This window comes from Aythya marila (genome assembly GCF_965140915.1).
Source record: "Aythya marila genome assembly, chromosome: 2".
NCBI classification, from domain to species: Eukaryota; Metazoa; Chordata; class Aves; order Anseriformes; family Anatidae; genus Aythya; species Aythya marila.
In genome coordinates this window covers 44147751-44407170 of record NC_139043.1, presented here as the reverse complement: position 1 = coordinate 44407170, position 259420 = coordinate 44147751, and the positions used below count along the sequence as shown (strand labels likewise).

Here is a 259420-nt window from a genome sequence, read left to right as displayed (position 1 = left end):
GGTTGCCTGAGATGTGTGTGCCAGGCTGGTAGATGTGGCATGGACCTGCAGGACACTGTCACTCATTGTAATGGCAGCTAGAGGCCTGGACTGAGCTTGAGAGCCAGCACAGTACTGCTACATGGCCCAAATCACCCCAAAAGCACTGCTCAAGGAATGAAGCAGCCTTCAGAGACACGGGCAGAGGATGGATCCACAACTAGGAGCTAGAATCATTGAGTTGCCTTTTACAGCCCAATAGACTGAGCAGTAGCTCCAACCTAAAGCAAACTTTGACATGTTCCCATTTCATTCTTCACCTTTTGTGCTCCCTTTATATGTGTAACCTCTTCTAATGAGAAAATAATAGAAGGCCTGATCCCAGAAGCTGCCCCCGTCCAGCGGAGCCACTGACGTGATTTTTTTTTGTTGTTGAAAGCCGTAAGTGCCCTCTGCTTGCTTCCTGAGGTGCAGCCCATTATCTGGACAGAGCTGACCTGTGCTGGGAACGGGGCCCGGTGCCTGGATGTGGAGAACAGACATATCAGCAGCTCAAAGATTCAGATGGACAGCTGCCAGATGGTGGAGAGGAAGGGAAGGCTGCTTTTAGTTATTTTTACAGAGCCGTTGCGTGTTGAGGTTTCAGAGAGAACCCAGCCAGGCTGCATGCCATCCCTGCAGACCCCTGCTGCAAGGAGGGAGCGTTGCAGTGCTCTGGCTGAGGAGACAGCCCTGCTGCCCCGGCTGCTTGCAGTCCCCCGTGGCAGAAGGACCACGCTGCAAAGCAGCCTCAGCTACCTGCAGGAGCACGGAGAGGGATTCAGTGAGCTGTAAATTCCTCTTGGAGGAGGAAAGAATTATATTCATTCACAAGTGACCCTTTTCTCTCTGGCAAAGTTCATGCAGGTCCAACTCGCTGCTAGTTTTCACCATTTCTGTGTGTGCTGCGCAAACATTCGGTGGGCACTTGTGCTGTTAACCCTTATAAACCAGGACAGAGAGCACCATTCACACACATTGTTGCCAAGCCACCCAGATTTTTTAAATGTCAGCTTTGCAAATTATTAGCCGGGGGGACTCACGTGAAGCCAAGGGATGCAGCAGCTTGTGTGCAGGGTAGTCACAGCTCAGCAGAGCCAGCCAGTAGGTAAAACTCAAACAATTTTGGATCAGCGCCAATGATTCAAGTCTTGTAAGAGGTATTAAGCGACATCCATGGACTGTGCTGCTGCCTGATCATCCTGCCAAAGAGCACTGTTTCAGCCAAAAACGTCAACGAAAGCATTTGGGACTAAAGGATCCGCACATTTGCTCAGCATCCTCAAAATGCAGACAGAAGAGAGAGCAGAACTAAGGATTTTGAAAGCGCTACATGCCTCAAACCTCTCTTGCAAATTCATGTAATTCACTAAAGAAATGATACATATTAATGTCATTCTGCCTCAGGTATATGAATCTGTTTGGATGGGCTAGATGCTTTGTTCCCTCCAAAGAGCAAGACTCATTAAACTGTCTCTCATTTGGCAAATCCAAGCAGCGACTCCACTCTCTGGAGTCCCTGACAGGCAGTAATAGTTGTAGCGTGATGAGTGCCTACCCTCGGTATCAATTTTCACGTGCTGATACCAAGCACATGCAAGAGGGGAAAAAAAATATGAAATAAATCTGCTGTGGCTGCTGAGCGTGAGGCACTGAAGTGGCTGGTGTGCATGCTGGGGAGGGCACTGGCTGCCCCAAAACGAAGGGTCAGTTAAGGTTATCCGGTAATTTAGTTAGAGAACAAAAAGAAGAGCTACCAGGCTTGTTTTCTGCCCCGAGTGATCAGGTCCCACTGACCAGAGAAGTGAGCAGCACGCGGCATCTGCACTGCTGAAGGGAGAGAAGCTCTTCCCTAGCTCATCATGGAGTGGCGACAACTTCTGACTGTTTTTGGACTTCTCATCTTTTTTTAGAGGGGGTAGAGAACAGTTAAATAAGCAAACACTTTATTTATTTAGCTATTCATTGAGAAACTTGAGAAATAAGGGATTTTCCTTGTTAACGGGGTTGTATTTGGACTTTACAGAGGTGGTGCTCTTAAAGAAAGGAAAAGGCTTTTACTGACTTAATGCCGTGACACAGAGAAGGAATAGGTAGTTACCAGTGACAATGAATAAAAAAGACAGGAAAATGGAGAAATTCAGTGACAGTCAGCATCGATGAATGTGCCAAAAGCTTGTGAAAGCTCCCTTTGTATGATAAAGTGACTGTCACATGAAATATTAGCAACTATCCAGAACTGGGAAAGTGTGAAAATCTTGTTGCTGTATAAATTATCTGAGACACTCATGCCAATTATAGACTTGCTGTGAGGAAGAGAGACATTGGTAATCATGACAGCGACTGTGTTTGAGTGCCATGTGAATATTCCCAGGCAATTATTCAAATCAATCACTTCTTGTCTGGGTAGGAAGGATTCATCACTATTAGCACCTCGCGTCACGCAGCGACTGAACGGGTGATGCCTCGCTATTTCGGGTGCTCTGAAATCTGCCCGTTTGGGATGACAACACCGGGATGTGGAGCACTGAGGTGGGGACAGGCGCCCACGGGGCTGTGCACCCCACAAGGGTTGCTCTGGGGTAGGAGACATTGCTGTAAATGTGCGATGCACGTGTTTTATTCGCCAGGCTGTCACGAGCCAGGCTGACTGCTTGGATGTGGACCTTTGGTCTGGGCTGATACAGCCGGGCTGACCTCCTTGTGTACGTATCAGGAGGTATAATTTAGCCATGCACGTGGGTTGTACCGTGTCCCATCCGTTCCTGCTCCCACTTCCTGCAGGCTGCTCACACACAAAGTCTGATTCCAGTTTATACACAAAGCCTGGTTCCAGTTTATACACACAAGGGAGTCACTCAGAGCTGCCAATGCATCCCTGCCAAACTTTAAGCACCTGATTTTGCATACTAAATGAAAAATTGCTTACATGTCGCTGCTGAAAGTGCCAAGGTGAGGTATCAGCTGGCCTTCAGGACCTCTCGCTGCTGTTAGAGAAACAAAACTAGCAACACAGGCGAGCGATAACTTGCAATGGCATTTGTTCTTCAATAAATTAATGAAACAAAGCCTTCACCAAGGGGTAGTTTCCTTTATTTCTGCATGGAAGTGTTTGTACCAAAACAAAGAAGTGGTTAACTCTTCAGGCTGGTGATAGCAAATAAAGATAGGGCTCACCTCTGCTTTCACACACTCACTCTCTTGTTCCTAAGAGCTCCTTCTCTTTATTCATGAGCTCTTCAGGGACGGGATTTTTAGCAGTGCCAACTTGTGATTAGCAGAATATTTGCTTTCCTTTTTTTTTTTTTTTTTTTTTATGCCTGTGTTGTGGCTCCTAGGTATCCATCTGTATCCATCTGTACCTCTCAGGAAAAATATTTATCGCTTGCTGCTAGAACATGTTTAGGATGCCCAGTTTGAGCAGGTGGCTGTGTCACTGGGTTTGAGACTGGTTCACAGGCTGGAGCTTAAGCTGCTGACATCTGAAAATCACTGAGCTGAGCAGTCCTCTGGAGACCCTCCCTTCAGCCATCTGACTCCTGCAGGTCACCCATCTGAAGTCCTGAGTCTGTCTGGTGTTGGTTGAGCTCAGGAGATAATTTTGTGACTTCCTTTTAAGAGTGCTTCTGCTGCAGATCTGCATGCAGATTTCTGCAGCTCTAATTAGCCGTGATATCCTTCCTTCACATACAGTTCTGAGGGCATATTACCTATTTTTAGGATCTTGTTCTAGGGGTAAGGAAAGCAGTTCTGTGTCTCACACCTCCATAGCAAACGTCTGAGGTCCGGACACAGAAGATGGCCATTCCCACTTCACGTGCTGGTTGGGCTGTGACAGCAGCAGCATGTTTTTTGTCAGATGTGGGCATTTTCCCCGCATGCCAGCCATAGCCTGAATTTGTCACCTTCCTTTAATGACCACAAGGTAAAATGATAAAGATTTGTGTTTGTCCCTTTGTCTGAGTGCCAGGCCATGAGGGGCAGGTGGATCCAGCTGTCCTTGCCTAGCTGGTCCTGCTCCAGACCAGCCAGATGTGAGCAAGCCCACTGCCAATCCTTGCTTTTGAAGCTTGCATCGTGTTCAAGTGACCTTGCTCACAGCTCACCAGAACCGTGCCCTCCTCAGCACCAGCCCTGGGTGTTGGAGGAGTTGTAAGAGAAGAGAGAGCTGCAAGGGCTACCAGCAGCTAAAGCCCGTGCCAGTTATTAAAGCTGGTTCCTCCCCTTGGAGTCTGCCTGCTCCGGGAGCCTATGTTGCTAGGAGCTCAGTTTTCAGATAACAGAGTGAAATGAATGGAAACAAGTCCAACAGCAAGGCTCCACTCCACCGGGAACGCAGGACCCCGAGGCTGTAACACAAATTCAGCACCTGTCTGTTTTCTGGAGGATTTATGCACAAGATGTACGGGATGGGGACTCTCCAGGGCAACAGCTCCCTGGCCACTCTTTTTTTTTTTGTCTTCTTGTAGCCTAAACATGTAATGTTTATCCGTGTATTTGGGGCACAGAATTGGGCTCTTTGCGTTCATCTCACAGGAAGGCAGGGCAGCTTTCAGACAGCATCGTTCTCCCCCTCTCCAACACCCAGCCTTCCCCTCCCGTGCTCTGTGCCGACAGAAGAATCCTCTCCAGACGAAGCAGCTAGAGCCCCCGGGCTGCCTTCCCCCTTCTCCCTCACTTGCAGATGCCACATCCCATCTCGCTTCCATTATTAAAATGATTTCCATGGGGTCACCTTCTGCTGCACGCCTGAAATGATGTAGGAAATTAAGCTCTTCCTTTCGGGGCGTTTGGGTGAGAATTGTGCATTTTAAACCTCTCCTCCTGATTCTTTGATTTTCCACGGATAGCAACTGCGTTGGATATCCACAAAAATATCAGAGGCACGTCGCCTCACACGACGGTACGAGGAGTGAGGTGGGTAATAACAACCACGCAGTGCGTCAGGCCCCCACTGGGTCTCTTTCCATTTCCTTCACAGTGAACCCAAGCAACCTGCTGCGAGGAGCGTGAGGAAGGTGGCATCCAAGGCACATCTGCACATCAGGGCAGTGATTAGCCCATGCGGCAGGATGCTGGTGACATGCCTTTAATCCTTTTCCCACAGACAAAAATGCTGGGTCCTGTAAAGGGATGCTCGCACTGAAGTCAGAGCTGGCAGCTGGTGTGACATCCCAAACGTTTGGTTCCTTGCAAGTGGGTTTGGATTGTTTAAGGCGAAGTGCTGGATTTCTTTAGGAAGTGTGATTCCTGTTTTCTGTGCTTTGCAGGTGAGAACACTGCCAGGAGTGAGTAATTATTCGTATGATGCAGTAAGAGACTTGGGAAATGGGTTCTTCCACCAGAGCTTGATTTACATCTGTGAATTGTTTGCAGCTTCCCAGTATTCCCCAGGCTTTACCATTGCCTTTCTTCATTATCAGCCTGGAAAAAGCCACTGCCAGATGGAGGGCTAGGACAGCCAAGCGTTACAGCCACCAGCCCCGTGCCATTCAGAGCATGTAGAAGCTGCAAGTCCTCGTGGTCCCAGACAAGAGTTAAACTTTGTAGCAGCAGCACTGGGTTTTCTCGCATCTCTTTCCAAGTCAGATGTTGCTGGCCCCTCTCTTGGAAAGAGCACCAGCTGAGATACCCTGAAGGGTTTTTCCTGCTGGCGTTGCCTACATGAGGCTGGTGCCCCCAGCAGCACAGTCCTCTGCCCCTCTTCCCTCTGCGTGCCGCAGATCAGACAGGGTAGCAGGAATGGAGGAGAGGAGCAGCCTTTGCTGCTTGTTGGAGGGGATGGCTGAGCTGTTCCTTAGAGAAGGAAATGCAGCAGAAATAGTCCCAGCCCTTTCATAGTGGCTCCTGGCTAGATACACAGCTGTGTAAAGAAGCAGGGGGCCATCTGTTCAGCCTGCCCCGCAGTGTGTCCTTTTACCCAGAGCAACCCAAGGTTACGGCCAGGGAATGAGATGTTCTGGACAACGACTCCAGGAAGATCAGAAGTATTGGATTCCTGTTTTCATTCGCGTGGCTCTAATAGAAATCTTTATTGATTAAAGCCACAGCATGAAAATTACATTTCAGCTCGAAGATGAATTGCAGTTTTAGGTTGAAATTCACCCCTCTTAATGGTCTCAGAGCTGAGGATGCAGAGAGCCCCCGTTAGTCCTATTTTCAGGGTGTTAGAGGCACACAGATCCCTCTGCTAGTTCCTCTGCACATGAATGAGCTCTATCCAGAGCACAAGCCCACAGCAGAGCACTGCTAGAGTCTGTCTGAAGATTATTTTATTAGTTCCTAAGTCAAAGATCTGCAAAAGAAAACCTGCCCAGAGGAGAGACACTGAATGGATCTCTTCTTTTTAAAAAACCTGAGTGTTTCCAAAGTAAAATTGCAATCACTATCTTATGTGTAAACTCTGAGACATGTGCCCACCCTTTAATCTAATTTGCAGTAGACTATATTTCTCTTCTTCTGCTCCTTTTTAGATTAGAAAAGAAGGTGCACACAAAACTCATCCGAGCTCTAAACATCCCGACTGCTGACGGGAGCATTGTAGACACATTTACGCTACAGATCATTTATCCAAACAGCAGCTAGATTTAACACGTGGCTATGATGGTGCCAGTCTCTCAGCTGTGGCTCTCGTACTGGGATCATTAACTCCTGTTGGGGTTACCCATGGAAATGAGCTCAGTTTTCTGGTTGCCACTCGACGTGTCCATGGGCAGGGTCTTCTTTAGAGCAGCGTGAGAGATCTCAGGCAGCACTCTGAGAGCAGGCAGCCACAGGCAATAATGCCCCCTACTGATACTCGAGCAATTCAAGGGAAAAGCAGTCTCAAATAGCTGACAAAAGCAACGAACGAGGTCAATCCAAGCACCAAAATCCATGTGAGGAGCGCTGGCACCAAGCTCAGTGCTCCATGCCATTAAATGGCCGGGTAGCGCAGAGAAATGCCCATGTAGCCACCACTTGAATCAAACACCTCTAATAGCAAAAGAAAGCTCTGATTTTTGAGCAGCAAGGCTGCTGCTTAGCTTCCTCTTCTCCCCAGGAGCAGCACCAGCTATCCTGGTGCAGAGCCAGCCTCCCCTTACAGCAGCAACCCTGCAGCCTGCCCCTGACACGTAGCTCAGTGCAAGCTACACCTCCACCCACACACCCTCAGCAGGACTTAAAACACAGCCAGGAGCCACAGCCGTGCAAGAAGCAACTTTCCTGAGTACCTAATTTTCTCATCCCACGTGTATGTGTGCTTGAGGACAGGGAAAGAGCCCCCCATTGCCACAAAAGCAGTGTGGTTTGCTCTTGGTGCCTGGGGCAAGGACAGCAGGTGGGAGCCTCAGGGCTAGAGACAGGACCCAGCTCTGTTCCTGGCCTTAGGTGAGTTATTTGCTACTACAGACCCAGGCAGCCTCCTCCTGCCCATGGACTTGTCTGTAGACTCAAGAAACTTTACTATCACCATCCCAAAACATGTCTGTGTCTCAGTGTGCCCTTGGGAATCCATTCAGGCAGCGCAATCCAGTTTCCATTCACAGCAAACACCAGTGTGTTAAAACCCTTGGTGGTTTCTTATGCGTTTATCAGGAGAGGAGGCAACATAAGCAAATCTAAGCAGAAGTTTTGGACACGGAATGAGGCCTGCATAATGACTGCTTCCATTTCCAGCCCAATAATATAACATATTCCTCCCCACACACTGCACAGCATGCACACATTAAAACATCTTCTCAAATCCGCTTCCTTCCATACCCCTGAATACACGAAGACTTCCTGGGGTTCCTCCTTTTTGAGTTTCCCAGTCCAGGGTCAATTAAACAGTCCGGCAGAGTGGGACCAGACTCATCCTAGTGCCCAGATTTGAGCATCTGTAGCCATGGCAACTTGTGGGTGCAGCTCTCCCAGCCTTCACGCAACCTGTGATGGGCAAAGGAAGCGCTCGCACCCGGCAAGCGGCTCCGTCTGGCACCAGTGTCACGTACAGGATCTCTCAGGATGCATTTTTAATTACTCTGTTCTCTTAATTACTGCTTTTGATTTCCCTGGTGAATTGCTGTTCTGCAGTTTCTGTGACTCACCATGAAGCCAAGTTAGGCATTTTCCCTGTCAGTGCCGGGGAAAATCCAGCCCAGAGCCCTGCATCTTCTCTGGGTCGGCACTGAAAGAGCTGAGGCAGTGGGGGAAGGATGCTGGCTCCGTTTGGTTACACCCCCTGGTGCACACCATGGGCTTTTCAGGCAGAGGGAAGGATAAAGACCAGGTGTGGGATGTGCATTAGTGGCCATCTCCATCCCTTCTTTGCCCTCTCCATCTCCTCCACGGCCATCACCGGGTTGGGATGGGGACTCACCTGCCTGTGGGACATGGCGATGGAGAGAAGGTCTCAGGTATGCTCCATCATGGGGAATAAATAGCAATAAACACAATAAAATGGCACAATTTCTCTTTTTTCTCTCTTTTTTCTCTTTTTTTTCCCCCTTTTTATACCCGGGCAGTAATATGTCTTCTTTTCCTTAAGTCCCCCTTTGGTTAGCAGACCCCGAGAGGTCGAGGGGTGCTCTTCATCGCCGTCATTTCATCGGATGAAATGGGGCCGGGGGAGCTGCCCTGGCTTGATGTGCACACTCGTGTGTGATGTGGGGGGTGCTGGTGGTCAAAAAGCAGTGGCACAGAAAGAGCGCACAGCACCCGGGGATTAAGGGAAGGCAATGCAAGGCCAGTACTGCTGCATTTCTGGCAGAGGGCAGCATTGAGTTTTTTATCATGCCAAAAAAATAATCTGTTCGGTCCTCGGGTGATTACGCAGTTCGGAGTGAAGATGAAGGGAAAACAAGGTTTTCGGGCATGGCAGAAGGAAGGATTTCGCTGCTGTCTGCTCCCAGGGATGCACAAGGTCGTGGGTGCAGAGCACCCCGCAGCAGGGCTGCCACAAGAGCCAGAAAAAGGGGGCACAACAGGCATTTCTTGGCTGTCAAAAGGTGTTTTCTGCAGGACATTGGCAGCCTGTTGCTGTTCTGTGCCCGGCCCTACAGGGTGAGCAGGGCTTGCAGGAGGGTGCTCGGGGAGAAGCGAGAGGCAGGGGTGCAGGGGGAGACCCAGGAACAGCCCCAGACCCCGCGGGCCAGCCAGCTGTTTGCCCCTAAACACAGGCACTGTGGATTTGGCACTGCTGGACAAGGGTTCTGTCGCATTTCAGGGTATGAAAACCTCCGGAGGCAGGTCTTGTTGGGTCCCTGGTTTTGGGGAAGCTCAGGGAGGAAAGCCACACAGAGGGAAAACAGAAAGTTTGGGAGGGACAATCTGGCTGATGCAGTGCTGGTGACAGGACAGGAGCTGTCTCCATTTCTCTCTGCCCGCCATCAGAAACAGGTCCTTCTTTCTTTTCCCTGCCAGCGAGGAACCAAGTCTTCTAATACCCAAATATTACATCCTGTGATTAGAAACAGCCCTTGATTTCGGAGTGCCCAGCAAAAGCTGCATCCGGCTCCCGAGTGCTCCTGCTGTGCCACTGCTCTGGGCTCCAGCTGTGCCTTCGTTTCTGACAGAGAGGAGCCAATTACTATATAAAATTGCTAAAAAACACCGTGAACTTGAACATTGTGTGTGTGTGTGTGTGTGTGTGTGCCACCTCCCTTTAGGCATTTTCATTATAACTTTCAGAAAGAAGTGCTCCGTATTCCCTCTCTGCCCGGTGTCATTGTTATTCATTCATCCTCTAGCGGGCTTAATGCTGCTGTCTGCACAGGAAGAAAAAAAACCACAATAACAGACAATGAAATCGTGGAAGGAGGAGGCGATTCCCTTTAAACCCGAACTGGGGGCAAACACAAGGGTTCGTTTGTCCTGAGCCTTTTTTTTTTTTTTTGGGGAGCCCTCAGCACGGTGTTGGTCAGAGCAGGTAGCAGGGATGAGAGAGCTGGTTGGGAATATCCAAGGGCCCTAAAATACATACACGGATCTGGCCAACACTTTCCTCTGCAGGGACATGCAGGGAGGAGGAGAGAGGAGCAAACAAGCAGCCTTCAGAGGAGACGTCACCCCGCGCTGATCTCTGGCGTCTCCGACAGTCCCTGTAAGCAGTTTTATTTGTCTAAATCACGGCTGGCTCTACCCAAATATTGATGTGCCTCTTGGGTGGCTTTCAAAATATTTAAAGGCCTTTGGTCATGCCGAGCAAAGGTTTTAAAGGGAGCGCGAGGCTTGCAAGACGACACCAGCACCTATGTCACTCAGCTGCTCTGGGATAAGCTCCCCGCCGCGCGGCGCAGGCACACGCATGGATGCGATCCAGCTGTCCTTCGGGCAGGCATTGTGCAGCCCTCTGGGGCAAAGGATATTTGGACGAGGAAAGGGAAATGAGGAGATTCCTGCCTCACCCAGTCCCTCGTTGCTTTAGGAAGGATGCAGGCACGTAGAAAGTTTTACCTAGGAGCCGTGACAAATTACAGTCTTTTTATGGGTCTGGTGCGGGGCTTGTGACTGCTCTGTTTCATTTGCCCCTTGATTTTCCCCTGTCTGCCAGTGCAGGTCTGGCCCTGGGGGTCAGAGGTGGCTGAAGACAGCTCAGCCACATCACCTCCTTACGTGCAGCTCTGTCTCCATGAGCCAGCCCCCCTCTGGTTGACTTCTGGCAGCTTCATTTTGAAGGGACTCACATCTCCCCAAGAAGGGGAGCAGATAGGCCGCTTTTGTCCTTCGGGCACCACACGTGGATGGAAAGATCAGAGTCACAAATGGCTCGGCCAAGCATAAAGCCACATCAATGGCACTAACATGTTGCTCTGTACCAGGTCCATGAGGACTGAGCTTTGCTGAGACCAAAGCCAGCTGCTCTGTTTATCTTCTGTACAAACCCAGAACACTGCACAGTCATAAATCTTCTGCTTAGAAGGGGAAAAATCCCTCTAAAGATGGCAAGCATGGACTACACACCACATGGTTGTAGCAGCAACCAAAGCAGGCCATGTTGTGTATGATCTACCTCCATGCCCAGGTGGAAAAAGTCTTGAAGGCTGCTCCCCAGCCCAGCCTGGCTGGGTGTTTCATCCCTCCTGGCCTCCAGGTGACCGAGCACCTGCAGGAAAGAGGATAAGGGGATTAAAGCCACCGGACTGAGCGTGCTGCTCCTTCACCCCCAGCTAACGGCACATGATGGGGCTGTGGACAGACCCATCACATGCGCCATGCACCGCCTGGGTGGACGGGCAGGGATTTGTAGGATTTGTGGGAAAGGAGGGAAAAGAGCTTCCTGGGGAAGGAAGAATTTGTAGGATTTGTGGGAAAGAAGGGAAAAGAGCTTCCCAGGGGAAACATCTGCCCTCGCGGTACCTTTTTAATTATTGAGATGCCGAAGCTGGCAGAGGCTGCAGAGCGGATTGACTTGGTAATCATTTAGAAGAGGCCCAGCTGCTGGCGAGGATTCCCATGTAGTCATTTTCCAACTGGGTAGAGGGAGAAATAAACTCCTCACATATTTATTGTTATTACGGCCTGTCAATTACGAGGATTTATTCATTCTTGCCCAGCTACCTCAAGCCGCTGCTTTATCACTTAACTATTGCTGCCGTGACGCTGTTACGCAGGTGCCAGCGTGATGGCAAGGCACACTTTCTGAACCTATAAGCAATTCATCTTCCCAACTCTCAGCAGCACTCCACAAGGTGCTGAGCACAACACCATGAAGTGCTTTCCTTGGGTTTGATTCAGCAGAGCACCAGAGCACACACACCATAACACCTTCATGCCAGTGTGAAGTGCAACGAGACCCATCCCCTTAGCGTTTTCCAGGGCTTTACAGACTGCCGCGTTAAACAATCCCGTCCCCCAGGCTCACGTGCTAATGAGCACGCACTTAAACCCTCTGAAATTGGATTTTCAGCACGTGTAAATCCCCTGTATGCTGAGCTGGGTCCTGCATTTGAGGCAGGTTACCGAGCTCTTTAGGAAATGAGGGGAAGCTGCTGTCTTGCTGTTCACAACGCTCATTGAAGCACAGTCGAGGATGCGGCGGGGGCTTAGCACAAGGGTATTGTTTCTCAGTCCAAGGGGAAGTGGCTTGTGACGCTGTTTTCCTCAGGATCTGTAGCTACTCCAGAGGGAGGTTCTGGGATCTGCTGGTAGAGACAGGATTTCCTCCTTATTCCTCTCCTCTCCTCTCCTCTCCTCTCCTCTCCTCTCCTCTCCTCTCCTCTCCTCTCCTCTCCTCTCCTCTCCTCTCCTCTCCTCTCCTCTCCTCTCCTCTCCTCGGTGTCACCCTGACACCTTTCCCCCAGCATGGGACAAATGCTCACTTGTCCTGACAGAGATGCTGCCTGGCTTTTCAGAAGGGATCCAGCCTTGATTCAAACCAGAAGAAAAAACACCTTTTATATATTTATTTTAATCCTTTAAACACCGCAAATAATCACCATTAGTCATGCAGATGGAAAACCTGGCTTTCCTTCCCCCCACTGCCCCTGCTTGATAAACGTGGACAAACACTTCCCCAGCTCCCTGGGAAGCTTTGCTTTTCCAAAGCAAACCTCAAACCAGCACTTTCCAGCTGCTCTTGTTGTTTGTAGTCCCAGAGAGTGCTTTGGGGTACAAAAAAACAACCCCTGAAGCCTAAAAATAAGCCTGAACTTCTTCAAGCCAGGAGGCTATATTTCGAGATAGGCAGAAAATTATCCAAGACCGGGGCTAATCTCGCTAAAGCCATGGATGTGATCCCTGGCCTCACCCCGCTCCAGGAGGTGACCACTTCTTTCCACCAGCAGTGCCACGGGCTCATGCTTGGTGCCCTGCGTGTCCTTTGTCACCTTCTTGTTCTCCTGCACCAGAAAAATCAAATGCATTTCCACCCCCAAACCCAGCAAGGAATGGTTAAGCAAAGCAGCAGGCATTATATTTTACTGAAATAAAGAAAAAAGAAAAAAAAAAAAAAAAGAAGACCAACACCTTTATATTTTTATAAACCTGAAGGTCTTGGCTCGGGCTCTCTGACAGCGTTCCTTCCACACGAAACAAATATAGAAGAAACGCGACAGCTGGATATATTAGCAGCCCGAACGCTGCGTTCAGTCTAACGCCGTGTGTTATTGCAGGTTTGAAATGTTATTCCTGCTGCATATACAAACCCTCGCTCTTTAAGAGATTTATTCCCTCGCTCCCCTCACACTTCCCTTCCCTTCGCACCGCCTGTCTTTGCGCTTTGTCTCCTGCAGTCCAGGGCTCGCCTGCCCCTGTGAATCATCGAGATTAATAAAACAATTTATCAGGCATAAAGTGGAAATGGTCTCCTCTCTCCTTGCACACGGCGTGTCTCGGTTTGGTTCCCAGAAACATCTGTGCTTTGTGGGTCTGCTCGCTTAATGGGGTGATGCCTACGGTTTCTGCAGTGAAAAAGCATCCTGGGGGCTCTCTTTGGGAGCTTTTAGGGTTGGATGAGCTTACCTGCCTGCACCTCCTCTGACATGGTTTATAATGGGCTTTGAGAGCTTATCGATGGGTTATGAGCTGAGGGAGCCCTGCACTTGTACAGGAGGCTCTCAGCACTAACAGGGAACCGCAGAAGCAAGTCCATCCACAAGCAGCCTCTTTGAAGCACCTCAATAAACCATCCCCCAAGTCCGTCCCTGGGACCTGCACCCAGCATGCTGCCACAGCACATGTTAGGGGAAAAACCCAAACATGCACCTAGAGCTTCGGTATGAGCCTTCCTCCAACAGAAATGGATGCAAAAATTGCTTTTCTTGGGAGACAAAGGCTTCAAGGAGACCTGAAAGATCCTGAATCCCCCCTTTGGTGCCCGAGCTGCTGATCTCCTCTCCACGCTGGCACGGTGCAGGTAGTGGTGGTGAGCACCCAGCGGGACCCCAGCCGGCACAGCCTGCCCTCTCCTTCTGCACACTGGGATGTTCAGGGAGCTTCACCTGCGTGCTTTGGTTCGAGCTCACAATTTGTTCCCATCTGGTTTAATTTGCACCTCTAAAATTAAAACCAACTTCCTTGCTGTTATCAGGCAGCAGGTCTGAGCACACAGCTACGAGGCTGCTATTTTTGTGTACGTGTGAGCTCAGCTGAGCGCAGGGTTCATTGCAGTGCTTGTGTTTCTCAGCCCAGAGCTACAGGACTGGGGAGCTGCAGCAGTGCCAGACAGCTTTCATGAAACATTTTTTAAAGCGTCATCGAGCTGCACAATGCAAGGGCATCTTAAGACCCCAAAAGGGAAACACCGGAGTTCGCATTTATTTATTTATTTTATTTAAGACCTACCATTAGTTACTGCTGCTCCCAATATTCACAAAAAGCAAAATATCCATTGCAAAACCTCCATGTCCAAAGGCCACCCTGTAGTGTGGGACCCATGCGGCCAGAGGGGAAGTCCCCAGTCCCCCCAGTTTCTCCTTTCACCAGGCACATGCACAAGGGGGAATGCCAAAGCAGAGCATTCGACTGAAGGAGAAGAAAACGGTGGCCTGGAGCAGATCCCTAGCAAGGGTGTAGGAGAAGCACAGGTGTGCAGTGAGTCTTCCCCAGGGAGATCCCACCGTGATGCCCCTGTGTGCGGCAGCACTTGAAGGGTTCTTCCCTCTTGAATTTGCCAGGTTGCTTTCTGACCCCTTAGGCAGCTCCTGGCATTCGCAACATCCTGTGCCAACAACCTTAGAGGGCAACAACATGTTGAAATACCTTTCCTCCTCCTCCTCTTCCTCCTCCTCTTCTTTCATCTTTCATCTTTCTCCTTCTCCTTCTCCTTCTCCTTCTCCTTCTCCTTCTCCTTCTCCTTCTCCTTCTCCTTCTCCTTCTCCTTCTCCTTCTCCTTCTCCTTCTCCTTCTCCTTCTCCTTCTTCCTCATTTTCTTCTACCTCTTCATCTTTGTCTTCTACTTCATCTTCTTCTTCTTCTTGAGGTTATCATGGCAAGCACAGGGGGGTGCAGCTCCTCCTGCTCCTGCAGGGCTCCCCTGCTGCCCCCACACCTCCCCTCCCACCCGTCAGTCCCTGAGCACATCACTGTCTTTCACTTTCCTTTAATTACTGCTCCTACCTCCTGCCACCAAGAAGCTGCCCACTCTGCAGTGCTTGAACAAGGAAGGATATTTTACCATCACTGAGGCAGGCTGGCCAGCAATACCCCATATGTTTTGGTATCCGACTGGCTTTGAATGAGGACCAGCTGTGCAGTACACTGAGGGCTGAGCACATGCAGAAGCTATCCTGTACTCCTCTGTATCAACATCGGGGCTCAACCTTCATCAATATTCTCTGCCGCATGTTGTATTCCAGTATTCCCATCCCACCTCCCGCTGTTTCATGCCCTTTCTGGCTGCTCACTCAATGGGGAGCTGAATAAAATGGGTACAAAAGGAGGCTATGGCAAAATTTGCACTGACATTTGCCGGCATTGTCCTTATTTTCTGGTAAGTGCAATGAGGAATGTGCCTGATATTTATCAGGGGAAAAAAATGTCACCTCCTACCCCTTCCTCCTGATTAAAAAAAAAAAAAAAAAAAAAAAAGGAGACAGAGAGGAGAAAAAAAAAAAAAAAAAGCAGCCCAGGAGCTTCAGTGCCCTGTATTCTTGTACCAAAGGCACTCAGAGCCACCGTGAGTGAGGATAAGCACAGATGCGTGGTGTGCACCCCAAGGAGGAGATGATGGTATCTTCAGTATCTCCTTCCTCCCACTGGGTTACTTTAAAAGCATACGATGTGTTTCTCATCTCTGCACCCCACACCTGATGTTCTGGGATTTGCCTGGCCACTAAACTCGTACCACTGCGGACCTTTTCCATCCCCACAGTCCCCCGTGTGAAAGCCACAGTGAAGGGCTCTGTGTTCCCCCTCTTCCTTGGTCAATTCTCCCTCCTTCCCTAAGGAAAAATGCCGTAACAGGAGCTCCTGCTCAGATGGAAAAACGTGACCTGAACATCAGTCCCTCCTTCTTTTCATGTGTCTTCTCCCCTTTCCACTTCAATTTGTGCTCAGCTGTGGAACACTCAGGGGAAAAGTCTATTGATTTGAAGGGCACAAACTACAGCCATAGCTTGGACGTATGGGTGCGTTTCACGTGTGCATCGGTGCTTTTGTGTGCAAGTATGCATATATGCAAATATCCGAGTAGCTCCAAGTATTGCACCTGTATATTTATTATGCATTATAATGTATGGCATTGGAAACGATGGCACGTAGGTGTAATATGTAATGCAAATGTCATATGCAAACAATTTATTTAGTGTCACAACAGCAGGAATGGAAGACAATGAACACGACCCTCGGCAAATCCATCAGGTTTACGTTTTACATTGCACACTCGCTCAATTTGCTGGTGATGGCACGAGGAAAGCAGCTGTCATCTGCACTTTGCGTGGAAGCGGACGCAAGGCGCAGGACGGTGAGCGGGCTGATGCAGTGCCTTTTATTACCCAGATTGAGGGTGGCAGACAATTTATTTGCTAAAGGCCAACAGCAAATAATCTTTTCTCTGTGAAATGAATTTAGGCAGCTTGAGGTGGGGCCAGAAAGCAATTAAGTGTATTATTAAAGCCAGGCAGGAGATTGTAATCGTACATATGTATATTATGTACATACATATAGAAAGGCAAATATGTCTGCAGCTACCTTTGGAACCAATATTCAAGTCTGAAACGAATGCAATAAGGCTGGAAATTAAGTGCTTATCTTCCTTTGCTAATGTGTAATCTTTGCCTTTAATCATCCCTACTAATTATTCTGCCACACCGAGTTTTTGCCTTTCTGCAAAGCAGGGAAGTTAATTTTGCTGCGGTTTTTGGATATTCAGACCTCTTTGGGGCAGCAGAGGTGGGCTGCCCACGGGCAGACGCCTGTCCCCGGGCTCCTCGCCTCCTGCCCCGGGGGAGGAGAGGTTCCTGAGGCTGGTGGTGGCGGTGGGATGCGGGGCTGGATGTTGTCTGTCGTCAAGGAGACAAGCATCCAGGCCATCAGCCCCAGCCACAGGATGATAAATGTTCTCTGGAGTGCCTGCAGCTTTTGAGAAAAAGTCATCAGGAATCTTCTGCAGCACACAGAAGGGGTTTTGCCTCCCTTACTTCGGGGTCTTTTTAACGCAGGAGGAACAGAAAACAGAAGGTTTTGCGTGTGGCTGTAATGGAGACACAGGCAGAGATGTTACCTCTGCACAAAATGTTAATAAATGTATGGAGAGAACATTTTCCTCTGTCATAAGAGCCAAAATGACACAACTTGGTACAACCACACAAGGAGAGGAAGAAGATGGGGCCAGCTGGTCCACCAGGACCTCAGGTGGCATCAAGCACCCTGGGAAGCATTGCCCTGTGTCTTCTTGCTTGTCCTGAGCAAAGCTGATAAAAAAATGTTCTGGCTAAACACTTTATTATCAGAGATTGCCCTTTTACACAAAGTCAAATCTGTATTGATTTTGATAAAAATATGCTTTTCTTTGTGTAAGCAAACTGAGGAAAAAAAAAAAAAAAAGTGTTCTGGTCTTATTTAAATATCACAGATCCACTGTTTTATTGAAAGCCTTTCAGCTAAACCAAAATACACTTTTAAAGTGAGTTTTTAATTCCAGAGGACATTTCAATTGTTTTATTTTATTTTATTTTGGATTAGGAGTGGAATAAATAGAGGAAACTACAAGGATGGAAATCATCCTGGTAATCTCTGCATAAGCCGATACGACTGTCGCGTGTCTGCTTCAGGGCTCTATGGCAGGACCGGGCTGAGGCTCAAACCAGTGCAGTGCAATAAGATACAGCCCAAATAATGCAGCAGCTGGCACAGTGCTCAGCCAGCTAAAGGAGGTCACTGAAAACAATGCCAACCCACACCGCTTAATATAAAATGTACTTTCTCAAACTACCTAGGTGCCTTTGATGAGACGATAAATTTTGCTGAAAGAGATTAAAAAAAAAAACAACACACTTTGCTTGGCATTGCACGGCAATGGCTTAGAAAGCAGAATGGCACAAAATCAATGTGTCAATGTTGAACTGAATTAAGCAACTACAAGCTGCTTAATGTCTACCTCTTAAAATATATCGTGAAGAGGAATCACCTTCTCTGCGTATTGCTCGCAGACCACTTCAGGGATTGTTTGCTTTGTCTCCATCACAGCTAATATTTCTCCTGACTTCTCAGAGGAAAGCCTCGTATCCCCGCCGGTGATGCCTGTGGGTGGCACAGGAGCTGCTGGATGCATGGGTGACAACGAGAGGGTGTCACGGAGCAGCGACACCTGGCCAGCCACGTGTGAGCAAGAAATACTCGGTCTCCCAGAGCTGAGCATACAGCTGAGCATACAGTCTGAAGGCCAGGAGATGTCAACAAGGCAGGAGCCTTATCAGCAGTTTAACACCCTCGGATGTCCTGGCAGAGCCTCTGCACCACCCAGTGCTCAGACGCCCCTCGCCCTCTGCCCAGCTCCTTCTCCTAATGCTTGCCAACCTGCCTGCTGCTGTATTAAAGACTCACCAGAGCTGCAGAGCTCTTTAATCACCATTTTGAGGCCTTGCACACCCTACGGAGATGGGCCTGCAGGCGTTTCATGCTCTCGGCCTCCTGGCAGGCTTTCTGCACCCAGATCATCTCCTGGGGACCAGGGGACGTGGGAGCTTGCCTGGCTGGGCCCCGGTGGCCCAGGGTCTCTGGGGGACTCACTCAGAGGCACAAAACCTCCATCCTTCAGATGCTGCTAATAAATCGTTGGCTTAATGGCCTCGTGCCTGCGTGCCATGCTTTATGTCCTCTCAGGATGTTATATGCCACATAAAATGTGATAGGTCATTAAAGAGAGAAAGTAATTAGCTTGTATTTATACTGAGGGCTGCAATTAAATTATGTTCCTCTAATATCAGGCATCCCTTTTTACATATTGCTTGCTTGGCTAGTATCTTAGCAGGATCCTTTGGTTCTAGAGATATTGGAAGACCCTTTATCTAACACCGGCTCACCCAAATATCTGACTACCCTTCAGGTGGCACCATCACCAGGCAGGAGAAGATGGCTTGCACAACATCTACAAAGTTACACTGAGGGCATCTCTCCCTCTTCTGGTGGCTACATCCCCCTCACAGGCAGACCAAAGAGCCCTGGGTCCTTTTCACAGACCCAGAGACTGCGAGGTGCTGATGTATGGCAGGGATACACCGCTGAGGATGCAGTGACAGAGGGGAGGCACTGCCGAAGCCTATAGGAACCTAATATCTTTGTGCCATCCGCTCCCCTGTGCAATGTGTCTGCGGCTGGCCAACAATGCAAACGCAGCGGTGGGGAATGCGGGGGGAGCGCAAGGCAGAGCTGTATTTCCTTACTGAGTAAGGCTAAAAATATCAGTGACCTTTCCGAGCTCTGTTTTTCCGTGGTTTGGAGCAGAGTTGTGAAATTTGGCAGGTGCAAGAGGCCTTTGGGGTGTGCCTTCTGCTGTTCCTGTGAAAATCTTCCCAAATTTGGGCTAGGTAGAAGCCTTTGGAAAACAAGACCATATGTTAAGACGCATGTAGGAACTTCGGTGACTTGGTGGCGATAACTGTGTCCTCGGGGAGCCCCCTTGCCCTTTCCTGTGTCAGTGCCTGGACCTGGGGTCTCCATCCCGACACTCCCAGCCCCAGGGTCCCCACAGAGTCAGGGTAGAGCCCACAGACCCACCTCTGCTCATGGGGATTGCTCTCAGGAAAAAGCTCTGTACGAGCCACGTGCATTCACCTTGGGTATGCAAGCATGGAGGCAAAATAACCCAAGTTACACGTTTTTGCCACGCACACAGCTGTGGGGAGGGAAGGTCTCGTTCCTGAGATCTGCCTGCATAACCACAATGAGGAAGAGGATGTTTTGCTTCACGGTAGCTTACTCATTTGCCTACAGTTTAATTAAGCCCCTGAGAAGTCATTGACTGACACTACTTTCTGGCTGGACAGGTAAGAGTCGCTCTCAGCTGTGCCCAAGGGATATTTGCCTCACCCAACTGGCGTGGTGAGTGGTGGCAGGCCGTGGGCTGGTGGTGACACAGGGACGTCCTTCCTGTACGAGCCATGGACTTCTCCACATCTAGAAAATAAGGGATTTTTGCTTGCTTGTAGCTCCAGCTGTCTTGTTTTGGGGGTGGGTGACCTTGAGTCAGGGGAGAGCTTTGAGGCACCCTGTTCACCCAGAAGGGACACAGCCATGAGCACTGGGAAGGACTGGGCAGGTTGTGGGTTGCAGGCAGGTGGTGATGGGGGAAAAGCTGATGGTGAATTGAATGAGAATGGGGATTACTTGGGAGAAAAAGGTGAAATTTGACTCAAAGGTAAGGAAGAGACATGGCTGGGGAGCAGGAAAATAATGTATTCAGCACTGGTCTCTCCACGCCCAAATGCAGATTGCTTCCTAATAGAAAGGCTGTTTGGTGAAGGACACTCCATCCTATTTGTGATAATGCAAAGCCCTTCTCCTCCTATTCACGGCTGGGTAACAGCCCTTGTGGCAAGCGCATCAGCTGCTCACGCAGGACAGAAATCCTGGAAAGGCTGAGTGCACGTTTAGCCAAGCCAAATGGCACATGAGCTTTCCAGAGAGCGCTGGCAGAGACCGCCGATTTTCAGAAATATCTATTCTTTTAATATCCAGCGGACACGTTCGTTAGATAGCTATTTTTAAAGGCATGAAAAGCACTGGGAAATAACGTCAGTGGCAAACGTGTCCATCCTTGTCCATCTGTGCTGTCCGCTGTGACGACACCGTGGCTGATGTTCAGCAGTGATTACCTAGGCAGGTGCTACCTCTGGGGCCAGTTCAGGACAACTGAATTTGGTTGGGGTTTTTACTCAGGTGGCACACTGCACGGTCAACCACTGTCCCCCTGACCATGTGTGGTGCCTGTCAATGCTTTTTCTACTGCCTGATGCTTTGCAACCTAAAGAGCAGGCTAACATTTTAACAGATGCAGCCTGCCTCCCTTCCCAATCCCCTTATAGGAAGGGTTCATTGGGAGGTTAATAGGATGCTGAGGAGAGGGACTGATTAAAATGAAATTAATCTAAATTAAATTAGGGGAAAGTCGCGTAACCTACTCTGTTCATAAGATTTCATAGCCGGGGCATTACAAGGAAGATGGCTGAGAAGTGAGGGATCCAGCCCTGCGAGTGGTCCCGACTGGGTATCCCCCATCTGAACTCAGCACCGGGGTTTGCCCCAGTAAGACCAGTATGAGAAGTGGCCAGCAGTGTGAAGCACTGGCTCTGCCTCCCCGGGGACAGCATCACCAGGTGTGTCTGCTGCCACAAGATCTCATGGCCATGAAGGGGACAGGGGCTGTGCCCCAACAACAGCTTCTGTAGGGCAGCCACATCCCGGCTGTGGGGCAGGACAGGACCTGAGAGGTGTTGGGAAGCAGGGGACTGAGGGAGGTGGGTTTGCTGTGAGAGCTGGGTCACAGCCTGCAAGGTCTCCCCGGCATCCTGGAGTCTTTGAGAAAGCATTTTGCTCCTGTAAGGGTGTTTTAAAGTAATAACAATAACAATCAGCAGAGCTATGCTCGTCCCTAATGCCATTAAAGCTGTTCCATAAAACAACAAAGCTCTCCGTGGGTACCTCCAGGTTGCCCATTCCCCCAGCCTCGGGATTCAGGTGGTTGTGTGCTGCCGCATGTAGCAAGGCAAGCTCTTTTCTCAGCACGTGAAGTTTGAAAAAATGCTTCAGAAACAAATGGTCACCAAATTCTCAACCTCCCAGACTGTGTAATACAGTATCCAACACCCCCAATATACACATGCCCACGTGTGCTTCATTTCAAGGTATCTGTATTTGCCTATTTGTCTGGATTTATGCTTTTTTTTTTTTTTTTTTTTTTGCTCTTACTTTACTAAGAGAGGCTCTTTAAACTCCATGGTGTGCAATATCTCCTTCTATGGAGGTATTCATCTCTTCACAAGATGAAACAATATATATGCAAATGCGCATTAATACATAAAACCTGAAGTAAGACATCCACGTCTACACTTTGATGCACTAATCTGGGCCTAGTTATATTGACACAGATGGAGTGAATTATTGGAGGAGAAAAAGCACATCTGTTAAACGTTATTGTTTAATTAAGCCATTAGCAACTGAAAGACAAGAGCCTTTAAATTGTAGCATTTTGTATTTATTTCAGGCTGTGGAACTTGTATGGCTCCTCCAGCACCTGGAGTGTGTGGCATCCTCTAGTGCCATCACCAAAAAGGAGCTATTATCTCTACCCTGCTGATGGGGAGCTGAGCTTTTTGGCTATCAGCCTTGTCAGGAATTTGGGAAACAGAGACGTGGCCTGAGGTTAACATCTTACTGCCAACTTGCTTCACCAGTTGGTGTCAGGAAGCCTTGCAGGAGCTCCAGCTAACCTGTCACCTGCAGGTGAGGGTCTCTGCACCCAGTTAGCCTGGGCGTGGGGGTTGGAGCACACAAAATCTTCTCCTACCTGCCTGCCAGGCTCTGTGCACGTGGCCTAAGAAATTGGCAATAATCCTTTATTACAGCTGCAGGCTCTCCCTGGAAATCTTATTCTCCCGTTCAATTTTTCAGTGAATAAATTTCCTAGCTGGAGGGAAACTTCTTCCTGCGATGGGGGACAGGATGTCTTCGTGAGACATCTTACCAATGGATTTACTGCAACGGAGAGGTAAGAAGCATAACGTTGTCTTGCTGAGAATGCCCAAGGGGAGCAGCCCATCATCACCCTGAGGACCAAAGGTGAACTGCTGGACTGCTCGTTTTTGTCCTTGCCTTGTCCTCACCTTCAGAAGTGGAAAACCACGTCTTGTCTGCTCAGTGTGGGGGCATCGCTGCTGGTGCAAGGAAGAGGAGATGGTGCTTAGGTGAATGAAAATAAATAACACAAAGCTCTTCGTGCAGTGCTAAGGTGACATTCAGAGAAGCCGGGTCACCGTATGAGGCTGAGAAAAGCCCCCCTTAGAGGAAGAAAACAGCAATATCTGGCCCAGGGGATGCACCCCGCAGCCTGTGCCACCTGGTATCTGCCTCGCTGCCACCTCGTGCAGGGAATTTCAGACCCCTTTATGAGCTGTGTTTGCTGCTGAGATGGAGACTTGGGCATTTTTCTTGTTCTTATCTTGTTGCTCCTATAATAACTTTTGGATCCCTTGCTGGGGTCGACCAAATTTCACAGCGGACTAGAGAGCTTAGAGATATTAAATATCCAGGAGGAGTGCAAAAATGGGCATCCGTAAAGAAAAAGGAGACCTGTTTAGTGGCTTTAGTGTGGAAGAGGTGAATAGGATTAGCTCTTATCTTTGCAGAGGAATCCAGGCTTCATTAGTTCTGCTGCCCAAGCAATGCCCGGCCGCTGTTGTGACGGCGGATATTAGGGTCATGAGCAGTGCCATAAATAGCTAATTTAGCTTTTATGTGCCATTTACACCACTTCTGCCAACAAAGTGACACATGATAAATACAAGCAAGAAAGGCTTTCAGCTTTAAAAATAGATTTATTTTTTTCCCCACTCTATATGCTGCAGGAGGAAGGCCTGACTCTGCTCTCACTTAGGCAGGCATAAAACAAAATTAGCTACAGAGAAATGAATGGGGATGCATCTATCAAAAATGTGCAAGTGGCAGCAGAAATGGCCTCTTCTCTTTTAAACTTCTTCCTATTCAATACTGCACAAATGTATTTATTTATTTGATGCAATAACCTTTTAGGACTGATGAAATTATACTCCTGCCCCTCAGATCAGAGCTGATGTCATTCAGGAATGAACACGGATGCATCTCAATGGAAAATCAGCCTGAATGGAAAAGTGTAAAGAATATGAAGTGTCTCCACAGAGGGCCAGCATCTACTTTGATTCCCTAGGAAGGGCTGAAGCGGTTGTGCTCAGCACTGGCAGGCTCCACTCGGCCATCCTCATCCTGAGCCTTTGGCCTCAGCCAGGCAGGGTGAAGCCCCCGTGGGGCCTAGGCAGGTTGGCAGATGGTGTGGGAATGTCCCAAGGGGTATGGCGGGGAGAGGAGGAGGAAGAGCTCCCCATAGGAAAGCAGAGAATCCCTTTTCCCCAGGAGCTGGATCCCAGGGCTCTGCTCGCTGAGGCAGCGGTGATCTGAAAGCTAACCAAGAGCGTTGCTGCTATCCCAGAGTACCGCCTTAAATAATTGAAAAATGAATAATTAAATTAAAAGAGGATTATTTCCCGCAGACAAGCAGAAAATTGCTGCCTGTGGGACAAAGGGTGATGGTAAGGCTTCATTTTCTGCAGCCAGCAGCGAGGTGATGGGAACAACACCTGCGGAGGGCAGGAAGAGCCCCCCCTGGGTTACCTTGGGCTTTTTTGGCTCCCGGTTTCTCTCCCCGTTGTGTTTTCCCAAATGTAGGGATGCTGATTGCTGGAGAAGGAAGCAAATCAGGAAACACGAGACGTGCCCTTATGCGTGAATGTCAGCCCTGGGGTGTGGGGGAATCTGTTTACATACAGGCACACGAGGGATTTGCACAGCCCAGTCCCGCTGACTGATGGTTAGCTGCTAGACATATCTGTGGGATACATTTCTATGTTTAGTCCCCTACGTTTATTTTACCAGTGAGTGTGAGGGGATGTGCACATGAGCTTTGTTCTGGCACCTTGTAAGAATGGTATTTCATGGCACTATTATTTTTCCCGAAGATGTATATATCTGTTTGAGCAGATGACACATCGTAAGAGTCTGTATTTCTCATGAACTATAATTAAAAATGAACAACTCCCTGCATAGGATAACAATACCATAATATACTTGCTCTCCTCACGGAAATTTAAACAAGTTGACATGCTGAGTGAATAATGATCTTACATTTATACCACACTTATTTTCCCTGAGCAACTGAAAGCCCATGGTACACGAATATCAAAACCATGTGAAATATTAGAGTGGGGTCTGAACACGTCCAGCAGGAACCGAGTTGTGCTCCTCCACCCTTCCTCCTCCCCAGTGCCTCAAGCTCTCCTTGCCCTCCCAAACCTCCCACCCAGCCGCCCCATCCCTGTGGTATCCCGCTCTCATCTTTGTGCCTTTTGGATCTGGAAGGCCTCTTTTTGTTCCATGTCTTTGCCTTCTGACAGCCCTCCTCACCCCCTCCTTAAAGCTCCAGTTTCTCCAGCAAAGCACTCTCTTCGCTCACCACATCAGCACCGCTTATGAAAGGTCAGGGTACTTTGCCAAGAGCTGTGGCATTTTCTTTAAGCCCATCTTCTCATCTCTCTGGCCAGAGACTTCATGGTCCCCAAGGGGGTGGCCATGGTTGTGACCAGACTGTCAGAAACCAGATGTCCACGATGGTGTCATGGGATTCAGAGAGACACGTGCAGCCCTGTTAGTCCCCCTTCCTCCCTCCACTCCATACTCATCATCGCACCATTTATATCTGAAAAACATGAGGCTGGCCTTTCGGTAACAGATTTCTCATCCTGCACCCCTCCTGTGCCAAAGCAGATGGGCAGAGGAAGCTCAGAGAGTAAATAATATGCTTGACACCACATAGCAAGGCTGTGGCAGAACAATTTCTGGGTGCTAGCCCTGGTCTCAAACCCAGCCTCAGGAACACAGTGGTGAGTTTCCCTCCTGCCCTGATGCCTGCCTGGCCAGATGAGCACACAGCATCTTTGTCCCATGGCACTGTGACAGGGCCCAAGGACGTGAGGGATGCCAGCCACCTGTGTGGGATAAAGGCACTGGTCTGGGGCTGGCGGAGGAGGGAATTCAGCTTAGGCTTTTTGGAGAGATGTTCGCTTTCCCTGGCTTGTCTGGAAGCACTAAAGTACAGGTTTTGCAAAGGTGTGTCAGCCCTGTAATTTAATCAGTGAGCTCTGTCCCTTTTCATCTTCAAAGCCCTGCGGGACCGGCCTGCCGGAGCCTCCTCTCATCAGCCACTGGGCAGGGGAAGAAGCAGTGGCAGAGAGCAAAGGCTCCAGGGCTCCTCAGTGCGAGACACCGACACGAGCACCAGAGCATCTGTACGGGGTCAAGCCGACGTCCTGCCTCCCCTGCACCCTGTCTGGGCACGGGTGGGTGCCGATAAAAAGGTGTAAAGCCAACGGGGCCAGCACGGAGCATCCTCCCTGCTGGCGTGCCTTGAAAAATGAGCAATTCCTTTCTACGCCCAACACCTCTCCTGGTGATTAAAGCGTTGACTCGTGCTTTTTGGCTTGTGGCGCTTGCATTGTGCAGGACCGTTCGAGTCAAAAAAAGGAAACGCTTTGATGATCTTAATCAGGACTTCCCTCCAAACACGCATTTCCGTGCCTGCTGCGGCGGGAGCCAGCAGAACACTCTGCTACCCGAGAGCCTGCATCCGAAATGCTCCTCCACAGCCAAATGTCACCAGAAATGGGGAAAAATACAGCCCTGCTCTAAAACTGTTAGCCAGAGCAAACAAAAAAGTCCTCCCACATCCCAAGAGCAAGAAGGTTTCTGGTAGGCAGCCCGGTGTCAGTGGAAGATCAATGCATTTACGCCTGGTTTCAAAGCCTTGGAAGTGTAGAGGAGCTTCTCCATCGATTTCAGAGGGGTTGGATCAGGTCCTCTGGGGGCACCCATCATCAGAAGCAAGACTGGCCATACGGATCCAAGCTCAAAACTGTGTCAGGAGAGCACGCTGCAATGCTCTGAGCAGGCGCCGAACGACTCTCCGCACACTATCGATCCTCCCTTCTAGCTTGTGAAGATGTTCTATATACGTTGCATCAGAGGTAAAATTTACCCAAGGAATTTAATAAACTGCAAAGACAGCACGCAAACTTTGCACTACTTGCAGATTAAAAAGTCATCTGCTCCCAGCGACTTCCTCTTGCACGTACCAAAGAAGTCCAAGTGTGGATAAATTTAACGCAGCTGATTCTCATTTTTGCTTCTGGAAAATGTTGCCCTGGAAGATCTCAGAGTCAAGCTATACATCTGTCACTCCCTCCAGTCAAGTCCTTGGGAATCTATATTTATAGTCCTAGGTTTGGTACAGTTAGAGCCTGTGCCAAAGCCTACTGCAGTCAATGGAAATCTTGGGGAAAAAAAAAAAAAAAAAAAAAAAAAGCCTTGGAAATGTTTTAGAAAAGCACAGTTTTGACTAGAATATGTTAAAATATTAGAATGTGTACTCCCACAAAAAAAAAATAAAAAATAAAACCAAAAACATTTTTCAAACATTTTAAGGAAAAAACCTAGCTGGTGATGGGCTTCCTAGAGCAGATTGTGCAATCAGCTGTGGATGTGCACTCCAGAAAATGCTCAGGGCAGGGGGATTACTTGGGCAAGATGCGTTACCTGCTGTGCACAGCACCCGGCGCTCATTGAGCTCCTCGGCCCCTGAGCCGGGTCAGAGGGAGCTGTGAATATCTGATTACCATGAACTCCAATCCCACTTTAGCTTACCTTTCTGTTAAACAAACACTGTCCTGCAGCTCTGTTATCTGCCCTTGCCAACCACGTGGCATGCACATTAATAAAAGCAGTGGGATTTTTCTCCCTGTTTAAGTTCGCAGGGAACAATAACATTTCCTGCAAGAATTTTTGGATGAGCACAACCTTCCTCTGGGACTATGCTTCAAAATATTGGCATTTTTTTTGGGTGATGGCAAAATCTTCAGTGCTGGGTTTTTCTGCTTGTGTCAGATTTCCTCTCCCCCTTGAAATCTGGCACGGAAAAGTCCAGAATGCCTGATCTGTAGGTCAGAGGTGCAGGTACCATCAAACAAACAAGCAAAAAAACACACACAAAAGCCCTTCAGGGCAATAAAAGAAGAAGGGAAAAATATATACCACAACTTTATAATGCTGGAGTAACTGAAGTTAGTTATAAGAAGCCTTATAAGCATCTTATACCCAAGAGAAAAACAATGTATTGAAATTCCTTTAAAAGGCTAAACAGGAGGATTTTTAGTTAGTACAGGCTTCCCGAGATGTCTGCAGTAAAACTGGCTCCTCAAGGTTGAAGAAGGTCTAAGTCAATCCCGCTGAGGCTTGCACAGCTGGTGTAGGTCTCTAAGCTAAAGGGATCTGGCAAGCCTGGAGCCGGCTTTAGCATCACTTAGGAACAGAGCATGATGAAGCCAAATGTCTTCCTGTGGCCTCACGTGCACATAGTGTCATCTGCAGCAAACCCATGGCTGAAGATGTATAAAAGACACTGATATGGTGGCTCATGGGCTCACCACACAGCATCTGTGCCACCAAATGCCCCAGTCCCAGTATTTAGGTGCTTCTGTGATGGAAAAGCAAGGTAAGAGGTGATCCATTGCCTGTGTCCTGTCAGGATGCTGCCCACATTTTTGGGTGTAGCTTGTCTGCTGCCAGAGATACGTAAAATGATTTACTCTCAAGAAGCTCCTCCACCACACAGGAAACCCAGGCACAATTTCCTCTCTTAAGGGAGTACAAATATGTGCATCCTAGACACATGCCATAGCTAGGCAAACAACAGGTTCTGTCCTGGGGAGGTGCTTTATGCCCCAAATAAAGCAGGGACACTCGGCAAGAGAGAGACCAAGATTTGGTGAGGGAGTCAGGAGCTGTCAGGGGAAGTTCTGCTGCAGCAGTCGTGACGAGCAGGAGACTGCAGGGTGGCAGAGGCTGCGGAGCACGGCCACTGCTAGCTTTGTCAGGCTGGTTCAGCATCCAGATACCTAGCTCCGTCTCACCCAAACACAGGATTTTTAGAAATTTCCCTACAAATTGTACGTAGTTTCTCTTCCTCCTCGTGATGCTGATGCTGTGTGCTTGCTCCTTTCGCATGCCTGGGTCTGAAACATCTATTTAACATCTATATTTTGTGGAGTTTGATGCTAGTGAGTGGCTTTTACATGCCTCACGTAGTTGGCCTGCTGCATGCTCGGGCAGATGCCTGCCCTGAACTCCAGGAACGCCTCAGTTTCCAGGACTATACACAAAGTGCCTGTTGGTTTTATAGCACGCAAATATTTGCTTTCTGTCCTTCCCAACCTAACGAAGTTATAGGCCAGTAAAATCGAGAGTAGCCTTACACTGCACAAACCCAGAGGACCGCGTGTTACGCCACGTGCTGGCCCGGCACGCACAGCAAGTAGCACTGATATTTTTGGGAAGCCTTTCGTGAGGCCAGGGGCAGAAAAACACAGCAACAACAAGAGCTTGGCAGCGCTTTAGTCCCATCGGAGCCCTGTGTTGATACCGGGGGTGCTGCAAAGGCTCTGCCCGCCCGACTGGCAGCCTTTGATTCCCGGGTGGCAGCGGCCCCTGCCCTTTGCTGCGGCTTCGAGACACGAGGGCCTTGTAAGGGGCTGGCTGCACTTCTTAGGAATACCAGCACTCGGGGCTCCCGGAGCAGCTGCGCCCTTATCCCCAGCATCTGAAAACCACTTGTACTATTGAAGTGGCAGATTTCGGAGCTGGCGCTTCCCCATAACCACAGGTATTTTAAATATTTAGCAAAATAAGATGGCACGCCGGAGTGGTTCTTACGGGTCACGGGTGGTGCTTAGGCAGGAGACAAAAAACACCAGAGCAAGCTCCATGGGAGTTCAGCACTGGAAGCCTTTCCTCTCTGCTCTCGGGTAGGACAGGCACACTGTGCTCCCAAACCACAAAGAGTCCTCCACAAGCGTCACTCTTCTTAAAACTTTTCATCTACACAAAAACGCTGCCATATTCATAACCTACTTTGGGTTCGTAATGCAAATTGGGAAATAATTGTCCTGGGAAGTGGCTGCCTGATGAAAGCTCCACTGGTGTGAATAACCAGCACGATTACAGGGGAAGGCGGCCGCCTGGAACGAACTGGTAATGGGACACTGAGCCTTTAACTATTAGATCAAAGTGTGAATGTGTCCCACAGCCATACTGATTCACGTTATTAGATGTCCTATGGGAAACATGCTAGTGAAGGTTCATTCCAGCTCCTTAACTCATTAGAGACTTTGCAAACAAAAGCGCTGGAGCCCCTCACAGACTGAGATGCTTCTGTTGGTCCTACTAGAGTCCTGTTTGCCCCTTTGGAGACCTGACCCTACATGGCCACCGCTGCAGCTGACACAGGCTGTCTCAATTTTTGGCCAAGGACAGAGACAGCATGAAGACGAGAATCCCATTTTAGCACTCTTGTCAATTATTTATTCATGAATGCTGATTTATTCATCAAGATGTCTGCCTTCAGCTGTGATTTAACAGCTTTGCTAAACATGGTGTTTCATTTAAGTAACAAGGAACTTCAGTCTGGTCCTTCATCTATCTAATAAGGACCAGCAGGGGTCCTTATTTAATAAGGACTGCAAATGGACCAATCTGGGTTCTAGCTGTAATAGACAATATTAATAGCAAAGATTAATTTCCTCCACTGCAGGAATGAGCATTAGGATGAGCATTATGAGGAAGTCAGGCTAAATGATTGTCATCTCTAAGCCTTAATATCTATTTAGGTAGTCACTTTACAGTAACAAACAACTTAATCTATACAAAAGACAGATCATGCGTGGGGAAAATGAATGCTCTATGGACCTTTGTGGACCATAAACACCTATCACCTGCTTGCCCGAGACTGTGTGGAACCACAGTCAAAAGGCCCAGCTGTCCCTCCCAGTTCTGCAGTCAGAGCGCATATAAAGTAATCCGTTTATTGGTCAGCGAAGATATATCACCGCTATCTGCAACGTAGATATAAATAAATAAATAAAAGCCCTACGACATTCACCTGGCGATGAATCACCAGGACTTTACACAGAGCGATAGCCATGTGCTGCGGTGATGACTCTGTAACGCTGGATGTGGCGCAGCAAGCCTGAGTCGGGATAAGGAATTAGTCCAAGCAAATTCACTCTGTACACTGAAAAGTTCCTACTAGATGCTGTTCCTGCACAGTAGGATGGGTAACACTGGGCTCCTGGCAGCTCCGTGAGGATATTTACTACACATGGAATAGACAGGGAGGGGTCAAGGTACCTAGAACATAGTCCAAGACCCAATAGGAAATTAAAAACAGTAAGCAAAATCATCTGATCATAAATAAGTCACCACGAGTGAGGCTGTAAATGGCTGTGGATATGGTTCTAGCCCCTGGCAGTTGTGTCCTTCTACTGATGTTCTGCCTCACAACTGCTGTGGTCCAGGAGATCTTCCTACAGTGGCTGAGGTGAAAGAAAAAATTACCAGCCCCAGCTCTGCCCCAGCCTCCACGCTGGAGTCCATGGTGCTCGGGTAAATGTTGCCAAGCTCTCCTGCCAAAAGGACTCATCTCATCAAATGGCCCAAGGGGGTTAGGAAATGCTCGGGCAACCTACTCCTCATCAGACCAGGCTGGGTAGAGGAGATGTGGGGAGCTAACAAGGAGCTACAGGTGGTGGCCTCCTAAGCTGGCCAAAAGAAGACACGCACCCACAGCCTGGTTTGCCCAAAAGCAGTATCTCTGTCACATGAAAGCCTGCGAATATACCCAAGGCCACATACTGGCCTGCTTTTTCCACTTTGGAGGTTGTTTATTAATGAATCCTCGTACCAGTTTGGGGGAAGGACTGCGGGATGGAACAAAGCATGTACCGACAGTGAGCGTGCACAGAGATTTGCTATGAGCTTTGCATGCCTTTTTAAGTGCCAGTGTTTTTCTTCTTAATATTTTTTTTTTCAAAGCCTGGCATATTACCATGACAGCTTTACAGTGAGACACCAGTCCAACGTGCTGACATCGACTAAAAAGGCATAGCAACAACCCCGCCCTTTCACATACTTTACGAGTACAATGTGTTACTGTTAAGCAATATTTGAAGAAATACTAGGCAAAACAGTTCCCAGGAAGACCTGGATTCTGTCCTCGTGCAGCCACAGAAATACACTACAGAAAAGATAAATCCTAATAATATTGCTGACGGCCCACCTAGCTTGGGAACGGCTGAGACCTGAGCGTAGGAAATGTCACGTAGAAGCCCATCCTCTGTTCCTTGCTGTGAATTAGCTCCACTTTTCGGGACTTGTTTGGTAACACTAAGCAGCATAACAGGGTGAGAGGTTTGCTCGCTTGGCACCAAAAGCAACGTCCCCTTGATGTTTTGTGGAGAAAACAGTGCTTAATCTCTGGAAAGGGACGGATAAAGGGTTCGGCTCAATCTCCGCTGACACACAGCCCTCCGCTGCGACTTCACAGCGTCTGTGTCTTATGCAATTCGCTCAGCTTCCCCCGTGCCCCCCCTCGCCTCGTTCAGCGATGGAAATATTCTGCTGGCTTGTGCGCTGCAGCAGCTGCTCCTCTTGACATTTCTGCTGCAGGCTGGGATACAGACCCTGGGAGTGAGCGCTAATGAAAGAGCTAATATAACCCTTCCTCTCCTTTCCCAATATTTCATGTGAAATAGATATTCTAATTTAGGCAATTGTTCCTCTGAGAAGTCCTCCAAGGTTAGCGGAGATTCAAAAATAGTTCGAAACAGCAACAACCAAACCGAGAGTGCTCCAGGCTTTAATTTTCTTCCAACAACTTTTGCTGCTTATTAGAAAGAAAGCAAATGTTATTTCCACCAGGTATCCTGCAGGGAACGTCACACTATTAGTTATTTGCTCCCACTCTTTAGACGGGTGCTCAGGTAAATAGAATTAGGGAGAGAAAGCTAAATTCTAGCACCGTGAGTATATAGGACATGGCACAATAAGAGAGAGCGATTTTGGCCCACGGAGTACATTTGCAGCTCAAAAAGTTTCAGGGAGAAAGTGTCCTTACAGAAATGAATACTAATGCATTTCTGTGACAGAACATGCAATCTGAGGCCTCATCTGCTGAAGGGAGAAATAGAGCCCTGCTTTCTGGGCAGGAAAATGAACACGGTGATTGCAACATGAAAAAGTGGCTTACTCGTGGCGGGCCATTTCTTTAATGGGCCTGCAAGAGCTCCTCATTAGGAGGGTTTTAATCACAACCAGTGACCTCTGAGATGCAAAGACAGCCTCCATTAGTTTCCATCACACTGAAAGCGCGCAGCCCATGCAAACATCCAGGTTTCTGCAAGCTCCACCGAGGTTCCTGGCTAACGAAACCATCAGCATCACACCGAGCAGATTTGACAAAATAAGAACAAAGCAGAGTGCCAGTCGATGAGGTCTGGGAGCAGAAACATCTATCTCGAGTTCCCCTTTGTGTGCTTCTGTCCATTAACTGAAGAAACATGGGACACCAGGCAAGGAGGAATTGCAAATGTTACGCTCTCAGCAGTGACAGACCCAGTTTGAGTTCTGGTTGTATTGCACAATAATTTCTTTAGGGAAAGGTACAATTAAGTGAAAAATGGTAATTAATTGACATACACACTCCATCTCAGCAAACAGAAAGTGTTCATTCCTGGCACTGGGAAGAGACAGCAGCCTGCTCGTCCCAGGCCATTTTTCAGCTCTATTAATCACCTGCGTTTGCTCCAATGGAAAACATGCTTACTGCAACTGCTTTCGCCTCATGCCTGCATACATTTTCTCACCCCGATTCTAGCACAGCCTGCAGGAAGCCGAGCGCAGGCAAGTTGCATCATGCAGTTCGCAGAGGCGCACGACGCCACTTGGCCAGCTCCTCTAACACCATCCCGCAGTGTATTGATACTGCTTTCTGTGCATGCAGGTATTCCAGATCAGCCTCACCACCAGTAGCTAACTAAATAAGCAGAATATTGATGGGATGGAAGATTTATCCCACAGTGAGCATTCCTCCATGCATGCAACTCGCTGCTAGGTTGCCATGGGCCTGTCCCCCAGGTTGGATTGACACGGAGCTGTTTCCCACCTCTGGCTTTTTTTTGTACACTGATCCATCCATACTGTTAAAAAAAAGGCCTGGGTGTCACAAGCCCCTGAACATTAGTGAGGGGTGGTCCATTGATCACACAGCCTCTCCCCAAACCCTCTCTCTCTCAGCTTCCTCCCCGAAACCTGTATTTCCAACAAGATCCAGTATTGATTCTTCAGGCTCAGCCCATAGATTATAAATATCCCCCATCTCCCACGTTCCAGTCAACATTTTGTGAGAAATCTGAGGAAATACAGAGACAGGGCTAGATCGTATCTGGTCCTGAAACAACTCGTTAAAACCGACCAAACAAAAACACTCCCCAGGCCCCAAGTCCTTGTTAAATGCAGCTTCCCTTGGTGTAACACTGTTCTGCTTTAGAAGTCCCTGGGCATCCAGTGGTGGCGAGGAAGGCAGACAGGCAGTTCAAGGGCCATCTGCATCCCTTGATACAGAGCCCAGTCCAACCCCCTCATGCTCAAGCCTTCCCGTGCATCTCCTTCAGGCTTCCCCCAGGAGACCTTTTAAGCCCTCTTTTATCACCTCCTCAGCTCTGCCCAGCTGCTGGCGACTTTCCAGCGCTGCAGCTCCTGGAAACACAGGGCACTGCTTTGCATTAGGAGATAATGTGGTCAGCAGAACAAAACACAACAGGAGCAACCCAGAAAGCCTTGACGCTTTTGATACCAGGAGACGCCGCAGCTGTAAACCCCTGCGGTGCATTTATAAGGGTTTGGATGTTGCACAGGATTTTAGGGACCAGTCTCCAAGCAGAGAAGGAGCCATTTCCTGTCCCTACTCCTGGTATAAAAACAAGTAATAGAAATCTTTCTTGGACTTCTGTCAAGGGAAAAACAATACTCTGTTCGAGCAGTTCAGTTTGAATGGGTGCAAGCTATTGTGTGTCATCTGCTTACCCAAATCCTGCCGGAGTGCTGGGGGTGGGTGAGTGCAACCAGAACCCAGCATTTGTGGGGAGGAGAGAGAAGTGGGTCTGTTTTTTCCTTAATCCACATGTACTCTTATCCCACGGGGGAAGATAGATACCGGTGCAACTAGCAGCTGAAGTTTAGAGATCGATTCTGGCAGCTGCAGAGTGCATTGTGAGCATGTGGATGCTTTCACCATGAAGCCACCAACTCACCTGAACAATTTTGTTGTTGTCTTTAAGTTTTAGGTTTCACTCTGTCGTACACTAGTCATTACGTGATCCCAAAAATCAGAGCTTGGGCTAGCAAAGGTATCAGATAACCAACAAATACAGCCTCCCCAGCAGTTCTGGAGGTGGAAGAAACTTCAAAAATTGGAAGAGGGTAAACAAAGACATGAAACATAATGTTAATTTCCATAGCTCTGGTGCTGGGAGACTTTCCCCCCAAAGTGAAGGCATGAAGAAAGAACGGGAAAGTCACATATTCTTAAAACGGAGAAAGCTGGAGTTTTATTGGAAAAGGGAAAAAATGTTCTGTGCTTCAGACATCCTGCAAGATGACACCATTCTGTAAGCCAACTACAGACTATGAATATAATTTGTTATCACATTGGTTTGGTAACTGTGTTTGTCCATCCTCTTCCAAGTCAGCTGTAAAGAATTTCTATTTTTTTTTCGAAGGCAATCAAAACATTTTTCATTATGCTTATATGCCGGCAGAATGCCCCTCAATTTTACAATGAGGTTTTCCAATAGTTTGAACAAAACTCTGAATTTGCAACTGCTGGTAGTGAATGACTGAAACATATTTCTTTATTTGTCAGTTGCAGCAAATCTGTCATTATGAAATCGGAAATTCATTGCAGAACATAGCATTGTACACTACGGGAAATGTTCCACGGCCAACAAAGGATAATTGGTTTAATCTGATTTTATTTTCTAAGCTAAGTGGCTTTTCATTTCTTCTTTTAGATTCGGCAATGAACATTGTATTCGAGAGCGTATCTCATATCTGTGCTGCTTGAAGCTGTCAAGACACAACAGCTTTTCTGTGGAGAATGAAGCCAAAGGTCAGCTCGCCTAACTTCAGGATGCGGGCCAGGTCTTGTCTCTGTTTTTCTCTCTCTCTCCCGATATCACCCTCATCCAGTGCCAGGAATAAGGATATTCATCTTCTCTAGGTAAACATCAGTTTATGAAAAGCAGAATATAATTGCAGAGAAGGAGCTATGACATGCCTTGGGATTAGTGAATGCCTCCTAATTGAGCTTTAGTGAAAGCGGCAGTTCTGGCATTATTTTTATTCACCTTGTGGAAAATTATTGGAGCATATTTCATATAATTAGGATCAAGAATGGATTTGGCATCACTTCCAGCAAATGCCCCTGAACACTAATCTGGTTTATTTGGCACCACTGCTGAGGCTTCTCTTGTGGGGAATACAATGACAACAATTAACCTGGCAGTGCAGAACAGGAATGGGAAGTGGGAAGCTGTGTTGTCTTTTATCCACATGCATAGTGAAGTGTGACCTCGTATAACAACAGAGCAGCGGTGCCTTGAATTTATTGTCTTCTTTTTTTTTTTCCCTTCTTGAGGTGCCCTAAGGAATCTTCTCCCTTTTTTCCCCCTGTAGCTCAAAAATCCACATTTTTCCTGCTATCCAAGAAGGCCTGAACAAACGGGCACGTGGGCCCCACTTACTGTGGCAGTGTATTTTAAGATTTCTGGGTCAGGTTCGGTGACGATTCATCCACCCGTGGATTTGCTTCCTTTGATGTAGTCACCACGCCAGACAACGGCGCAGTGAGACGTGGGGAAAATATCCCTGCCTAGCTGGTTTGCGGGGAGGATGCTTGGGAGAGGAGACTTTCACTAGAAGCAGGGCAAAGAGATTAGGTATTAACCTGGGATCCTAAACACTGCAGAGCTGGAGAGACTTAGAGAGATTTAGAGAGGTGCAGGGGGACTTGAGAGGAATCAGGAAGAGCAGAGAGATTTGGTTTAGCTGCTGGGCCAGCAGAGGGAAGGACACAGAAGAAAGAGGGTGTCAGCCAGCTGTGGGCCTTGGATGTAGGATTTCTCCACAAAGTCCCACTTCTTCTAGGGCAGAGACAGAGCCTGCAGCTGAGGAACGTGTGAGGGAGGCTGTGAAAAAGGCAAGTGCTGCAGCATGCTCAGAGGCTGTGGACCCAGCGTGGTGGGGCCCAGGCATAAAAGTCCTTTCAAACACATCAGGGAATGCTGTCAGGTTGTCACCCTCATCCTTTCTGAAACCCCAGGGAAAATAAAAGAGACGTGCAGCCTGTCCTGAACATCAACACCCTCTCCCCACAGCCCCCAAACTGCCTCGAGCGAGTGCTGAGGCTGAGAGCTTCTCAGCGAGTGCCCTTCCTTTGCTTTGAGCCCCAGTCTGTGTGCTGTCCTTTTCTCTGACAGCAGAAAAGGGATGTGGTAAGCAAATCCTGCACAAGCTGTTCAAGACGGAACCAACAGCTGATCTCCTAAGATCGCTGCTTGCAGTAAAATACAGCTTAGCAAGAGGGAAGCAGCCTGCAGCTCCTGGATTGACTGGAGACGTAGCCCAAAGACCAGTTTGTTGCGGCAACTCAGCTGCAAGGTAAAGTTAAATAAGAAGTTGTATTTCTGTGTACAGATGCCATTGTATGCTATTTTTGAGCTCAGAGGCACTTAAATTCATCCCTGGATCAAATACTCACCTTCTGGCACCCACATTTCCAAAATCTGGCCTGAACCCTTGACGTCCTCTCTTATGTCAGACGTTGCACAGCCCTCTAAGCAATGATGGCTAATACACCAATACCAACTTTCTTGAGCCTCTTTTTCTTGGGGTGTCACCCTTAACCATGAATTTCCAGCTCTCTTTTTCTAAAAATCTGCATGATAGCAATTAGCATTCATTACATGCACACCTTAAATGCACACCTTACATTTTCAGCCACAAATATGTTTGCCTCCCACTAAATCTGAAGTTGAAAAATAGGGATGTTTCTCTGTCAGCACAAAGAGAAGGGAAAGATAATAAATCACTGACTTGTAAACTGAGCCTGGGAATCAATAAAATGTAAATGGCTACAAAATAGAAGGTAGAAATACATTAAATATGAATGATAAGAAAGAAGAATAAGACTGGAAAATGATAAGGCTGGGTATTTCATTACAGGAGACAGAAGTGACAGAAAACGGTCCTGGGTTGGTAAAAGAAGTTCTTCACAAACAAAATCGTATCTGACCATGGATCCCTGTCCACTCTCCCACTAATGGAGATAGAATATATCATAAGAGTGTCGACAACTTTTAGGAACTTTACACATCGCTGATTGCAAATGAAACTGTAATGCATTCTACACATGTTCTGGCTCTTATCTCGCCTCCGGGGGAAAGCATTAAAGCCTCAGCCTGCCATGGAAAATGTAGTATTCAGACATCTGTGACCAGCGCGTGTAGAGAAGACAAGATAAGGTGCATATCAAGCCTACATCTGTGACAGGGGGCTCGGAGTCTCTAGAGACAGATGAGTGAACACATGTGAAGACTGACTGAAAATTTTCTAATTAAACCTTTGCTTTCCTAAAAGTATTTGCTCTCTACCAAATATTTTGTTTTGAAAGAAAAGCTTACAAAGATTTAAGCCATAAAACAATGATTTTTTTTCCCTTTTTTTTTTTTTTTTTTTTTTTTTTTTTTTTCTAAGAAATAAAAGCCTATTCTTGAGCAAAGATGCTGTGTATCCATTAAAGACTCCCTGGAGAAAGTTCAGCCTGCTGGCCTACCACAGAAAGGAAGAGGTAAGCTGTTACAGCTGCAGGATGACAAGAAATAGGGGCTGTGAGAGACCTGGATCTTTGAGGAATAATTAGTTTTGAACAGTAGCAGATAAATAAATTGGATCACGGGTAGCTTCTCGGGTGAATGGTGGCCTGCCAGTCAACATAATAAGATGGAAATCAGCCGTACCAGTTAGCAGCCCATACTGGCAGCGTAGGTGAGAGGAATAAGGTATGATTTCGAGGCTTCTGAGCAAGGCTCTTGAGTTTTACAGCTAGAAGAATGCTCAGCTTTGTACGGCCAGCAATTCATTTTACCACTTTAGAAACTTAAGAATATAAAAAATGCAAATGCCCCTTTGATGTGCTGATTACTCAGGGGCGCACCAAGCCATGAACAGTGGCGGCAATGAAATGTCTCCTGGGCGCCTTGGAACATCGCAAGAGGAGCCGGGAGAGGTTCCCTAGGAAACCAGAGATGCACTCCGAGGCATGTGCGAGCCTGGCCAGCTGACAGACACTCAGCTGTGCCCTGAGCATCGCTGCTAGGCCGTACGCGATTGGGGTCCGGGGGGTAGCTGGTAGGACTGATTGTGGGAAGCCTGAAGGAGGTTGGGGTATCTTTGTTCCCGGTTACGTAAATGTTCGGAGCTCTAGAAGGATGAAAAGACTGATTGCTGTTTTACCCGAAATGGGGGAGAGAGAGGGGTGAATAACACCTTCAATTAATCTAAATATTGATCTTAGTCCCAGATTCTGCTGGCCTAAATTCCACCTAAATCCCAGTGCCTACTGTTTCCCATTGGCTGACACCCCAAAGCTTCTGAGCAATTATTCCAGGGGTCTGAGCAGGGCACTGAGCACAGAGGCACTTGTGTCTGCCAGTGGTTGGCACCGAGCAGCCAGATTTATGTGGAGTTTAGCCCTGAGGTAACCGGGCATGAGGGCAAGACTGTGTGTCCAAGGTGCTTACAAAAGGAGATGCCTACAGACCCAACACTTCTCCTGTTTCCTCTGACATTTAGGCAAGGTAACCAGTCTAGCATCTCTTGGGAGATATAATTTACCACCACCACCCCTAAAACTTGCTCTTTTTCTGTATCTCAGCACCTCCAAGCCCCATTCTCAGCCAGTTTGCTCAGGAAAGTGCCAGGACTGTGTGTCTGACCTGGGTGCAGAATAGGAAATGACAGAATCACAGAATGAGTTTGTGTTGGAAGGGACCCTTAAGGATCACTTTTTTCCAACCCCCTGCCATGGGCAGGGACACCTCCCACCAGACCAGGTTTCCCAAAGCCCCATCCAGCCTGGCCTTGAACACCTCCAGGGATGGGGCATCCACAGCTTCTCTGGGCAGCCTGTGCCAGGGCCTCACCAACCTCTGAATGAGGAATTTCTTCCTTGTATTTAATCTAAACCTACTCTCTCTTATCTTAAAGCCATCACCCCTTGTCCTATCACTACATGCCCTTGTAAAAAGTCCTTCTTCAGCTTTCCCTTTAGATACTGGAAGGTCTCCCCGGAGCCTTCTCTTATCCAGGCTGGATAAGCCCAACTCTCTCAGCTTTTCTTCACACAAAATATAAAGATAAGAAAACCATTACTTTTGCACTCCTTGGCAGCATGATTCCCAATCCTTTGCAGATCCTTTATCTCTTACCACAAGAAACGAAGACCCTTTTAGAAAGGGCAGAACAGCGGATTTTCCCATGAAAGTACAGGAGGTGTGACATGACTGAACTTTCCAGTTGCATTTCCCTGAAATTCCCTTCTTAGAACAAGCCCTTGGATCGCCCAAAGACAGCGAAGTAGTCAAAGCAATATTCAAAATACTGCCTGTGACTCAGCAGTGAGTCCTCCCCAGTGATTTCTGGATCAGACATCCCAAAGATCAAATATTTGGGGAGTGGGGTGTTTGGAGTGGAAAGGGTCTGCCAGCTATGAACTTTCCTACGAAGTTTTGCACGGATTTAAGCAGCGCTGTTGTTCTTAAACTTTGTTTTCTTGTCATGAGACAGGTGTGGCTGTAACTCCAGCACGTCATAAATACGTTCAGCAGTTAGATTAGCATAATTGCCTGCCTAGTCAGCTAGCATGCAAAGTGCACAAACAAGTAACATAACAGTTTTATTACATGTACATGCTTGTGTTTCCTTGAGACATGATAAAACAAACAGACCAGTAATTTTAAAACAAGCAGTAAAAAAAGAAAAATAAAACATGCAATGAGTAACTTAAAACAAATGTTGAGAAAATGGTGTCTTTAAGAAATCTTTTCCAAGTCGAGCCCCCGTTACAGTTCCTGGATGTGTGAAAGAAAAGATATCACGACAGAATATATTACTGGCCAAAATGGTGTACGTTTAGTTTTGCTTTTGTTTTGCTCCATTATGAAATAGATTTCACTGCAGTAATTTACACTTTGAAGTGTAAAACCATCAGGTGTGATTCCATCTGGAAACATTTTAAATGGGTGATTGGTTGAGAAATGTCCCCACCCTTTCTTAGTTCAAACAGCAGATAAGGAATGTGCCTCTTAAGTAGAGTATTTAGTTCTTGCCGATAAGATTGTACAGTTCCTTTTGAAGAGCTTACATATTAGTGAATTATAAATGTTTTAAATACATTTCTAATGATCCACTATAATTTCACAGATATCGCATATGATAGTAAGTTCATTAGTGAAAACAAAAAAGGTAAAACATCTTTGATGTTGCACCGGGATGTGCTCAGCTGTTAAATGAAGTAAAATAATCTGTTGGGATTTGTTCATTTTACAGACGGCACATTGTAGATGTTCCAGCGAACATCTACAGCAAGCAGTGAGCAAGATGTGACTGAAGCAGTCTGTCAAATCCTCGGTTTGATTTATAATAATGGGGTTGCGTTGACATGAGGATTAAACACAGCAAAGCATATACTCACTGTGAGTAATACAGACTCACTTACACGTTACAGCACTACTAAATAAATAGTCTCAATCATTTTCTAAAATATTTCTGAAATGAATGTGGTCGTAATGCCACGGCACAATACTGCTTTGCAGGCTGTTATCAGAGAGAAACAAAATTCAAAACTAAAAAAGAAGGGATTTTTTTTTCCTTGAGTTTCCAGTCTTCCAACTGGTAGAGTGAAGGGAGTTGAAATTTCTCCTGGTTTGAGTCTAAAGAAAGACTAATTGTAGTCCTCTGGAACAGAGAACAAGCAGAACAGCAGCTTCTTGATATAACTTGCTTAGTTTCAGTCCTCAAATAATCCGGCTCCTTTGATCCTCAGCTGGACTGTTTGCAAGAAAGGGCTCGGTATGACTTCAAGTAAATGTCGACATAGTTTCAGAGATGTCAGTGACACATCCATCTCAGCTATAAAATAGTTACTGTAGGAAAACAGAGAAAGCCATGCATTTATCTTGAAGACTGGCAACGCTTTCAAATGAATGTTCTAATTAGGAACCACGACATCCTATTTCTTTTTTTAATACCCTAGTTGTAAATGGGCAACAAATGTTATTTACCAGTGGTTGAGCAAGAGAATGTCATTGTTTAAACATGGAAATGGAATTTAAAGTTCTGCATTCAATTATGTTGGGGTTTGCCTTTCATTTTGAGTTAAACCTGGAGATTTTGAAAAATGTGGCTCTAATATTTTTTCTCTTTGTTAAATGGGAAGAATGTTAAAGAACATATCCAGGCTGCCAGCAACAGTATGAAGATCGTCTAAAACACAGTAAACTTCTTGGTTGTTCAAATAATGGTGCATTGTATGAGCATAGTTATTTTGCATTGTTTGAGTTTCCAACTGCTTTATTATATGACAGATCTTATAAACCAGAGGTTTCTGAAATCTCATTTCTATTTTTTACTTTCCTTCTTCTAAAATACATTTGCTGCGAAAATGGTTCTTTCCTTTCTTTATCTCTCACAGAGACCTCAATTTCTTGTGCACCTACTTAGTGTCAAAAGCAAAATCATTATAAGAAAAGTGTGTGTGTGTTTTTTTTTTTTTTCTTTCTGGCCTGAATTGAGAAATTCTATGCATCTGCTAGCAACTTTGAAAATCAGAAATCTGATAAATTAAATGCACAGCATTCTTCCCAGTCCACCTAAAGAAAAGGAAGACCGAGTACGGAAAGGAAGCCTGAGGAAAAAGTAAAATAAATAAATAAATAAATAAAAATAGGACTGTCTCCTGGGTTTTAAGACACGGGCCAGATTGAAGATGAGATGTAGGTGGATACAATTTCCGTAGTGCTCGTAGGGAAGCGCAGGCCAGAGCTGGAGCTGTGAATTCTTTTGACTGTGTAGCTTAAAATCTGCTAACACTGGAAAGTGGCTGTGCCCTTCCCATTTCAGTCCACAGGGTGAATTTAACCACGCTGCTTTAACCATTTGTTTTTACTGCACTGGCAGAGGTCATTTTGACTGCATTTCCTTCAGGAGTATAAGCAATGTGTATGTATTGAGGGCAGCATTCACCAGAATACCACCAGCACCCCCTCAAAAAAAAAAAAAAAAAGAAGCCAACAACCCACAAAAAAACAAAGGAACCAACATGCCGCCAAAACATTTGTTGACATGAATTTTTGAAATGAAACATTTCAAAACTAAGATGTTGTGCTTGTGAAAATTGCAACACTGCCCTTTTAGGTGAACATCAGTTATTCCATGGAAACACATTTTGCTGTGTAAAACATGATTACTGCTGTTCCATGACTACAATTGCCCTCAAAGGTGCAATTCTCAAGCTTTCCCTCCAAGAAATTGCTTATTTTTAAATCTGTGGCATTACACTGCTGAGATGTAGCTTTACGGGTCTTCAGCTACAGGTCTCCATGTTACATCGTGTTATTTTCTACAGGGCGCTGCATGCAATTAATTATTCCTATAAGTGTGTGGAAGGAACTAGTGCTGTTAAATTGGGGGTATGTATTCCTAAGGACACTTTAGTAGGTAATGTATATTTGATCAGACTTAAAAGTAAGTAGCAATGATAATACTGTAAAAAAAGCTTTTAGACCTTTGGTTTTTTTTTGGTCTTATGTCATCTGTTAGAGTGGCACTGTGGAATATAGGTCATATCCTAGCCATTAGCACTTATGCTTCAGTAGTAAACGTTGGGGTTGGGTAATTTGTCACATGATCACAATTCTAATTTTGATTTTAACACGAATTAGTTGTGTACCTTTTTATTGGAGCAGCAAGCATATGGCTGCTTTTCTGCAAGTCCTACCATTCCAAACCCATACTTGATGAAGAAATTTAAAGAATCCTTTCTGCCATTTATTTTCAGAGAGCCTCTCACTGTGGATTTGTTCCCCAGAAGTCTAAGGACAATTTTTCTCAGCTCTGCATTCCCTAGCTCTTCCAAGGTCAATGCTGCTCTCTTTATTCTCCTACCCTGGCAAGGTGGATGGGAAATGTTGAGAATCCAGTTTGTGCAAAGTCTTCACCAGCCAGTGTGACACCTGCTTGAAGAAACCTGGCACTTTGTCCCACACAAAGGCCTCCTGGCCTTTTTTTCCAGAACAGAAGAAGAAAAAACACTTCTGACTACTATAAAGGTATATGTTAGCACTGAGGACATTTTTTTTTTCTTCTGGGACTGACTCACTTTTTCCCACTCCGGCTCTCCTGGAATTGTTACTGGGAATCCCTAAATAACTTGGGCCAAGCCCAAAACCATAAGTGAAATGGAATGCAAATCACCCACCTTAGAACCACTCCTAACTTTACTATGTTTAATTAGTTTATCACCTAAAACACTAATGGCATGTCTACAGACCTTGTGTTTCTACCTTCCCTTCCAGACTCATACATTTTTATCCTTTCCAGCTGAGGTATTATGAGGCCACATCAGAGCTGACTTCATTCACCATTCCCAGTCCCGATTTTCTTTGGATGTCCTGTTCCTTCCTGAGCGGAGCGGGAGCTTTTGAACTGTGTCGTCAGCTCACAGGGGCTAGACGTGGGACAAAGGTATCAGAGGAAAGGCAGGAAGGGAAGGTATCAGAGGAAAGTCTCTGCACTACTTCTGTGCTCACCAGGACTCAGAGAAGCTTCACGCTGGGTCTCAGTCCAACGTTTTTGTCCCCCTTGCCCAGAGTAAGTCAGGTAGTGCCGCATCCAACTTTCCTCTCACTACAAGGGCCTCCAACCCCTGTCTCCTCCATCCTTGCCTGTGTTATTTGTGTCGCCAGCTGGCTTGCTTGCTTTGCTAACGAGCAAGCAGGGGATGAAGGGACACAATACGTCCTTCCTTCACAATGGGCAGCAACTTGCTAATTGACTTTGGCACCAGCGGGAATTGGTGTTCTCCACCCATAGCAGGAAGCACACACCTCCTTCCTCCACAGCCCTGAAGCACCCCTGGCCTTCCTCTGGGCCTCTCCTCACCCGGTGCAGGCTGTGTTTGAGCCCCTCTCCCCTTCCTGGAGGGAGGAGAGACCTTTTGGAAAGACCCACAGCATGATGGAGCAACCAACCGTGTGATGGTGGAAGAGAGCAGTCTTCCAGATGTGGCCTAAGCACCGAGCAAGAAATGGCAATCGCTTCCCTCCATCTTTTTACAGGCCTCCAGACTGGGTACAGCCCCTGAACCACTGCCCCCTGAGCCCTATCATCAACCAGACTTTTTTATCTATGTGGTTGTCCACTCCATAATGTCCCAATTTGGATACCAAATTGTGGGAGACGATGTCCAAAGCCTTGCTAAAGCCAAGGCAAATGATGTCTCCTGCTCTTCCCTCATCCACAAATCCAGCCATTTTATTATAGAAGGCAATCAGGCTGGTGAGGCGTGATTCACCCTTGGTTAAGGAATGCTGGCTGTCCCCCAACACCTTCTCCTCCCTGTGCCAACAGACGTGCCCCAGGAGGATGCAGATTTCCACGTAGAGTGGAGTGAGGCTGCCAGCCAACAGCTTCCCTTTGGGCTTTTTTTTCCAAGATGGGTACATCTTGCCTTTCTGCAGTCACTGGGGACCTCCCTCAGTCTCCATGATCTTTCAAAGGTAAGTGCAGCCCCACAGGGACATCAGGCAGCTCCCTCAGCACCCCTGGATGCAGCTCAATTGATCCTATGGATACTTACGGGTTGATTTCTCCCAGGTAATCACTGACTTGATCCTCATCGATTCCTGGCAGTTCTCCTTGAATCTTAAGCACATAGACCTAGGAGGCCTTGTCAGTGTATCTGATGCAAAGATGGCTTTGAGCACCACAGCCTTATTTACCTGTTTCCACTGTTACCAGATCATTTGCCCCATTCAGGAGCTGGCCCACGTTTTCCTTTTTTAATCTCTAACTGCTAAAGTTGTGGCAGAAGCTCTTCTTCTTGCCCTTGAGATCCCTTGCAAATCTCAACTCTAGCTGAGCTTTGATTTCAGAAAGGAGACTGCATGTGACTCCTTTGGACATTGGTAGCAGTTTTCTGCTTCACCTCAGAAACCTGAGTTAGCTATTCTGACGATAAGAACGTACTAAACTTTCAAATGCAAGCACTGAGACTATTAAGAAATGTAATATCTGAATGTCCTCCATAACTTTCAGTATAAATCGTACTCTTCTGTATCTGTCCAAAGGCAGCTGCTTTGTTCTGCTTTGTCAGGGAAACTGTTAATAATTTAATAATGAAAAGGAGCTAATGAGGCCTATGGATTTGAGCCTCGTGCTCAGATTATCCAGTGTCTAATGAAGTGTGAATTTTGACTGAAGCTTTTTTCCACCCTGAGGGGAAAAAGCCACTCTTATCCATGCGGATTCTCCTGTGACTAATAAAGGGTGAGCTCACACTGCAGCTTTTGCTTTACAGGGCGTACAGGTAGGGTTACTCCCCAGTACCCAGCCTTGGTTTCATGACACTTAAGAAAACAGGTAATTCTGGAGATATCTACCCCTTTAATTCAGATTCAACCAGTGGGTTCGGGAGTTATTAGGGAGAACAGACAGATTGACAAAGGTGGATCCAAAGTCATTACATAAGCCTCACTCACACTGAGACATCCTCAAAATTTCCACTGCTTTGCATTTCAAACTTCTCATTGGAGAGGTGCAAAATAATTTACATCAAATATTAGCCTAGTTTTTGAAACAGGGGAACTGTCATGATTCATCTTTTGAAAAACACATCCCTCTCCACATATTGTAGAGTAGACTAACAACTTCGTATGTGTTTATATACTCCATGCTTTTCCCAGGTGGCTTACACCTTTAGTACCCTACATAAAATAAGGTTCCTTCTAGTGTGAGCCAGGAAGACTTCTATAAAACCAAATATCATCCACCACTTTCTTTCTACAGCAGACTAAACTGGGATTTAGCAAAGAGGAATGTTGTCTGGTCTGATTTGGATGCATACACACCATGAGCAACCTCTCAGATACTCGAGGCTGTTGCTGTCACCTTGCCTAGATAAATACAGGCAGGCTATGACTGATGGATGAGGTGTGTTTCTACTGTGGCACAAGTAATGCATATTAGCTATCTCATTGTGGAGACAAGGCACTGCACTTTTATTGTGAGGTAAACCAGGTGAGGCCAAACAAAAGCAGAAGTATGGTCCTGACCTCCCCTGGCAGCCTAGCTGCAGCTTGTCTGACTTCACAGCCACAAAGCTATCACATTAATGAAGTTTTCACTGCGAAAAACACTCGCAAAAACATAACAAGGTTGTGCCACTGAAGACAAAGCCCAGTATAAGTGGCTGTATATGTGACAGGAGATTTATGTTAGACTGTTGGAGGAATTATATTGGTCTCACCCCAGCAGCAAACAACCTGCCTGGAAAAAGGCAAACTAGCCCATGCTGAATTTCAGCTATTGCATCTGCTAGACTCCTTCCAGTCCCTGTTATCTCCCCTTAGGTTTTGTCCTTGGCCTTCTCATTCTTTTTAGACTCACACATACACAGCTACAAAGACTCATTCACAGAATCCCAGAATGGCCAAGGTTGGAAGGGATCTCTGGAGATCATCTTGTCCAACCCCCCCGCTGAGCAGGGTCACCGAGAGCGCATTGCACAGGATGGCATCCAGGTGGGTTTTGAGTATCTCCAGAGAAAGAGACTCCATCTCACTATATAGTAGTGACCCAAAGTACAGTAACTCACATCAGCAGTATCGCAGGTGAGAATATTCACATTTTCTGCAAACGTACGTTTTCCACCCAGCTGTTCTCCCTCATAAGCCAGCACACAAAGGCACCGAGTGATTTAGAAGCTGAGTACATCTGAGCGTGATACCCCATGTGGCAGCTCAACAGATAATGTGATTTCTAAGAAATACAAGCCCTCTAGGCCAAAATATTTTGTAAAGGGAGAGTTAGTAGCACTGAACTGAAGAATCATTATAACTTTCATATGTATGTAGTCTTTGTAAGAACGTGCCTTCTCCAAAATGCAAGTGAAACATACAGAAGAACAAGTGGAAATTATAGCTTTTTAAACTAGAAAGTGTGAGAAAGAATCTAGATGTAACTTTACAGAACAGTAAACGTTAGGCTTGGTCTGGCTGTGGCAGGCTCAGAAATACAAGTGGTGCATGTTGCACACCTGTACAGACTTGAGAAACCAGTGGTGATCAGGCAGTCAGGGATGATGGGCTGGCTATTGCAATTTCTTTCATCAGATCTGTGTTGTAAATTCAGCAATCAACTGCGTGTTATTGGTGTAAAATTGGTGTAAGAGGGGAGAATCAGACCTACTGAATGGTTTAAGAGATGACAAAGTGAAAAAATCCTTGTTCTTGTTAGGAAGCATTGATGGAATCAACACAACCCAGTATATTGACCTATAACTTTCCTATTTCTATTTTTAAAGTTTAAAATATGAAATCATGAGGCCCTTTGTATTACTTATGATCACACTATTTCAGTTTAGCTTTCTAAACCATATTTGCTGGTTTAGTTTATTCACAAATGATTGGTTTCAACCCAAGAAATTCCAGGTTAATTCAATAGCCCCTGCTATGCAGTGTAACACTGGCCACTCATGAAGGGATGACACCTGAATTTTGTCAAAGCATGGGGAAAAACAGAGTGCCAATTGCCAAAGATTTTTCTTAACATTGGGCTTCAGTGTAATGATGCCCTGTATTCTGTCTCTCTCCATATACCTTGATTAGCCATTTCTACTTGAAGAAAGGGACACTTTGCAATGTACCACTTTAAAGTCTCTCCTTTCCCTGGCTATTCAAAGATTTTTTTTTTTTTCCTCTTGATCTTTGGAGGAAAGTCTTGCATTATTCCTGATACTGAGCAATTGCTTTGCTCATACCCTTTAGCACTGAGGAGCCTGAGCACTTCTGTAGTGCAATTGCTGAAGGTTTTCCCCTGCCCTTTGTTACATTAAATGTACAGCTATTTCCCTCTGACATATGTGCCAGGCTCCCTCCCTGGCCTGTAGTAGGATCCATATAGGATCCTACTGGACAAAACGTCTAGCACACAGCTAAACAAAAACATCATACGATGGGTGAGCAATTGGCTGACAGGCAGGGCTCAAAGGGTTGTGGTAAATGGGGCCACATCTGGCTGGTGGATGGTCACCGGTGGGGTCCCTCAAGGGTCCCCCATTTTAGGGCCAGTCCTCTTCAACGTTTTTATGAACGATTTGGATGTAGGACTAGAAGGTGTTTTGAGCAAATTTGCTGATGACACTAAACTTGGAGGAGTTGTGGACTCTGCTGAGGGTGGAAAGGCCTTGCAGAGAGACCTGGACAGACTGGAGAGCTGGGCGATCACCAACCGCAGGAAGATTAACAAGAGCAAGTGCCGGGTCCTGCACCTGGGACGGGGCAACCCTGGCTGCACGTACAGACTGGGCAGCCCCACAGAGAGGGATCCGGGGCCGGTGGTAGACAGCAAGCTGAATATGAGCCAGCAGTGTGCCCTGGCAGCCAGGAGAGCCAACCATACCCTGGGGTGCAGCAAGCACGGCATCGCTAGTCGGTCAAGGGAGGTGATTGTCCCGCTCTACTCTGCACTGGTGCGGCTTCCCTTCCCTTCCCTTCCCTTCCCTTCCCTTCCCTTCCCTTCCCTTCCCTTCCCTTCCCTTCCCTTCCCTTCCCTTCCCTCCCCTCCCCTCCCCTCCCCTCCCCTCCCCTCCCCTCCCCTCCCCGCGCATGCGCACCAGCCCCGTCCTCTCGGGCTGGCGCTGCCGCCCGTTGCCCCTCCCCTCCCCGCCCCCCTCCCCTCCCCAACGGCTCCCCGCGGCCGTTGTTGTCAGTTGCGCCTCAGAGCGGCCGCCGCAGCGCCGGGCCCGGTCTGTCCGTCCTTCTGTCCGTCCCTCCGTCCTTCCTCTCGCCGCCGAGCCCTCCCCACGCACACCCTGAGGCGTCCCGGAGCCCTTCCCCAGCCTCCCGGCCGCTCCCGCCGCGGGCGGGCCCGAGGGGCGCTGCCCATGAGGGGGGCGGCGCGGGGCGCGGCGGCCCGAGGAGACGCCGCCGCCGGCGGAGGCAGTAAGTTTGGGGTGGTGGTGGGGACACGCAGCACCCTTCACCCCTTTCCCTTCGCCTCCCCCGGCCCGTAGAGGCTGGGCCCTTACACGGCGGGGGGGGGGCGGCGGGGGCCGCTCCTCGAAGGTCGCTGCGGTGGAGGACAGAGGGATGGGGATGGGGGGGGGAAGGAGGGGATGTGGGGACGGCGACACCCCCCTGTGGGGTCACCCCCACCCTGTGGTGGCACCCCCTGTGGTGGGGGCACCCCGGAAAGCAGTTTGGGTTGGGGTGTGTGTGTCCTTTCTCCTCCCCCCCCCCCCTTCATCTCCGCCTCGTTTTTTTGTTGCTTTAAGGGGAAATTAAAAATAAAGCCCCCCCCACCCCGGTTAAAGGGTCGCCTGTGGGGGATGACGGTGCATCTCGCCCCTCTGGAGCCAGGTGCTCAGCCAACAGGTTTGTGGAGGATGCAGGCTGCTGCTGCTGCTGGCTTTTCCCTGACACCAGCGTCCCCTTGTTCTTTGTCAGTGCTCGTCCTGTCAATGCGTTTACTTGCGCTGAACCGCCTTCGGGTTACTGTAAGCAGGGGCTGGGGAATGTAGGTAAGTCCCGGAGAGGTCTTTGTGCTTTCTGCCAGGTGGGTTTCAGCATCCAGATGGTGCTCCGCTGGTTGAATTCATGGGAGGTGACTTTTGGAGATGTTTGAGGTGGATTTAGGGGCTCGGGAATGGCTAAAGGACAGATGAGTGTGGCACGTTTGTGTTTTTTTGGAAGTAGGCTGAATAAAGTATTGGAGAGCATCCACTAGGGAAAAAGCCAGTGTTGGCCGGGGGATGGTTGGGGACATATGTGACCTATTTTCACATCGGATATTTTTATTGGTAAGTGGTGCCGGAACACCTGCGAAGGAGAAAAGCTTTACATGGGGTATGGAAATCCAAAAAAGCTTTGGGCTTTTGCTTATGCACAGGTAGTTTCCGACTGACCCTCTTGCTTTCAAGTGCTAGTTAAGAGGAGATATGCAAAGAAGTGGTTTCCTCAATGGTACCATTGCAGTTCCTGGAACAGCTGAATTGTATTGTATGACTTCGAGCCATCTAGCATGAATGAATTGCATGCAAATCTGCTTACTCCTGCCCTCTGTAGTGCAGTCACTACTTAGTCATATAGGCTGCTTTTTGGAGTTGTTTATGATGAGTATATTTAGATCTCCGGGCTCTGGGGAAGGACCAGTTTAATGAATCTCAGCAAAATAAAATCTATATGGAAGTGTTTACAAGCAAATGATTACTAGGGTAGAATTAGGCAGTTTTTGCAAGGCATGCACCATTAAGAACTGGGTTAATGAGTGTTTCTTTTTTTAAATACCTTTAAGTACATCTCAGAAAGTGGGAATTGAGATGATGATTATTTTTGTACAGTTGCTTACCCTTAGAAAGAAGGAACATGAAACAAGCTTGCAAGCATTAACGGTCATTGCTAACTAATGCAATCAAATTTTACCGTGCCAAATGCTGAAATATTAATTTAGATAGACTAATACTTGACTTTTTTATTTCTGGTGGATGAAAAATCCAGCTCTGAGAAGTTACCAGTCACAGCTAAGGGGAAGAAAGTCCAGTCTGGTCTCACTTTTTTCCTGAATATTCTAAATGGCCAGGAAAGGGGTGGAATGGTGGTGCAGTGCTTCAGGTGACTGGGAAGAGAAGCTAAGCTGAATGCTGGGGCAGTGTTTGGTAAACAAGGTGGCTGACTCTACATCTGTCTGACTGCCTTGAGTGAATTTGGTGCTTCGTGCCTGAGGCTTCTAACAAAGATAGGGAAAGGGGGAAGTGATATCTTAAATGAACTTAGTGATAAACTTTTTTTTATTATTATTATTCACTTGGGAAGGAGGAAGGTACAGATTGAGCCTTGCTCTGCGTGTATTTTTGGATACAGAAATTTCTGCACAGGTTACTGACGTTCCCTGAATTGTCTTGCTACGAGAACTAATATTCCCATGCAGTGTGGGTGGTGTGGCACAGTCACTGTTCCCTGTTGCACTGTAGATGCATAGTCTGCTTTCAGATTATTTTAAATAGCACGTTAAGGCTGCACGTTAATATGCTTTTGCAGATACCCGTCTACTTGCAGTAGTCAGCTTCCTTGTGCAGTGTTCTGGACAACCTGGGCTCCTCTCCGGCTCAACCTCTCTGCCTTTAATACAGTATTTGAGTAATTTTGCAGTCTATACCCTCAGTATATCACTGTTCTTTTTATCCTGCTAGGAACAGTAATGCCAAACTAGTGCTTTTGTCTTGCTTTGTTGCCTGTCCTGCTTTCAAGGGCACAGGATCCTGGTGTAGCTAGCTTGTTTTTTCCCTCTCAGAATCTCTCACAAAATAAAGAATTTCTTTTCTTAGATTTCATCAGCTTTTAAAAATCCACTGAAATGTTTGTCTGTAAAACTTCTTCGCGAACTTCTGTCCGTTTTTACTTGGTACAGTTTTCTAATTATGTCTTAAAATACATATTAAAAAAAAAAACATAACAGTGAAACATGGTTCAGATCAGGGACACTGCCTCCTGGATACAGCGATGAACTGCAGCTTATGATGAATATACTAATATTAAATTGCATAAGCTGTTAACTGTAGTAACACATGAAGTCCTGCACATCTTCCTTCCCACAGTACTTTCCAGCAGTTAACTGGGATGCTGCAGCTTCTCTAATAACGTAAGGTAGCTGGTTTTTAATACACATAACAATGTTATGTAAGAGCTTTAAGAGGATTTGAAAAACTGTATTCACGTACAATTCTAGGATAACTTACCCTGGCAGAGTTCTAGTACACAAGTTGATTAAGTCACCAATGGTAAGAACTTCGTGAGGAGAAAGGGCCGTGCAGTTCTCATGGCTGCAAAATATGAAATAGTGTGAGATTGCTTTCTGAGACAACCAATCTCTCTGTTGTACAGTGATCCTCTGCAGCTATGCTGGGGCGTGCATGTTGGAACTATAGGTTGGGCTAGGTGCTGTTTGTTCAAGTAGTTTGTGTCCTGGATGGAAAAGGCCAGCATAAAGTCAATTGAAGTACTTAATATTTATGTTATCAGATGTAATGCTAAACAAAGGCACCTATCTGGCATTTGAGTTCAGAGATGGTTCTTAAGAAATTTAATAGAAATTATTGCTTATACTCAATGCTAACAATACGCATATATTTGCATCTGAATACGTAACATTTGAGCTAGTGTTTGATGCTTTCTCCTCTCTTTGATACAGAATCAAAATCACATTTGTGATTCCGAGTTCTGCTTGGAATCTGATGTTAGGTGTTAAATCAGTGGTAACTTGTTCAAAAATGACTTAATGTTTTAATTACTCATTGATTACGGTTGGGATATTTAGAGCTCTTGTTCATGTTTTTTGTTCTGTTGTCTAGCATAAGAAAATTATGTGGTAAACTTAATGCAGAGACTCTTAAAAAGAGTGAAACAGTTCTGAGAGGTCTTGAGCACAGAGTAGGTCTTTCTCAAAGAGTCCAGATTGGTGAGATAGAAATTTGACTTGTCTGTATGTTATGTTTTTTTTTTCTTCTTTTTTTTAAAGAAACTTCCAGCGGTAGATTTTCTGGAAATGATGACGATTAAAAAAAAAAAAAAAATCCTGTCTAAAAGGTAGTGATACCATCATGAATCACAATAATGACTTCTGTCTGATACGCAAAGAATTTCTTAATCGGTTTCATGTTCCTAATTAATTTTGAAAAAAAAATGATGGAAAAAGAGAAGGGAGACGTGATGAGCTTTAGCATGTTGAAGCCTTTGAGAAGCTAAATGGGTACTGCTTATTAAGGCTGGAGAGCTGGCTGCTTGGGCTCGGGAGACCAGCTACCTGTCACAAGTTCCTTCTGTTGCTTGGAAGATAGTTGAAAAGCTTGTTGGTTTCTGTGATCTTCAGACTTTTGATATCACATCTTGATTGGAAAGGCTTATGAATATCCATAACTAAGATGTTCACGTTAATTTCCAACAGCTGAGTATTTTTTCTTTCAACAGTTACTGCAAAAAGGGCTAACTTTGAGTGAAACTAATTTATTATATAACCTGATGTCACGCTTTTGGAACAAAGTTTTCAAACTGATTTTAAAGATTAAAAAAAAAGTACTAGCAGATAGGAAATTTGGAGCAAGTCCTTTTAAAGATGCTTTTGTGTGCTACTTTGCAGAAGGCAGTTTAGGGGAGATGATCATTGGGGAAGGTCTGGTGTTCTCTTCTGCAGTAATACTTTAAGAGTGGCTTTGGACCTTAAGTGGCCTGTACTGCTGAAGCACCTGATCTGTGAACGAGGTGGTGGTGAGCATTTCTTGGACTGCTTCTCTATTTGCTTAGCCACATGCTGGACATTGAGAGTAGGCACAAGAGGAGAACAGGCACTGTGAAATGAGCTGCTTTTGCAGCTGTGGCTGGTGTGAAGACTTTAAATGCTGTAAAGCTATTGCTGAGTTCTCAAATCCATAGGGCAGATTGCATTTGTCTTGTGTATTACCTCCTCTTAGAAACGGAAAGTGCCTGGTGAACTGTAGCTATTATCAGCATGGTTATGAAAGGATCTTGGGCTTTTAAAACATCTCACAACTAGAGGCAGTTGGGACCACTGCCAGTGGTTACTAATGATGGTTTGTCTGTGGGTCCTAGTTTGATCACTCTTAGCACAGCTGTCCCCTTAATAGCTTTGGCATCTATCCTTTGGTCACAGTCATGCTCTCACTGTTATCTCGCCGTTGCTTTGCAATGCATACCTACTTCAGTGTTGTCTGCATTTCTTTTCTTGCCTCCTTTTTGTGAAAGAAAAAGAAATAGACACAATTTTTAAATTGGGTGCCTTGAAAGACTAACTTAGATCCAGTAGCTTTGTTCACTTGACTGTATGGAAAATGATTTTTACAAAGATATCAACTGTATTGTGGAGTTTCTACAGCACAGTTGTCAAGCCTTTGTTTCCCGGTGTTCTGCAAACCATTTACCGTTCATTTGTAAGCCCATGTGAAAGAAGAAAGCTTAAACTTACCGTGTTTGATGTGACTGTACTTATCTTCAGGAAAATAGGGGGGTTGATAGCAATCTCTAGATCTAAAACTTTGGGAATATCTCACCTAAGAATGAGATCATTCATCAAAGAACAAATTTTTATCTTGCATCATATTCTTTTAAGCTTTTTATTTATTTTTGTGCATTGGAGCTGCCTCAAATCATAGAATCACAGAACGCTTTGGGTTGGAAGGGACCTTTAAGGATCACCTCATTCCAACCCCCTACCATGAGCAGGGACACCTCCCACCAGACCAGGCTGCCCAAAGCCCCATCCAGCCTGGCCTTGAGCACCTCCAGGGATGGGGCATCCACAGCTTCTCTGAGCAACCCGTTCCATTGCCTCACCACCCTCTGAGTAAAGATTTTCTTCCTTACGTTTAATCTAAACTCTTTTAGTTTAAGTCCATTACCCCTTGTCCTATCACTACACTCCCTGACAACGAGTCCCTCCCCAGCTGTCCTGTAGCCCATTAGGCACTGGAAGGCTGCTCTAAGATCTCCCCAGAGCCTTCTCTTCTCCAGGCTGAACAACCCCAACTCCCTCTGCCTGTCTTCACAGGAGAGGTGCTCCAGCCCTCTGAGCATCCTCATGGCCTCCTCTGGACTCTATACAACAGGTCCACGTCCTTCTTGTGCTGGGGGTCCTAGAGCTGAACGCAGCGCTGCAGGTGGGGTCTCAAAAGAGTGGAGGAGAGGTGGAGAATCACAGTGTCTTGCTCTCAATTCTCAGGTCGTGCAGGTTCTTGTATTTCTGTTCCAAAATAATAAGCTAGTACGCTTTGTATATCTCCCAAATCTGTAACACTAACACACCACCCATGCATCATATCCGCCCCCAAAAAACTTCTATTTATAGGTCCAGGAGCAATTTTTTTTTTATTAAGCTTATTGGCCTGCCAAACACATCTGGCTGTTCACTGAATAATGGGCCTTAGATTTGAAGCATATTTGTTAGCCTTCTGGTTTTTTATTTCTAGTGTAGAATCTAAGAAGAGAGAGAGAGGGGCTTCAGTAGCTCTGGTTCCTGCAATGCATTCTAAAATAATAAAGCACTGACTCTTTACTTCAGGCTTCATAAATGCTTGCTGGCAAAACTTTAATTAACAGCTGGCAATTCTCGTACCTTTTCAGAGCAAAATTCTGGAAATTACTTAAAACTAGGGTATACCATTAAATTAATGCAGGTTAAGACTTCTTTTTATATTCGGATCATAGAGCTACTTGATAACTCCTACCTTTGCTCATCATCTTAGGTATAGCCATGCTGAATGGTAGAGGGATTTGCTGATCTGTCTTGACATTTTAGTAATAGTGCTTTGAGATGAATGCTGCAGCTGTGGGAGCTGCTGATGAGGCCTAATATGAAAACAAAATAAAGGCATGTACACCTCGGAGAAATCTGCCCTAGTGTTGTGTTGAGGAACTTGTCAGGAGCGGGAGAGCTTATGGGGTTTGTCATCAGTGAAGGGGAGGATGTGCTTGTATGCTGTGGTGCAGCATGTGTATATTAGGGCTCAGCTGTAAAACCTAGCCTGTGCTGGATCTGCAGTGTTTGGCTGTAGGGCAGGCACAGATTGCTGCCATCTCTTTGAGTATCTTTGGTAGTTGGGAAGGCTGAGGTGGCAGGAAAGCTGGGGAGGAAGGGCTTTGCTGGGCCGTGACACCCCTGTGTGGAGACAAAGGCAGATTGCAGGTGCTCCAGTTCACACGTCCCATGGTGTGCCTTTCAGAGTCAAGACACATCTGGTAGAACGAGGCTTAAAAAGTCTCAAATACTGTGGAGGAATTGAACTATGACCAGTTTTTGGAGCATGTGATATGCACGAAACATGTGCGTTCTTCCCAGTTCACTCATGCAGCGCTTCGCTCCTGTTCAGAGCGTGTTGGCTTTCCCTTGAATGAAGGGAAAGGCGAGCAGAAGCCCTGTGAGGAAAGGCACACTGTGCTATCCTCACACATAAGCAGTGGATCACGCTGTCACAAAGGTGAACTGCTTTCAGAGCCTCATAGATTAGGCTCTGAAGGTTTCTTACCATAGGGTGGGAGATTAATGTTGGCAGGAAATAGTGAAATAACATGAAAAATCAAACTTACCCAGTTTGTATACTGAGATGTTTCCTGTGATACGTGTTCAGGTTCTAACAATTTGAGCAAGTTGCTTTCCGAGTCAAAAAATTGTTTCTGGATCTCTGTGAGCAACTTGTGCCAAAGTTTGATTGACAGCTTCTAGGTAGAATAGCAAGCTAAGACTTATTCTCAACATATAGTTATTTAGTGAATAACAATGTTATACCAATTATTTAGTTATCTGAGACAAAAGAGGCCAAAAGGAGAAACAGACGGTGAAACTTATACACATCCACCAGACAGATTAAATAATGTATACATCCATGGAACTACTCATCCTAAGCTCCTGGTATAGAAAATGAAAATGTGTGCTCTTAAGAAATGATTCATTTCTTTTATTTAGCTATCTGCTTTAGGGCGCAATTTGTTTTATCACAGGCTCCTATCTGCGTTGATTGAATCTCCATTTGCCATGAAGGGGGACAGGTCTCTCGCTGGAGAGATGAGCACCAGTCAAGATTACTTCAGGTTTCATGTCTGTTAGCCTGATAATGGAGAGAAATTCTTGCTTTGATAATATTATAGCATTTTGTTGAAGTGGAGCCTTGAATCTCTGTTTTCTAAAGTTAGAAGCTAATACAGACATTAAGGTAAGATGAACTAGGCTGGTCTTGCCTGTAATGTATAATCTAATGGAAACTTTATGGACAGGATGAATTGCTTAAAGAAGAGCTAATGTCTCTGAAACATACTGGTGTTTTTTTTCTAAACAGATCTGTTAGATCTATTCATACACTTTCAGAGATGGTTGAATCACGGTACCGTTGTTAAGTCTCTTAATAAGATGCATGTGATATTACAAAACTGCTGCTGCAAATCTCTGTTACAGAAACTGCAGTACTTTGTGAGGTGGGATATACAGAATCCACCGCTGAGCCATGTCCCGAAGCGCCACATCCACACATCTCTTAAATACCTCTGGGGTGGGGACTCCACCACCTCCCTGGGCAGCCTGTGCCCGTGCCTGACCGCCTTTGCTGTGGAGAAATTCGTCCTGATGTCCAATCTCAACCCCTGTGGTGCAACTTGAGGCTATCGCCTCGTGCCCTGTCGCTTGTGACTTGAGAAAAGAGGCACCCTTCTCACTGCAGCCTCCTTTCAGGTAGTTGTAGAGAGCAACAAGGTCCCCCCTCAGCGTCCTCTTCTCCAGGCTGAACAACCCCAGTTGTTGTCCCTTCCCCAGCTTCATTGCTCTTCCCTGCACATGCTTGAGCAAGGCACTATCCTTCTTACCTAAAAAACTGGACACAGTGCTCAAGGTATGGTCTCACCAACACAGAGGACAACGGGACATTCGCTTCCCTGGTCCTGCTGGCCACACGATTTCTGACGGAGGCCAGGATGGCATTGGCCTTCTTGGCCACCCAGGCACGCTGCTGGTTGGTGTTCAGCTGGCTGTCACACAGCACCCTCAGGTCTGTTTCTGATGACAACTTACAAACATCTGTGGAAAGACAGATCCGTTCTGAATCTGTTAACTAGTATGTGTCTACATGGCATGAAATGAGCATCAGGGGTGTAGCTGAAAGCTGGCGGAGTTAGGGAAAGCTGCATTTTGAAAACATTAGCCACCTGGATTAAATGCTGCTCATGGTTAGTAAGTTCACCGACTAGAAAACCCAAATGCTAACAAAAGAACTTAAAAAAAAAAAAAAAAAAAAGTGACGTGAATTAAAAGAAACCTGGGCAAATATTTTCTGTGATATAATTGGCTCTCAAATATTTTTCTCTGGCTGTGGCTTGGTTTGCTGGCAAAGCATGTCTGGTTGAAGTTTGCTTTCTATCAGCTGCTGCAGTGTGCAGCTTCTTCAGTTGTGCTGGTAAAAGTGTGCAAGAGGTCACATTGTAAACTGGATCACTGAAATGATCTGTGATTAAACTAACCCTCTTTTGGAGTGTGATGGTAGCAGATGTGTTATATCTGGAAGCATTGGGTGGTTGAATTTACAGTTAGCCCCCAGAACTTTGCTGGTGTAACTAAGGAGACAATTGCAAGGAAAAAAAAAAAAGGGTAACAGAAGCTGGCTTCAGTTTTAAAGCTGGTATCTTGGGTAACTGGACCAAAAGTTGATCCATAAGTACCATCAAAATTCTGCTTTCTGACTGTAGTGAGACGCTGAAAGAAAGAAATCCATTCTCTGGCAGGTAATGGTAGTGCTAAAAGGAAAATTTACGTTTCAACAGTCAGTGCTCTGAAAAGTATTGATACAAGAACTGCAGTCTTTTTATTGGCATATTTAAATTGTATTTAAGGTTTTAAATTGTATTTAAGGTTTGTATGCATATGCACTATATCCATTAGTTTGTACCCACTTCCTGTTGAAAAAGTTTTACTTTTGGTATCTTTACTTCAAACTGTCTGTGTGGCATCCCTGTGGTCAGCTGTGGGAGCGTTATCTCTGAAGATTTATTTTAAACCCACAGAATTAAGAGTTAGTTGGTCTGTTACTGAGCCTTTATGTTAAACTGCTAATGAATTTGCATTAATTTCAACTAATGGGACTGCACCATTAATAAGTGTATTTTAGCTTCCATTTCTGTAAGCTTTTCTCCTATTGATTACTGTCTGAATATTTCTCCGTGGCTTCAACTTAACTGATTTTTGCTGGGGTTTTGTTGGCAGGTTAATGTTTATTTGTATTCTGTCATTTAGAGATAAGTTGCGTGTTGAGTTTGTACAAACGTTGCTGAAAATGTGCCAAGTGAACAAAGTAGTTATGTACAAATTTCTCCTTACAGCTGAGTGTTGTAGATACTTAAATTCAGACAAGTTACCTTCTGTGACATCTGCCTGGATATGCTCTATCCCCTTCCCTCTGCCAGTAATAAGTTGAGCAGTGGAGTTTGTGGGGTTGGTAGCTTCTATTACATAGCAAATGGCTGCTTATTGTATTACGACACAGCTTTTACTTCTTTAATTTAAGGGTTCTAAAACTGTTAAATAATTAAGCATAAGGTATTGAGTATAGGATTCATTATGGGTAAAAACAGCTTTGCGTGGGGACGGGTGATGTCCTAGTGGCAGTTAAAAAGATTCTCTGTAATTTTCTTTTTTGCTTTTCTTTAATCTATAAGCAGGGATTAAGGTGTGGTAGAGATGGTTCTTACATTTTAGTTTTACTTTTTTGAAAATACTTGCAGTCCGTTTAGGACTGAGACTCTGGAGTCATCCAGTGGGGTGAGGCAGAGTTTTCCAGTTGTTTCATACAGATTAGGATGTTTACATGTGTTGATGGACTATTTCATTTTAGCCTGTGTTTTGAGGATCAGGTCAGTATGATGGAATATGATAGAATTATAATAAAGCATTATGTATGAAAACATTGTGAGTACTCAGCAGCAGTGTAAACAAAAACCAAAAACCCGAAGAAATTCTAAGGAAGGAGTACTGAACAAAACACAAAATGTTTAGGGTTCTTCTCACCTTCCTCTAAAGCCTATGGAATGACCTCTGCAAAAGGAATGACAAACTTGGACTTGACAAGGTTGAACTGAAGCTAGGAAGGAAGCTAAGCCTGTGAGTTGCTTCAGGCAAGGTAAATAAGGATATGATAGTTCTGGTTTGGGGACAGACAGTTAATGAGAAGATGCACAAATTATCAGGAGACTGAAAACAAACAAGAGGAAGTGGTTCTTCTCAAAGCCCATAGTTAAGTTATTAAACAACTTGCTGCAGGATGTTCTTGATGCTAAGAAATTGCATGCTTTAATAAAGCACCTGCCTGGTTTCACTGTATGCGTGGGGGTGGAATCCATCAGGCATTATTAACATCTGTAAAGAAGCTTTCTGAATCTGATAAAGATAAGTAGGGTTTCATTATTCATTGTTACGTTTGCTCTTGTCCTCTGCTCTACCCTGTGCGTTCTCTAATGGGAAACTGTTCAATGTGTGGTCTAATGTAGCACATTTTCATCTAGCTTTGTACTTTCTGGAATAAAGCTGGGATGATATAATACGCTTCAGTTGGTAGGGGAAATTCTGTAAGGCTAGTGATGTGGGATGTATTGGGAAGCAGATACCCCAACCATACTGGAGCTTCAGTCCTTTAAAGCCCTTGTGTGCAGAGAAACCCCTTAGTGTGTGATTTAAATACCACGAAGGGCAGTTAGTAAAGTACAAAGGTTGTTGTTTTTCTCTGAATAAGTATAGAATCAAGCTCCCTGACTCAGTAATCTCAGCCTGATACGCAACTTCCCAACCAGTGGGGGCTATTCTGTGCAGTTATTCTTTTGCTGTATTGCGACAACATCTGTTTAGAGGTTCCCCTGGTATTGAGCAGGAGTTGTTTGGAGCATTAGCTTTAAAACAAAAACAGAACAACCCCTTCTTCTCTTGTTTCTTCTCTTCAGTCTCCCCTCAGGTATTTCTGGAGAGTTTTTCTTCTGGGTTACATTTGCTTCCTTTCTACCTTCCCATTGATCTAAGTCCCCCCCAAATAGGTGGTCATAAAGTAGACTGAGAAGAAGCCCATGTTTGTTGGCAGCTACAGGAAGGCTAATATTTTTGAGGGGAGTTCTCTAGGCATGCTTATCAAGTGTATTATGAGGTTTCGTTCTAATCGCTCACGTATGCGGTATGTGCTGCAATATGTGGTGTGTGTTTCAAAGCAGTACTTCACCTTTCTGCATGAATAAGGATAGGTTTGCTTTGGGTTAGAGAGCGTATTATAAACTTGGTGTGTCTTAGAGACAATGTTTTGTGCATGACTTGAAAAATAGACTTTTGTTTTTGTTTTCCAGTGGGAGGCTCTAGATTTGAATGACTGTGTCCCAAGTGTCCTAGGAAACTCTTCATTTTTTTTTACTATTGCTCTTAAGTTTTGGACACTCATTCTAGTTTTATGGGTGCCTATTGCCCTTATGTACCTTGCAAAGCCAAATCCAAACCAACTTTTCAATAGAAAAAATTAATGTGTAGAAAACTCGTTTGTAACTTCAGTGCCAGCTTTTCATGCTATGGCATCTGTAAGTGAAATAAAATTGTTTTTTGTAGGAGCATTGGAAGCGTGGTGCTTAATAGCTGAGTAGAAAGCTACAGTAACACAAGCCAATGAAGTTTTTTTCTTTTTAAAGCTTGATTAATATTCTCCCCTTCATCTGCCTCTCCCCCTCTCCCCCCCCACCCCCCAAAAAAAAAAAAAGGAACAAAAACAAACCACCAGCAATGTTTATGTAATAGCTGCACTTGCTCTGTTCTTTGCTTCAGTTGTGAGGTTTCAGAAGTTGATTGATTTCATTCAAATTTTACAGGGGTGGAGGTGCTGAACTGAATTCCCACGGACTTTGTGGAAATAGACAGCTGGAGAGAGAAGAGGTTATACCATGACTCCAGCTGAGAGAAGCAGTAAGGTGAGCTTGTTAAACATCAGAGAATCCTCACAGGACCCCCTTGTAATTGAATCCATATGAAACCAGGTTCATTAGTTTACTGCCTGTGAAATAACTTGTTTAGCAGGGAGTGTTTTTAATCTAGTGCTTACATTTTTGACTTGAGAATAGCTAATGTCAGGGGCTGTTGGCTTGCCAGCTTCCTTTTCAGAGCTTTTCTTTTTGAAGTTCCATTTTGAAACAGAGAAAATATATTCTAAAGAAAAAAAAAATATAAAGAGCTGTGTTTTCTGTGTTTTATTGAGTTGGCAATAAGCCATCTAATTTTCATATTTCTAGCTGCTTTGTACTCAATGTGGGATGAATGGTTAGCTTTTTGATAACTACAGATTGTTAAACTTGAATTTAAGTTAAAGATGTAAGAAAAGTTTTGGGGAAGTTCTGTGTGAAATAAAATGTCAGAGAGACATAAAACCTTCTAAAACGGGTTTGAATGTGAATGTTTTTTAAATTGGACCTTGCTTGCTTAACTGTCAGATCAAGTAGTAAGCAGGAGTTCAGCACAAACTCAGTTCCTGAGTTTTTGCTTTGTTCCTGTTCTTTTTCCTCTCATCCTGATTCATTCCCAGGAGTGCTGAACATAGGCAGCCTACATACAACCTTCTTATCACCAATTTTTATAACTCTAGTCAAAATATGAAATATATATATTTTGCACTAAAAGTGTGTTTAACCCAAATGTTTCATTTCAGCTTGTAAAGCTTTGGTCATTTGCAGTAATTACAGTGTAAATTGTTAGTGTTTAAGCTTACATACAAGATTTCATTCTGTTACTCTTGTATGTCAGTATGAGCTTTGTTAAACAGAAAGTTGTTTAAAAGGGAAAAGGTGAAAGTCCAAAGTCATGCCCTCAGAACATTGTATTGGAGAGAATTGTTTCATGCTGCAACACAAAAGAGTATGCCAAAATCTAAAATAAATCAAGCATGTTCTGGTCAATATTCCGTGCTGCCCAGCTGATTTCTAAAGTAGCCAGAAAAGTTGTAGGTTTTGGCTCTGTCTTTATAGTGCTGATTTTAAGTGTTGCTTGCAAGGTTTCTAGTTCAAGAACATGAATGCCATCCAGCTTTGGTGAAATTTTCATTATTGCACTGTTGAAACTCACTTTCTTCAAACATACTGATAGTATGGCTTCAGAAATCTGTTGGTCACCACAGTGTGGCTTATCAAACCCTTTGCAAAAACTCCTGAAGAATTTTGTAAGTAAACTATAATAATTACAGTAATTTTAATAACGTGCCAGTGTAACTTTAAAAGAATTACAGAATAACAATTTTGCTTTTTTTTCATACCTGTACATAATCTTGTCTCTGTTTTTTTCAGGTGTGCTTGACAGTGACAATGGACTATTTATTTGCATCAGATACTCTTATATGAAAAGATCACAGTTCCAAAGAGCTTAAACATTATTTCATCTTCTGAAACAGAATGGCAGGCTTCAAACGAGGATATGATGGAAAAATTGCAGGGTTGTATGACTTGGATAAAACTTTGGGCAGAGGCCATTTTGCTGTGGTCAAACTTGCTCGACATGTCTTCACAGGTGAAAAAGTAGCAGTAAAAGTAATTGACAAGACCAAGCTGGATACTCTAGCTACTGGACATCTTTTTCAAGAAGTTAGATGCATGAAACTAGTGCAGCATCCCAATATTGTCCGGCTGTATGAAGTGATTGACACCCAGACGAAGCTCTATCTTATCTTAGAGCTGGGCGATGGAGGAGATATGTTTGACTACATCATGAAACATGAAGAAGGTCTGAATGAGGATCTGGCAAAAAAGTACTTTGCTCAAATAGTTCACGCTATATCGTACTGCCACAAACTGCATGTAGTTCATAGAGACTTAAAACCAGAGAATGTGGTCTTCTTTGAAAAACAAGGACTTGTGAAATTAACTGATTTTGGCTTCAGCAACAAATTTCAGCCTGGAAAGAAGCTCACCACAAGCTGTGGATCTCTTGCATATTCTGCGCCTGAAATTTTACTTGGGGATGAGTATGACGCACCAGCAGTGGGTATGTCCTGTTTGAATTCAACTGTTAATCTAAATTTAAGTACCACCATGTACCACTCTGTTTCCTGTTTCAAGAGAATGCCATATGTGGAAGCCAGCTAATCGGCAAGAATTAATATTTTATCACTCAAATTACAGATGACTTAGTGTTGGATTAACTCTATTTAGAGGAGATACTCAAAAATTCTCAAAAAATGCTGGAAGTTCTTTTTATAGGGACTGATGCGATTGCGTTTGTTGGAAATGACTTCTATAGCAAGGTGAATGCAATGCTTATGTTTGTACTTCGTTAGAGGGCGTATCTCCTTTTCTGAAAAGTGTCTGTTTATTTTTTAAAAATCCTCCCAGACAACGTTTGTCGTTCAGGTGAGCCATGTAAGAATGACATTCTTACTGCTTACATATTCTGCTGTAAGGTGCTAGGAATCTATTTGCAGTAAGCAGGACTTAGCTGGAGAGAGACAAGAGGAGACAAGAAATTAACAAGAGCTTTAACACCCGATTCCCTCTGTCCTTTTCTTGTTTGAGAACTGGAAATACTGAGTGAGTTCCAGTTGCTTTTTTGTTAAGCTACTTGATAAAGGGTCAGATAATTTTATATGCTGACAAGGTGTTCCTGCACACTGTTGAAATACCATTCTTGCCTTATACTTAACGTTTTTTTTAGTTATTAGATTTTACCATTGTTGCTTGAATTTTTGAATGCCATTTCATGGCTTCTAATTTTGAATAGATATTTTACTATAGGATTTCTGGACCTGAAAGTACTTTCTCAAATATGCTATAATTAGGAATGTGACATGTCTTTGTGGTTTTGCAAATCCATGTTGATGCTACAGTTGAAAAATTATTTCTACTTGAAGTCAAATGTTTTAGAAGAGTTGGTTCTGGTTTTATCAGTGGCAAAACAGAAATCCTAATTCCTGAGTTCTTCAGTGTTTTTAGGTCTTTTTAAGAATCTTCTGAAGTGTGATTGTAACTGATTGCAGTGGCCTCTGAAACTAGATGGGGAAAATGCATTTCTTAGATACTCTATTCTATGTATTCTATACTTCTGTGGATTATTTCTTGAAAAATGTAGCAGTCAAATTTCAGAAGATGAGCCAAAACCTGAGATTTTGATATTCCTGCCTGACTGAAAATGCTTAGAAGAAAAATGGTGTATGGGGATTTGGGGGAGGGTTGGAGGCATTGGGAAGAATTGGGTTATACATAGGTTAATGTATCCTCGCTCCTTAAAACCATGTAGCCAGTAGGTGAGAACAGTTAATCCATGGAGGATGGGGACTTGGGAGGAATAGGAACTTAGAATAGGTTTGTGTTTTTTGAAGGTCTGAACAAGACATGGGAACTTGGGATGCTACCTTTAAGTGGTCATCTTCTGATATTTTTTTCAAGTTTATAACTTTTTATGCTGCATTACGTATTCCGTGATGATAAATTATCTGTTGTCCTAGCACAGTTTTACATATAAAAAGTTGTTGTTATTGAATAAATGGTAACTGCAATGCAGATATGACATTTGTGAGGGTTACTTTTAGAAATAAATGGTAAAGTAGTGTAATCTCTCTATTCAGCTCTGTATTTGAGGGCATTACTTGAAATACAGAAACATTAGGGTTTGTCTGAAGAGCTATCTTTTTGATACTTTGCTTTGAGAGATTTTCTCCTTATCTTGGAAAGCTAAATTGAAGAGTTTAAATCTGCCTTGAGCCTAAAAGCTTTGACCAGATGGTCCAAATTGAATTCTGTAGTTAATGAAGCACACTTTGGACCTCTTAATGATAAGTGCAAGAATGGTGACATCACACAAAATGTTTCTTAGAGGAATCTGTAAGCAGTTAGGTAAACTTCTAAGTGATAGTACTAGAAGAAAATGATTTGAATCAGTTGATAGACTGGTAGATGGATCCACCTCTGTCTTATAGATGATGGATTGATATGCACAGTAGAAGAAGTTAACTGAAAACAAATTTCTTCTAGCTTATGTTTAGTAATGCTAGTTAAGCTCTAATTCCCAGAATATTTAAATACCTAGCATTGGGCAGTTTTTGTTTGTTCCTCAGTGTACAGTCCCAGTTACTAGGTACTAAAATATCCTTGTCAGCAGATTGCAGTACTTCTTACTTTCTTAGAGGCAGTTTTCACCACTTTGTAACGCGCTACGAAAGGGTTGTCAGGGCAGTATTTACAGTAAACTTTGATAGTTCATATTTTCACTCTGATTTGCCAGTAAGATAATGACCTTGAACGGTCTGAATATTCCCCTCTAACCATGGGTGACAAGGTAAGATACACCATGTAAGGTTTCTAAATATGACTTACTTGCATATTTTTAATGCAAACATTGTGGAAAAAAAAACAAAAACAAATTTTAAACCCCTCTTTTTCTCGTTCAAATAGAGTTGTAGTTGGAGAATCTTACAAGAATACATGTCTGGGGAATTTATTACTAGTCCTGCAACTGAGAAATAAATTTGTGCAAACTTTTATTTTAACTTTTAAAGATAAACTGTAATGCTAAGATGAGGTCATTGCTAGAGGACTACAAGTATGTATAAATTCAGAACTAGACACTTCTTTTAAAAGAAGTTATATCAGTTACAAGTTATTGAGGTAGTAGTTTGCAAGGTGTGTTTATATAGCTTGAAATAGTGTCAAAGTGCTGTGAACTCGTTCAGCTGTTGGGCTATTCATATTTCAAGAATAATGACTGACAATAACAAAGAGATTTCACCAGTTAGAACGAAATTACATTATAGCTGGACCAATCTAAAACTGGCTGCTGATGAGAAAGGAGGTCATGCTTTCTCAGTGTGACCGAATGATCCTGCCTCTTTGCAAGCATCTGCACACTTGATAACCAACTCAATTTACTAAAATGCCAAAGTATTAATAATAAAAAAAATTGCTTATACTCTGCTCATCTTTGGGTATGTTTCCATTCATGATAATTATTTAAAAAAAAAAAAAACAAACACTTGCATTTATGTAAAATTGTCATTAAAAAAGTGTATCAAGAAAAAATAGTATGTAGGTTTCTTGCGAGAGACTTTGTGACAAAAATGGCTTTTCTCATGTCTCTTGGATAATATTAGAATGACTAAAAAAAACTGTTTACACTTTGTTGCTACAGAGAGCTGAAATATTCAGGGCAAGCCTTTTATTAAGCTATACGCTTAATATTATGGAGAAGCTTGCTTTATGAAAAGTAACTGTTTCAGCTAGTTTAGAGATTAATCTCCCCTTTGTGAAGCTACTTAAAAGCTTTCACACTTGAAAAAGAGCCTAGGTAATTTAGGTCTGTCACTTCCTTTTGTGTTTAAGGCTGCAGTTAAAGTGATGCAAGAAGAGTATTAGGTAATGATCATATGTTCTCAGGGCTTTCCAAAAAGCTCGGTTAGATAATGAGAAGTTCTGTTGCTTGTAGTTTCCCATGTTGTTTTCACACTTAGTTAAAATTTGTTCTAGTCAGGGAAAAGTGAGAGGGCTCGTGTTGCACCTAAAGTTAATCTGATAAATCAAATAGATGGATTGCTTTAGATAAGACTGCCATTCTGTCTGGGGCAGTGGTGATCCAGCAAACCCCAGCAGTGGTGAAAAGTAGCTACAGATGAGGAAGAATAGGGCATGCCTCTGGTAATACTTCCACTTAATTTCTCTACCAGCATCAGCAAAGATCGGATCATTAAATAAGCAGAAATCGACTCTTTTCCATGTGGTTGTTCAATTAGCTTTTCAGTTTAGTTGGTTCTTTCAGAGGAGAGCGAGATCTGCTTTAACTGCCTGGACTCTCTACGAATGGTAAGTGCTGTGTAGGCTACAGTAATTCTGGAAGGCACTGAGGCTTCTGGCAGGATTTTGTTGTAGCCAGGTATTCATTTCATAGAGGCATGGCAACGTTTGCAGAGTAAATTCAGCCTTCTGGGGATGAGAAATGTGCAAATTCAGATGGTAGGACTGGGACTGTTTATTTAGCATAGTTGAGCGTAGGCCTCTAAAATGGTGCTGCAGTACACAAATAGCAGTGAATAATTGATGATGGTGCCTACAGTGCTGCAGGCTGTCCTGTCCTCACAGCGATGCAAAGAGGATGGGGGAAGAAGTTCTTCATAAAAACACGTGGCTAACAATACTATAGTTACTCAAACTCTGTGCCAGTTGACTTTGTAGTCCAAATCTGCTTTGCTGCCTTCTTTCAAGTTTATTTTCCCGGAGTGTGTTTGGTCTTTCAGAGCTCCAGCCAGGTTTACCTGGTGCTTGAGCATTGCTAATTAATCCTGGTGACCTTATCTGGCCTGCATGGAGCTAGTCCTGGTGGTTCTGCATGCATATAGCACTTTATTCACAAACTGAATGGCTGATGTAGGCATAACGCCCAGTGGCTGTGTACAGTGACCTCTTACCCTATAAAAATGCTGAATATAAGATTTGACAGACTTGACTCAAGGGGAAAAAAAAATAGTAAGAGGTTTGTAAACTGTATGTGGTATTGAATCACTCCACATACTTGACAGCTTTTTGGAATTTTAGTATGTTCACAATTGGATCATAGCCAGGCTTTACAGAAATAAGCAGCAAAAACTCCTTTCCATTGATTGTTTTGTTTTGAAACCCCCTTTTTTAATGTAACACTGCAATGTGTTTTGGTAGTTGGATACATTATACAGTGAGCTTGTTGAAGGTTTGATGGTGCAGAAAGCTAAAATACCATAGTAAGTAGCTGCTTCCAGCATAGGAGGGCTTCCCCTTTGGTACAGCTTGCATCAGTGCAGAGCTGCCTCTCCTCATGTGCTGCACTCTCTGTTGCTGACCATTTGATGAGCTGATTTGGTTAGCTAATTTGGCAGAAGACTACGTTTTTCTGCAGGCTTAACTTCTACCAGGTTAGCAAATGGAGTGGCTTGTTCACTTCTTCTGAGTGGAAGAGCTGGCGCGAAGGAAGTGATGGGAGCTTCCAGAGTTCTGGGGGAAGGTGATAGGACCTGCCCCCTTTTAGTGTGAAGCAAGTTTAGGTTAGATCAGCTCAGCCTAGCTCATTTATCTTCCCGTTCCAGGCAAGAGAAACTCATTTGACTGAAAATGGGGGTCATTCATCAAGCAGTATTGCCATTGCTTTTTTTTTTTTTTTTTTTTTTTTTTCCAGGAAAATAACATGTTCTAACTGTTCAGGCTGAAGTGCTTTTTGGAGCAAAACAGGACTTGATGCAAGCACCTTGTGTGTTGCACTGCTGCTGTCTGTGCTCTTCTTGTGCTAGTGGCCAGGGCTGCTCTACCTTCTCCCTGCAGTGCTGTGCTCCTCATGCTGCACTGCTGAAGAAATGAGTCAAATTTGAAAAAATGAGTAGAAATGAGCTTTTTGTACTTCTCAGAAGGGGCTAATTTAGAGAATTGGTTGTAGTGTGTGTTTAGAAAGCTTAAATCTTTAGCAAGCTCGTGTCATGTGAACAAAGAATATACTTTTGTTCCATGCCAGCATGCAGCTAGTAACCTTTATTTTTAATGAAACGGGAGTCCAATTTTTAGGTGATACATTGATTCTAACTTTGATTCTGCTTTTTTTTTCCCCTCAATCTAATTGCTTTATTGACAAGAAAATTACTTCAGTGCCTCAAATTAGTCAGGGGGTTATGCTACAGGTAGAGGAGCCTTGTATTCAGAAGTGAAGTTACGATGTGACAGAGCTATAATAAAGGGTGCAAGTCTGTGGTTATGATAACTTCTCAGTAAATCCATATGACTTACAATTTTTCACGCTGCCTAATATTTATGAAATAAAATTTGTATTCCATTCTGGATGACTTAATGTATGTCCTTTAATGCATTCACAAATTGCTGGATGAAGCAAAGAATAACTTCCCCAAGTGGAAGTACAGAGATGCTGTCAAGATAGACTTCGGTTACTAGCCTCAACTAAACTGCAGCTTGAGTAAGGAGATGCTTCTTAGTCATCTCCCCATGCTCACAGGAGGACTGTTTTCACAATATTTCAAACTGCTGTTGTGGAGAAAGAATCCATTATGACAAATACGATCTCCACAAGACTGGAAGCTTCACTTCATATCTCTTGCAAACAAAGATTCAGATTACTTACGTTCAGCCCATGACTGACTAATTTGGCAGCACGGATCTGGTGGGACCTAAATCAGTGCTGTACTACTGAGTTACAAACCAGATGCTCGAGTTTTGCTTGTTTAATCATTCATGTGCAGAGCTGTACTAAGATGTTCATTTTTGTAAATAAAGCATAAATTATGCAACATACAGCTAAAACCTTGAGGAAAAGATAGTACAGTTGATTGGAAAGTATGAAGGATATCATAGGCATCATAAGTCTTTGTGTTTTTTGATATATAAGTACTAAAGCAATGCAGTGAAATGTGTATATAAGTTGTATGTGCTATATAGACTTCAGTATAGACTTAACTATTTATACTTGTGGTTTTTTACCCTGGCTAACTTTCTTCTGGAGTGGTAGTGTTAGAAAGTTCAAGCAGATTTTGGTTTTAATTTTTTTTTTTACTGTAGATTCAGTAACTTCAGAGATGTGGCTAAGCAACAGAAACCAGAAGAGAGGATGCATTTCTAAATGCAGAACTGATGAATCGGTGAAACAGGCTATTTTGGAGTAAAGGCAGTGACGTGTGTGCAGTAAAACCTTTTACTGCTCGTGTGGGTTTCCTTGGTTTGTTAATGAAGAACATCAACAGTTTGTCTTCAATAGTTTCATGCAATCAGCAAAACGCAGATGATTATTTTGAGGGGAAAAAATAAGCAATAGTTGCCAAGCTGAATGAAAATAAAAATCATTTCCAAAGATAAGACCAGTTACTGATGATTATGTCTTAGTCAAATAAAATAACATATAGAACAGACTGTTTCATCAGACAGATGAGCTAATTATGAAAATAATTTGCTAAATGCAATTTGGTATTTAAGCTCTTTTTTTTGTTTGTTTGTTTGAGGGATAGGGGAAGGAAAAGATTTCTCTTGATTCTCTTGTCTGCTCTGTGCTCTAATAGCACTAATTGGATTTGTAGTGCTTTAAGACAGGGAGAGTACACAATTCTGCCTGTAAATTTTGGAAAGGTTGGCATTGATTGCAGATGATCTCTGCCTCGGTCTTTTGCAAGGGAGAAATAAATCCCATTTTACAAAGACTAAAGAAAAAATAGCTGAATGCTGTGGTGATGCCACAGACAGTTGCATCTCTGGAAGCTGGGGAGGTCAGTGTGTGAGCTTATTCAGAGTCTTTTTCATAAAAAGTTAAAGAACAGGAGAATATTTCAAACACTAAAAATTAAATATCCTCAGAAAATATAATCTTCCTTCCTTACCCACACTCTTCAAATTTATATTTTGTCCCGTCTGATCATCTTCCAGATTTGCCTGTGCATATAGTAGTGTAGAAGTACTTGTGGTGCACAGAAATGTTGATATTGCTAACACAGGATTATTCTGTACTCTTTTCCTGCTGACTTTTAATGGATGTGTTGCAAATCTTCTAAGCTTTTTATCATAGGCTGGAAATACTTCTCTTATCCTTTTGAAGCACAAATATATCACTGATGTAACAGGCACCCTTCAACCAGTTAGCATTATGATCCCAAGCTTTACCCTTTATTATAGTGTATAATTTTTTATCACTAAGCATATAAAAATCTATCTGCAGTGTTTGTTGTGTACTTTGACTCTGAAGCTATGTTTTGGCTTTTCAGGCAATGATCTGAAGTTGTAACAAATGTGAGTTTCCATTCTGTTTTCCATAGCCTGTGCCGTGAAAATCTTAAATTTCAGTTTGTAGCAAGCACGCTTACCACTGTTATCCTTGTGAATTATTAGTCTAGACCTATTCCTGAGCCCACTGGAAGTTCCATTCCTAAATTCCAACCCAAATTAAGTAGTTCAGGATGAGGGTTTGTGTCCACACTGAAAACAGCAGGCTTCAGAAATTGCCCAGTTGCTGTCTAACCCTGAAGATGCCTAGAGTGCAACGATATGTGTGGTTTTTACATTAGATTCTCACATTTAGCTCTGCACAGAAAAAAAACATGGTACTGGAAGAGCCTCGAATTATCAGCATTCAAGGCTTATCTTCAACACGTCTCCCCGGACTGGGCTTTCTCCCACAAACCTCCCCTGACGAGGTTGTAGCAGCAGTGGTGAGGACACTAATGTCACCAGGAATTGTCCCTGATGCTGGCACTTGGGCCCATTTCCAGCCTTTGTTTGTCCACAGGCTGTAGATACCTTTGCAGTGGCAAAATAAACATGTAAGCATTCGTATCCTCTCCATAAAAGCTGGTTTTTGAGTTTCTTTGTTTACTGAATGAAGTGGCTTCTCGTGGAAGATAACTATGATGTTCAGCTGTCACTGGAGTGTTTATTTTAACAGCCAACTAAATCCATATTTCATATTTCTGAAGAAGCAGGCTTTCTGCAGAAAGGTCTGTTTCAGCAACTGAACAATATGTGCTGTGTAAGCTGGAAAAAATACTTGTTCCACTACAGGTCTGAAGTAAACAACTTTATTAAATGGACTCGGTTTGTGTAGCTAAATGCAAATCTGCCCGTTCCAAAAGGGGCATGGAAATTTAGCTTCTGACGATCACAAATTCACAGAGCATACAAAAAACGTGACAAGCATCTGACTGTAGCTGTAAGGATCCTCTGTAAACTGTAACTTTCTGAAATCCACAGTGCTGATTTTAGGATTAAATCATGAACTTCAGAAGGCAACAAATGCCCGAAATGCCGAAGCCCTGCTCGGTGGCTATGCAGATGAGCGTGGCTATCCTTCGTTGGACAAAACAGCTGCCTGCCTGCCCGGCGGTGAGGACAGGCGTCGCACAGGCAGCCGGTGACGTGGTTTGGTTTCCATGGCAGTGACTTCGTGTTATGTAAGGAAGTTGCGTGTACACAGCCCTGGTTGTCATGGTTCTGGGAATCCTGCTTCAACAGCCCCTTCCTGAGCAACATTAGTTAGCAGCTTTCAAAACAATCAGATATCCTCCAGTGCAGTTAGCTAGCTAATGCTTTTAAAGGCTAATCTCTCATTTCATTCAGGACATGGCAAGGGTAATTTCAAGCTCCCGGTGCCTGATTTTTAAAGGCTAATTCATATCTGAAGATCTTCACTGTGCTTTTGAAAGAGACCCTGATTTTGGCAACTGCAGTGCACAAGAGTCATGTGTCTTCCTTCAGCACCCTCACTTGAAGTTTTACACCTAAATATGCTAAAGGCATGCAACACCTCAGGCATAAATTCTATTTTTTGCATCCATTTTCTGGAGAGAGTAAATTAGGTGACCTCTGGGAGGATGAAGGAATGTAAGCTACAAATGTTGTTGACTTAGCCAAAGCCAAGTTGTGCTTACAAAAAAACCCCACCCTGCTCCATTATCTAGTTAAGTTACCTGTTAGTAAACTTACTGCAATACCTATATTTAAAAACTATAAAACTAAAAAACTATATTTACATTGAACTGAAGGTGGATTTTATTTTACTTGTGTAACTCATGTAACAGGTTTAAAAAAAACAACTAGTGTTGCTCTACATGCAGATCCTTGCCATGTAGTTCTGTCTTCTCCTTGGGGTATTTTGACTCTGCTTGTGCAAGCCCTTGGTGAACTAGTGCCACTCTACCTAGAGATGTGTTTTCTTCTCTGCTTTTAAATGTATTTCTGCAGCTTCTAATAATGTGCAAACAGTAACCTGTCTTAGTTGGGATTTTTCCTTTGAGTTGAGCCAAGTTATATAAAATTAAGAATATTTTTCTTCTTTAAGTGAAGGCCACCCTTGAAGTATGTTTTCAAAAGTGTGTGGAGATCTAAAGAAAAGCTTCTATACCTAAAACCTTTGAGTTATTATTCTTCTTTCCCAAGTTACTAGTGGGTCTAATAACAGATGTTCTTTCTGGAAACCTTGCTTTGATGAGATGTCGGGCTCCTAATTTGCTGCTGCCCCAACATCTTTCTGATCTGTATGCACAACTGTCTTGGCAAAGTTGGTGCATTTGACAAAATCAGAGCAGTAGGTCTTGACTGATGAAGTCTTGACTGATGCTTTCACTTTGTTTGATATTGTTTTCTCCCTTTGTAGCAGTGCAAGAGCACTTTTTGGGATTTAGAAATAAAAGATCAAGGTTGCCTGTTCTGCTGGTGAAAGTGATCCCCCCAGCAACAGGACCTATTCTTCTTTTGCTCTACCTCCTATGTGAACAGGAATTCACAATAGCAGGGTACCAGCACAAGAATGGACAATGTAGTAACTTTGATCGAAACACTTGATCAGTTGCATTCAAACAGCTTCCATCTTCCCTAGGTTCCTTGGGATCCAGAGAACACACTTCTCTCATAATTAACAGGAATGAATAATAGAGGAGCTCTGATTATAGCAGTACAAAGCAGTATGGTAGAGCATTCCTGTGTGACTTGGTATATCATTTGGGGAAACACTAAAATTTTGTAATCAAGCACCATAAAAAAAATAATCTCAGATTCAACTCTTACTAATGTCTCAAAGACAGCTATTCTTCAAGACCTTAAATTTTGCCTCTGTCTTAGCCAAACGGTGCTATTCTGGAAACCGTGAGTTTTTCAAAATGTATTATTATTATATTAAAGGGACAACAAACTCCGTGTCTTTATTGGAAGAACGTGCTTTCTTTTTTCTCCAAACTTTTTTGCTATATACTTTTCTGAAGTTGTTTGAAAAATACACATTTATGGATCTCCAGTGGAGGAAAGTGGAAAGCACAGAGACAGAATTGAGTTTTTTACATGTACAGAATGACTTAGGACTAATAAACCAGGTATAAACATTAACATTTCTTACATATACTATATAGTCATTTAATTGTTGGTCTGTTAAGTCTTTCAAAATGATATGTGAGTATCACCTCCTCTTTTGGAAAATATGCTCTGAAGGTTTCAGCATCTTGGATTTGGATGCTGGAAATTTGCAAGCCAACATCCTTGTTTAAGATTGCGTGTAGCTGTCTGAGTAATTGTGATAGAAACACCAGTGAATGATGCAGTTCTTACAAACCAGTTCTGTTTTTCCATTGTTCGTGCAGGTTTTGTGTGGTTTTAGTCAATTTACTTTGAAAACTTGCTTAATGTTTCCCTCCCATTTTTTTAACCACTTCCTTTACACTTAGGGCCATCCTTTTTACACTGTTTGGTGCGAGGAGTGAAAAATGTGATTTTTATAGCTGAGTAAAATTACCCCATGTTGGTTTGAACGGTGCGTTCAAGTTGTGCATTCGTATTATTGACACTATTTTGGTGCTTCCTGTGCTGCCTCACCCTTCCGTTTTCTCAAACACCTGCAGATGCGCTGGTTCTGATGGGCAGAAAGAAGCTCCGTTTTCCTGTTGATGCTGAATACTGCAAGGAGGTACTTTGAGCCTGAGCCTATACCTTACAAAAAGCCTCCTGGAAATCACAGAATCTCAGGATAGCTCAAGTGGTCCAACCCCCCTCCTCAGGCAGGGTTACCTACAGCCTTTTGCCCATGACCGTGTCCAGGTGGCTTCTGGAGGGAGATCCCCCAGCCTCCCTGGGCAAGCTGTGCCAGTGCCTGGCAGTCCTTCCTCTAGGAGAGGTGCTCGAGTCCCTTCATCATACCAGGGAGCCTACAGCTGGACACAGCACTACTACTACCACCACTCAGAAAAGAGTATCAAATAAATTTCTGCAACCCTCTGTTACTCATTTCCATGTGGGATGAAAGCTGCTGCGTGCTTCCCATTGCATCTCTAACAAGGTGTCAGCTTGCAGTTTGTCAGAAAGAGAACCTCATTAAAGATGTTGCCTTATTCTTCTGTGGGGTTGTTTGGTTGGGTTTGGCTTAGTTGCACCTGGAGTTTCAAACAAGTGATTGGCTCTAGTTACACTGGTACAGAGAACAGGTCAGGATGTCCCTTGATTTGTGAGGCTACATCTGAGGGGACAGGACAGACGTCTTGAATGTCTCCTCTTTATACACCTGCAGCCACCCAAGCACTTAGCTTGGCTATACGAGGAGAGACTTGCCATTATGTGATTCTGGAGGGCTTGCAAAGATGACTCCCAGATGACATCTGTTATGACTTCGTACAGTCTGCACTAAAATAGGGAGGGAACACGTTAAGTCTTCCAGTGGTTTTCTTCTTGTTTTCACACACAGATCAGACTGATTTAGGCACGCTGTTCCATTGCAGTCTCGCTTCATAATTATTAGCATGCTTCAGGTCTGCTTAGACTTCCACACTGTCTGTGATGCTGTGAGCAGAGTCATCTCAGTAGCCATGAGCATAGATGCCAAGAGGCTGAAGACCTTCAGACCACAGCTGTAAAAATAGGGTGTAAATAAAACCCATATAATTGGTTCTGCACGGTACTACTTGGCCGCATCAGAAAAATGCCTGCTATGCTCTCAGGCTAACAAAATATGCTTTTTGTCAGGAAAAAGTCTAATAGTGAATTTGCCTGTAGTGTGTGAGAATAAGAGGTGGTTGGCAACCTGGTACTCTTCGCTGGGAGTATAAAATACTTGGATTGTGTGACCAGATCAAACAAAAGGTCTTAAGCACGTTTTTAGTTTAACAAAATGTTTCTCTGCATACACGTGATGACTTTTTAGTAACACAAAATGCATGATGCAATGAAACACAGGAGCAGTTCATTGCAGGATTGATATTTCACGATGATGAATCTGCATTTTTCATGCAGTGGTATGAAAAATAGTAGGACGTTTCATCTCGCCGTTAGCAGGTTGGAAAGACCTATGGATATGAAGTGCAAGATACAGCAACTAATGAAAGAAATTATGCAGAGCTCTCCGTTGTGTGTTGCACAATCAGTAACTACTCTTATTTTTTAAAGCAAACAGCAGGTTGATAGCTGACTGGATGTGACACATAGGGCAAGCTACAGCTCTTTCTTTGCATACAGAGGATGAGTTGGATTCTGCTCCTGCAAAGTTTTGTTTCTTTACGAAGTGACTGTACATACATGTTGTAGTTCTCCCCAAGTTATTTAAGCAGTAGCTGTCATCACAGATCCTTCCGAAGTGAAATCTCCCAGCGTGTGTCTCTCCAAGAAAAGCCAACCACACAGCTGGTGTGTAGTACGCTGTGTCACTGCTCTGTGTGCAAACCAGAACACTGAATGGATGCTGCCAGCTAAAAGAACGCGCGCAGGGATGCTCAGTGCCTCCTCGGCGAGGCTGAAACACTTCAGGGCTTGCTGGAGTTTCCTATATATGGCGATTTCATGGAAATTTAGTTGTTTTACTGCGATTCTTCTCCTTTTCTTGGGACTCCTGTGATATTTTAAGCTGGTCTCTTTGACTATTCCGTTCTTCCTTCTGTTTGAACTTTTGTATGTGCTGACTTGGAATTTGTGCTTTAATTATTTCGCTTCCCTCCCCAGTATTTTTCTCCCGGCTTAAATTTAGCCAGCGTACTTTTAGTATAGCAAACATAATTTGTCTGTAATTATGAATGCTCTGCGGACTCTCCTCAAATCCTTCCTGCAGAAAGGCAACACGAAGCATTTTAGTTGGGGGGGGGGGGGGGGGTAGTGTTGAACAGAAAGCTGGAAGATGGGCTGGGCTGTGCCACAACATGGGTTTCTCAGAGAAAGATAAAAATCTAGGAAGGGCGTTGCTGCACAAAAGATGACTGCTTATAGAAATGCACGAACTCGCATGTTCTAGGTTTTGTTATCTGTTACGTGGTGAGAGATAATGCACCAAAACTTCTTGGCTGCTGAGGATTGAGATCCTAAAGTAGTGCAACAGAAATCAAATAATTGTTTGAGTTTACCTTTAGTACAAATCAGAGCTCCGAAGGAAATTACCCGGTAGTGTTCCTGTTTCTCTCTCAGCTAAACCGTAGGAAGTATGGGTTGTAGCCAGCAAAATAAGCGTTGTGTGGATGCATGTGCGTGATTTACGTTGTTAAATAAAGCTGTAGCCATCCTTCGGCTTTAAATGCACGTCAAGTGCTTTGAGCAGGCCCCAGAAAGCAAGATGCAGTTGGGTGGCCAGCAGTGCGGTTCACCCTTCAGCTGCTTGCAGTCCAGAGCTGGTGTGCTCTGCTTCCTGTGACCACTGCCAGCCACCACTGCCCTTCCCTCAGGAGCTTTCTGCCTTTTTATTTATCTTCCTTCAGCTGTTTGGTTTCCCGTGTACAGATCTATGAAGCGCTAGGCTTTAAGACTCAAAGTTGCTGCTGAAATTGCCATAGCATGGAGTTGTATCTGAAGTTTAAGAGCATAGATAGGATTTGATATTTTTTAATGAAATTTTAGGCGACAACATCTAAGCTTCCTGTACTGAATGCAGAGAGACTTCTGAAATATTTTCTTCTAGGCAAACTTTTAATAAAGATTTGAATTAAATGTTAGTTTTTACAGCAAGTAGAAACCAACTTGCTTCATGCCCAGCAGTGCTTCTTTTTCATATGTCATTTCAGTGGGGACTAAGGAAGTTGTTAAACGTTTTTTTATTTTACAAAAGCAGGAATTGGAAGGAAAAAAAAGAGTCTAATGGAGATCACTGTTAATTTTGTTAAAGACTTGATGGATTTCTAAAAGCAAACAGACAACGACAACAACAAAAACAGTGACCAAAACACACACTTCTAATGATTGGCCCTTAATGTGTAAGAATATAGCTTTACATAAATGGTTTAATTAGTTACTTATCTTAGTCGTATTATTTATATTCGTATCTTAATAATACTTCACAGTTTTGATGGTAGTTATGTCTGCTTTCTCAACAGTTGCTTTAAATTATGTATTTACAGATATATGGAGTTTGGGGGTCATCCTCTTTATGTTGGTGTGTGGACAACCACCATTTCAAGAAGCAAACGACAGTGAAACTTTGACTATGATAATGGACTGCAAATACACCGTGCCACCTCATGTGTCCAAAGAATGTAAAGAGTAAGTAGAGTGCTAAAGAACTTAAGCATTCATAGGAGTGGATTTTCGTTATCTTTGAGAGTCCCCATACAATTTTACCACAATAATTACTGTGCCTACTGCTTTTGCTTAGTTGTTAGTATTTCTTCACATCAATTGAGTAGCTTCTTGGGCAGCAGTATAACTTTTTTATTTTCTGCATCTGCTTTTACTAAAGGTTAATCCCATGATACTTATTGAGAGTAGGTTTTTTTCCACACTTTTCTGAAACTTTATTTTGATTTTATCCAGTGTTTCTTTCATGTCCCTCAGTTGTCATTCATTTTATAAATGATCAGAGAAGCTATTCACCACTGACTGGCTTTGGCCACCATTCCTGCTGGACAAATGACAAGGTGTTGCTTGGAGAATTTTGTGGCAGAGGTGACAAAGTTAATGATTCCTGTAGATTTCTGTTCAAAATACAAGTTGTCAAAAGCCGAGAATATCACAGCAAGTTTTGCACATCTCCTACTGAAATTGCAGCTCCAAGTCAACATTCTAGGCAATCACGGGAGGAAAATAATCTGTCTGCAAATACCATATGCCACTCGGGAATCATGACTCACTTTGATACGATGTTTTTCTGCAGTGTTCACTGCAGCTTTTTTTTTGATATGGTCCAGTATTGATATGTTCTATAGGATGATGGGTTAATGAGGTCGTTAGTCCTTTTAATATATATCCCAGCTGCATCTCTGTCCAGTCAAAAGTCTACAGCAGGACCTAGTATTCTGTTAGTCGACATGGAAGGAAATGGATGTTACAACTGATCATACGGACTATTCCTCTCCATCTGTCATCTATGTGGTCCAGGAATCTAATACATAACATGATGCCATAGCTGGTTTTCATGTCTTGTAGTGTCTGACATTTCTGGTATTATGGTAAAGCTGCTATTAGTGCTCTTGACAGCTTGAGGAGGTTTACATAAAGGGATAGGTTTAAAGTACAATACAGGAAGGGCTTTTAAAAGCTCTCATTAGTGAATTCTATCAAATCTCTTGAGATGCTGCATATGGTGCTGGGGCCAAGAAATTACTGGGGTTTTGTATCCTTTTGCTTAATATATTGGCTAACACTAATTTGCTTAAAGGCCCAAGTAGATCTGCTCCCCATATGTGGCACATCAGCAATTACTGCCAGTTACCAAAGTGCTTGATGGGTTAGGCTCTCATAGGGAAATGGCTCTCAGACTGCCTAAATGTGCTGCTTTGTGTGGAAACATTCATGGTGTTCTGGGGCGCGTAAGCAAGCCTATAGCAGGAGGCACACGTGGTGGATTTGTGGTGCACTTTACTACAGGTGTTTTAGTACAGGTGTAGTTTAAAAACAAAAAGTTTTATGAAGTGCATAATTGGTTCTCTATCTGTTGCAATATTAATAAAACTGAAGGAAATGGGCTTCCCTGTCTCACCTGAACTTTCCTTCTGGTAAAGGCAGAGATCACAGACACTATATACGTGACATTCCTTTTTTTACAGTAAGGTTTTAAGAAGTTCAGATTAACCTCCATTTTTAATTCCCTATATCTCACACCAAAATAAAATAAAATTGCAATTACCTCTGTGATTTGTGTGGCCTTGCAGTTTTGAAGTTGCATGGTATAATGTAGTCAGTGGAGTAACTAAAGCCATATGTAAGAACTGCTGAACTTTCATTCTGTGTTTTGAAGCAATGAAGTTCCAGCAAAACCTTGGCATCAAAACTGTTACATCCATGTTCAGTTCATTGTTCAGCACCAAAAATACCTTCCCAAAGCTTTTTTTCATGATATACACTGAAACTTCACATATAGCGAGCTAGTAGTGCTAATCATGTCTTCTTTCTCTGTTTATTCTTGGAATTTATGCATTTCCCTACCCACACTTGTAAACACTCAATATCAACCCATTAGTTTGTCACTTCATCATCCCAGAGAGTGTTTTTTTCTCTAAGTGTGGAACAGATCCCTGTCCTTTCACAGATTCTGAAGAATTGAGTGTCTGATAGCTATTTCAAAACAAAACATATCTACTTATCTTGCCATTCTATAGTCCTGTTGACAGCAGCAATAATAGAAAATTATATTTCTATTATTGTGCAGACCAGCCTGTAGGCCATCTGTCACAGTTGCCATATAAACCTATTAAAAAATAATTGGAAGAATCTAAGCATAGTAAATGAAAACTATAGTGTTTATGTTATTTATAGTTTTCAATAAATAGTTTCAGCTCAGAAATATTTGAAATGTCTTTGAGAATAAAGTTCTCTTCCCATTGTTTACTGTACACATTTCTAAGGATCTTTCTGGACTGACAGTAGAAAATTTCTTCTTAATGTTGCTCTTACAGTGGCTGCTGTTTAAACATGTGAGTGCATTTTGTTTAGCTTTATTTTTTATTCACAGTCTGATTACACGGATGTTGCAGAGAGATCCGAAGCGAAGGGCATCTTTGGAAGAGATTGAAAACCACGCGTGGCTCCAAGGAGTTGACCCTTCTCCAGCAACAAAGTACAATATTCCTCTAGTGTCATACAAAAATCTGTCTGAGGAGGAACACAACAGCATAATACAGCGCATGGTTCTTGGTGATATAGCAGACAGAGATACAATCGTGGAGTAAGTTCTCGATCTTGTATGGTTTATTTTGATCATCTGTCACTGCATTTGATTAAAGAATTTCATTAGAGCCTGGGTGTTTCAGTGTTAAAATACCAAGCCATTCAGTTAACAAAATATTACAATCTTGCTCCTCCGAAGAGGATTCTAGGATGAGAAATACTTAAGTAGACCCAGTTTGCCCTTAGGCAAAACTTCAAGAAAATCTTTTGGAGTAGTGTTCGATTCCTGTAGTAGTGTGCAATCTCGAGCAAACCTGACTGCATTGAAATCCATGCTTTGACTTGTGCTTCTGATCTGGACTAGTTAGTTAAGTCTGTTCTCATGCATATTTAGAGGTGATAAATTCTAGCATTTTTTCCCTTAGTACTCTTCTGGTATGCCTGAAACTTTGTAAATTAAAATACTGTTTCTTTTATCTGGATATTGCAAAATTGCCATTGTCACTGAGTGAGCTTGCTAGGAAGCTGCATAGTTTCTCCTAATACATTAAAACCTGCAAAACCCTAAAATATTCCATAAGTTGAAAGAGGATGTAATTGTTTTCTTTTTGTTCATGCTTAACCTGGCCTATGAACTTAATTTTATTGTAAAGTTAATGTGACAACCCTAAAACAACCTAGGTTTTTCATCCAGTTACATAAAAGTTAATACTTTGGTTGTATGTGCCAGTGTCTACTAGAAAGTCTACTATTGGTGCATAACATTAATGAAATACAATTTTATCATTTAAAGTGTTCAATAAAGGAAGATTTTTTTTGAATGATAACCTAAAAATATCCCCATTCAGCCACAGTGAAATTAATAGACTTGTTGGCTCTTTACTTTTTAGTAAGACCAAGCCACTCTTGTCAAAACATCAAAAACACACAGTTCTGTTTTCAGGTGCTGTTCCCACTATGAGAAGTACAGCGATACGTGAGCTTGCATGTCCAGTTTTCAGCAAGCCACTGATGTATGGTTTGTTTCATGTTTTGTTTTGTACTTTCCCTAGGGCACTGGAAACTAACAAATACAATCACATCACTGCTACTTACTTCTTACTAGCTGAAAGGATCTTGCGAGAAAAACAAGAGAAAGAAATTCAGACCAGATCTGCAAGCCCTAGCAACATCAAAGCTCAGTTCAGGTAAGAATTTAGGAATCTAACTGTGTTTTTCTGTGTTGGTGAGGATGTTTTCTTGGTGGTGGTGGTGGGTTTGTTCTGTTTTGTTTTTTAAAGCTGGTTTGTTATTGAATTGCACAAGCACTACTACTTGAAAAACTGCAACATGCTTATTCATTGCCACTTTTAAGTGTGTTCAGAGTGCTCTGTGTGCTTCCGAATTTGTTTGGAAATCAGCTACCAATATTTTAATTTTTTACCATTTTCAGGATATGACTAAAGGATTTGAATTTGAAGTCTGTATTTGAGGTAGTAAGTTTTCCCACCTGCTAGGAAGAGGCATGTTCATTGACCTTCAGTTCCTCATAAAAATAGTGTGTGCAATATTCCTGGAAAAAATCAGTTGCATAATTCTTAAATGTGGTGATGAGGAATTAGGAATAGATGAGAAATCATGCTGAACTTGATGTTAAGGTTTAGTTGTTAGCTTTGGTCTTCATGGGCTTGAACGCTCCCTAAATCAAGCTTAGAGCAAACATCCTTAGGTTGTGTTATTTTATTTTTAATGTAGTTCGATGTGCTTCTTATCTAAGGAAAATCATTTAAATAATTGCTTTAATCATCCATTTAAAGATACTGCCATAGAATTTTTAGTTTGACAAAAGGATTGCTAAAAACACTTATAGTAAAGGTCCCTGGAATTTTCAAAGCTCCAGCTTGTGGCAGACAGTAAAGCGAAAGTGGGGAGAGAGGGATTCTGCCACGTAGTTGGTGATTGGTATGTTCAACCAGTCCATTTGCTGTTCAACTCATTATCAAAGCATCACGTATTTTCAGTTACAGAAGCATATGCTTAAAAACAAAACAAAAAACCTCACAAGGTGAATAGTTTATTTGCACACAGATACTGGGGGTTACAGGATTTGAACAGTTATTTTTCTTAAATACTTTGTTTTTAATTTGCTGGGTAAGTATTAGATTATGACCAGAAATAGCTGGTGTTGAGAAGAATCCTCACTGGCCCATCTTGACAATCTTTCCAGTGAAGATGGAGGTGGTACTGAGACATTTCCATTCATTTTTAACCTCCAATCTCTTCAAAAAGCTGCTTTTTAGGCTTTGTTGAAATATTACTGGTAACTGTTATTAGCAATGGTAACAGTCACTGGCAGCTAATCTCTTAATGAGAGGATATTAAGTGCTTGTGCTGATGTTCAGAGTCGCTGCCTACCTTCAGCGTTGCTGATGTGGCACAGAAAAAGACAAGACGGCTCATCCATCCCAAAATTTCTTTGTGCAGTTTTCATGCCACACATGAAGTCATATAATAGGAATGACAGAGGGGCCATAAATGCTGTGGTTCCCTTCTGGTGCACATCCATGTTTGACTTGGCCTAACTGATAAAACGTACAACTACCTTTAATCTATAAAAAACGAACTCTTGTTACAAATGGGTTCTAAATCTGCAAAGTCTGCTTCTAAATTGTGTTGTGTGTTTTGTTTTGTTTTGTTTTTTTTTTTTTCCTGTCTTGGTGTCACTGTTTCAGTAAAACAGCCGCTCCAGTTATATCAGGAAGTAGGACAAATAAGTCTGTTGAATCTGAATCTTGAGATGAATTTGTAACACTGAATGGAGCGGTTAAAGCCTGCCTCCCAAGAACGAATTCTCTTTTCCTGACAAGCCCATACACAAAAAATGAGAGACTCTTGCTGTTAATAGTCCCAGGTAGCACTCAGGCTACTCCTTGTCTTCAGGATGGTTCTAAATTCAAAGGATTTATCTAGGGTGACCTCATGGAAAAGATAACAAGGAATGCATTTCTTTTATTTTAAGAGCTTAAAGCCAAACCAACACAAGCAACTGACTTGCAACCTGGAGCTTTCCTTTGGCCTGCTCTCCCCTCAGACCTACTGGGAACAACAGTGGGGGAAAGCAGGGAGGCAAACAGGGGCTGCTGTGTGATACACATACTGTAGTGAGGAGGTTTATTGCCTGGAAACTGCAGCACTCTTAGATACTATATTTACTCTTTATTGTGACAGCCGCAGAACTCGCTGCCTTTTTGCTGACAAACCAGCCTGTTCTTAAAGCACTGTGCGTGCTCGAAACATTCAGTTCTTCATTTTTGGTCGCTTCTGCAGTTACGCTTCTCATTTACCTAAGTCCCGTTTGCTAATCACTGCCAGTTGTTTGTGTTTCAAATACCCACCACAGCACAAGTCCTCAGAAACCCAGGCCAGTGGTTTCCAGCACTCCTGGAGCCAGCTGGGGCCTGAGGAAGGATGCCAACTTCTCAAACCTAGGAGGACCCCAAGCTGAGGCTCCACTTTGTGCTGGAAAGCTCGGTGCCAACTGGGTTGTCTCCCTCAGGGCCAAGCCGCTCTCTGGGGTCAACTGGTGAGAGGATACCAGCAGCTCCTGGCCCTTTTGTTATGGGTGGTGGATTTTTGTACCCAAAAGTTTTGGTACCTTTTGCAGATGGGCATTTCATACTTCAGGATCCTTTTCTATCCAGCAGTTACAGAGGGAGCCTTGGGAATGTCTTGTAGTATGCTAACCACGTGTAAAGAGAAGTCTCCTGCTACAGCTTTTCATGCGTTGTACTGGATTATTTTAGTTATGTAAAGTCAAGGGATTGGCAAACTTAAAAAAAATAAAAAAATTAAAGATAACTTAAGTGGTCAGAAAAAAACTTTCATTCTCCACAAGAAATGTGGAGCTTACACTGAATGAAGAAATCTAATTATTCAGTGTAAAGGTGCTCATCTTTCAGACTAGGCTTTCAAAATACAGCTAGAGAGGAAAGACCATCAGTCTCTGTTCTTCATTCTGTATGATGTGAAAATTCCAGTATATTTCAGGTTTTAAAGTAAAGTATAAATCATTATATTCTGGCTTAGATACTGAAGATAAAAGACATCAGCTGCTAACTGTAAAACTGATTTACTCTCGAGTGTCACCTCTTTCGTTACATTCATTACTAACACCTGAGGGAACGGCATGAAGCTGCAGAAGGGGAGCTTCAGGCTGGATATCAGGAAAAGGTTTTTCACGTGGAGGGTGGTCAGGCACTGGAACAGGCTGCCCAGGAAGTGGTCATGGCACCGAGCCTGCTGGAGTTCGAGGAGTGTTTGGACAGCGCTCAGACACGGTCTGATTTTTTGGGTGGTCCTGTGTGGAGCCAGGAGTTGGACTCCACGATGCTTGTGGGTCCCTTCCAGCTCAGGATGTTCGATGATTTTGATTCGAGGCTAATGCTCAGTACACAGCCATACGTTTTGAACCGTGTTTATTCAAGTGTCATGGTCTTGAGCAATTTAAGATCTGAATTCATGCTAATGGATTACTCCAGTTGCTGAGTTAAGGTTAAATAAATGTTTGATCGCAATTCATGTGTTTGAAATCAAAGGTGGTTTTGTAGAACAGAGCTTAGTCTGAATGAAATTCAATGAAAATAGGGGAATATTTCTTCTGACTTACATATTTCTTCTGCCTTCACTTGTGTTAGTTCTAACCCGATCTTTATATTAAGAGTACTGGGGAAAAAATAACAAAAACCTCAGGCTGTAGTAGTGTTGCAAACTACTTTTATTCAACCTGTGCATTAATCACCTTGTATCTTCCTGTATCTATACCTGCTTCAGATCATTTTGTTGGAAAGGCAATTATTTAAAGCTCTCTATTGCTTAATTCATTTTCTGAACAGTAATTTCTTTAAAGATTTCATTTGACTGTAACCAACACAATTTCTAAACTTTGCCTCCGACGTTCTTTTCAAATAGCAGCATTTCTAAAGGAACGCATATTCTTTGAGCACGTTTCCTTCTCAGTAACTCAGTATTGCTCCTTACAAACACGTAACTCAGCAGGCCAGTCAGTGTGGCAGTGCTTGTGCTCTTCTTGTAGAGATTGTAGATTTTCTTACGTGTTCCTACGTGCTCACCGCGATCTGACTTTCCTTTTATCTTTTGTACTTGTTTATGCAGGCAATCCTGGCCAACGAAAATCGATGTACCCCAGGATCTGGAGGATGACCTTACGGCTTCGCCTCTCTCCCACGCGACTGTTCCTCAGTCTCCAGCTCGCACGGCCGAAAATGTCCTCAATGGTCACAGAAGCAAGGCCCTCGGTGACGCAGCAAAAAAAGAAGACATCCCCGAGTTAGCTGGACCGGCAATTTCAGTGGTGCCACCTGTGAGCCTAAAACCCACTACGAGTGGCCGGAAGTGCTTGTTCAGAGTAGAAGAAGATGAGGAGGAGGATGAGGAAGATAAGAAACCGATTTCTCTTTCTACTCAAGTTGTTCTGCGCCGCAAGCCTTCGGTTACAAACCGTCTCACTTCAAGGAAGAGCGCGCCAGTCCTCAACCAGATCTTTGAGGAGGGCGAGTCCGATGATGAGTTCGACATGGATGAGAACTTACCCCCAAAGCTCAGCAGGTTAAAAATGAACATTGCTTCGCCCAGCACAGTGCACAAGCGCTACCACAGGAGGAAAAGCCAGGGCCGGGGCTCCAGCTGCAGCAGCTCCGAAACGAGCGACGACGACTCGGAAAGCAGGAGGCGCCTAGACAAGGACAGCGGCTTCACCTACTCCTGGCACAGGCGGGATAGCAGCGAAGGGCCGCCAGGCAGCCAAGGAGATGGCGGCGGGCAAAGCAAACCAAGCAACGGGAGCGGGGGAGTAGACAAAACGAGCCCAGGGGATAACAACAAAGGTGGGGGAAGTCCCTCCGGCGGCTCCGGCGGCAGCACCAACAACACTTCGGGTTCCACTCGCAGGTGCGCTGGGTCTGGGAACTCGCTGCAGTTGTCGTCTCGAAGTGCAGGGGAACTGGTGGAAAGCCTGAAGCTAATGAGCCTTTGCCTCGGCTCACAGATTCACGGCAGCACTAAATACATTATTGATCCTCAAAACACTCTGTCCTTTTCCAGTGTAAAAGTGCAGGAGAAATCCACGTGGAAAATGTGTATAAGCTCCAGCGGGAGCGCAAACCCGGCTTCGTCGCTGGGCAGCCTCAAGTTTTTTTCTGACCACATGTCAGACACGGCAAATGAGTTGGAACGGATAAAGAACAGGAACTTGAAAAATAACGTGCTACAACTACCTCTCTGTGAAAAGACGATATCTGTGAATATTCAGCGGAACCCAAAGGAGGGCCTGCTGTGTACCTCCAGTCAAACCAGCTGCTGTCATGTCATTTGATGGTGGCCTGACTTTGATAGCTCGATCTACTTGACAGCATCATTCTTCCTGTTCAGAGCTGTGAACACCTTGTCACCGAACCCCCTTTTGTTGTCTTAAGATTTTTAAGTGGGCTTTGAGCAGTTATTTATTACACTTTAATTTTGTGTTTGCTTGATGGTATGACAATGCATGGTCCTTGCATGCTGCTAGCCAATACGTTTTTTCTTTTTCAACAAACCAGAATATTTTATTGTGTAATTTTTACATTTATAATTTTACTATGGAAGATCTGGATTAAATTAAAATGACTATCTGGATCCTAATGTAAATGGAGCACTTAGAAGTTTCATGTTCTGCACTTAACCTAGAGAGAGAAGCTTTTGTTTGCTTGTGAAATGTTAATTCTTGTTCTGACCTTCTGTGATATCTAAAATACGTGATATGTGGCATACTTCTATGTGTCTGAAACAGAACCAAAGCAATAATGTTTTGATGCTGAAAACTCTTCTGGGAGCTTTCAGATGTTCCAAGGCTTGTACAAAGCAAAGATGCACTGAAAATTAGTGATCTTGAAATATGATTTTAAACCCACACCTATTTGTCTTAACCTATAATGTGGATAAAGTTGTGGCTCAAAAATCAAACTGAAAAGATCTTGTTTTGCTAGAGGCAGTTGTGTTTGGTTGTTTGGGTTTGTTTTTTTGGTTTTTGCTTTTAAGGAAAAAAAAAAAAGCAAGTAGATTTGTAAGGCAGCTTTTTCCCATAGAAATATGTTAATATTACAAGCAGACAATCTTCTTTTTTAATATAACAAAGGTAAATTATTAAGTCTACTTCTGAGTTTTTACATGCTGAGAATAAAGTATTTGTATGAATTACTTTTGTTATTAGTATATCACGACACTTAGTATTTTAGTTTTTTACCTTGTAAGCCTTCCTCCCTCTCTCTCCCTGCCTCCCTGAGATTTCAAAAGGCAATAAGGGATGGAAAACCTTTAAGTAATTGGATTCAAGTTTATTGCCATTTACATTTTTCATATTATTAAGTCTAACTCTTAAAATACTGCTGTTTCCCCATACATGCGCCAGTTATTTTCCCTCAGTAATCATGCTTTTTTCATAAAGTCCGTAAAAATAGCTTAGAGCAAAGTATTTATTTTACAGCTATTTGCCTTTCTGTTGGATTTCCCATTGCCATGACAAGGTCTTGATTTAGAGTATTTGTGTACAAATGGATACTTTTGACCAGATAAATTAACTTGTGGAATTTTATTATCTAGAATGAAATATATTGCAGATTCCTAGTTTTGGGAAGGGCAAGAATGTTTTATTTTTTCATGCTGTGCACTGGGTCTTCTGAGCAATGCTAGTAAAACTGGTGGTGTTATGTAGCAGCGCCCTGGCCAGACAGCGGATGGCTGAGAGAAGTTTACACTGTTGAGCATCTTGTCACATTGCAGAATGGTCACAGACGACGCATTTCACGTCCACTGTAGAGTGAGTAGAGCACCAAAGAACTGCGTTACGCTTGGTCTTAATTTCTACAGTTCATGACAGCTCTCCTTAATTAGTATAAAAAAAAAAAGAAAAAAAGAAAAAAAAGTCTAAATTGCATGGGGTATTCTTACTGGCTAGCCTAGCCAGGGATTTTACATCCTGCATCCTAAACAAGGCAAATGATAAGCATTTTACTTTTAGTTTTAGGAGCTAGTTGCAGTTTAGTCAGCGTGATATTTATAAATCGAAAACTGCAAGGATAGACGTGTGGGTGAAGCCATAGAACATATTTGCTTGAAATTTTTTGAGCAGGGATCTTATAAAGGGCCAGAAATAAGATGTGTGGTTCACGGACAGTGAGCGTAACATCGAAGTAGGAGAAAAGTTTATAAAGGGCATTGGCAATAAACTTATTTGTTGCAGCTTTTTTTCCAAGTATTGTAAATACTCTTTCCTGATATTATGTACAGCCTTGGAATGGCACCTTTTAACTAACCCCAGGTGTATTTTGTTTCCAATGTTTTTATATACAAATGTATATATATGGTGCTCACTTTAGAACAGCAGTGTTGACCATTTATGCTGCATAGTTGTATTATAGCCTTATTAGCTGTGTATGGTTGGTTGAACCTTTGGGTGTACAAATGTTAGTCTGAGTGGTGTCCTTTATCCAGTTGTTGATAGGTGAATGATTGTGCATGTGGTGTACGTTGTATTATGTTGTCCTGTACAAGGAAGGGCGAGAATAACCACTACAGTAAGATAATATTGGACCAAACTATTATTTAGAGCAAGTAAACAAGTTTCTTGTACCCCTTAACGTGTCTTTAAAAGTTGCATATAGTTACAGTAGTGTATAAATTAAATATTGTGGAAAAACAATTAGTCTTGTATTTTTCTGTATGTGTGTATATATATATAAATATATAAAAATGTACCTCTAGCAACTTCATCTGTATTTAAGATGTGACAATCTTGACACAGAATTTTAAGAGTAGCAGTATAAATAAGCAGAATTAATGAACAGAAATATAAACATTTCTCACCAAGAAAGAATCCGTGTGTGCGTGTGTGTGTGTTACGAGGGTACCGAAATAGCAGCTGATCTTATCGCTTCCGGCAGTGTTTGGCTTTTCATTGTACAAAAGCTCACGGTGTGTGACAGAAATGGAAAATCCAGTTAATAAAAGTAATACCTTGATTGACGCAGATCCTACGGTTCGCATGTCCGTGCGGTTTGTTACTCTGGGTGGGCACGGTGCAGTGCACCGGAGGCCGGACCTCCGGAGACGCGTTGGCTGGGAAGGAGGTCTTGACACTGAGTGGTCACTTGAACATAGCTGAGCCCTGCCTCGCGTAACGATACGTTGAAATAGGGGATAGGAGAAAGGGGAGCGCAGTTGCTTTGGAAAAAATACAACTTTGTGTGTGGTTGCATGTTTATTTGTAAACTTTCGGTTAACCTGGTACTATTCTCTCGCATAGTTAAAAATTTTCAATTTGGGCTTAAAGGTGAGTTGAAAATTGTTAATTTGTGCTTAAAGGGTGTCTTGGTTCACATCTGCTAAACTAGCTTTTTGTTTAAAGGTTAAGGTAGCTATTTCTTAGGCAGAACTTCAAAAGGATTTAAAGGGCTGAATGTTTAGTAAACTCTATGAGCTACTGTGCACCTAGAGAACATTTACGATAAACTTGTCCAGCTTCCCATCGTAGCAAACCTAGGTCAGCTAGCTGCTGCTTCTCTGCCTCGTGTCTGGCAGCTCTGCAGTTTACAATACGTTGGGTTTCAACATCTCAGTTAAAATACCTCACTGCATGTTTGTCCAAGTGAGCGGGAGCAGCCCTAGCCATGTGCACGTCCATGAAGTCATGGGAGGGCCACCTCACCCACCCTGCTGCTGTCACTTGGGAAAAATGAGGTGCTGCACTGGTCTCAGGTTTTTCCTGTTAGCCAAAACGGTTGTGTACCAGTTTGCCACATGGGCGGAGGTGGTGTGTAAACTGATTTTCCTGTAACAAAGTATGGGATTTGATGTTTCACCAGTGCAGAGAACGTGTTTTTCATCCAAACCTTGACTGGTACTGTTGTTCTCTGTAACATAACGTGGTAATAGTACAAAAGCAGCTGCTAACATCAGCACTGGAACACGTCAGGGCTAACCAGCAGGACGTGCTGGCGCTGGGCACAAAAGGTAAGCACCTTACAACAAAGCTGTTGGCACCCAAAGCACATAACCCACACAACCAGGCTGTAAGACGTAGCGCTCTCTGAACATAAACTCCTGCTTCGTTTCTGCTGTCAAACGTAGCAGGATGCCAGGAGTTAATTCCCCTTATTTACTGCAACTGCTTCACAGTGTACATTGTGCAGCCCAGGCCCACATTGCAGTGTTTAGGCTGCCATGTGCTGGAAAACATCTGCTCCTGAACGCTTGGGCTAAAATTTAGTGTGTCAGTGCAGAGCTGGGAGAACAACTGAAATACCTAAACTCAAATACAGGCACGGGCTGGCGCTGTCATCGCTTGAAAACATCTGTGCATTAACCTCTAGCTCACAGATTAACACTTTGTTTGTTTGTTTGCTTTCAAGGTACAGCGAAAAGCATTTCAAGGTGAGGGCCCTGGAGCTGGGGCAGTTCAGAGCTTGATCCTTAACTGCGCCTGTAACCCAAATCCTCACCAGAGACAGTACGGCCACATGGTGTCGAACACATTAGCGGGGGTTAACAGCATTCAACGGGCTGTGTAATTACATGCAATTAATGTTGTGGTGCTTTATGATCAGCTCCTTGCGTGACGATGTACCTGCAGGCTTCTGTAGCTGAGACCTTACCTTGCTGGGGAGCATCCAACCAGGTCAGTACAAACGGTGGTGGGACCGTATCAGCAAGGAACGCTGCAACAGAAGCCTCTTGCTATCCCCTGTTTAATGGTTAAGTCAGTTTACACGGATGAATCAGAGCCGAGCTGTCTGTCACTAATTGTGAATTATGACTTGCTTTCAGTACGAAGTGTTTGAGTAACAACATCTCGATGTGCCCGTACTTGGGGAAGCACAACTCTGACTCACGTGTTCCGCTGCCTGCCGCTCGAGCCAGCGGGATCCCTCGTCAGTCATCGCCGTGCGCCGTCCTGAGGGAGGGCCAGGTACCCTTCTTAGGAAAGAGGGTTTGGAGACGTTTTACCCTTCCCATTCTTAAAAAAGATAATCATAGTCTGTGCATTAAGTCCAAAATTGTTACAGCTTATTAAAAGTTAACTCACTTTGGCCTATCTGCATGTGTTGGAAATATCAATTTCTAGGAGTCCAGAGCCCCGAATTACTGACAGATTGAAGCCTGTTACACTAGAGGAGAAAAACAAACAAAAACACAGCACTCCTACCTACCCTACTTACGTTCCCAGGTGGTAGAAGAATTGTCCTGTGGAAAAATGCACGTAGATTTGGCACCTTAGAGGACTTGAAAAGCAGGGGCCTTTTGTAAGGACTTCGCTAGGCTCTCCAGACATGCCATGTCAGCCCTCCCTAGCAGTAAATTTCAGTGAGCTCTTGTGTAACATCTTCCCCTTTCTTCCCTCTCGGTACTCCCTCTTGAGAAATGCGGGGCTGGAGGAGGTGAGGAGAGACGGGTCTGTTTCCCTCTCCACACACACTCAGCTTGAGAGCCCGAGGCCTGGGCGAGGCTCAGCTGACGACCTGGGAGCTCAGAGGAAGGGCTGACAGGCCTCACACCCTGCCTGGGATCACCCTCATCACACCTCTGCTGACAGACGTGTTTTATATCAAGCAGCGGGGCACAGAGAGAGACGTTCTCCGAGTCAGGAGGCCTGCAAGGAGGTCTTCAAGGCCTGCAAGTGAGGAACCTCAGCGCGCATTCCCCTTTTCCCCTGCCTTGGACATGCAGCTACCCAGACTAGGGACAGAGAAACAGATTACACAGCTTGCAAACGGCAGTCACGGGTAAATATCTTATTTATTCTTTCCCGTATTTTCATTTGACAGCAGATTTTTGTCAGCAATTTTCATCCCGTTTTTTTTTTTTTTTTTTTTTTTTTTTTTTTTTTTTTTTACAAATGCATCTCCAGCACAGAGAAGGAAAATAACACGGACACAGTCAGAAGCGTAGACAGAAACATTTTTCCTTTCACATGAGAAATGAAAACATGGCATCGTGAATGGGGAAAAAAAAAAAAAAAAAAAAAAAAAAAAATGTATTGAACAGGCTGAAACGCAGCACATCCCCAGTAAAAGGGCAAAATGCACCGGGCAGAAAAAGAGGAGCTAAATTTCGGCTTGGTGACAAAAGATAACTTTGCATTATACAGGTAATATTACTCAAACTTAAGTGTTTGCTCTTTAAGACAGAAATGTTCTACCATGTTTGTAGAGTAGCTGTGATGCTAAAACAGGAGAACTACGCTGCACACTATGGAAGGTCATAATTCCTCCACACTTCCTAGCTTTAGGTGCAGGATCCACCTGAGGCACACCATTATCTCCATTTGTAGATACAGAAACTAAGCTGAAATGAAGGGATTTCCCCAAGGCAAGGGCAACAGCTCAATGTCCCTTACATCACCAGGTACTAAACCTTACTGCAGATCTTCCTACGAGTCTGCAGGAAACGGGAAGAATGAACCAGCCACACAGACAGCCACGAGGTCAGTTTGCACAAGTCATTACTTTTTTTTTTTTTTTTTTCCCCACGTGATTACAGCTGAGACAGGACTTGATTCCTTTTCCAACCCATCTTGGAAAGTTGTTCCAGATACCTGATACAGTCGCTACCAGCAAAAACGTGCCCACTTCACACTCCTAAACCAGCACAAATTAACAGAAATTATGCAGTCCTAGCAGAATCCCATCAAAACAGCTGCCACAAGCCCACCAGGATATATTCCAGCAGGAACCCATCCCACAGATTCTTCTCCTGAACATGCTCAAACACACCGACTAGGCAGCGAGAGTATAACTTTAACAAACGTGAGCTACTTGAGATTAAAGTGGGCAACAAACTGCAAAGCCAGGGAGCTTTCCCAGAGAATATGCTCATCCCCTCCTCAAAATACATCTTTTTGGGGATCTCTACAGTGCTATGGGAAGCTGTGCACCCCTCCAAGATCCCTGCTGGCTGCCCAGGGCAGAGCTTCCCTATGTGCTGCCACAGCCCTGCTACAGCTTCAGGCACAGGCTGTGAAAGAGCAGCAGCCCCAGAGCTCGCCCCGAAATAGCAGCAGCGTGGGGGCTGCATGGTAGGAGAAGCAAGTACAGGGAGACAGCGGCTGTAGCACGTTTCTGCTCCTCTTCCCAAGGGAATCGAGCCATTTCTTACTGGGTCACACTTGCAGATTTTGATAAATGCTGATTTCAAACTCCAGACAAAATACATTATTTTGGCTTAGTTGTATTGTTCTTCTGTGGGGGCCCTGTGGCAGAAATCTGAAGTGTGCCAAGCAGGCAAATACCTTAATTGTAGTGACAGATTTTTCCACACACCATTCCAGCAAGTATCATATAAAGTTAAGTTACATCTACCACAGATGAAGGTCACAGCTGGAGAACATAAACTGTCCGAGGCTGGGGGGATTTTGGTCCTATTACTGCCAGAAAACAATGAAATATTAGGAAAATTACCTTTTTTTGTGGAACACAAGGGAAAAAAAAAGAGCTATTCGCTACATACATGAGTACTAGTGTATCAAGTTTAATTGCTCTGTTAGTTCATTTAACCAGAAGACCCATTAATACAATGCCATAGTTCAAGGCCCAAGGTAGTGACACCAAAAGCTAACGTAAATCAATAAATAAATATACAATTATCTGCCACTTCATCTTCATAAATCACTGATCAGCAATCTGTATCCTACTGAATGCTTTTTACCCAGCTTTTGAGAGGACTTTAAGTCAGGTTTACTTAGGTAACGAGCACGCAGGACTGTATAAAGCATACCTTATCATATTTATGTTCTAGTATTTCTCAGGTCCTATAAGGAATAATTGTGTATTTCATTATGTAGTGTATAAAACATTTAAATTAATTTGCTATGTGCAAAAAATAGCTAATAAGCAGTCTTTGAAAAAAGGAGAGGTTTAGCTATCATAATAAAGGAAGGAAAGGGGCAGTAAGCCCAAGGGACAGCACCAGCCTACCTTTATACTTCTGTTTTCTTTTACAAAGTTACAGTTGAAAACTCTAGTTCGCTTTTGGATGCTTATTCACCAGATCTGTTTTCAATCACTTCAAGTATGGTGAGTCTGGCAGATTTCAGCCAGACCTTGCATAAGCTGGAGTGCTTTATTTAGTGTTAGCTTCACAAACCCTTGTACGTAAGGAACAAGGAGAATAGGATAAATTACCTTTTTTTTTTTTTTTTTTTTTACAGCATCAAGCAGCGAATATTTACCGCGTATCACACAAGCAGGTGCCACCTACTGAATATATGGTAGAGTGCACACTGTGATCATCACAAACAAATGCTCGCGACGTGCCCACACGTCCATGTGACTGCTGCAGTCATCTTCGTTTCTTCGTGTTTACTCCTTCAGTGACTCAGCCGCAAGTTTCATTTGCTGTGAGAGAAGTAAGAAAGAAAAAAAAAAAGCACATTAAATGGAGTGGTAGCAGGATGAATTAAACAAAACGGCGGAATTTGAAAGCAGGACAGTTCTGAAGACAACTAGATAATGAAGCTATACAAAAAAAAAATAATTTGAGCTTTGGTAACTAAAAATAAAAACGTGAGTCTGTCACGCGTGACTTTGATAAACAATAGTTTTAACAAAGGCATTGCTTTTCCCATCAAAAAATTCAGCAAATGATAATGCAATTTGTGTGTTAATTAATTCTTTTCGTGATGAATAACAACTCCTCACGCTGAAACTAATGAGCCCAACAGATACAGAAAAAAACTTCTCCTCCTGGCCAGGGGGAATTGCTTTAAGAACAGCAGAATGAAAAGCCAGGGGACATTACTGTTGTATTGAAACCCTTCTCTGCCAGTCTAGGCAATAACCATGCTCATGAAACTCTACAAGCTGGCACTGCCACCTCTGCTCTGCAGCCCCCCGAGTCCTGTCCTGGTTATGCCTGAGCACAGGGTAGCTGATGATCGCATCCCCTCGCTGTATGCAGCGCTGGCTGCTACCGCAACAATGGCACCAGGCACAGGTAGACTAGCAGACCACTGATATCCTACTTCTAGGAAGAAATCTACCAAGCTGGAATTACAAAAACTTACCCTGGAATCACAGATTTTATTTTATTTTGTCAGTTATTTTTTTTTATTTTGATTGTTTTAATACAGGATAGTTCCTTAAGATGACTTCAGATGAGCAAAGCGCTCATGGCAATGAAGGGCTGCGATGACAATCTCAGACACAAAAGGAACTAAAAATATGCTAATTATCCCTTGTTACAGCAGATATTCTTTCATCAGTGGGCTAATCTATCTACTGGCCGTGCAGTGTGCACATTTGTACGGTACATTCCTTACCGATGTAAAATGTTCACTGTGAAATCTTGAATATTGTAAAAATAATTTATTTTTTTTTTTTTTACAACAATCATAGTAGTCATTTAGCCTTAAATATTTAACTTCCTAAGGGATCTTAAAAGGTCAATGAACTACTGACACAACACTGCCTCCAATTTCCCACTGCAAGAACGTTCAGCTCTAAGTGCTGTTCGTTTTTTCTGTATTGCCCAGCTTTTTGCTGCTGAATTGCCTGAAAACATCCTGTGGTACAAGAAAGAGGTAGAGGACTGCTCTGGTGATACGCGTTGTTTCCAGCCCTGTTGTTAACTGGTTTTGTTTTCATTATCTTGGGACGTCACCAGAGAGATTTGTACGAGAAGCCAGAGTAACAGTTCCAGGTATCGAAAATATCTGCCGAGCAGAGAAACCAAAGGTGCTCTTTGAAGCTTCGTGTTAAGGAGGAGGTTTCACAACGCAGGATTTGCAGCGGCAAGAAGAGCTGAGCTGAAACCCTGCCAGAGAAGGCACTCACACGTCACTGGTTATCAGCTAAAGGTCTTTCAATGGCTGGAAGGCTGGAAACCACCTGGTATGCTAAGAAATAGTTGCAGAGGCTTTAATTCCCCCAAGGGAAAGACTGAGGCAATAGTCAGATAAAGTCAAAGGGAGGAGACCAGACAGGGACCGACCCCAAGGACAAGGTGAGGAGCGAAGACAAGGAGAAGCATAGCACTGCTGCAATCCAGAGTCCCTAGGCTGGTGTCCAAGACCACAGCCTTCTTCTAGGAGCTTTGGCAGGCAGGAATGAAAAAACACACAAAAACGTGCAGAGATCGTATGGGTAAATGATTTTATGCAGCTTCTCTCTCCTGAGCAGCGGTGTCCTTCACCCACTGGTGCTAGGGACACACGCTTCAGAAATAAAGTTCTTTCTTTCATTCTTGTATTTGATTTTATATGAATGGCTTAGTAAACAGGCTAGCAGAAAGACAAACACCTAATAACACTATCCAAAAAATTGGGAAAAGGGGGGAAAATGCAAATACAATGGATGCTTTCACTCAATTTCTACCCCAAAGCATACAGATGTCAGATTTCAACACATCACCTTCTAACTTTCGCTTGCTGCGGGTCCGTGCTCGAACCCATTCCAAAACACTGCTCTGCATGATAAAACCACCTGCAATTACTGTTCTTTACCATTTTTATCTGCATTTCCATGCCACCTATAAGAGAAGCAAAATTAGTTTGTGATACAAATATTTATATGCTTCTCCATGGCAACAGGGCAGAAAAAAACCACGGCTAAATGCAGGAATACAGATTCCTCCTCTGCGACCGGGCTCACTTCTTTGAATAAATCTCTGTGTAAAACTACAGCATCTTTAATTATTACAGTGCCTTCTATCCCTAATGTGAAAACATCAGGGAGATGCAGGACACAACCACCTCACTCAGTTCAAACCTAATTCACTTCTTTTGGAAACGATTTCTTAATTTCTGAGTGCTGTTCGACTTGCATGGGGATTGATGAGTAATGCAGAAAACTGCAACTTTTACTCTCTGCGCAGTTCAACAAATTCTGGGGAAAAAAAAAAAACAAGCAGCACATGAGTATTAATGAGGACTAGGTGATAATCTGTCCAAAGATCCTGTGCAAGTGGGACTACGGCCATTTATTTCTGAAGGCTCTCCTCGTTTTAACTGAACTAATCTTATGCTGGTATTCTTTTATCCTGGTAATCTTCAGCTTGCACATTTTAGATCCACGTGATGAACAAACAAATTTCCCAGATTCTTCAGTGAGCAGAAAAGCTCCTAAAATAGCTTCACACGCTGCCATGGCACAAACAGCCCGGACCAAAGCAGGCCAAGTGCAATCGCTCCCATATTTCAGGAAATGAATCACAAGCAAAGCGAGAGCCCCCAAAGCTGCCGATTTCATCTCTTCTTTAATCACTGCCACGATGCCAGGACCCGTTTCACAATACCTGGCAGCACCGGGCTCCCTCAGAGCTACCACTCTGGCAACGAGGCGGGGTGGCACGGCAAGACACTGGCACTCTCTGCCAAGCTCAGGCTGAAGAATTTTTTAATTTTCTTCTCTTTCACTGTGAAAAGAAACGCTCCTTTTTCTTTTGCTGGGAAAATATTTTTCTAGGACAACATCCAGGAAAGGGAGCGTGTTTTTTTCTGATAGTGGACAGGGAACTCACCAGGCACTTTTTTTTTTTTTTTTTTTATATGGTCACCTTTCTCCCAATGGCCCCAACAGGCTCTTTGACAAGCCTGTGGGACCGAGTTACAACTTCTCTGTCAAAAAAACATTCCTTTCTAAGCTGTATGTATTATTTTAAGGGTATTGCAAGAGGAATTTAAAGCTTCTACATCTACTGTTTAAACCTACTGGATACGAAATGACACCAAAAAACACCCGTCAGGTGAGCAGTATCCAAAACCTACCCCCACCACCTGCAGCTGTGCAGCTCAGGAATGAGTTAGCTCAGGGAACAACAACTCCTCTACCACCAGCTGAGAGCTACTCACAAAAGGTTCGTGCTTTCCTCTTGCAGAGCAGGCAGCTGATGCACAAGGGCTGGCCACGTAGCACCTACCAACACGACTCCCTTGGGTGCAGCCGCAATAACTTCGTGCCCTGCTTTAAGCAAAACTCTTAGCAGCCTGTGCATGCACAGATGCAATAATTCGGGAGTACCTTTAAACTAATATTACTTTATTTGTGTGTGTAGGGAGCTATGGTGTAGCTTATTCTAACATTCTGCTGTTCGGAATCGCTCAAAATATTTATCTGCTGTAATCCAATAGCTTTGCTATTTCCATTTCATTAAGTTTAAATTAGGTTTAATTTTCTTTTTTTTTCATACAGGATGCGTAACATAATTAAGCAGTACTTTTAGTAGAAACAGCAAAAGCTCTTCAATGCAGGTTCACAAATAGGCTTTACCGATTAATTAGATTTCACCACATTTCAACATCAAATTTTCTGAAAATACGTTAATAAAACAGAGCAGATACTTTCCCACAGTTGCACACCAAGCCTGTAGGTCAGGCTACTTTCTTTGTGTGTTTACAACCAGAAACACAAAATAAATTTTAATGCACAGAATCCTGGTTGTAGATCAACAACAGCGATGGTCACTCTCCCATTAGACGGTCTACAGAAGCCTCACTGTGTGGCTTAGTGCCACGAACACTACTGCTATGTGCAAGAACCAGCTGCAAACTAACAGAAATGCACAAAGACACTTTAGACATCTCCTAAAGACACAGCACTCGAGATGCTGAGGGCTTCAGCAGTGGCAGTGCTTGCGTTTTGTTCCAGCCACAGCCTCACTGGAAATGTTGGGCAGAAGCAATCCTCATTACGGGAACCCACCTTCATTTCCAACACCTACGTGCAGACCCTGCAGGCAGCACGCCCCAGTACGCAGCGCTTCCCACCTCGCAGGGCTGTGCTGGGCACATCCGAAGCCACAACGTGTCGTTTCACAAGCCCTATCTCACAAATACATCTGTGACCTTCTTTCCGCTTTCCACGCTAGAGGACGGTACAGATAAGCCTGCACTTCCATTATCAGTGCTCATTTCACACACATTTATATAAAATAACAGACAAAAAAAAAAAACAGGTTTATCAGAAGGCTGACATTCTTCACATTCCTCATTGCTGTTTAATGTTGATTTCTTGCATTTGAGTACTGCTTGGTCATGGCAAGCCATCCCCTAACTACTCTTAATTTTTCTGCAGGGTATGGAAACAAAACCCAGAGAAAACCAAAACTCAAGGAAAACAACTTAAAAAATTAAAAATTAACGAAACCAGTATTTAATGACTCACCAGTATGGTGCTTTTCCATACGCATACTCAACATACACGTTTGTATATGTGAACAGACACAAGTAGCCCTATAGTTCAATGCAAGAAGACCTAAAGGCAGATGTATCAAATCAGCAACTCCATCTTCTGCTTTGCCTGTATTCACCATGTGGAATGGCTCACCAGCAGTTTACTGCTTAAAGAAAGTGTGGTGCTACAGGATATCTTTCTCATTTTATCAAATTATAATTTTATTTTATATCCATCACGTTTTCTTATTATTCTTTCCTAACAGTACAAAGTCATAACAAAGACAGTTTCTTGGGTCTTGAGTTGTTTCATGACAACTGCAAGAACAATATCAATATTAATATTTAAGTGCCAGTCAATTATAGAAAAGGCAAATTAACACCTACTTTAAAACTCAGTCCAACTCTTCCATGTGTAGTATTTACTCTGTGTGGAAGTATAAAATCTCATATAGTGGAAATTTGTTATTGCTGAGTATAACAGTGAAAGGTTGTGGTACCTACTTACCTAGAACCATGGACCTTCCCTCAAGGTTTATGCATGTGGCATTTGACACTCTGCAGGGAACAGAGCTTAAGGACATCAGGTTTGGGTAACTTGTGTGCCTCATTTCTGAATCAGACACGTTTTTCAGCGACTTCTTAAGGTACAATTGCCATAACTGGAGTTGACAACTGATGTTTGTTTAGAGTAGCAGAAAACACCTCTGCACTAGTATAGTATAGAAATTCCCGTGTATAAGTCTCAGGACTTCTGTGTTATACCATATAGCTGCAATATAACACTGAATGCTTATTCTGAGCAACTCACCCAGTACAACCCTGATGTCTTCTTGAAAGATTTCCAGAACACAATTCCCCCCTGGTTAGGTAATATTTTGAAAGATTTGTTCTTTGAGACTTCTAGGAACAATCTGACAACTTTCTTATTTAGCAGAGCCAAGACCAAGGGCCCTGCGATGCTCCAAATTAGTGAAAACAACAAAATGCACACACATTAACCAACCAAAATGCAGATTTTTGATAAGGAGGTGGAAGAATTTTAAATGGAAGATTAACAGGCAAAGAAACAAATGCTGAGCTGCGTGGCTCTCATGAGAAGGACCCTGTAAATCCTCTCTGAGGACCAAAAAGTTGCTGACCACTGCAAATACCATTCTCCTCTAAACTTTATCTGGAATACTGTGTCGGGCTTTGCCTCCATTACTGATTGACTGCACGAGGTCTAGCACATGGTCTGAACTCAGCACCAACCCTGCCCTGAGGCCTCCCAAGGTCCCTTCCAGGCTGAGAGATTTTCATGCTGTTCCCACAGGATTCATGACAGAGGGGTATGTCTGCACTCCAGAGATCTTGAGTGGCAATCTGCTATGACAAATGGCAGGTAGTAGCAAAGAGCCAAAAATAATTCTCTTCTTCCCTTTTATGCATGCCTATTTCACAACAGAATACCAAGTACAAAAAGCTACTGTTAATGAAGCAAGTTTGGAAAATTAGTAAGTGCAGAGTCAGGGAAAATGTGCAGATTCACATAATATGTGCTTTGGAGTACTGTGTGATTAATAGCACTGTGAGCCATAGCAGACAAAGCAACCCCATTTGTAGTAGATTTTTCCAAGATTTTTTTCTGATCTACTTCATATTTGTCTCTGATTTAAATTGCAAAGTATTAATTAATCCTCATTACAATATTCTTATTGCATTAGTCACCCTTTGCTGAATCTTAGTTCAGTAGGTAGTACAAAAATGTAGACATAGTAGTAGAAGAAAATACTATGATACTATCTAATGTGTCCTCAAAAGTATATCTTAAGAATTCTTCCAACCCTCAGAACACCTGAATTATTTTTATCTTAATTCATACTTTTTAAAATTCACTTCTTTCACCATTTCTGACTACACAGCTGCAAAGTGAAAGAAATATACAACGCTAACCACTATGACTAAACGCCCAAGAAGAGCACGTGCTCTGAACGTACCCACAGCACGACAACACCCCAACAAGTGCTCTCTTCTTCTTTAGGGTATGCAGTTACCCCTCTCACCCAGTAAGCTGCCGTTCAATAGATTTTGGAGTCAAACTATTGACCAGCTGAGAAAGCAATGATGCAAAAACATCCAAAGCGACGTGACCTTGATTGTGTCTCAGTGCAGAGGGATGGTCTGCACGGTCACTGGAGAAGCGTGCCCGTCAGTCATACGTTTCATTACTGTTGTGACCTGTGTCAAACTGATTTCACCACAGCTTAAGGGCGAGGTTTGTCACGGGGCTAATAGCACGTCAACAGCGTTTGGATTACTGCAGTGAGCTATGATAAAATTGTGTTTCTCGGGACTTTTGGATAGCATTAATTACCGGTTTGCAGTTGCTAGTTACAACGGAGAAAATAGGTGAAGCGAACCATTCTGGACTTGATGATCCTTATGGGTCCCTTCCGACTTGGGATATTCTATGATTCCCCCTGCCTGCCCATCTCACCTGCTGAGCTGGATGGATGCCCCGAGCACCGACTCACCTGCTGACAGCAGAGTTCACCGAGGCCTCCGTGCACGAAGCCCTGACCCGTGGGCATGCCTGAGACCGAAATGCTATTGCAGACAGCTCAGTTAGCTTTCTGCTAGCTGCAGCAGCCTGCTCAGCATAGCCTCATTTACCTCATACGTGACGTGCTTTGTGCTGGCCATGCCTCACGGTGAACCCAGGGTCTGCAGGAAGGCCGGCGGCAGAGGTGATGGTGGCCTGCGCCCTGCAGGCCCTGCTTCTGCTCCAGCGAGCAAGTTTGCAGATGGTGCTCGGACTACACTGCTTGCCGAGAGAATATGAATTTCAGACTAAAGCTACGTGAGCTCTGTGCTTCCATTCTGGGGACTGAAGACTGGAAAGGACCTGCTGGGTTATAGACACAAGCCTCCCTCTGGTGCATAAAACCTCGTAGTAAGGGCTTGGCCCAGAGGACTCCACATAACATCTATTCCGGTGGTACGCAGCCAAAACCCACACAAGTTTTGCCAACAGCCTTTAACAAGTTCTGTTGTACCAGAGGCAAAAGGCACAAAGTTAAACTATTTAATGTCACAAAAGAGAACACAGGAGAAATTAAGAGCACTAACGCGCCTCTGTAATCCTCGCTGCAGCAAGGAATAGGTTGTGTGAAAAGCCTCAAAGTCTCTCTCAATGAATTATGCCCCACACTAAGGAAAAAGGCAAAGAATACTCTATAACCCCATTGCTCTCTGACCACAGATATGGCAAACATTTCAACCCAGGCACACAAAGCCCAACAGGGAGGCACCAAAGCACTGGGGCCCTGTGCACCCTCTGGAGCGGCAGCTGGCCCAGAGAGCACAGGGGCACGCCTGTCCCTATCCCAAGCACAGCCTGCCCGGGTGGCCACCTGGGCCCAGATTTATTTCCAAATGTGTAAATTTCTGTATCAGTATACAGCCCTACCCGTTTTCCAAAAAAGAGCAATAACAACAACAACAAAGGTTGCTTATCTACACAGGGAATTACTTAAGTAATCTAGATTGGACTCCAACCCAACTTACAGCACTGGTTTGGGAAATTTCTATGACAAATTTGATATAAAAAGCAGGTAATATGGAGGACACATGGCTGTGCTCTATTGTGCTGCCATACACAAAGCAAAATGCCAGAAGTATAAAATTTCCATCTCTCCTGCAACAGGCAGCAAACTTCAGCCTGAGACCCATGTCAGATGATATTAGAGAAAACGAACAACTCAGCAGTATAAACACAAAACATTAAAATATACTTGAATTATAAACCATGTGTTTAGAAATACAGTTTTCACACCAAGTGCTGGGTAGATATGTAGCAAAAGCAATCATTCTTTTTAAGGCGTTCTTTTTGAAGCTGGAATTTGCCTTTCAGTTTATCTGCCATAACAGCATGAAAAGTGAGTTTAAAGAAACTATTCAGTATTTAAATTATTTGGTGAAGAAGGACTGCTCTCAGTTCTGCCTAAGAGATAGATAAGATCTCTTCCAAGATCAGGAAGGGAAAGGATCTGCCAGGTCACCCAATTTGGTTTTCCTCCTTGCCCTAGCTTCTTGTCCTGCCTGTATCATTTCCAGCAGCATTTTCATTCTTGTATTTCTCTTCAAAGACAAGCTTTCTTCTTGCAGGATCTCTGCTATTATCTATGCACAGCCCAGTAAAAAAATTGTCAATGTTAAGCTGGAAACCAATTGCTAATTACAATAGCTTTATTATTACTATGAGGAAATCAGTTCTACAAATTTAGAGTGTATCAAAGGTCCCTCTGCCAGTACTTTCAGAATAGCATAACTGACCCAATGAATTTTGTCACCAAAGATACTTGCGATGAGGCAAGTGCCTTGTCTGCCAATCAACCCATCCCTTGGAAACAAGGAGAAAGAGGCAAGTTGTTTTCCATTAATTAAACACCACGCTAAGCATAAGTATTGATCAGTTATAGGCACTGACTTTGGTTTAAAAAAATATATTTATGCCAATACCTATCTGTCCAGATAAGTCCATACACGTACCCAGATAAGGTCAATACTTGAATTTGTTATGGTAGGTTTATGGCTTGATCTGGCTCAGGAAATTCTTGAACTGAGCACAGGCAGAGGACCAGAAAATATTACAGGGAAATAAAAACATTTGCCCTGCGCTTCACTCTACCCTAGGCACCTGCTTATTGCCACTTTGGGGCCTGGCCTAGAGAAACCCTTCATCTCACAGCCCATATGCAGACACAAACACTTGCACACAGGACACACATGGCTTGCCAACCTTTCCATTTTCATTTAAGATGCACAATTGGTTATGAACCATTACTCGCAGAGAATTGCATTAGATTGCCTGGCAAGCGTGTGTGAGAGTCAGAATAAGCTCTGAAATAGCTTGCAGACAGTTTGAAAATGAAGTAAAAGATGTTGGTTTGGTAATTTATAACTCTGCATTTCTTTCAAATAACCTAAGCTACAACAGCTGACATGGTCCTAAATTACAGATAGCACAATATTTATAAAATGACTTCGCTAACCTCTAGCAATTTTAAACAACCTAGCAAAAGATAGAGTTCTCATTTACTTCAGAATTTCAAGTCTTACACTTCCTAAGTTATGAGTGGGCAAACCCCTTTTCCTTTTTTTTTTTTTTTTTCCACCAAAGCAGTGGGCAGGAAGCCTGTTTGCTACAGGTTGGTGACCTTTCTGTTCAGAAGCGATGCAGTGCTCTGCTGGAGAAGCTTGCAGTTTTCACTACAACAACTGTGTTCCCCTGTGAGTTACCTCAGTGTGCCTATGTGCAGTACTGCAATGCCCTAGATACTCTTTCCATAGGCCCCTTTTTCAGAACTATTGGTGTAGTTATTAGAGACCCTAACAAAATTTATGCCTGTTAGTAATCACTTTATCTGTAAGCAAGGATTTATGAAATAATTCTGCAATAAAGAGATATAGGAAATTAAAGATATATGATAGCTACTACTTCCAGGTTGAAGAGTTTGGGCATTTAAGCAGCTTTGTAACAGGAAGATAAACAATGATTTGCAGATATGCTGATTTATAGGGATTTAAGGGATATAGCACTATATCCCTTGCTGATTCCCTGTCATTTTCTGCTGTCCTAATTGCACCCTCTTCCTTTGATTTTTACTTCTTTCAACTGAGAATTGCTCATGTCTGCATCTAAATCCTGCGGCAGGTAAGGGCCAAGCTTGCAGGCAGAACTGCCTCCTCCTGTTGCTCCCACCCTGCTTTTGAGGAGCAGTGGGAAGGAGAGGAGGAACAAGTGAGCACAGCCCCACTTTGCTGTGCTGGGGGGCTGGATAAAGCCACGAGATGAAACAAAGCCAAGAAATGGATGTGGTGGGCAGATACGTAGTGCTTGAGTCCAGCCCCTGCTCTAGAGCGACCTGCTTTTGCTTCAGAGGAAATCAGAGCAAATGGTGCCAGCTTCAGCATGCACCGAGGGATTAACTATTGTGATTCATGTTCAATTGCCACACTAATTTAATTCTATCTGACCTCGAGGCTTTGCTTGGAAATGTTTCTTATACATTGTAAAGTGCTTTAATGGGTATCCTGGGTTACCAGTCCCATCACATGCTTATTTCTCAATTTCGACCTGTCGCAACAACAAATATATTCTCTAGCATGCAACCACAAATATCTAGAATAATGTCTCTTCACCACATTAGTTGTAATACATTACAAGTGTGTCCTATTGCTATAGAAACGCTGCACAACATTACCACTTGTCAGAATATGTAGTCTGTCTTATAAATTTTATAAGATGACCTGTATAAAATAGGTTGCTACATCTGTCAAACAAATCAGATTTTGAAAACACTCCAGTAAGTGCTGTCAAAGGACTCTAAACAAATGTTTAAGGCATCATATGATTTTTGCATCACTGAAGTGAGTTAATATTATCCACTGAGTCACTTAGTTAATTCGCTGTGAATTTATGTGATAGTGTAAGATGGGTGGTGAGCACGCATTTCCACAGATCCTTCAGGGCAAATCAAAAAAGCAAGCTGGGACAGGACAAATAATTACAAAATACTAACAAGGCGGAGAAATCCATTTTCTGCACTTTGAGCTTGATATGTCAGTGCTCGTGTGCTTATGTTTCCTTTTTGGTACAAACAGAGTGAAAATTCTGTATTCCATACAGGATCAACAGAACTGCAAAATGCATGGCAGCCAGTTGCATCCTTTCCTAAAAAAAATAATAATTCACAATTGCAGTGAAAGATTTGTTCAAGAATCTATAGCATACACCTCTCACACACCACAGAGCACATCATTTTCCTTATTAATAGGAAATAACAGTAATTATTACTGGTTTAAGGGACCATATCAAAAGAAAAGAGGATATCCATTAAAAGAAATGGAATCGTAGGCTGTGGTTTACAACACACTATAATGAGAATGCATCTACAAAAAGGAATTCGACAGCATCTGCACACACAGATCTCATTTCCTTTTTTCCTGTCTATATGTAAACATCAACACATACTACAAGGAAAAGAGGAGAAAGCATACTTGCAAAGATAGAAGCAAATAAAGAAGACTTTAACAATGCTAGGTCCACAACTATGAGCAGTTCCAGTAAAATGTTTATATGCAAAAGGGCGTTCTCAACAATATTAATTGGATATTAAATACAATGTTCTCAGCAATATTAATTTAGACAAAAACAAAATTTAAAAAATATTACTAATAGTTTCAAAAAATACATACAACTAGGCTGAGCAAGGAGAAAAACTGCCAGAAAAAGGGAACTTATCATATATGGAAAGGGTTATTCTGCTTCTCTCCTTACTCACCAGTAATAAACAAACAAAAAAAACCAAACACTCAACACAAAACTGAGAAATGAGAAGTTATAAAATTAAGCTTATCCCAGAGGAAAACATGGCCTTTTATTTTTAGTGCTCTGACACTCAAGGAAATTTGGAAACAAACCTGCTAACAATCTTTTTTCCAGAGTAAAGGAAAATTAATTTGCAAATTTTTCTGGAATAGTCCATTTTTTCTACCCATAATATCGCATGTAACTGTACAACCTGATTTTTTTTGCAACTATTTGCACATCATTTGAACTCATGCCACTGTTTTATTGACATTTACCTTTTGAATTGTTTTATTGATACTTACAATGTGAATAAAAAGGGCTAAGTCTGAATTCTTGCACAACTTTCTACAGCAACCCTTCCACAGGCAGTCCACTCAGGCTTGTGTTAGAGGAACGAGTGGTTAAGAGTTTCAAAACTCACGTAATTCCTTACTCAGGCAGGCATGACTGCACAAAATGAAATTTATAAAACAAAATGCATGGGAGAAAATGAACTGTCAAATCTTTTCAATATTAGAAGCTGAGTGTAGGGGTTTGAGCTGAAGGGAGATGTACTCATTATTGATAAATTAAAAGGGAGACATCCAGTAAAAAATGACAAATAAAATTGAAGACTTAGCACAAAAAGAAATTTGGCATAGGCCTGATATATACAAAATGACCCAAAGTCTCTTTAAGCAGATGTAACTTTGGGCAGGACAGACAACCTGTGGGGCAATACGAACAATTTTTAAGGACAGCCATGGTCTCAAACAACATTTCCCTTCTGATCTCACCTCAGGACTTTCTATTCTTATTGAAACACTACACTAGAAATCGATGCCACATTGATATAATTGCATTGCAACTACAGGCTGATTACCTTTCAGTAGTATAAATCTCTCCGTAATTTCTGTGTATACTTAGATTTCTTTTTGCTTCCATTTCCAACACCTGTGGTAGTGTTCCCTTTTTAAGGAATAGCCTAAGATTATTGAGTAAGCAATTTCAGTCTCTGTCTGTACTGTCCTTGTCACAAGATATTAGAATATTATGTGTCACAGCCTGTCAGAAAAGAGAGATTAGATTTGGGAGAATAAGAGAAATAGAAAAAAAAATATAAGACATTTTGGAGGTAGATGGTGATTTAAAATCTAATTTGAGTAATGTTTTTAATTTTTGGGGGAGCATAATTTGTGTTTTCAATCTTATTTACAGGGAGACAGCTACAGAGCTCAATAACAGGCTGTTGGTTTTCTATTATTGTCTTCCCAACTCAATAACAACTTTTACTCTGGTAATTTTATTGCAAATTTTGCCTTTTTTAATGTACCAGTATACCCACTGGGTCACTAACCTAATACCTCAAAACCTAGTATTTTTCTTTTCTTGCTAAGAGTAAAAATAAGCTCTTCTTTATTACTGAAAAAAACAATTCAGGTATTCTGTATGAGTTTCCTAACAGCAAACTGTAAGAGAGCAGCAGAAAAATTGCCAGATTTACGTATGATGATGGTTCCTTGTCCTTCTCTAGCTGCAAGACTGTAGGTAGAAGGCATACAAGAACAAAACCTGCATTTTCCAGTTTTTCTGTTCTTTTCTACTAGTTTGTGCTTGTACTCTTCTCAAGAATGCAGAAACCACCTTTGGCCCAGCAAAGCAGCAGCAGCTCAGGCCTTCTCCTGTCCCACGTACGGACAATTAACGCTATCTATGCAGATGACAAGACTCCTCCTTTGGAAGCCTCTGAGTTAACAGAAAAGAGAAATAGGGATGCTGCCAACATCACAACTTCCCTTCATACATCCCACGCTAACTGCTCCATACTCCTCATTCTTCTTGTGCATCTTTAACTCCAGGTTAAAGGGTATTTTTTAGCAGTGGTTCTGACTGTCTGCGTAACCGAACAGGATAAAACCTCTTTGGTAAGTACCCCAGGCACTCAAGCATGTGGACTGATGCAGCCTTATCAACTTTTGATAAAAGAAATGTATCCCACTGAAACTGCCGTCTGCTGAACTTGCTTCTTGATTTTGCACTGAACTTTCTGTGACATGGGAATAAGCACAATGCTGGAAGAACAATACAAACAACACCTTAACTAAACGTTCTCTCAAGGAACCTGCAGGAGTTCCACTAAAAAGAAGTCTTTGGCTTATGTTACTGAAGGAGTGAATCTCTTCTTGATTTCTGCTCATCAGTGAAAAAAGGGGAAAGACAAGAAAATCCAACTCATAATTAAATATGTCTATGAATGCTCTTGTGTGAGATTTCTATGTGACAAACAGGAGCCTTCACAGAGGCATTAAAGGTCATCTTGTTTTGGAACCAGGTATGCAAATTCTCCTGATTGATGAGATAAGCCTAATTCTTACTAACTGATACAGAAAGTAAGCAATCGCTCCTATTAATGGTTATTCCAAAGTTTTAACTGTGTTCGCCTCAGTTTCTTACACATCTTACACAAACAACAGGAATGATCGCTCCCAGAGAAGAAAGTGTATGAACTAATTAATGGTTTGGTCTGATAATTTCAACATCACCAAGACAAAAACAAGTAAGGGAAACTCTGGGCGTGCCCCACTTGCAGAAGAAAGGTGTCTTCTTACCGCATGTGAGCATAAGTTACCCACAATTTCTCAACTTGGCAGATCAGCTATATTCTAGCTTTGCCCAATACTACTTCTTCCATCAACCCAAACCCATCTATCTTTTATTTCATTAAGATTTCACCTCACTGCTAGTTATCAAATGTCAGCTAAGGGGACCAAGCCTTTTTCAAGAGACAGGCTGATTAATTTGATGGCATCTATCAGAAAAAAACAGGAAGGACAAGGAGCTGCAAGAAGCTCATCTATTTAGCAAATTTACCTCTCCTTTCGTTTATATATAACCAGGAGTGATCCATCTTAAACAAAAAACACATCACCTTAAGACAATGCTAAAAACAATTTAAAACAAAATTTCACAGACTCGGTATCCAGTTATCCAGTTCTAAACAGAGGTTCAAGAATTAAAACAATATTAAAAAATAAAACAGAGATGAAAAACAGGGCAACTAAACTCTAAATTTTAGATTCTCCGAATGCTTGCTAGGAAAGCAAATCTTTATTTTGCAATCCATTTCATAGGAAATATAGCCACGAACACCTATTACTGGTTGAATGACCTAGGAAACTACAGAGGAGCATAATGGTTTGAAACAATTTCTCAAGTTTGCTTGTTGTCAATAGAAACAAGCAGAAGAATATCACGTATTACCTGAACTTATAAAACATTCTGTTCATTTCCAGTCCTGCTCTTCCATTTAATTTTAATGCATTTTACTGAAACTTTAAAATACAATAAAGCTTTAAAAAGAGTCCGTATTTCTTTTGTCAGGTAGTTTCCTCCTGGCTTCTCTAAGCCATTTTATGTGAGCTGGCATCTCAAAAAGCATGCTTTGGTATGCAGAGACTAACAGTACCACTGAACCTTCCCGACAGCCTGCCTCCCAGAAACACACAGACGTTATCTCACCAAAAGCCCTGCTCTGAGCAGGGCTCCCTTTTGCATATCAGCTACCTCTCATGACATGCCATGCTACCTGTAGTTCACATAATTGCACAGCAGAGAGAAACAAGGCTGAGAGGTACATGCAGAAGGACACACTCTTCTGTGTAAGCATCCAGTTATTTATATAATGGTATGACACTTTCTGTTCACATAAATGAATTTGGTTTTCACAAAATTTTTCTCTAAGTGCCGAAGACTTCAGTCTCTTATCTAACAAGGTAAACACAGAACAGCAACATAATACTGCTTCCTTAACAGAACAGTATTGAGTCTGATACTACAAGCAATGATGCAGATATATGCCCATCCGTAGAAAACTATAGCACACCTCATGATTTTAAAAATTTCCCAGCAGAACGGTACATTGATTTGACAAAAATAAAACAAACACTTCAGTTTGACACATGTTTCAGGAAGAGGAAGTTAAGGGAACTCCATTGACGTCTACTTTCTAAAGCACCTCAGAATACGTTTTAGTGCTTTATAATCTGTTTAAAACAGAACATCCTTTCCTCTGTATGGATAATCACAAATGGCCACTTTCAGATTGGAAAAATATGTTTACTGCTGCTTGTACAGCACAGCATACATTAAATTAACCACACACTAGGCAATAAGAATCTAAAATATTCTCTGTGCTAACTGATAAGGATGCTGTGTACTAATTAAACACTGACATGCTCTTTGACCGCAGCCATCTTTCTCTGAACAAAGAGCCTCCTGCACTACCCAAATGTCTTCCCGCTTTTCTACAGAAGCATGAGACCTGAAATCCAGCAGAAATACTGCATTCATGATGCACTACAGGACAATGAGAAAAAGGACGTGTGGTTATTTGTACGCTGACATTTACAGCCGTTCATGTTAAAAAATATCCTTCACGGACACGCAACATTTGATCCAGTTAACGTACTTCCTCTTTTGCTTCACACTGAAATAATCTCGTATTAGTGCCACTCTAACCTTCTTTTATTCATTTGTCTTTGTTTAATCACTTCACACTTCCATCACTCAATAGTTCAGCTGTTGTTTCAATGAGATGGCCTACAACAGATTTGCTGGCAGTCTGAACTACATGTAGGTTCTGTTCAGAATGGCATTTCCCCAGTCCTGTTCCAGGAACAAATCTGATTTAAAGAGGAAATGCAACCGTAATGAACGTATTTTATAGATCCATTTTGAGTGCATTATGATGCATCATCCTACTCTTGAGTTCTAAATATTTGCCTTCCCCTCAGGTTTGTTCTTGATATTTTCTTAACATTGTGCACACCACAAATCTCACCTTCCAGGAGGGCTAATACCAGCTATCGTTATGCAGTTTTGCACTGAGGATGCATATTCATAACAAGAAGCACAGCACAAATACTTTTTAGCTCATCCAGCCCCCTTAGAGCTTGTAGATGCCCTGTCTCCTCGTGCTAGACTAAAACAGGCTTTGAAGAAGGTAGATGATAAATCTGCATTCTGACAAAACATTTCTGACACTCCAATTATTAATGGTTTTCTCCCTTCAATGCCCATCCATACGATCATTCACATTGCCACTGACTTGAAGCAGTCTCCTCCCACATATTCACAGTTGATTAGGAGTTAGATTCGAGTCTTTCAGCAGGACTGCCACAAACAGCTTTGCTTCTGGATGTTTCTTAAGCTGAAGGGTGTGGTAACACAGCAGCAAACACTAAGGTTACTTTTCAGATGTCAGGACTACAGAATTTTCTGAGGGTGACACTGTAATGAACACTGATGTGTGTACCTGGGTAAGTACCGACAGGTAGCTCTTTGCAAATTGTGATCACTTGCTATCCAGTTAGTCTCCTTCGTGACAGGCTTTTATTGAGTATAATTATCTTGAGTAACCAAACATCAAAAAGAAAAAAAGTATTGAGCCCAAGAACTTCAAGCACATGTGCATCCATCTGGACAAGCAAACAACACGACACAAAGATGCACTTGCATTGACAGGATGCATTACTACAGAATAAACATTAAGTAATTCTTTAAACCTCAAGATAGAGTCTGAATTTCAGTCGTGGCCAACTGTGTCCTAAAAGACGCAGCTTTCACGGTGACAGTTTGTCTCCCCAAAGTTACCTGGCTCAGGTGTTTGAAGGGCAGGGGCCATGGCGAGACCATGAAGTAACTTTCCAGCTAGCAGCCAATTTCAGCAAAAGTTATCAATTTGCAGAAGCCTGAAGGATATTAAATACCTTTTTTGACCTCATTTTTGAAAGTTAGTTACTTGGGAGGAAGGGAAATCCAAATCAGCACCCTGTCATTGAGAGCACAATTGTAACACAACCCCTTCTGCTAGGCAGTAAGCGGCTGCCAGGTGTTTAATCAAGCTGTATGCACAGCTGTACGTAGGCTCAGGAAAGACAGAACATAAATCCTGAGGAAATTGGGCTTCATTAGCTCTGCTAAAGCAGACTGTGGTAACACGAGTACATGAAGCTGAAGTTTATTGTATAAGAAATCGGGCCAATCGCCTTCACAATATCTGCCCCCATGCACACTTGAGAAAAATCCTTTCATTCCCTTCCCTGGTTATAACCTGCGTTTATCGGAGAGCTCTGTTATTTTCACTAGTCTCTCAGCACACAGGTATTGAATTTTCAGATTTCTTTTTAGCTTTATCTGATTTATTGGACTGTGAGGCTATATGCAAAATAAGTTTTCTCCCTTTTTGTCTCTAAACAAAAGTTATTGCTCTATCGGAGAGCAAGCAAGGTAAAAAAAAAAAAAAAAAAAGTTTAGAACATTAAAAAAATTAAAGCAAGCATACGACAGAAGGAAACTGTCAACAGCAACAACAGAAATCAGAGTAACTACAGCTCACTGCTTTGATAAACTTGAGAACACTCACAGTTTATAGAAATTTAGCTCTCCAAGGAGCCAGGAGAATAATATCTGCCATGGCAACCAAACAGAGCAGTCTTCTGGCACCTTCTGAATGAGCATTTAGGAGGAGATTAATTCAATACTCCGAATGATGAAAGGGCTCTTGAGATCCATAACTGTCTCCCACAAATTACCCTTATTGTACAACTGGATGTTTAGAACAGATTGCACATTATCTATATTGAACTAGAGCTTTCACAGCAAATTTATACGAAATAGATTAAGCCCACATGATGTGTCACACTATTTTCACCCACTCTTTTCGGTGCATTTACAAAAATGAGTATTTTATTAAATGGATCGCTGCGGTTTTGCAGGATTTATTTTTAAGCTTATTTATATTTAGAAGCTATTGTAAACCTTTTTACTATACAACTTTGAAATTTCTGAAAACATGTAAAAGCATAAAAAGCTACAAGAATTATTTACAGTATAGTATATGCATAGCAGAAAGACTGCCACAGAAGTGAGCATTGTCTTTTTTTTTATGCATTTCATGTTTCACATAGATAGTAAATTCAAGTGATGGCAAACCTCAATAAATAATTATGCATCTTCCTATTCAAACCATTTATTTTTTTCAGCAAATGCAGTACCTGATGAGCGCCAGACAGCTCACTGGAGACAAGCAGCTTTTACAGAACATTTCAGAGGAGTATATTAAACATCTAGCTGCTTCATCACAATCCAAATTACTATGGAATTTAGCCTCCCAGGATTAAAGTAGTTCAGTATTTTGTTTACTGATTTCCTTATAGTACAAACAATCACACTGTATGACTTACAAAATAGAAGAAATTTGTAATAAAAGAAGATTTGTAGTGAGAATGCACTTACAAACAATTCTAGCATAAAAGATCTATTCAGCTAGCTTTAGGAATGCAAAAGCATGCATTGTCTCTTCTGAGACCACTATAATAAGTTCTTCTCCGCAGTTGTTGTTCTGGCAACATTGAAGACATAGTACTTCACTTACTATATTAAGTGAATATCTTGCCAGTTCTTTGCAGATATGAGTAATACCCGGATTGCATCGACTGCCGCGGAAGAGATACACCTGAAAATCAGTGTTAACCAGTCTGATCTAAATTATTCAAGATTAAAGATAACAAATATAATTGATTTTGTTTTGTATCTGGCCACTAGATTACTCGATGCAACAATAAAAGGCTCCTGGCTGAATACAGAAGGCCTCCTCTCCTAATCTCTAGTACAATCTTATAAAGAGATGGTATATTATTTAGTAAGTATTGCTAACTACCATTCAGAAACATTTAAGATATCATACAATGAGTAAAACACTAAATTTTTAAAGTGAAAAATCTAAAGAACAGGGGAAAATAAAGTTATTATATGCAATTTTTAAAGCAGCCTTGAAATGAAAGGTGAACTCCTCAATAATTTCCAAAGGCCACACTTAATTTTCAGTGACATACAGCGGAAGTCAGACACTTAATCTGCTAGACCATTTCTGAAAATCTTAGTTGGGTTTTTGATTTCATTCTTGTATGTTATTTCTGCAAAATCCCTACCTTCAGAACTCAGAATACGTCAGGGCGTCACCACAGAAACAAAAATTGGTGAGTACAATTACAATTCTGAAGATCCAAGTTATGGAGAACTACCATTTATTTGCAAATGAGGTGATTCTTAATTTACATTGCTTAAGTATCGACTGTACTCTAGAAGGAACTGTGTATCCTGAATAGCAAACAGCATGTAAATCAAGGCGCAACAGTCAGGCTCTAAACAGAAGGGATTTGCTTAGCCATGAAACAGCAAAAATAAAAACAAATGTAGGTAAAGCAGCCTCACTCACTATCATCTAACATCACAGATGGAGGTAGGAATAAAAATAAAATCACACTGCAACTCTAAATAAGGATCCAGAGCACAAGGGGCAGAACTGTGGTTTGGCAAGTTCCCTTCGGTTTACTATTTCTCAGTTGTGTCTCACTTTAAAATGACTGTATCCCATTACAAGCCTTCAGTCCCCATTTTGGTTTTGATAATTAAGACTGTCTAAGTGTTAGGTCTTTAAAAACATCACAGGGGAAAAAAAAAAAAAAAAGCAACTGTGGGTTAGATCTCCTGGGAGGACAAGGCTCTTGAATCTAATGGAGTTAGGCTCATTGCAGCTGAAGACTTTTGTGCTTCTCAACTTGTAAAAAGTAATGAAGTGAAACAGATTTGTGCATTTCTTTAGGCTCAATGGGAACGCTACACAGGTTTTAATACCTGTATTTTAGAAAACAATTGAGGCTTTCAAAATTATTACAATGATAGCTCTCAGAGATGTATATCTGCTGATTAATAAACCTCCCAAACAAACCAATCTTTTCTGCAGAAAGAGAATTAAATAGGTTACAATTTCAAGTTAATATTTCCATGGAATTAGAAACTGTAATTTGAAAAATCTGTCTCAAAGGATTTGCAGAAGTACTTACATTATTTAGTAAACCACTTCTTCCCAATTCAACTGCCTCAAGATCATTATTTTCCAAATCTACCATTCACTTTACAAACAAGCTAGACAACCTCCAAAACGTGTTAGGAATTTTAATGTGCACATTCATGAAATAAAATGTCTAAATAAAGAGCAAAGAATCGTTCACAAACTTGCAACCTGTCCCAATAACATATTGCTTTGTCCCCCATCAGCTTAATCTTTTCTGAGTCTTTATGCCTGCATTCATCCCCCCCTTCTCTTATAAAGCGAAGGGAAGGGGTGGGAAGGGACGGGAAAGGAAGGGAAAAACACAAATGTCATTGTTAAAATAATCTTTCCAGTTTGCCTCTTCAATTTTACAATCTTTCTCTCTGGCTTACTATTCCTTTGTGTGAAACTAACTTCTTCTGACTTTCAGAATTTTTGTAATAAAGTCCTCCTCATCCACTTGCTCCATTATAGCATGGAGAAGCTAACTCTTCTCACCCTTTTACCAAGGAAATGCTATCTTTGCTTCTTTGCTAGCATGCTTTTCTCTCAGAAATCACTGTTCTCTCATGTCGTCACACAGGTATGAATAGCTCTCCGTGAACATCTGTAAAGTACACAGGGGAAAAAAAAAAAAAAAAAAAAAACACTTCTGATGTATAAAGGACATTGCATAAAACCCTGATCAGGCATTAGTGAGTCATCATGATCATATCTTCTGGGGCGACTGAGAGCTGTTCATTAGAACGAACGATGATTAGATGTGTTGAAATACCTGTTATTTTTTCTCTGCACCCTCCAGAGCCTAATTTTTGCTCTAATACTGTACTTTAATGTAATAAGTGTTAGATAATCTTAGCTATAGATATCACTACTTGTCTTCTGTAGTAGTCACAGTGAGAAATTAGACACACAGCACGAACTGCAACATATTTAGAATATGGTGTTGGGTAGGGTACGTACTTTGTAGGAGTGAGTTCTTCTCGTGACCGAGCAAAGATGTATTGAGAGTTATACAGCACATCAGGAAAGTTCTGTAGCTCCAGGTACTTTGAATGAATGCAAAAATCTACATTTAGTAAGATGTTCTCCGAAGCCAACCTTGTCACTTAAGCACCTTTCTTGTCCTTAGGATGACAGCCGATTGTTGCCTTGGAAACAAAGCCTGCTCTCTATCCTGTTCATTTAAGGGGATTCAGTCAATTTGAAGACAAAATCCCAATTGCTAATTTTATACCTGCCATGGGTACAAAAGTTCTTAAGATTAGAGCTGAAGGAGTTTGCTTGTAATAGCTGTTATCTATTTTGCCAGTTTGTTCTTCTGACAAGAGTGTACCTGTATTTTTTTCCCCACTGCTCTTTGTCAAACTCCATCATTCTCGTGTGCTCCTCCGCATGAAATTCAATTGCTTACTTCCCTTCTGTGTAAGGTGTTTATGATAATAGAAGAAGCAAACCCGAAAGTGAAAATGAAAAGATCTTAGGCATAAACAAGCAAATACATGGATACAAATAATTCTGGTCCTAGCATTCTGTAAACTGAACCAAGATATTTCTAAATAAAACAAACAGGATAAGGAAAAAAAAAAAAAAAAAAAAACACACAAAAAAAAACCCACCAACTATGCTCTATTTTAATGCATACAGTTTGTGTGTTTGTGTTTGTTTAGATAAAGTGCATGCAAAAAAAACGAGGAGTACCGCCTGAAGAGACATTCCAGTCAGTTATTTCAGTCAGGCCACATTGTTTAAATACAGCTTAATGAAAGACACAAGCAGACACCATAAAGCAGGACCTTTGATAGGGATGATACTCATGTTTTCTGAAACTTAAATTCAGCCTTGTGTTAATACGCCCCATTATTCACCCTTAATTAAATTATGACAGATCTCATTTCGTCCTTTATTTGCTCAAAATGTAAAGGCTTTCATTTTCAAGCAGGATTTATATTATGGACCAAGCTCTTAGCAAACATCTCTCCGTGCAGATACTCATACTTTACCCTAAGGGAGACTCGTCTCTAGATTCTCCGTGTACAGTTAACAGAGAGGGGGTAGGTGCCAGAATAGATGGCTTGTAATTCAGAACAGGAACCTAACCTTGAGTTATCTTTCAGACGAAACCTTTTCAACTTATCTTTTTCAAGTAGCAGGACAGACTAGCATATCTAAAGCAAATTCTACCAGTATGCCTATATGATATTCTGTGCAGATACAGCACTGAGGATTTTTGCTTTCACTAAAGACTGTACTTCTGTTTACTTTTAATTATATTAGCCACGGTATCAAAATGCTAGTGCTATGCAAAGATTTCCAAGTAGTTACAACGCTTTTACACTGTTAAAATAATTTTTCTTCTTCACAAGCAAGAGGCTCCTGAATTGTATAACGACCCGCTGACCTCAACAAATTAGGGTGTATGGGAAATATCTGCACGTGGATACAGCAGGCATTAGGATTGTCCTTAGATGGTACAGAAATGCTGTTCTTTGTCCAACAGCCAAAGCAGCTAACAACTTTCCCATACAAAAGTGCAAGAATTTTAATCCAGTAGCATGCATCTTCTCAAAGCAGTACAAGTATCAAGCTCGTTGCATTTGTGCAATGATGCTCTTATTATTTTGGAGCCATGTTTGGAAAATAAGATTGGACTGCCTCACACGGTTTACAGATTCACAATGTTTCTGTAAAGTTATTTTTCTTTTCCCTTTTAATAGTGACAAAGCACAACCACATAGCATTCATCATCCATCCAGGCTTCAGAAACTGTGGTTTCCATTCAGCTGAAAAAAAAAAAAAAAAAATAGAAAGAAAACACAAGACACTGGCTTGGCCCTCTTACAACTGCATTCTCTACTCTCAGCCACTGAAATTAAACCAGACTCTGTAACAATATTCCAGGGCTTAATCTATCCAAATATAATAAAAAAATTTCACATGACCAGCCTAGCCTTTCTAGTCAAACTGCAGAACTTCTGTCTCAGAGCCACATGCAAGTGAAGGTTATTTTACAAGAGGCAGAACAGCCCATGCAGATAAAGCTGTGTTTCCACATAAACCTTTGCAGTACCAAGACCATAGGCTGTATATATACCCAAAGGGGGGAGCAAAACAAAAACCAACTCACAAATATTAAAGAAAGCCTGAAATTATAAATAGTATTTGAATAAAACAGCTGCAGAATGATTCAGTATCACAATTACTATCAAAATTGTTACTGACAGGTTAAGTCAGAATTACAAAAAAAAAAAAAAAAACAGTAATAAAGGGCATAAGGTTATGGACACAGCTATATGCACACGCAGGTGTACAAGGACATGCATACATAGAGAGGAGTCAGCACATGAGAAAAATAAAGATGCACTTCAAACAAAAATGAAAAAATTCAGAGTTAACACTTCAGCAGATGATGGCAGGAATTGCTCGTTAATTTTTCTACTGGGAAGACACTGAAATTGCTTGATTTTGGTATCAATGCAAAATTAAAAATCAAATGAAGGCATGTCTTAGAAGCATGCCATTTGCAGCTACCTTTCCTGTCACTCCTCCAACTCCCTCCACTTTGAATTTCAGGTTTGAACACTCGATTTTGTTTTCAGGAGGCTTTCTTTCCACATCAGAACATTCTGCTCTCATTGAAATGAAGGCCTTGAGAAGGGAGTATTTTGAGAGCTACAACCAAAATGTGTGTATAATGAGCGTAAAGTAAATACAATTTAATCTAGCTGAGAGGCCCGAACGTTTTATTGAAATATTGAATATTGTGATGAGTGAACAGTGCAATTCAGAACAGATTCTTTTATTCCACAGTTCTTTGTTTGTTTCCTAATAAAATCAATATAAACAAACTGCCTAGTGGATGGAGCAAGGCTAGCATGGGTACTTAAATGACTTTTTTTCAGACCGTTTCTTTCCCTGGATTAATTCCATTGTCACTGCGTGTAGAGCTGTGGACCACTCATAGTGGCAAATAAATGGATGTTTTCAAAACACTTGCTCTATAGGGACTTCAAAAATTCCTAACAACCAATTAGAGCTCAGGGTGAACTGCAACGAGGCAAAGAGTACATTTATTACACCAGGGTCATGAAACCCACTGTGTTACAGCCTAACAATGTCTTTTCCCATGGAGGTCATAAACATTAAGTAAAACAAAGGAATGCAAAACTGAAAATATCAATAGAGTCTACACACACAATGAATAAAGACAAACATCCTTTCAGAATAAAGCACACTGGACAGAATAAGAAGAAAAACTGGTACAAAAATTGGCAGATTAGGGCATGAATAGGAGACCATTTTTAAACCAAACAGTCTCCATATATTACATTTAATAGTCGGGGACTCTTTTTGTCAGATAAAGGTAAGTCTGGCTGCAGATTGGACAGAACTAGAACATGGACTTAACTTGTTTGGCCCTTATTTACCCACAAACTGAGTACCAAGGACACAATATTTTCCTTTACCTGGTTCTTTAACTTATATTGCATGGATTTTGCTGTTGATACACTTGACACCCATAATGTGATATGGCTGTCCTTGAGTCCCAGCTGGAGAAGGAACAACCAGCTCCCCATTTCTGTATCAATAAGGAACCAGCAAGACCTTAAACTCTGAAGTTTAAGAATTTGGGTGCATTGTAAGATGAACTTAGACTACACACCTTGAAAAACAACCCATTACTTATTACAACAGGTAAATAATTATTCTTCTTGAACTGTCCACAGAGACCCCTCTCTCAGTGACCAGCCATCAGTTATCACGTGCACTGGAGGCGTGCATGAAATGTTATATTTAGGCAGAACAGGGGCTGCAGGTTGGTTTCATGGGGCAATCTTCCTAGACACAGGAAGTCAGAACAGATTTGTGTATTTTCCTCAAGGAAAACACTCAGTTTGCACCACCCTAGCAAATCAAAAAAGGAGTCACAAACTAGTAAATGAGATCCTAACAACAGCAAGGTGACAACCCGTAAGTTTTGTGGCACTAATGCAGGAAAATGGGCTGCTTTCCTATGGCCAAATGTTCCCTCACAGAGGTAATGGAAAGCCGTGCTTGCTGCAGGACCAGCCAACAGGCTGACCCAGCAGAAAGTGCTTTTCACAGGAAGCTAGTGGTTAACACGAGACTGCCAACGGGCAGAATTGCCTGCATTTCACTTAGCAAGTCAGGCTCCATAAAATTTTGTGCTTTGTTTCATGGACAAGAAGGTTGTGAACTGAATCTCCCCCACCTTTGAGAGACATTTTGAGGAGAGGCCAAGAGATGAAAGAGAGCACTCCTTGCACGTCTGAATCAAACCTTTCCAATAACTTAAGGAGAGGAGAACACCTTGTAGAGCTATCATCTGTTTTACTTGTTAGAGTTACTGGATACAGTGATTTCAACCATTTAACTCGTAATATAAATTAAATCTGGCACATTGTGAAGAAGGTGCTACTGCTATCTGACCAAAGAATGAGAGTCATGCTCTTACTGCTACCATTAAAATGTGCTTCTCCGAGTGGAAAAGGTTCATTATTAAACACCTTTTGATCTTGCTCTTAAACCATGATGAATTAAAAAGGCCTCTGCAGATTTTTCCCACCTTAGGTTTTTTTTCCACCCCCTAGAGAAATATCTATACTTCTTTTTGCAAGAGAAGTCCAGTTAAATCTTCAGAAGATTTTACTAGCAATATCAAAAAAGCTAACAAAAGCTGAGCTGCAGTTCTCTTTTCCAAATTAAAAGCAAAGAAATGCTTAACTGGCCTGTATGTGAATAACAAGTCCCTCCGGCTGGGCCTAAAACCTCCTGACCATTTCAAACAGTATTGAAAATATATATTGAAAAATATATTTAAAAGTATATACCTCTGCAATACAAGGTATCTAAGCTGCTCTTTTAAACTGATATTCACTTTGTCAAAAGAAAATTCAATTATTTTCTTATCTGATTTTGTTGTTCTTCCATGTCACTCTATTTCTGCTGAATATAGTCGTATGTACACCTCCTGCAAAACTGCTGCTACTAGCGTAGAAATAATTTCGATGCACATTTCTGAAGCGTGCTCTCTGTTTCTCTGCTGGCTTCAGGCGAGTGGTGGCTGGTTTTGGAAGAACAGCCAGTGACCCCGAGCACCAGGGAGCCCTTATGTAACGTGCTTATGCACCTTATGTAACTTCCATATACTGTGACAGCCAAGTGATCGCCGGGATATTTGACGAGCCGACAGCTCTTCCTTTCCAGCTCTCACTACCTGGCTTTTAAGGAGATATTCGGAAGAAAAAAAAACTACCAACAACCTCTGACCTCCCTTGATTACGTACACTAATGGCATTGCACTGACTAACAGCTGAAACAGAAGAGTTTCTGCTTTTCTGATATTTTCATCTATATCTCCTCCAAATAGAGCCAACATTAGAAAACCACAAGTTACGTTTCCTGACTGGTATCAATGCAAAAAACAAGACACTTTGCTCTTCAGAAAGTTCTACTCGTCTTTTCTAGAGTAATTGTACAGTACACAACACTTTTTTTTTTTTTTCCTATATTTGCTTATAATTATTTACAGCTCGCAGAAAACAGAATTTGTAAAAAATTTTTTTTCAGAAAACTAAAAATGTAAATTAATTGAAATCACACATTCTGGTTAGCAAAAGCACACTGATGTAACAAAACATCCTCCTTTTGCAGCAGTATTATTATATTTACACTGACTTATAACAAAAAGTATTAAGTAATATTGTAAGTATAATACAACTAGCATTTTCTTTAAGTGTCAGCTATAAGCAAGTAGAAGTACTATCTTAATCTTGTCATCTAAATTGGGGCCTTAATTGTGAGATTACCTCTCTTTAAACTCATCAACAAAACCACAACACAGAATTTGAATTCAGAAAGTAGCATTTAACTGTAGCATGCCCAGAAACACTGGACAGAGGATGTAAGATAATTTGGCCTAAAAAAACTAAGAAGCTTTGGGCATTAAAACAGACTCTCAAATGTTTATCTTAGTGCAACAGTTCTGCCCTCAGAGCTACCCACTGCGATTAATGCTTGCTGGAAAACATGATGCACACAATACACGAGTAAACAGATGGTAACTTTTAAATGCATCTACTCCAGGGAAAAGTGGCTGCTTATAATTAGCTGAACTTTTCAAAAATTGCCTATTGTGACTATAAAGATGCCTTTAAGAAAATAAGGGCACACAGTAGTTACAAAGGAAAGATGTAACAATTCCTATGCAGAAAGCGTGGGCTGCAGGAATCTGGCTGTAGATTACAGAGGTGCTGCCACAACTCCATAACCAAGATGTCCCCTTGAAACCCAAGAAATCCCAAACAGAAGAAAGACACAACCACTTAGGACTTGAGTCCATCCGTCATAAAACAAAGGCCTGACTCTTCTACATATAACTGCCTAAAAAGCCAATATAGTTAATAATGGAATAATTAATTTATATTTATAAACCCATTAATATTTTAGATGTAAAATAATTTTTTATACGAGTAACAGGTGAAGATACCCAAATATATTAAGCGACATAAACTTTTCTTCATCAATACAATACTTCCTTCTACTATAAAGTCACCAGTTTGGAAGGTGGTCTTATAAGTGCTTCAGTCCCACGTGATAAACCTGACTTTAGGTTGGTTGGTTGGTTTGTTTTTAAAAAGAAACCAAATGTTATTTGTTATGCTGTGCTACAATGGATCTGCATTCTTCAAAAACAAAACAGGCTATGAGATTAATCACCACCAACTTCTGCATATGTCATCTAAAGATAACTACCTATTTGAAAGTTCTCAGACTTCTCAGTTTTTTGGCAGATTAAACAACTCTACCACAAAAGAAAATGAGAGACCAAAGTACGCTCAGGGCAACAGCCCCGTGGTGGAAAGAAACAGAGTAGGAAAAGTGATTCATGCAGCATGCCATAGTGGAAGATCAAAAGCTAAAAGAACCTTGCCAATTTTAATTTTCCCAAATCTAGTCATCTGTCTGGCTCCTGCACTGTTATTAGAAAGGTAACCTTGCTTCCAAGAAAGACTTCAGCCACTTCACATTATTTGGCCATTTATGCATAGGAAAAAAAGGAATTATCTAAAACCCTGAAGCACAAGTTTTAAGTATACTCATTGTTTTAAAGGAAATTTGCAAGTATCATTAATAAGTTAAAAGTAAATCAGGCAGTCATATTTTCCACAAAGCCCATGAAATAAAGTTATGGAAACTCAAATTCACAGATTCCAGAAGCCAAAAGGATCTCAATGATAATTCAGTCAAACCCCTCCTCTCATATATAAAAGCTAAAGAATTTTTCTAGGAATAGGAGACCACTAAAGAATACAAGCAAATTGCACCTGGCTTAGAAATCAAAGCTAAGAAAATTCACTGGAAAGTAGAAGAATTTTAGGAGGATGCACAACACCTACTTGCCATGTTTTCCTGCTCCTTCCTGACATTTTCTGTGGCTTCTGGTAGATATTGCATGCCATCTTTGATAACTGATAAATGTTTCTTTTCCACCCAATACAACTGTTCCTGATACACTCCATTTCTAGTCTGGTCCAGCATCCATCTCTTTTCACAAATACAAAATGATACCTACTTTATGTAGGCAGGCAATTTCTAATTACAGCCACTGGGCCATGTTATACTCTTATCAAAAACATTAAACCCCAAGCAAAAGCCCAAATGCAGTATGTTATTCAGCTGTGGGACCTGAGCAGCTTAGGACAGTAATTTGACTATGAGTCAGTCACCTGCACTGCCTGCCAGGTGGGTGTCCCTGTAAGACTCCTCAAGAGCCAGAAGCTTTCAAAGCCTGAAAGCTCTGTATAAGAACTACTCTAACATTAAAAAAAAAGTGCTACTAAGTCTTATGTACAGTGTATTACTTATGGACATTGGGCAATTTAAACAAAATTTATGCATATAAAACACGTTACTCCTCTTGTGCTATTCAGACAAGAAACTACACATCATTTCAGGAAAAAATTGCCAATACATGTATAGCAAAGACTTGTTTAATTGGTGTGCCTGTAAACCACCCCAGTGATGTGGCAGATACAGATCAGGGTGCTATTCTTCATGCAATAAAAAGCATGAGTATTCAAGGCACCACCCGTAGGCACTGAGACTTCCCATGTTCAAGATGAATAAAAGCCCAGTGGCTGGAGACACAACATGTATCACGCTTGAAACTTGTTCTTAGAATTGCCATGATCAGTCTGTGCAACACGTGGAGAGACTCTGTCAGGGAGCAAGTATCCTCACTAGCAACACATGGGCATCAACCCCCCTTTTATTTTTTTTGGTCTCTATTTCAGGAATTCTGTGTACTGCTTTTGATCTCCAGCTGGTCTCAGAAAGAGTTTTCCCTGTAGACAGGATGACAGAGAAGCCACCTTAAAAAAAAATAAAATAGCAGAGTTGATTTTCTTTTTACTGGGGGTGTGAAGCAGTTTTTGCAACCAATACTCCTTTGTTTGCTTAAAAATCACCTCAAATTCTTTTGAGTATTATAAAGAGAATTTCATTATCCAATCATGGTAAGTACGATCTTTTGGAATTCTTTTCTTTTGAAGTAATTTTGACAAGATGAGATTTCATTTTGTCCCTTGCTCTATTCCTTCACCTTTTTAGCAATAGGCACAGCCATTATGCAGAAGTCTGTAAGTGCAGGCACACGAATGTCCTTTTGAAAGCTGGTTAACAGAGTTCCTGAAATCAGGTCTCACCACGCATTTCACTCTCATTTGTATGGGAAGTGAAACAGCCTCTCCCCTTGTATTCAAACCAGTTCATATGTAATTGGGGTCCCCCACAGGTTCTGAAACTCTGAAGAACGGATCTAACTGCAGCACTGTACTAGTAGGAACAACTTTAACCTAGTTTTATCCTATCCCCTTACTCCAGGTTTCCTTCTTGAGATCACTCCTTGTCAATGATCCGGGATGTCAGGCAAAAAACAAGGACTAAACTGACTGATGTTCATTCCAGCAGCAGGCTCCAGCTCAGGACGTGAGAAAACCAAAACCAGTTACCTTTCCAGGGTGGCTTGGCTGTTACAGAAACATAACTGAATGGACTATTTCACCCTGGAAACAGTCACAGAGAACAAATGGATTGCTGGAAAAGGAAATTACACCAGCATCCCGGGAGGGGTACTGTTTGCACACTCAAAGGCAAAAGAAGCAAAGGTATCAGTTACCATCAGATTATTCTCATATTTATTTAAAAGTCTGTACTGATACAGTTGACTCTCAGTGGTCACATACTCAAAAGTTTAATCTATAAACCAGGCAGACACGGTGTCATCTCACTGTCAGCTGGAAAGTCACAAATGGGGACACAAAGCCTTCTCCATCGAATTAATTATAGGTTTTCTTTTTTTCTTCCTTTTTTTTTTTTTTTTTTTTGAAGGATCATCATTTATTTTGGTTTTGCCACACTTTTGCATTAAATGGAATTTCCAAAGAAAGGACCAGAATTAAGGAATTCGTGTTTAAAATACACTGGCAAAACTATGTGTGAAGACAGCTTGTTCTCCTATAGGGTGCAAGTCTCCCTATGTTTAAAAAAAAAAAGTGCTATGAAAATATAATGAATCTTGCATTACACTTGTATTATATCCCTGCAGCTACCAACCGCATGCAAATGGCACAGTAAGACATGTTTGGAGGCATTCTGATTATTCGTGGGGGAGAAGCTGCATTTGCAAAGCTAAATTAATAAGTTTGGGCTCTTATAATAACAAACCAGTAAACAATTATTAGCAATGGTGCTATTTTAACATCATCTGTGAGTTGTCCGATTATACAAACCAGTAAACTAGCCACACATTTTTGCTGGAAAAATGAGACTTTGTTAAAATTAGCAATGTTTCTCCCAAAAATATAATTTTAAGGTTTTGGGAGGTTAAAACGAAGTGGGTGTTTTATTTCATCTCATTCTGTTTTAACTGAAATTCATCGTTTGAGCTCAAGTTTCACCAGGCTTTCTGACTGGCTGTCTTGCACATCTTTGACTAGTTGAATGAACTCTTTTCATCTCTGCTATTTTGTCTCTCCTGACTGCCTGCAGGCTTGCATTTGCTCAGCATTGCCAGCAAGCACCGAGTAAGCTTCTGCTTTTAGTATCAGCAGTGTTTTGAGGGTAGTCCTGAAGCTACACATCCTCCTTTTTGAGCCCTCTAATTCTAGTAATTATAACACTGAATGAGTTCCCATTTTGCAAGATAAATAAGCAGTATGTTAAGCACTAACAACTCATGTTCTGTGTTAAGTAGTAAAAAAAAGGATCTTGATCTCCTCCTCCTCCCACTATAAAAAGACATTTCTGAGGCTCACTGCTGGTTCAAGCAGCTATGTTGGCCATCACGTCCCCAGTCACATTCGGAGACATATGACATAGAAGTGGTAAAGCTCTGCAAGAACAGCTTGCAGTGGTACAAGCAGCAGCAAAGATGCTGCCCAATGCAGAAGAGCCCTAAGTTAGAAGCATTTCTGTTCTGAGCTACAGAAGGGTGTTGTCAAAGAAGCTAAGGAGTCCCACAGGACAGTGGCCAGATGGGCCAGCAGACTCAAGCTTGGTGTATACTTAACATGATTAGTGCCAGCAGGATGGACACAGGTGAACAGATGGACACACTTCTTCAGAGGGGGTGCTGAAAGACTTCACTCAGCAGAAGGAAAAGGTATTCCTGTTAAAAGACGCTGGCCACTGAGTGCTAGAACACCTTGAGGAAGGAAGCTGGAGCACAGGGATAACAGAATTTTTCATAGATTGGCTCCCTCCACACCTGCATTTCTGCTCAGGCTTCATCAATGTTTTTTTTTTTTTTTTCTTCTCTAGTTATTCTGATAAAGTGAACTCTTTTACTAATATTTATATCTACCTTTATTGTTGCTATCAGTGCTATGTTTATTCTGATGAGATAGTGAAAGAGATGCTGTAAGGAAAAGCATCTTTATCTAATTCAGAAAATTCAGACTTTCAATGCAAAAGAACCATTTAAAATTCTTTTTCCTTTTAATCTTTTAGATATCAATAAGCTTTTGTTTTCAGAATACTGATTCTGTCTAGGTAGTTGCACTTTGTGAAGAGATACACCATTCCCCACTATTTAAAACTTTCTTTTTCCTGAAAAACAATAATAAAACCTGTTAGAGTTCTCTCAGTATTTCATGCTCAGAATGTAACTGTGTGAATAATTACTTTCCATCCATTTGTTTCTCATTTGGTTTCCCTGGGTCCGGTTTCAGTGGAGGTATTCCTTCTAATGTTTGTCTTTGCCAGCAGACAGTAATATTGGGAAGATCTCACAGTACCTGAAAGCATTACTGTAACCTAGCCCACCAAATAAAAGCTATGCTGTTTAATGTGTGGTTTACTTGTGTTTCTGGAACTTGATCTTTTGTAAGGATAGATTGCTGACCCATCTCCAACCATGAGGTTGGACCCTTTTGTCTATTCATCAAGCTGCATCCAGAAACCAAACTGCTTATCCACGTAGCTTTTAATGTCACTAGAACACTGCCCTGAAAAGCTGCAGCGTCGTCACACTAGTTTTAACAGCACTGAGATTCACCTACACACATGGTCATTCCTGAACCACATGAGAATTAGCTGAGCGTTCCCTTGCTGCTTGCAGGCAGACCAATATTTGGTCTCTCTTCCTTAAAATTGGATTTAGACCAAACAGCACGGCATGCTTCTGCACTTGCAAGAAATAGTTGCAACAGAGACAAGCACTGCAATGAAGCAAGGGGAGAAGAGTCTTAAGCACCTCACCCCAGTTTAGAGTTAGCTACTTCCTCATGAGGGGTCATGATGCTCACCAAAGGGCCCATCACCCCAGTAGCAGATCCAGGCTTCCGTCCAGGTGACAAAAAAACAAAGCAAAACAGAACTTTAGGGATTGTGAATCACAATGCTCCTGCTCTTTTTCCAATAATCTTTCACCATATTCTCCTTAACCATCTGTTAGTATGCTCCCATTATTTACTGCTCCCCTCCCCCCAAAAAAAAAAAAAAAAAAAAAGTCTAACAAGTCTTGCCCTAGACAATGAAAGGAAGATCTGAAACAAAGCCCACAGATGTAGCACACACATTCAGTATATCACATTGTCAAAAGAGATCAAGTTATTACAACCTATTCAACAGTCCAGTCCCTTTCAACAGTCTCGACACAAACTACATAAAGAAATATTCAAAAGAAGCATTTCAGAACTTCCTAAAAACCCTCCTTACCTGAAGTTTGAGAACTTCAAAATGGTAGACATTCATTCCAATACAAAATGTCGTGTTTTTTTTGTTTTGTTTTTAATTATGGCATTTTTCACCAGTGCTTGCACTGCCTAAACGTAAGGATCCCAAACATAATCAATACATCTGTTCAAAAGTATTAAGAGATTTTCTCTCTACACGTTATATATGGAGCTTAATAATCTACTTCAGCATCTTAGAGATTTACTGTCTGATACTGTTAATACTCTTCTAATAGCTACATCCCAAGACAGTGGTATTCTAACACTTTGAAAAAGTACACATCACTTTTAACACCATGGCATGCATATCTGGATAGCATTAAAAGAGGGCTGTAATTCACACTTACATAAAAGTATGTGAGCCAGTTTCTCTCTAGCATGTCACAACACATTTGCCCCAGACATTGCCCCATACCTGTTCTTTTAAACAGCTTTTTCTATTTTTTTTTGTTTGTTGTTGGTCTTTCCTTGAAAGAAAGACTTACGCTTTAGATTACCTTGATGACTCTCAGTAACAAGAGGAAGAACCTGAACATGTGCTTCCAAAATAAATGGTTCAGTAGCTTTTTGCACTGCCCACAAATTACTTTAAAACGCAGGATTTTTGTACTGAAATTCAGGCAACAGAAGAAAAGCCCAAATCTTCACATTTCTATGAAATACACAACAGTTATCAATTACAGGAAATGTAAAAACGTGATGGTAGATACTCATGTTTGAAGTACCTACCAAGGCACTTAAAAATGAGTCAATGCTCTTGCAGGCTTCTGGTTCTTACTGAAATTGAGACCAACTTTTCGCTATTGGATTAACAAAACCCTGAAGAACCTGGGATCAGGCATACATTAGTTCAATGAATGCACAGATACAAGGGTAGGAGACAAAGTCCTAACTGCTGACACACATTTTCTTTATTAAAAGAGACTCCGTATATATTCCAGTTGGTATGCTATAACCAAAGGTGACTGTATTCACTTGAGCTTAAGGTTGTTGTGGATGACCTAGTTTTGCCTGTTTACAAAATGAAACCAGAGAAGGAACATCTAAAATTGAATTGTAGCCCTGCTCCTTTTAATATCATCTAAAGAGTACATGTGATCCACGACTAGCTCCTGGTAACTTCACACCAAAATACTAGAGAAAGGCAAAACAAAACTATCAGGCATTAGATTCAATTTCAATTTGGGTTTTATTTGTTATGGCTGATTACGGAAGACATTGCTGACCTCAATAGTAATGTTCTGCTACCACATGAGGCTTTGGGTGTGTGTAACTAGAAAAGGCAGCATGTTCTTTGCAGATTTGGTTTGTGCAGAACTGAGAGATCACTTTGTCACAAGAAGCTATGGTAGATGTTTAAAAAAAAAAATAAATTGCCAATTACACACAAGTACCACAGAACAGAGGAGGTTAACAGCTGCACCTGGAGCACACAAAGGATATGTTTTATACAATATTAAAGGAATTTCAACATCTGGGGATTTATGTATTTATTCTTTAAAACTAAAGCAGAATATTCCTAATTTATTTTTTCCTTCAGGCCATCAAAACCTTTCACTGCTGTACAAGTCAGTTACCCTTACCTGTTGTTTGAGAGCCTCTAGAGATTCAAATTCCAACTTGGCCAGTTTAATCTGGATGTCTCTTGGTTTATCGGGAATTACAAATGCCATGACAAACTTTATTGCTAGCAGCAAGTGCTGGAAAAAAAAAGTAAAAAGAAAAATATTATTCAATAGAGTTTGAAGCGTGGATAGAATAGTATAATACTTTTTCCAAGTGTTAGCAATAGATATAAAAACAATGATTTATTGTGACAAGTACACAGATAACATAGTATAACAATATTTAGGCTCAGCTACTCCATATTTTTCTATTTACTGTCATCCATAATTTGAATATACACATATATTGTTTAGTTTATTTTCATAAAAATCCCATTTTCACTATGTACTCTTACTTTTCAACTTAAATTTGTGTTTGATTCCAGATAAACAGCTTTTTAAACATTTTATTCATGCATAGAACATGAATTATGGCACCCAGCACATAGTCATTTATAAACATTTAAACACACCAAAACCACATATAATTACACAGAATTATACACATTTATAACAACACGTATATGCATGTGCATGCCATAATAGAAATGATAGAAACGTTTTGTAAAAATGTTGAACAAACCCAGAATTTTTGCATTTAAAGAGTTATTAAAATCTAAAAACACTCCTAAAGATCAGATTAGAATAAAACACAATAAATTAATACCATCTTCAAATTGGTATTTGAGTATTTGGCAAAGTATTTGGTATTTGGCAAAGTCATGAACAGAAACTTTCCAGTAAATGGAGAAATGTTCTGAAATTAAGATGCCATATTAGTCATCATTTGTCACAAAATATTGTAAGATTATTTATGAGAAAATGTGTACGAATTTCTGTTGAACCTAGTGCTTCCCAACCAGCCTTTAAATTTCACTTCAACGTGCACCATTCCCCTTATCTCACTGAATACAAGTCAATGGTTCTGTTTCTTCATGTATGTTATATTTAACTATTAACTAAGCAAGAATGATTAAATCCTGTTTTATCAATGGCTGAGCTAACAGCATGATGCATTTTTGCAATCAGGAGCTTGCCCCTAGTTGAGAAAATGCTGAGCAACATAAGGCAACATATAACATATATGCTTAATTTTAAGAGTGGCTTAGGTTCCACTGACATGATGATGGTACTCAGACACACCTAAACATAGACTGCATGTCTGAGCTACTTATCAAATTGCCCTAAGTTTTCATAAAAAAGACTATTATTTCTTTTCTGAAAAATATTTTGCTTAATTATATTATCTTGATGCACCAAAAATCCCCAAGATCCTCGAATTAGGCGAGCAAGAAGATAGCAAAAATACTACAGATCCAGTAGCAGTGGTAGTGAAACTCTAAATTAGTCAATTCCAGTAACAAACCAGATAACAGGAACAAAGTAAGAGAACAAAAAGAGATTAATGAAGAGCCAGACATGAAATTATTTTTGAAAATCTATAACAGAAAAAAGTTAGCAGGCCCAGAAAACAGACGGATAGTGCAAGGAATACTAATTTGAAGAGCTGAGAGGAAGGCTGAAACTTAATGTGACAGTAAAACATCATCGATGAGAACCTGAATACAGATGAAGAGGTTAATGAAGCGATTAACACGTCTGCTGTGTAAAGCGATGTGCAATACCGCATTATTAAAAAAAAAAGGCATGATAACAGTAAAATGTTCTCCTACTCATATAAAAGTTTTCTTTTCCCACTCAACTTAATGGTGTCCCAACAAAAAATGCTGCAGCTAACCCTCAAAAAAAATATGTATTTTTTTAAATAGAAGATTTAGGAGACTAATGTGTTTTAATTGCTTTAGCAAATGAAGAGTTTTATCATCCTATCACCTGAACAAAGCCCAGTAAGCAGTACTCCAAAGGTTTTTCATTTGTTTTGTCAACAGACCTGGTACACACACATAATGAAAACTGCTTTTGACACTGTTTGCCAGAAGTCTGTTTTCATGCTAGCACAACTGGTAGCCTTAAAAAACAAATAACACGAGGGCAGAGCCTCCCATTCAGAAAGTCTTCATGCCAGAGAGTGCTAGATGGACAGAATACAGATGGGGAACAGTCATTATTTTTGGTTGCCCTATGACTCATACAACCTCTTTAAAAGAGAATATATCTAACTTATTAACAGTTCATATTTTATTTTGGAACTGCCATTTGGCTAAGGAAACGTAAGCAGTTATTCAAGAGAATTTGAGGAAAGAAGTAAGGAGATGAGTAGTTGTATTCATTTTATCATTCATATTCTGTACGGATTTCTTAATGTTGTTTTAGTATCATTTCTGTATATGAGATCCAGGAAAGGGAACCATCTGCTTTCAAAAAATAAATGTCTTAAAAGTACAGTATAAGTTGCCAGAATATACAAAAATTTCTCCTTCACAGCATAAAGTTACATTAATACTAGTATGAATATATTACAAGAAGAAACTACTTAAGCTTGTCCAAATTTGTTACACAACTAGTGCAAACGTATTTGTCCAATACTAAAACTTCTTCAGAGCTGGTTTGGGCATTTGTTTAAAGCAGGTTACAAAAACAACCACTAGTTCTAACTGCAGCCATCAAAACCCAGCGTTGTTTCCAAGAACATGCCCCTCAAAACAATTTCAAGAGGAGTATTTCACTGTGAGCAAAACCCAGGATAACATTAACACAAGCTGTAAGCTCCCTGATGCCAGCAGCAAAGTCCCCTCCAGTTTTTCAATCTGCCAAGTGGGCACAGAGAAAAACAGCAACAAGTCCCCCCCTTGGTAAACTCGGTGCTATCAAACTCTCTGTGCTCTCGTGCCAGGTGCTCGGAGAGCTGGAGGAACTTTTCTATTCTGTGCAGCTACTGACAGGAGGAGAAGCAGCAGCTGTGTTTTGGAGCAGCGTCCCCAAGCCCGTCTCTTCTAAAATGGAAAATGCAAATTAGGGTTAAATTCCTGGAATTTTGAACAGCTAATTTGATTTCTGCAGCGGTCTGACTGCAGCAACTCCTGTCAAAATCTACTCAACTGAAGAAAAAAAAAAAAAGAAGGAAAAAAAGAACAAAAGCAGTAGCTTCGTTGCTGGTTAGTCAATAAAGCGCATGCCAAGTGTCAGCTGTGAAGGATTTCAAAACCATTTTGTAAGAAAAGCCTATTTTACAACCTAATATTTACCCCAAAAAAATCAATTAAAATCAGAAATCTGGACACAGCCCAGTCTAGAACTATGTAATATGAAGCAATGGTCTGTGGTTACTCAACTCCACATAGATAAGCAACTCTACACGAGAGCCAACATATGAGAACGGTACATCACTTTGAGCCTCTGTCCTCTACTGGTATGTGACTATTTCACATCCAAAGAAAGGCAAGGAAGCTGGTGAAGGATCTAGAAAACAAGTCTTATGAAGAGCTGCTGAGGGAGCTGGGGTTGTTTAGCCTGGAGCAGAGAAGGCTCAGGGGAGACCTCATTGTACTTTACAATTATCTTAAAAGAGGTTGTAGCCAGGTGGGGATTGGGCTCTTCTCCCAGGAGCCAAGTGATAAGACAAGAGGAAATGGCCTCAAGCTGTGCCAGGAGAGGTTGAGATTGGATGTTAGGAGAAATTTCTTCACTGCAAGGGTTGTGTGGCATTGGAACAGGCTGCCCTGGAAGGTGGTGGAGTCACCATCCCTGGAGGTCTTCAAGAAACAACGTAGAACTTTATAGCATGGTTTAGTGGTGGACTTCAGTACTGGGTTAAAGGTTGGACTAGATGATCTTCGAGGTCTTTTCCAACCTGAATGATTCTATACAAAAAGCCTTTGCAAACGTGAAGGAGAGTATCACTGCAGGACCGTGCTATTGTCAGAGCAGAATGCATGGAAATGATTAGATTTTTTGCTAGGACTCTGGTTCACAGTATGCTGACACTAAACTAAGCCAAGATCAAAGACTAGGAAGAGACCAAAGAATAAATTTACCTCTTTCTATGGCAACAGTGTTTAGCTTTGAAAGTCTTGTATCCTTCTGAGAGCAGGAAAAATGAGGAAGGGAAGTGAAAAATCATTCTGTCAAGGGAGCAATACAGGCAAAGAAAAATTTCCACGGAGCTCAGGAAGTCCTATTAAATTAAATTGTCTTTAATAGACAGCAATAAAACAAATTTATGAGAAAATATTTCTGCAATATACATAAAAAGAAAGCATGAGCAAACTTTCCTTCCCACTTTTAGTCCGAGCTAGCTTTATTAGAGTCCCACTGGTGGAATAGAATTATTGCAGCTGAGGGACTTTAAGAAAGGCCTTTCTTCTGCTACTCTGATAAATCCCGCTTTAAAACCTCACATCCCATATTATTATGGAACTTTAATAAATTTTACACAGAATCTTAGTGGGGAAAAAAAACCCTCTGATAATTCCCTTCAAAATTTCATTTTACCCACAGAAACGTTCAAATTCCTGGGAGGTTTGGATGACACAAAAGGAAGTCATTATTTCATGTTTGTCCTATTTCAAGGTTTCTTTACCTCTCCCATTCAGTTTTCAGACTGTCTTCTGCTCCCATAGACATACACATGGACACATTTACAATCTAAATGCCTGTCACAATCCGCATGTTGCATCTATCCCTTTTATCTCCAAACCAGCAAACCCATCTCTCCTGCATTTCCATGACAGTAAGCTTTCTCCGCCTTGCTGCCAAAACTCAAGGGAAACACCAAGAACAAAGTGCAATCATCCTGCCTCAGACTTAATGCCTTTTGCCACTCTAGCACTAACACGGTGACATCCATCTCTGCTCTCACCTGGAATATGCTCAGCACAGGTGAAATTTTCATGCACTTACACCTGATGAGCTCCTGTAAGTCTCTACATAGCACATAAAAAAATGATATTTCAGACAACGATGAAAAACAATGATTTTCAGCTTAGATCTTCACCATGTTTGGGCAGTTTTCTCCTAGGAGCATCAGAAAGCACATTCTGGAGATCAGAGTAAGCCTTTTGTCAGCCTGCTTGCTGTCACTTCAAAGCACAGAAGCAGTGCATCTTTTCAGCACAACAGTAATCTATCTTTATATATTTTTTTAAAAAAATATGCATTTTCTCTTTTCTTAAACAGGACTAAGCATTTGTATAAAATGCATAAACTCCAAACTGAAACAAGCAACCTGCAGGGAGAGTTTGGTGGCAACATTTATGACAGACCATTAGAAAGGTAAGACCAGATCAGACATCTTCTATCATCTGTACCAGCAGATTTCTGAAATTGAGTCCTGCTCAACAGAGTATTTAAGCTTATGTTTAGTTTTAAGCATATCTGTAAATACATTTATGTTCAGAAAAACACATTTAAGCACGTGCTTAAAATTGGAAGATTAATAAATAATACAGTCATTTGCTGAATCTGGGTGTTAATATTCAACAGCTGAATCACGACATGTATTTCATTTTTCTGGAGCTGGTACCATGCGACATGTACTAAATCCACCTGTCTTAAGAGATGAATGCTGGCTTGCACTGTGTCCGCACATTTACATTTCTCCAACTGCTTTAATTAGTGCAGAAATCCTCCTCTGTACTTTATTACCAATCCACTATAAAGCATCACAAGTAGAAATCTACACTGAAAAAGGCACCAGGCATAATATGCAGTTTTGAGGCATATTTCAATCACGTAAAAAGTATTAAGCTACACAACACGGGAGCCAGGCTTTGTTTTGTTCCTGTTAAACACACACCAGCAGCACTGGTCTCTAGCAGCACTGATACACAACCCTTTTCCAGTCAAGTCTTGGCCTTATGCCTCCAGACTATTGATTTGGTTTCTTTCAGAAGAAGCAAATTTATTCTAAACACTACAATCGCTTTGCATAGCTCTCATTACTGAAAATAAGCCAATTCCAGACCAGCGCTCCTCAGCCAGGGACTTGAGCAGATAAGACCACATAAAAGATTTCAAAAATAATCTGTAAGGAACCTTCTCTATTCATGTTTCCAGGAAGTAACAGCAAAAGCAAAAAGTGAAACAAAGCAGGAAAAAAAAAGGAAGAAAAACGAAAAAAAAATTTCAAGCGTCATCCCTTGGTGAGGGAGCTGGTGAGCAAGGGACGGTCCCTTCTGCCCTTGGGTATTTTTGGAGTTCCTGTTTTCTAAAAAGAGAGCCCAGTTGGAAAGCAAACAAAGCAACCCAGTATGCCTGCTGGAACTTGGTCCTGCTCTCTGAAAGCCTGAGGAAGAATTTAAGCCAGACACAACTTCCAACATAAATCAGCGGCAACCTGTTAAGTATATTCCACCAAGGCACATGCTAAGTGAAGCTGAAAAGTACACGCAATCTGATCAGTTGGATAGTCATGGTAGTTTTTTTCCCCTCTTATGGCACCATTATATTTTCTACCAATTCAGTCTTTTTTAAAAACAAAATTTCCTGTTTATTTATAGACTATTTCTTACCAGCTTTTCAACCACAGCTGCTCTACATCATATTTGGTCTAACTAATGAACTGAAGTGGTAGCCAGTTGTATTGGTCGGTTTAAGATTTAGACGCATAACAATCCTCCACAGTTTTCTCCAGCAGTGACATTTAAGAGGAGGCAGATCTGGCCCTTTCCGCTGCCACTGAAATCTGTAGGAATTTTCTCCCTGACTTATTTGACGCCGCAATAAAGCCACTAGTTCCTTAATTCTCAGTTTTTACATACCTGATCAGTCTTTTTATAGATCTTTTACACTGAAAATGTTTAGCCTACTTTCAGAAGACTTTTTTTTTGGTTGGTTGGTTTTCCCCCCCAAGACCCTGAAGCATGAAAAAAAAGAGTAAAGGCTAAAAAATGGGAATTTTTATATACGTAAGCCTTGTACATTGCCATTTTTGGATCTACCACTAGAAATTAAACATTAAGCAGGTTCTGGAAACACCTGCTGAACTAAAATACTAAAAGATTGTAAAGAAAAGATCTTGTGATATCACCCTTATACAAAGGCTTCTAACTGACTGCGACATGGGAAAAACACTTACAGGTACATAAGCTCAAACGCTAATAATCTTGTTTCATAAACACAGCACATTCTGTGATGCAAAGTATGATACAGCACGCTTACAAGACTATTTCCTACAAGCTCTCTATAAAAATACAAAGTACACAAATGAGCCTTTCAGAAATGTTCTAAGACATGATTTTTCTCTCATTTGTTTCATCCTGAATCAATTCCAAAGACATGAAAAAATGCTGTAGGTGTAAATTTGTCTCGGAGCTTTTAAATATTTGCTAATGGTTAATTTTACAGTAACCCAACAGTCTTTAAAGCAGCATGATAATGCACCCATCTCTGTGCTACCATTTGATAATCCTGAAATGTTTTGGCACAACCCTTATCTCAATTTATGGATAGTGTTTAATAGGAACTGGGATAAGAGTTGCCAAAAGCCAAATTAGCTAATGCTGAATGTAATGAACAGCAGAGCTTTGATCGTGCTCTGAAATAAATTCTAAGCGAAAAGTGGAAAGAAGGATGCCCATGGAATTGAAATTGACAGTATGACTAATACCAAGCCTTATGAAGTGCCTCTTAGCTGATTGCTAGCATTACATATAGGCTCCCACTCTGACAGGTATAGTTTATTGTCAAAATGCCCTAATGTTCCACACTAAGGAAGAAGAAAAAAAAAGTTTGCTATTTTCTATTAATCTACAAAACTTATACTTCTTTCTACCTCTATGCCATACATTTTTCTCCACCAAAAAAAAAAAAAAAAAAGAAAAAAAAAGAAAAAGAAAAAGATGCAAGTTATGGTCAGAATTCCAAGGATTTCTGTTTGTCAGGACTCAAATTCATTATCCATTGCACAAGCGGATGACCTGGCATCAATAAGGAGGTAAAAAGCATTACTTTTGCCAATGGTTTAAAACTAGTGTAAGTCAATTCAGTGCTAAACAGAAATTGTCACCTGTTGTAGGCACCAGGGTCCTTGAAAACTCTTTTGCCCTGCCTCAAGCCTCTTTTGCCTTAGTCCAAGCCAAAGTGGACAGGTATCTCCCAGCTGAGTTTTGGACAAGCTCAAAGTTATCAAACTGTACACATATGAAAGTAAATCCAGTATTTAATGAACCTTACAGATGGCTTTCCCAAAAAAGCAGGCTGGTTCTGGATATTGTGAGTTAATTAACAGACTTTTCAATTGGACATTTTTCTTCAATTTATGCTAGGAAAAGTTGCTGTTGCATCTACATTGGAATTTAAATGATTTTAAACATTCAAGTTGATGCTATTGTTAATTGCCTTGAGAGTATGTAGCACAAAAAAAGAAGAGTTATCTCAGCCAGCTGTTTTTCAGAGATGTTGTGCATTCAAGTTTTTACCTTTAACTGTGAATAGTAAGTTACCCGATTAAATGAATCTCTTCTTATTTACAGACATTTCCTTATTTCTCCCACAAGTACCTGGCTTTCCATACAACTGTCTTATGATGCTTTCAAAGCTGATTCACAAGAAAATTCTTCCTCCTGAAAAAAATCTGTTCACCTCACAACACCAAGATAAGAATTTTATCTGAATAAACACATTTAAAGCAAAGCAGGGTATTTAACCACACTGCAAACAAATTTTCACTGGGAGACTAATAATTTAAATGTAATTCACAGCTTTCTTCTATGTTTCCGTCCTATTTTAAGTGGCATATTTTACTCTACTTCTGTTTGAAGCTCTAGGTAAATTTAGCAGGACACAGCACATTTTTTCATCTGGACCAAAAGGTGAATCATGCAATGCTAAATAATGTACAAAATGTCATAGCCATGAGTCATGAGATAAAAATAATGGATTGTGATATATCACAAAGTAAGCTGCAGATTAATTACACTCTCTATTCCTGTGCAACTTTAATGAAATCAAATTAATTGAAATGTGTACAATAAAACTAGCTAATCTGAAACAATGGTATTCTGTAGGGAAAAATTAAATTAACAATTTTCATATTGGAAATTCATCACTTGCATTTTTCCCATAAAAAAAAATAGAGGTTTGGGGGTTTTGTGTTTCTGGTGTGTCTTTTTTTTTTTTTTTTTTTTTTTCCTTTTTAGAACAATGCAGTTAAATAATCCTTTTGCTTTTCAATAAAGGTCAGAAGAGAAGCTTTCCATTCAGCTGAAGTGTTTTAATTAAACATTGCAGCAGGTGTTTGGATATGCTGCCAACTCCTGAAAAGCTTGCATAAAAAACGTATCTTTAAAAAAAAAAAAAAAAAGCACAAAACAAACCTTTATGTCCTCAAGCCCTCTTTATCTGTCTGTTCCATGAATGGGTGTTCACAAAATTACACAAGATTTTCTTTCTTTTGGACCACCAGTACCTGCCCTAGCTATAAAAGAGTCCTTTATCAAAGCTGCTGGAAGGCAGCCATGCAGCTCTCAAGTCAACTTCCATGGCCATAGCAGATCTGTGCAGCAGAGCACAGCCCTGAGTTTAACCTTAGCTGCTGACCAGCTTGAACTTTTGGAAACATACCTGGTTTGTTCAAGCTCATGAAGAGAGAACCTTTAGCTATGAGCCAAATCTGCTTTGAGATGAATCATTGCTGCTAAAGCAGATCCCTTTTGTAGGTCATACTCTTGCAATCAAGCTTTTCCAGTGGTCACCTATCTCACAGCTGTAGGCCTTCATATACTCCCATAAAAGCAGGCTATGAAATGCTTCCAGAACTGCTTAAATTCTTAAGGAACATGAAGCTCATATTATGATGTAGACTCCAGAAGAGAAATAGGAGGAAACAGAGAGTGGAAGAGAAGAAAAGCTAGCTGTGTTCACCAGCAGTAAGTACTGCTATTGGGTATCGAGTCATTCCATCAGCTGAGAAGTCAAAATGCAAAACTGCACGTACGGGCTAGAAAGCAATAATCTCCTGTACAGTGGGACGGACACATACAGCTGCATCCATGTAGTATTGTTATTCAAAAGCAGACAACTTCTATCGGGATAATCCAGCAATTACTCCTTGACAAATTCAGTGGGCATCTATGACATCTCCAAAACCATCACATCTGAATCAGGAAGAGGCTCTCAAGAGGCTCTGATCTCAGTTCTGATTTCTGATGTACGAGAAGAAAACCAACAAAGTTTAATCTCATTGGTGTAACAGCTATGACAACATGCAGCGAGCACAACTTCTCACCTCCCTACAGCTCGGGAGGCTGAAAGAAAAAGAAAACAGCAGTACTCACAGCTTCAATTAGAATTGTGAGGCCATTGGGGAGTCAACTTACAGCAAGGGCTCAGCATCACTTTGTTGCTATGAAACATCACAGCTGATTATTCCTATGTGCTAAAAACTTGAAGCTGACTCATCCTCTGGCTGAAATGAACTCAGCTGAGGAGGCCATGTTCAATTTGAAATGAATTAAGTAGGAATCCTGAACGTGGCTCCAAAAGAAGCCTCAAGCATGTCAAATAGGCAATGCTGAGATGCCAGACAAGATCTTGGACCAGTGCTAAAACTTGAACAAGTCCTTGAGTTACTACAACATAATGTGCAAGCAGAGAAAGGTAGAAAGCTGAGACTTTTCAGAGACAAATATTAACAGAGCTGATCAGTGATGTTGCACAATCTTAGGGGCCCAGGGACTGAAGGAAGAAACCATCTGTACCTGTATTGGGTAACATGGTACTGAAAGCAGCTGTTTGTCTCACTTTCAAAAGTCATTCAGGAAATTAGAGAAACCTGTGAAGAAGTGTAGATGTAGAGCTTAGAGACATAGTTTAATGGTGGACATGGCTATGGTTAAAGGTTGGACCGGATGATCCTAGAGGTTTTTTCCAACCTAAATGATTCTAGGATTTTATGACAGAAGTAACCTAGTCTCGGTGATTTGGCCCTGCTGTAAGCCAGGAAGATGGCACAATGGAAGCACACATCCTACAGACCTCCAGTTCTGAACCAGGCCTCGGTCTGGGCAGATGGAATGATGAAAAGCAAATATTTATTTCCTGAATATGGGGCCCACTCATGTTTACTCATTTTCCTTATAACCAGACTGAAAAGGCATCCTCTTTCTTCTTTGAGTTAAGGAAATGCCAGACGCATTTTACAGTGGCTTTCTGTCCGCTTCTAGATGCAGCAAAAACACCGTTCGTTTTTGTGCTGAGTTTGGTTAAGGTGAGTGCTTCTGGAAAAATGAGAGGAGCATACGGAGAAAGATGAAAGCGAGCAAATGTACAGGACTGAGCAAGCCTGATGCACGCAGTGAGGCTGTTGTTGGGAACAGAGAGTGCCGGGGAACTGGCTGTGATGCTCCCCACTGCTCCAGCAGCTCTGCTGGCCCCAACCTGCAACGCAGGCCAGTTTAGCAGCCCCAAGGCCTGCTGCCTCCTGAGGTGACAAGGTGACTCCTGGGGCAAGCTGCTGGTCAGCACCTCTAAAAATAGATGCTCCTGATAAAGTCATGCAATTCCTATCTTAAAAAAAGTCTAAATGTTTAGAGAAGTGAAGATCATAGCCCTTTGATTCAAATCTTTTACCTAAACAGACTCCCTCAGTCACAGGAATCTTTGCTAGAAACAAACTAATAGCACAGCAAACAGCCAAAACATGAACAAAATTGTCTTTTTTTTTCAGAGCTGTTATTTGAGAAAAAATCCCTAAAACCTCTCACCTGAACTTTTATGAATACACATATCTCCTTGATCAATTGTTCTTTACACATTCTTTTGTGTAAAAGAAATATTTCCCATATATTCCAGAAGGTTTAAAAAAATACAATAAAAGATCTTGTCCTGGGATGTCTGAGGGATCTGGCAGTACTTGAGGTTGTACGGCTTTTCTGTGATATAATGATTAAAGAATTATCTTCTAACATAGTAAATTGCCACACAAAATCCTAAAAGGTTAAACACCTGTCAGATAACAGGCTCATAAATCAGTTTTGCTACTTGGCACTTCTTTCCTTACATCTCATCTCATCGGTTTACTGGGAGAAGTATCAGCATGCATCAAACATAAGCAGGAATAGAAATTCTCAGTTCAACAATATTCAAAAGTATGACCTTCCAGCATGACATACAAGTATTATTTAAAAAAAAAAAAAAAAAAAGTATATTTTTCCTTCAACCCAGAAGAACATTACCATTCTTTGATAGTACTGAACAGGTTAGACAAGATGTCTTCACCATAAATAGCAATTTAAAATCAATTTCTATGATGAGTCATTTTAGCATCACAGATACCTAGCTCTCAAGCCAGAAACAATGTTTTTATTAGTCAGCAGACACAGGGTGAAGTTATACTATTTTGCTCACTTTCAGTGGGAACAAGCATATTATCCTGTCACCTCAAACCTGAAAAGCATCCAGAGCCTCCTCAGAAATGCAGGGATGCCAAATGTAAACTACAGAGGTGTCAAACTCTGTACTGCTTCTGTTTTTAAATGTTAATGCATTTTGGTTTTTATTATTATTACCTGACTTTTTCATATATTTCACATATTGTATCACTACACACATTACACATGTATATCACCGTATTTTATCTTGAGTCAGGGTTTTAGAAGTTTGCAGGTTTTCTCCTGTTGTCTTGGAGGGGGGGGATGTTTTCAATTGATCTAAGTAACTTTGCATTTCTCCATCCTACATTTACTGATTTTTACCTGACTTCTCACACACACAAGAAGGCATTAAGTAACATGGTTTAAAACAAAAACATTTGGGGGCCAGAAGCACTCCAGATTCTTCTGAAGATATATGTCAGTCTTTACCATCATTATTCTTCAAAGATGACCACTAAGACTTTGAAACCATTTAAACTGAGATTTTTTTTGTTGTAATTTTGGTCACCTGAAGTGAATACAAACATGCTTGAAAAATCTAAAATCAGATTTCTAAAAGGAGATAATATAATTACAGTAAGGTCTCTTTATTTTTTTTTTTTTTCCACTGTGACATACAACGGAGGTTAGTTTTACAATACAAACACAATACAGTGACCTTGACCAGAGGTACTTTGTTACCCGGTTATGAGGTTTGACTCCTTGATCTCATTAAGGACTTGCTTGGTTGTTAGGACTGGTAACCTTTATGAAAATGTTTTGCTTTTAGAGGGACACAAATTTCATTTGTCCATGGTTGGGTTAAAAGTTCAAATCTCTCTTTCCCTTATTTTTATTCCCCAGCATGCCAGCAGTCTTAGCTTCACATGGCCTATTCAATTTTTTGTCCTTTTATTTATTTTTTTAAAGCTTAAATATATATAACTGACTTTTATTTTTAATATAAATTCTTCATACTTTTAGAACATTGTCAGACGTGTTATCTCTAGGTGGACTTGCTGCTGCAAGTCTTTTGTGTGCTTTTAGCAACAGGATATACTTAATAGGATCAATAACTGGGCTTCTCTCATCAATCTGGAACTTGCACAGCCAGTTCTCAACATGTTGCCTTTAAAAATGCACTGTAATACTTTTTGCTATGGGCCAACATTCCTATGGTGCTATGCCTCTAGAGCCCTCAACTCTATACTCCATAACCGATGTTAGAGTAAGAGTATAGCCATTCACACTGGTAATTCCCAAATTTTTGGTTAATAATGCACCACTCTGTAACCCATCTGTGCATCTACTTGATGGACAAGACCACCCATTTGCATCCCACACAGGTATGTCCCAGCCCATTCCAACCAGCAGGTACTAACAGCTTAGCATCTAGGATTACTACAAATATAATGCTTGAAACTTTCTAATTCTTACTTTACCATAAGAATTTCTAGAAATAGGAAGCACTGCTTTGGCTACGCTAGGGTGATGGCTCACATTTTGTTCTCAAGTGTGGTGTGTCTCTTCTCTTTCTTGATATTTGCACAGCAAGAGCATTTAAAAAAGATATTAATTTAAAACCATACACTTTTCCGAAGATGTTTGCAACATTACGTATGTGAATCTGTTTTTTTCAGAATACGTACTCTTCTCTCAAATGAAGAGAAATGAATAAAAGGAAATACAGCTATCATTTCCTTCAAATCTAATATGTATTTTCTCATACAACATTTAAATATGTTCTCTGAAAGTAAGACTGGTTAGACTCCGTCACTAGAAATGAAGTGATATTATTAACCCACAAAGAAAAGTAATCCCTTGTATATAAAAGTATTTACAACAGTGCAATACTCTACCATAAAAGCAAGGTTTTAAAATAGAGCAACAGCATTTTCAAGATTAGCTCTGTTTTTACCTGGAATGATTCCCAATACAGTTTCCAGTCCTGATGGGGTAGGCTTAGGCTCCCTTGTTCGCTCTACTTAGCTCTACTTACACGGTGCAAATGACCCTTGCTGATTGCAGACGGTCAGCAGGTGTAGTGGGTTTACGTGGCAAGGTTTTGGTAGCAGGGGGCCATAGGGGTGGCTTCTGTGAGAAGAATCTAGAAGCTGCCCCATGTTAGGTAAGGGCCCCACCGCTGACCAGAGCTGAGCCATTAAGTGATGTTGTTTGCACCTCTGTGAGAGCAGATTTAAGACAGGAAGACAAGAAGCTTTATGAACTACTTTCGTACAGATGAAGGATGTTGAGACTATAGGACTGGAGAATGTCTTAGGAAAGATTTTCATACATGTTCTGATGTGCTCAGTCATTCTGAAATTATTCTGTTCTGATTAATGACCACTGCATTATCAGGGGATAAAATTACAAACTCCTTCATGTTTTCTACCTTCTGCCAAGGAAAAAATAAAATAACATCACACAAAGCTCTCTATTTTCACTAACTCAGACATCCTTCTCCATACAACTAAATTTGCTAAGAAAAAAGTCTACTTTAAATCTGAAGACAAAAAGTCGCTAAAATAAACAGCATGTTGTTTTTGTGTTTTTTTTTCTCCATTAAAATGCTAATTGCATCCTTTACAGTTGGAGAAGTCTCCAGATGACAGAGGGAAAAAAAATGTAAGATATCAGACACTGAATGGAGGCAGCCCAACAGCATGCACTAAAAACTCCAGAGAAGAGCTATTTGATTCTGAATACAGTGTGAGGTCGTAAGATATAGGATGGTATCCCATGGCAGGTAGTAAACCTCTCTTAGGAATGAAAGTATAGTTAAGAGCAACAAAAGGCCATACAGATTATTCAGAAACACTGTAGCCTCAGTAACCTTGTGGTTCCATTTGGCTAAGTGTCACACAGTTCTGCCTTTCCACTCCTGACATTTTCTGAGTGATGCTAATTGGACACCAGTGGTTAACTGTGAAGTCTAGGTCTTTAAATGAATTCGTGTGTTGTTTGTGGAAATGTTGGTCGTGGCTTTATAAACCAAGATCCTAGCTCACCTTCTGGTACAGCGCAAACATTTGTATGTGCACCTCAAATGAGAACTCAGGAATGAAGCACTGTTTCCAAGCATCTGGGTTGAAGTTATTCCTTGTTTGTATACAGGAAAATTACTGACTTCATTCACTTCCCCAACATGTACAGACCATTTGGCTTGCTGGATCTCCCTCACCACTACCCAGCTATGCAGGCTACTTTATTGCTGAAGAAATACGTGCCTTTGCTTGCTGAAAAAGGAAGTTGCATCACCCTAGTGTGAGCCCCACACCAACAAACTCTTCCAGCCTGGTTTTCCTGATTGAATAGTTCTCTCAGTTACATGGCCAAGAAAACTCACTCCTTAAACTACATGAGAGCAAACACACAAAAGCTCACCTTTGCAGGACCAATGCTCATAAAATGATAAATTATTTCTATTTTTACACAATGGAGAAAGAAATTTGGGGTTAAAGCGGTATTCTGAAACTACTGAGAATATGTTCAGATATTTTCATTGTAGTATTTTCCATCAACAAGTCAAACATGAACATTTTAAACTTCATTAGGCTTCAGTAATCTCAAATCCCAATTTCTTCATTATCTACTAGATTGTACGCCATCTCAAACTGGAAGAGCAATTAGCATTGTATCATCACTTAGCATCATAAAATAAACTATTCACATCATCCATTATAGAAGAGCTATGTTTTTCTCCCCACTCTATTGCTAAAAGAATTGAGGTTAATCGATTTCCTCAACGCTGTGCAGCAAACCAGAAGAGCAGCCTAGATTAAAACATTGAACTCTAAAGTTTCCCATTTCATGATAACTCTCACCTTTTCAAGAACCCAGATGTACAATTAGGCCAGTGTTAGTCACATTCCTTAGTTCTAGGACTCTTCTATTTCTTGAGACTGAGGGTTTTTTTTCCTTTTTTTTTTTTTTTTTTTTTTTTTTTTAACATTTGTATATTATTAGCCATAACATTATTACTCCAGTGCCCAGATAGTTCAGCTGGAGAATCCAGCCTCTGCACGAGATGCTTAAGACAGTTATTTCAAGTGCTTCAGGTCAATAAGCCAATACCACTGCACTCTTTTAAATGAGGCCAGGAGTTCTCCTGAGGTTTTACCAATAACTTCAGAAATACTAAATTATTCCTGTCATGCTTATTGTCTTACCTAATACTGCAGATCCCACTAAAAAAAAAAAAAAAAAAAAAAAAAAAAAGGTGTTCCAAGAGACTCTATGCAAATAAAAATCTGAACACACATCCAGCTGTAAAATGAAATTCTTTCTACATTGCCATCTTATTGTTTGCCGAGTGCAACAATTTGAATTAATTTAGAAGTACATTAATTTCCATATCAATAATTAAAGACAGCATTCACTACACAGGAAAATAGTTTTAATTGGCTTTCATTTACATGTTTCATTATTTTCTCACACAAATAGTTTCAGAAGCATGTGTTTCAGCCAGACACACTCTTCCTCATAGCCCAGTTTCTGATATGAGCACCAAGGTCATGAACACTGGAAAATTACAGAAGGACCTGTTAGGTCCTGTTAGGAGAATGCTGGATTTGAGCTCAAACAGAAATACCTAAAAATATGAAAATGAATATAGGACAACAGAATTAATAATGACAGCTACAAGTATTGTCTATATTAAAGATCAATACTGAGTGGAAATCCCTTTTTGAGTAGTGGCAGTAAGGTACTTAAATGGACAAATGCTTTGATGAAGAAAGAAAAGAAGGGTCTTAAAGTCAAAGCTAAGACTTCTTCTAGGCTTGGCCTGCTCAACTGTTTCCATAAATTTTGGAAACATTACAGATTATTTGCTTCTGTAAATGGAGCTCCTAGCTAGTTCATATGATGCTGAGAAGTTATTTATACCTTAAACAATATAAAATTTGTAGCTGGAGAGAATTTTTAAACAAGGAAAAGACAGAGATTTCATGGCCCAGGAAAGTTCAAAGGAAAGAAAAATATCTACAGTTCTTCACTGAATTATCAGAGGGGAAAAAAATTGCAACTTTTATTTTAATAAATATTTGAAGATTTGAATTCTAGTTAAGTTACTTTAAAACTTCAGTATGCCTTTTTCAGTATGATGAAAATACTAAAACTAATAAAAATATATAAATTTTCAACTACAGGCACAGAGAAAAATACAAGATAAACCTTTTAAGTACTCATCTCATCTTCTCTGCCATGCACCTTCTCAGACGTGCACAGTCCCCAACACAGATTTTTAAAATCTATCTTTACCATAAGAAAATCAAATGCAACCACAGCCTTGCATGCATGGACCACTGATGACTTATACAAGTAACTCCACCTGACTTCAATGCAAGCTTTGAGGACACAGAATGGATTTCCCCTTAAAAAGTGCAAAGCCACGTGAAAATCTTAACACTTTGCTATGGCTGCATATTAAGTTCGTCTGCACACGAGTAGGTCTCAGAGGAGTATGAGCACATCATCAGGCAATGATAAAATCTGGAACTATAACGCTATTTACCACGCCTCACATGAATCAAACCGCAGCTTTACCCAAGTGCGATAGGATTCCTATGAGACAGGAGCTCAGTGAACCATCCCGCTCTTCTAATGAGTAAATTCCTTTCTGTCTATCCTAATCTCTACAGTAAATACCAGTCCGTAAGCCTAGGCTCTCCCCACACTGAGATGTAATTCCAAAAAGATAACTGTGATTCTTTCGAAAGAATAAAAGATGGTGCAAAACAAATGGCTAATAACAACCTTCCTGTGGGATCCAGTTAGAAGGCTCCCATACTGCAAATGAAAGCTTTTTTCCAGTCTTAAGTCACAATGGGGTACACATGAAGCCTCTAACATGTAAACTATGATCAAAAATATTTTATCCACCTTAACTGCCTGATACTGAACAAACAGCACTCAAGTCTAATAAAATAAATAAGCTACTCAAGTGTATATAAATTCAGTTTGCATCTATCCAGATTTAACACACATGGATCTTCTGGTTTACCAGAACTATAGCAATGTACAGCATTATGTTGTATTTGTTGTGTTGCTTATCAAGGTTTTTAAAAGTGTTTTAATGAAGCTGTTGTGTTGTTTGTTTTTTTTTTTAAGATATATATATATTTTATTATTTTTACTTTAAAATTTACTGATGATCCTGAAATTTTCAAGATTGCTTGCTTTAACATCTTCAGAAGTTTCCTTAGTTGTTGAACTTAAGAAAATGTTGAATATATGATGTGCGATTAAATCTATCAAATAAGAATATTGACAGTAAAAATGTAGTCAACAAGAAACAAACTGACGATGGCCAGTTTTTCCAGGCAGGAGTTACATGCAAAATTTGATAGAAGCCTACTCTCTCTGCTGGACACAGTCTAGTTAGAGCTTTCGAAATTCATACATGCACAATATGCAGAAATATATTGCTCTAGGCTTTTACTTCTTCACTAAATGTAAGTTAAGCTCTCACTTGCAAAATTTTTCAAGCGTTAATTTATTACTTAAACACAACTTATTAGAATTAATTCCAAGGTAGTTGTTCAGCCCCAGCAAATGTTTAAGGATAACAAAACCTTTGAGCTGCTTGTTTATGCGGTACATTTCCTTTAACGATACAGCTAAACACGTACGTACCATCAGCAGCGACAAATCTTAACAAAAGAAAGCATATTAGGACGGGGAAGCAACTTCTGAACCCAGCTAAAAATAACGTATTGTAACCTGGATACCACAGCACTAACACATGGACTGTCTATCCCTTCCCTCCACCCCTTTCAAACAAATGGGGGGTGGAGGGAGGAGTGTATGTTGCTCCAGTTATTTAACTGTGTATTACAGAACCAAGCATTTTGTCTACTGCTCATTTTAATCTTGAGTCATTCCTCCTGTTTAAGACTTCTTTTGGGCTAAAGGACTTCTTCCTCCCTAGATTCTGCCAATCTAGGGGGAATGCAGCAAAGATATTTTCACCCTCTTCCAGAAAAACTGAGGAGAGGATTTTTATTTTTATTTTCATTTTACTTATTTAAACAATTGCATATATTTATGGTCTGATTTATCTCACACACAAAAGCAAACACTTAAAAAATATTACAGAAGTCAGAACCAGGTAACATGGCAAGAAGCCACTTCTAACTCCATGACTTTGTCCTTGATGGATGGGGAAAAAAAAACAACAGTACTGTGCTCAAGGAAAATCTAAGGTGACATCCTACTGAAAACAAATTAGTCCTTGGTCATTTCGGATAAAATGAATGAGCTCACCTGAATTTTGCAGGGACCAGAGCCTTGTCTTAAAACCTTCTCAAGAGTGGGTGAGAAATCATGCTGAAGTTGACAACATACATACATGCTGTATCACATCCGCATGTGCATGTTATTGCTTTGTACATTTAACAACCATTAACTCTACCTTTCAGTTCAAGAAACTCAGGCAGTGAGCAGACATGGGGCAGACATTTTCCAAGAACACAACAAACAAGAAAGATGAGAGTCCTGGACTCCTAAGGTTGCCTACTATAGTAAATGAACATTGCTAAATGTTAATTTGCTATACTACTACCAGATTTGCCTCCTGTCCCTCTTGTGAAGTCTTCTTCCCATCTCTGGAAGCATACGAATAAATCACTGCTCCTCTCAGGCTAGTTAAACTGTCAACACTCCACCCCAGCATGTGCTGAAGACTAATCTCCATTTGACAGACACTACATCATCATTAGATCAATTTTACAAAACTACAGGTTAGAAAAGCCAAACAAAAGTTAATGCCCCAGACATGTTTCAACTGTACCTCAAGAGCCATCCCTCCAAAATCTAGAAATTACAAAGAGGAAAAAAAAATCAGAAAAAGGAAAAGCTCTGATTCTCATAAGGTTCCGGTTCTTTTGATTAGTCTGAAGCTGAATTAATGGTTCAGCTGCAATTCCCTGTAAATAATGCTATAACTAGTACAATAGAGATATTCGTGAGTCAAATAGTTTCTACAGAACATGAAAGGTGAAAAACAGATTTCAACATCTGAAGGTCCTCTTGTCAAAAATTTACTAGCTACAGATGAGGCTCTAAGCATCCAAAATAAAGATTCCCAACAACTCCGTAACCGAACAACTGATGGGAAAACCAAGAACTGTCATTGTGCCGTAACACAGGGATCTTAGTTGCTCTCAGAAACTTCTGAAATCAATGAATCTGTACCGCATTAGCTGCTTTACTTTTACTTGTATCCTTTTACAGAATTTCTGTGTTCTGTGGATCAGTGGATCAAAACAATATTTTATTTACTTATTTTGTTAGCAACACTTCCATTTCATGTTTTTATTTTTAACTTTATTTTAAAATGAAGAGAAATACTGACCAATTTGAATACAAGTCACCTGTCCAGGCCCTCCTGGCCAGCACTCAGGAGATTAGGTGATGGGAAATGCTTAATTCTCGCTTCAAACTATACCTTCTCAGCCTTCACACATCAAAATAACTGCCTTGTAGGACACATCCACTTTACAGTCCAATTTCTATGAAGTTTTGTATTTCAAGGATTTCAAAAAAGAAAAAGAAAAGAAAGAAACAAAACCAACTTATTTCCTAACTATAAAAACACCCTATGTTGATGCACATATACTCATCCGTATAACTGATGCATATGATATTCTACTTACAATTCCAAACCTTACAATGCATTTGATATTCTACTGCAATCCCAAACTACTACTGAAAGTTTAATCTTACACCTGACCCTTGAAATTAAAAACATCTATATGCAGCAGTGATATTTTTGGTAGCGGAATCAAAATCTTCACACATAATGAAATGAAGCTGGAATTGATAGGTTTTCACAAAAGGGAAATCATACAACAGAATTATTGGGGCCACGGAAGTTTGACCCTCTCTTCATAAAGTAGAGGTTTCCTTTTTTTTTTTTTTTTTTTTTTTTTAAGCCAATTCAAATTTAATATCATGATCTGCTGGAACCGTCACACTTAAAGAGAGGAGGCTGGGCTTTGCTCAGGGAAGATTCAGGGAAAGGAGCTTTTATTCCAGTGGAATATTGCATTACAATCATTACCATGTGTTTACCACCAAAGTAAAATGTTCCTGATAAGAACTAGAACCGACCATTTCATTTTACTCTATTGTTTTGTAATAGAGGAGTAAATATACAAATTAGGCCTTTCTGAAACGAAATCCTTGACACACTATTAACAGAGAATAATCTTTATGTATTATTCAAGTGTCACAGATACTTCGTGACACAAATTTTGTAATATTAAAGAGGGGGAAACAAAAAACCCACAAAACGCACGCATGGGATATAACCCACTGAGCATTTTTGGAATTCATTGTGCATACAGGTATCAATCACCTGAAATTATTTTAGCAGTTCACATTTCAAAACAGTTTGTCTTACTTCCCCTCACCATGAGAAGTAGTAACGCTATTGGGAAGAAGGTGCTTTCAATGTATTTGTAAGAGTGCCCCCTGTGAATCAACATCTATAATGTCTAGGAGGAAACACAGCCCATCAAGGCTGACTAGCAGCCATATAGGTCATGAAAGGAGTTGCACAGCCAAGCAGCGTGGACAGAGTTACTGTATTTAGGAAATATTACAGTGCAGCAATAAAGCAAGTGAAGTGTCTAAAATAGTAAGTGAAAATATACTGAAGTATGTAGATGTTTCTGCTCTTCAATCTTAGAGAATATATTTAAGAAGCTGAAGGTCCCAATCTTCATTCAGAAAGGCAAAAGAAACCCAGTACAATAGGGAATGCCTGCTTGTTTTGCTTTGCTGCTCTGGTAGTTATAAATGCCACGTCTAAGGAACTGCTGCTGCTTTGTTACCATGAAGTGACAACTGAGAAAAATGCTGCTGCTGAAATATGTGTTATGAATATACAAATAGGAGAGAGCCAACTGATTCCTGCAGACAGGAGTCTAGACATTTCATTTAGCAAGTGCTACCCTCCTCCTCTTCCCTTAAGTTCAGAAACCCACCAAACCTGTAAAGTCTTACCGAATAATACCTTAAACAGTGTGCTTCTGGAATTATTTTGGTAAATAATGGAGTTGCCATTATTAGAGATTAAACACACTTGGCAGCTGTAACAACAGCATTGATCTCACTGTCATAAAAAAAAGGCTAGTCCAAGGTTTCTGAGCCTACTGGGACACCGAGTAGCCACCTCCAGACAGAGCTGCTCTGCGTGCACAGAATAAATTGAGCTATTGACAGAACCATATTTGTTATCACTCTAATGAAAAATGGTGGTGAAGAATGCAAATGTACCTATAATACAACATATAAAGAATAGCTTTCCGAAGAAGTTGACCATATTTTTAAAAATTTTTAGTAGTTTTAATACCATACAGGAGCTTCTGAACAATACTTCACTGTGCTGCATTTCTAGCCATTTGTTTATATTTGCACATATATCTGCTACAGCAAAGAGCAAAGGGTTTAAGCTATTTACCAGAGAGCAGAAAAAAAAAAAAAAAGAAAAAAAAAAAAGAAAAAAAAAAGAACTATTTTTCTTCTTCTAAACCCAAGTCAAAAGGACAGGATACAGTTTACCTGCATACTACAAGCTCATTTAATTCATGTTTGAAGGACGTAGCTTCACATAGTTAAATAATGTGTTCTTGAAGTGTGTTGACATTAAATCAAACTGATTTTTTTTCACATGGAAGAGAAATAGAGTTTCAAAATTATTGTTCATTGACACAGTGGGCATTCTGGTAGTTGAACACCGATAAAACCGAGGAGGGGGAGGTTGTTTGCTTTCTAGGGCTTGGGGTAAGCTTTCCCTACCCCACACTGCAGTATAATTGTTTCAATTATCTCTGAGAAAATAACAGGCTCCAGATGATGGATAAATTTACGCTGACAATTACCAGCCATTTCAGTTTTTGTTGTGTTTCTATTGACTTTTCAATAATCTACTTCAATACAAGTGTAGTCTTGTTTTTTAGCAGTTTCCAAGTTAATATTAAGTACAAAATTACAAAAGGAAAAATGCCACAGATCATACAATAGCTTATTAAAAGAGGCTGAACCATCTGAACTGAAATCAAGAACTACTTGTCAATAGCACTCTACATTCGATGACTACATCAGTAAATTTTAACAGAGTCCTACAGTCCTACACTGCAGGGCACAGTTGTTATAAAGGTAAACTTGATGTGGCCAGCACAATAGGAAGGAGCTACTAATCACTGAGAATCACTCTACAATACCACTCTCAGTCTCATCATCCCCTTGTATGCAAATTCCTAAATGCCAAAGGGAAGGATTAGAAGATTGTCTCTATTGGGATGGTCTCTATTTTTAGGCCAGGTATTGTTTCTGCTACATATTCATTTTTTTTCCATGTATTTACAGTCACAACTCAGTTTCCTGAATAACTTAATTCCCAAGTCATGCATTTGTTTTATGGCACATCATTCAACCTAGAAAAGAGCAAAAGGAATGGATATACACATAATACTAGCCAAGAAGGATTTGATACACAGACACAGAATCCAACACTGAAAGTTTATACCATTACTGTTTGTTTTATGCCTGAGTCAGAAATTCTTGTCAATGCTAATAATTAAGAATTAGTACCAATCAACCTGCACTGCCGTAACAAGCATTATATGAACTAGATATTGTTTTTTGAGGACAGCATAAAACTTGGTTGATAAAAAGCATAAAATACCTATACCTTCTGAAAACATGAGTTTCCAAGTTAACGTTAAATACAAAATTATGAAAAGAAAAATGCCATAGATCATACAATAGCTTATTAAAAGAGGCTGAACCATCTGAACTGAAATCAAGAACTACTTGATTCTGCATAAAAAAATTGTTTTTACACAACTTTTTGATTAAATAGAATAAACCAGAACGATATAAATTAGATAGGCTTAAAAGTCAGACACGTGATACAGCTCAGAGATCATCCAAGTATGGTTGTACCTTGTCTGCAGCACTACATGAACCATGACTGCACAGTACTGACGAGAATGTTCAGTTGATGATAATTTGAAAGAAAAGTTAAATAATTTCTGGGAAAAAAAAAGAAAAAAAAGAAAAAAAAAAAGAACCTGTGATGACTAGCAAGTGATAAATTATGAAGAAAACTGGGCATTCGTGCAGAACTTCATCTCTTCATTTACTGCATGCAGCCAAGAAATAAAACTTCAGAGCAGCCAAGTGAAATGCTGTACCTAGAAATGGTCAAAGAGATCAGGTACAAAGGGATGAGTGTCCTCAGAAGCTGTAACTCAAGAGAGATTTGGGTACTGATTTGTAATCAGTTTAATATTATTCCCTGGACAGCATGAGAACCAAGGCTAATCTTGTACTTTGTAAACAGAGGAATTGGAGAAGAAGTGAAATTACTTTGCTTCTGGTACTTGTGAGACCCATACTGGCAAAGCCACATCTTTTTCAGGCTTGTGTTAGAAAGTACTTTATTTGCAAGAGTTACTCTATTTAGAAAATAATACACAGTGCAGGAGGTTTTAAACCAATAAAGCTAGCTAAGTATGTCTAAAATTGCAAGTGAAAACATAGCAGACTGCAGGACAACAAACATCCACATACTTTAATCTTCAGGGAGGGGGGGAACACATTTAGTGTTCCTTGCTTTAGGAACAATGCCGAAAAAGTGAGAAAAGCTCGCAGAAGAATCATACGAATGAGTAAAGGATCAGAGAGACAAAGTAAAGAAGCATCTTTTTTAATTTAGGAGAAAATTAAAGGGTAATTTGATTAAAGTATGTAAACGAGATATCAAAGGCAAAAGAAGGCTCTTGAACTTAGAGGCAAAGAAAAAGAACTAATGACAAGAAATTGTAGGAAGTCAAATTCCAAATAGGTGATTTCCTTTTCTTAAATAGAAAGAATTATTTATGCTGGAAACAATGTACCAAGGATCACATTTTTTACAATTTCTGTACAAGTGTGCTACATGCTTATAAGCTGTAAGTTCAGCTACCAAATCTTTAAAAAGCAAGGACTGAAAACATGCAATCTTGTAAGCCTACGAAGGAAACCTGGCATCATGTAAGGTGTTATTACTGATGGTCTCTTACCCTGCTCTGTTCAAAATACCATAGATAAGTAGTTCAAACTATTAAGTATTATACTGCCGTATAAACAAATACTTATAAAAAATACTTTGCAGAAGCTGACCAACATAAGGCAGAGAACTGATTTTAAACCACGAAAGAAAACTCAGAAAAGTAACACCATCTTTAGCAGACCTGGACTAATATTTTGGAAAACATCCAGTAAAACATTCATCTACGTATCACATATTCACTGAATTTTTATTTAGCTGACAGTCAGATTTAAGAGGTTGTGTTACATGGCAAATTGAGTCCCAGAAGACTACAAGAAGAAGAACACTGATCATTCAATTTCCTCTCTAGTCATCTCATTTTACTTCTAATTTATATGAAATCTACTGTAACTCCATTATATCAACAAACCAAATCCTGCACACTCATTCCCAGCATTAGCAGGTACACTCTTCAAAAAGCAGCAACATAAAATGCAAGTTGCAAAAATGCTAATTCCTTGCAAACTCTTCTCAAACAACCTTTGTCATTCAACCTTTGTCACTTCACATGTGAAGGAAATATCCTCCATTTTAAGAGCAGAAACTGTCCTGGCAGGGTAGCATTTTGGTGCTAACAAAAGAATTAGCCATCAGTATGAAACATATGTTTTTGTAACTTCAAAGTGAAGAATGAAAAAAACCACAGCTATTAAGACTCATAAAAATAAATAAGAACCCTTTGAAACCAGACTCTTTACATTTCAAAAGACACCTAAATCATCTAATTAACGGTGAAATAAACTGTCCTTTCTCTGACATTGGAAACAGTGAAAACAGACTGAAAAGGATGACAGTAGGAAGGAGCCACTGAATGAACAAGCAGACTAAGAATTCATATGGTCTCCTAGTAAATGGCTCCAAAACAAGTTTAATACTTCACTTATGTTTCATAATTAGTTTTTCAGTAAGATGCAGGACCTAACAATCCTGTTATCACAAATTAAGTTGATGATGCAGAATTTTGTTTGCTGTTCAGAGAATAAAAACAGCTGACCTTGTGCTGCATCAATTCAGGAAAAGTCAGTTCTTTAGATGAGTTGTATGTCCAGTCACATCAATTCTTAAGTAGGTTTTAGCACTCAGTGGCAAAATTTCAGAGATTTGTTTTGAAACCGGCAGTATTAAGCAATGGAAGTGGTGTGGTTTGTGGTTTTTTATTTGTTTGTTGGTTTGGGCTTTTTTGGCCAGTTTTGTTTCTTCTAATTTCCCCCTACAAGTAACAAGGGCACTCACAGTATCTGAAAAGATCTTCAACAAAAGGACAGGGAACCTGCAGAGAGCACTCCTGTGGAAGATAAAAACACCTCACAGAATGAACTGTGAACTCAAGCACAGATAGCCACCCCTTACTGAAGAGCTGAATACCAAGACAAAGGCAAAATAACAAAACAAAGGTGCATTTATCAAACCATTTTAAAAGATACCAATCTCTTGAAGATACCTTACAGCCCTTCTGAGATGAAATTACCTTGGAGGGATTTAGAAAATGGTCCAGGCTCAAATTCCACCTATTCATATAACATTAACATACACACACAATATCAAGGAGTGCTCATGTGGAGTGTAAGGGGGCTAGGTAGCGTGAGAAAACACTTGACATTTCACATAGCTTAATGCAGATGATATGCTACTGTATTAGAAATATTTAGGTGTACCCCAAATGCTTTTTAACAAGCAAAGGGAACCAACATTTTCCAATTTACTTCCAAACATTTGTTAGTAAAATAGGCAATAAAGGATATTTAGGAGGAAGAAAATGCAAGTGAATAAGCACCTTTAATGTTAGTTCCCAAAATGCCTTAAAATACATGAGATAAACAAGAAGTCCTTTCTTTCTTCAGTTCCCCAATTAAGGGATTAACTGGCAAGCAGGTCAAGCTAGTTGCCTAAGGGACTTGAAAAACAAAATAAGATAAATATAACCAGTTAGAAGAAAAGAATGCAAACAGCTCCTTAACTTGGAATCACAGTAAACAACTTGTGAGACAAACAAAAATGTATCTCAAGATGTAATCAGAGAGGAAAAAAGACAGACTGAAAAGATTGGACCTCCCTACCAGAATTCAGGTGGTATTACATGCTGCTATAATTGGTGAAGGTATTTTATTTTTAACCTGGGAAATGTGACTCTGTTGTCATGGATGAACTGAAGATCCTGACAGTGAACAAGAATAGGAAATAAAGCATCTGTGAATGAAAATTATAATTTCTAAAAGCTGCTTCCATGAACAGATTTTTCTGAAGATAGAAACTTTTCATTGAAAACAAGACTTGGAATTTGCATAAAGACATCACTGACCTTCCTTAAAATGCCTATGGGAAACTGAAATATCTTTTCCTTTTAAAAAAGTGGGTAATGAGATTGAGTCATCCATTCTATTCTATATTATAAAGGGCATTACACAACTGTAAAAGACTTGCCACGCTTACTTTGAGAACAGGAAAGTAACTAAGAACAACCTTCATGGGAGTAAATTAACTCAGGAATAGCTTTAGCCTCTCTCTTCCATTTTTCTTGGGGTAATGGAAGGAGGATCACTCAAACATTTCAAAAGAATCTGATATATGAAGTGCCACAGGATCCCTCTAAGTTCTCTCAATTTCAGGTTCATGCCAGTCTGTGCTATTCTTGTCTATGCTTCTCTCAGAACTCAAGAACAGGTTTATGGAATAAATTGGTCATAAAAATGACAGTATAAAAGGAGAAATATACTTAATGATTTAACATCTGGAACTGTTCAATCCTTTGGAGATATTTTTATTGCAAATTTCCAGCAGTTAGCCCACGTAATCATTATGCACTATTTAAATAGACTAGAATTATTACTTTTCCATCTGGATTAAAAGTCAGGCTCATTTTCTTATACCACTATAAAAAATAAGATACTATCTGTTCACTTTTTTCTTACATGTATTTTCCATATGTTCATTAATTTTATCCTTAGGTTGTTTTACTACCATTTCATAAACTGTAACCACTAGTAATGTAGAAATTCAATCTAACACACACATAAATTACCTGTTACACAGCCCCAGCAGTTTACACTGGGCTATCTGGAGCAGCAGAGCATTGTAAACATGCACTGAAGTCACAAAACATAACACACTTCAGAATTTTCTCTATCATTTCCTTCCAAGAAATGGCCAACGTGCAGATGCAGATGTGGAGATGCATTTATTTCGATAAACAAGGTATTTTATTAATTGCTTTCTCTTGACTAAGATAACTACCAGCTATGCACTGGAGTATCTTTGGTTCTGGAGCAGCATGAAGGTCCCCATCTGGACCTAGATCTTCCAGCAACCATTTCTCCTCTCTTCTAAGCCATGAACTTAGGAATGGGCTCTTAAACACTGGCATATGCATTACCAGTGCTAAAGAAAAACGTGTTAACAGTCAAGCACAAAGCTGGGAGTTGCTGTCTCTACCAATCTCATTTCAAATGAAATTTGGGGTCTCCTGAAGCAATGTATTTTTACCAACAATGCCTACAACCAACATTTTCTATTACATTTTATTAACTACCAAAATCTAGGAAAACAATAGCAATGGCAATTAATCAAACTGCTCAGCTGTACTTTTAATGTCACACAGCACTGCAGAGTTGTACAAAAATAGAAATGCATGCATCTCAAAAGTCTCATCTCTATATATTGATTCAAATGGAAAAGAAGGAAGGCAAGCACTGCTATTCGCAATAGTTATCAATCACTGCATTACCTAAAAATAAACACCTAACTCAATATGCCCTCTTTGCAATCAATGGAACCTGGACTGCACAGGATATGGATCTCTCTTTCTTTTGACTGTTAGGACAGACAAGTAAGTTAAGCGTCAAATACAAAGTCAGATGGTACAGATGACGTGAATACTCTTCACAGTATAAAACAACATGCAGTGCTACTAAAAAAAAAAACAGCTGAAACCCAAATGACAACAAACTATGGTAAAGATGTAGAGTTTTTCTCCTACTTGCTTGCAAAACTTTTTTATACATGTAGAAATCATTTATGCAACTACACTAACTATAAGGCCATTCCATCAACAGTCTGTAAATCCTCATTCATAAACCTAGAGGTTACCATACCACAAATATATGATCAGAATTTAAATTCTCTTGGCTCACATCATTCTACACAAAGTAATTGTTTTCTGCTGAAGGACCCTAATTTCATATCAGGAAACCTATACATTTGTCCATGCTCTTCATTCTTTCTTTAAAATTCATCACAAAACCTTGGCTGAGCTTTCCTGTGGAAAACATCCCTAAATGTATAGGGAATAACAAATAGTAACAAAAATGGATGCATGATATATATGATTTTAGTAAATATGTAAAGCTGATTTATATACCTTCCAAGGTTGTTAACTGTTATTCACCTTTAAGAATTCTATTTAACTACAATGCAAACTTTTTTTTGAGACAGAAGTATGTGAGTGACAGGTACAGTAGTGGTTCATTCTTGGAAACATAGCTGAATCCATTAAAAAAATATCCATGATGATCTTGTCATCTCCACTAGTCACTTTTTTAGCTACAACAAGATTCACCTTTAAATTACTTAGTAGGTATTACCTTGTAAATTATCTCCTATGGTAAACAAGTAACATTAAAGTGGGTAAATGCACTCGATTCTATCGACTTTTAATTAAAATCAACTGAATTTCTATTAAGCTTCCAAACAGACCTCAGACGATCTCATCAGAAGTTTAAATTGTTCTCCTTCTATCTTTAGCTAGGAGAGATGATACAGTTTTAGAAACAGAAAGATAATCTTCTTAAAAAGGAGAAAGCAATCATACTTAGCTGCAAAATAACCACGGAGATCTTAATAAGGCAAAAGTTAGCTGTTATGCCAAATTACTTTGTATTTTAATACGCACTCATAGCATATTAGATAAGAATGTTAAATTAACTGACCCCATGCTAAAGATACACATTCTATAATGAATTGTTTTCTTAATTTTTCTTGAATCGATAGCATAGGCAGTTAAAGCAAAAATTAGTTCTGTCATCTGCGAAAACAAATTTCTTGTGAAGTCCAGAACAAGCATAATTCCAACACACTGAATAAAGTTTAAGCTGCATTTGCAATTACTGAAAGTCAAGTTTTACTTCTGTTTTGGTAAAATAAACTAAAAAAGTCCACACCTGCCAATCCAGCAGTTTCATAGTAGTTGCAGTGGTCTAAATAAATCTCAAAAGGTAGAGAAGTTCCAGGCTGACAGCACGGATTGTGTTCGCAAGAAACACATACACGCTTCTACAAATTAAAATAATCAAATACCTTCAGTCTTGTTCAACTTTCTGCCTGGCAATCTCTTTTTCAAAACAAAACCCCAACACTGAAAACAGAACACCGACACAAAAGGAAATTAAAGTGCTATTTTTCTATTAAAAGAGACGATGAAATAACAAATCCAGAGTTTCTCATTTCTAACGGTTACCATTTAACTATTTCACTTGTAGCTTGAAGGTGAGCAAGCAATTTTTATTACTTGGCCCATGCACTGTTCACAATATTCAGAGAGCAAATAATTCATTTTGTGGTGTGTTCTAGATATCAAACAAGAATCTCTGGCTTACATCATGTGCCTGCTTACCTGAGTAACTGATGTCGTAATTACATCACTCAGATCTTAATCTTTAGCTTCCAGAGAAATAAGACAATACAGCTCTGAGGTAAAAACTATCCTTCAGAGGACAGAAGTTCAGAGCACTCATATGTACCCATGTAGATATATAATGTGGAAAGGTCTGTACAGTAGTTGTATATTTGCAAAAGAAAAACCAAAAACTAAGGAATGTGCCATAAAGCAGTAAGTTATGCCACTTTTTATAATGCCTAGATCCTTTCAGGTATTCAGCATGGACCATGTAAGTTCCACTCCAAATGCTCTTTCTCCATCATCACTGACTAGACTTGCAGTTAGTTCTGTGGCAATATCACAGGAATTTTAGGCAAAATACAGCAATAGTCAGCACTGCTACTGCAGAGCTTTGGCAACTATCACATGCCTTGTTCTAACTTTCTACGTGCAGAACGAGTCCTAACCAGAATAACCTAATACTAAGAAACCAGCACGTGAAGTGGACCTTTGCAGATTTACATAAAGTGAGCTTGTGTGTGAGGTTAGGTAAGGTCTGAAGGCTAGGATATGAGAACTGTATACAGAAATAAACACAAAAAACAAGGCAGCTTGGGGAACAGAGGAAGGAAGGAAAGCAGAGGGGTTTGAAGTCCAACTCCAGCATGAAAAAAGAAGTAAACACAAGCCCAACAAAATTCAGGAATCAAAATTAGAGGCAGTTACTACTCTGTACACAAAGTTTTGATAAAGATAGACAAGCATGAAATTAATTTTAAGGCTGTTTACAAGGAAGGCAGTTTGAAATTTTCAGTTTATATAAGAAAACACTGTAAGATTTGTGCCTATCTTAAAAGAAAATGTATTTTGGGTAGCTGAACAAGATGTGAAAGGTTTCTCTTTGGAACTTCAGCATATTTATCTGAGTAGAAGTTTTAGCAGTAACAGTCTCACCTTCCAGACCTTGTAGAAGGTCACCACGTTTCTAGTTTAGGAACATTTTACAGCACTCTCTTCAAAGCCCTATCTGTATCACTTGATGCAGATCCAGTCCTCTCTCTTCACTGTGTTCCTAAGAAAGCCATATATATTTTCTTGTCTTACATTCCCCCTTACACAATATGGATATTACAGATACAGGAGGAATGATCAAGCATTCTAAAGCACAGTTTGCTGTTTCTATCACTATCGTAAGGGACCTTTCCTTTCAAAAGCAAACTAAGGTTGCCCTTATACGTATACTTCTCACTGACCAACATGTTTATGTTGTTAGAAACAAGAAAAACACAGCCTCAGGAACTTCATTTAACCATGTGATGTGTGACCGAGTAATGGCTGAAGAAACTTTCCACTGCGATTATTTCTCATCTCCTTTTGCATCTATAAGATAACAAAGAGGGCCATAGTAAGCATTTGCCTACACCAAAACAGCTTTTCTTAATAACCACTAGGTGTTTTGTTTCCCCTTCTCTAAGATCATTGTCAAACTACAAGAAAAACATATTCTAAGCTATGCATCCAACAGTATCTAGCACAATTTGATGCTTCAAAATATTTACACCAAGCAGCTTTTAAGCTTGAGATGTGGGAGGGAATTGTGTTATCACATGTAATCATGAACGGGTTTTGCTATTATTGAATATTCCCGCAGACAGGCAAGTAGGAGAGCCTACCAGAGGTCTTTCAACCACTAATATGTAACTGTTTGAATCACTATTTATGTATCCTTGTCGAGTTTTTTAGCATCCATTCCCTTATGCTCTTAAGTATACCAAAAAAAGCAGTCAATGCATACTGCTGATCACACACTGATACAGTAAAAAACACACTTTTTTAGTAATTCCCCTAAGCACTTTGTGTAGCTTTTATTACAAGCCATTCTTGAATTAATCCCTTTGACTGCATGGACAGGGTGGATAATCAGTTTGTCACTATCTGACAAGAAACAGCTGCGCTGCCACTCTAACAAAGTTTGAAAAATCAAAAAGATTCCAGAGAAAAGAAAATGGCTTGAAAGCCTGTTTTTTTGAAATCTTGGGAGGAACTTCATGCATTCCAAAGAGTTTACTATTAAATGTATAGAAACGCAAACAAAATCCCCAGCTTTTTGGGAAGAACTCCAACCCAACACTCCTGTATATCATCCCATGCACATCCTCCAACCACCCCAGCCAACTCAAAACGCCTTCACCTCTGCTCAGATTCACCTTGCTATGTATTATTCTTCTTTCCTCCTCATCATGTACCTTGCTTTGGTGTCCAGACTGTCTCAAACCCACTGTGCTTTCCCTACTCATGGCACTGCTTGGGGTAAGACAGCCACTCCTGCAGAGGCATGGCCATTCCCCAAGCTCCTGTCTTTCACTCCAAATTAGTTCTTTTGACTCCATACACTGAAACAGGAAAACTTTCCTCTTCTGCCTTCAGCCAAAGAAGCTTGCCCTGCCTAAAACAAAACGCTCTGAAGAAGTTTGTGTTGGACTGCAGACTACCAAGAACCGTGTGGGAGAAGCCCTCACCTCCTAAGTCACCTCCAGCTAGGCCTTCTCCCTGTGCCCTGCACACTTCACCGGGGTTTTAAAACAGAAGAATGTTAAAGCTGCTTTTCCAAGGTTATGAAAATAAATGCTATTGTGTTACTGAAGAACAGAACATATAAACATCCGACATCCTGCCTTTGGAAGAAAGAGCTGAAGAAAAGGCACGTGGATAATGATGGCTTCCCCAGCGCACCTCCTAGTAAACTGCTGCTTCGGGACTCCTCAAGCCAGAGACTGTATAGAAATACTCATCTACGTTTGTTTTTTTTGAAAAAATTTTGAAAACCATGACTGAAAAACATAATGTTATGTTCTGAAAAACATAACATTTTGAAAAACGTAACTGAAAATGTATCCATTATTCCCCGAGGCCTGATCACTGTGCAGCACTGCTAGAGGGAGAGACCAAAAAAAGCTTCTTTTCATCAAATTACTTTTTTTAAGCCCTCACATTTGGTCTATACATGGATGAAGCACATCCCCCACCATGGGACACATCCTAACAACATATTCCAAAACTATATATCTTACCTTTAAGCAACTATTGCAAATCAACTTTGACAGTCCTGATCAAAGCTAGTACTTCTGTTTCATCATTAGCTTACTTTAAAAATAGACAAACCTGCACAATAATGATTTTGTTCTCAAAGTATCTTCTAGATGTTGAGATAAAAGGGCTAATCTGTGTTTTAATATATAAATACATTAAATCTGAACTGCGGAGGAAGAGAGCAGCTAAATTAACCCCATTGGGGTTCCCAGCTCTGTTGTTTTGCTTGTTTTGTTTGTCTTTGTTTGCTTGTATGTGATATAAATATTGAAATATTTGGCTCAAAACTCTCCTGAGTATACACAGGAGACTTACAGAGTCAGTTCAGTGTCAAGCAGAGGAAAAGGAGAGCAAATGACATCCCGTCTGCTTATGTAAGATTTTTCCAAAGTTTGCTTCCCACAGTTGGGATCTAAAATAGCATCTCAGCTGCATTATAAAAGCGTTCACAAAAACCTTATCATTTATCATAAAATGAGTACGTATCAGATAACGGGAAGGAATAAATTAATTCCCCTGTATCAACTTCTAAACCTATCATCATACATTTTTCCACGTACTTTTAAACACAGGAGAAAACATGCCTGCAAAGGGAAAATGAAACAGAGCACTGGCCCTTGTCAGACCATTTATTTGTGTTTAGGCAATTTTCCCAACTGCTGAGATAACACAGTGATGTACGTGGGATCACTACCTACTTTCATAAATGATTAAAATACTTTTCTTTGCTTAAAATGTGTTATTTACTCAAAGGATAAGCAGCCTAGTTTTCATGTCTTGCCAAACATAGTGTGTCCACACAACAACAAAATAGATCTTGTTGTGTGTGCACTGTTCAAAAAGCTTTCGATGTTGAGTGAAAAACTCTGCTGAATGCTCAGATGACTCATTTCAAGCTGCTACAGACTCCGTCTTCTCCAATGTACAAAATCATTATTTTCTTTATTCCAGCACCATACCTATGTCGTTGCTGACAATAAATATCTACCTGTTAAAACTATTTTAGGTCAAATTTCATTGAGTTTATTTTTTGCAGTCCAAACATCCTGTCACTAGGGAAACATCTGTGGAAAGGAATGCAAATTATTAATTATGTCTGTGGAGGTATAAAACAAAAAGTGTAAGAATTTGCCTTTGTTTTTCAAAAACTCTACAATTGGAACTAGTTTTCAGAACCACTTTAAAGTTCTCTTTTGAAATGATTTTAAAGTTTTGGGATTTTTTCCTTCATTTATTGTTTAAAAAAACCTTCTATAAAATTATCCTATAGATAAAGGTATGAAATGCAAGTACATTTGTCCACTGATCTGGACCAAAATCCCCACTTCCCAAACAATGCTAAGAAACTTTATATCCTGAATATGGCTAAAATGATGATGGAGAAAGAATTTAAAGTACTTAACACTAAACAGGCAGAAATTGTTTGAAGTTTTGAGCATCCTGGTAATTCAGCAGGGAGAAAGGGCAACTTCCAAAGCAACATTAGAAATGTTCAGAGCTTGTCTAATCAAGAAGTAACACTAATATGGGATAAAGCATGAATTCATACAGCTAGGGTTACTTCAGTATAATTCTTTGGAGATACTCCTATGTTGCTTTGAAGGACTGTCACAATGTTGATCTGTGCAGTGCACTGGTACAATCATTGCACCAAATCATCATGCTGGTATCATTGTAACTTCCTCAGACTAAAAGTCAGAAACAAATCAGATCAACCCAAAGAAAAATGAAACCGCTGTTTAAATTTTGAGGTAACGGCATTTGTCCAGATAAACTTTGTCTCTCTCTCATTTTAAGATTATTTTTGGAGTTGATGTAAGTAACATTCTGATTTATTCAATACTAAAAGTTGAACAATGATATATAAAAAGCAGCATTGTAACAAACTTAAAAGTCCTTATTATAAAATTAAAAATCACTATGTATTTTATACATCCTGCTTTTCAAAGTTATTTTGGAAAAAGAACTATGAACTAACTGTAGCTGAAAGACAAAACCAGCCATCTACTGAGCAAAGATTATGAACAATCCTGTGCAGCATAACTTCGCAAGTAAAGATAATGATGGATTCCTGGAGGAACCCATACAACATAAAGCCAAGTCACTAACTCCTCAATACATCTTCTAGTTAACAGGGATTATAGCTCTAAGTGCATGGGGTCACTCAGTAAGAAACGAAAGTCTTCCAGGAAGAACTCAAGAGTTTTTCAAAAGAGAAACTGTTAAAGAACAAATTGCTACAACGAAATAACATATACCAAAATGTACTTCATAAAATATTTGAAATGTCCAATTCAAACAAAACCCGACTCATTTTTTCACGTGGTAAGATTTTCACAAGGAATTATCAGTGTGAAATGACAAAACAACTTCAAAAAGATGTTTACAAAAATAGAGTTACTATTTTTTAGTAGCCCCAAAAGAACATGCTGCTATTAAGAATACATTAACTTCTTTAACTTTTTTTTTCTTAATGAACCCTAATCTTGAGAAGATGTCCTATGTTTGCACAGGTAATCACCACTCCACAAAACAGTGTTACTGATGTAAACCCATTACTTCATTTAAGTCAGAAAATATTAAGTACTAGAAGACCTATGGAGTATACACCTTCAGAAAATAAAAGATACAGTTAAAAAAAAAGGCTGCCAATTTATATCTTAGTGAGACAACCCACACTTGGACTATAAAATTATCTTTCTCATTATAAACTCCATTTTCATAATTAGCTCTGTCCTATAAAGTGGCTCTGCAATCCCACTTGCTGTATTTTCTCTTTGCTAACAGGTTGTAAACATACTACCTCTCCTTTTTATTAACCTTGACTAATTAACCATCAGCTTGACAATCTATACATCTGTCTTACAGACTTTTTTACAGTTTAAACAAACTAACATTTGTGTACCACTTTGGAATAGTATAAACTATCATTATGCAACTGAGCTAACCAAAGTTTTAACACAATTCTCACAATTTTAAATGGGAAAGAAAGAAAAGCTTATCAGTTAGGGAAAAATAGGTGGAAAAGTCATCAATACACAATTCCCTACAAACATTTTTCTGTTCACCACATACATGACCCTTTACTATCTGTGTAGAACTTTTAACAAACAGATTTATATTAATTGCAATATCATCACAATAATGAAAGTGGAAGTACAGAAGGCTTTAGTGGTCAAATATGCATTTGACCCAATATTTGAAATAACTAACTTTGTGGTGAATGTATGGAGCTTCCATTTCAAATACATGATCTCTAAGATATACGTTGTAAAAGGGCTTGCACACGAGGCTCTAATACAAAGAAAATTTCAAAATAATCTTGTGTATTAAAGGGTCTGTAATAAATTATTTCTATACAACAACAAACTTCAGCTCTCAAGATTTAATTTAAAAGATATATCAGCTAGCTAAACTCACTATATTGCTTCTGTTCTGCAACTCCTACAGTCATTAACATAATGTATATTACCTGGATCATGCACTGCACTGGGCCTCTTTTAATGATAACTATACATTTTCCAAGTATTTCAGAACTCTATCCTTTCTTTACTTTTTCTTACAGTAATTTCCCAAGGGTACTGGGGTATCTTTATGTTAGTTATTCCAAGATGACCTTTACAGAATTTGAAGGTCATATGCCCTTGTTCCGTTTCAAGTTAGATAAGCAAATATATATAAAGTAACTCATTTTGACTGCTACAGATATAGAAATGCTCTCACAACTGATTAGTAGTGATACTGCCTCTGACAAAGGAGTGGAAACATGCAACTTGATCCAGAAAAATGAATTCTGTCTATAAACTTCTTGGTGGTAGAAGCGAGCGTGAGTACAAATCAGTACTGCTGATCACCTTGGGCATCTATGAGAAGAAGGCAACATTGGCTAGAATAGGCTGATCAAATTCCAAGTTTTCCAATTCCAATGTTTATATTTATTCTATAATGTAAGTTATGTAAATGAGGAATTTGAATTCCCCATGCTTGGCTCTGGTAAAAAAAAAAAAAAAAGCATTCCTCAAGTGCAGTTCCCTAATTCATAAATACAGAAATTTGACTGTGCCAATTTCAACCAATTTCAAGAATACATGTATCAATCAAATACTTCTGGATTAAAAAACAAACAAACAAACAAACAAACAAAAAACTACATCCTTCTGTTAAAAATTTTCCCCCGTATCCGCACAAGACTGCATACTGCAATCAATTATCTCACTTCATGATTATGAAATTCTTAAAGTGTGTTGCATTACAATTTTTCCTTCAGTTACACTTTAGTTGATCCAAGGTATCTGCAGCTAATATTCTCAAATAAACCAGTTTTTACCAAACAACGTGGCAATTCACCAAGCCACAAAAACATCATGCACGGACAAGACAAATCAGTACCTCCCTTTACAATGTGTGATTCCCTCCAGCAGGAAAACCAATTAGCAGATAAAAATAGATTAGCAGAGGCCAGGATGGCTTCAAGCTAGATGAGGGTTTGAATGAGGATTGACCAAAAAAAATAAATAAATCAAGCAAACAAAAAATAACACAGCAACAAAAACAGTGGCAGACAGACTATATACAATTAGGATAGCATACATTTAGAATTGGTTGCCAACACTCTCTGGTAGGCAACGGGAGGCAATAACACTGTAATAAAAAAGCAAGAGAAAAAGGAAATTCTGTAAGCAATATACATTCCCCTCATATCTCAGATACAAGAGAAATCTGAAAAGAATGCCCAGCATTTATGGTATTCAGCATTAAAAAGATGTCTCCTGTGCAAAATAAAGGCAGTTTTCTGTTATGTGTCTTCATATACAGAGCTGGACCTAAACTGAAACCTACATTTAAATATGCACCAACACAGATTCAAAACCTGGAATCACATTAAAAGATTTCCAATAGTCAGTGGATCAATGCGTAGGCTATTAAGGGAATGTCTGGAACCTTGGATCGGGTGGTGGGTCTGGATGAAATTTTATTTTGGGAACTGGCAATAAAAAGAAAACTATCCAAATATGCTAGAAAATAACATTCAAAGTCCTGCAAAACTTCAGAATTTTGATGTTCGTTAAGAGATGTGAATCACTAACATTAAATCTGTTTGGGACTGATTTTGCATTTAAAGTAAAAATCTCAGCATTCCTATTTACAGTATTAAATGTACTCTTATTATTATTACTAATATTTAAACTAAATGGTAAAAATTAGAAAGCTGCTACAGTATGGAGTTACTTGTTTAAATTACAGTGTGTATTTCTGGAGGGATTTAGAAAATTAATAGAACCCGTACAAATTATGGCAAATTATTAACTGATATGCAAATATGCTTTAATAATTCCAACCAGAAGAGCTTTGATCTAGCCCTTTCTTCCTCCAAGCCTCTGTACAGTTATGCACCTGATGCTCCCTAATTATGAAGAGCTCCAAGTATTGAAATGACTCATCCACATTTCATCTTGAAATTTTTAATTATTTTATTTAATTCTCTCTCTCTCTCCAAACTGCTGAGGCTGAGAACATGGCAAACTTTGTCTCTCTCCAGTTCACAGGAGCAAAGAACATTAACTCTGTATACAATAATATAGATTGCCTTGAGTCCCCAAAATACACGAGCATATGGAACTACCCAAATCCAACTTATCTGTACCCAAACTGTCATGTATATGGATGATCGTTGATATAAGGAGTATCTGTTTTTTTCAGTTTCCTCCAGCAAGATGGAACACTGGCCCTTCTGAAACTCTCTTTTTGTTTATTTCACAGCTATTTTGGAGTGGTTTGAGGACAAATGTTTATGTTCAAATATATTGCGAGTAGTTAGGGTCAAACCTGTTTTTCCCCCCCTCATCTTTTTAATTGAAATGCTCTGAAACAGTTTACATTCCTCTACCCAGTATTTATGACCGTCTCTTCCGCTCTGAAATAGAAGCAGATAAACATACTGACAGGTTATCTAGTTACAGCAGCTTTTCCTAAAACCCTGCACATCCTCTGCCGAAGTGCAACCATGTAATCTTCACTGAAGGATTGTATTTTGGTCCTGCTTTCTAGTTTTGCTGAAGTCATAGACAGTGTTTCACCTCTAAGATCATTAGTCCTTTATTTGTATTTTCTCACTGGTAAATCTGGCTCTAATGATCCTGCATTTCAATAGACGCTTTTGTTGGACATTAAAACTTCTCTTTTTGCTGAGATAAAAGAAAGAGAATATTGTACTTCGTGTTTTCTTTTTACAAGTTTCAGTCACCTAAATTAAGGTATAGGCTCACTACCCAGCCCTGCAGCCTGTCTGTATTCACACATTTGCCTTTTCCCCTCCCTCTAGAAACTACTGAACCTCTTTCAAGCCAGCTTAGTTTCCTTTCATGCTTAGGTGCTCATACCAAATGCATGAACAGGTAACACATTAAATACATGTTGGTCTTCAAATTAATAAGCACATCCCTTTCAAGTCTCTTCAACCATGTTCACAGACATACTTGCTCCTTTTAAAGCTGCTGAAATATTCCAATACAATGAATGTGCTGCCATTCTTTTTATCCAGAAAGCTAGTGCCAAACAAAAATGTCAGGGATGGAAAATCACTATTCCTTGTGCCATATGTTTATATGAAGAGCACTTTTACTTCCGAGTAATGCAGAGCCAAACGCTTTCTATTTGGAGCAAGAAAATTAAAAATCGGTATTTGTATCGCAGCAATTTGAGAATTCTCTTTTTGAGAATACACTTACACAGATATTTCTCACAGAGCTAAGTCTAAGAGAAGTGGCACTGCCAACAATGAAGCAGAATCTGAATGAGCTTGCTTTGCATCTATCGGCTCCAGAGACAGCTCTGCAGCTGCCACAGCAACAGGCAGAGGAGCCAGCCAAAAGACCAGACAAGAAGCCAAAGAAGAGGTCAAGGCTTGGGAGCCAGAACTTGGCATCTGGGTCTTACAGCTGTCAGAGACACTCAGTGAGAGCAGTCGCTGTTGTCCAGTTTTTGCAGACACTTGGGACAACAGGAAGAAGGAAAAAAAAAATCATCTGCAGCAATTAAAAGCAAGTCAGTGTTGAAAGGCGATACATGCTACCATTTGTTTTGCCACAGCAGTGCAACACCAAGACACTATGCCAAATGAGAAGGGCATCGTATGCACAGAAACACAGCTTTGCAGTAGTATGGACTGTTAGACCTCCAAGGAAGTGGCTTCCTCTGGAAGAGAAGTATCAATGAACAAAAAAATAGACAATTAGTCTTTCTTGGGGGTGTTTCAAAATACAAATTTGCCTTTCAAAGGTTTTTGGTTTTGTTTGGGCGAGGGGGGTTAAAAGGGAATATTCTTGTCCTCCTTACACCAAACTTCCCTTTAAACTCCCCATTGTGTAACTACTACCAGCACCAGTAAAACTCTGGTACATAACCAACAATTTTGCTGCCAAGTTACATGCACTTTATTTTTTACACTGTATCTAAGGAGTATTCAAACACCGTGAAGCCCTACCGCCTACATTATTCCATACCTGCTAATCACAGACTAAAAACATGCAGATGTCATTCCACATCTTCAGACTCACTAAACAAAATTTGCAGGACTTCTACACAAAAGAACAGAATCAAATCAACAACTTCAGTTTTACAAAAATTGCTTCTAAGTGCATATGCATGCAAAACCCCAAAGCTAGTAGCAGTTTTCAGGAAAGCTGTCTGCACAGATCCTGCACTGACAAGCCAAGCAACTGCCAAACAATGTTTAAAAACAAAAGAGAGGCTCTTGAAAAGTGCCAAAAGAGATGCTATATGCTGCCGTTATGATTCAGGCTTTATGAACAGGAAACAGAGAATACTTGCACTGGGATCATAGGCTCTGTGAATGAGGCACATTCCATATTAAGCACATTCCCAAGGAAATATCTTCCATGTTACTGCAAACTGTTAAAATAAATAAACGTTCATCTGTGATGAAAAGCAAAAGAAAAGCAGAAACCAAGATAATGCAACTGATGTCAAAACATACATGGTTCTGGTAAAGAGATCCTTTAAACACAGCTCAGATTCATGGCAAACCTCTTTAAAAACATATTGGATGGAATATTTTCATTTATTTTCTCCAATCGTTTCTTACTCCTAATCAGCCTCTACATCTAATTGTAGATTGAGATATAATCTCTCATTCCATTTTCCGAATTTAGAAGAACCAGCAATATCAAATTGCTAATTCATAACATTCTTAACTTCATCATCTGATACCCATTTCTTCAATGTCACACACTTCCATATGTGTTCTCTGTTTTTCTTGGATCACACGAATCACCAGAAAGCTGTCTCAAGGCAATCTTCTCGAGCATACTTTTCAGTGTTATACAAATAAGACCTCTAGTGGCAGAAGAATCACGAGAGCTACTACCATACTCAGGAGTTTTTAGCCTCCTACTCCCCAAGATAAAATCTATCCATTCAAGGTGACAAGCTCACTTTTCTTACACCTGAGTGCATGGCTTAGTTACTAAATCCAGGGACAGAAACATAATCAAGAAAGAACAGGACTGTCAACAAAGATATAAAAATAATTCCACAGATTTCACATCATGCCACAGAATTCTCCAGATTTTAAGAATTTAAGAAATATACTAATACATAAGTAATAAACTCCACCACACTAGCATTACCAGAATCCTAAGTGAATGCTTTGTGGTCTTTTCATTGGAAGCCACTGGATTTTCTTGCCCTTCCATAGGTATATTTATTCTCTAGTTTTAAACTCTAGCCAGTGACCTGAAAACAGAAACACTACCAACTGTGAGCACATCAGAAATTTCATCTGAAATTGTACATCAGCTCCAAGCACTGCCAGACCTTTGACTGTCTAATATTCTTAAATATGATGTTACCACAGATGACTAGCATGCTACCTAGTTTTGAAATAAAATAAAATAGATTTTAGATAAGGAAATTGGGGTAAATCTTCCTACACACATACTTGCCCTCATCCTTTAATGCAGCAATGCAGCAAATTCTAATTCCATTAACAATGGTCCAAAGGCATCATACATACAAAAAGAAAAAAAAAGCTTTTAAAATTGAAACAGTTCTTGTCTCAAAACACAAGAACCAATAATTAACTTTTTGGCCTCTGTAAACCTTTTCTGCGTGATTTTTAACCTTTCACGCACACATTTTAACACAGACATAACTTGATGTAACACTGATTGTTTATCATAGATAAAACAGTGGCAGAGGACTCATAACACATCCTTTGTTGTCATTTGTTAGATAACTAGAAACCAATCTTTTACATTAACGTACACTTCTGAAATTCCTTGTAAAACGATTCACAAAGGAAACTGTAGTGCTGAAGTGTTTACAACTTCAAACGTGGGTTGAGAAGCAACAATAAAAGTAAATGTGAGTAGTCTGACAAGATTGATAGTAGTCTCAATGTCACAACAGTCTAAATCAACCTGCTGAATAGGAAAGCACACAATTGACTGGGAAAGAAAAATCCTCCAACAGTAATCATTAGCAACTGTCAACCTGGAAGGACTGTCCTGGGGGGGCCTACAAAGATCTGTGCTGGATCAGACCCTCGTTTAATAGTTTCATCAACAATTTGTGTGACTGAAAGGGAAAACACGCTTAAAAACCAGGCAGATGACATCAAGCAAGGAGAAATCCGAGTGTTCTCAAGAGCAGGAATAGAACTCAGCAATCCTGATACACTGAAGAAATAGGCTTACTGAAAAACCCGAGATTCAGGAAAAACAAACAGCTACACATTGAAAGATGTGTACACCAAGTCAGAAGAATCAGCACATTACTGAAGATAACGCAAACCTTCTTGCATGCTAAAAAGAGCATCACAACATAGGATGTACTTGAACTTTTCTATAGGAAAAGGAGTCTGCTGTAGGAGTACATATGACAAAATGATGCTTCATAGCTGTAGATGTGCCTAGTAAGGGACAAAGAATATAATATGAATTTACCTTTTATGCCTTGACTTTATAACAAAAAAAAAAAAACACACTATGCTATCATTGTGTGTTATAAATTCTATATATACAAAAATATATACAAGGCAAAATCTCTGGACAATGCATTAATGGAAAATGACAGGACAAGAAGCTTCTTTTGTTTGAAGTAGTCAGTGAAGTTGTAAGTCTTCTCCCAAACTTTAACGAGCCACAAAGCAACTTTTTACACTTTTTACACATTAGCCACAATTCCTTTGTGGGACCAGAAGAAGTATCTGTCTCATTTTATGGCTTCTAAGATTATGCTCCTATCGCTTGCAGCATCTCTGCAGTTCGGATGTCTTCAGAGGGAAGCTGAGCAAAGATGTAGCTGCAATTATTAATACAACCTGACACTGCAAGGGAAGCCGCAATCCTACCCCCTTTTTCTACAGTGTTTGTATTTGAAAGGCAGTTGTAGTAAATAGCTTTGCTAGCTAAAATTTTCAGAAATATATCATACAGCTGTATGTACTCTGACACTTGAGAAGATATCTTACAACATATGGCTTTTGAAAAATTGCTGTACTTTTTTTCTTTTTTTTTTTTTTTTCTCTCAACTTAAACTGCAAAACTACAGCTCTCAAAGTGTAATCTATGACCAGAGAGGGCGGCAGAGAAGAACAGGCTGCCATCACTGTTACTCACTCCACCTTAAAAAACAAGGAGAAGAGGAGATTCATAAAAAACAGAAAGACAAAATGATAAAAAGCTCTACTGCCACTCAGCAAATTCACAGCTTGCAATTTCAGCCATACTGACACAAAAACTGTGCAGTCCCCGAGAGCATGCAGTCAGTACTATTTAGGATACCAGCAATTACATTTTGTGCTACATGGAGCTTTAAAGTATCTGCTTAAATAACCCAAAGCAGAAGTCCTAAAAAGGCAGACCCACCCATCCATGCTGACGTATCCAAAGTCAGTTTTTATGTGGTCATGATAGTACCCAAACTTAGGAAGCTCAATTAACAAACTTACTAATGTTACGATGCCAGTGTCACTTTTCCATCTGCTGTCTCCAGGGGGAACAATATGGCCACATACCATTTTTACTACCTGCTGTGCTTTTTAAGTACTCTTTGCAGTCAAAATTTAAAAGTAATTTTAGTCTCCTGTAATTATGGAGGGAAACAGAAACACAAGGACTAACAGGAACACTTCACAGTATCAGTAGTGGATTCCCTATTCACACCTAAGGAGTTAACCTTCAAATCTTTTCCATACACATGTTAGTATGCTTTAAATATATATAGATATAGATATAGAGATTCCCCCAAACTTGTTGAACTGGCATGAGAACCATTGGAAAGACATTACTGTAATACTCAATTTCTCCTACTTGCCCCTCTAGTTCCTATAATTACACAGGAAGAAAAGCAGAACTGCCAAATGCAACTGGTGTTAAACTAATACTTCAATTTTTCCAACATACTGCTCTTCACGATGCATGAATTCTTTATCTGCTAAAATACTTCTGGTGTAGTCATCTTTTTTTAAAAATTAAGCTTTTTAGAAGCTAGGACGAGAAAGTACTTGAACTCACTAACTTTATTTGCTAAGATATAATTGTAAAAATTTAAACACTTTTTTAAATGAACTGCTTATTCCTATTTCACTAGATTTTGAAACAAGTTTCACGCACAATAATTCGCAATGGTTATGAACTTCAGAACAAAATACTGGGATGAGAAACTCGAGTATTGCAAACATGATGATAATATTTCAAGTTTAATAAAAGATGCCCTCATATTTGATATTGGTTTAGCTGTAATCCCCATCACACACACACAGACATACACGCTTACTTTATATCTTACGATAAATCCTGACTAAAACTAACCTTGATCAAACTTATTACGGTTTATGAATTCTCAGTGGATTCTAACTACATCTTTTGTAGAAATTCACTGTAGAAATTTAGCAATTACCAATGCATTACCAATCTCCCATGACATCAAAAGCACTGTTCAAGGTATTGGAATAGAAAATAGCACATACCAGGCTACTTGGACGCTGCCACAGTTAATGAAAAATCCCTCTAAAATTTATGGATCACACCACTAATTTCTTCTGATCATAAGAGTGACTTTCTGGATTGACACTTCCTTCCAGTATAAGATAAAGACAGTGCAAAATGAAGTAATTAAGCCCAATTCCTTTGACATTTACTTTACACCATGACTCATGACCATCTTCAGTCTGTGATCAATAAAATGTTTTCAGAGCCCAGTAAATATATATATGTACAACAGCTTTTCAGTCCAATTAGGCATTTTGTGGCACAATTTAAGTTCCAGAATCTGTTAACTGTGTCAGGTGGTTCTCAACACTTTAAATAATAATAATAATGGATTATTTATTTATTTTAATAACTCCAGATTTTAAAAAGCAAATGATGCTCTGGAACTTATTCTAAAGAGAGGCAGGAAGGGGAAAAGTATAGCAAATAATTTAGCTCATTTTTAACAAAAGGCTCCAGAATTCATGCAGCAAGTTCCCAATAAATGACTACTAATTGCATCTACAACACTGAGTAGGTGTATAATACAGCTAGCAAAATGAAAACAAAAGTGGATCCAGAAGTAATTAAGACTCCAAGACCAAACAGTGTCAGTAGTCATTGCAAAAAAAATAATAATAAATAAAAGAATATTATTCTCCAATTTTAAAACTGGAAAACATGCAAGCAATGCTATTACATCATGACAACTCTCTCAGAAGAGAGATGTTTTTATGTAACAGACAATACAGAGGCTCTAGCACAGGTATGACTGGTTTTCTCCTGATATTTTGAGACATTTTTATTGAACTTCTGTTCTCCATTCCTTTTCTAACTACAGATGCAAACCCTGCATTTTCTACTTTTGGATTTCCTTACCTGCTCAGAGCTGCTCATTTTCACTCTCAGAGGTCTAGGGAAACAAACAACAAATTGGATTTATCCTCAAATTACAAAAAACAAACAAACAAACAAACAAACAAACAAAACACTTCCCTGGTCAAAGATTTTATGTTAAACTTTGGAAATGGGAAGAACATTGCGATTCCTCAGAAGGAAATCTAGTAAGAACAATACCCCAAAAATGTGATTGCAAACTACATCACAGATATATGGAAATACAGTTTCTGAATCCTATAAGCTATACATATTCTCTAGCTAATGCCACTATCCACTATTCAGGCTTGCATTGACAACTATAAATACCACAGTAGCAAAATAAATAAATAAATACTTTAACTGAATAAGCTAATACATTATTTACAAAATAATTCAGTTTCCTGAAATGCTAAACTAACCTATGGAATAGTTGTGAAGGCAGGCAGCTTTGAATATTCATATTCCATCTTGTCATTAAACAATTAATAAACAATCAAGTAGAAGGTAAATAATGAATATTAATAGGTATCAAATTTGTCTTTTGTTTGATAGTTCAACTTCCAACTGCCAGCAAGGAAGCCATATATACTGATCACGACTGAGCTGAAAAAGAAACATTTATCCATGAAAGGAAACCTCTTTGTGGGCAATATTATGCTAAGTGGGTTTTAAAGAAATCTGAAAGTCTGATTCTTAAAGGTTCTTTAAAATGTCTTGTAATCGTCTTCAATCGCTCCCTATTCATCTTCCCTTTTGAAGTTTTGTCATTTTGGCAGCCTTATACAATCCCAGAAGGGAAAAAAAATAAAAAATATACTCCTACCGAGTCGTTTCCTGCTATTTTTCCAGGTTGACAGTTCTGAAGCATTTATTAGCGTAGTTAAGGAATATTTTCTCTTCCTGGAAGACTTCCTAAGGTATCTTTCCCCATCCAGCCTTCCATGGCTTAAAAATACAGTACTAACTACCAGCTAATGTTAGATTCATGAGGAATGGTACATGCCTAGAAGACCATAATTTCTGCTGCAATTACTGAAGGGACCCCCACATGAGCTAAAATATTGCTGTGATCCTTCTTGAAAGTTCAGGTCTTCCAGTTGAGTAGAACCTGATACCTTTTGTAGCTCCCAGTTCCTGCTCCCACCTGGCTGATGGCAAGAGAAGAGGGTTCCCCTTTTGCTACCTCTGCTTCTATGAGAAGTGTCCTTGTATTTCATTTCCAGTTAGAGTGCTTCCTATGGCACTGATTTCTTAACCTCCACTGTTATATCACCCTGACAGCATCTAGAATTGGAAAAAAAGCTAGAAAAAAACAGTAGAACCAAGATCCATGGTAATTATTTATTATGCTGGGAGTACATCAACAGTAGTTCCCTAACTTAACTAGTTTTTACTATAAAATAATCAAAGGTCTTTTGAAACAGTAGATATGCCATTCTAAAAATGCTTATATGCTTTCATAAGCAGTTCTGGCCAGTTCATTTTCAATAATGAAACGGGTCCTTAAAAAGGCTGACATCACTGAAGCCTGGGAATTAATTCTGAGGAAGAATGACTACAAACTTAGCTATACTAATATACTCTTCCCTGGGCCTCTGCCAGAATTTGGCCTAGATAGTCCTATGATCTGACCTAGCTTTGCCATGTCTTTGAGCACACTACTAGCCCATTTTGATTTATTTATTTAAAAAAAAATAAAAAAAATCTGTATTTGTAAAAGCTACCAGACTACTTAAGAACAAATAGATGTTAATATGCATTTACATTTCTGTAGGAAATGCAACCAGCATCAAACTTACCCCGACCTTTGATTTTTTTTTAATGTTTGTTTTCATTTTGACAAGCTTTTGCCACTAGATGACCAAAACCAAGTTTATACTAAATCAGAATGAGTATTAAAAAAAAAAAAAAAAAAAAAAAAAGACACTAGGTGGCAATAAAAAGATCTGTGATAAAGCTTCATTTTAGAACTAAACATATTCCCTGTTCACAGACAACCAGCAAAACTGACATTTTTTTGACCTCATTGTTATGGTCGCAAGAATTTGGTTCACAGCAAGCATTTTATACAATTTTAAATAGAGAAATCTATAAATCCTCCTTCCGTCTGAAAGGAGAAGCCTCTCACTGAGGTGAGAAAAAAACACTCTGAGAAGCAATCTGTTCCCCTGTTACAAAGAAGGCTAACACATCTAAAATATCCGACATCTTTACACTCAAACTAAACCTACAATTTAAGCACAGCATATATAAAATACATAGAAATTTGAGCTCATTTTTATTCTTCAAATATTGTCAAACAAACTGAAAAACCAGTACACTTCAAGTTTTTATACTGCAGCAACCTTTAGAAACTTCCAGCAAGGTGTTACAGCAACACTACCCAGCATCTTCTGATAACTATTCACAGGGCTTCAGCTTGAAATTAAAATATCTGAAAATATTAAAAACTGTTTTTAATCACTCACAATTGCGCATTAAGGAATAAATTGAACTGCAGTTGCTTACCTGTCTAGCATCAAATATAAAAATCAAATGACCATTCTGTACAATATTAAAAACGGAAACATCATTTTTTATATTTTTGTTTAAAGGGGGACTTTTAGATTTGATTTCTTATGTATATTAAGCTGTTCCCAACTGAGGTAGAGGTATTTGTAAATGGAAACAATATGTTAATTGAAATCACCAGTGGCTTGGATTAACCTTTTTTAACATGCAGAATTAGAAATGATGCAGAATTATTTCATGTATGTATACATCAGTGAACCAAATAATTACTCAATTTACATAAAGGAGATTTTTCCATTAATCTTTCTACATTTGCCTATTTTCATCACAATTGCAAGCATAGATGGGTCTTGGCTAAGATATCTGTGTTACTAGAATAATATACCTGACGAGTATGCTTACTAAGTATTTTCTTAAAAAAGATTTGTAAAGCTGTCAGTAACATTTGTACCTTATCATTAAACATTTCAGAAGAACCATATGCATAGCTTCCCAGATATTATTTATTCTTCAGAGCTAATCGCTTTTTCCTATAGTTAACTTCTTTATGTCAAATCAAGCTATCAGACAGAAATCTAACCCACACATCAAATATTTATCAGTAAACACTATTTACATTTGTACCTGAAAAACGACAAACTATTTATAATACACACGAAGTAGCAGCATTCCAACCAGACACTAGAAATGAAACGCCCTCGAGGCACATACATGCGTGCATGTAAATAAGCATTATCAGTATTAAAAGGCTACAATGCCCCAGAAAATTAGATGCAGATGTAAAGGCAAATACCTGGAGACTATTGATGAAAAATTTCAGCAGTAGGGAAGTTAAGAGTTGTCCAACAGCTCCCATAAATTATTTCAATTATTTTCTCTAATTAAAGAATTACATTAAGGACAAAGAAAGAATACACACTGCAACTGACAGAAAGATACATGGAGATGAGCACACATGAAAAACACTCTTCTCGTTTCTTTGCAAGTGGCACTGGCAACTTGGAAAACAAAGACTGAAAACCTGGAGGAAGCCTGCTGGAGGGCCACCAAGATTAGAGGGCTGAAGAATGTGGCATACAAAGAAAGGCTGAAGGAGCTGGGTTTGTCTGACTCTGAAAAGACCAGGCTGGGTGCAGGGGATCTAATCACAGTCTACCAATACCTATCAGGTAGTTTCAGAGAGGACAGAGCTGCTCTCTTCACAAGGACAAGAAGCCATGAGCCACAAGATGCTTCAGAGGTTTTTTTGTCTTGCTGTAAGAAAAAAGTAAATTCTTTGCCATAAAAACAATTAAATGCTGGAAGATGTTGCCCAGAGAAGGGGTGGACTTTCCCTCACTGGAAGTGTTCAATGAGCCTTAGGTTAGCTTGGTGAGGCCCTGGATAACCTAATCGAGGGTCCTGCTTTCAACAGAAGGTTGTGCCAAATAACCCCCACGGGGCCTTTCCAGCCTACACAATTCTGTATGTGAAACTATGCAACTAATACATTTAAAGTAGTTTCTGTCACAAATGCAGAAATAATTTAGCAAAAAATTGCTCTATGCTAAGCTGTTTTATTTGCCCTTTGCACTGTTAGAACTCCATTAGTGTCAATGGACGTATACCTGAATACACTAATGTATTTTTCTACATTTTTTATTTCTTTGCCACGTGAAGTTACCAATACATACGTGTACTTTGCATATCTGATGAACTGCAATCTCTTGAACCCTAGACAAAGCTATTTGCTCCACATATGCAGAAGGCTTCTATATGGTACCACGCCTCAGTCCCACCCTGTCATAATGCTATTCATGTATGTCATTTCTGAGAAATAGATCATAGAATCACAGAATCACAGAATTTTCTAGGTTGGAAGAGACCTCAAGGTCATCGAGTCCAACCTCCAACCTAACGCTAACAGCCCTCCACTAAACCATATCCCTAAGCTCTACATCTAAACGTCTTTTGAAGACTTCCAGGGATGGTGACTCCACCACTTCCCTGGGCAGCCTGTTCCAGTGCCTCACAACCCTTTCACTGAAGTTCTTCCTAACATCTAACCTAAAACTCCCCTGGCACAACTTAAGCCCATTCCCCCTCGTCCTGTCACCAGGCACGTGGGAGAACAGACCAACCCCCACCTCGCTACAGCCTCCTTTAAGGTATCTGTAGAGAGCGATAAGGTCGCCCCTGAGCCTCCTCTTCTCCAGGCTGAACAAGCCCAGCTCCCTCAGCCGCTCCTCGTAGGACTTGTTCTCCAGGCCCCTCACCAGCTTCGTCGCCCTTCTCTGCACCCGCTCAAGCACCTCCATGTCCTTCTTGTAGCGAGGGGCCCAAAACTGAACACAGTACTCGAGGTGCGGCCTCACCAGAGCTGAGTACAGGGGGACGATCACCTCCCTAGCCCTGCTGGTCACGCTGTTCCTGATACAAGCCAGGATGCCGTTGGCCTTCTTGGCCACCTGAGCACACTGCTGGCTCATATTCAGCCGACTATCCACCATCACTCCCAGGTCCTTCTCTGCCTGGCAGCTTTCCAACCATTCCTCTCCCAGCCTGTAGCTCTGCTTGGGGTTATTGCGCCCCAGGTGCAGGACCCGGCACTTGGCCTTGTTGAACTTCATGCAGGCATCCCATACTGTTTCTTAAAAATAAAACACACACACACGCTTTATCACTAAAAGAACCATAAATCACTGAAGTTTGTCACAACATTTCAGGATTTTTTTTTTGAAGACTATAAGGGGAAAACTAGAAGCTAACAAGACACCTAAAACTGCTTTTGCTTAGGAAATGGATTCAAAAGATTTTCAGTTCCACTCTGGATGCTATGTTTAATAACTCCCAAGGTTATCTTGAAAGCAGATAACGATGCTACCTAGAACCAGATGATAAATATACCTTTTCATCTACTCTCTACAAGCCAAACTGCTTGGCTCTAATAGAGTTTTCCAGATCCTTTGGTATATTATTTCAGAAACAACTGCCAAGTTTACTGCTGGGCTGATTGAGTGTTGAGGCTGTAACATTAGGAGTGCTCAAAAGAGCTTCTACTGTACACCAGGATGAAGAAAAACAATAAAATTGAATGCTAGAGAATAGCTGAGGTATGAGGCACCCTTCAACCACTTTGATTTAGGATTAGCTATAACTCTTAAAAAGAACACGAACTTCTCTGCTTTATTAGCAAGCTCTGATTCCTGCTTTCAACCCTTTGATAAATGGACTGTCGGTTTTTCCTCACTGAGAAAAACAAACCCTAAGAACAGGTTGCTTCTCTTATTCTACTCCTTACCTCTTACAGAACTGACACACACACGAAGCTCATGAACAAATAATTCAAACTTTATGAGGACTCCATGAAATCAAATTCACATAGCCCGGCTGTTTATTAAACCATGTTTGCCACAAATATCCCATTCATGTACTTATGCTAGGGTTCTCATTTTCATCTATACGAGACCTGATGGCATTATACATTATTCCCAAAATCACATTTGTAGATTCTATTTGTAGACTGTAAGATCAGGTTTTATACTACAGCTATCAAAAGGGCCCTCTGTTATTACACAGCATTTCCAAGCTAATGCCTTTATGTGATGTAAAGCATCCAAACTGCATGTACCTCTGGCTGTAAGTTTTCCATTAGTTTACTACATTTGAGTGCTAAATACACGAGTTACTTTTGGAGTTCAGGATACATTGATATAAACCTGTAATTTATAGCTACTGCTTCAAAGCACCTCTATCAATGGACCATTAAAAAATATATTTATATATATATATATACACACACACAACTAGGAGTTGTACATGGAACTGATCTCTGGAACCCAGCTTTCAGAGTAGTACTGAAAGTGAATTAATTAACATTCTTCAAATTTATGAGATTCTAAATTAAAAAGAAATGGTTATCAAGAACAAAGTTCTGCACTAACAATTTTTGAAACAAAAAAAGCAAAAAGCACTGCAGAATTAAGGTTATATCATATGTTAACCTACACCCTGACTATTCACCAAATTTCTTTACGAATCTTTTTCCCCCCCACAAATCAGCGCAAGAAGAGAGAGGTGACTGGAAACAGTCTCACGTGAGCACAGGCATTTGCTTGCTCAGAATGCTCAACCTTGCACCTGTGGTTCACAACAAAAGTGTGCATATACAGCTGAGCCTGAACTAAACCAACTATGGGACATAATCACTTCAACAGGATGTTAATAAGGGCTTGTTTGCTGCTTTAAGGACATACACCTACTTCTTTGTTTGAAAACAGCACTTGCTTCACTCATTTAGTGCCCGCCCATAAGTAAAAGAGGGGAGTTTCATGATTCTGCTCCTGGTTCAAAATCATGTTGCCATGGAAGCAGATGTTGGATTGATGAAAATAGGTCAACTGTTCAGAAAAAAAGATCACTGTTTTTATTATTTTTTATTTTATTATTAAATGTTATTATTTTGATGCTATTATTTATTACAAAATGCATGATATTTTATTATATTTAATTAGCACTTACTTTGATCATGTATTGTCACAAAGAGTGTAGGCAGCAGTAGATTTAATGGTGTTAATGAAAAATTATTTTGCATAAATCTGTAAGGGCTTGGTACAGAATGCTTACAAGAATACCACATGTTCTTCATTAGATCTGTAGTGAGCGGTGTCAGACGTTGCCACATAAACACATTTCCATTTGAAAGATTATTAGTACCATCGTTACCAAGTACTTAATAAAAAAATTAAAAATAAAAAATCTGGACATTGCTACTGCTACTTATGCTTGGCTTTGGTAAGATCAGTCCTTTTTCTGTCTAGCTTTGCATCAAACAGAGGTATAATTATTCAAATGGAATCTCAATTACTTAAACCTGATTAAAATATTTAACAACAACTAAGATTGAAGTAGGCTACCCCATCAACTGAACATGTGAAAGAATATATAGTTTGCTAAGTTTCTTCTATTCCCTAACATTTTCACACCGCCTGCCAAGCCATTGTCAACATAGCATAAACACACCATAAAATTCTCACACCCACCTGCAGCAAACACCAGAAAGTAAAATAACTCATCTGTACTGTGTTTCTGTGCAGAATCTCTACTAGGTGATCTGAAATGTTCTTCTATCAACACCCTGGCACATGTGACAGATTTTTTTCCTACCTTGACACTGATGCACTTTAGATGAACCAGGTTTGTATTAGAGGCTGAGAGTGATGTATTCTGTTCCTGCATTTTTTCTGAAAGTGCACAATTTAATCATTAATATAGCTTAGTAAAGGTGCATGGGAATAGTGCAAATGCATGACACTTGTGCTCCTCTCCTACTTTAGGCATGAAGCAATACTTAAAGGAAGAACAGGCTGTGGTGCTGAAGCTCTACAATTTAATCCAGCACAAACCTGCAGCACTACTATAAAGGGCAAACCTGTCTTCCACGCACTGTTGTTTCTGCCCTTCTCCCTTTCACCAGTGAACTGGGTCAGACAGCTTCTGCCAGATCAGTTTCTTAATCTGATTCATCGTGTACCAGATAAAAGAAAGTGCCAGTGTAAAAGATAAAATAGAAATAAATACCCAGGAAGAAGGCAAAAATAGACCCATCTCTTTAAGCTGCCAAAAATCCATGCTGCTGCTGAAACTGGCTGCAGTCCTACAACATCTACTCATCTTTCCTTCCTTCTACCTTTTGTAATCAGTGTTTTAACCTGAAATATGTACAACATAACTACTGATAAAAAAGAACTCCTTACTGTAACTGAGAATATGTATAACTGTCACCACAATGGAACTGTCTTCAACAGAAGTGGAAGCCATGCTTCTTGTAATCACTTTCACATGGCTTTTTGAAATAAAAACTATATATAAATGTGTTTCACTTTGGAGAACTCTTCTAGACTCCAGAAACTTCATATTTTATGTTATAAAATATCTTGCAAAATTATATGACCCATGCTATTCTGATTCTCCCAAAAAGAAACCTGTGAAGGTATTAAATATTGTTTAAAATACACTGCAGGTCTGTCCCTCAGGAGACTGCTGAAGTTTTAAATTTCACATTCAAGAGTTTTGTAATTGTTTATAAGCAGCAATATTTCAAAAGTCATATGGCTTGTTATGCTGCAGAAACGTGCATCCTTAAAGGGTACTGTAAGACTTCTATGTTTGCTTTTATTTTTTTTGTCTTCTGTTTCTCAGATAATAAACAGTTTATAACAACACAGAAACAGTAGATAGATTATAACAGAGTACTTATACAAGTATCAAGCACACTTTTGATTCAAGCTATTTTTTAACTATACCTTTTCTGACAAGAACATTATGAGGCTTATTTTTACTAACCAGAAAAATTAAGAGAAAGGTTGACTGCTCTATAACCAAACAGCTGCCTTTCCTCTCCTCTGGCTCATCCAGCATTAGTCTCTACTTGCCCCTTCATACAGTGTAGTTAATTCTAGATTCGTAGCCTTGGCCAAAGTTGCTTCTTGATATAAAACAACATTCTTGTCTTTTCTCCCCTCATTACTAATTTACCTTTAGTAAACTTAATTTACTTTTTTATTTAATTTTTTTTTAATAGTAAACTAATTTACCTTTAGTAAACACACTTTCTTCCTTTCCTTTAGTCATTTTTTAAATCCTCATTTCCATAGGATTTATAGATAATTTGTTTGCAATGCACTGTTAAAAAGGAACTCCAAGGGCTTCCAAGTTAGAATACAGGAATTGAAGCACAGTAAAGGATTACATATAAACAGAACTTAAACTGGGGGAGGAAAAATACTTGTGTTCTCCTATACCTACCAAGAAACAGAGGTCTGCCCAGATACCAGATAGCCAGCCTGACATTATAGCTTCACTCTGCTCACATTTAGTCACACAGTTTTGATATGACCTCTGGATACATTATCCAGCAATGAACTAATTATAACGTTGCATTTAAATTGCCAAATTAATTTTACATTAAAATATTTCACTGAGGTTAATGCAGATGTTCACACGTGATAGAAAAAAATCTTTCTCATTGTCTGTAGACTCAAACTTCAGTAAACCAGTTGACAAGTGATTCATATTTAGAGTTAACTCTGCAAACTTCAAGCAAGCGCATAAATCATTGCAGAACCTGTAACACCTGTAAGAACAACACAGCAGTACCTACCTGCTGCTGCTACACCTCTATAAAGCATTTCAGTTGAACAACTACACATAAACAACACAGATTTTTCGCCACAAGAAAAATAATTGAATTCCTAAAAGTTAAAACAGCATAATTTTTTGAAGTTGAAGCAAGGCAATACAAGAAAACTCGAACAGAAAGAGACATAAGGACAAAGTCCTACAATTTGTTATGATATAAAATGCCCAGTCATTTGCTTGAAAAAGAAAGACACTCAAGTGTTTACTCCATAAAATTAGGAAAACACGAAGCCCAAATGTTATTATAAGCATACATACAGTCATCATACGTACTTGTTTCAGATCAGCCATTCTGGGAAACATTTATAAAGATGATGCAAGACATTTTTATAAATGTGCTGGAGTCACAAACCAGGTAGAAAAACATCCATTTCACAAAAATAAGGTTATTTTGCTTCTTGAAACAGTACTATTAAATTATTCTTTAAAGACATGAAGCAACAAATAAACAGGATCTTGGGAATGTACAGAAAAAGTATGGCATATCATCCACAATACATGAAAACACAGAAAATAAAAAGCAGTATTTTGAAACAATTCTTTGGTTGGGAAAATGCTAAAATCCTTTTAAAATAAGGGAAGAAAATCTTCCTGGCATCATTTCCACAGTCGTCCATGTTGTTTGCTACTAACATGTTTGAATGTTATCTGAGGCCAGACTTACCTCTACCAATGCCACAGTCAGAATGAGGTCCATTTTTGAGTCTGGGAAAAGGGCATTCACTTGTGGAGACATTCCGATCAGTATGCAATTAGTAACTACCGATATTACACTCATGGTTTCAAAAGCCAACTGAAATAAAACACAAATATATTCATAGTTATGGCCATTATCTCTAATTTACCAGTCTCCAAACTGTGCTAGATATTCGCTCTCTCTTCATTAAATGCTCAGAAAACCCATTATTTCATTTTTTTTTCCTTTCATTTTTTGATTTCTATAATATAGAACTTTTTTTGGCAATTCAACTAGACTTTGTCAGCTGTAAAAACAGGCAACAGTAAGACCACAACAAGGCCTGCAGTACCACAAAGCCCACCTGGTAGCCCTGAATTTTTCTCTAATTCCACATCTCTATGTGTGTATGTGTATTTGCTGTGAAGAAGTTAAGCAGCATTCTCCCACAACACCATAGTACTGTAAAGACTTCAAGAAATTATTTAAAGACTGCTAACATCCCAGATGTAGGTAATGCCAAATCATCTCCTGAAAAAAAAAAAATCAGAATAATCCTCAAAAAAAGTAGTGGTCAGGAAAACAACCTAATCCTTGGTATCTTCACAACTCATAATCTGAGCACATGAAAGATGGTGAATTCATCTACATTTACACTCCTAATACTGTATTTCTTTCAAGATAAAGGAAAAGGCAACAAAACTCCTGGAGGAACTATAGTCCCAGCATTCTGTTTTTGTTTCTTCTGAAAGTTAAGTAACGAGAAAATGCAAGGATGGTTCAGAATAGCTTTCTTAAATCACAACCAGTTATACAAGCTGAAATTTGTTGAAAGAAAGATTTACATTTAAACACATGCGGTTGCATAAGGCTGAGAAGCTCTTGCCAGCAGAGCTCCCACAAAACGTCTGAAAATATTACTACAGCATGACAATTACTTTTGCAATATAATGGCGACTTATTGCAAGGCCCTCTCTGGAATGAGCAAGACTGATACTGAAATATAGCATTGTCACAACGAATTAGCAGCAGTAACTTTCTCTTTGACAACAAGCTGCTGGTTCAGCTCACCTGACAAAATAATTCCAGTTTTTCTTTAACAGATATCTTTCAGCCAATGCTCTAACTTCCCACATAAAACAGATGACTAAAACTTAAGTCATTTTTTTTTCATTCACAAAGCAACTGCATTTCTACTATTGCTTAAAAACCTATACTACCAAAAAAAAAAAAGCTCATGACTGTAGCATTAGCGTTGGAATTTCTCAGCCTATTTGCTAGACTGAAACAAGCCATTCTAGCAAAACTAAATGCTATACCTGCAGCTATGCTTGGGACTTAATGACCATAGCCTCATTTAACTGGTGGTCACACCTCTGGGTCAATGCCATCAAGATGTTGGCAGCACAGAACTGGACTGTGAAAATGCATTAAATGTTACAACACAATCAGATTACAAATTACATTTTTATGACTTAGTATTATAAGACTTTTGCTATAATTTCACTTCATTATTCTCTGTGTCCACATCTAACAAACACTGCTCAGAATAGTTGGCTTGCATGTTTTCACAGTACATTTCATTCAATGTTTCCCGATTTCATCTCTCATCTTCCACTTGTTTCAACATTTACAGTATCTCTAACTTAAACTATCTATTAGTTTATTGCACCCTTCATCTTTACTATGTATTATCAGAAATCTTGAACAACACTAAACCACAGATCATCCCCTAGACATTTCCTCCAGCTTACTTCACACTCATCAGGCTACTGCTGTTACAGCCAATGTCTCTGGATATGACTAAATATTCTTCCTTTTTATCAGAAATACCTCTGGTTTTGGAGGAGTTCTGCAGGGCTATTTTTAGTTAGAAATAGTTCATGGATGTACTCAACTTGGCAGGCCCCAAACTACTTGGTGCTAGCAAAATTGTATGGCTAAACAACTGAGGACAGAAAATTCTTAACCCAAGAAGTACTACTATTAATTTGTTAAAATAGAGTACAACTTTACTGTAAAGTACTACTCCTGCACATAAATCTAAAAATTTTAAAATCAGTCAGGCCTGAGCACCAGTACCCACAAGAGCGCATAGACAAGCATGGCTCAGGAATCCAAGTACTTACCTATCATTCCTCAATTTTCTCAAACTGCATGGGATGAGCTACATGCTTCTGAGATTGCACCAGATGTTAATATTTTTGAAAAACATTTGCTGTAGAGCACCAGATCTGGCAGCTTTGCTTTGCTGGAATTGCAACAGGACTACAACATACACACACACACAGGGACTAATGATAGGATTTTTCTTTTCAAAGGCAATTGAAAATAACGTGTGGTTGAAAATCCTACAAAATGCAACACAGTTCAATAGTATCCTAAGGCACTGAAGATGACAAAATATTTATTAAACTTCAGAAGTGGCTGATGATCAAACACAGCTTAAATAAATTTGGTGAACTTCATTTAAAATACGTGATTAAAAAGGAAACAGAAAGATTACCTGCCAAACACCAATATTCGCTGTGGGTTCTGCAAATGGGCGCTTGTAAACTCTGCACATTTTTAAGGCATCAGAATATATCTCTGTGATGTTGTTTAACACTGCAAAGACAGCTGCCAGTGGATAAACACATGAGAAGAGACTCACATAGCCAAACTGTAAAAACAACTCCAAGTAATCATCAAAAGTACCCTGAAAAACAGAGCAAAAACAACAACTTTTACCCACAAAAAAAAAAAAAATAATATGAAAGCAGAATTAGCAATACAACTGTAAAAATGCTTCCTCGTGCTAAATAGGTAGTTTGGGTATATCTGGCAGTACAAAACAAATGAACGAACAAAAATCCTCTAGTTAATTTGAAAATACTTAATTACTCAAAACTTCTTGATAAGGGAACGCCAAGGATTTTTCTCTTGCCTCATGCAGTTTCTGCAATGGTAACACTACTTACCCTTATGTGAAGCATGTGAATTAACTGTATAAACAGTTTCACCCTATTTACAGTCCTGACTATCTCAGTGAAACAGATACTGAAGCAACAGCACTGGATAGGAAAACAGCATCATGCATTTAAACTGGCAGAACATTTTTGGTAAGAGCATTGTGACGAGAAATGTCCTAGTATTTCAGCCTGCTCGTGAAAGACCTAACCAGAAACACAGGTTATTAAATAAGCAACTCTTCACTAGTATTGTTTATCTATTTTAAAATGAGTAGGTCTGAAATAATTGCCTATTTAAAGGCTGAAATGACAGGATGTAGCACTGACGTCTGAAAGGAACAATTAATGCAAACAAGAAGCCCTATTGTGGCAAATTTGCAATGCATCTATCACCTGATTTTTGAATCAAGAATGTGGGTACTTAAATGCTAAGTAGTCACATGTAGGTTATTATACATATTTACATACTAGTTTTGTTGTATCAATAATGGCTTTCTGTGATTGCATCAATAATTTATAAAAATGAATAACAAAACCAACTGATTTCTAAAAAGGATTCTGTTCAGTTTGTTCATTGAACAAAGGATAGTGAAATATCATTAACTACCTAAATTGGCATACGGCTATTTTCCTCTCCCTTGAAATATTCAAAATAAGGGCTTGACAGTAACAGATTATTACAAGAAATATAAAATTAGTTTTGTCTCCATGCAAACACATGATTCTCTAATCTTTTTGCTGATGATAATTAAACTGAATGCCACCTCTAGCACCTAGAGATCTTCTTCCAGCAAACAGAGATGCATTAGCAGCCTGCAAGCTCAGAAATCAACATGAGCCAGTCATTACCTACATTCCTCACTCAAGCTCATTTTCAAACCACACAGTATGGCTGGGTCCAGTGGTCTGATGTGCAGGCTAGACCTTGAGGAGCTACATAACTTATAACTAATTATTGAGATTTTTTCACAAATTTCGTGGATGAACTCTGAATTTTAGTGAGGTCTTTGTGAGGGACACTTGGGCAGCATCACTCACCAGAGTGACGGTCATGTATTTATTTGTCCCTGCTATCAGTTTCCCAGTTAAGGCAGGCAGGGTGCAGACCAATGATTCCCTTTACAATCCTCTTCCTGGTAACTGCACGATATCCCCTCTGCTTCCTCATGCTCCCTTCTCATTTCCTTGCCCAGTACCCATTGACTATCAACACAACAGAGCATGAAGAAAAAAAAAAAAAAAAAAAAAAAAAAGAGTATTTTCCTCCTATTTAATTTATGACACTTTATGCAGGAAAAGAGAAGTCTGATCCAATGTCAAAGACAAATTTCAAACTGTGCTATTATCAACCTTCTGTTCTCTCCTTCTCCCAGCCACAGGAGCAGCACAAAATATGCTAGGTAACAGAATCAACAAAGAAATTCAGGATAAAAATGAACTAGAGGAGAGAAGCAGGAAAAAAAAAAAGACTGCAGAATGAAGCTTTTACATTTTAAACCGGGTTAAGGTCTCGAGAGATTTGAGGGGGAGGAAACAAACATAAAAATTAAAATTAAACATTAAAGAGTAAGTGAAAGAAGGAAAAGAAAAGAGCCTGAAATACAGCATTCTGTCAACACTCCTAAGCCCCTCTGTTACTAAACATAGTCAAATGCTTCCCCCTTGTGACAGACATAATTTTAGAAGTACTGTTGCCTGCTGACAGCTCAACACGTGCAAACAAACCAGTGGTCTAGTGCTTGTTTACTCACAGGTATAGCACAATTGAAATATTCATATTGAAAATAAAATTTAAAGTTTTGAGTACACGGTGCATTGAGCTGAAACTGAGGCTACAAATAGACACCCCCAAGGCAAAGTGATAATTCTGCAATTGACCTATTGTGTCCCCTTGGAATATTATTCCAAGCATAACAAGTGCAGATGCAGCTCTGCACAAGAAGCACTGGACCATGTGACTCAAAACCACCACACCAGCTTTGTATTTGCCAGCTCAGACCAAGGAGTTGGTTCTGGGACAGGAGATAGAGCTTATTTGTTCAAGCATATCAACGCCTGATGCCATTCATGGCCTTTGGACCTGTGCTGGCATATTATCTGCAGGCACAGTGCTGGACTGTACTGATCTACCTGTTCAAATCACTACGTTAGGGATTTCTGCTGTGTTCTCCATTGTAAGACAGACAAGCTCTCCATCTCCAAATCTATCCCAAAATTATAATTCAGAAATACCAACACTCCCAAAGGACTGTTTATATAGTTCTTCAACTGCAAAGATTTCTTTTTCCACTTCTCATTTCACTGCACTCTCACATTTGAAAACAGATTTCAAACTCTGCTGTTCTCTACTGTTTACATAAAAGTTACATGATCTACTTATAATTCTTGCTCTGTAAAAATATAAACCACACAGCATTAAGGCTCTCGTGACTATGCTTGCAGCAGCTGATCAAGCAAGTTGTGAGCCAATCTGTGAGGCCTTAACATACACACTAATGTTTATTTTGTCAACTCCTTTAGAACACCAAGTAATGAACCACATCAAGTCTGTGAAATGCAATAAAACAAATTTAAATCAAAAAGTGTAGTGGGGATCATAATATTCCAAGAAAACTTACCAGTGCTGATAAGGCAATACAAATATATCTTAAAATTTTGCAGGTGGTGACGAGGAGGAAACTGAACTTACAGCTGCTAAGTCTTAAAACCACTAAGGGAAACCAGTGACAATTTGAGGCTGCCTTGTTTGCCATGAGCTGAATTGGACGGAGGCTATCATGAACCAAACTAGGAGGACAGACTACAAATGCCAAAGCTGTATTTTCAATAAGCAAGAACTTCCAGCAGTAGTACTGGACTAAAGGGTTGGTCTCTTCTACCTGCTTCCATTTCTGGCCCCAGAAATTTAATTTAATTGGCAGTTTTAACTAGCCTAAGTGCAAAGCCAAACGAAAACGGAAACAGAACCACCCTCTCTTGCCATCCTTTCCCCATGTCACACTGCTCCTCCTTGTGCCTTGGAGATTAGGGGCCTGTTACATACATACCTCTTTCAGCAATAATACTTGTTTAAGTAGCTCCTGATACAGCTGTTCACTCCCACCCCTTTGTGCTGATGTAACTGGGACCATGTAGGTGCATAAACAACAGCACCAGCAAAACTGATGAGGCTGGAAATAACTTGCTGGGCCAACCAGCCATATATTTAGGTTGCATTGCCTGATGTCCACATCAGCTACAGCCCAGAAAACTTTTAACTGTTTCCTAGTTGTTTTTGTGCTGTCTTTGTGAACATTAAGGTGACTGTAAAGTCCAGCACAAGAGATGGCCAGAAATATAGCTGGGATCAAGAATAGGAGAGAAATACAGAAGACTGGGGCTGCTCCAGGACTGCAGCCTCTATTGTGCCACTAGAAACATTTCTAGGACAAAGCCAGAAAGCATGAACAGGCTCTGAAGAACAAGAAATCTCTACACGATGTTAAACAGAAGCAGAGGCAGCTAACAGAATGACAATCAAAACTATTAGGACAAAAAAAAAAAAAAAAAAAAAAAAAAAAAGTTAGAAAAAGGATATGATGACTATTTCAAGCACGATGAAAGATATCAGGTATGCTTCCGCAATAGACATGCTGTAACTTAGGGAATGGTTACACATCTATCCTCCCACCATCCTCAATTATAATACAATTTTAAACAGTCCCCATTCCTTTCCATTATGACCTTCACACTCGTATGTTCTCACCCCCACAGTAGAAACAGCTGGCTTATTTTGGCAGTTACTTTTCAGCTGGATCAGTTCCCTGACCTGATTCGCTACACCTCTGCAAGAATAGCTTAGCACAAGCAACAGACAGCATAAGCAAAGGAGTGAAAGCTAAATGAAGGGAATGTCTAAACTAGAACTGCCACCCAAAAATACATATAAAAAAATATACCCCTAGTCTCCAACAGAAGAATAAGATGGCTATGTAATCTTTACATTGAGAATGGTGGGTAGTGCCACTGATAGGAATATGGATCTCTATTTTAATAGACTGTCCCAGCTAGCGTACACCTCTTAGTAAACTAGCGTATACTGCTTAGTAGAGCAGAATGTATTTCCTTTTGTGCAAGTGTGTAAATGCTCATGTATTATAGGAAGGAAACTCTCTCTTCCCTAACTTGCTGTGCCTGGTAAACAACAAAAGTTGCATTTGGAGGAGATCAAGTCAGTAAGTACCACAAAGAGATCAAGTCAGTAAGTATCAAGAGTCACAAGGTCCCACTCATAAGAAGACACCAAGCTTTCACTTGCAAGAGAGAATGTGGGCACTAGGGAGTCTCCAAAAGTACCTTACCCTAAGGAACTGACAGAACATGATCTAATGTTTCAAAAGCAAAAATTGCTATCAGACTTTATAATGAGAATCAAGCAATTCCTTACTCTGTTCTCTCTTTGTTTCTAAAGAGCACGTTATGACCATCACCCAGGGCCCAAACTGTTCTTACCTTGTATTCAAACCTCTTAAATTAAAACAGTTATTTCTGCTCTAACGTGCCATGCTGCAGCTAACAATTAACCTGAGGCTGCTTTTCAGCAGCCTATAATCTAAAAAATTACATATTCTAACAACATTCATTCAACGTACCAAATAGGTGCCCATTTCTTTTTCTGAGTTGACTTGTTCGACTAATGACAGGTCTGTATCCATCTTCAGAGAATGCATGCGTTCCTTCATCTTCTTCATGTGTCTCTTTTGGAGCCAGTAAGGAAGCAGGGATTCTGCAAACTGATTAAGTATCTGCGAAGTTATCAGCAAAGTGGCCAAGCTCTTAAGTAAAAAAATAAATAAATAAAAATTAATAGATCTGTAATAAATCTATGATAATTTCCAATTTTGTGTGTTCCAGTAACACTGCAAGTTGTTATACTATGACAGAAACAGGCTAGCATAACAAAACTAACAATAGCAAATGAAAAGTATAGCTGCTCTAGGTCCCATTCTTGGTCACGTACTGAAAATAAGTGAATAGGACTTAGATGAGTAAATATTTTGTGGATCTTGGTGTAAGTATCTTGGAAACAGTATAGAAAGTCCAATGAAGGGTAAAGATCCACACTTAACACACACCATTTATTAATAACAGAGCTAAGCAGTGAACTTTAAAGGAAGACAAATTAAGTTTCTTCGGTCAAAGGAATAAACATTCTAGAGCTTTACAAAATAAGTGGGGAAAATAGGATTATTAGCAATTCCAAAAGGCTTAGAAACCTCCAGTATGAAAGGAAAAACAAAGAGAAAACAGGATTAGACAGCACAATCCATGAAACAGTTCTTTCTTTTAAAAGACTGACAGTTCTATTAGAAGTAAAAAAAAAAAAGAAAGAGTTTTTAAGGTTTCTTGGAAGGAAAGGATGATCTGTGGGATATACAAAACAAAAGGTTAAAACAACTTCTACTTTTTAAGGCAAAAAGCAAGAAGAAAAGACTTTAAATTACAAGAAATACCATGAATGTCATGTCAGCTAAGGACATAACAGGTATTTTGCTAGAGATCTCTTTATAAGAAACAGAGATCTAGAGTTTAAGTTCTTATTTTATTCATATTTTTAGAATAAAAATATTTTCCTTCTACCTACTTTTCATGTATTTTAATGTATTTTAATTCAAGAGATGATTTAAACTAACAACCACAAATTATTTTTGCTTTTATTTATTCTCAATTCCTCATTGCAGTCAAACTTAATCATTCTCTTATCCTCAGGAATCTCTCAGTAGGAACACTACAAAGAGCAACTTTTTTAACATGAAGGAAAAGAAGGGGAAATGAAAATTCTTCAGCATCATCTGCTTAAGGAAGCAATCAATTTATTTTAAAAATAGTTACTCATTGATAAGGAGGGAAAGAATTGTTCTACGTTACTCTGTTATGATTCTGCAATCATGCAAGAGCAGATGAAATATGGAAGCCGTATTTGTAAGAAAATAAAAATTTGACAATGACCATACATACACATATATATTTAGAAAAACAACTTAAAAACTAAGTCGTATTTCAATCTATCTTTTATTTTCCTAGATGAATCAGTGTTCTTAGATGTTTATGGAACTCACCTGTCTCAAAAGTTTCATATCAAACAGCACAAAAGCGATGTAGAAGAGAGATGCAAAACAATTTAAGAAGTTAAACTGCAAATAAAAATATTTGTTATTATTACACGAGCAGAAATTCATGTCCTGAGAAAAAAAACACAAAATATCATCTAAAAGTTACTTTGACTAAATAGCTTCCCTGCAGATAAAAGCTGTCTATGAAAATAAATTTCTTTACCATTTTTAAAATTTAGGTCAGAAACAATAATTTTCAGTATTGATCCTATTCAGATTTTCATTAGATAAGCTTAATGCTTTCCTAAAGCATGGCATGCAAAGATAAATACGTTCAAATTGCAAAATGTGAATATTAGAAATACCTGTCATCTTCTACCTAACTTTTGTAATGTGGCACTTTCACACAGGTAATGCTATGGAAGGGACACATTGATCTTACTTTAGGCTGATGACCTTTCCCAAAAAATACTTTAACAAAATACATGTGTCAGATGACATCTCTCTAAATATGTAATCTGTTCCTCAATATATGTTAATTAAGCTTTATGCTTAACCACTTCAAGAAGTTTTATGACCAAGAAAAATATTCTCTACTTCTAAAATGAGAAATAAGTCACAGTATTGTACCTGAAAAATCATAATCAAGTGCTGAAGAAGAATAAAACTTCTCTCCAGATTTACAATACAGTTCCTTAGAGTCAATATTGCATTTGGTTATGTACATAATCTGCTCCTATGCAGTTTATAGTATATACAGACACACACACAAAAGCAATTTGTTCAGAGACAAAGAGTAAATATATCAGTATATACTGTAAGCAGTATGTAAGCAGAATGACAGACGTGTATACCAGTCTCCTCTGACTGGTTGGCTGAATGTTAGTACAGATGGAAGTTAATGCATGAACTTTTTAAAATGCCATTTACCATAGAATTTTGAAAAAAAAAAATAGTTCCCAGTTGAAGCCAGAACAATATTTATTACAACAAACTTATGTATCTGGTATCTTAATAAACAAACAATCAATATAAATAAAAACCCAACTCTCCACTGTAAAACAGGACATCTAGGACAGTCTAGAGGTTACTGTAACCACAACAGAAATCCTCTGATTTACTCAGATATTTATGCAAATATCTGAACAAAACCGTAAATCAGGCTGGGAATGCTAGGAAAGTGCTAATAAAAAAAACAGTTCTCTTTTTAAATAACTCCTTATAATACCTACTTACCACTAGAACCTTCAGGATTAAGTGATTCTGATACGAAGACTCCAGCCTGTGATTTTCTAAAAACATTAGCAAAATTATTCATTAGTAAACAGCAGAAGCACATACCATATACTAGACACTGTTATACAAATGTAAACAGGTATTTTTTCCTCCATGTAGAAATTATATAAGGAATTATATAAGAGGAATAGTTTCTCCAAAATTTTATGGGAAAACAATTTATATTGTACCAGTTCCTCATTTAAATTATCAAGTCAAGCTGATGCAGAGTGTTGACTTACATATTTTTGGCTACAACTCTAATGTTTTTCCTACTGCAAAGGTTTTACCTTTTGCAATATCTTTCTTTCTCTGTAGAGCTGTTTTGTAACAGAAAAAAAAAATCAATTTTTCTTAACATTTAATAAAATGTAACTAGTTCGTGACTTTTCTTTGGCTGAAATAAAATTCAAAACTAATTGGAGTACATTATGAAAAATAGCACTGCATCTGATTTAAAACCTGTAAAAGCTCACAGAAATACCTCTATCCATCTCCAGGGACTTTAGATTAGACCCTAAGCTCTAAATCAAGTCTAAAGTACAAAAATTTCAACAGATGCATTACTAATTCTAAAGTGAAGATTTTTCAGTTCATTCACAATAATCTGACAAAAGCTGATGTTAGCGGAAGGGTGGTTAAGTGGGAAGGAAAGGGAAGTGAATGGGAGATTTTCCATTTCTTTTTGCTATTTTGTCAGATAATATTTACAGTCCTGGATAAGCAGTAAATAAATGAGGAGGCAACACATTAGCAGGAGCTGTCTCAACATAGCTAAATTGAGAGACTGTCACCGATGGACCTTGTTAAGGACAGAACAGCAGGAATGAAATTGGGCCTGACAAATGGAAGATGCACTCAAGGGACTGAACGGGATTTTTACTTTAGCTTTCACTTAATTATCAGTTCTCATGATAAATGGGTGTAAAAGGTGTGCTTAAAAACACCCTGAACACCTCAGACTTAACGTCAGAGGTTCTACAAACATTTCTTCAGTAGCAGCTGTGACACAATGCACAGACCCTGCAACTTCTTTGGTCACCAGCTCCCATGCCTGGATTGTTACCTATGCCTCAGCTGCTTAAATGAGATCTCAGCTGAAAATATGCCAGGTGAAAGTGGAGGTAGGGCGGCCCCAGGAGTTCTTCTTGTTAGAGTGTCCAGAGGAAAATATTTTCATAGAGACATGAAATCTCAGCATCTATTTTTATATAAATGTATACAAATTTATTTTAGTACATATGTATATTATATGCAAACATTCTCTTCAGATAATTTAGTTGGTGTTTTTAGATTTTGCTCTATTATCTTAGCGCCCTTGTCCTCTGCACAACATCAGGTTGTGGATTAAAGATTTCAGGACAGTTTCTCCTGCCATCTGTCTCTGAGCTCCTGTCCTGACAATCTCATCTCTTCCCTTTTGCCAACACTATGGCTAATATAGCCAAAGAAATAGCTAAATCAGAGAGGGGGTCTTCTGCACTGAAGTCAGAGAGAAGCTGAAGAGAAAGGCAGGGTCATTCCTTTTGATGGCAAGCAAATTAAACCAAACACGAAACTGCAGTCTCATAACACTAAATAAATTTAAGAATTTAAAATGGCCAGCTCTTTAACAGTTGCAAGTAAGTTGCAACTGTAAAGTCCTAAACATTTGGAATTCTCACTTCCAATGCAAAAGGAAGAATATAAACAACTTTCTTACCCCATGATGTTAAGAATTCAGCAGCATACCGATAGATACGGTTCATAATTTCAATCACGACAGCGTATATGATACTGGGCACATACAGCATCAGGTTGCTAAAGTGGGACTTATTCTCCTCATGATAATCCAGAGCCCACTGTTCCAAGTCAAAGTAAATCATCATCACGTATAGTGAGAAGTAGAGACAAAGGCACACAAATGGTACGGACACGAGATAAATCCGTAACTGTCTCTTAATACTTGAGTACACTGGTTCCTCTCGCCCAGTGACAGGATTGATACCCAGAACACCGTGGAAACCTGGCCTTGGCTCTTCAAACTGTCGTTTCATCAACAGGGTCCCCCAACGGTATGTCATCACGGCACAAATCCGTTTCCAAACTTCCAGGATCACAGTGGACCAGAGCAGATTGAATGTGGCAAACATCACGTATTTGTCATAGTCCTCCCACGCAAACACGTAGTAAGGGATCCCAATGACAGCCATGGGAATCAACGCAAACGTGAAGTACTCTAAGAAGCCAAAGTAGAGTGCAATGGTCTCACCAAAGTAGCAGCGTATCTCATCTGCAGAGGAAAATGAATCAATTAAGACACTTAACATACATGTCAGTATAATATCAAACCTGACTTTACATGAATTCCTTGGCCCAAGTTTCAGTTTTCTAAATAACACAGTGAACATTATGGCTGTTTTGTTCCTCCTCCTCCCACATCCCAAAGACTTTGAGCATTATTTGTCTTATATAAACACAGACATATCTAAATAAATACATGAGGCTACATAGACAGTAGGGAAGTCGAATATCTCAATACCTACAATATCAACACTGGTTATCCAGGGGAAAAGAAACACTAATATTCTTAAAACCAGAATCTATGAATGAATGGTTAGGATGGCACAGAAGTCACTTGGTATAAAAAAAGTATGTGACACCTGACTTTTGAAGCTTCTTAGTGGTATACACAGGCCTGAGAACCAAATTTGTTTCAGTCTGCTCAGCATCAAAAGAACTAGTTGTGCTTTGCCAGCCATCGAGGAACTAAAGGAATAGATAGAAAGGCATATTGTAATCTTAAACACATCAGAAGGTGCAACCAGGCTGAGACATTCCTTTCAGCAGACAACTGATAAATGAAATGCACAATTGTTGTTCTCACTGAGGTTGTCTGCTCAAGTGTTCTAAAGACTTGGAAAGTGTGGTAGTAATGGATATATTTCATGACAGACACATTACCTCCAAGGAAAACACTGAACTTACTGCTAACAAAAAAATGGAGGAGTATTATCAATCATAATTTAGAAATGGCATTACATAATAACATATAGAAATGCCTAGCAAACCAAGTTTAGAATGCTGAAATCTGTTTTATCTCTGCCTCCTCGGAAGACCAGATCCTTTATGCTTGTATGCTGCTGCTATGTACTCACCAGCATAATAAAAGAACCATGACATCATGGCCTCTGAATTGACACTGTACGTGCACTCTCCATAAAAGACTAGTACATCAAAAGCTCGCTTGCAATGCCAGAATATTCTTACAGCATACAGTTTACAGAAAACTGCAGCAGAAATTTATAGCTTACCATCAGATAAGCTTCTGAAAGCCAGAGGGAAAGGCAAACAAACAGAATCCAAATCACCGCTCCAAAGTTGTTCTCAATCAAAAAATTATTATCAAATGAGCTCAAGTGCAGACCATTAGCATCATTTCAGACTCAAAATGCACAACATGAAAGGGACGCCTAAACCAGTGTATATATATAACCATATCCCATATAGTTCATGGGATTTACTTGTAAATGTTGTGTGTATTTAATGTCAGTCAAGAAGAACCTGTCCTGTATAAACAAGAGACAAGCACAGAAGAAAACCCTCTAACACCATAGCCCAGAGGCAGGCATTATCGAGACAGACCCTTAACTTTCTATAGTTTAGGAAAGAATCTCAAGGAACTGCCAGACCAAGAGATTAATAAATATTTTCATTTTAAACTTATTCAGTGTATAAAATACGCTCAAGTGAATCTGGCAAGCAACAGCATACAGTCTTCATACTGACAATGAATTTAAATCAAGCAATTGTAAACATACTTTTGACATGCCTACAAATCAAAATAGCTTCAGGGATCTCATGCATTGAGGAGCCTTCCTGCCAAGAGTCAGTTTGAGAGAACAGTTTTGGGTTGGTCCCTTGCTGCTTTGAGATGGGTAGGGAGATTTAATCGTATGCAGACTGTTGCTAAGATGGAAGCTTAGTGACACTGAACCTGCAGGCACTAAGCCACCAATTTCACAAGTCATGAACTGCTTCAGGGAGCTACTCAGGGAACACTGAAAGAGGAAAAAAACCTGCCCAACCAGTAAAAATGGGCCAATTTCAAACTCAGTGCTGTGAGAGATGATCACAGTGCCTTTGAACTGCCTGCTCTCTCTCCTCCTCTCTAGCTTGAAAACTATGACCAAAGGCCTATATGGCACAGACCTCCTGCAGCCACAAGAAATAAAACCATTAAGAATCAAGAGACAGCAGCCTGCATATCCTCTTGGGCTCCAGCTTCACTCCAGAAAAGTTGCAATGCTAGTTGTTATAGCAAAAGATTATCCTACAGCTATCTTTGAATCAAGGAGGAATTGATGAAGAGACATCAACTGTGCATGTCAACAAGTCCGAAAATGTACATGTCTCTTTAACCAGAACCTAAGTGCCTTGTTGGTTCCAACATCAGTAACAGCAAGTTGAGGTAAAACAAGGACTTCAGTTTACAATGGCCAACAAAGCAACTTGGGCAGAAAGGCAATAAAGAGGTGAACTGTAGCAAGTAACTGGGGAGGTGACAAGGCATAAACTGTTACTGAAACAACTGACTTCTTGGTACAGTGCTTAAGTTTCACACACAATTATCACTTCTACAGAGGCTAAATGCTGGAATAGAAATTGGTAAGGACCTTTGGTATTCTCACACAAACTGAGGAGAAAATTTCTCCAAAAGAAACCCTGCACTTCATTTGTGGCAGAGTGGGTGTTCACATACCTAGAGGTTGATAGCCAATTTTGACTTGTCCATACCACGTGTGCCGGAGCTTTTTCAACTCTTCTCTGTCATGCAGCGGGAAAATCTGAACTAGAATACCATTGGTCAACAATCTTCTCACTAGAAGGAAAAAGAAGTTCTAGTACTCTTTCCAAAGACAACAAAGTTAGTATGAACAAATGGGTTACGTTATGTGCTTATAAAGCCTAGAGTTCCTTTGAAATAAATCTAACATTTGAGCTAAGTAAAATACACCTACATGTTAGCTAACAATAATCTAAAATAGAGAGAATGCATTCCAACTATTCCTACAAAGACTGTGCTGTCCACTGGAAGAGAAAGAGTAATCCATCAGTTTGCAGTTATTACCAATTGCTGCTTGAGCAACAAGAAGCATTACAGGTCAGAACTGAAATACGATGTGTAGCTTTGTGCAGAAAAGGTCTAGGTGCTGCATTTCAGGAACAAAAAGCATAACAAGTCAAATAAAAATACGAAAATAAGAGAATGTCTAAGAAGCCACTTTAATTTTATGGGAAAGATACAAAAAAAAAAAACATTTTTGAGTGATCGATTTATACTAATTAATAAATCACAACACATCTCCCTTGCAAACAAACCACTTATTTAACAATTTTGTATTTAATTTCTGTTATGGAAAGCAATCTACCTGTGTTGGTAAACCATTAGCAAACTGCTCAGGAAATTACAAATGAGCAAACAATTGAGATATATACTGAAAGGAACATCAATTTTCTTTTGTATGGGTGCACTGGAAGTTACGCATTAGTTTTTCCCTTTTCTCATAGACATCCACTTGATATAAGCAGAAAAACACATCAGCTATATACAAAATTACCAGTGTAAATTCATCTGGCATATATGTTTAGTTACGTTTCTTGAAACACTGATAACTTACTTATTCATTAATGGGAACATGCTTAGTTTGATGACATCTTGTGGCCTTCCCTTACAACTTCTGTTAAAAATAGTTTGGTGGTGGTTTTTGTTTATTTTTTAAAGGCAAATATTTTGGGTACTAATTATAAAAATTATGGATGACATCAATATATGTTAAAATTTATCCAACTGAAAAGAACATAAGGCCGGAGTCTCAGTCTCAGGTTGTAATGACCCTCTGGAATTCATCTGGTCCAACCTCCTGCTCAAAGCAGGTTCAGCTTAAATCGGGCTGCTCAGGAGCTTGTCCAGTTAAGATCTAAACATATCCCAGAACAGACTTTCCACAACCTCTCTAGAATTCTCCAATATTTGGTTACCCTCATTATAAAGAACATTTCCCTAATATCTATTTGGAATTTCTCGTTACACTGCACATTCATTGCTCCTTGTTCCACCACTGTGGAACTCTGAAAAAACAAAGCTGATTAACATTAGTGTGATTTAATGCCTTACAGATTTCTTTTAATTGCAGGAAAAGTAAGTTTTTTCTGCTATGAATAGAGCCCTAAGTCAAGACATTGAGTTACAGACAAACCGCCTTACTTACCAATTGATTTTCCTGGATACAGCTTTGCCTGGGGATATCCAGGGATCATTTTTTCATCTTTAGCTCTCAAATTTTCAAGTTCATGTTTAATGATATACTGACATTCTGACATTGTAAGGAAATTCTGATTGTCATCTAAACAAAAAGGATGGTGGTAAGAAATCGTGCGACACAGTAAGACAACCATTGTAACAAGTAGTTATCAAAAGTGATCAGAACCAGAAAAAAAATCCATGTGTATTACATGACAATTACAGCCAAATAACATATTTTAGCAAAACCTCTGCTTTTTAAAATAAATATCTTAGGAATAAATTTTCTCTAAGTGGCACACACTGGCCACTGCATTTTTGATGACCCAAGTGAACTAAGAAAACAAGTTACTTCTCAAGGCTTTATAATTTCAGTGAAGCAAAGCCACAAAAATAATACTGCAGAAATTATTCAACACTGCCGCCTTCTTGATTGTAGTGCTGAATAAACAGGCAACAAAGAAACAATTCAACTTCCAAAAAAAACTATTTGTTCAGACAGATCCAAGTACCTTTTATATTGAAGATGTGCTGAAACAGACACAACAGACAATGACGTATTAGCAAGACTAACCCAGAATTCCAGTGCATAACTGGAGAACAAAATGAGTTCTGCCACTACCGCACTGGGGAAGGGTTAAACACCTTGCAGGTAGCACATCTGAAGGGAAATGTTTCTGTGCTGGTGCATCCTCAAATTAAAAGAGGAAAAGTAACTATTTTTTTCACTAATCATGCCCCAATTCCATTGAATGACTCTATAGTGTTATTCAATTTTGTTTTATATATAAATATATTAAGACAAAATATTTCTATTTTCTCCAGCTAGGTATAATACAATAAACATCAAAACTGGCTCACAAGTGTTAATAAGAGATTAAGTAATGTTAATATATACTATTGCTTGTTAATTCTGCACTCAAGTTAATCAACCATTTTTTCTTACTTTCAGCAGAAAATTTTCATACTACATCAGAAACTGTTTGGAATACACAAAAGCATAAAGTAAGAAATAAACAAACAGAAGCCACGGGAAAGGACAATAAAATAATAATTTCACTAATGCTCTGAATTTCTTTCTTCCAATTTCTGTTTACTCCCACCATTCCAAGGAATAGAAAGACCATTAAAGATTTAACAGTGTAATTGATTATAATCTTTAGCCACAGCTTTGTAATGATACTAGATGCCTTAAAACACTTACCTGCAAAATCTTTGAAAGTTTTCCTACTGCTGTATGTAAAAGCTCTCATCGAGTTATCATTACATTCCTTCACCAATCCCACATTTTCAGCTCCCAGCAAGAGCCTTAAGTGGGAAGCTCCAACCAGATAAATATTTTCATCTCCATTTTCTGTGACCAATGGTTTAATCAGAAGTTGTGCGCCTTTAAAGTAAAAAATAAGTGTGAGAAAAATAAGTGTGACATAATTTTTAGACAAAGAGTATATCTAAAAACCCAGTGTCGTAGCATACATCATACTGGACCTAGTCATCAGGAGCACTGAAGCTTTATCTTTTCAAAGGCATGAAGAATTAAAGCTTTTTCAGCACCCAAATGGTGCTCCGAATCTTGCAGGTCACCCTCTGCTTTAGCACTGTTTCTGTGGAGTGCTCACAGACAAGGAATTGGAAGAATGAGGACAGTTTGGATCTATACCTGTATAGCTTATGTCACATAAGCAATCAGTGCTTCTGCAAACAGTCCCACTCATTTCAAGGAGACTTTTGAAATAGACACATCCTTGACTTACCTAACAGAGGCCTGAAAGCAAGTTTGTAGCCACAGAAAGTTTACCAACCATCAGATATAAACTAGAACAGTCATAAAAAATGCCTTTATAAAAGAAAAAAAATCTAGAGGTATTACAAACAAATTAACCTAACTTTAATTCCTGGAAGCATATTGGAACAAGTAATGAAATATTCTAAGAAATATTCTAATGAAATATTCTAAGAATCTACAACCTAGCAAAAAGATAATTAAAAGCCAACATAAATTTATCAAGACTAAATTGCTTCCTGCTAATTCAATTTCATTCTACAATATGGTGCCAAGGCTGGTGGACAGGATAGTAGATGGGATGCATCTTCATTTTGGTTAGGTTCACAGCTTTCTCATAATCAACATGAGAAACACACTGTAGAAGATGAATATAAAAACTGATTAAAAAAAATACAAGAGGTTACCAGTGTTTCACAACCAAAATGGAAGGCTTCTAAACTTCAACAGGCATGTGACCTTAAATCAATATTCTATTCTTAAATCCAATTAAGCAACTTTAGAAATGCAAAAGGGAGTAGGACAGGCTAAATAGTAATTACTTATATCACAAGTTACCTGAAAACTAATTTTCTGCTTGTCTTAATATTATGACAGCCGATCCATTGCAAAGTGTTCTACAAGACCATGTCGTACTCACCTCCATTTGCCTTTTTGTCCACTATTCTTTTAGTGAACCATTCTATGGTTTCCTCTTTGGTGCCTTTTGCAAGCTCAATTACTACCAGAGGCCTGAAGTTTGTCTCAAGAGTATCCACGGAAGACCAGCTTTCCTTCATCTTTTAAGAACTTGCTGAGTACAAAAACAAAACAAGAATGCCATTATTAAAAAAATACTGTTTGGTGTCAGCCTAAAGAATGCAAAACTTTACCATAGTGAGATACAGGTGTCTGTGCTTAGCAGAGTGGAAGATGCTCATTTCTGTGGACCTACTAAAAATAGTACTACAGGGCATTTGAGTAACTCTCAGATTGTTGCTTGGGGAGATACTGCCAGTTTTTTGTGGCATGTATGTCTCACTCTCCAAGCAGGAAAACTTTTTGCTGTGTATAGCAAAGTATGGGTGGTGGGAAAGAAAAGAAATAAACAAAAGCGAAGTAATAAAGAAGAACTATCATTAAAAACAACAGCTTGCAACAACAGCCAAACAGCTACCTAGTGTAAGCTTCTCCTGCTATGAATGGAAATACATTATACATTTACAGAGCGACCTGCTCAGTTAAGCTTGTGAAACTTTAACCAAGTATTCCAAGGAAACTTCCAACACCTTCAGTGGATGAGGACACCTGCCATTCAGATAGATAGATTACGCCCAGAGCAATTAAATGACTTGCTGAAAGCTGTAGGACAAGTGGTTCTGTGACAAAGTCCAGCTGCATAGTGCTGGGCACCAGCACAGCTTTGTATGTGAATAATCTAAATCGTCTAACCGAGCAATTATGTTGACTGTGCAATTTTTATAGAAACAATTCTACAGTGATAGTTATATGATACTTCATAAAGCAACGGAGAAGTGTAAAAAGACTAATCTGGTAATTAACGTACTCCATTTAGGGAGAAATAACCCACAAACCAACAAGAACAAAACCATAATACCACAAACTGAATTTACTAAATTTAAAACAGAGTGAGAAGTTTTGCTTTTTTTTTTTTTTTCTGCTATTAATTTCACTGAAGAAAGGATTTACCTATTCTGATCAAGCAGTTTTCTCTCTCCTGTTCCAAGAGTGAAATCAAGTAATTTCCAAGTCTGTTCCCCAAAGTACAGAGCTTGGCTTTCACAACCCAGCTTTATTTGTGTGATCCATAGAGAAATCATGATCCCCGGTATTTCATTAAGTATTTCACATAATTTACTACAGATTATTGAATCACAGAATGGGTTGGGTTGGAAGGGAGCTTAAAGATCACCCAACTCCAACCCCCTGCCATGGGCAGGGACTCCTCCCACCAGATCAGGCTGCTCAAAGCCCCATCCAGCCTGGTCTTGAGCACCTCCAGGGATGGGGCATCCACAGCTTCGCTGGGCAGCCTGTGCCAGGCCCTCACCACCTTCTAAGTGAAGAACTTCCTCCTAACCTCTAATCTAAATCTCCCCACTTTTAGTTTAAAACCACCTTCTAAGTGAAGAACTTCCTCCTAACCTCTAATCTAAATCTCCCCACTTTTAGTTTAAAACCACCTTCTAAGTGAAGAACTTACTCCTAACCTCTAATCTAAATCTCCCCACTTTTAGTTTAAAACCATTCCCCCTTGTCTTTTCATTATCTGATTGAGCAAATAGTCGCTCTCCATCCTATAAGTCCCTTTTAAGTATTGAAAAGCCACCATGAGGTCAGCCTGAAGCCTTCTCTTCTTTAGGTTTAACATCCCCATCTCTCTCAGTCTTTCTTCATAGGAGGTGCTCCAGCCCCTTAATCATCCTCATGGCCCTCCTCTGGACCCTCTCTAACAGCCACACAGCCTTCTGGTGCTGGGGGTCCCAGACCTGGATGCAGCACTCCAAGTGAGGCCCTCACAAGGGCAAGGCAGAGGGGGACAATCACCTCCCTCAGCACCCCTCTGTTGATGCAGCCCAGGATGCAGGTGGCCTTCTGGGCTGCAAGCACTCACTGCTGCCTCACGTAAAGCCTTTTGTCCACCAGAGCCCCCAAATCCTTCTCTACAGGGCTGCTCTCATCGAGTTCTCCCAGTCTGTGCTCAGGTCTGGGATTGCCCCAATGCAGGTGCAGCACCTTGCACTTGGCCTTGCTGGACCCCATTAAGTTCACATGGACCCACTTCTCCAGCTTGCCCAGGTCCCTTTGGAGGCCATCCCTTCCTTCTGGTGTATCAACTGCACCACTCAGCTTGGTGCTATCTGCAGACTTGCTGAGGGTGCACTCGATCCCACTGTCTACATCGCTGATAAAGACATTACACAGCACCGGTCCCAGAAGAATCCCCTGAGGGACACCACTCATCACCAGCCTCCACTTGGCCATAGAGCCATTGACCAGCCCTCTCTGGGTGCAAGCTTCAAGCCAACTCCTTACCCACTGAATGGGCCACCCTTCAAATCCATCTCTCTCCAATTTGGAGACCAGGATGTCATGTGGGACTGTGGCAAAAGCCTTACAGAAGTCCAGGTAGATGACATTGGTCATCTTCCCCTGTCAACTGATGCTGTCACTCACTCCATCATAGATGTGAGTCACCAGATTGGCCAGGCATGATTTTTCCCTGGTAAAGCCACGCTGGCTTTCCTGGATCACCTCTATTTTGCATGTGCCTTGACACTGCTTCCAGAAGGATCTTTTCCATGATCTTCCCAGGCACAGAGGTGAGGCTCACCAGTCTGTAGTTCCCTGGGACCTCCTTTCTACCCTCTTTAAAAATGGGAGTGATATTTTTTCCCTTTTTTCCAGTCACTAGGGACTTTGCCTGACTGCCAGGACTTTTCAAATGTGACAGAGAGAGGCTTGGCAACTACATCAGCCAGTTCCCTCAGGACCCTGGGATGCATGGCATCAGGCCCCATAGACCTGTACTTGTTTAGTTTCAGCAGGTGGTCTTGAACCTGCTCTTTACTTACAGTGTGTGGGACTTCGCTCCCCACCCTCCATCTACAGGTTCAGGGAAATGAAGGGCTTGGGAAGCCTGACTGGCAGTGAAAACTGAGGCAAAGAAGTGGTTGAGTCCCTCAGCCTTCCCCACGTCTGTGGTTACCAGCTCGCCCTTCTGATTCATCAGAGGGGGAACACTCTCCTTGGCTTTTCTTTTCTGAGCAATATACCATATATAGTGATACTATAATGTAATGTAGTGATACTGTAAGCTTTTGCATACCATAGTAATCCTGTCTATTCATCTCTGACTGACAAAAAAAGCTTTCATGGCCAGTTTTAACAGGGCTTCCACTTAGTTTCACCTTCTAGCTCATATATATAGAATCCTGCAGCATTCAGATTTTGAGCTCTGAACCCATGCATGCAGGTATTTAAAGGAAAAACACTAGAATTTTAAAAACATTTCAGATGCACATCTGCACAAGCAGGATGAGTCAGAGAAAGGACAACATTATTGGCAATAATGCACTGCAACCGTGATGGCAGTGATTCACTACGTTTTGACAACCGTTCTGCCTTGCAGTATCACTTCCCATAATCAATTTTATCCCGAATGTTTGCTACATCGTGCACGTCGCGGCTTCTGAAGGGGCTTTTTAAGGTCTGTGTGTTAAAAATGAAAAGCATTAGATAATTGCTAAGCATTGCTGGCATCAGTGTGCTTGGTACAGCGAGCAGCTACGGGACGCCGCTCGTTATTTTTAGCTTTCCTACTACCAACGCCCGAAAGGCGGCCGAAGCCCTCTTCCACCACTGCATTTAGGGTTTCAGCAGCGGGACGCAGCCAGCTGGATCCGGGAGAGCCGTGACCCCTTCCCTTCCCTTCCCTTCCCTTCCCTTCCCTTCCCTTCCCTTCCCTTCCCTTCCCTTCCCTTCCCTTCCCTTCCCTTCCCTTCCCTTCCCTTCCCTTCCCTTCCCTTCCCTTCCCTTCCCTTCCCTTCCCTTCCCTTCCCTTCCCCTCCTTCCCCGTGCCCCCCGGTGCCGCGCTGTGGGCGGGCAGGGGGCGGCTCCTCCCCCTCGCCCTCCCCCTCCCCGGTCCCCGCCGGGCGGCGGCGGCGGCCGCCCCCTCCCCACTCACCGCCGGCTGCCGGCGCCACATCCGCGGGGCGGGGCGGGGCGGGGCCGAGCGCCCTCCCCCGAGCCGTGGCCCCGCCCCCTGGCCCCGCCCACCGCTGCCTCGGCTGTGGCTCAGGGAGCAGGCGCGGGAGGGCTGAGGCGGCGCCATCAAAACCGTGTCCCCAAGCACCCCCTCAACACCCCCAGGGACAGTGACTCCACCACCTCCCTGGGCAACCCGTCCCGACCCCTGACCGCTCTTACTGAGAAGAAATTTCCCCTCATTTCCAACCCAAACCTCCCCTGGCGCAACTTGAGGCCATTCCCTCTAGCCCCATCACTAGTTATCTGTGCAAAGAGGCTGACTCCCACATCATTCCATTTTGATTCCAAGATTTTTGTAGGGAGAATGTAGATCCTTTCCAACACAGCCATTTGTAGCAGAGGAGAACAAAATGCACAACAGGGACAGTTGAATAGGTCGGCAGACAGCAGCTCACTGTCCTGCAGGGCTTGCCAAAATAATATATATAAAATAAATACAGCTCTCTGAATATTTTTTATGGTCATTTTGGATAGTACTTTTGATGTTTCTTGCAAATTAGATATACCTTCAGGTTTGTACAGCATGTACAGATCTGGAATGACTATAGAAATGGTCTCCCAGAGTCCAGAAAGCACTGCCCTCAAGTTGCTTGCCTTTGTGGCTTATGCCATGTGGGCACACTCCATTGCCTAACAGCAGCTGCCACTAAGCTACTAAGGGTACGTTCATAATGGCTTATTGCGTAAAATTAGACCAGAACAAAGCAGCCTGCGAGGCGACTTCATGTGGACTTGTCCACAAGAATGGCACTGCAAGAAAAAGACACTGGTTTTAGAGTTTCTTTAGAGCCAGCGTATAGACCTAACACAGAACGTAACAGCTGCCGGAGGAGCTTCTTCTAGCATCTGGCTATTATTGAACACACACTTTTCAGCAAATTTGGAAATACATTCACATTTAAATTTTGTAATGGTTTTCATTTTACCATGAAAAGTATGGGTCATACTCTGTAGCCAGAATAAAATGTCTCTGGTACTGAGGCTTTCTATTATTTATAGCCCTTGAAGCAAGGCACCTCAGAAAATGGAGATAATGTGAATACTTGAAATCCAGGCATTACACACCGCATGGAGCAGTAACAGACACAATTAGTATCAGCTAATTTGGGCAGGATGATAAAGCACATGGTTTAAAAGCCAGATCTTTTAAACCATGTCTCAGTCTAGTCCAGCTCTCAATGGCCTAACCATATAGTTTATTCACCACTCAGTTTCTCTGACCATGAAAACTCACTTCCTGCAAAAATAATGTAGCAATAACAGGGACATAGATTTAACAAAAGGGATTCTTTAAAAAACACTTTATTCTTGAGTTTTCCATGTTGGAAATCTCTGGTCCCACTGCATCCTGTCAGTATCCACCAATGTCTTTGTGGGTTTTGATTTCTGTCTTCAGGGATCTCTGGCCTTCTTGGCTTGACATCTGCTCTCTGATACCTTCTTCACTTTTGAACTTTCAGTAAGGACTTTCTAATACCCAATTACTTTGGCCCTGTGCTTAGAGTCGTTCAAAATCAATGTATTTTCTGATAGCAAAGTCATTGTTCTACTTGATCGGGTCATTTAATGTCAGTATTCCTTGACAGTCTGTCATATTTCTCAAATGCCATCTATCCACTAGGTGTCACATTCTTGCTATGCAATGAATTCTTGCTAGCACACTATCAGTTTCTTTCTAAAAGGTTCACGTTCTGCTAACCATGCATAAAGGTTAGCACATAATCCGATGGTCGCCAAAGTAAAATAGGATTCATAAATAGATGGTGGGTGTGCCTGTATGTGCATAGTAATCTGCATACACGTACACTGCTGACGCAGTGGAAACAGACTGACCATGATGGCAAAAGCAAATTACCTTGTGCCAACTAAATTGTGTTGTAGTAACTAGGCTGTTTCCATTAGGATTAGTTAATTTAAAGATGGATCAGGTTTGCCCACCCTAAATTGCCAACTGCACTATAATTAGAGTTAAATACAAATCCCAAGCTTGCGTCCATCAGTTGCTGTAGTCCAGTATTGTGATTGTTAGCTGATTATAGCATTTTCATGGTCTGCCTCTGTCAGCCACAAAGCAGACTATAGCCACAGTGTAATGGATAAGCTGTAGTAAAGTAGAAAAAAAATAAAAAATAAAAATAAAATAAAAAAGAGGAAAAAAGAGTGAGAGAGAGAGACAAAATAAAATCCATCAAAATTTCAAGAGAGGAGCTTATTTTTATTCTGTGGTTGTCTCTCTTCACCTTGGACTAATAATTAACACAGTACTTAACTAAATTAAGAAGCCATTCACAGTGAAGTAAAATTCTCATTTATACCTGGTTGAAACTGTGATCACATTTTGGGTATAGTTCAGTAGCTATCTGTACCCAACATTACTATTTCTTTCTATTTGTGCCTTCATTGCCAGCTCCAAGGCTCTGCCCCATACTTCCGCCAATTCAGGCACCCATCAGATCTTTCTCTGAGCCCATTCAATTTAGCAGCTCCACAGGAGCTACCTCTTTGGCTGGTTTTATTTTCTTCCATTTTAGTGATTTAAATAGGCTCAAAGAAAGGCTGGGTAAGACCGAAAGCTAGCACAAGGTAAGCACCTTTCTGTAAAGCAAACCTTATAATTCAAATACCTATAGACATACGTATGGTATGGCAACCATACTTCATACAGCCACATAACTGAGATGAATATTGGCTCTTAGCTGAAGTCACACATAGGAATAATCATCCTCTGAAGATTTAACTTTACTTCGGGTTAGAGGCATAATGGAACAAGTAAGGATCAATTAACAGTAAAATATTCTTCCTATTCACAAGCTAATGACATATTGATTAGAGCGTAAAATGGATTATTGGACTTTTAAAGTTTAGGGTTAATATGGTAATTACTTTTTTTTTTTTTTTTTTTTTTTTTTTTTTTTGTAATTGAGTTTCAATTGATATATTTGTTACAGTAAGATTTGGTGCCATTTTATGCATCCTCAGTTGTTTTTCTGGTCAGATTATACAGGAATATATGGGATTTTTTCCAGTAATATAATATTACTAAAATGATATGTTTATACCTTTCTGCAAATGGAGAGGAAATTATTTTTCAAGCCATATCTGGCACATTTTTTACATCTTGCCAGGAGTCTCCACATAAACATGTTGAGGCAGCCCAAGCATTGTTGGGGTCAAAGTGTGGAAGCTTTGTTTTATAAACACTGAGCAATGAAGCTGATCAATTATAATCTGCAAGGTACAAGAAAGATACGTCTCTTCCATTTCCCACTGGTTCTAGCTGACTAGAAATACCTAGTTTTATTCCAGGTTTCTAATCCCAAACTAGGTCATGAAAGAGCAGAAAGTTTGTCCTGCCAAACAGTTTGTCCTGTCAAGCCAAATGGAAATAGCATAAAAAGAAGAAAATCAGCCTGCCTAAGCTTAAAAGAGGTGAGAGAAACCACTCTCAAATTATTACCCAGGCAGAGCAGGTAAAAAAAAAAAAAATCTGCATTATATATTAATCATATTTTATACATGAATTCAAGGAAAGTGAATTAAAAGTCATCAAGATTCAAAGTTCGGTCCTCCTGGACAGAATGTGCGTGATTTATTTGTTAGTCCATGGCTGGGAACAATTCTGAAGAGTCAGTTGATTAATTGCTATGAGTTATCAGATGGCAGAACTTAATGTGCTTTAAGAAAACTGGACTTGTTGGTAGCCCTGCTGTGACCGTGCCCCAGAGAAGTCTTTGACTTCACCACCTGATGCAGCCTTTCACTAGAAGCAAGAAGTTTGGAAGAAGGAAGTTCAGGAAGTCTGTGTTAGTGAAAGTCTTCCCAGCCACTACTTTCAAAGTAATGCTTGCCAAAGATAACGAGGTGATAAATTCCCTTACAGCCCTACTCTGCAGGCTCTGAATCATGAATGGTCCTGGGAGGGCTGAAGTAGTTCATGATTCCAGTTGTCCTTCACCCCTTGTGCCTGAATTCAGCTGCTGGTCAGCTGCTGAACCACCACAGTGTAAGGCTTTAAGTAAACCAAAATGAGACAGCTGTAATATCATCAGCTGTTCCAAACTACACCAGATGTGCTCCAAACTATGCCAGATGTGCACGTGGGTTTTTTTTATTGCACTTCATGAAATATCTCTTGTGTTCTTGCAGACAACTTCAGGAAAGTATCTAGATAAAATGCATATGCTACATCTTCACTGTATAAGGTCTGTTTTACTCTAACTTTTAAGGAACTTGAAGTGTAAGTTGGGAAGTGATCTTTTATGGAATTCTTGATTATGAAAAGAGGAGTTGTGTGAGTTTTTATAGCTGATCCTTCAAGCCATCATAAATTGATTTCTCCAGGGAGATGCATTGGCTTATCCAGTGAGACAAGGACTGTACCACTGGCGTACTGCTAGCAAAACTATTGCAGATTTGACAGCTGTCCAACAGCTTAAATCTAAAGACTCTGAACTCTGTTTTCCTTTCATACAGCATACACGGTTTCATTGTATGATACATTTGCGAGTCTGTATATAATTTCTCTTCTTACTTACTGTCCACTAGTATCAGTTGTACATCTGTTCATTTGACTGTTCTCACCATTGCTTGGAAAATAACAAAACTTGTTAAATCCGTTAAACTGCAGATAGCTCATTTCCATTAATTCCAATTTCTAATGACCTAAGCTTGTCATCATTACTGTTGTGTCTAGTTTACATGCTACATCTACATGCTCGGAAACACAGCTTCCCCTTCATTTTCAGAAGGGGATGCATATTGGCATTTACTCCTGATACTCTGAAACAGAAATAAAAATCACAAGCCTGGAACAAATCACTCTTTTCAACTAAAAAGGTGGACTTAGTCACTGGACTTCACAAAATTACAGAACTCCCCTTAGAAGCCATCAACACCAAGAACAAAATACTGAACTCGTGAAAAAAAAGTGGCATTTGACATAATCAGTGAAAGACTGCAAAGCAATCACTAATGTAATTCTAGCTGTTCAAGAAAAAGTGGATGAGTCAAAAGAGAAAATCTTTTGCCTGTGATCTCTTCTGCAGGGCTGGCAAGCAAAGTACTGACAGAACAAGGAGGTGTGCATATGCTATTGTTAAAGGAGTGCACTTGCTGATCTACTTTTGGTATCTAGCTCGTTTCTTCTGGAATACAAAGTCTGGCACAGTTTTTCACCATCTGAGTCCCATGGGTCCCAGTGGTGTCATCAAACATACCGAGCATAGGGTAATAAAGATATATGGTATATTCTGTCGGTTTAGGAGAGCACTAGGTACTCATTAAAAATGAAATAAATGTTTAATCTGACCTGACTGCTACAGTCATGCATTCAGAAATACCAAAGATGTAATATTTGTAAATTTAAAGATTTTTTTTTTCCCATAAATTCTACCTTATTAGAGACTAGCCTATTATCTTTATTAGCATCAAGTGGTCTACTTAAAATTTAGTACTGTAAGTCTGTACAGAAAAAAACTTTGATTTTTATCATCAAGGTCATTTAATTTGTCTTTTATTTCTGTAGTGCATAATTCTATAATCTGATTTGAAGCACACTCAGATCCATCAAACCTAATTTTAAAAAGTCTTTATTTTAGTGAAAATCATCTCCAATCGGCAATTAGAAATTCAATGTGATAGAAAACAGGAATCCTATTTTTGTTCTCCTCATTTAGTTCCTTCTGAAGCAGATGTCTAGTGTTTGTCAAGATCGAACTGCAGACTAATATAGTACTCGCCCCATTTTAAGCTGCAGAAGGGACTGCTCCTTCTTGCTAGTAATACAGTGAAATAAGCTAAGGCAAAACATTAAATTAAAAAAAGGATCCTCCATTCTTAAAATCAAATGTCAAGTCAAGTGAAAGTCAAGAAAAGATTAACAATTAATATTGCCCTTAAAAATCTTTTTCCTGGTGGATCTGGAGACGTACTGAGAACAGAGCTTGGAATAAAAAGTTCCATTTGAGGTTTCTTTCATTTTTTAGGAGAAATAAAACTGTGTTTTGGTGTTATGTTATATAAACAAGAGTCTGTTTTCAGTTCAGATCAGTGAGAGTGACAGGTGTCTGGGTACAGACCATCTTTCTTGGTCCAGCCTGGGAACGAGTGGGTGTGTTTAAAGCTGTGTGAGTCGCAGCAATCCCACTAGGACTGCCTGTAAGGCCCAAGAACCCATGGGACCATAATCCCCTATATGTTAATGGGGTGGATGGAAGCTTCTTTCTGCTGCGCAGGGCTGTGAATTGGAGGCACACACCTTGGCCGTACCAGGCCCTGTGACAAGAACCCTCTGCCTCATGGCTCAGCTAAGGTAGGCATGCTCCCTGGGCTGGGATGCACAGTGGGGTGGACCAGCAGCACTGTCAGCAAGATGTACACCTCTTGGCTGTCAGAGGGAGCCACAACTTCTTCCCAGCCCTATGGGACTGCAGACTGAGTCAAGCCACGCTACCACACTACTGGCACCACTTCCCCATGCTAACAGCAGAGAACCAGGAAATGAATGCTAATGTTGAGGCACGGAATGATTAAATCCTGTATTACTTCCTTTATTAAATCCACACCTGTGACAATAACGATGATTCTTTCCTACTTAACTGTGACAGAGCTTGCCTGCTCTTCCAGACACGCTGGAAAGCCTGGGAGATAGTGGGTGACTGTCAGCATGAATTTGTGTTGTCGCCCCGAAGCTGGCAGCTTCCTAACCCCAGTGAGAGTACCAGGGGCTGGTCTGGGTCCCAGCTGAGCCAGCTCTTCTGAACTGAAATCCCTCTTCTAGACTACAGTGAGATTTCTTCACATGTCCACAAGTAGTCGCTGCACCCAGAAACCACCAAGAATTTAGCGGGTTTCAGAGCTTTATCAGTTCAGGGTAGTTTGAAATTTATGCTAACCTAGATTTGAAATGCTCCCATTTAAAACATTCTGGGCTCTGAAACATTTCTGAAAAGAATGAAAAAAATGGTAAATGGCAGAATTAGGATAAGTAATGGTGAAATTAAGATGATGTAATCAAAGTACCTCACTCTGAAGGTAACGATCCACTCAGCACCACTGATACAGTGTTAACTGGGTATCAGCATCACCTAGCCAGAGAAAACATAAGCTGTGAGTATACTTAAATCTTCCATGTCTCTTGCTTAAACAACTGTTAAATAAGAAGCAATATTGAGTTATCCCATACACTGTTTTTGTTTTTCCATATTCATTAGCAACATAATCAAAAACACATCCCTTTTCACCTGACATTTTTAAAGACGACTTTAAGATTCAAAGGTGTATGGCATTTTGCCTTTGACAGACATCTGTGCCCCATTTAGTTAAATTGTCCTTCAAGAGGCCTCAGCATACTCCTGGGGTTTTGTTGTATCCTCAAAGTAATGCTGTATGATATTTATTAAGAAAACCAATGTCATGAGTTTGCAAAAAAAAAAAAATAACATTAGTTAAATAAAATGCAGAGTTCTTATGGTAAGATATACTATTATTTGTATAATGTTCTCTTAGAGATGTTTGGATTGATTGAGATTTTTCAGATTATTCTAGATATTAATGTATTTCTGGACATTTGTTATCTAGGTCTGTAGTTGCTGTGTTCTGTTGTTTGTTTTTATACTTGTCTGTCATGGGGTAGTTACATTAACTGTTGATTTATTCACTATGTGTGATTATTCAACTCTGAGGGATGCAGTGGAAAATAAAGCTAGTTCACTTTTTTATTTTTATAAATAAAATTTATGTGTATTTGCTCTTTTAAATGTGCACATCTGATATAGGACAATTCCAACAGCATCTTAACAGATCTATAAGATTGAAACATCAGCAAGGAGGAAAATGGTAAAGAAATTATAGTTCCTTAAAAGATAAGAAGAAATAATACATTAGCACTTAGCTTACCTTTCTTCAAGTTTTTCCATATTAGATATCAAAATCAAGTAAAAATTAACCAGATTAGTGTAACCAGACAGCACTCTGAAAATGTGCAACATGTGATTTGCTCTCACGTACGTGTTCTTGAATAACTCATCCACACCTGATTTTTTTTAATGTGATTTATTTGCATTACTTCCCCTGAGTTCAGCCCATGTAACTAGGACATAAGCATTTATATTTATGGGGCTGCATATAAGTGCTCTGACACATCTAGGTGAGGAACAGCTTCTTCCACGCTTCCGCTCCTGACAGTGTGACCTGAAGGACAGTCAAGGAAAGCCCCCTCCCAGCTGACGCTTCAGCTGGCACTCACAGGGATCATCTGCATCACGGACTGCCACCTGACACACCCTGAAACATCAAAGCCATCTGGCAGAGGGCTGCCAGATACAATGCAAGACTGATGATGGATCTGCAGATTACTGAAGCAACAACTGGAAGCCAGGAGCTATCACACAGCAACTAAAATGGTACTAGGCAGCTATGTTTAGATGGCTCATTTGGCTTTGTGCTTCTCTTGTTAGGTTGGCACTTTATCCTGTTTCTTGGGAGAGCAATGCTCTGAATCAGCCTCAAAAGCCAATAGTTCTTTGCACAAGAAGCTACCCATCAAGAACATGATCGTATACACGTTTCTCATTTTGATTGTTAACACACACATGCATTAGTTTTCTTTCACACAGCCTTCAGTAACTTCTTCATACAAGTAACTTGTGATACTGCTGTTGATAAATGGAGTGCCTGAAGGATTATTTGAGCTGGGGATTGCATCTGGTCACTATCTTTGATGGTCACCAACAGATAACTTCCATTGCCCCACCTACTCCCTCTTTTATAATACAGGCTCCTCGGTCCCCAGCAGCATCAAGTTGTGCTATTTCCATCACATGGAAAATATTTCCTTCTGATTGTTTTCCAACTGTTATGTGATTCGCAGGATTCCTCTGATTCCTATATTGTGAGAATACGTGAGTGCTTGTTTCTTATTTACTTTTCCATGTCATCCATTACTTTAAGGATCTCTCTTATGTTGCTTTCTGTTTTCCCTCTTCCAGGACAAGAGCTCTAACCTATTTAACTTCGCCATATACAGCAGCTATTATTTACCTCTGTCATCCTTCCTCAATTTTTTCTTGCTCTACTCTACATTTTTCGTATAAGCAAAACTGCATACAGGAGTAAGAACACACCATCTCAAATTAAAAGGCTTTAGTTTATTTTTGTTAACTACTTTTATTAGCCCAGGACTAAAACAAGAAGGTGAATCATACACAATGCTCCATGAATTATCTTGCAGCTACACTAAAATACAGAAAGAAAATTGAATATCAATTTTTTTATCTATAAATATTAGTATTCCCATAAGTTACATAGTGATTGGCCGTTCCTTGGTGTAATGGTGTACGTTTTGTAACTGATGTTAACTGGTATTAATTTTGTAACTGATTGTAAAGAAAAGCAAGACCAGCAAGCTGTTCTGTGTTATGCATAATATACATAAATATATATGTATATAAATATATAGAATATATATATATGCACTATGTTACACAGAATATACTATATATGAAGTCGCAGACAATGCCAGTTCAGATCTGCAGAGATCAAAGTTCTGCTGAAACAAAAGTTTCAGACAAACCAAATACTTTTAAAAACCTGAAAAAAAATCAATAACAATCCATTTGTATCATCCAAATTACCAGAAAGCAAGATGAAACCAAGTACTTGACATAGAAGAGGGAAGAGGCAAGTATATCCAAGAAATAGCATTAAGACTCAAAAGAAATAGGTCATGTGAAGAGAAGCACTTAAATTTAGTAATCAAATGTATATTCAGCAGCAAAGATAAAGAAAGATTAGTGAAATAACTTCACCATCAAGAAAAATTAAAGAAATTATAAGATTCCCAATCAGAACATTTTCTTAAGTTGAAAGATGTCTGAGGCAAATGCACTTTCCTTGGTTGCAACGGTGAAACTGATAAAAAATTCCATTGCAATACACAGAGTTAAATTGGATGAAGCATAAAATAACTCAGAGCAGATTATGGCCCAGTCTTTTACTTTTGACCAGCTCCTGAAGTCCTGGGGGAAATACCAGTGGGAAAAACAGAGAACTTTTCCTCAGAAGCGATAACATGTTTTCGGCCACAGGAGAAAGACACAAACACAGCATTCATGCTGCCATGTACTGCAGCACTTCAAACACTAAGATTACATAAATATGTATTTATATTTTATATCACTTCATTCCATAGATTTGCCATCTCTGGGAATAGCCATTGACTTTGATCTGCAGGCACTGCTGAAGATAATGGGCAGAAAAGATCTTCCTAATCATGCTAAATTTGTCTTTCTTTATCAATAACTTTCACAGTTAAAAACACTGGCTGAAATCCAGACAAGTTTGACAAAGCTGGGGTAGTAACTGAGATATGTGGCATAAAGGTTAGCGCTGTGGTTTGAATGTGAATGCAAAGGTTGAGTATTGTTTGGAAGGGCAGTATGTGTCTGTGTGTCATGAGCACCCAGCAAGCAAACAGAAGAAAGAAAGGAAAAAAAAAAAAAAAGAGGCAGAAAAAGAAAAGCCACAGGGAGAAGCAAGATCTGTATGACACCAAGAGAAAGTCAAAATAACAAACTGTAAGCACACAATCTTCCTCGTGTTGTTTGGTATTTCCTCTTTTCGGGGAAATAGGACTTGATGTACATTCCTTGTAAATAAAAACAGCGCACCACAGACATAACTGGGTTGCCTGTCACTGGGTTTCCTAATTTAAATAATACTTGCAAGGATGAATTTGGCCAGCAACAGAGACTACCATGTAGGAAAAAATGTATTTTTAAACTGAGTTCAAGCATTTACTAATCTTACAAAAGTGATCTTTATATTAAAAACGCCAATCTCCAAGGAGATAAGTATTTTCCATTACACTGCTACTTACTACTATTTTCTACCAGCTGGAATCAGTACAAATAGAAATACTTCTTTTTGCCAAAGACTTATTATTTAAAAAAAAAAAAAAAGGGACAAAAAAAGAAAGAACAATTTCCCTCAGAAGAAGAAACAACTATTAAAAAGTTGTAACCAAACATGTTTACTGACTTTAAATATTGCTTTCAATATTTTCTTGACACACATAAAGCAAAAAAATTTACTAGTTAACGTAATTGTTTTTTACTCACATAGAATACATAAATAACTGGGACTTAACAGGGCTGGAAAACTGTTATTTTTATGAATCTGGTTGAAAACATTAGGATTTTTTTATTTTATTTCAAGCACAGAGAAGTATTCAAAACCATATTTTTTTTTTACCAAAATTCCTGCAGTATGGAATTATTTCTGAAGAGTAATGACTGGAAATTCTCAGGCTTGGAGCTTACCAGATATGACGTACAACACCCACGAGACACTTCCTCTCTTTACCTATGGTAGACGTTTGAAGATTGTTGACCAATCACGTATTACAACATGAGCTGTAAGGTTAAAAAAGAAACGTCGCTTTGTGTAAAAAGAAAACTCCAAAAACATTGCACAAGCTTTTATTTACAACCAACAGGGTTACGATGAGATCAGGATTACACCAGAGAGGTTGCGCTGTGTTTCGTAGTTAACAACTTCACTAGGAACGGGATTATGATGTGGATTTTAGGGGACTGAAACCCTCCAACTATTATCAGCTGGGGTGGCATGGATGCCAGGACACGTGGTGGGATGGTGAGTGTGCTGGAGGACAGGACTCCTGCCCACCTCAGCTGGCCTTGATGACGTTAGCATAGGGACTGAAACATAGGGCTGACAGGTCCTCAGAAAGCCGTGTTCTCAGCCTCCCTGCCTCCAGGCAGCTCCCCTACCCCTATGACATCTCTGTTTATGGAGGACATGATGTGTAAGTAGCCTGTTCTTACAGACCCTGACCATACCCTGGCAATCTTTTTTCCATTACCTATACCCTTAAAGAACATTTGTCCTAATGTTTAACCTAAAATGCCCTGGTTACAATTTCTGCCTATGGTGGGCAGTGAAAACAGGTTATTCCCACGTAGTCATAAATTCTCGCATATTTGTAGACTGTTCTCATTCCTCCTACTCAGTTTTTTCTTCCGTAATTAACCAGTCCAGAACCATTCAGTATTTCCAGTAGGCCCCCTGACATTCTGGTTGTTCCCATCTAGACGCTCTTCAGGTGGTCCACATCCTTCTTGACACACAACACCCCAAACTAGCTTTACAACTGCTTAGCAAAGCAGAATTACTTGCCAAGTCTTGCAAACTCTAATCCTTATAATAGATCCCAGCAGAACGCTTATCTTTTTTTTTTGTAATAACACACCATTGTTGACTCACACCCAGTCTGTGACCACTCAAAGCCAGAGTTACTATTGTACAAAACTGCTACCTAACCAGTTTTCCCTACCAGCTGATTATTCCTGCTTAGGTCTGCAGCTGTTTCAGTTGAATAGCTTCCCATTTTTTTGTATTTCTAATTGAAGATCATTTTATATTCTGTCCCTGTCCTCCTGCATACTTACTCCTTCCCTGCCTGATACACTTATGAATTCAATAAGCATTTTCCCTTTTATAAGCATCCTTCAGGTCAGTAATGACTAGCACCAGATGTGGGATCTGTGCAATCCCACTTAAAATACCCATTGCCAGTTTGATAGAGCACCATCCTGTTACTCTGGTTTTCCAGATAGTTCTGTATGCACCTTGCTGTAGATCAATGTAAATCACACTCGATTAATTTGTTGAAGGGAATCAAATGAAAATTTACCTGAAAATCAAGACGCGTTGCATCTGTAGCTTGTCTCTTTCCACAGGATAGGTCATCTGGTTATAAAGTCAGTCAGATGTTTGAGACATAATTTCTTGCTGACAGTTACCAATCTCTATGCTGTTTTTCATGGATGCACATTTATTTCTTTCACTGTTTTTCTAAGAATTGAAATTAATTTTATTAATCTACCATTTCATACCTCCTCTTTTCTCTCTTCCCTCCCCTCCACTGTGCTTGTCACTTTACAGCCTTCCTCTGTGCTACCCAACAATCACACTTTCTCAAAGATACTGATTAATGACACTGATATTCTGTGAGCAACACCTTTAAATACCCTAGGATGGAGTAAAAGAGGAACTTCAGGTCAACCTGAAAATACCTGACTTAAGTACTCTACCCTTTTCTTAGCTGCAGCTAAAATCTTATCTTCTGTTGTTATTGCATCAGTTTCCTGATTTTACTGATCTATTTAGTGAGGCTTAGAAGGCACTGCCCTTCTGACACCTTTAGTTTTCTCACTTGGTAGTTAGAGAACCATTTCTACCTCATACAGTTAGCATGTTTCTAGAGTGATTTTTTTAATTATTATTATTTTGCTTGCTAGTTGTGTGCCATTTTATACTTGTGTTTTTTGAATTTTGTTTCTACATACTTCAGTTATACTCTAATTCTCAGCCTTAATATCCTAACCTACTTTTTTTTTCCATCCCTATACATTTATTTCTTGAGTAATTTAGCCAAACTGGTTCGTTAACTATACTTACTGACTTTCCTTCACAATGAAAACCTGTGTTTGTCCTTAATAACATTCCTTTAAATAACTAGCTGCTCCTCTGAATTCACTCTTCCTTTTCTTTTTACCTGTTATACAAGCTTTTCTGAGGACTCCTAACTTCCAGTTCTCCAAGTTCATTCAAGTCTGCCTTTCTGAATGGCATGGATTTTATTTTAATCCTACTCTTCATACTCTTCAGATCGCTGGATCTGCTGTTTCATGGACAGCCTCAACTAATGTCCACCCTTTTTCAGTTAGTTGCTTCTTACTGGTTTTAATCAAAACTAGCCTCTTGCTAGGTGCAGACTTTTCCAGCAGCCCTGGAGGGCTCCAGTTTGTGTGTTCATGCAGGTATCCACTTTCAAAGGTGAAGAATATAAAATAAGGTTGTGGCGTTGTCTAGATTACACACCCTGTCTCATGCAGCTGAAAATGTCTCAACATGTGCTCTCAGAGTTAGCACACAGACCCAAGTGGACACAGTCTACTAATGGCAGCACCCTTCCACCCACCAGAAAACATGAAACCTTGTCTCTTCCCAGCCACTCCTGTATCCAGGAGAGAATTTTCAGGTTAACCATGTGTGAGTGACACATGCTGGCATAGCTAAGTGTGAGAAGAGGGGAGTTCTGGCTAGCAGCACAGCATGTCATGGCCCCAGCTGTCGCTGATACTGAATATAACAATAAGGACAAATCTCATCATCACCCCTCTTTGCAGTATGCTTGCTTCTTGAAGCACTTAAACTTCTCTTGACCTCCCCACAGCTGACTCCTGCGCACAGTTACACAACTTCCTACCACAACTGCTGTGGGCATAGTTACAGACTGGTGCTACAGGGACTCTGAATGCAAACATAGCTCCTTTTCAACCTGGGCTACCTTCAATGCAAAGCTCAAACTTCCAGCTGGAAGTCCTGCCTGAACTACTACATGGACAACATGTAGGGTAGACACTCAGAGAAGAAGGACCTGTGGGTGCAAGAAACAAAGGGCCTGCAGAGGCTTTATGGAAGCAAATTATGTATTTGCTGAACCACCACAAGGATGCAACTGATGGGAACTCCTTCAGTTGTGAGCTGGGCTGCCATAGTAGTTGTTGCTACCAAATCAGAATAGGTATAGTATATGATGTTCCTTTTATCAAGCTGCCATTTTTATCACTTTCATATAGAAAACAAGCATAAGCAATATTTTTTTCCTTTGTGTGTACATGCTTGGCCTGGTCAGCCTTCTTTATGGTTTTTGATCAGATAGGTTTTAGTGAGCTATTTGTGATGCTCTTTGGAAAAGTAAGATACTAAGTGGGTCATTGTAAAAATCGTGGGTGATAAACACTTGCACTCTTTTCATGTTTCATTGTCACAGTCAGCTCTAGCTGACAAGCAGCTACTTCTATTAGATCAAAAGTAGGACTGGAAGTGTAGTATATATAATACAGAATTTTTTTGTGTTTGAGGTGTATTGACATAGAAAATAGTACAACCTCAAGTCTGAAATAGCTAAGAACAATGACAGTTACTGTGAACTGACCTCTAATATAGATGGTCTCAAAGTTATTGTTCGAAATCCAGAGTAAGCAAGATGGCTTTGACACTCTGGCTTCTATAATGTCACCTGGAGTCTTTCTCTAGCATGGAGATTGATACTTTTATCTCAGTCCAGGACAATGAGGCTTTGTGAGGTCAGATGGATTGCTTTTCTTCTCACAGCTAAGAGAACTTGTTTTTTTTGCTCTGATGTTAGTAGGAAAAGACTTTTGCCCTGAAAAGTGTATAACAAAGGAATCTCACCTGTGTTACAAGATGGGGTCTGAAAATAAAATTCTGGCTTATAGTAGCAACATTGGGTAGCATAGTTCTTCTTAAAGAGAAGGCCAACAAACTAATTCAATAAAAAGGACCAAATATAAGTCCTATTAAAAATGAACATTGGGGCTTATTACTGAAGTGAGAGAGTAAAACAGTGGCAAGAGCCATCCCTTCAGAATCCGAGGGATATTTTCAGTGTCCAGAAAATTCTCTGAAATACCAAAACAGAAAACCTCACCTGAATTCTTTGCTTCTCATCATGATCTAGCTATCTTTCATTCTTCTACACCACCACATCAGCCACCTGACGTGTGACTGACCCTCTTCCATTGGCTTTAGTGCAGTCATTTCTTCATGCACAGAAATACAGCTGATTTATCCATGTATTCAAGTCAACTCAAAAGAAACTGAGCTATTTCTATCAAGAAAGGAAATAAGAGAAAGAGACTGATGAGTGGAAGTGCATTATTTGTGTATTTACATTCTTAAATACGTGTAACCAATGACTGCTTGTGTAAACACAACTGAACTGAAATCACAAAAATAGCCATGTCTAACACCTGCGTGTTCCACGAGTAGGGCTTAAATCTTACTCACGAGGTTTTAAACATATTATTTCATTGGAGTTAAGAAGAAGTAACAGCATTCAGGGCTATTATTTCAGGCTCTTCGCAAATGCCATGGAGCATCACTGCAAATGTTGGTGGTTATCATATAGTTCTGCATGCACAGATATTCGTATTTTCGGTAAGTAGGATATTTCAGAGAATAAGTGGAAAAACAAAACAAAACAAAACCCACCTCTCTAGAGAAAAATGTTAGATTGCCACAGCATTGTGACACAGCCAAACAAACTTTAGCTGAGATTGTGTAACCTTGACGATCGCTGGCGTTAAAATTGCAGAACGGCTTTTGTGTTACCAAATTAACGTGACAGCTTCGCTCACGGGATTTCAGAAACCTGAAGGAACAGCGATCGCTCTGTCTGTTTTTTCTGAAGTGCCTGAGGTCCGCGGCAAAATTTGGGAAGAACGCGAGGCTTAAAAACGCCTCAACAGTGCTTCCACTCGCTGCATCTCTGTTTTATTTCAATCGGGGTTCGCTGATTGTTTAATGTGAATGTAGTTCACACACTGCTGAATAATTAAGCAACCTATGGCATGGGTTTGGATGCTGCTGAGGAGCGCATCCTTTTTTTAATCCGTACCAACAACCACAAACTACCCCCCTGAGAACCCAGGGCTGTGCAAAGCGGGGCGGCTGGATCCCGTCTTTGTGTGAGGGGCTGAAATTGGGGACATGGTGCTTGGGGACACGGTGCTTGGGGACGTGGTGCTTGGGGACACGGTGCTTGGGGACGCGATTTAGGAGTGTGACAGCGGCTGAGGGACGCCCCTCACGGCATCCCCTCACGGCTCCCGCCCGCCATGGCGGCGGGGGCGGCGCTGTGGTGGGGGTGGCGGCGGCGGCGATGACGCAGCGCGGAGGAGGAGGAGGAGGAGGGAGGGGCCCGTGATGGCCGGGGCCGCCGCCGTCGCGCTGTCCCTTTCCGCGCTGCCCTCCGCCGCCGCTCCGCCACCGCCAGCAGCCGGCTGCCGCCCCGCCGCCATGGACGAGGAGGAGACCGCCAGCGACGGGTGAGCGCGGCGGGAGCGGCCCCGCCGCCATTGCGGGACCGGGGACAGCGGCGCCTGCACGGGGAGGGAGGGAGGGAGGGAGGGGGGGACAGCGCGGTTTGTGGGCGGCCCTGCCCGGCTCTGCGAGCCGCCCGGCCCCATCCCCGCCACCGGCGGCCGCGGTGAGTGCCCGCTGCCCGCTGCCGGTAGCAGGGTCCCGCCGTGCCCCACCGCCGGCCGCCCGTGAGCAGCGCCCGCACCGCGCCCCCCCCCCCCGCGGTGCGCCCGGCTTGGTCGCGCCCGGCGCGGCGGGGACGCGCCTGCGGCCGCCGCCCTGCCCCGCAGCGGGGGCGCGCACCCGCGGAGTACCTCAGGGGGCTGCCGGCCCCGCGGCGCCTCGCCTGCCCCGTCCCAGCACACATCCCCTGCTTCCCCGAGCCCACCACAAAATGCCCTGGCTCCCAGTCTGTGTGCAAACACGACACCCGAGCTGCTCGCTCTGAGTTTGTGCTGTCACAGCTTGCGGTTCTAGCCCTGAAAGTGCCCGATCAGACTGTATCTGGCTTTGCTCCAGTCATGCGTGTGCTGTATCCCCCGCTATCCGACGTTTAAATGTGCTCTAAATGTGCTGTTTACATCATTTTTTTTCCTTCTCCATCCTTTAAATATCAAGTGTTGTATTGTATTGCTCATACTGCCGATTGCCTGTCCACCCCAAACTCACTTCTTGCCTTTTCCTTCTCCCTTCTTTCATAATTACTGTTTTTTGAGGAATTCCACTTAAAATTCTTTAAAAACTTACATGAAAATTACACTGCTTTCATAACTTTATATCCAGGATGCTATTTGCATGTTGTCATACGATACATCTGTTCTCTTATCTTCCAAAACTATCTGTGTGCTCAGTTTTCTTCTCTGTGCAGACCTTTTTTGATTTTTTTTTTGTGGGTTTATATTTCATCTTAGATGACTTGCTGCTGCCAACTCAGTCTGGATGGACCAGAACTGGACTATCCATCTTTTCCAGGTTCCCCGTCGCACCTTTACAACTGTATACGCACGCTATTCTCTCTCCAAGTATAAACATCACAGGCTTTTCTTTCAATGTACAATCCAGTCTAACCTGTAACTGCTCTTTCCTCCTTTCCTCAAACTTAGAATGGCTTTTTTTTTAATCATACAGTTGTTTTTTTATTACACCTTCTGCAGCACTGTACATTTGTAACCACAGTTCCCTTCTTGGTTCTGTGTTCTTTCTCATCCATTCGCATCCATAAAATACATCTCATTTGCAAAGCCTCTTCTCGATGATTTACAGATTTTCTAAGTAGGAGTCTTAAAAATAGCTCTGCCTCAACCTGTTTTGTTTATGTGTTCATTCAGCGCATTAGCCTGAACTGTATTAGCTGCCTGATTCGATCACACAGGGTACTGAGCGCTGCTTAGGTGGTGCCAAATGCCCTCAACTTCAGTAGCCCGCCAGGGCTGTGGGGTTGTTAACGTTAGATGATCAGGACGTAGGGTAAGGAGTCATAGGCTAAATTTTTCAAAGAGGATTACGAGAAATTTCTTGTCATGGCTTACTCCGCTGGATAGCTTCTAAAGGGACTTGATTTTCAGGAAGTTGTCCGTGTCACCTTTCTAAACAATCAGGCCATTTAATGTGAAGCCTTTCAGAGTAAGCCCCCAATTCATTAAGGACTTCTAAGTCTTCTTAGACTTCTAAGAACAAAATCTCATGCTTTTCCTTGAATTCGGAAAGTGCATTAGCTGTGATGAAATGTTAGTACTCCAGGTTGTTAGCACTTTTTTTGGGGGGGGGCTGTTTCTAACGATCAGCATTTCTTCAACTTTTCAAGCAGAGAGCAAAACCCAGGACCTGGAAGAAATTTATGAGTGAAATGTGTTAAGTACTTTTGGATTTAAAACTTTGTAGCAGTGAGAGGAAGGCTTACTCTATGGCGTTAGAGCCCTAAATTAAATTGCTAGCGATAGGTGTATACAAAGAATAAATACAGAGTTTATTTTATCTGCCTAGAGAAAATAGTGTGACTCACCTTGTTATGCAACGTATGCAAACAACTGGTTTGTTGAAATCTAGTAACTGCCTAAGTAGGGTGAAAACAGAAACGCAGCGACACGTTCCTTTGTAGGAAATTCCGACTGAAAGATACTCACGGCCTTGTCCTAACCTAGAATGAGAAGTTGAACTAAACAAATATTTTGGTCTCTATCAAGGAAGTGATCGCTTGTTTAAACACATCACCTGCTAACGATGCCCAAACTTCTTCGAAGCCCTGAACCTTCTCTGTATAGGCTGTAGAAATAGACTTCTGCCTGTGAGGCAAACAGCCTACCTCAACCTTTTTGCTGATGTTTGGTTCACTTACACTCACTCTGAATTCAACAGGACTGTTCATGGCTTGTAATATATCTAGTAATAGCAGCTACTAAATATATGTATGTATCTGGAAAAAAAAAATCTCAAAAATTCCCCCTTTGCCCCCTGTGAAAAGTGGAATAACTTCCTTTAAAACAAAAATTTTAGGGCAACTGCACTTGTGAGCTTACATCAGTTTGCTTTCTTCTGACCTCTAGCCTCACAAAATAACAGCTTGGAGAAATATGTAAGAACATACGCTGTAAGTTCCACTGCAACACCAGTAACCACAATTATTTTTGCAATACCATTCAAGCTTGTTTGCGTTTTGATTCTTTCGGTATGTGATTTAAAATGCTACAGAATTATTTTTATAGCTTTGAAGTGAGGTGTTTGAAATAAAAGAGGAATAATTCATCGAGCTTAATAGAGCTCTGACTCTTAGTAAGACAGTTCACAGTGATACCACACCAATATATTAAAGAGTAATATGAAAGCATAAAGCATAACATTACTCTCAATTCAGTCTTGCTTTATTTTTCTGCTGGTTACATCATTTAGGTTCTAAAGCAAGCTAAATAGAGGTAGACTGATGAAAGCCGGGTGGTTCTTACCTTTCTTGGTGAAAGAAGACTATTTCTAACAGCCTGTCCTGTGGCATACACAGCTAACAGCAGGTTTGGGACCTACAGCTTCCATCTTTGAAGAGACACTGAAAACATAAGTGCACTGTGAGAAGTGTGTGCAGGAAGAGGTTAAGGGATGTTTCCTTCCTCTTCTGGTTTTGCCTTCTTCACTGTTTTGTCAGTCATGACTTCAGTGCTTGGTGCCTTTTGCACTGCGTTTGTGTGCTCATCTGAAAGTGCATGTAGTGTATGAGCAGGTTTTCAGGCATTTGTAAGATTGTTTTAGTTTTCCTGTCCTTGTATGAGTTTGGGAAGGAAAGGTCTGCAGTGGTCAGGAAGATCTCTTCTCCCCCAACACAGACTTGAGAAAGGGAAGGATGGCAAAATACAGTAAGGGCTATCTTCTCCTTCCAGCAACACTAGCAAAATGATCTTGGCAGTGCGTGCACTGTCCTTGTACAGGGAAGAAACTCACCTAAATGTCAGTACAGTAATGCTCTGCTTTTCAAGTCTAGCACCTGCAAGCGCTATGGAAAAAGGTTTAAAAATATATATATTTGCAGTGAGAATATCGAAGTAGACGATTTGTTCATCTCTTTTACTTGGTATTGACTACTCTTTGGAGCCCCTTGTTTATCAGAGATTCTTTGGCTCGTGCTTAGGACAGACATTTAGGGAATAATTTCTTATTTTTCAATTTTCTTTATGTTTTTTCACATCGGTCTTCAGTAGTTACTTGTAATGGACTTCCCGTGGTGATGTGGCTTTTCAGGTAGATCCATTTATAACTTAACCCACTGCCTTTCAAGCGCCCTCAGCTTAGTGGGAAAGCAGATGATGGGGCTGCTGGGGAACCGCGGCCTTGGTCAGGACCTTTTCACCAAGGTACAGCCAGGTCGCTGAATTGTCTTTCACGGTTTAACAATTAAAAAATATTAAGTTTAGGGCATCCTATTTATAATTCAGGAAATACATTTGTGACTTTTCAGACCAGTTTTTATTTCTTTACGATTCTTAAGGGAGATCGCCTCAGGAATCATCATGGAGAGGTTTGAATGGCACAGGTTAGACACTGCTGTGCTAAAGGTTTTCTCCTCCACTCTTTCTGCAACTTGTTCTTGTATTAGACAACATGAGGAAAGGTACCACCAGCTGACTCCAGAGAGCTGCAGAAGGTCTTTTCCCCTCTTTCCAAGCAGCAGGGAAAAAATCCTTTCAGTGGCTCCCCTCCAGTTGCATGTGGGAGCACTGGTGAAGCAGCATTCAGGTGCCTTGTTTCCACTGTCACCACCAGGCCCAAACACAATCCCAGAGTGTGTTACACGTACTTCATGCTTCATTTATATAATATGTGGATGTCCCATTACTAAAGAACATGCACTTCTAATGGCTCACCTGGAGCTTTCCATTGCCTCTGGTAGAAGATCCCGTTCTCCTTCCCTGATTATCTGGCTGAGTCATCTGTTATGACAGAAATCCCCTATAAAATGTCTTACTAGGTCGATTAGTCACCTGGCTCAAGTCCTTACATCTGAGGATGAAAATGAGAAGTGCCAGGATTAGCGATCCTTTTGCCAGGGTTGCATGGTTTGGGGCATCCTCTTAAGTTTTTATAGAGTCTGTTAGAAGTGCTGCCCCTGGGCTCTGTATTTTATTTGGGCCAATTGGGCTGTGCCTCGTAGGCCCGGTTAGAGCTTAGCCCTCTGAAAATAATCTTGTCTGTGCCAGGAGAATCTGCACAACCTGCAGTTTTTCTGCACATTATTGAGAGAATCTGAACCACTTTCCCCACTCATAAATTATGAAAGCATCTTCATTTTCCCTCCTCATATTTAGTGGTTTACTAAAATTGTTTGTTGAGGAAATTTCAATTAGCTTATTTCATAACTTGAGTGTTTTCTTGCAACTCTGATCTTCCAGGATAGGTTTTTGTCCATAATTTGTCTTGAGAGCCAGAGAGAAGAGGGCATGAGAGGAAAGGTGAGTGAGTTGACATTGGCGCTGAAACTGAAAGATCCAGATGAGAAGCTGAACAGCAAGGGAGAGGTCAGTGGAGAAGAGAGATTTGTGAGTCCGTGAAGCTGTGTAACGAAATGAGGTCACTCTGGAATAAGGTTAAGAGGGTAAAAGAGGGGGATTTTAAGGGTAAAGCCTTGAATGACACTGAGAAAATACGGTGAGGAATGCCGGAGTAGGAAGGAGCTCTGAATGACTTGTAATAGAAAACCAAGGATCATACGAGGTGACAAAAAGGAGAGGAAAATAAACCCCCCAAAATCTTTTCTGTAATAAAAGATGCACAGGTGCCTATTGCCACTGAGGAAGTCCACCCATGTACTGGAATGAGGAAGAGAAAGATACAGCAATGAGGAGGAAAAAAAATGGGGTAGGTTGGTGCTGGCAGGCTATTCTAGAAACTTTTTTCTTCATTGCATTTAGTACGTTATACTGATCCTAAAGGCATATTAATTATTCTGCACTTGTCCAAAAGGGGATATTTGATGCAATGGCTTTTTGCAGCCTTCCAAATCCTAAAGGAAACCTACAAGAAAGCAGGAGAGGGATTCTTTATCAGGGAGTGTAGTGACAGGACAAGGAATAAAGTTCTTAAACTAAAAAAGGCTGGATTTAGATTAGATATTAGGAAGAAATTATTTACCCTGAGGGCGAGGCACAGGAACAGGTTGCCCGGAGAAGCTGTGGATGCCCCATCCCTGGAGGTGTTCAAGGCCAGGTTGGATGGGGCTTTGAGCAACCTGGTCTGGTGGGAGGTGTCCCTGCCCATGGCAGGGGGTTGGAATTAGATGGTTATTAGGGTCCTTTCCTATCCAAACCATTCTATGATGATGATTCTTACCTCTTTCTGAGGTTACTTACGTGTCTTTCTGACACATTAAACATTTGATGTGTAGTCACATAAACAAAAGCATCTTCTAGTTTGAGGATGAAGGGAGGGGTTGTGCCCAAGAGTTTTACAAGGAGTAGAAATGAGGCTAGGTAGCCCAGAGTTCAAATACCAATTCTTGAAGTTTGACAGAGTCAGTCACTGTAGGTGACTATGATAAGGAACACATCGTAGTAGCTGTTCGAATGGCAAGCAGCAAAGCAGTGCATCTTCAGTGTGTATTTACACTCATGTAGAGGCAGGTTGGATGATAGGAGTGTGGTTTGCATGTAGTGTGCTTGGAGCTAAGGGAATAATGATGTGCTTTAGGTAGTCTTTTATAGGTGTTTCTTTTATGGCTCTTTACAGAAAAATAAACAAACCCATCTCCTATCTAAATTATGCATGATACAGTATGGGATATAAACAAAAGATAGGGTAGAGCGTGGATGGGCAGTGGTGTATATTTGTAACAGGCGGTTGTTCTGTGCAGATTCTGTTATTGTTCTGTGTGATGGAAGTTGGGGACGGTCTGAAATGTGGGCCTCTGCCATGCTGGGTGTTAGAAGGCTGACAGGTAGGGTTTAAGCAGTACATAAAGGTTGAGGTTATGCAATATCTGAAGGGCAACATGAGTACATCAGTAAGTGGATGGATGAAACGAAAGTAATAGAAAGTTACGTATATCTGAAGGACACCAAGAGAGAGTTTTCATTTTCTTTAGTTCATTTATATGTTTCTTCCTAAATTCTCAATGCAGTGTGCCGTGCAATGTCTATGAAAACACTTAACGACTTAATGACTGTGGCAATGCCGAGTTCCATCAGATGTGAATTTGCTGAGGAGGAGGCAAAGGGGTGTAGGGACTGTCTGGTAGGTAAGCTGTGTTACATGTATGGTCCCTGTCACAGCTTTACCATGACTGCAGCTCCCCCCTTTCCTCTCCACCACATCTGCATCTTTGTCTCTGCATTCTGTATTCTTTCCTACCTGGTCTGTAGCTGCCGACAGGATTTTCCTCTAGGTTGAGTTTGATTTTGGCTTTTAAATTAAAATATAAAATACCGACTCCTTAGAAAATGAGGCAGGAAATAACTGAGGGCTTGATTACTTGGTTACTGTTAGTGGTATGGATAAACAAATGGAAAGGCAGTACTGGGAGACAGAGAGGAAACTGGGGAAGAGGGAGGCACAGTGATGTAAGGTATATGGCAAGGCATACCTGTGGCTGAGTTTCAGCATGGGAGAGAGCAAACTGTGGATATACCCTACTGCCTGAATGCTCAGGCTGCTCAAATGAGTTCAAACACCGTGGTAAACTTCAGAAGCAATAAAATAGCCATCAAATGCTGATTGTTTATGGATTTACCTTATCTACATTCTCAGGTTAATTCCGGTACGCAGTAGTCCTGTGTAGCTCTGTTGGTATAAATAGAAATGGTAATAAAATCTCCTTGTGAATTTTTACAACGATCTTGATGTTGAATGTTCTGAATACAGAGTTCAAGATGCAGTAAGTACATGAGGAATGCATTGTTTTTACCTCTGGCCCAGTGTAGCAATATTCTGCAATAACCAGATACCATGGGCTTCTTGTTGAAATGGACCTGAGGTACATTACACTTCCTAGAAATATTATGCAGAGGTTTTCAAAACATTCTATTTTAATGTTAGTGAAGTATCCAGGAGTTTCACAACATCTAATTGCATGGAATGTCTTGGCTTGACATTCATCTAAACAGAACTTCATAGGCAGGCTTATGTCATCTGGGAAAAAAAAATGCTTTCCTTTTTAACCCACTCACAGCACTTTAATATGGTCTTTTTGTCATCTCTTGAAAATGGTAAATAGACATTTGTTACAGGAGCTGGTGTCTTGTTCCCCTATCATGTTCCTAATTCTTGCTCCTGAGTCTTGCCATCATAGTGTGCTCCTCAAGGTCTTTCCCTGATGATTGCAACATTTTTTGATCTTTTCATGCGATGATTGTAAAGTGGACCATGAAATATTTTTCTTCTGATGTTTGCAGTTGCCAGAAGTTAATTTTTGTCCTTGGAACATCCCATTCAAATTGCTGTGATGGCCACTACACCTAGCTCCTACTGTATGTGCAGAAGCTCTGCCCTGGTTAGGCAGCCCTTGCAATAACAGTTACTGTGCATAGATTGTGTATGACTGATGATACATTTATGATGGTGTGATTGAATGATTCTGACTGCATGCATCATCCGCAGAAAATTAAAGTCCTGAAGAACATACTGCACTTGGGGGACAGGAAGGAAAGGCTGCAAGAGGGAGTCCTAAAATTGGTTAAGCACTCATGAAACCCTATCCTCAGCCCTGTTCCGGAGATATCCCTGCCCAGTTAAATCCAAACTGACCGAGGTCATGATTATATCTCACTGTCAGTGGCACCTCTGACTTTAAAGCTTGCCAGCTTCCAACGTGTCCCACTAGTCTTTTTTTCCACATTATTAGCCCATAGATCTTCTGGTTAACAGATTCACTCTCTGTCAGCTGGGTCTCTATAATTAGTTGGCTTATAATAGAGCTTCTTTTAAAGATGAATCTTTTCACAAACCTGGCGGAGAGAGAAGCCACAAAAATAGTTGAACAAAATGGAAGGAACACTAAGTTTTTATATCTGATCTAGTAGTGGTGATTGCCTGAGATTCAGGCATCAGGTCACCCATTTCACCTCCTACTGACACCAGCAGGAATGAAAATGCAAGAGTGGGGTGCTTCTCAGAGATGGACTAACACGTGGACTCCTCTATGCATTTCATCTTTCTTTTAGAAAAAAAAAAAACAATTTAGAAAAAAAGCCAATTTTAGAAATTGGCTTTTGTTACTTAACAGACTAACAATGAAGATTAACTGCAGTTAACTTTACCTGGCAAAGGTTTAAGTCTAATACATATTATTTGCTTCACCCTGTTCTCAGTTTCATGCAGAGCATGTTGCTTTCACATGATAAATGTATTGTCCTAGTTTCCTAAAATTTGTAAAATTTAATTAGGATACTGGAGTTTTCTTTCATGCTAATCAGTAATACTTTATCTTATTGTCAATTCAATATCCTTTTCTTTATACCTTTATTTTAAAACCAATGTCTCCCAGTTACATTCTTACATATCCTTTGAACAGAAGGAAGATTTATCTTGGTCTTTAATAATGTTTTTTATTTACTTCTCCATATTTAACCTTTCTCCATCCTAGCTGTCATCCATAGCAAGATTTAAGCTCTGCCTATACTGGTACCAAGGTTGCATGTATAATTTTCTTGGATTTTGAATGGTTACAGCTGTTGAAATGCTAAAGGAGGTTGGCTTGTCTGAAGCTATATTGGAGCACTGGAACATGTTCACAAAATTAAATCTGCAGTGATTAAGTGACATCCTAATTTTAGTGGTAGTGCCTGATGCATTTTACATTTCATATCACTATTAGTCATTTAGTACTGTGTTACAAACAGAAAAATGTTGTCAAGTATGATCCAGAGATGTGCAGTTCCAATACATAATTAAAAACTTTCTTGAATTGGAAATAGTTGCTGGTTCTGTATCTCCTCAAGTTCACTTTTCAGTTTACTGTGGTTTTAAAAACATGTTTTTCTGTTCTTTCACATACTAGCTTGAAATAGGTTATTACGTTTTTCTCCAAAGTATTTTTTTTCACTGATTTGTTACACAACTTATATCAAAGGCACATTCTCCAAGGTGTAAGTAGAGAACGAGATAGAACTTGAATATAGTGAATGGCTTTAAACCATCTTAAACAATGCCTTTAAGCTAAGAGAGGGTAGGTTTAGATATTAGGAAGAAACTCTTATTATATATAATAATTAATGAAATGAGAAAGTAAGAGTGTGTTATAATTTAACTCTTAGACACAAATTAGCCAGATGTAAACCTGCTTCTCTCTGGTATTTTGACACATGAAGTCATATTTGATTTTGTCATCCTTGACAGTTTCTTTTGCTTTGTATTGCTTCAGGTCATTGCCCGTAAGCTTGAAATTTAATAGCCCCAAATGGAATTGGCTCTAAAAACTTGTTGTTGAAGAGGCAAGAAGCCACATGCTATTCACCTCTTAGATTCTGTATCAGCTACAACTGATGCTGATGAAAATGCAGAAAACATTTAGTTAAACAGACTTATTTCTGCTGTTCCCCTGGAAAAAAAAATAAGACCAAGTCTCGGTGTTTTCGCTTAAGCACCTATGAAATCCACATTACAGCGTGTTTTTAGAGAATTATAGTAAGACACTGTTTTACTTTTAAAATTGACATTTTGCCCTAAAATTGATATTTTGAACTTTTGCCCCATTGTGAATATGAGGAGCTCCTTTTCACTCCTGTTTTGCCTGTTCTTGGTATTTTTATAGAAATTGAAAGGGCTGGCTGGGTTGCTTTTCCTTGCAGTTTTAAATGATATTGAAACCTGCCATAACAGTAGCTGTCCCGTTCTTTTAATTATCGATGTATTTTGACTGTCACTTATGCATTAATGATAATATACAAATATTTAGGGTTTCTTCCCATAAAACACTGAGCACTGTAGCCTCAATTCAGCAGGACACTTAAATATATGACTAGTTTTATTGAAGGACAGTGCTTAAATATTTTCATGTGAAGAAATTACTTAAAACCTTGGGAGTAGTTATGGTGTTTTCCAAATTTTGATTTTTTGATTAAAAAAAAAAAAAACAGTTCTAAATTCTTTTGCTAGCACAGTACTTCAAAAATACTTTATACAGAAAAAATGTGAGAATCTGAGCTGTTTTTCCATTACCTTACACATGTTTTTCTGTTATAGTGCAAACTTCTCCTTACTTTGGGACTGGCTCAAATCAGCTGATATTCATAATGATCTTGCTGGCTGGATGGCCTGAAAATCAGAATGCCATTCCTCTTAGTGTTATGCAGAAACAATATAACAAAGTCTATGCATTTAGTTGATGTTACTCTCTTCCTTACGAATAGCTAGAATTAATTCTGAGAGAGGAGAGGTTTAGGGTTTTTGAAAGATCAGCTTGATTCTAATAAGCTTTAAGGGTAAAGCTTGAAATGATTTACCAGTGAGTTCACTCAGTGTTTTAGCTTTTTAAGCAGAAATTCAATTAAAAATATTAAATATGTTCATTTGTTGAGAGCAGGACAAAAGCAGATATGCAGCTGTGTTGCTCGGGTATTTACATTCCCTCAGTCCTTTGTGAGTTATTGTGTAATTGTTGTAAATGCTGAGCTCTGATTTTCCTACTGGTGGAATTTTTAAGTCCAGATAATATTTGTGATGAGAAACTATTTTCCACGCTTCTGTCACTGATACATTTCGGTGTGTCTTTTTTGATTAGTACTGGGAGTTCTAATTTCCTTACTAATTTCAAAATTTGTAGTCAAAAGTAAAGTTTATCGTAAACACTGTAGAAAGATCTCTGCATATATTCTCTCAGAAGGTCAGTAATTTTTGACAAGTCACCACATAGCAAATGACATTGCTTTCCTTTACTCTGATTTAGTGGAGTTCTTTCACTTACAGATTTTGTGTTTTCCTTTTTTGACACCCAAGCTTTCCATAGACTATAGCAGCTGGCTCTACAACAGTATTATACATGGGGAAAATACCTCTGATTTTAAGCTTAATACATCTTCAAAGTCACACATTCATACAACTCTAACAGGAGTAATTACATTGTGAGCTTGAAGAGCATGTGAAGACTGTCTGTATATTTATATCTCCTATATAGAGTTACAACCAACTTCTGTTGAACATTCAGTTGAACATCTTGATATGGTAGAGCTTCATTTTTGAAACCAGCCTTACAGGCCAGAAATCAGGTAGACTGTCAGCTGTCTGAGTGCATGCCTCAACATAACAAGAAGTGTTTACTGTCCTTCAGTATTACCGAAGCTTGCATGAGCTTTTTTTGGAGCATGCCAAATTTGTAAGTGGCCACAAATCCATCAGTGGTCTTGCACATAATCGACTCTCACCGAGCTAAATAGGTTTAATCTAGCTGTCAGAATGATAGTTATCTGAGTTAACCTATTTGCCACATTCTTCATCTGATTTGACCTAGTTCGTGGAGGTGGATGGGTGGGTCGCATTCGCTGTGCCTCTGCCTCTACTTGATGCTCAGTTCTTTTGAAAGTTACCCTTGGGCAATTTAAGTTGAGCTGTGACAGCAAATACTTGTTTCAAATTAATGTTTGAGCAGCTAAGAAAAAGAAGTATTACCCTTTACACAATATTCAATAATTCTTTACCCCTTAGATTTCTGCAGACAGTAATCATTACTTATTTTTAATATCTGTTTCCTTTCCTATGCTTGTACACGCAGAGTATGTATTATAAATGAAAAATTGCCTCCTTAGCTCTGACATCCAGTACCCTCTAAATCCTAATACTTTCACTTTGAGCATGCTTACATATGAGATTCACTCAGTCAAGCGCACTGCAGTTGACAGGTAAGTCAAAAATTTGTCTACAGTATATGTCTTCATTGAGTGGAATAAGATTTTTACAATTTTCTCAAGTTAGATTTACCTTGTTTGGGTGAATAGGCTTTTTCATCTCTTTTCAAAAAGTGCAATATGAACATTGTCATATAATATATTGAGTTGGAGCTGGGAAAATGTAGTAACATTCCCCATCATGGCTTGTAAGGCTTAGTAGAAGGAACAGCAGAAGTACAGTTATCACCTCTCAATTGTGTTTTTTTTTTAATTATTTTTTATTATTGTTTTTATGTAGCTGGGAACTCTTGAAGTCTTAAGCCCTTTCAGACTATCAAGAATGATCAGTTCATGAGCAAGGAAGCAGAAATACAACCAAGACTTGTATAGAACAATTTCAAATAAACACCCCTCAGCTTTAAGATTTTCCTACGTGAAGGAGGAGCTAAGGACTGTGAAATTAGGTCTCGTTTTCTGATTTTGGGTATTGGAGGTTGTGCCTCTTCATGCCAACAAAATTCGCCAGGTGTGCTACTTGTAGGTTAGGAGCTTCCATCTATCTTCTCCTGTGAGGGTGGTATATTTGGGAGCCTGCCATGACTTGCTGTGTTTGGGAAGGCCTTCCCTGAGACCATCATGTCCCATAACGTCCGTGTGTATCTCCAGAGGAAGGCCTTCACTGACTTGTCTGGTGACCGGAGTGGCACGATAAGGGCTGCCTACTTCAGATCTTTAACTCAGCATCTGCTTGGTAAAAAATAGTCTGGCAAAATACATGGAAATCAGTCAACTTACAGCATAGACAATTAGCATCACACCATGTGAGGCAAAGCAGGACTGCTATACATCCACAAGTTGCCTAACAGTGAAAAATTAGATTAGTTTGAGAGATCTCTTTCCCCTTATGTAAGTTCACAACAATCTTCTTTTCTGAGTGGTTCACAGACACCCAGGCCTGCCACTAAAAGTAGGAACGTTGTGCTTGATTGAGCAGGGTTTCTCGTTAATTAAACTTCATGCTATGGTTTCCCATTGTTTGCTTTTGATTGCATAGCAAATAAGGATGTGATTGGGGCTGTCTGTTATTAAAATAAGCCAACAGCAGACTGTCGTGGGGGAATTGGGTGAGACGGCTGCAACACAGCGCCGTGCTCCCCAGTGAGGTACAATCTGAAATGTATTTAGTAAGCAGGATAGATACGGCAAGTGGATAGTGACTGAAATTATAATTTTTCTGTTCTACAACACAAACACACATCACACACAAAGCTCCAGCCCTCCCAGTCTGGTTTAGACCAGCACCACATGGACCCGGAGAAGCAGGACTACCAGTTGGGGCCTGGCCCCTGTGCAGAGTGATTGTGGCTCCAGCTTCTACAAGGCATCAAAGATCTGTGTGTATTTCCCCCAGGGGCTGCTATTTTCAGTATTTGTTACCATATTTGTCAGCATAAACTACCTATGGTCTCGCTAATTTAGCCTCATGACGGTCACCTTGGCTAAGGCCATGTAACACTTGTCTCTGGGACTTCCCTGTCCCTTCTGGCCTCCTGCCTCAAACACATACAAGAAGTCTGGAGGTCAGTTACATCTTACAGACTCGTGTGTTAATTGAGCCCCTAGCAGGGCATCAACCCCATTCCTGACCCCCAATTTTTCCTGGCTCCAGTGCTCCAGGCTTGTTCAGGTGGCTGTGAAAGCTCAACTGCCCCCAAACAGATGTGAGGAAACAACGTGAAACTCCAGCTGAAATCCTTAGTTTTCTTTCATGTCTTATCTACATTGCTGGTGAACAAATGGTCTTGAAAGAGCCATTGCTTCTTTTTTGATGCTACATAGCTATTTTAACTTAATATCACAGTAATAAAAATGATAGGTCATGTAAGCAATTGACATTGTTGTGTGCATTTAGAGGACACGTTTAGCACAGATGTACAGAATAAATGATACCTCTGGAAGGCTACAGGCTGCCTATAGCAGGGATATGATTAAATAAATTAAGTAGTTCATTGTTCTCTGCATGTGGAGAACATCAGGCAATTTGTTGGAAGGAGGGGGGAAAACAAAGGATTAAGTCTTGAATATAAATGATTAAATATTTTCCTAAATTCTTTATCGCTTTTTTGACAGAAAGTCATCTTCATTTGCTCTTTTAGTTCAGCAAGTACAGAATGAAACACATACACGATTTTTATGCTAAGCATTTCAGCTTGCTGACTTTATTTGTCAAGGTTCACATGTGTGTGATGTCTCTTCTGAATGAACCTTTCTGTATTTATAAACAGTACTGATAATTAGCAAAAGGAAAGAGTGAACACTTAGGCCAAAATTTCCTGATTCTGATACAATTCTCTAAATATTTTTCTTGGGTATTCAGGTGGCTCCCTAGTACTGGGAAATGAAATTCAGAGGTTGTGAGCTGTAGATTTCATTTTTATTTCATTGTGGTCATATCTCTGCACTGTCTTCATGTTGACATGTTACAGACATACAATTCCTTTGCTAAATCAGTGGTTTCCCTAAGAACAAATATTTCATACAGTTTTAGCTTGAGGAAAACAGAGACTGGATTTTGTGCTTCTGACTTAAGAATTATGAATACAAATGGGTGTTTCAGCACCTAACTAGCAGAAAGTTTGGCTTAAAAGGGTGGTGGGATAACTATTGTTTAGTAATCCACCAGAGTAATTCATAACATCAGACACGCTGATATTGTTAAACCCAGATTCAACAGTTATTTGCTGGTGATGTTGCTTTTGGCAGGTGCCCGCTTTAACCTCAAAGATACCTTTTCTGACCCTTTAGGATATCTATTTTAATGTGGAAGCCAATCAGTTGAATACCGTTCCTGGAGGATGCTGAGTTTCTTCAGGTCTCGGATTGCAGGAGGCATCTGGGCAAGCGTACAGCATTCAGCTGCCCAGCTCTCAGTCCACACACCATCAGCGTGCTTCCCACGTTCGGGGGTTTAGGAAGGTTATTTACAGACCAGCCAGACATCCGTGTGTTTCTCAGGAAAGTAAATAACGTTGAGTAACAGTGGCCATGGGTGATTGGATGATGAATCCTTTCTTGACCAAGTAGGTTATGTTTGATTTCTTTTTTTTCTGATGTTCCCTAAATGCAGCACAGCTTGCGATTGCATTGTGCCTTCCCAAACACCCTGCTGTGTTGTATCATAAACGTAAATAGCTGTGCAGCTGGGATAGCTCAGCCCCTGAGAAGGGTGGGGAGAATGTCCTTTGGATAAAGAACTTGGAAGGAAAAATCATAAATTTGTTTTTGATGGGTTGTGCAAGCTCCAAAAAATTGGACGCTAGTAATCTTTTAAGATCAATTTTTGTCCGACTGATGCTTGCAGCATTCAATCCTGAAAATACTGTAATGAATTGGAAAGGAATTCAGGGTAGGAAAAAAAAGCTTTAAAGAAAGAAAATTGATCGTGAGTTTGGTGTCTTCATGCTCTTCTCCACGAGGAGTGGTTTGAGGTCCTACAGTAGCAACCTTTGCACAGCAAGTAAGTCTGAGCTGCTTCAAAAACATGCAAGGGAGGGAGAAGGGTATTCCTTGTTGAAAAGGGGGGGAAAAATAGCACCTAGGAAGAGCTGCACCTAATTGCTGTGTCCTTTGATGTCCCTGAGGCTGTGCTGCTAGCTGAGTCATTCCCCTGCTCTCATGGTCAAGAGGGTACTATAAAGATAGCAAGTGACAGCTGAAAAGTAGCTTCTGCTAGGGGGGCTTGAGGTTGCTGTTTGATTTTCTGCTGTGACTTTGTTTCTAAGTCTGTAATGAAGTCCCTGGTGCTTTGCTTTGCTAGAATAAACCTGCTTATTTTCCACTTTTTGAATGTATTTGGTGTGTGCATCTTAGTTCGGGTTAGGCTGGCAGGCACGAGGCTTGTTGCTTTTCTGGAAGCAGAGGGTTCATGCAGGGTGGTGTATGTGCAGGCAGGCTTCCAGGGGAACCTGAGAGGGGCCTGGACACCCCCACGATTGTGTTTTATTTCCTGCCAAGCTTCTCGGGTCGCGGTGAGGACTCATGTCTCCGGGTTCCCAGAAGAAGCCTGCTCTGACGGAGATACATCAGTACACCCTGATAAGGGACAGGCAGCGGAGGGACAGCGTGCTGTTTGAACAACACCCCTGAGCCTTACACCACCTCATAAAAGACAGGGGAAGGTGGATTTCTTCCTACTGCTCGCTCCTGTCCTGCAGGACGTGTGGTATACATGGGGTCTTTTAAGATCAGCAGAAGGAACTCCTTCAAAACATCAAATGCTGCAGAATGGGATCATCTTGCTCAGGAACTTTATATTCTGTATTGCTGTTGCAGGTTAGGATGGCTGTTCAGCTGGCTTCCTGCTTGGTGTCCCACATCGCTGCTACACCTTAAAGAGGCTGAGGACAAAATGCTAAAATGTAAGTCTGTTTTTAATAATATTTATAGATTTAACAAATTTTTCTATCAATTTCCATAATCAGAAATTTTTTTAAATACAGCTTCTACATTGTGATGAAATAACCAGGTTTAGAACTGTTTTCATTGTTCCCTTATTTATGATATTTGCCTGTAGGCTCAGCTTTGAAAGGGAAGTCCTATTCCAAACAGTAGTTTCCATAAAATGTCCTTTATATTTTATCAGTCTAGCAATATCATTTTTTCCCTCTCTTTTTTTTTTTTTTTTCCAGGCATTACAAGCACATACAATAAGCGGTATGTGTATATAGCCAATGGAAATAAAATATGGACGCTGACATTCTCTCCAGACCTCACACGTAAAACTCCACTTGTCCTCCTCCATGGTTTTGGAGGAGGTGTCGGAATGTGGGCTCTCAATTTTGAAGAGCTCTGTGAAAACAGGACCGTTCATGCCTTCGACCTCTTGGGATTTGGACGTAGCAGTAGACCCCACTTCGACGCTGATGCTCGGGAAGCAGAAAATCAGTTTGTGGAATCCATAGAACAATGGAGAAAAGAGATGGGGTTAGAAAAAATGATTTTACTTGGACACAACCTAGGTGGATTCCTGGCTGCTGCTTACTCACTAAAGTACCCATCGAGGTATGTAAAAATAAAGGAATGAAGAAACTCCTTATCTTTTTTTGACTAGTGATGTTAGCACAGGTTGTATTTTATCAGTCTCTTTATAGATGATCTTTAAGGAAATGGCTGTGTTGATTTAAAAGAACTTGATAATGAATTTTAAGCCCCAGGTATTAATTGTGTGGTTTGTTTTCAGAAGAGTAGAAATAAGTAGGTATGGTAAACGTGTTTTGTTCCAGGTACTTTACTTTGTTTTTGTTCAGTACCCCTTGCCATGTTACAAGGCTAAATAGCAAGGATCATATTTATTCGTGAATGTTTGAGACATCTCTGTTCAAACTTATTATTTTAAGACAAAAATAGGCATATTTCTGTCAACTGTCCCATTGTTACGGCTAACAGGCAAACTTCTGAATTTAATTTCCCTAAATAGTTTATGCCTATATGTTAGCAGTCAGCCTCGTGCAAGCATGATGATGTAAAAAGAGTTTTAGTGGCTGTTTGATTTAAATTATCTCCATGCCACTTCATATTTGTTCTTTGAAAAACAATCCAGCTGTAGCAGTGCTGTAACCACAACTCATCAACATTTTCTGCCCCACATCGTGGTTGACAGCCAATCCATTTTTTACTCTAAATTAATAATTTGTCTCTTCTTCAATGTAGCCTAGTTATATAGGCCCTGTTGAGTGAGGATCCTACCAGCTGAGGTTGAATGACCTTACTTTTGTCTAAATAGTCATAGTGGACCCTTGTTAAAAGATGTAAGTCCAGATTTCCACATCGTATGGGAGATTCTATACTATACAGAACAAATAGCTTACTTTATATTAGCATCAATTGATACCATATGCATACCTTGCTCTCTCACTTGGAGATTATGGAATAAACCCATACATCTGTTTTTTCCTAAAACGCTTAGTCTCTTTCTCTGTCAACTGGTTGACAGCTGGCACATGCTGCTAGAAGTGAGGTATGAAAGCAGGCTTGTGTCTAAATCCCGAATTTGAATGAATATGGTCCTCTGCCTTAGGGATGTAAAGCTCTTATCCATTTGGGTGTAAAGCAACTTGTAGCTGACTGCAGGTTGTTGCTTCTAGGGATCACTTACAAGTTTCTTACCCTTTCTTCTGAAATATCTACAAGTGGTTCTGTGTTTCTACTTTCTGCTGTCTTACATTGAAAGTGACTCTTCTGTTTTCATGCTTCACTCTGCTTAAGTTGAGGTCAGTTAATTTGGGGGCGTTTTAGTTTGTGCTCTCACATTACCAATGTTTCTCTGAAATGAAACTAACACCATCAAGTTATCACACTGACTGATAGGATCTTAGGACAGTGCTGAATCGAGTGATAAAAATAGTACAGCTTCCAAACAGATTATCTAACAATTCATTAGAGGCTTAAGGGATTCTGGATCCATATTGTTATGAAAGTAGATCTGTTTCTCCAGGCTTACATGATCCATTAATTTACTGTGTTGTACCAAATTTGTACATGGGACATCTGAGATTGTAAATTCAAAAAGATTCCCATTTAGAGTATTCCTGGGTGATGGTGGGGTTATGATTTTCAAATACTGCAGCTTCTGGACTATCACTTTTGGAATGATTTTCATGGCCAGCCTCCTTTTAACTCAACTTATGCTTTAGACTTGATTACCAAAAGGAAGAATGCAAAAAAGGAAGGAAAATATTAAGAAACATTACAAGACAAAAAAGCTTGCTCTGTTTTTATTTATGTGTATGCTGTGTTTAATGGCACTCTTTATGCACAGAATATTTAGTTGTCCCGAACAGCCCCTCATGGCTTACACTCCTTAGCCTCTAATCTCCCCTGCTGGGTTTGTATAGTTAAATTCTGCCCCATCCTCTGTTACCATTCTTGTTTGCTGCTGTGTGCAAATACGCTCATGGCTGAGCTGACAGCCAAGAAACATCTTTGTGAGCTTAATCCTTTTCAGCCCCTCATTTCAAGCACAGATTTTGGGTTTCCCAAACGATTATGGTCCAGAAATAGCCTGCGGAATCACTTCTAAAATCGTTTTAGCCACTAAGAACTCTGCTGTATTAAATACCTAATCTCCTGGCTTTGAAAGAGAAGGAAGACATGAAGAAGAAAGTAAAGTGTTGAAGCTTGCAAGCAAAATCACCTTAAATATGCAAAACTATATTTGAGTCACTTTTCCGGGTATCAGCAGTATCTAGCACAGTCCTGTCAGAGTGGGTGTTATTATGGGATTAAACAAATGGATGATTCCAATCAATCAAGATGAAATAAGTTTTTTGCTTGAGGGGGACGTGCAGCATGAAGTGATTGATTTGTTGCATGTGCGGGAGACTCCTACTGTACCCTCTGTACTGAGATTCCTTTGAGTGATAATTTTATAAGTTGTCTCTCAGGCATTGCTTTTATCAACCGAAATCAATAAATTTAGAAAACATCTGCTAATTTTGATCTGCTCTGCTCAGATCAAGTTTTACTTTGATAAGTTTGTTTTTCTGATAAATTGCATCCCTTCCTAGAATGGAGATTTGAGATGGCTTGGAAAAGAGCGACAGATTTTTAAATGTTTACTTAAATTAAACAAGTGCAATTCCCCTTTTTTTCTCTCAAATTAAACTGCTCCTTCATAAACCAAGGATGTGGATTTGGTCATTTTTTTAAAATAGAAAAAGGGCTCACTGTTTTCTCAGATGTGTATGACAGTAGGTATCTATTGAATGCTGAATTTCTCTTTGTGACGTGAGCTTCCAAGCTTCTGGTATTCCTACATATGATTAGTTGAAATTCATCTTTTATAATTAGCATTCAAATGCAAAATCATCAAGGGACCAGAAATGTAATAAGGCCGCTATGACAGAAGTGACTAAAACAGATTGCGTCATCCTCAGATAGCAATTTTATGGCTCGGTCAAAGGAAAGTTACTGTACTCTCAACCTCTGAACCTTTTCTGCCAACAGGGTCAAACACCTTATCTTAGTGGAGCCATGGGGTTTTCCAGAGAGGCCTGACAATGCTGAACATGAAAGACCAATTCCGATCTGGATCAAAGCACTAGGAGCTATACTGAGTCCATTTAACCCATTAGCTGGGCTGAGGATAGCAGGACCCTTTGGTGAGTTTTAGCTACTCCTAAAAACTGTTTGCCTTAAATGTGAGCAAGGAGCAGGTACCACATTAACACACGCTTTGTTGCAAGCCCACATCACCCCCAGAGAATATAGTTTGAGGAGAAGGTGGGAGGGCTTGAGGAAAGATGAACTCTTGAGGACAAGAGGCCAAGATCTTTCTGTGTGAAATACTAGTGTGACAGTTTATAGCACGTATTGTAGGCTACAGCTACGATGACACAGATTATGTGGACATCTGCTGGTGAAGCCTGACAAAGAGGCATTGCTGTGAAAAGGTTGTCTGGTTGCCTCCGGTCACAGTCCGTTTAGTTTCCCTTCCAATTGCAGTTTGATTGACAAACAAGATTTCCAATTTTGTTTAACATTAGAACGCAGTCTCTCGTAAGTACATTTGTCTTTTGCTAGAGCTTAAAGAAACTGAAACTCTGTTCTTTCCATCGGCCATTTTCCTGTTACTGGAGCAATTTTGTGAGCCTCAGCAGTGTCCTGCATTTCAGCAGCAGTCTGTCATTCATATTTCTACATCTCTTCAAAAGCACTGATGAGATAGAGATAAATTCTATATACCCTAACACTGGGACTAGGTAGAGATGACCAGGAGTGGGGAGAAGTTCATGGTCAAATCTTAAATTCATCATACGTATTCCGTCTAGAAGACAAGAGGTAATCTGTTTATTACTGTTTGTATTACTGGAGTATCTGTTGGGGAGGCTTGAAAAAATATATCCTTCAGACCCCTTAGAAGTTATTTATAACTTTCTGTTTACCTCTCCATCATTTTTAGTGTTCAGTCTGAAAGGAACTAGTGGCATTTCTAGGCTTTGTATAAACCACATCTGTTTCTTAACTCTCTTCCTATAGAATGTGTATTTTAACATGCTAATATATTCGATTGTTTTCAGAAGGATGACAAAATGAGCTTTTCAGACAAGCAGTGTTTTGTACAAACAGATTTTCTTTTTAAGTAAAATGCTTTCTAATCTGGTTGACAAAACAACTTGAAGCATATTGAGTGATAAGCACTGATTTAATGCATTTTATCCAATAACAAATGTATGCATAAATCAATCCAGCTGGAAGAGTTCAAAGCTGAAGTTGTGTCTCCCATAGCAAGTAAATGCAGTCAGAAATGTGCTGTGGAAACAGACCCTGTCTTGTCCAGGTATCCCCAAACCAGGCTTGCCTGTAGGTTGAAGTTGAGGGCACTGCTTTTCAAAATTTTTCATCAGTTTCTCACTCCAGATGTTCAAAACGTTTCTCATCATCAACTTACTGTGCAATTCTTGACAGGTGAGGCGTAGTTCTTAGAGAAGGGTAAGTTTAAGCAGCGCAGGCATCAAACCCAACCTGATGAAGGCACTGAACCAAACCCAGGTTTCCTTCTACATACACTTGTGCTTGAACTGCTGGGCAGGCATAACTGTGTGATCCTCAACAGAAGGCCTCTTGCTCTTGTTCAAAGGTATAAGTTCAATATTTAAATGCGGACAGGGTTCTTTGGGGTACCACGGTGGTGTCACATGGATATCTAATCAAACCTGCAGGCAGATACCTAAACCTGGGAGAGAAGCAGAATTAAGATCTTTTTGTTTGAGTGGGTTCCAGTTAGTTGATTTTCAGAAAAAGACAGAAGTCTGGCAACTGAAATCTGTATAGAGAAAATATAGGTGGCAGAGCACATTGCAGAAAGTTTGCAAAATCTTCATCATTTTGGGACTTAAATCTCTGTTTCATAAGCAAATTGTTTTCTCTTTCACTGTATTCGTGTTCTAAATTGACTTAAAGCATACAGAAGGGCATGTTGCAATAGTCTAATCTCAAGGTTACAAAAGCATAGCTCACTGTTACGAGGTCTGCAGAAATAGTGCCAGGCCTTTGGTCAGCAACAGGTGACAGAAGTGACATCATCGTGATTGCACCGATTAACAACAGTATTTGCAGTTTATAAACTCGAGTAGTAAATGGTGATGTAAATGTCTTCAGAGGTGAATAATATTCTCAGACTAAGATTGCCCGTTCATGAGGCTTTTGTCCCAAAGATCCACCTGGTCAATTAGAAGAGGGTGAAATTAGAATTCCAGATTAATTAACTTAAGAAGGAGACTGTTGTATAAGTAGGAGGAGTACAAACTTACTTGTAAAGAAAAAAACAGCCCCGCTTTTTCATCAGTGCCTTCCGATTCTAAAAGGTTGGATGCTTTTGGCACACCCAGTGCTACCAGAGCAAGAAGGAAAGTGTTGCTATCGTGCAAGGCTAAATTTTTGGCAAAATATCTGCTTAGTCCTTTCACTGGTTTCCTTTGCTTGTTTCTTTTGTTTTTGCAGTGCCCCTTTGCAAACATTTCCCATATTCAGTAAGGATTAAATTGCCCCTCTTCTGGTACAACGTAAAGTCTTTCAGAATTACTATGTTTAGCTCCTGTTTGCTATTGTGTTTTCCTAAGACTTGTAAGTGGTGTAACAAAGCATTGTTTCAGAAGTCATCAAAGTTAGCCACGAGTTTCATGGGAGCATGTTTGGAGGGTTTTAATGGAAAGTGTTAGGCAGTCTGATAAAGTTGTCTCTACTAACATTTCTCTAATTTTCTGTTTTGACAGGACTAAGCCTTGTTCAGCGTTTAAGACCAGATTTCAAGCGAAAATATGCATCGATGTTTGATGATAACACAGTGACTGAATATATCTATCACTGCAATGTACAGTCACCCAGGTGAGTGTGAGTTTCCTAGTGTGTGTTTTGAAGTCAGCCTTTTGTTTACTGATGGCCTGCTGCTCCCTCCAATGGTCATGGCCACAGTCTGCATGTGTTTTTTGTTTTGTTTTATTATTATAATATTTACTGTATTAATTAAACAAAAAATAGCATTGCACTTTTTATGGATTTCAGAAACTAGATGTAGAAGCTATCCTAATTTGTTATTTCTTTTAAATTACCCGTGTCTTAATTCTGAGAGGTGGGGCACTTATTTTTAATCCTAAAGTTGTTATAGTGGTTTAAATTGTAAAGATCTTCTTTAAAAAAATAATGAATTTGGTATCTTATTCTTTTTTTTAAAAAAAAAAAAAAAAAGGCTGTTGAAAACTGCTTGAAAATCTATGTTTCTTAACAGTTAAAAATCCCATCCTCATGCATTCTTTTATCTATATTACCAAAAGGCACAGATACTCCCAATTCCTAGGTAGGTATGGGGAAAGAAGAGAAAAGGCAAATACATTGGAAATTTAATTACTCTTACCCTTTTTGAATGGCTTGAAGTGGTGAAACAGCTTTCAAGAACATGACTATTCCTTACGGATGGGCAAAAAGGCCGATGCTGCAACGGATTCCACAGATGGACCAAGACATTCCTATCACGGTGGTCTACGGAGCACGTTCATGTATAGATGGCAATTCTGGCAGCACTATCCAGTCTCTGAGACCAAATTCATATGTGAAGACAATTGTAAGTTCAATTTCTAAGCAGCTGTTTAGTTCGTTGTGTGGATTTGTTTAAATCATATCAGCGTGTTTTTTCTACCAACAGTGAAAATGAGGGCCCTTTGATTTAAAGACCAGGGTAATAACTTCTGATTTCTTTAATGGAGAGACAGAAAACAAGTGTTAGCGTGTCAAAGAAAACCCAGAAAAAATAATATTTCCCAGAGGAAGAAAGAAACTTACTGTAGCACTGGAAACTGAATCATATCTTTGAACAAGGTCACTTCTCTGCTTTACAGGTTGTTTTTTTTCTGTAGTGTACTAATACACATAATTTTTGTGGTCAGTGGTAAGCACCTGAGGTTTTGTCTTTATTTTATTTTATATCTTATATTTATATTACATCTTTATTTTGTTATTTTTTTTAAGTAACCTCAAGCATTTTCAGATCTGTCAGACGTGATAACTGAATATGCGTGCCTGTTACAATGCTGAGGTGATAAAATGTCCAGCTGCCTTCTTACTGATGTCTCGTCCTAACCGGGCAGAAATGTATATGTGATGCTGATGGTATATTTCGACAAGTCATTGACATGAGATTTTATAATCTTGGTATAGCTGACATCAGAGCAGGAACTTGGAGAAAACATTGTTACAGAACTGTTTACACATGTTAAAGAGCACAGATACATGTCATAAATGCAGATATCCAGATCTGAAAGTATCACACTGCTGCTTAACGCAGGAGTTATATTACAACAAAAAATCACTATTAAGAAGCACACAATAGCCTACACCCCCTGATAACGAGTCCCTCTCCAGCTTTCCTGCAGGCCCCCTTCAGGCACTGGAAGGCCGCTATAAGGTCTCCCCGGAGCCTTCTCTTCTCCAGGCTGAACAACCCCAACTCCCTCAGCCTGTCTTCATAGGAGAGGAGCTCCAGCCCTCTGAGCATCCTCGTGGCCTCTGGACTTGCTCCTTCTTGTGCTGGGGGCCCCAGACCTGAAGGCAGTACTCCAAGTGAAGGACATTTAGCTATAATTAAGGCAGTGTGTTTCAATTGAAAGACTTAAGAGGAAGTGTTTAAATGGGGGGAGAGGAAAAATAGATTTAAATACAAATTTAACCTTGGATTGACTATAAGATTAAAATACTCACGTACCTAGTGCTTAAGTACCTAGTACACTCATCAAGTGCCATGCAGGATGGCTATGGCTTGCTTCATACCAGTTTTGTCAGAGAATGATGAATTATAGAAATGCAGTAACCACCATGTGAGTGGTTACTTAAGCCCCTAATGTTTTATACATAGTTGCAGTGGAATGATATAGGCCAGAATTTTTTTTTTTTTTTTTTCCCCCTATGTTGCATCATTTGGATTTGACTTTTCCCTGCTTAACACAGTAATAGTTAATTGGGAGGACTGAAATCTGCTTCCAAAAGGCTAGGAAATCCTTAGCAATTTAAGTCTCTGAGTTGTTAATCATTTATCCTAGTACCTTCTTTAGTCTGTTCCATATAATTTTCATAATAAGGGAATAGAAATGATTATATGTCATGCAAACACTTAAAGAACTAAAGAACTACTTTGCAGAATTGTTTGAGCAGAGAATGAAAGGGATGAACGTTAATCAGAGGTTTGACATGTTCTTCTAAGTTTGTTTTGCAGTTTGTTTTACCTGAATCTTTTTTCAGAAAGGTGCGCAATTGAAAAAGTAGTGGTTTTGTCCTTCCTTCTTGTTTAGCACAGTTCATTAAACAGGTGAAACAGACTTTCAGTTTGCCTTATATTTACAGTCTTTTTTAGGATGTAGGATACCACCTCCTGGCAGAAATTTTGCTAGCTTCATTAACGCACACCGGGTGCAATAGATCAGTCTCAGTTTAGAAACTTTTCCTTTCAAGTAATAGTGGTTTTGTTTTTGTGGTGATATTCTCCACCTATCCCAGTATTTATTAATTTATTATTTGCTTGTCCTTTTGACCTGTTTGTTCACCTTTGTCCTCTAGGCTATCCTTGGCGCAGGCCATTACGTGTACGCTGATCAGCCTGAAGACTTCAATCAGAGAGTGAAAGATATCTGTGATTCCGTGGACTGACTGTCTTCTGTTCTTCAGAAACTCATACCGTAGATAACATTTAATAGCAATACTTTCTAGGAAATCATTAAAGAACGCGGAGCTAATGGAACAGGCTCTGTTTGCACACTGCTTCTTCTAAGAAGCCATTTGCACACTTAAACCACTTAGTGCCTTTTTGGGGAATGGGGAATTTTGAAGCAAACTTTGTACAGCTTTGAGGTTTGTTTTTAGATCGTTGGCCTGCCGTACATGAAATTACTTACAACTTTTTAAACTGGAATTTTCTTCAAAAATGGAATTGAATTTTGTTCGTGTGTTGAACTCTATAAAGATGCTGAATTCTCCATTAACACAGGGATCTATACCAGTATAGACGTAACACATAAAATGTGATTTTGTTTCTTCATAAACATTCATATTTTCTAGTTGATGTTTCATAGCGAGAATATGAAATTGCTTATATATTTTATTTATGGAATTCAGAACTCCATATACAATATTTTAACAGGGTTGTGTTTTTTTTTTTTAATTGAAGTGATAACAGCTTATGAAGCTGATTCTGGGAGAGAGACAGGGCCAAAATAATGAGCAGTCTTTATCACTGAAAAATGTGTTACTTTGTAAGGAATCAGGGCTCGATATTGGGAAATCTTTCTTCTGCTGGGTTTTACTTCTGTTTATCTCAAGGCATCTTTTTCCATGTGTGCAACTTTTACAGAAGCTGCAGTTTGTAAGAGTCAGTGATGACACCAATGCTCATGCTTCCATAAATATTTTGATATGTAGATTTCAGTGATTTAAAGTACAGAAAATAGCTTGTTAGTTATTCTGTCGATTTTTAACTCTTTATGATCATTGCAAGATTTGTTACTTGCCTAAATCTAACAGTTGTAGAGAAGTTGGCAAGAAGATTTTGATTAGGGCTAGGGAATGCTCATCTGGATAGTGAGCATAATTCCCTTTTCCTTTAGCTAGAACTTCTAGTCTGCTTTCTAGTAAATTTGGGGTGGGGTGTGGGGTGGGTGCAGAGGGATATTTTCTAATTGGCAACTCAGCAGGTTAGTGTATTGTAGTTAGCATGCAACCTCCTTATAGGAAGGATTATTACTGGAACAAACAATACCACTGTAACAAATTATAGTTGTATGTTTTGGAGATTTCTTTATATAGTTATATATTTTGTGTATTTTGAAATTGGAGATAATCCAGCCTCTGCATCTCTTTGAAAATGTAGTTAGATATTAATTCTTTACCAGCTTAGTAAATTAAATTAAGCTAAATACTTTGTCACTTTAAAGCCAAATTATGTGGTGGTTTGTTTTGTAACCAAGAGTTTACATGGAACTATTGATCTGCTTTTGAATGTTAAATTGACTACTGAAGAATTCCTGATACTTTTGTACACAGCGAATTGAATTAACGATAGCACCGTCTTCAGGCTTGAGTGGAATTCTGTGCAGTTTTGCTCATGTTAATTGTAGCACACATTGATGATAAAGAAGGCAAAGATACCTAAAATCTTCAGGAAATACTCAGGTTATGTTCCCAGCTGAACATGATCTCTCTTTCTGAAGGAGATGTATATCTATATGGTGCTATGTAAACATCAAAGTCTTTGTACTGCCTCGACTGCTAGCACTTGATGTCTAACAAGCTAAAGATTTTAATTAAAATAAATTATTGAATTAAATTTCTTTTTCACTTTAGAAGATGCCAGATTTTTAAACAAAATTCTGTGTTATTTGCTAAATTCTTGAGTTCAAATGGAAAATCAGAATAACAATTTATTTAATGTATGCTATAAATTATCAGTCATGCCACCATTTAGGTGGATTCCTTTGGTATGTATTTTTCTCATCCTTTTCAATGTCTAATTTGTATTTATCAACTTGAACAGTTGTTCTAATTGTATGTAAAGGCCTGATGGAAAAATACGTTTTGCATGTCTTCCAAATAATAAAAGGTGAAGTGAGATATTGGCATTTTCAGATAGCACTTACTGATGGGAATTCTAGATTCCGCATCAAGAGATGGAAGTAGGGATAAAAATTGCACATTGAATGTGAATATTCTTTTGAATATCCCTTGCTTTTTCAGCTCATTGTACTAGTAGGACTTACTTGTTGCTTAAGTTTTGCACAATAAAAAAAATAAAAACACCTCTAAAATGTTGTGTTTGGTTAATGTTAAGGTAGGATGTTGCTTTTGTAAAAATGTGTAATTAAGCTCTGGAATTGCAGGGTAATGAATGCATTAAGCTGAACCATCCAAAATACATTTAAAATATAGTAAAGCTTTCTCTTCTAATGTCTCGATGTTCTTAGGGTTTCTTATATTTAAGTGAAGAGGTAAGTGCTGGTGTACCAGTGGCTGCACGTTCAAAATACTGATCATATACATAAAGAAAAAGGTTGTTGGTTATCTTCCAGGCAGTATTAGATACCCCTGTGACAGTCAAGGTGGAATTTCTGAATATCCTACTGTATGCAGCATAACCTAATAAAGTTACTGCAACAAGCATCGTAAAAGGTGCTGAACAGAGAATGATGCATGTGATGAAAAGACTTGGAAGCTAGAGCATTGAATTACTGCCTGGTAATAAGCTTGGCTTCTCCAGACACTCTGATTCAGTGCAATGACCAGTTTCTTAAATGTTCTGCGGAGAATACCGTCAGCTGGTGGTGCTATTTTTATTAGAGTGCTGTCAAATAAGACAAGAATCACTGGCGTAAGCACGCCCAAAGATCTGTCCTGTTCTAGCATCACAATGAAGACAGCTTTGTGTCAGAGGCCAGGGCATAACAAAAAGAATCCAAAATATTAATAAAAATCCAAGATTAACTAAGTTTCCAGGACATGCTCTTCCTAACGTTGTTGCGATAAAAATTTATTAAAGTAACTTAGTGATATTTTGTTTGCATGGCTGAGTTCATCTCGTTACTTATTGAACCCTGCCAGATTAGATTTTAGTTCTAAAAAAGCTGATTTTCAGAGAAGTAATTTATTGATAAGGCTCAATAGTAAAACATTCACAACCAGCACAAGAAAGTCCCTGTTTGCACCTGATTGTAAAGTGCCACTGGAGAACGTGGATTTGTAGGCAGTGAGCTTGGAAATGGGTCCAAACAGGAGAAACGTTGGCATCATCTGGTTTCACCTGGACTAAAACTGTGCTGGCATTTCTTTCCAAACCTTATCTTTGTAAGGCTTCTGTTTTAAGAAATATAAATAACCCCCCCCTGGAATCAGTATGTGGGCAGGCATATTCAGGAGTGCCTCTCTTGTGAACATTAATTTCAACAGGAGCCTCCAGAAGCATAGGGCTAATGGGCAGCTCCTCAATGCGTTTTCCCCATAAATGTCAGCAGAATGGAACGGGTAAGGGTTTCCTTGTTCACCACATCACTTTTCTAGCCCTTTGCTTTTAACAAGACTGCATCAACCAAACCTGTATGAGGTATGGAGTGTGTTCAGGGTATTTCTCCCTGTCATCTCTGCATAACTCTGAGTTTGGTACGCCATTCACGCCTGGGACTTCCCCTTCATCAGAGTCAGGTTTATTCAAAAATTAACTGGAAAAAGAGGAGGTAGCTGTAGAAAATAAGAAAAGCCCTATTCACCTTTCAATAGAGCAGTAAAGAGAAGTAACTACGGGGATTTTGCTAGTCCAAATGCCAGCTGATAGCCTTAGTGTGCTCCGTTTTCTGCTCTAGATGTTGGATGAGGATTTACATGGGTAGTTCCTTGGGGCTCATTGAAGCATCTGTCATTTTGTTGGGTTCTTTTACATGGG

General features: G+C 40.4%; 3 protein-coding genes across 6 annotated transcripts; 2 read left to right on the top strand and 1 right to left on the bottom strand.

Annotated features, from left to right (window-relative positions):
* Positions 1-49639: 49639 nt before the first annotated feature.
* SNRK (SNF related kinase) lies at positions 49640-89198 on the top strand. Its single transcript, XM_082754408.1, has 7 exons — positions 49640-49883; positions 62316-62414; positions 63777-64470; positions 79268-79409; positions 81817-82029; positions 83024-83158; positions 87123-89198. The coding sequence occupies exons 3-7, from the start codon at positions 63882-63884 to the stop codon at positions 88339-88341; spliced, it is 2298 nt and encodes a 765-aa protein (XP_082610534.1). The 5' UTR covers positions 49640-49883; positions 62316-62414; positions 63777-63881; the 3' UTR covers positions 88342-89198.
* Positions 89199-89898: 700 nt separating this feature from the next.
* On the bottom strand, positions 89899-212631 carry ANO10 (anoctamin 10). 4 transcript variants are annotated; one of them, XR_014317002.1, is made up of 15 exons: positions 212607-212631; positions 208560-208712; positions 207341-207523; positions 206105-206239; positions 204595-204714; positions 201556-202125; positions 199815-199870; positions 198585-198659; positions 197118-197300; positions 192042-192233; positions 189524-189652; positions 132238-132354; positions 96255-96391; positions 93209-93242; positions 89899-92975 (listed from the first exon to the last, which is right to left on the bottom strand). XR_014317002.1 is itself a non-coding variant. In XM_082754410.1 (13 exons), the coding sequence occupies exons 2-13, from the start codon at positions 208696-208698 to the stop codon at positions 96356-96358; spliced, it is 1935 nt and encodes a 644-aa protein (XP_082610536.1). In that variant the 5' UTR covers positions 208699-208712; positions 212607-212631; the 3' UTR covers positions 93293-96355. The 4 variants fall into 4 exon arrangements, 2 of the variants coding, with proteins under 2 accessions (XP_082610536.1, XP_082610535.1); XR_014317003.1 differs by lacking the exons at positions 89899-92975; positions 93209-93242 and adding an exon at positions 93292-95421; XM_082754410.1 differs by lacking the exons at positions 89899-92975; positions 93209-93242 and having other exon boundaries at positions 93293-96391.
* A 16873-nt stretch (positions 212632-229504) lies between these two features.
* Positions 229505-257795, top strand: ABHD5 (abhydrolase domain containing 5, lysophosphatidic acid acyltransferase; the record flags this gene model as incomplete). The annotated part of the gene is made up of 7 exons (XM_082754197.1): positions 229505-229626; positions 246286-246371; positions 246642-247014; positions 249958-250112; positions 252726-252837; positions 253384-253570; positions 255556-257795. 7 exons carry the CDS (start codon positions 229505-229507, stop codon positions 255643-255645), a joined length of 1125 nt encoding a protein of 374 aa, XP_082610323.1. The 3' UTR covers positions 255646-257795.
* Positions 257796-259420: the final 1625 nt, after the last annotated feature.

What these genes read in the sequence shown, in the direction of transcription:
- SNRK (XM_082754408.1), top strand. Translation starts at nt 63,882, where the DNA reads ATGGCAGGCTTCAAACGAGGATATGATGGAAAAATTGCAGGGTTGTAT. An exon ending in GACAGAGATACAATCGTGGA is followed by an intron (nt 82,030 to 83,023) that starts GTAAGTTCTCGA and finishes TACTTTCCCTAG; the next exon opens with GGCACTGGAAACTAACAAAT. An exon ending in AACATCAAAGCTCAGTTCAG is followed by an intron (nt 83,159 to 87,122) that starts GTAAGAATTTAG and finishes TTGTTTATGCAG; the next exon opens with GCAATCCTGGCCAACGAAAA.
- ANO10 (XM_082754409.1), bottom strand. Translation starts at nt 208,698, where the DNA reads ATGAAGGAAAGCTGGTCTTCCGTGGATACTCTTGAGACAAACTTCAGG. An exon ending in AACTTTCAAAGATTTTGCAG is followed by an intron (nt 206,240 to 207,340) that starts GTAAGTGTTTTA and finishes CTTTTTGTTTAG; the next exon opens with ATGACAATCAGAATTTCCTT. An exon ending in TAATCCTGAAGGTTCTAGTG is followed by an intron (nt 198,660 to 199,814) that starts GTAAGTAGGTAT and finishes TTTTATTTGCAG; the next exon opens with TTTAACTTCTTAAATTGTTT.